The sequence below is a fragment of the Thunnus maccoyii genome, chromosome 6, assembly GCF_910596095.1.
Source record: "Thunnus maccoyii chromosome 6, fThuMac1.1, whole genome shotgun sequence".
NCBI lineage: Eukaryota > Metazoa > Chordata > Actinopteri > Scombriformes > Scombridae > Thunnus > Thunnus maccoyii.
The window spans coordinates 21,100,282-21,343,978 of NC_056538.1; the positions used below are offsets into that span (position 1 = coordinate 21,100,282).

At 40.1% G+C, this 243,697-nt stretch overlaps 9 protein-coding genes and 1 long non-coding RNA gene across 18 annotated transcripts; 3 read left to right on the forward strand and 7 right to left on the reverse strand.

Annotated features, from left to right (window-relative positions):
* Positions 1 to 26,507: 26,507 nt before the first annotated feature.
* Positions 26,508 to 150,785, reverse strand: LOC121898962. The gene is made up of 9 exons (XM_042414505.1): positions 150,704 to 150,785; positions 150,359 to 150,446; positions 144,568 to 144,635; positions 144,197 to 144,283; positions 142,245 to 142,386; positions 83,912 to 83,976; positions 83,601 to 83,672; positions 82,892 to 83,027; positions 26,508 to 26,579 (listed from the first exon to the last, which is right to left on the reverse strand). Exons 1-9 carry the CDS (start codon positions 150,724 to 150,726, stop codon positions 26,508 to 26,510), a joined length of 753 nt encoding a protein of 250 aa, XP_042270439.1. The 5' UTR covers positions 150,727 to 150,785.
* Positions 150,786 to 151,202: 417 nt separating this feature from the next.
* LOC121898963 (P2Y purinoceptor 3-like) lies at positions 151,203 to 152,303 on the forward strand. Its single transcript, XM_042414506.1, has one exon. It carries the CDS (start codon positions 151,311 to 151,313, stop codon positions 152,301 to 152,303), a length of 993 nt encoding a protein of 330 aa, XP_042270440.1. The 5' UTR covers positions 151,203 to 151,310.
* An 86-nt stretch (positions 152,304 to 152,389) lies between these two features.
* Positions 152,390 to 163,313, reverse strand: mfsd1 (major facilitator superfamily domain containing 1). Of its 2 annotated transcripts, XM_042414420.1 has the most exons (17): positions 163,051 to 163,313; positions 162,812 to 162,864; positions 162,396 to 162,508; positions 162,220 to 162,262; positions 161,985 to 162,052; positions 161,578 to 161,686; positions 161,316 to 161,418; positions 160,720 to 160,818; positions 160,236 to 160,347; positions 158,654 to 158,710; positions 158,004 to 158,160; positions 157,383 to 157,480; positions 157,144 to 157,256; positions 156,954 to 157,001; positions 156,631 to 156,697; positions 153,354 to 153,459; positions 152,390 to 153,119 (listed from the first exon to the last, which is right to left on the reverse strand). In XM_042414420.1, exons 1-17 carry the CDS (start codon positions 163,217 to 163,219, stop codon positions 153,060 to 153,062), a joined length of 1,575 nt encoding a protein of 524 aa, XP_042270354.1. In that variant the 5' UTR covers positions 163,220 to 163,313; the 3' UTR covers positions 152,390 to 153,059. The 2 variants fall into 2 exon arrangements, with proteins under 2 accessions (XP_042270354.1, XP_042270355.1); XM_042414421.1 differs by lacking the exons at positions 152,390 to 153,119; positions 153,354 to 153,459 and adding an exon at positions 153,628 to 155,294.
* A 63-nt stretch (positions 163,314 to 163,376) lies between these two features.
* LOC121898908 lies at positions 163,377 to 167,831 on the forward strand. Of its 2 annotated transcripts, XR_006096572.1 has the most exons (4): positions 163,377 to 163,646; positions 165,478 to 165,574; positions 167,122 to 167,261; positions 167,355 to 167,831. It is a non-coding gene; the product is annotated as an uncharacterized LOC121898908 (long non-coding RNA). The 2 variants fall into 2 exon arrangements; XR_006096571.1 differs by having other exon boundaries at positions 167,122 to 167,831.
* A 65-nt stretch (positions 167,832 to 167,896) lies between these two features.
* On the reverse strand, positions 167,897 to 171,658 carry LOC121898907 (P2Y purinoceptor 13-like). Of its 4 annotated transcripts, none has more exons than XM_042414425.1 (5): positions 171,182 to 171,658; positions 170,878 to 170,905; positions 169,982 to 170,183; positions 169,501 to 169,890; positions 167,897 to 168,908 (listed from the first exon to the last, which is right to left on the reverse strand). In XM_042414425.1, exons 3-5 carry the CDS (start codon positions 170,162 to 170,164, stop codon positions 168,447 to 168,449), a joined length of 1,035 nt encoding a protein of 344 aa, XP_042270359.1. In that variant the 5' UTR covers positions 170,165 to 170,183; positions 170,878 to 170,905; positions 171,182 to 171,658; the 3' UTR covers positions 167,897 to 168,446. The 4 variants fall into 4 exon arrangements, with proteins under 4 accessions (XP_042270359.1, XP_042270358.1, XP_042270357.1 ...); XM_042414424.1 differs by having other exon boundaries at positions 170,878 to 171,007; XM_042414423.1 differs by having other exon boundaries at positions 170,878 to 171,658.
* Positions 171,659 to 172,911: 1,253 nt separating this feature from the next.
* Positions 172,912 to 175,859, reverse strand: LOC121899400 (P2Y purinoceptor 13-like). The gene is made up of 3 exons (XM_042415182.1): positions 175,772 to 175,859; positions 174,271 to 174,354; positions 172,912 to 174,115 (listed from the first exon to the last, which is right to left on the reverse strand). The coding sequence occupies exons 2-3, from the start codon at positions 174,311 to 174,313 to the stop codon at positions 173,112 to 173,114; spliced, it is 1,047 nt and encodes a 348-aa protein (XP_042271116.1). The 5' UTR covers positions 174,314 to 174,354; positions 175,772 to 175,859; the 3' UTR covers positions 172,912 to 173,111.
* A 1,325-nt stretch (positions 175,860 to 177,184) lies between these two features.
* Positions 177,185 to 178,171, reverse strand: LOC121898964 (P2Y purinoceptor 13-like). The gene has a single exon (XM_042414508.1). It carries the CDS (start codon positions 178,169 to 178,171, stop codon positions 177,185 to 177,187), a length of 987 nt encoding a protein of 328 aa, XP_042270442.1.
* A 2,178-nt stretch (positions 178,172 to 180,349) lies between these two features.
* p2ry12 (purinergic receptor P2Y12) lies at positions 180,350 to 183,538 on the reverse strand. The gene is made up of 3 exons (XM_042413841.1): positions 182,952 to 183,538; positions 182,395 to 182,658; positions 180,350 to 181,690 (listed from the first exon to the last, which is right to left on the reverse strand). The coding sequence occupies exons 2-3, from the start codon at positions 182,644 to 182,646 to the stop codon at positions 180,845 to 180,847; spliced, it is 1,098 nt and encodes a 365-aa protein (XP_042269775.1). The 5' UTR covers positions 182,647 to 182,658; positions 182,952 to 183,538; the 3' UTR covers positions 180,350 to 180,844.
* Positions 183,539 to 194,661: 11,123 nt separating this feature from the next.
* igsf10 (immunoglobulin superfamily, member 10) lies at positions 194,662 to 208,501 on the reverse strand. The gene is made up of 10 exons (XM_042413823.1): positions 208,379 to 208,501; positions 207,809 to 208,065; positions 205,671 to 205,800; positions 205,135 to 205,525; positions 203,775 to 204,539; positions 201,748 to 203,565; positions 199,941 to 201,566; positions 198,563 to 199,466; positions 197,229 to 197,595; positions 194,662 to 197,151 (listed from the first exon to the last, which is right to left on the reverse strand). The coding sequence occupies exons 2-10, from the start codon at positions 208,009 to 208,011 to the stop codon at positions 195,601 to 195,603; spliced, it is 7,755 nt and encodes a 2,584-aa protein (XP_042269757.1). The 5' UTR covers positions 208,012 to 208,065; positions 208,379 to 208,501; the 3' UTR covers positions 194,662 to 195,600.
* aadac (arylacetamide deacetylase) lies at positions 207,898 to 239,454 on the forward strand. 4 transcript variants are annotated; one of them, XM_042413826.1, is made up of 5 exons: positions 207,898 to 207,981; positions 232,927 to 233,155; positions 233,738 to 233,807; positions 235,003 to 235,174; positions 238,221 to 239,454. In XM_042413826.1, the coding sequence occupies exons 2-5, from the start codon at positions 232,963 to 232,965 to the stop codon at positions 238,845 to 238,847; spliced, it is 1,062 nt and encodes a 353-aa protein (XP_042269760.1). In that variant the 5' UTR covers positions 207,898 to 207,981; positions 232,927 to 232,962; the 3' UTR covers positions 238,848 to 239,454. The 4 variants fall into 4 exon arrangements, with proteins under 4 accessions (XP_042269760.1, XP_042269761.1, XP_042269758.1 ...); XM_042413827.1 differs by lacking the exon at positions 207,898 to 207,981 and adding an exon at positions 223,213 to 223,300; XM_042413824.1 differs by lacking the exon at positions 207,898 to 207,981 and adding an exon at positions 226,615 to 231,291.
* The last annotated feature ends 4,243 nt before the right edge of the window (positions 239,455 to 243,697 follow it).

The following is a 243,697-nucleotide window of genomic DNA, read 5'->3' on the forward strand; positions in this document are numbered from 1 at the left end:
CATTTTTTAGTTTGCAAAGGAAAAGTACAATGTGGAAGCTGAATAGTTCTATACTGCGAGTGTAAACAAACAGTCATACATGAACAATACTATTCATTTTGTAAAGGGCTGTAACCAACAATTATTTTCATTAACAATTAATCATTTTTAAATGGACTGATTAAACCTTTAGTCAATGAAAGGATGTTTTGTCCTACTAACAGTTCAAAATCCAATTTTCAGAGATATAAACAGAGAAAAGCTGAAAATATTAACATTCAGGAAGCTGGAACTGGCAAATGTTTGGCGTTTTTAGTTGATAAATGACTTAAAACCGCTATATTTGATATTTATATATTAACAATAGTTCACATGATTATGTGTATACTTGTAGTGATGAACTCACAGAGCAGTTTCCCTTCAGGTCTACAGAGCAGTTTAGCATCAGCTCATTGTTTTGTGTTTCATATTCAGTTCAATTCAAAATACTTTATTGTCCTCAAAGGGCAATTTGAGACCAGCGAGTTTACAAACAAAGTACACATATACAGTTCATTCACACACACAAAGACAATCTAAATATATAAATATGACAATGTTAGAAAGAGTTCAAATACACAAAGATTAATGGCAGAGGCCGGTCTGTAGCTGGCCAAAATATCAAACACCACAAAGGCACATATTATGTAAAAAGTGTCAAAAGTGCATTTATCAGCCTATACATGAGGTAAACTGACCATTTCCTGTACTGTCTGTTCACAAGTCTAACGGTTTCTGGAATAAAAACCAAACTTTCTTCTGTTTGTTTTACATACAGGTAATGTAAAACACCTTCCTGATGGCATTAGTTTAAGTAGCCATAAAGAACATGAGTGGGATCGTTGATAATCTTATATGCTTTTGTGAGGACTTGTTCAGTATTAAGCTGTATTAGTGATCTTTGTGTTTTGCCAATAATTTTAGCGCTGAGGTTAACAACATCTTGCAATTGGTTCTTGAACTTTTGACAAAGGGATGTAAACTAATAGTCAAATTAAAGTTTGCAGGTGCAACTTCACTGATTTAGTTCAGTTCTGTTTGGTACCCAGCAAGCAGCTGTTTTCAGCAAAAAAGCTATAAAACCCATTGTACACTACTCACCCAACACCGAACTGTAGACAGAAAAAGTTAGGGACTAGCTGGTGAACATAGCAGACCATTTAGCAACTAAAGAGCTAAATATTATTCTCAGGAGTTAGTGGAGACCAAAAACAGAATGAAATCAAGGGAGAATATTGGATTTACATTCATCTGTGGCCAGAAACACAACTTTAAATTAATGCTAATGTTGCTCCCTATCTGCTGGAAAACCTGATGTGATAATATGCCAATGCTGTGTTTACAACTTGTTTCCGCTGCCTCCAAGTGATCAAAAAAAAAAAAAAAAAAATCAGTTAATGCAGGTTCAAATGGTTAATTGATAATCAAAACGACCAATTGCTTCAGCACCCAACAGCATTATATTCACACTACTCACCATATATGCTCAGCACAGAAAAGTAAGTCTTGTTCAGAAGCAGAGTTGTTGCTGATGTGAGACAGAGGAGGACGGCATGAGGACAAAACAGGAGAGAGTGAGAATGGGAGTTTGTGAGGGACAGAGGAGGGTGAGAATGAAAGGGGGACAATGATGAGTGTGGTTCAGCTGTGTTAATAGTTCTGCCCTGGATGGCCGTCTCTCCCCGCCATGCCAAGCCTCAATGATTTATGGGCTATTTGGAGATAGCTGGGCTACTGAATGTAAACAATCCCTCACACGCAGCTCTAAGAGAGAGAGAGAGAGAGAGAGAGAAAGGCTTGAGGTATATGAAGGAGATAGCTAGAGTTTGGACCATTCCTCACACAACACAACAAGTAAAGAAAGAAAATAGAAGGAATCAAAGGTGGGAATAGGGAGGGCGGGCAGTATAGGTAGAAGTGACCAGAGGAAGAGGGAAAAGTGAGCGAGGAAGAAAAGAGTGAGCGGTGATGAATGCAGGGAGGCGAAAAGTGTCAGAGCAGAAAAACAGATGAGATAGAGGGCTGGATGAGAGAAAAACCCGAGAAAGTATAGGAGGGGATTGAGTGAAGGAGTGATGAAGAGGAAAGGAAAAGTGAGGAAGGGGGTGATGAACAGAAGGATAAGAGGAGGCCAGCGCTTTGATCTGGACCAAAGAGCATTGGTATTCACCTTCAACACTGCAGAGGGAATCTCACTCTCCCATCCTGTTGATCACCTCATTCTACCTTTTCAGCTACCCATCACTACGTCCCACATCCTCTCCCATCCTGATGTTCCTGTATTGATAGGATACACAAGTGTTTTCTTATTTCTCATTTGTTATTTGCAGCCACAGTCCCACTTTGCTCTAACTATGGATTTGCTGTGAGAGATCTGTGCAAAAAGAGCTGCTGAATGGATTTTTGCTTCCGTTCTGTTGGTGTTTGTGTGTGTAAATGGTTTGTAGAGAAAAGCCAGAGCGGACATACGGATGGCCAAGAAACATGTGCATTAAATGGTGACTAATACATAGAAAGTAAATAAATAAAGATGTCAGATGTTTAGGTAAAGTTTTACAAGTTATGTTTTCATTAAAATGTTGGGCGAGTTTACTGTGAAATTTCATGCATCAGTGTGTGTTTCCATCAACTACGTTTGTGTGAATATATTCAAGGACATGACAAGATTACATAATTAATCAAGCAGCAGTAACTGTGGAATTTCACTGCTGCTTTCCATATAAGATGGAGCCTGTCTCCTAGAAATTACTCTCATATATGTCTAAATTGTTTTCCCAATTATGTTATGTTGCCAGATGTACTTGCAGTATATATTGTGGTTTCGCTTAAATGTTAATTAACATGTTGTGCTTCAAGTCATTGTGGACTTTTTTCTGTATTAAACAAGACCATAATTGTTCTCTTACCTTAACCGAGTGCTGCTAGTGTCTAAACATAACCATAAAAAGTTTAACATTGCTGTACTGGCAGATATTGTGCTGCAAGATCAGATATTTTAGTGGCAAAATAAAGAACTACATTGTCTCTGAATATTTCAGTATCAACATTTTATCAACTTGCAAAACATGTTAATAAACAACAGTTTCTCATTATGCGGAGAGAAAATAATTAGAGTATAGTATTATAGTAATTCAGTCAGCATCTTGTTTCTAGCAAAATGTATTTGCTATTGCAATTTAATCGTCTATGAATGTAATTTTTAGGAGGAGACAGACACTGAAGTGTTTTTATCAGCCACTGTTGGGATAGAGAGGGGAGGTGACATGCGACAAGTGCCCCTGTCTGGCCTCAAACCAGGGATGTTGGGCTCATGTACACCTACAATACCCCTAATGCTCTTTATATTTTATATCTTCCTATCTTTTAAGCTTTGGTGAAGCAGAGGCAGGGAAGCATAACGTGAATGTTTTGTCTAGAGTGGAAAAAGAAGAGGCAAGTACTGAAATGTCAAGATGTATTAGAAAGACAAGCATAGAAACTTGATACTTTTGCTTTTTCCTGAATTTCTGTTATTTCCACACAGGTGGAAATTAGCTATGTGCGTCAGACAGGTGCATGGAAATGTACCTAGTGTAAGCATTATACAGTATATTGCATATAAGGTATATTTTGTGATAATTTCTCTAATGTAAATATGAACTAATTCAGTGTCTGTATCATCTGGCAAACCACTGTTTGTCCGCTATACCTCTGTCTCTATTTCTCTCTTTCTGTGCGGCAAAGTACCTGGATGTTAGACTATGTTCACTCTAGCAATTACACAAACAATTTAAGTTGTCATGGTTTTTGTCACAGTTGTCTTTCATCCTCCATTTGCCTTTTAAACAACACTTTCATCCGCACTCTGGCTCACCTAAACACACCTTCAACTCTTGTCACTTCTTGAAACAATAGCATCACTCCAAAACAACCATTTTACCCCCATCGTCTCTGCCCCTTTCCATAGCATCCAATTTTCAGTCCTCTGCCTTGCTTTGCAAAACATCATGTTACTTCCCGTTTCATTTACTGTGCGTTCATTAATTTTTGTACTGTAATGCATACAAAAATGTCATGATTTTGGTTTTCAATATTTTTTATATTGCCCATTAATTTCTGTTGATTCCCACAAATTACAAAATTTATTGAGGATGCAGGTGTTTTAATACATATGTTTTTTTTTTTTTTTTTAAATGTAATTCAACCAAGGATTCAACTGTCTTTCATTTCAGCTAACAATCAGTTGCAGCCTTCTCCCTCTGCTGTATCGTCCTGCCCAGCTGCTCAGTCAGTCCATCAAATAGGCTGCATGAAGAGTATTACTGACTGTTCTCCAGCCAAGAGTTTGACAAAAACAGTAACATCAACAACAAAGCTCCAGAATAAACAAAGAATACTGACCACAGCAGCGGGCAGAAAGGGACTCGCCGCCACATACTCTCCACTAAACAAGGCAGGATTTCCTTTTCATGGTCTCTGGCTGACTTCTGACTGCTGCCACTTCCTGGCTTTCCTCAGTTGTGCTTTACTGCCAGATACCCCATCCAAACAGCCAAACAGTAAATGGCACATAATGAGAGAGCCACTAACCTTGTTCGAACCCCAAATGGGGAGCCGCCAAGGTGGGACACCTGTCATTTAGGTGTGTGTCTGTGTGTGCACATGCATGCTTGTCTATGGGTAGGTATGAGACTGGAAGTGGGTGGATCTATGAATGTCCTGCTCCTAAATTGGTAAAATACTGAAGTATGCACATATACATGCAAATACATGAGGAATCATGCACCAGACACCAGACAGGAAGGATGAAGGGGATTTTATTTCTCTGACTTCCTCATTTCATAATGCAGCACTGACTAATTTAATTGTCTAATTAACATTAGAAGAAAAAAAATCCAACGGACACATTTTCCATCGTGAGAAACAATATCTGCTTACAAGTGCAGTAAAAATGAAAATTTAATGTGGCTGGAGGGTGCCAGAAACATCAATTATGTTTATCCACAGCGCATTTACACTGTATCTGCATTAATACATCTATAATAATAACAATCTCCTGCACACTCCTTGTAAACAGTGCATACTCAATGCTAATGACCTACAAACAAAGAACTGTGGGTCCTCCTTTCCTGCAGATACCATGATGTTCTCTGAATTGCCATTTTGTTATCATTCTGACACTGGCTTCTTGTTAGCCATTTTCTGTTGGGTTTATTTTGCCCTAAATAGTTCCTGTGGCTTCTGCATCCATCTGGTCATTTTCAGGTGACACAGAAGCTTCTTTAGTGGTGGATAGGAGCAGTTAGCTTTATCAAGTTGCACAAAGTCCCATATTATTTGTAACATGCTAAAGCAAACTTTATCTATTTAGTATTCACTATTTTGTTTTTGCTGTGAATTCAAAGCCATGCTGTTGTCAAGACAAGGCTCTCATCTTTTTTCACTTAATCTCGCTTCAAGGTGATCAAGGGAACTATAAACATGAAATCCTTGCAAACCATTTCCTCGAATACCACAGGGGCCAAGTGATGAATTAAACCTTTTCTGGAAATCTGTGGGGGAGTACAGCAAAAACACCATACCTCTGAAGTGCTGAAATGCATTCAATGCACAGTGTTGCTCATATATAAAAGCTGTTATTTCAGTTGTTCTATTTACAACAGCCTTGATAAGTGAGTCAGTTTCATCCACACTTTGCAACATATTTGTTTGGATCCTGGCCCTTTATGATCTGGGATGATTAGAGGATGTTCCTAACCTACAAAGGTGCTAATTGGCTTTCTCTAAATGTAGAGGAATACTATTGCTTAACTAATTGATGAACAAAATTTGTGACTGAGGTGCTAAATCAGAGGTCTGGATGCATACTGGAGTGTTAGGCTACATAAAAATCTGTCAGACTGGTAATTGATTGAATTAACGCTGAAGATTAGAGGTACTGCAGTTTATGAAAGTTGTGAATCAGCAGCTGTAGAAGAGTGGCAGGCTTGGATAATTTGGTGTGACATTATGTAATAAATATGTTGTGATACACTGGACGATTTTATATTTAACACTAAAATAAAAAATTAACAATAAATTCTCCTCTCTCTTCACACATACTGTAAGCTCGCGGGCTTATGTGTCTGCTTATGTTTTATGTTACAGAGATTGATGGAGTTGAAGGCCAGTGGGTAGCACAGTTGTGTGGGTGTAAAGCCAGCAGCCCTCTGTCAGCCTGTCAGAAAACTGAGGCATGCCAGCAGCTGTGTGTGTGTGTGTGTCACCTTCTTTGTGTGTGTGTGTACATTAGCGGGTGTATATTTGTGTGCAAGCATAGTGTGTGAATACTGGTCTCTGTGTATGTGTTTGACATGGGGACAGCCTGGTCCACTGCCAACAGCTCAGCGTGAGCCAAGTTTCCTCTCGATATGACACCTGCTGGCCATGGGCAAGAACAGGACACGCTGAGGACGGGCCTGATGGATGGTGGCAACTAAGTGTGTGTGTAAGTGTGTGTGTGTATGTTTGTTTGTGTTTGCGTGTGCCATTTGTGTAAAGACAAATCTATCACACATGTACAGCTTCACACTGTGAATTTATGAATGTTTAAGCAGACATCTGTGTGTGCACGCATGCATAACAGCGTAACAGCGATGAGCATGTTGGATCCCAAAGAATTAACAGGCTCCTTTGGTAGTGGACTGAAAAAGAGAGAGAGACGGAAGCGAGAGGGAAGCCCCAGGCACTTTAACTGCTGCCTCACAGATAAGTGAACCTAAATCTGCAGCCTTTTATGCTTTCATCTGTCCATCTATCTCCCACACACACAAACACACAAACACATGCACGCACGCAGACACACATGTACCACACACACACACACACACACACAAACACAGACACAGGTCTCTAAACTTCTATCTAAAGCTCAGCCTGCATTCCTCATAAATATCTTTGCTCATTGAGTTTCCCCATTCCATTTTCAAATCTCATCAACCCTTTCCTAACCTCATTTACTCTGTGCTGAGAGGTACCTTCTTTTCATTCCTATTTAATACCACCCTTCTTCTATTCATCTAGTCATTTCCCAATATCAGTCAATATTTCCCCTCCCTTCTTCATCATTTCTCCATTTTCCTCCACTGCTTTTCTTCTCTCATGATTTTTTTTCCCCTCCTCTTGTCTCAGAGCTCGGCCATTGTTTTCATTCTCTGTGCTAATCTGCTAGCAGCAGACATTGCAGCACAGACACATTGGCGTGCTAGAGCAGACACACACGCACACACACACACACAAACATTCAGATATGCACAAAATCATACACACACACACACGCACACACAAAGAGCACAGAGTGCAGCAGCCCCAGACATAAGGGCTTAAACAGCGGTTAATCCTCTAGCAGAGTGTTTCTGTCTTCCGCAGGGCAATATTGGGCCTGATGGCATCCATCCAGATCAGACCATATTATGTTCGTGCATCGTCTCAGGTTAAGTCTGATCTCTCAGAATCCTCTTCCTCAGAAGTGTGTCCTGCTTTGGCTGCTTGTACAGTTGTGCAGTCAGCAATTATTGAGGGTGGGAGATGGTGGGGTCAGCAGTGCCTGATGATTCTTTACTGCGTAGTCGCTTGAAGAACTCTGAATTGCTTCAAATTTTAGATGTTTGGTTAGCTCACCTGACTGCTGAAAAGCATACTGAATTGGCTCAACTGATATAAAGTTATCCATCCTTATCTGAGGACATGCTGTCAAAAATGGATTTCATTGAACATGACATTGACGTGGGCGACGCAAAACCAATTCAAGATACTGACAGGTGCCATTAACCCCAAGACCTCAAGAAATATCTGCTTTCCTTAAACCATTTGGCCTGTTTTCTTATACAGTCATGGGTTTTGGCTTACGTAACGCACCAGCTACATTTCAGAAACTCATGAATATGGTCATTAATGGACTGGAAGGTTGCGCTGTATATTTGGAAGATGTAGTGAAATACAGTAACACCTGGGAGGATCGTCTAAGTCGTACTCATGCTTTGTTTGAACGAAATTTGACAGTAAACGTAACAAATTGTGAGTTTGCAAAAGCCACTGTTACATATCATTATGAGGTTGTGGGTCAGGGTCATGTGTAGCCTGTCCATGCCAACGTTTCAGCTATGGATGAGTTTCCTGTTCCCACCGCTAAAAAGGAATTAATGAAGTTTTTGGGTTTAGTCGGTTATTACTGCTGTTTTTGCTGGAATTTCTCGACTGTGGTGGCTCCTCTGACTGACTTGCTGAAGGCAAAATCAAAATTAATTTGGTCCACCATGTCAGCAAGCTTTTGTTAACATTAAAGCTTTGCCATGTTTTGTTCCAGTTCTGTTAGCTCCCTGCTTGGATCAGCCTTTCAAGCTTCATGTGTATGCAAGCCATATTGGAGCAGGTGCTGTACTCCTTCAAGCTGACAAAAAAGGTACGCCCAGCTTGTTCTGTTCAACACCTACCAGCTGAATTACTTACTGGTAGAAAAAGAAGCACTGGAATTAATCTAGGCTTTGCAGCACTTCAATTTCTACCTTGGAATGCCTATTGTAGTGTTTACTGACCATAACCCACTCACCTTTTCGAACTTTCTGCAGAACCAAAATGAGAGGCTTGGTTTTTGCAGCCTTTCAACTTAGACATCCGGCATGTTAAATGGAAAGATAATATTTTGGCGGATGCCCTGTCCTGTGCATCTTTGTAACTCTTCAAAACTTAATTAATAACATATTTTCTACACTGCAGCCTCTGTTTCCTTTCCTCTAAAATTGCTCCTAGGCGCTGAGGTGGGAGGTGCTGTGTCTAGAGAAGGGACGAGTCTCAAGTTGTGTAAATATGTGTTCGAACAGTATGTTAAGGTCCAGAGTAGGAATTCTTTCTTATGGGGGGGAGTGAAGGCCCCAGGGTTGGCCCTATCTTGCCTTTCTTTGTTCCAGGAAGGTGATGGGTGGAGCTGAGACCTTGTCAGAGATGCAACACACCTGAGCAGGCTGGGTTCAGGAGGTTATAAATCAAACCTGCAAAATCCCCTCACTCTCTTCCCCTGGCCTGCCAACTGACCTTCCCAAATACTACTCCCCACTCACACTCAGACATTGCATACATACTGACATACTAATGGACACACCCTGTTGCCTTTCCTTATTTAATTTACTAAATTTAAACATTTTTTGCATTATTTAGCGACTATGTGTGGTATCCCTCTTTTGTCACACACTTTTGAGCACTTTTTTCACCTCCCATTCACACACATGCAGAAATGGACACTGCAACACAAGAACACCACTCTAAATGTGAAACACTCACAGTTCTGACATGAAAGACATGAAAGAACAATGAATGAACGAAAGAACAAGTAACGTGAACACATGAATATGAATATAATGTGAGTAATACTATGAGTTAGGCAGCAGATTTGATGATAAAGTGTGGTTACAAATAGGAAAATAGGGTGCAACAATGTGACACTATGTGGTTGATAGGATTATAAGAAACCCGATGAAAACCTTGTGCCTACATCGGGGTTTAAAGAGGCTCTCGACAAGCCTCTGACTCACTGAGAAAGAGGAGAGGAGAACAGAAAACCAGAGAGAGAGAGAGAAGTAAAGGGAGTAAATGGGTCTTTTGAGTTTTGGCCAGGCAGACGGATTGGCACCGCATCAGAAACACAGCACATAAAAAGAGGAAATCTGGGAGATTTCTCCCTTTGCCACGGAAGAGGCCTGTACAAACGAAACTATCATCCACCATGTGCACCCCCACCAACCCTGCTCTCCGTCGCCTTCCAAGAATCCCCTATCCCTCCCTCTGTCTGGCTGTCTTTCATTCCAGCTCTTCATGTCTGTCTCTCCTCCCCACCTCTAACTCTGTCTCTCTTGCCAGTCATCCCTCTGTCACACCTTTTCTCCACTCCATATCTAATACTGTTTCTCCATTTCTCTCTATTTCATTACCACTATCTACGAGTTTTTCTCTCTCCCTCTAGCCCCCGTCCCTTCACTTGGCTCTATTGGTGGGAGAATGAGGTGCTTTAATGAGTCTGTTTTTTCACCCTCATTAGAGGGTGGACAATGATTGATGCAGGAAGCAGACTGAAAGAATGCACACATACAAACACACACACAAATGTGCACAATCAACACCTTGAGCGGATTTGTTGTGTGTGTGCGTTCGTGATACCTCAGAGGAGCCGCCTGCCTCACTACATCTGAGAGAGATGGCCACTTTGCCAAGGCCTGATGGGAAAAGCAGTTGGTAATGATCAGTTGGAATAAACATATGCCTCTGTGTGTATGTGTGTGCACATATAAGTGCACAGCAGTGCCTCTGGAGGAAGAATACGTGTGGCCTCTGGTTCCTATGGGCTACACAGAGGTTTTTGGTTCACCTCCCTCCCTCAGTGATGCAAAACACACAAACGGCAAACTCTACTGTCTACTGCAGGGGGAAGTGAAAGGGATGACAACAGGAAAGAAAGATGTGTGAAGAGATTCCAAATCAATTTCACATTCTCATCATACACACACATGCACATTCCTGATTAGCCAATCAGCATCAGGCCTCTCTGGGTGACGAGGTAATTACAAAGTGCTAATTGGAAGTCATTATTATTAGCCCTGATGAAGGGGAGAACGAGGAAGGAAGGAGGACAGATGACAAAAGCACCAAGCAGACCTCAGCACATGACAGTTCATAACAGGGAAGCCTGAGTACATTAACCACAATGAGGTGAAAGCTTAAGGACACTGTATATTGAATATCTTAATGTAAATTGAACAGTTCTGATTAGAGCTCAACTGCTACTGGATTTTTGGTGCTTGAGAATAATACAAATGTGGTAACAATATATCAGCTGGATATTTGATATATCAGCCGGAAGCGTGAGAGTTCATTCTTGGCTTTGGACACAAAGTAAGATCTTAACTCAAGGTCCACTTGCTTGCTTTTTCTAGAGCTTTTGGTATTTGTGATTAAGATCATAAAAGATATTTATGAAAATGTAAATGTAAAAGTTAAACAATAATATTTATATTCAAAGATGAGAGAAAAAGTAAATATAAGATAATAGTACATTTTGAATATCATTGAAATTTAAGCAACTTTAAATAAAGACAACTATATGAAACTATATAAAACTTATACTAACTATAAGACCCCCCCAAAGATTAAAGGCAAAAAAAAAACAAATTTTTGCTGCCAATAAATGTTTTATTGGCAGCAAAAATTTGTTTTTCTTTGGAGCATGAAGGTCAATCACTGGAGGTTGTTATTTATATATTGTAATCCCACATGGAACAGACTATTTTAATTCATCTTGGGACTAGCATTGCAAACTAGCTTAGGCTATAAATGCTGTGGTATGTGGCATTAGTTCATGTTGTAGACTTGTCCTTCTGCAAATAAACATTAAATAAATAATGCATTTTCTGACACACACACAAAAAAATAATTCACTTATTGCAGCATTTTACTGCTCTGCATTTTTCATTCCAGTGATTCTGAAAGAATAGAAAGAAGATACTAATGTACTTAGGACACCGTTTATCTATAGGAATGTAAACACTGATGGTATCTGAGTGAATGAATGATTCTGCATTTGACCCTGAAATTCACAAATAACGTTACATCAATTTTTTATGTGTTTGAGCATTTGATATCAGAGGAATCCCTAATAAACAAAACCTGAACTCGTTGGCAGCCAGACGGAGACAGGCAGATGAAACGCAAGAGGAAACATAAAAAGAATGTTTTGCTGTTATCATACTTATAAAAAGGCGGTTAGCACTGGAAAAAAAGAGGAGGGAGAGAGAAGGGGAAGGAGAGGTGAAAGACTGAGAGAGAGAGAGAGAGAGAGAGAGAGAGAGTCATAGGGAGAACTGGGGTTTGAGTCGAACATCAATCACACAGATGAGAGGATAGAGGAGGCATGAAACGAGAGAAAGACAGAGGGAGAGAAAGGCAAAGCGACAGGGAGTTGTTTGATGAGTTCATACGAGTCAGGTCCTGGGTGGCCTGGAGTCAGGGATTAACTGTTGGAGAAAAGGCTGAAAGGTCAATATTGATTGACACCTCAGCTTTATAGATGTTGGATCCTAGTTTTGCATGTCCATGAGGCAGCACTCTCAGGCGCAAATCTTTAACAAAAGCTTTAAATTGATTTGTTTTCTAACCTTAAACAAGACCTTTGTTCTTAGACAATTCAAAAAGTGACTATGTTATCCAAACCTAAACTCTAAACTGAATGCTAATGCCGAACCTTAATACAACCTCAAAACCAAACCCTTAAACAGAAAGAACCCAGAGGTAGTATGATCCTCATTTTTTCTCATCTAATTATATTTGTGGGGACATATGGCCCTTAACAAAGGTAAATGTAAAGTACAAAGACACACACACAGTTGCATTATAAGTGCACAAAGCAAAGCAGTTGTGTGTTATCAGGAATCTTAGACATGTTTGCATGTCTACTTCATCACCATTCGTCCTTCTACTATATCCACCTTCCCCTGCCCTCTGTTTTCCCATAAACAGGAATGAATTGCATTTTATCTTTTCTCGTAGCGATAAGTTTGTCACATGAACCAATAACGCCGGAGCCATGTCCTCTGGCCTATATGACTTAAAGCCTTCAACAGCACAGAATGACAACATATGGTGATAAAAAGCTGCAGTGAAATCTGGTATTTTAATGCAACAGCACTAAACTGTGTTTAAATTATATACTGTATGATCTACTTGTACCAGTTCCCAACACATATAGCCCACACAATGCATAATAAGTCTCTGCATAATCCTAAACATCATCAGATATGGAGTGTGTGTGTGTTTGTGTGTACATTAATGCACAAAAACATAGTGTGTATGGTCATGTGCAAATGAGTGCTCATGTGAAGGTGAAAAAAAGTGACAGAAACCCTTCAGCAGCTGCAATCAATCACTTGAACAGATCAATGGCATGTGGTTCAGCCCAGCCAGCACTGCAGAAATGAGAGGTGTGATAGGCTCATATGTGTGTGTGTGTGTGTGTGTGTGTGTGTGTGTGTGTGTGTGTACATGTTCTGCAGGTAGAGAGTAGGAAGGAAGAAGCCGAATGAGAAAGTGAGTGGAAAGAGAAGGTTAAATGAATTAGATTACAGTGTGATATGACTTCCATATCAGATGACGTGTTCTGCCTCTCCAACTCCGAGGAGCTGCAGCATGTGACACACAGATGATTGTCTAAAAAAAGATGGCCATGATGATGATGATGCAGATTCTCATCTAACTCTGAAAAGGTCTACTGATGATTAAGAACCACATTTGAAGCATGTGAGGGAAACCAAATTGATTCATTTTCCACTCTTCTTCATGCACTCTGCTCTTCCCTTGTTCTGTCTCTCTTCAAACTAAATCTCCAACACGCTTTCACACCCTTTCTCACGCTCTGTGAATAAAGCTCTATGTCTCTCAGACTCTCCCATCAAATATTATACTGTAATGCAGTTTGGAGGACTGTGGTGCGGCAGCGCTACTAGAGACAGGCTCTCTGGACACCAGTGGAATAGAGAAAGAGAGTCCAGTTTTCTTTTATACAATCATCAGATTTCTAATAGGGCTGCTTTTCTAATAGAAAATGTGGGAATCTGGTCCCTTGAAACTTGAAACTGACTGTGATATTGAAAATATCTGACCATTTGGAGTACCTTTTCTGCTGTTCACCCTGTTCAGGCTTTTCTGTTGAGCTTTTATCTACTCAGGCATGAATGTGAAAACTGACCTCCCATGGGTCACTGTAGGTGATGCATGGAAGACCGCCCCTGTAGCTAAATGGTAACTGTGCATGCCACATAACCGCAACGTCCCCGGTTTGATTCCAGCCAGGGATCCTTGTTGCATGTCATACCCATCACTCTCCCCTTATTCCCTGTCTGTTACTACAATGTCAACTGTACAATAAAGGCAAAAAATAATCTTAAAATAACTTCCTCTTGTGAAAAAGCTGCATATTTATCACAGGTTTTTTCTTCACTTTTATGTCAGGAAGAAATTCTGATCTGTGCTCATTGCAAGAAGACCTCATTTATGGTAAATTATGGTGAACAGCAGCTTGCTGAAGTAGTTTTTCAGTATGTGAAAGGCAGTCTCCTTTTAAAAAAATCTGGTTTGGTTTCTTACAACTAAGACGGATGAGCCTTATCCGAGACTTATTTTTCTGCTCAACTAAAATCACCCTGAAAGGCATTAAAATTCCACTCTGAAGCTGATCAGCAGTTACTTCCCCACCCTAGCTGGGATATTGAGTTGCAGCAAAAAGCCAACTAAGAATTCCAGAAAGGGTTTGTAATATCCATACCCCACAGATATGATTAAGAGAATAAACCATATTAAGTACAGGAGATACATGGGAGAGGAAACACAGGTTATAGGTCTTGTTAGAGCGAGAGCCCAGAGAAGAACATGGATTATAAGTGTTGTGTGGAAAAACTGCTCTAGGCCTCCTGAAACAATTTTAGAGCTGTTATTATGAAACCAATACGTTTTGTGCTATGGACCAATGTAGCTATTACACATTTTGATGTGAGACTGGGTTGACATGGCAGTCTGATCTGAACATGCTGTTAACTTAGAACTATTATGAAAAAAACAGAGGAGGACATCGTCGGATTGCAGGGATCATTGTGACGACCCACATCTTTCTTTGTCCTTCTATTTCTCTCTCTCACACACACACAAACACACAGTGACACGCATATTTTCCTCTCTCACCCCTTCAGTGAGTCATTGGTGATGTGTCAGAGCCAGATCAATACTGGGTGTCTCTTCCACAGATAGAATGGCAGGCCAAGAAACTCTTTGGAAAGGAGGAGAAAGTTGTGCTATGAAAACGTGTTCTATCTTGACTACTAATATCACCATTGACTCATTCCTCTGAGGGGGGGGCATCTTTAAATCACAAACAGGACTCAAGGTGAAAATTAGAATATTGGCACTTTTTGAGGAAAACCATGTATCTTGAAAATGTCTACGTCCAGGAGTTTTTTATTTGTATTTTAAAAAAAGTCTTTTTATGCCTGTAACAACACATTTCTTAAGTATTTTAAGAGCAAAAGAAGAAGGGGATTTTTTTCCCTGTGATCCTTCTATCAACATGTGGTCATATCCAAGTGACCAGGATGATGATTCGTTTGGTGCCTTAACAACCCATGGTGGTTGCAAACACTGTATATATGAGTGTTGTCCTACCACCGTCTTATCACCACTGTGGTAAATGTTTGGCTAGGTTTAGGCAACTAAAACTGCGTAATTAAGTGTTAGGGATACATGGTCGACATGGTTAAAACAAACCAGGTTTGAGTGCGTGGGAGATGGGATGCAAACCAGTCAGGTCTTATGCTGTCTAAGCCCAACCACTCACACAGACTGCCCTCCTAAGCAATTTTGCTAATACTGCACTACTTACAACTTTACTTCTCACAGGGAACCGTATTAGACAGTACTGAACACCTATGTGAAATGTTACATGTTAGACAGCGCTCTCCGTCACAATCATCAAAACACCAAATGAGGGAATATCTTTTTGAAGAATGGTGTTTATCCCTCCAGAAGAGGTCCACAGACTTGTAGAATCAACGCCAAGGCTGAGGAGCACCATTCTTCAGAGCGCTGTCTAACACGTCAGTCCAAAATTTCCCATAGGTGTTCCATTGGTTGAGATCTGGTGACTGAGAAGGTCATAGCGTATGATTCACATGAATTGGGCCATTGTCATCCTGGAAGAGACCACTCAGGATGATGACTCAGAACAACTTTGAATTGATTTGCAGTGATCCTTTTCTCTCAGAGGACAAATGGACCCAAACCATGCCAGCAAAACGCCCCTCACAGTATAACAGAGCCACCAGATCCCCTCACTGTAGGGGTCAAGCATTGAGACCTGTACTGGTTTTTCCTTTAATTTGTCACCTGCCTGTATATAGTCTTTCTTCAACTTATCTGAAAACTTAAACATTTAACAATATTGGAGATACATGGTTTACACCTAACAGTCATGATATGCTCCTGATAATAGATATATTTAGATTTTTTAGATTCAATCTATTGACTTGTTGTTGTCTTTATTTAAGGATTTTGATACAAAACAAAACTACAGTTAATTGTGGGTTTATTTTAACCTCAGATAACATTTTTCTAAACTGTCATGATTCTTAATATTAGAGTCCGACCAACCTGCTACATCTCACATTCAGTCTATTTAATCACACTCATTTTCTCCTCTGCTGTAGCCTGTTAACACCGTTGTCTCATATCTTCTCATACACTTCACACCTGGCTGACTGGACTGGAAAAACATCTAACGCAAGATCAATACAACATAAATTTAGCAAGTCCATCCCTCTGCCATCTAATGCACCTCAGTGGCTATCTTTCAAACACAGTGGTATATCTCTTTACTGGGAGAAATGCAGGTCATTGGTTCATGTGCAGTTCATGGTGGCCTCTGACTGACCAGATGCTTCACCAGCTGCACACACACCTTCACCACCCACTCTGTGTGTACATGGATTAAGTGTCCTCTTCATTGTATTTTCTTGTGCTGTAGGGTGGATTGTAATTCTCTACTGAGGATGAGTTCAGTCGGTTTCAGGCAACCCAGTCTCACATCAAAATGTGTAATCGCTACATTGGTCCACAGTGCAAAATGCACTAGTGTTACAATAACAGCTCTAAAATTGTGAGATGCCTACATTTTTTTGGCTTATTCTTTTCTACTGGCCTGCGTCCATGTCACGACTTTTAAGTGCTGCTCAAACAAATAAAATGGCTGCCATTCCTTTTATTCTCAGTGGAAAATGCAATATTTTAAGATAGTTTCAGCATTAAAATGTGTTTTGGTAACATTTCTAGCAAGAAATGTGCATTTTATTTTCATAATCTTCATTCAGTGAATGATATAATGTTTAGTTTGTTAGTTATTACAAAGATTTTTTTCAGGCTTTCTGTCATTGCTATGGTGGTTGCTACAGATGCTATCTGCTATCTGTCGTGAGAAATCGTCAGATGGGCCAATAAATTCTCAGGTCACCCACAACTTAGCATTAAGGTTTACTGTGCATAAAAAGCAATACAAAGCAAACCGAGGCCTTTATCTCGGGATAAAAAACCTAATGCAAAATCATAAAACATGATACTATATACTTTCCATAACCCCTCCTATTATGGAGCTTATTTTCTAGACTCCACCTCGTTTTTTTTACCATATTCAAAACTATTTTTTCAATATTGCTGAGTTCATTAATGACCTTGACGCTTTGGTAATGATCCAAGTATGATTCATCTTAGAAACAATGGTGTCTCTGACTTCTCTAAAATGTATCAGTTGCATCTGGCTTAGAAATAATATTCTCTCAGCATCTTCCACATTTCTCAAAATAAAGACATCTCACACAGAGAACCCAAATGTTACATTACTGATTAGCCTTCTTTTTAACTTCCCTGGGAACTGTCTCTTATTGACATAAATGTTATCTTTTCACATTCACTGACACATTTGTTTGTTAATGTGAGGGCAGTTTCCACCACATATCACTGAAACCACATAGCTGAATGTTATTTGAATCATTGTCTTTGCATAGTTATCTGAGCTGTTATGTTATTTGTGTTATTTTATGTAACTGTTTGATGATATTCTTTCAATAAAAACGTAGATTTTAGAGCGCCCCAGGGATTAATTGAATTAGAAGTACAGAATTTGAAGCTTTGTAATTGGCTGACTGAGGGACTCGCCCAAAGTATTTTCCTCACTGTCACTGTGTTAAGGTTTTCTTTTAATGATAAATTTAACATTTCTCAACACAAAAACATGACAGTGTCCTTGATAACTCAACTATACGATAGGTTAATGTTAAGGCCATCAGTTTTAATAATTTCTCCATTGATTCTGATAATGTTTTTTTTTTTTTTGTCAGGTTTGGATAGCGGAAAGCTACAGAAGAGCATTGTGTTGTGGGTAACTTGGCGTGTTGGAGCTGCAATCTGAACCCAAAAGCCAATATCTCTGTTAAGAAAAGGAGTTTTATAGCCTCTGATTGTAAAATGTGAAGTTTTAATTTAATTTTATATTTCCAAGAATATGTGGCTGAGAATATTTAATATGAAATCATCTTTCTTAAAACATAGAGTCTTCCTCAATTAATATTGGGCCAAGTCATCCAATCAAGCAATCCAACGTGTGTGTGTGTGTGTGTGTGTGTGTGCGCGCATTAAATCTTGTACCACGGCCATATGAACGAGATGAAGACGAGGTTGTCAAACTGCACTTTACATTTCACATGCCTCATTTAATCCTTGCACTTGTCACTTTCATATATTTCATCAAACTGGACTTTACAATGTGCTTTCAACCTTCACTGTTACATAATTTAATTATATATGCACATGTCACATTTCAGTTTTGCTCTTGTCACCTTCATATATTTCTTTGTCGATAGCGCAGTCCATATTTCCTTGGTAAAGTGAGTATTTCATTTCATATCCCGTTTCAAAACTATTACTTTTACATTCTGTAAATACATTTTAAAATTTCAATTGAACTTTAATACTACTTTATGTCATTGTTATTATTATTACCATACTTTGGTCTGTTTTTATTCTTCCATGTTGCGCTTTTTGGGAGCAAACGCCAAGATACATTCTTTGTATGCTTGCATTGGCTAGTAAAACAGACTCTGATTGAATGGGCAAATCTCCAGGGTTTTGTAAATAGTAGCCTAAGCATGAATGAGAACTGGTTGGTCTCTTCAGCCCAAACCCAAACCCTAACCCTAATCCTTAACCTGTAGTAATAGTAGTAATAGTCTGTAGTAGAAATGGGGTTTTGGGTTGGTGTTCAGTGTTGATGGGAGTTATGCAGCGCTTCAAACTGTGTTTAAGGAGCTTGTTTGTTATGGATTCAAAATGTTTGTTGAGGCACATCATGCATGTATTAACCTGTTTCCTGAATATTTACCAATATGTTAACAATTGCAGTAGATTAACTTTCTTGCAATTAGAACTGTTTTGAGAGCGGTTGCTATGGTAACATAATTTGTAAAGTCTACATTAACCGTGGGGGAAACTGATCTAGTGCCAGGAGCAGCACTATTTCTGGCCATAACATTTACCTATCGTATTGTTGAGTTATCAAGAACACTTTCATGTTTTTGTGTTGAGAAATATTAAAGATATCATTTAAAGAAAACCTTAACACAGTGACAGTGAGGAAAATACTTCCAGGCAGGTCCTTCGGTCAGCCAATCGCAAAGCTTCAAATTCTGGATTTCAAATTCAATTCATCCCTGGGGTGCTCTAAAATGTATATTTTTTATTGAAAGAACATCATCAAACAGTTAAATAAAGTAACACAAATAGCAACGATAGAAAGCCTGAAAAAATCTGTTAAAATTGTTATAAATGACAAACTAAACATCATATACATTGACTGAATGAAGATTATGAAAATAAAATGCACATTTCTTTTAAAAAATGTTATCAAATGCATTTTAATGCTGAAACTATCTTAACATATTGCATTTTCCACAGAGAATAAAAGGACTGGCAGCCATTTTGTTTGTTTGTTTGAACAGACAGAAACTTGAAAGTCATGTGACATGGACGCAGGCCAATAGAAAAGACATAGCTATAACACATTTTGATGTGAGACTGGGTTGGCCGTGTAGAATTATACAGTAAGTAGACTTGGCACTGGTAAACACACATGCATGTACACTTTCTGTGGTGTTTAAACATTTTTTTTCTAAGTTAGGTCTCTCAGTCTCTTCTTAGACAAATGAGCTCTCCCTCTGTCTCTTTCTCTTGTGTTTTGTTCTATTTTGTCTCTCATTGTGCTTGTGTGTGACTGATCGCAGCCTCTTCTTCACCTCTTGCTTTCACTCTCTCTGTCTGTGGCATCCCTCCTTCCTGGTTTGAGGGAGACGACTGGCTGTGGTGTACAGATTAGGTTCAAGCTTGCCTTGCTTTGTGTGCGATTTCGAGGCCAGTGGCATGGTTGGAAGCTGGACTTGAGCATGTTAGATGAGTCATTACCCCAGGGAGAGTGAGGGAGCAAGAGGAGGAAGAGGGCAGAAAGAAAAGAGGTAAAAAGGTTGACTCCAGAACAGAATATTCTACTCTTAACAGAGTGATTGCTGACATGAAAGAAAAACTTGTGACTGACTGTGCTTGATGTTCTTCTTAGGCTGTTTTTTTTAATCTAAGAAAGATGTTGAAAATCACATTTTTCTATTTTCTATAGTAGTGAACAATGAACATTTCTTTTTAGCCATGCTAGTGGCATGGCTCTAGGGATGGCAATGTCGGTCATTCTGTCTGTTGGTCCATCGGTTGGACAGTATCACAACTTTGGTCAGAAGACATAAAATTTGGTACAGCTATCCATGGTACAGAGAGGATGAATCCTAATAATCTTGTTGATCCCCTGATGTTTCCTCTAGCACCATCATCCAGTCTCATTTTTCCAACTTTATTGGACTGTTACTGGCAAAGAATGTAAATTATGTTTAGAGCTAATCAGCAGATGCTAACAAACACTAGCATATTAGCATTAGCATGTTAGCATTGCAATTATGAGCATGTTGGCAGGCTTACATTTGCATTTAGCTCAGAGCACTGCTGTGCCTCAGTACAGCCACACAGAGCTGCTATCTCATGTTAGTAGACTCTTAAGCTGCCAGTATACTCCATCAGAACTGCTTGTCATATGGTCAAATAGCTTTGGATACTCCCTCCTACCACATCTTTCCAACATCTGACAGAATTGGGGGATTGTGTCCAAAAAGTTCTGCAACTTTTAAAAACTGATAATCTGACATTCACACCCACTTCATGCACCGATTGGCCCGCTGTACGGAGGTGAGAAAGTAGACAGGGTTTTAACTTTTCTCTCAAACTCTCAATTATTTCCAGGAAAGACTGTAAACATGTGTAAGTGGGCTAAAAATGTGCAACATTTTGCCCATATTTAAATGATATTGCATCTCTTCCTGCCCTATGACGGCTGGCTTTTCACTCTGCCTTTTTTGATTTCTGACCAGTTGGATAACATGTCATATGAACCAGCTCATTTCTAGCATAACAAGCCTCAAACCCACAACAAGTTCTCCAAATTAAACAACAAAATACATTGTTGGTCCATGCAGTCCAGAGCAACACATAGAAGCATTTTCTGATCTGATCTGGGCAGTAATCAGCAGGATGCCATAATTTATCTGTGCCTTCCAAAACCATTACAAATCACTATTGAAAATAAAAGTTTGTTTTATGATGTAACAACTCTATGATAAAGGTCTAGTTAGGTTTTGGCACAAAAACCACTTGGTTAGGTTTAGTAAAGGATCATGGTTTCATGGTTTGGGTTGAATTAAGCAATTTGTTAAGGTTAGGGAAACATTGCAGTTTGGATATTAATAACTATTTCTTCAAGATTTGGGGACCTTCGTTGCCATGGTTACAATAATAGCTATTTCTTTAAGGTTAGTGACTTGTGGTCATGGTTTTTAAAAACAGTTTTAACTCGCAGTCAGAAATGTGAAACTTGCATTTGGAAACAGGAAAAAATTTGGTATTTTGTTATATATTTATGCCATCTGATTTCCTCCTTTGCTCCCGTTATAATTACTACAGCTGCTAGAGGGCTTTTGTCACTTGAATGTAAACATGACATTTTGGGGAACTTGCATTAATGACTGATTCTGTCCTTTTTCTTGGGAGGTAAGTCTCCCTGGCCCTTAGTCTTGTTAAAAAATGGCCACATACACAGTACCTGGGAATGAAAAGCTTTCAGTGTAGACAGAAGACAGGGGACACAGAGAGGGAGGGTGAATTAGTGAAAGAAAGAATGGAGCAGAGAAACTGAAAATGAGAAAAAAAGGAATGTGATGAAAAAAGAAAGGAGAAAAAGGACAGGAGATGTTATTTGGACAGAGAAGAGGAAGATAGTGAAACAAAGAAGGAGAGAAAATAATTGCAGCAGACTTTATTCTCTCACTGTTTAACAATGCAAGGTAGTGTTCCAGAGCAAATCACAGACAGCCTGTGCATACTAATAGATTAATACTCCAGTCATTACTGCTACCATCAGCACAATGGCAAATATTCGCCTAATTGCATATCACAGATAACACTACAGCTTTATGTTGTTTATGCGTGCCTTTGTACGGGCACGTTTGTGTATTTACTCATATTTGTGTGACTGCGTGGTGGGAATGTATGAAGTTAATTGGTTGCCACAGACAACAAAGCAGTGTCACGTTCCATTGCTTCGCTCACTACTGGGTTTGAGCTTGTTTAAAATGAAATTTAGGACAATAAAAATAAATCACTGCGATGATGGTAAATACAACATCATTTGGATGAATGAGTTATGCTGAAACAATTAGTTGATTCATCGATTAAGTCAATTCAATTCATAATTGTGCAACAGGAAATTAATGGCATTAGCCGGTTCTATTTCCTGAAATGGAAGAATTTCTCTATTTTATATAATCATAATTGCAAAACAAATGGACTGGGTAAAAGCATTTTACCATTTTCATCAATGGATGAAAATAATCATTAGTTGCAGCCCTATACTGTTACAGCATGTTGTGGTGAACATAAAGGTCAGATTCCTTAACGAGGCAGGTACTTTCCTCCATTTAATATGGGAATGTTCTTTTGCCTCTCATTTTTGGAAACAAATAATCAAAAGTATTGAAGAGTGCCAGAATCTCCCCAGTGAGGAGCGAGGAGAAAGGTTTCTCCTTCCACTGGGTATAACTAAACAAGAATTTGGATTTGAAACGGTAGGCTTTAGCGGAGCTTCAAGGATTATTCTCCACTATTGGAAAAGTCAGACAAAGCCTGATTTTGCTGAATGGTTAAAATTAAAAACATTTCCTTTCTTTGAATCTCTCATTCTAAGACTAATAATCATATATATATATATATATATATATATATATATATATATATATATATATATCTAAAAGGAAACATAATAGGAAGTCATAAAATGTGCTGCTTCATTTATGTTTGTTTTTCTTGCTTTATTTCTTTTGTATCAGCTACTTTTATGTGTGCAGATTTGCTCTGTTATCATCTATTTAATTATTTATTATTAGGTGTTGTGTTGCAGTCTGAAAAAGTCAATAAACAACTTGAATTACAAAGTAGTATCAGCAGTATCATTTTTATCTTGCATAATGTTGCTAACTCAGCTGATGATGCAGCCCAGTTTGACAAATGAATCCAGCTTTTGTTTACACTTCGCAACCCGATGAGCACTCCTACATCATGGGCTGAGATGATTTCGGGATGACATCAACACACCGAATACCATTAAATGTGGGAGCACTGCTCTCAATCTGAATAGATGAGAGAAACAAACATTATGTCTGTTCCTCCTCACCAAACACTTTACACTACCATCCAGCCTTGTTTTCATTCATGAATATTACATAGCCTGTGATTGGGTGCCAGATCATTACACTGATGAGTGAGAGCAGGCCATCTGGTGGTGGTGAGAGGGTTATCATGACTCGCAACCACCAAGCAGCCCACATTTAGGAAGACGTCAAGAGTACAGTGTGTTTCTGTGACTGTGTGTGTGTGTGTGCTGCTGTGCACACCAGCTGTGTTTGAGTGTGAATGTATGTGTAAGTGCAGTAGACAGATAAGAAAGTCCCCAGCTGCTTAAATACAGAGAGTGTGCAGAAAAAGCCCCCTCCAGAAATACACTCTCTGGGGTAGGTCTGACTCTCCAGAGGGGAGGCAAGCAGGCTGTGTGAGGTAGCTACCCAGCAGGAGAGAACTCGTGACAGGCTGCTTGCGACGGCATCCTGGCCCCCTTTCCTGGAACTCACTGCTCACACAGGTGTTGTGCTCAGGTGGGCGAGAGAAGAGGAAACTTGGCAAGCAGGTAGTGCAGAAGAAGTGAGGGCAGGATCGTGGGCGGCGGAGAGGAGAAGGAATGAGGGGAGAAATGGAAGGAAGGAAGAAAAGGAGGAATGGGGACTGAAAACACGAAAAAACCCCACTATTTTTCTGCTTACATAACTCACCTTACACTGTAGGTTAAAAAAACAAAATCTCTTGCTTCCCTCAGCTTCTTCTCGCTTTTTTTTCTGCACTCTAAAACAAGCCTCTATGCATCTCTGGGGAACACGTGAGAATAAGGAGAGCTGAGAGGTACTCAGCGTCTGTCCTGCTTTTACATCCTGCACGCACACACACACGCAAACATACAGACAAACACGACACACTCATTCACTATTTAAGGAAAACCAGTCGCTATAGAGGGGAAAAAAAAGAGAAACCAAACCCCTTAGCGATATCCATTCTGATTTTTTTACAACGCTCCCACCCCAGGCTGTCATCTTGTGTATGATCAGCTTGTGCCGTCCCTATAGGCCATGTTCGCCTGTGCTCACTTGACCATCACCCAGTCAATGTGTTCCTAATTGAGCCTGAAATGGAAATGGTGATAGTGCACATGTTTATTGCGGGGCAAGCAAAAACAAAAAACAACAAGATGGTGTTTGTTGACACAGCATCAATACTAGAAACCCCCTTTGGAGGAAGCCATATCACTAAGTGGGAAACACAATAATCATATTCTCTCCCATGATAATTTACCCCATGGGCAGCTTTAGCACCATTAAATGAAGAGTAATCAGCCCGACTTGTCAAATCATCAGTGTTTATGAGCATTTACACAAAAACCACTGGAGACATCAGTCAGTTAGCTAACTCACAACAGAGCTGAGCCTCAAAAAGGCAGCTAAACATCTCTTACCAGAGTATCAGTGACCGCTAATTCAATATAAGGCGTATTGGTTCCCCAGCATCATCTGGGAGCCACTGTTAATCATTCAGTCACTCTAACAACTTTCCAATGTTTTAAAACCTTTATTACTCAGGCTTGTGACAGTGAGATTAAATCCCCCAACAAGCGGAGGCCAGTTAAGTCGGTCTGATGTGAGAGTGTATCCTGCTGATTTCCACAGAGCCCCGAGGCAGGCCACCTAATCTGCAAAGCCTCAACACTCACCCGTATGGATCAATGGATAACCAGGCAAATATTAGCACACATCTCCCCTCAGTCCGCCCGCCTGACAGACTATCACTGGGTCTGTCTGTATTAGGAATTTAATCTACTTGGGAACTATGTCCATGTCCACTGAGCGCCATGCCAGTTAACCTTGATAGGCTCTTAAAGCTTGAATTCTACAAGAGCTGTAAATGTTTTACAATGGCAATAACTCTGATTGTGTATTATCTTTGTATGAATTTATTATCACTTTCTGTTGATGGACCAATTAGGTTTAACATAATACGTTAAATAAGAGTTACTCTGTTACTCTGAAATGTTGCTATCCAAATGTTTCCAAGCAACATAGTTCAACATAGCAGAACGAGTCCATTTCTTGGGTCAAAACAAAACCTTAAAGGGGATATATTATGCACATGTACAGGTCTATATTTTTAATATGGAATATCTTTGTATGATTTACAGTAAGCAGCCCCTCAGTTCAGCCTGTGTCTGAAACAGGTCATTTCAGCTCCTGTCTCTATAAGGCCCACTCTGTTCTGATAAGTTAGCTAAGTTGTGTCTCTGCCAATGGTGGATCAGGAGGTTACATCAACAAACCATGAAACAAACTATAATAGCATTATATTTTCTCTACTCTTTCTCCTTCTTTATTTGAAATGTCCACTTCTCACATACATCTGTGCATGTTTGAGCTGAAATCCGATCTGAAATATGAGAATGGACAATGCAAACATGGGAAACTCTTAGAAACACTCTTGGCAACAAAGGCTACAGCAGTTTATGGGCATGTGCAATGCCCATAAACTGATGACAGCTCATCGACAATGTAAAAAAAAAAAAAAAAGAGTGTTCAGAGCAGGTTGAAGCCTGGACTTTTGACTTGCAGGAAGCATTTCTACATACATTCACCTCAAGCTTTGGAAATTTGACCATGTTTAGCATAGATATCCGACATCATAACAGTATATAAATAACAGAAAATCACAAAAAGCATAATATGTCTCCTTTAAGGGACACTATTTTAATTCTGAATACATTCCCATTTTCTGATATATGTTATTATTGTAGCATTAAATGGTCTTGTTGGAGTCATGATTCTGACCACATTGCACTCACAGATATCACAAGATCACAAATACCTACAGTATGGCAACACAGATGGTCCAAACATTGTATATCTGTCTCCACTTTCCAGCCCTGTTGGTTTAGTAATTGAGGCATAGCCTGGGGAGAATGGTGTGTGTGTCTAGAAATCTGAGTGGTTCAGCTTCTGTGGGATGTATAATGTGGAATTTGGAAGATATATATTTCTTTGTTAGTGTGCGTGGGTCTGTTTGTGTGTGGTATGTTTTATAGGCTGTAGGTGGTGTTGCAAATATGGAAAGAAGAAGACAAATGGGTTTACTCTGCGCTGTTAGTCCAGTGCCATCTCTCCTCACATCCCTCCATCTCTCTCTCTCTCTCTCTCTCTCTGCATCGTTAGAGTTGTTGTCTGGGTTGTGAGGCCCTGTGGTGTGATATTGAACATGTTGTAAAAGACTCACGCCCCACACATTAGAGCTGCTAACGCACAAAGACACATAGAGAGGAGACTGTGGCATAAAGACAGTGCATGTGTCAAAGATCTGAATTACTTCAGGGCTGTCTGGGGCAGCAGTGCAGAGAGGACAAAGAAGAAAAACAGGGAGGGAGGGAGAAAAAAATAAGCTTTTCTATCCTGCTTTAATTTTCCTGTGGGATATGAGGGGAGGGGAGGCGTTCAGCAGATCAATAGAAAAGTTTGTCTCTGTCAATGCAGAGTTCGGCTTGGAATAGAAGAAGAGCAGGCAGAGCGAAAACATGCTACTATTCATAGCTCCTCTGCAGAATGATGAAAAAATCCAGAAAAACACAAAGGAAACTTGCTTTTCCACTTAAGAAATTGACACACAAACATGCAACAAATATAATACTGATTACAATCATAATTATAGCTATGACCTTTACCTTGTTACACATACAAGTGCAAACATGCACTTTCCAATTTCTTTGAGAGATACTGAATTTAAATGTTAGACAAGAAATCTTTCTTTTATAGGTGTAAGCTGTTGCTCTACATTTTAAACATGATATGCACAATGAGACTTTGGCCCACTAACTGTAAACTCCTCCATTAACTGTGAAGAGATAAATGAAAAGTAGATCATCCATCTCAAATTAAAAACAAAATGTTTTTGCAGCACATGCGTGAAGCCAGTCACATGTTCTAGCATCATGGGGCTATGCAAAGGGTGACTGAGTACATCTGTGTACTTGTTGTTGATTAGTTTTGGCAAGCCATGTGGATTCTGGCTCAGAATTAAGCAGGGTAACCAGCTGCCATTCATATGAGGGGTGGGCGAGTTAGATACAACTTTTGCTTAACTGTGAAAATGCATGAAACAGTAAATTTAGACTGCAGACTAAGTGAAAATAATCCACATATGGTCTCTGTGAATAGAATTTACACAAATTACATGCTATGATATGCCTGGAAATAACTTCTGAGTCTTAAGGAAGATACTGAAATTACGACGGCTTTGAATATAATCACTAATACTCCCATATGGTACCTTTGGTCAGGCAAGCAAATAATGGCATGGCAGAGAATGAAAAGTTACTTGTTAGACTGTATTTTATAATTTCTGGTTTGGGTTTCACACAACCTAGTGAGGATGCAGAGAATAGTAGAAGACACCATATAAGCTACAGTAGATTCAATATCGTATATTAGATGAGGAGGAGGTGGTTTCCCAGGAAACTGTGTTCGAGCTTGTAGCCACTGCAGCCTGTCAATGAACACTTTTCTAGTAATTTACCATGCACACCGGGTGCAGACAGAATTTGACCTGCTTAACTAGCACTGGCACATTATAGCAACGTCACACAATACAGCACTGATACAATCTTCATATATTTCTTTTATTGCGCAGTAGCGTAGTGATTAAAGAGCTTGTCAATCAGCTCAAGGACTTGGGTTCAATCTGCCGTGCCAGAAACAAGAGGATGTTGAATATAAATTGCAGGTCAAAAGATTCTGCTCCTTGGAAAGTTTTCAAGCAACAATTACTTTAAAAGGTCTCTTATTTTTAATAGTACCCTCCTGTCGTATCTCTATCTGAATGTGAAGTCAAGATGCTAATATTCAGACAAACAAAAAAGGAGCATGAACTAAATTGCTTTTCTTGGCTTTCGAATCGCTGCCACATTGTTTTGACTGAGCTCCTGTCCTCTCACTCTGTGCACTCCACCACCCACCAAATAGCCTGAAGACTTGATTTGAACTCTGGCATGAGTGCAGCTCATTACTGCAATGTCACAGAGTTGGGGAAAGAATTAGGTGACACCAAATTCAATTTACATAAAGAAACCTCAAGGTGAAATTTAGCATCTGATGGTATTAGTCAGTGAATTAAAATGACACCCTCTGTATTCCTTTATTTTCTCTGTCTTTCTTAAAGGATCAGTGTAGTGGCATCCAGCAGTGAGGTTGCACATGGCAACCAACTGAATACCCCTCACCTTCCGAGCGTATAGGAGAACCTACGGTGGCTGCAAAACTTGCCAAAAAATGCGAAAGGCATTCTCTAGAGCCAGCATTTGGTTTGTGCATTCTGGGCTACTGTAGAAACATGGCGGTGCAATATGGCGGTCCTTTAATCCTGTGAAATGCTCTCTGACATGGAGAATAGACTTGTATCCCCTCCCTCCTTCTGATTTCCTCCTCACCTTTCCCTCCTTTCTCCTTTCCTTTCTCCTTTCCTTTCCTTTCCTTTCTCTCTCTCCTGTCTGCAATTCACAGGAAATCAATGATCCCAGCGTCAACATTATAACATTATATCAATTCTGTCAGTGCAAAGGCGTTCCGATCGTTACTGCAGTAATGAGCGCTTGCTATATCAGTTTGGGCTCAAGCAGCAGTCTGATTGGCAGAGAGTGCGGCATTGATTTATCTATTACTAAGAGGAGATAGTATTAGTGTTTATCACACAGACTTTACGTCCTGCCAGACAGAAGTTAGGGAGACGATTGGTGAGTTTGTGAGCATGTGTACAGTATGTGTGTGTGTTTTATTTACCCTAAAGAACTATGTGTGAATGTAGGACTGTTTGTGTGTGAGCTCTCTGGAAATTAAGATTACTTTTAATTAAAAGACATTCAGCATTTTAAACCCAAAATGGGACTTCCTGCCTGTGGCAAGTATAAAGGTCAGGCTGAGTGGATGTGTTATGGGTTCCTGTGCCACATGGACGCGCCCGAGAAAAGCAGCAGACCTGATGTGTTACATGTGTCAAGAATAAAAGTGAAGATGAGGGGAAATTAAGACAAAGAAGTGATAAAACATGTCTATTTGTGAGAAAGAAAAAGAGAAAGCAAGAAAGAAACAGAAACAATAAAAGGCATAGCTTTACAGTAACGGTTGCTGGGAAACTGTTTTTCATCTGGTCTGGTTGCCCCTGTCAACAACCACTTGTCCTATGTTTTTAAAAAAAAAGCTGTATCACTTGCCCTTGACATGATATCTTCTGCCAAGGCGAATGAGAGTGCTGCTGTCACACTGATTCACTGTTTCTGACAATGATGAAACAAGTGAAACTGAATGTGGAAGAAATAAGTTAAACGATTACCTGTCAGCATCATAGAGTAACTTAGAAGACAGCACAAATACAGCCAACTCTGGACGAAACAGAACTAACAACATACAGACTGAAAGTAAATCTGGATAAAGAGGGCAGCACAGTGCACTAAAGTAGAGGCTTAATGGACACAGCACTTCAGAATATGAATGTAGCAAACAGGCTGTTTACTACATTTGTAGAAAACTTGTTTGCTGCAAAAACAGCACTAATCTGGGAAAAGTAACATATTACAGATTATGACACAATTACTTAAAGAATTATCCATCAAATGTTCATTGAATTTAATGTAATTTTTTTCAATTATTATTATTAGTAAATAAATATTTGTACCTGTGTGTGTGAAATTTGCTTATGCTTTAACCATTCTGGAAAACATTTTAATTGATTGAACACTGGGGTACAAAACACCATTGTCATTCCTAGTATGATATATTAAAATACGACCAACCATTCTATTATTTTGACTGCCAAAAGCTGATGCTTGCTCGGTAATTATTCAGAAACTTCCCTGAGGTGTCCAGCTCCATCTCTCTCTCTCTCCCTGTTCCTCTCATGCTTTACTCTGCTGCTCAATCCGCTCGCTCAAAACATTATGTGAAATACAGTAAGTGCCCATCCGTGAGCAGAAGAGAGGGCAAATCCAATCTGTTAAAAAGCCGCAACTCAGCTCCAGAGCCATGCGGCCACCATCCAGCAATTGACCCAAATCTGCAGCATTGCAGTGTGACTGCCACACAGTACTGGCGGGGGCTTTTGTTCTCTGGGAACACATTTTTTTTTGTTTTTGTCATGTATGGGTGTTTTTTTTGAGGAGAGGAGATTATATGTGTATTGAAGTCCATGCATTGTGTCTCTGTTTGCATCCACTTTAGCCGATGCTTAGCTTAGACCTTTGCAGCAGGAGAGCAGCATGTCAATGAGCCACTAGATTACTGAGCCATAATTATGGTTTCATGGCCTGCAACAGATTTAGAGCAATGGGCACCACTTCCCCAAATCCACAGAACACGGCCCAAATATTTAGACTTCAATACAACTCACACAACTAACAGCAGATGCAAACACCTGTAATCCATTAAAATGAAGAGTCAATATAAAATAGCAAAAATTTGAGAATGATACTAAAAGAGTGGTTGACACCAATGCTGACATAGTGAATACTCTATAAGAATAGAGGCATTTTTGTTGGCAAAATCATTAATAAACGTGCTTCAGTGAGTTTTTTATATCTTGGCTTCAAAGAAGAAACTTGGGATGTGCATTTAAAGCACAGAAGAAGAAGAACAAAGAAGAGGAGAAAAGCTTGCACTAACTTAACCTTTCAGAAATCACTCTGAGAAAACAACTGAGGAAGTTCAGTATGTCTTGCTTTCTTTAAAAAAGTCACACCCACAAACATTTTCAGGAGCAAGAGCAACTGGTTGATTCTGAAAAAACAGAGACAGACAAAAATGCAGATTGGGACATAGATGAAATGCAGAAAAAGAAGGGAGAACCTGTCTCAGTGGAGGTCAGACTTCAATCATTCAGTCTTCTAAGATGCAAAGATGTCTCTCAGAGGATGCTTTTGCAGGGTAAGTCCTTTAACACTATTAAAATAGAGGGGAAGTGAAGAGAGAGAGAGTGTGTGCAAGGGAGTAGGTGTGTAGTGACAGAGAGAAGTAATCCAGCATTCCTTGTTGTCAATATTTAACTGCATATTTTACTCACATATGGCTTTTTAAAAGTATCTGTTTTCTTTCTCCATACCTCCGCTCTTTGCATTCTCTCACTGCTGGTCTCCCTCTATTGGTTTCCATCTCTCTCTTTAGCTATCCTCTTGGTCCCTGCATAAACACATTTTTGTTTCCACATCATCTCCCTCTTGCACTCCCTCTTTTGCCTGACTTTATATGAACAGATAAAAGCGCTGTCGCTCTTTGACAAGACACAGTCGGCTGCTTCCTCCTCAGAGAGAGAAAGTTAGTGGTAAGTGAGTGACGGAAAGAGGAGAGGGCTGATGTATGCAGGTACAAAAGTTCACTGCGTTTTTGCAGCCCTTTGATCAGCTGAACACCTGTCTGCAGCCCCAAGGGCCACCACAGTTCATAAGGTCAGCCATGCAATGATCTGCAATTCGTTTGTACATTTGAAACATCAGAGCTGTACGGTTTGCAACAGAAATACTGTCACTATGCACTAACAATGTAAAAATAACACTTTGATCCTACATGGAGATATTCATCTTTTGCAAAAATGCTGCCATATTTGGATGCGGAGTAACAGCCTCAAGACTGCTGAATGTCATGAGTGAATGATCTTGATGCCTCTTTAAAGACTTCATCTTTACAATTTTGCCCTAAACAAAAAAAATATATAGCCTAAGTTATAAAGATATATTTTAGTCTAATTGATAGATGGGGGCATCAAAAGGTCCTGGCCTGTGAAAGGCTGACAGATTGGACAGACTTCTTCGATCAAAAGGTGAAACACAAGTACAGTAAAGCCTGAGAGACACAGCGGCACAGAGGAGATGCTTTCTTGTGCCTGAATGGAGACTGCAGGATAGTGGTGGGTGGAGGTGGACTGGGGGGGGGGGGGGCAGGAGCAGAGGGAGCGGCATCCCTGACACAGAACTGCAGTCTGTTTGGATTACATCACATAGATCTTTCAGACCCATTACCACTCTGACTGGGAAGTAGGGAGGAGGTAGTAGCAGAACAGAGACAAAGAATCAAGGGACGGAGACTGAGAGCCAGACGTCGAAAACAAATGAAACTGTGTGGGTGAGAACAGAGAGAGATATAGGTGGAGAAAGAGGAAGAGAGAGTGGGGCAGAGGGAAGTAGGGTGACGTGGCAGAGCACAATTTATTATGGTTCCCTTTCTCTCTGAGAGAGCCCAGGAGTGAACGGCAGTGTGAAATATCCAGAGAGAGACCAGGAACAGAAACACCGGCTCTCAGTGACGTAACGCAGCTGCAATGCTGGAACAACGCCCACAGAACTCTGCTCCGCTTAAAGCCTCGTTTCTGGGGCCAGCTTTGATATTCATTTCCAAAGTTATGAAACAAAGAGACAAATTTAGAATTAGTGAGCAAGTTTCCTGAGAAACCAAAAATAACTTATTTGCTACATCTCATTACATTGTTTGATGCATTTGTGATGCAAATTCTGCATCATGTTTTAATGACTGTTTCAAACAAAGAATCAAAATGAATATGCAAAGGCATGTGAACCTTAAAAATAAGTTTATTCCTCTACAGGAAAGTACTGACTGACTTTACCTCCATCACTCCTCCTTCACAACATTTCCCCCTCAATCGCTTCCTCATCTTGAAGGACTTTTACCATTACTCCTGTCCATCCCCTGCCACTCCTCTCCCCCTGCTAAACCCAAGCTTGTCTTTCACCTCCTGCAACCCTTAATCAAACTCAACCTGTCTGTCTCTCATCTCTGTTACCATTCCAAGGTCACTCATTCAATCATTTCCTCTCTTACCCAGTCAAATCTACTTTCCTACAACCCCATCCCAACAGACTCCACTTCCAATATGTCCCGGGGCAAACAGAGGAGAGTGTCTTTGCTGTGTGTGCATGTGTGAGTGTATCTGTGTGTGTACGGAAGGGGTCTAACATTATGGATGGCTTCATTTAGGGGGGCTATTAACAGAGCATGTCCCTGGGCTGTGGACCTTTCATACGAGTCCTCCCCGGAGAGACAGCAAACAGAGAAAATAGAATGGAAAGCATTTGAGGGCATGCAGAGGAAAGGAGATGTCACTGAATGTGTGATGTGTGTTTGTGTACAATTTAAAAGTCAGATTTGATAACCGTGACCTGAATAATGGCTGTTATTTCCCAACTCAAAGAAAAAATGTGCTGTAAAAAGTCCCAAGACTCAGGGTTGCAGTGATGTTGTAGAATATGTGATCAGATCCAGGGCTAATGTATGTAAGTATTACCCTCTGATATAACCTTGTAGCTGCACACACATGTGCACAAACACAAACAGTGCATGCATAGTGCAGACAGTTAAGTGTGGGTGTATAAAGAATATTGCTAATATTGCTACATTATTCTGAGTAAACACAAACCCCTACAGCCCCTTTTTACTGTCAGTTTGCCTGGATGAGTGATGATACTCATAATAACATACTGATGCTGTGTGACTATCAATCATATGATCAAGAAAATAGCTTGGAGTGAATCATAAACCTCACTCCTCCCTCTACATAAACAGAGTTTGTGGTAGGTGTTGCAGCTTTTATTTGTGTTTTTATTTGTGCCATCATTTATGGCAAACTACGCTGTAGTTGTTTGCATGATTATATGCTGGCAGACCGAGAAGTGACACCTTAGGGGTCAACAGATTATTGGATATTATATTATTGGATCTGATATTCAGCATTTTTACAAGTATTGGAATCTTTTTTTTTTTTTATCCGATTGCTAATATGCTCTACTTTGGCTCGGATGCAGCCGCCTCCCTCTTTCTGTGGTCAGTACTCTGTGGTCTCGAGCAATGTCCCGCCCACGGCCCTATCTGATTGATTACATGTCATGAGTAACAGCCTATCAACACTGAAGGCTCCGCATGCCACACACAGCATTGAGAAGCACGAGCCAAAAAGTTTGGAAACCACTGATTTAATCTTTATCAATGTATTGTAATTTATAAACTCAAATTTTAATCTGAAAAGTAACTAATAACTTAAACTTTAAAATAAATGTAGTGGAGTAGAATATATATTTCCCTCTGAATGTATTGGAGTGGAAATATAAAGTAGCATAAAATGAAAATACTCAAGTAAAGTACAAGCACCTTAAAATTGTACTTAAGTAAAGTACTTGAGTAAATGTACTTAGTTACTTTCTATTACTGCATTTAAATAATTGAAACCAACTACAGACTTCCCAGAGCTGTTTTGCTGTAATAAATGAAGCACAGTTGTGCGTTAAAATCGTGCGTTCTAAATTTTGACACCAAGGTTTTCATTTGAACTGTACATGTATATCAGTTGGTTCTTAATATTGGTTATTGGTCTCCTTGATTACTAATAATCGGTATCGGTAATGGCCCTGAAAAAATCATATTGGTCAACTCCTAGTTTGCATTTGCGATTTTGCTCCTGCGCACAGCTAAATCAATGTAAAGGAAACATTTCATACTTAACATTTACACATGGTAGAGTGCTTTAATTCAGAGGTTTATCAGAAGCTCATTTCTGAGAAAGACTGAGGTGTTGTTTAAAAAAGCAGACAGCTGTAAACATGTCACATATAATATACCAAGAGACCAGTTAAAGGCCCAGACTCCTGCCCACTTTCTTACTTGCTGCATCTCAATTGTATATTATACCAACACCTACAAAATGGCCAGAGAGAGGGGGAGACAGGTAATGAAAAATGTTTCATTTCTGAGACTGTGTGATATGTGTTTAATAAATGAAAAGAGAAACAAAAAAGTAGAAATGTGTCCTTTTATTCCTGCTTCTATTGCAAAGAGGAATGCAGCAATACTTTAGACACACAACACAGCTTGGAAGAGGAGCTGGGGGGAAAAGTGAACATGGAGTGCAGGATAGATCAAGAGAAGGGCTTGAGGCAAAACACGGTACATACAGTACTTTCACATACTGTTTTCTCACCTCCAGCTGTGGCGCAGCCAGAAAGTGGGTTCAGTGTGAGTGAACAGGCAGCAAACAAGAGCAGGTGATGTTTGTCTGAGGAAAATTAGCAGATGGAGACAGACCATGGAGGAGAAATCTGGGAATTATCAAAATAAATACAGCATTACTTAAACATCTGGACCAAACATCCATCCACCCACCCACACACAGACACACGCACTTGCAAAGTCCATGACTTCACCTCCAGTGGCTCTGTGCACACTTGTCCTGATCGAACTGGGCAGTGGAGGTATACGGTGGGTGGATGGGTGGGGGTAAATGAGAATCGATAGAGTTAAAGAAAAAAGAGGAATGCTCCTCTCCCTCTACATTGATTCTCAGCTCCTTGGGGTAATGGTCCTAATGTTGTAGGCTCTGACCTCACACACAGAACAGCTTTAATTAAGAGCCCACTAGCCACATATAACAATCTCTCTGGAATGAAATGAATGTTTGAAATAAAATGTGCAACTATGGCTCAAGATGTAATTAGCTATTACACTGAATAAATCATAGATAATGGATTTTACTGGCTGATCTGAGGCTTCTTTACTTAACCACTAAAGAATTAGAAATTTACGTAAGGGATAATATCTGACAACTTATATGTTTCATGACTGTAATGGATGATGCAGGGGTTAAGCCAAGCCTCACTGTTGTTGTCTTACAGTTTAATGAGACTGTCCTAAGAAAAACAACACAGTAGGTCATAATGTCAGTGGCCCAAATATGACAAATACAGTAGTTACTTTTGAGTGACAGATACCAGCCGGTATTTTTTAAAAAACGTCTGTACTGTATTCCTGTGTGCAAGACCTCTGCACACAATTACAGGGTACTTTACTTGTAAGTTGATGGAATCCCACAATCCTTCACTCCAACAGCTGACCTCAGACCCTGCCAACTACATCTAACACTACATAATTATAAACGAGGAAACGATATAGCACGGTGAAACACAAACATAGGAAGTGCAGGGAACCTCACCATGCTATCTGCTGGAAGTGAAAAAGGGGAGAGGAAATTAGAACAATCTGGCATGCCGACAGCTTCTGACCTCTCGAACTAGCAATCAAACACACCTACACACACACACACACACGCACAGAAAAACAGACAGGCCACATTCCGCCACTCTCATTGGTCAGCTCATCTAATGACAGTTTCTCTTTAGGTCAGAGGCAGGAAATGTCAAACCAATTAACAATACGACATGAGGAAAGGGAGGTTGCTGCTACACAGGGAAGGTAGACAAAGAGGAAGGAGACGTGCTACAAACGTCACCTCTTGCGCAGAAATATATACGTATATGCATAATGTCGGGTCTGTGAGTTCTTTGCAATTTACTCATCCTTTTTTGACAATAAAGGGGACGTATTTTCCATGAACTGTATTATTGTTTCATGGCAGTTTCCTAATGTTAAAAACAGAGCTCACAGTGCACAGCTGTAGTGAGAGGAATGAATAAAGCCGAAACAGACGCATAAAAGAAGACAAACTAATGTTGACACTGGGGTGTAATGATTCAAATTTTCTCCCTCTCTGTGCTTCCATATATACTCTCCCACACAGTAAATGGGTGGAAATGAGAGGCAATAAAAGGATGAGATGAAATCATTGTCAAAGGCACTATATTTATTTTCCTCCCATCTTCCTTGTTAAATGCTGTGCTGTGTCGATGTTAACCAACACGGGGACTCACAAGCATGCATGTGCCCATAGAGAGACGCTAAGACATCATAGAAAGACTTATACACACACCTACATAGATGGAAATACATGCAGAAATGGACAGAGAACAAACAAACAAACAATCCACCCCCACAAATCCTAATATATACATACATACATTACCTGTACATACAGAGACATACCATAAATTAGACAGAAAACCTCCCTTTTTAACTACACTCGTGCCAGACATTTAATGGTCTCTCTACAGGTGATTAGAGGGTGGTGGAGCATTGACATCTTGACTCATGCTCTGTGCTGCTGGTAATGTTAAACAGCACAGGGCCCCTCTGACCCTGCTCCTGCTGCAAATAGATCTATTTACATACAAACCTTCCCCTGCAGTCTTTAACTAGGCTCCCAAGGCCACTCAAGGCCCAGACCTGCTCTGCTTATTAGCTGAGGATTGTTATGTTGGATTTTGTGTGTGTATTTTTGCTCATGCGTGTCTGCAGCGTATGTACACACTAGCCTAACTTATCTGACACCAGTCAAGCATTGATATTTGGAATCTCAGGGAGGACAGAGGGGACACTTGATAATGAGACACTTTCTCCCTGTGTTTCTCAGTCTCTTACCATTCTTCTATGAATGCCCTTTTTTGTTAGTGGATGGTTCTACATACAGGTTTATAATTAATCATATGTGACGGTCGTGCAGTGATCCAGGTCACTCACAGTAAGACACACAGCAGATCTGCAATATAAGTGTGAATCCATATAAAATGACACAGACTTCATTGTACACAGCTTCACATTCAGCACAGAAAAAAAACAGAAACAACTTCATCTGTTTATATAATAATACATAATGTGAGAAACAGGAAAATGCCGAAAAGCTGTTGTGTAGCAGGTTGTAAAACAAATAAACGCACAAATCCAGATCTCCGGTTCCTCATCCTTCCTGGAGAAGAAAGGGATCCTAAAAGGAGAGTTTTATGGCCTCAAGCTATCCGGAGACAAGATAAGGAGGGGAAGCTATGGGACTCAATGTCTTCCCTTTTATATGTGTGTGGGAAACATTTCATAACTGGTGATCTCTTTTATAACTTACAAAGTAACATAACTAGTCTTTACTAGTTAGGAGTTAGTAATAAACTTTAAAAAAATATGTGTAGATGTCCAGATAAGCAATGTCCAGCCACTGTGTTGGGTCACTTGGATGGAGGGAGGCTGAAGGGGTGTGACGGCTGACCGATCAACCTTAATTTATTAAGGTATTGTGAACGCTCAGGTTCAGGCAAGGTAGCAAAATAATTACTAGACATGTCTATAAAACAAAGGTTTGTTTAACGCAAAATGAATGCATGCAAACTAGTCAAAATTCTCACCTAAACACATGTCAAATTGCATTAACATCTATAGGATCTGAGGTTTTCTATCCAAAAAGGAGCCCCCCATGACGTCTGCTCTATTGATGATGGCAAAAGTCTCTCTCAATAAGCACAAGTTTTGTGGTGCGCCACCCCCACCGTATCCAGTCCCTATCATGATGAATTGATTGTCAGACGTGTTTGTGTCAGGAGGACCGTGAGGCATCCTGCTGCTGAGTGATTTATAGAGGCAAACTCTAAAAGAGAGACACCCTCTCATGGATGACAGCTCTGCCACTGTCAACTGGTCAAGGGTGGACAGAGAGGTGTCTGTCTGTCTTTCAGCAAAGCCGTACTGTATGAGTGTGTGTGTAGCTGGGAGGCTGGATGTAAGCTTACTAGTGTGTGAAAGAGAAAGGATGGAAGTGTTAGTCATATCCATAAATGAAAGGGGCTGAAATTAAAGTGTGTTTATTTATTTATTATAGCAGAGTTGCAGCGTGTTAAAGAAACACATTTCCCAATAGCAGCTGGTCGGAGTGTAAAGTTATTATATTTGTTATTAACCCCTCTAATTATCATCTTGAGGTTTAACAGAAACAATGTCACTGTCACTGTCATTATAATTAGTTGATAATTAGTTTTTAATTGAAAGGAAGAAAATGCCCTATCATTTGTTGTGCGCAAGAATGAGCCTCTGTGATGTGAAAGTTTCTTTTCTCTAGGCGAAAATATTCCACCTTGATTTTATGAGGATAACAATGACTCTGTTTTTAATTGTAAAACCTTTCCAGTGCAACCACATAAAACACAATGTCACCCTATACTGAAGTGCCCACTTCAGCAAAAGGACAAGAGCAAACACTCAGAGAAATGCAGAGGCTAAGTGCTCAATCAGTTTAAGATACAGCGAGTTCAGACAACCTTAAGGTGCTCTTGAAGATGAAAAAACTGGTCATCCAAAAGAAATATTCTTCAGGCACTCTTAGCCAGAGTGAGGAGAAAGGGTATGTTATGAGCCTTTCAACAAGTCCTCCAAATTAAACGACCACATAAATTGTTTGTACCTGCGCTCCAGAACGACCTATTGGAGCGTTTTCAGAACGACCCATTGGAGCATAAAATGCCACTTTCCAAAACCGTTACGAATCACTGTTAAAAAATAATTATGTTTTATGATGTGACAATGCCGTGGTTTAGTCTGGTTAGGTTTAGGCACAAAAATCCCTTGTTTAGAGAAAGATCATGGTTTGTTTTAAAATGTTCACTTGAAACATGGTTACTACTTTCTTAAAGTTAGGCGACCTTCGTCGTCATGGCAACAGTAAACACCACATTACAGTTTTAAAAAAAAACACAGCGACTCACAGTTGGAAACAGGAAGCAAACGGCAGTCTCCTGCAGCTATGTCCACTTTTTGCCATCTAGGTAACCTGAAGTACCTAGCCATCCACCCAACCCACCTCCTACTAATAAGGAAGTCACCTTATACAGACGTCATCTTAACTGCGTCACCTCTCCAGGTCATAATTACTACGGCTGCTAGATGGTGTCTGTCACACAAATGCAACTACAGGTCGTTTTTGGTGACTGATTTTACGACCTATAGGGTTTTTCTTTTCTTTTTTTTCAAGTGTTCTTCGAGCATGAAATACCAGCCTGTTTTTATTTATTTTTATTCAAAGGGGACAGTGTACAGCTCGAACATAAATGTCACCATTTGATGCACCGTACCGTACCAGATTATAGCTTCAGGCTAATTCGCATCTGTAGTTCCTTGGCAGGTCAGAGCAAAAAAAAAAGCACACACAAACACACACACACACACCATAGGATAGAATATCAAAATCAGAGAGTGCAGAGCTGAGCAGCTTTTAACATACTTTTTAAGTTGGTTTTGAAAGTGCTGATAGAGCTGCAGCTCCTCACGTCGTCAGACAGGGTGTTCCATTGATTTGTGGCAGAGAAAGCTGATTGCCCAAAGGCAGCGTATGAAATGGTATGTTACAATGTCATATGGAGGATAATCTGGAGGATCTAATAGAATTTACTGAGTGAGCGCACACAAAGTTTATAAACCTGGCACAAATTTGAAAATAATCTATATATGGGAAAGGCTTATAGCATGCATAAATATCTTGGCTGCATCCAGAGAGACAATTTGAAATTCGCTAAATTGTACTTTATGGTTTTAATCATTTAACCTCACAGGATGGAGATCATCAAATTGGTTGATGTATCTGTCTAGAAAAAATATACTGGAGGTAAACATTATTCCACTACACATTGAAATGAGCACAGATAAAAAGAATATATACTAAAGTTCATGTATAAAGCAGCCAACAACAGTTTTAAGGCATAAAAAAAAAATCCTAAAAGGTGTAAATACATGGGGAGCAAGACTCATCATAAAATTAAAAAACTTAAATTACTGCTCCCAGGGAGTAACAAGTGTTATTGTGCGCAACGAGCCAAACACTGTGTCTGCTGGGCTCTGAAATGAGAGACCACAGTGAGGGAAGCTGGTGGAGGATCAGGTGTGGAGGGGTGACAAGTGTTTGCATAAATAATAAACAGCATGAATTCCATCAGCCACTTTCTCCCTTCCTCCAAATTCATTTCCTCCACTCCTCTATTCTCTCACACGCCACTGCCCTCTTGCTCCCGTCATGAACATCAGTGCATGAAATTCTCCTCCTTATAAGGACACACGTACTGTACATGCTGAGACTACTTCATTAGTTTCACACTGTAATTAGCACTGGAGGAGGAAATTATGTTGGAGTTTACACTCCGTCTAAGTCCAAATGTCAGAGGGCAGCAGCAACATCTCTGCAGAGTTCACAGATCACAGCTGTTATATATATACACACACACACACACACACACACACACACCATAAAGAGCAAAGGCATGCTGATTGATTATGCTCATATTTCCTTACCTCATTTACTTGTGTATGTGTATTTGATTTGTAGGCTTTTGCAAGTAAAAGCACTATATATGATGATCATTTTGTGCTTGACATGTTGTCCAATATTGTAAATTGGAGCTGTATTGCTGGTCAATACTTCTCATGTCTCATGTGCAGCACTGGCCTGCATCTGTTTAACAAGGAACATCTGCTAAAGGCTTTAACGGGACCATTGATCTCAATGGGTAATGTTTTGTTTGTTCAGGCTTTAACATATTTATTGTTTTTTCTTTCCTACCCACGATCTCTCCTGTTTCAGCTCTACGCAGCTCTAATCTTCTCACTGTCAGCCTCTCACTGTCTCTATTTTCTCTTGCTTTTTCTTAAGTCACTTTATTTTAGTATGTAAGATGTAGTCTCATTTTATGGCAAAGATTCTCTATTTTCTCCTCTCCTCTCCTCTCCATAATTAAGGTCATGTGAGTGTTAGCTGGCACATGTGCTCATCCATTACACACACCTGCCAGAAACCACCTCTTGTAAGTGATTCTTTCTTGTTCTTTTTTCTGCTGACAATGTCTTACATATTGCAGCTTTCTCAAAAGCCCAGAGGTCTCTGAGCAGCAATTAACTTTGTCTTTCAGGTGTGCAAATCAAACACACACACACACACACACACACACACACACACACACACACATTTAACTATATACTCTTACACGTCTTATACAAATGGTGGGTGACATATTTCTTTAGCCTGCAGATAATGTTATTACAAATCGACTGTATGTAAGCATGGACGGACTGCCATGAATCAATGTGACAACAACCGTACAAAAGGCAGGCGACACACTCTGTGGATCTCTCTGCCTGTGTGTTTATGATTGGCCCAGGCACTCAAATGTGCAAATAACCCTCCACGCACCCGTTAACCCGAACTTCCTCCCTATTTGACTTAGTTGCGGTGAGATGATAGGTCATTACTCATTCAGCACTGTTGCAAGCCGTAATGACTCTCCTCTCTTTTGCTTTCTTTTCCTTTTCTTTCCCCAGTCTTGGCTGTCCTCTGTTTCCACTGACATGGATGTTAATGTAACACACTCTGGAAGTTTTGTTCAGCCATTGTGGCTGCATGCGGCTGCAGTGTGCCGATGAGCTCAGGAGAGCCTTGAGGTTTTGCTCCAAGAGAAGTTAAGACAAGATGAAAGTTTAATGATCCCCCTGGAGAAACTGGGTCATTGCAGCACCAAAGACTGTGAAATATATACGATTATGGATAATAAAACAAATTGAATAATGATACAGTGTCTTTTTCATGCTAATGCACTGCCCTGCTTCAAATAAACCTTATTTTGCGTACTACTGATAGATTGTTCAGTTAATGCTCACAAATCTACAAATTTACACTTTAAGATTTATGTGAGCTTGTCAGTGAAATTCAGCTAATTTAGCTTTAGGTAATTTTACAGCCACTACAAAAAAGTGTGGCTGTGTAGATTTGATGAAACAATCTCACCACAAGGTTCATTTAGCAGCTGTCCTAAAGCTTTCAATTGAGCTCTGTAGTATGGATTTTTCCCTGTTTGATATGATCGAAAGCATCACAACAACTACTAAATGGACCTTGTGGTGACTTCCAAGATCAAAAATGAACTTTCAGTCTCAACTTTCAAACCAACATGGATGAGAAGTCCTTAAAGTGATCAGAAAACTTTGATACCAACACTCCCATGAAAATCGGGCAAAACTCCATCTACTAAGGAATATTGAGTGATATGATTGAAAGCCTCGAAACAGCTACTAGACTTTGTAATGAGATTGATTTCAATTACCACTGTTTCAGTGGTAAAGAATGAACTTTCAATCCAATCTGTGTGTAGAATCTGAGACTTTGGTGCTCTGAGGGTTGTATGAAAAACACACTGTAGCAAACAGATGTGTCAACGTCAAAAAGTGACACCTGATGACATCATGATGCTCTAACTTCCAGTGAGGAGAGTCAGTTTTATATGTTTGTAGATACTGACTGTAATGAGTAGAAATCATTAAATACAAAATTGTGTTCCCAAGTTTTAGCCTTCAAAGGTTAGAGAGCTAGACAGACAAATATAACTATATCTCGAAGACAGAGTAGATGATGAGGCAATAGGAGAATTGGATTGTGGGTATATGGAATGGGGGGAGGTGGGAGATGACAGGACGCTGATGAAGTGAGACAGCAGTCATGTGTTAAATCACTGCTTCAGTCTCCTCTGCTCACTGCAGCCAGTGTTGAGTAACCTCAAAACAAGATAGACAGGTATGGCCAGACAATTCCCTTCTTCTCTCAGCTAAAAGGAATCGACCCCCCTTCCTCCACCCTCCTTCGGGTAAACTATCTGACACATGGGATAGTTTGGTGAAAATCTTGTAAAAAGAAAAAAAAAAAGAAGTTTCTTACATCTCTCTCCTTCTCAACTGCTTCATCCCTCTGAATGACTGCCAAGCTCATTTCACCGTTACAAAGCCAAGTCTGATTTGAATAATCAGCCAGATTTTTTTTCCCATTGCCAAAAAAAAGGGCTTTCTTGCTCATTAATTTCCATTTGTCAACACATTCACACACCTGTCTCCCTATGACTGGTGTGTGTGTGTGTGTGTGTTTTCATGCACGTGCTTGTGTACCCGGATGGGCGCCGTATGAATGAGAACTGGTGGCCAACTGACAAACCAAGCAGAGCTGGTTATTGAAAGTAAGAAACTATAAAAGATTGAGAGGGAGAGAGGAGAGGAAACAAGTGGGATGGAGGGAGAAATAGGCCATGTGCTGTAGATGCAGACGATTACTCCTTAAAGTTGTAGACAGCTGTGCGAGGGGAGTAGACGTGATTGTCCTTGTGTGTATGTTTGTGTATATCTGCACTTTTTTTTGTACATGTGTGCGCTTTCTGTATTTGTGGATCTCTGTGAGAGTAATGAAAGGAATAGATAATCCAGGCATTTTTAAACACACACACACACACACACACACACACACACACACACACACACACACACACCCTCTTTATTTCCCTACCTTATTGTTGCCATTTCTTATCCATGAGTATATTCTTTTATGACCTTGCTTCCAGCCCTTCATCATTTTAATGACCTGTAAAAGCAAATGGGCTTCATGGGCCACTAATAACAAGGGGGGGTTGGGGGGCACATAATTAATTGATTACATGATCAATTTTGTGCGTATGTGGACAAGTGTAATTAAGGCCTGCCATATGCGCCTGGCTGATGTGACCAAATCCCTCACCAAGATGGCCTGTCACCACTGTACACACCACCATTTGTTTCTAGAGGGAAAATCATTGTGTGTGTGTGTGTGTGTGTGTGTGTGTGTGTGTGCGCATGCTCATTTTAGACTTCTGTTTGTGTGTGTTATTATTGTTTTCTGGCACCATTTGTATGAGTGTGTCTCTATCTCAATTGCATGCCAGGCAAATCTGAATTGCATTTGTGTATGATATGAGGACGTGGTGTGTGTGTGCTTGTGTTGTCCCCTCCAGGTCTGCGGGCTGATAAAGACTTAAAGGTCAGGTGTTCCCTCTCATTTCTCTGCCTCTCCAGGTAATTACTCCAAACCACAGTTCAAGGCACACAGAGAGACAGGAGGCAGGTACACACTCACCACGGGGATCAGACGGAGAGAGGGAGATAAACTCGCTTCTGCTCTTGTAGTCTAAACAGAGAATTAAAGACAGACACCCGGATGAAAGATTAAAGCCAAGCAAAAGGAAAAAAAACAACAACAAAAGCTTGAATAAAAGATGAATTGTGTGTTTCTTTGCACAGGTAGTGTATGTACTCATCTAATCAGCAGTATGTAACATGCATCTATATGGCTTTTTGGTTAGTACTCAAGGCCGTAACGAATTATACAATTCAGCACACACTTCTGGTTCATGCACAGAGCCGTATAGAGCATCTGGGCTCCAGGGAACTTCAATGCAGAGAGCTTGAGGCTGTCCTGATCAATACGTCAGACAGCGGGGCAAGGCAGGGCACTGCAGTAAGGGCACAGACACGTAGTTAACAGTGGATGTTAAAGTAGAAACACGTATAGAAAAGGATTGGGGTCAGCATAAAAAGGGTAACCAGGCTAGAACTGCAAGAAAAATCTCACTATTACTGTGTATATCAGAGAGCGGAAACAAGGCCAAAACACTAAGCATAATACTTTCTACTCTATTTTTTTTTTTTGCTGTTTTATCATTTCTCTCCCTCTGGCTGCAATATATACTCACACTGTGGGTGGTACATGATGTTTTTTTGAAACATCTCTTAAATAGTTGCCTGTAATCCGCACTAATAATCCTCTCCCCTGAATAGCAGCAGTGATAGTAACAGTGCCGATTACAGTCTCATACAAAATGCATGTGGAGAAATCCTCTTAAGGCCAAAACATGCTGATCTAATTCAATCAAGGATCTGATACGGTGGATGAGGACTCAAACATGATTTGCCATTAGACATGTGCGTGCTGCAGTGTGTGTGTGTGTGTGTGTGTCTAATGTTCGCTGATATCAGGGAGCTCTGACAGTGTGTGATACAGCTCTGAACACACACGCGCACACATAGTATCATGATGACAAGCTTAGTGTCGCTGTCAGCATGCACAAGTGAAGAAATCTCAGAACATCCCCATATTCCCAGAGAGAGGAAAATCTCATTCCCACCACTCCCCTCCCCTCCCATCCTTTATCCCATTTCTTACAGCATCCTTGATCCGATCACCAGGCTTCTCCCAAGCTTCAAAGCACACAGCGAAGAAAGAGGAATCCCTGATTCAAATAGGTCTCTCCCTCCTTCTTTCTCTTTACCCTTGTGTTTATCATTTGTTGCCTGCAGAGGGCTTTAGTTCATCTGACAGTCAAGACATCACAGTGATCCGATTACAAAGGCAAAGGACACAAGCACAGTGACACACAAGAGTATTCAAAGAAGGCCATGTTTATAATAGGCTTGCCTTCTGAAGTTGCTGTCCCTGTGCTTTTGTGTGCAACAAACTGAATAACCTCAGACTTTTGCATGAATTCCACATCCAAGACATAGGCTGGATCAGTTCTTTAAAACATGAGACTCTGTATGTATTGAATGAAAGGATTTCAAAGGAAGTTTTGTACTTTCGTTTCTCGGGAATGCCGCTTGAAATCCTTGTTATCCAGCTAGGCGACAGCACGCATGAGTAGAGGAGTGTTGGATCTGGAATATAGCATTGGTGTGTAATTTGTTCTTTATGTCCATGGCAAGTCCATCCCTTTGCTCATGGCTGCAGCTGCCTGCAAGGTGACTGGCATTTTAACAACATCTGGTTGTATGTCCTGAGCAGGCAAGCTTACCTCAAGACACTGCAAACACAAAAAGCTCCATCACTATAGATCTCCACAGATCAGGTGATACTGAAAATTGTTAAACCAAGTGAGCACACACAGTGAAGACAAAGACACACAGAAATAATCTTCGTTTGAAGCGCTGTGTTTCACCCTGACTTGATCTGGTGGGATTTGCAAGGACAGAAGTCAGGCATAATGTCTTGGTACATCGAGACGCTCCGACAGCACTCTGACAGCTTTCCAGCAGCTCCTTGTCATCCTGCAGCATAATCAGAGCCTCACTGTGCCCAATTAACCCCATTAATCGTTGTTATGGCTGACGAACGCGAAAACATTACACACACCTAGCACCAGCCTCAGGATATCAGTCTGTCAGTACCAGCTGTCAATGTTACAACCTGACTGGAGAGAAAGTGACCATGCATGAAAGGAGTCTATTGTCATGTGCAAGCACATGTGTGTCTGTGGATTAACTGTGCAGCATAGAAGACTACAGGTTGATAAGAAGTCTTATGATCTGACATGAAATAACAACTATTAACCGCTGTGGCAGACTGACAAGATGAATTTCAGAACACCAGTTTCATTGCTGGGCAGGAGCAAGAGCCTGAACCTACTGGGAAGCTCCAGCGTGACCCGGACTGATTCACACAGACTGCAATCCATCACGTTACAGTTCATGCATTAGTGTTGTGTCCACAGCAGAGCCAACCAATAGACCATTAGCTATGTAATTAACCAGCCACTAGCTCAGTGAAGTAGGTAGCATACAGAAACACGATCTCAGCCACAATTAGCCAGTAAACTTAAATTAGCATTGTGATTAAAGACAGAGAGGCAGAAAATCCTTCGGCAAATTCCTCAGCCTCCCACTCCCTACAAACTCTGACAAGACTGTCCAAGTTGAGCTGCGTCTGCGTTTTTCTAAACAAATATGTGTGCAGGCCTGTGGTCTATCTGGGCTTAAACTAACGCAACTCAGCATTTACGCACAGCGAGGCTGAGGACACAACAGCTAACGACACAGCAAATAGGGGGCAGAGAGGGCTGTGCTGCAAAACAAGAGCATGCATATGGTAAGAATCACAATGTTTTTACACACCCTCTTATGAACAGCCAGGAACACTCTGTGTATCTGTGTACACAGTGGCAGCAGTAAAAGTATTCAGGTCCTTTACTTCAGTAAAAATAGCAATATACCACAATGTAAAGATAACTTCATATTTGTAAGTAGTTAACTCTATATCAATACCCTGTATTTTATGAATTGAACAAACCTTTTGGAAAAAATGTGGAGTAAAAGTACAACAAAACTCTATTTAAGTACAGTACTTGAATACAGATACTTGTCCCAGCACACATTAGTACATACACTAACACTTAACATAAACAGAGGTCATCCCTCTTGAGACTGTATGTTCTTGTTACAGTACGTCCTGGAAGCTTGCTCACACACACACGGCACTGTGGTGGGCAGTGATTCATAATTCAAGGCATGGATGGACTGAGTAAAGCAAATAACATGTTTTCTTAGCGCTATCGACAGAAGTATAATGGAAGCTATGTAGTACTGTATAGCAGTGGTGGAAGAAGTACTTGGATCTTTTACTTGAGTAAAAGTAGCAATACAACAATGCAGAAATACTCCATTACAAGTTAAAGTCCTGCATGAAAATTCCTACTTAAGTAAAAGTAAATAAAAGTATTAGCAGCAAAATGTATTTAAAGTATCAAAAGTAAAAGTACTCATTATGCAAAATGGCTAAATTTAGAGTGTACATACATGTATTTATGTTATTTGAATATTAAAACTTATTAATTGACTTGCATGTCAGCAGCATTTTACTGCTGGCAAGGTAGAGCTCATTTTAACATATTATGCTGTTGAATGGTCTAATATATAACAATGCATTTATAACAAACTGATCATATGTTTTACATATAAAATCTTAAACTGAAAAGTAACTAGTAACTCCATCCATTCTTCCATTCCATCCATTTTCTGCTGCTTATTTGGGACCAGGTCACGGTGGCATCAGACTGAGTAAGGAAACCCAGACATCCTTCACCCCAGCAACTCCCTCCAGCTCCTCCTGGGGGATCCCAAGGCCTTCCCAGGCCAGAAGAGATATGTAGTCCCTCCAGCATGTTCTGGGTCTGCCCCGAGGTCTCCTACCAGTTGGACGTGCCTGGAATATCTCCAGAGGCAGGCATCCAGGAGGCATCCTAACCAGGTGCCCAAACCACCTCAGCTGGCCCCTTTCAAGCAGCAGCTCTACTCCAAGCTCCCCCCGGATGTCCAAGCTCCTCACACTATCTCTAAGGCTGAGACCAGACGGTCTCCGGAGGAAACTCATTTCAGCAGCTTAGGTGAGGGTTGGGATGTAGACCAACTGGTTACTGGTAACTAAGGCTGCCAAATAAATGTAGTGGAGTAGAAAGTACAATATTTCCCTCTGAAATACAGTGGAGTGGAAGAATAAAGTAACATAAAATGGAAATACTCAAGTGAAGTACGAGTACCTCAAAACTGTACTAAAGTGCAGTACTTGAGTAAATGTACTTAATTACTTTCCACCAATGCTGTATAATCAGTGATACTACAGAGCTGCCTAGTCATCCCCAGCTTTACTCCACATCTCTATTATTCACAAACCTGCTGGAAGTTGGTTGAACATGACTTGAACATGTCAGAAATTAAAACAAAGACAAGTTGTATAAAGTTTAGTTTGGAGAGAATATATAAATAAGAAAAAAAAAATCCTACAAAAGAAAGTCATATAGGGCCAAACAAAAGGAGCAGCCAGTGACACAGCCCTGTCTGCCATCACCACTGCAGGTGCAATGATTCATGGGAGAATTCATCTAGGGATGAGCTAGCAGGCTATAAATCACCTCTACTGCAAGACATGTCCACGCACCGAAACCCAGTCTGCTCTTTCTCTGTGCGTTTGCTGAAGTTTATGAATGCCGCTGTGCATGTGGAGGGGCGTGGCTTGCATATATTGGAGTGTGTGTGTGTGTGTGTGTGTGTGCAAATACTGTAGATCATTATTTAAATCTCTACCACAGGATCCCTTCTGCTGATTCTACTATGGCTTAGCCCATTGATTTGTGACTGAGAAGTGAGGCATATTTAAAACATGAACTGACAGAGTGCTATTTCTCCCTCCTTCTCTTTCTGCCACTCACCCACTCTCTACTTGTCTGTCCACTTGTCTGTCACAGCAAGTATGCGCCATTAGAGCGGAGCTGGGTTATAACTAAGTTTCTCCGTCTGTTCGTCTATCTCAAACTGTTTCATTCTGCTAAGCCTCCCTCTGTCTCCCTCCTCTACCTCTCCGCACTGCGGACTGTCCCTCAGCAGTGAGCTGGTCTTTAAAGCAACATATTTATCTCTGCATCAATGACATCACCAGTGAACAGAGAGGCACTGAGAGAAAGAGTGAGAGAGTAAGGGAATGGGAGAAGAAATAAAAAAAGATATAGCATTCAGTCTGCTGTCTGTCTGGCAGAGGTTAGTGTCCCCGAGGAGAGAGGAGTGGTGAGGAGAGGAGAGTAAGAGGAAGAAAAAGGCATGTCGGTGTCCGTGTATACATTATGGTTTAACTCCCTTACATTACAAGTCCTTCCACAGTGAAATTCTCCTTCTATTATCCTTTATTGCCCCCTCTGCCACAAAGGCCAGCCTGACGGTAGTGCAGGTGTGTCCATCCTAAACCAACTGCCCCCTTGCTGCTTGGGAGGGATGAAAAACAGGACGGAAAATGCAGGTAGATTAAAACAGGAGCACAAAACAAGGTGGGTAGAAGATCGAGCTGTGGAGCCAGGAGGAATGCTGCTCTTAAACAGACAAGCTGACCTTTTACTTTTTAGTTCCATAAGAGTGGTTTAGTATTACTCACACAGCTCTCTTTCACTCTTTGTGTGTCTCTTCCTGTCCTTTATTGTCAAATATGCCTCCTATCTATTCCAATTATTAGTCTCTTCTTTCTGAATTCGAGTCTCTCACTTTACCCTTTTCAAAGCCCCTTTTGGCCCCGTGGTGGTGGGTAAATAACATAATGGTAAGAGTCTCAATTTGATGCCACACATACACACACACAGAGCTAAAGAAGCTCATGCAAGTTTTATAAGATATTTTAGGTGGAGATTACAGCTGGATTACCAAATGGAAAACATGTACAGTTAAATACAGATATCAAGAGCGGCTAGAAAAACTTGTGTCCCAAATGACTGAAGGCCAGAGGTGAGGAAGTGTCAGACATTGATTAACAGTAATCAGATTCAGCACAAACAGCATTCACACATTTAATGATACAACAAGAAAACTGACGCATAGTTGATGTGCATGGGGTACACTGAAAGTGCTTGTCCTCTGTATTGCCGCAGACCAAGAGGTAAGGAGAAGTAATTTCTTTTGTGGTATGTTGTTTGTGTAATCTAAGCTCTAAAATCCACTTACTTATAATTCAGAGCATCCAACCGCATCTGCAACTTCATATAATAAATGGAGTTGGCTCAGGTGTGATCACGTGACCTAAATGTGAACTTTTGGTCACATGATACTGTATTATGCCTCTACGATACCTTGAGTTTTCCTGGTGGAGGCCATGGGTATATTATGCCTGGACATAACAGATGAAACAATGGCTCTTAAATGGAGCACTGCAGACAGTGTCCAAGTGTAGGGTCGAAAAGCAGAACAATGATCAATCCCCTGGTTGTTATGGTTACAGTACACGAGAAAGGGGACAGCAGAATATGTTCATGTTCCTTAATAAAATAGAACTTGTAAGATGAAGGAGCCAAAGAGAAGACAGTGGACATGGAAGCGAGGTGTGAAATTAACAAGATTCTGTCTGACTTCATACGAGCTGTAGTGGCAGTTATGTTCTCCGCCGTTGCTTTCCTCTTTTCTCAGACTCCAGTCCTGTCGTCTTCCAACCTGCAGTCAGGGACATCTTGGCTACTTTCCTATTTCTGGAAACGGCCTTGCCCCCCTCCTCCGTTGTCCTTTATTTCCACACCATATCAGCTATTCTTCCTTTCACTGCCTCTACTCCTTCCACTTGACACTGAGCCAGATCCAGTTATTCACAACTTGATCCAATGGTTCTTATCAGCCTCTCTGTTTATCTGTTTGCATTTTGCTGTCTTATCTACTGAGGTGCTGTCCATCTGTCCCAATCGACAAAACACTGGCTGTTTATTTTGGACCATTATTTACCCAGGGAAAGTTGGCAGAGCATGTCTCTTCCTCTGCAGCACTGCATTACGTCACATTCATGCAGTCACATTTATTCACTCCACTGCAACCACAACTTTTGACTTTGACTTTTGAATTTTAGATCAATAAGGATGATACAGGGCAATATTATAATGAGCTGGTCCCCGTTATGTTTGTATTTCACATGCATGAGAGCACATTTGTACATCCACAAGCACATGACACTATACACAATGTTGCTGACTACAGAGGAAGGTAAAACAGCGAATGCAAGCCATGAAACTCAAAGATGAAGGAGACAAATTGTCCAAATCATGATAAATTAAACTAGCATTTACGTAAAAGTTTGGCAATGCCTGACTATAAAGATTACCGCCATTTTTGTGATTGACAGTTGGTGTCAAAAACATGCCAAGAAACATAGCAATGTGCAAGAAAAAGGCAGTGAAAAAGACAAGGCTTAGAAAATGTAAAGGATAAGGCTGGCGATATTCTGTACTGTATTTGTTTTGTTACTGTCAACCAATCTGATGAAAAGACCAAAACCAATGACCAAAGACCAAAAACTTTCCCAGCCTGCTGGCACTTGGCCCCCAAAACATGTCTTTCTACTAAAGATCCACATCTTTAAAAATAGGTTATGAATATATATTAAAAAATGAGAAATAAAGTCTAAAACAACTGGGACTGTATTTTTTTCAGGAAACATTACACAAACAGGAGTAAATACTGCATTTGTTGGAGTCTATTTTCAGCTGCAAATTTGGTGCCCAGAGCTCGTGTTCAACTTAATGAAGGGACATGTCACCCAGTGCAATTGTGTGGCTCACTGAAGCACTTTTAATAGTTTTTGACAACAATGAAGATCTGTCACAGAGGAATAAGCTAATATCAAGCACACAAACAAAAAATGTTATTTGGATCAAATTCATTGTTGGTTTTGGTCTTTTCATGGGATTTGTTGGAAGTCACAAAAATATAGAATATCACTAAATTTATCCTTTAAACATTGATTTCAACAATGCAGGTTTCAAAATGTTAAAAATGCTCTGTGGAAGGAAAAGCATTCAACACCTTTGTTAGGTCTCAAGGATACACACAATGGGTTTTGGTAAGAAACACAGAATGTAAACCTAATGTAAACCTAAGCAACCTAACCTCATACTGGGTACCTTTATGTGCCTAGCTAAAGGGCACCTTGGAGGTAGTTTGCTGTGTAAGAGAAGAGTGTTTCTTTACCGAGTTTGCTCCACAAGGAATTAAATTGGCTACATTCCCTCATCTCTCATCTTTACTCTTCTACTGCCCTGTTTACTGAAGTTTTATGTTCATTTATCTGTCTGTACTGTCAAAAAATGTACTGACTCTCCAGTTTCATGCAGAGCGATGTGGCTGCCATGTTTAGGTTTAATCATAGAGCACAGACACCACCATGTAACCTCTAATAGGCACCTACAGTCTAGACGCAAGGGTTTGTGTTGGCCAAATAGAAAACATAAGACATCTGCAGGGCACCATCCATTCAGTCTCCATTACCCCACAGATAGGCTTTCTTAGTCCCACACTAGCCATCATCATCTGTCAGTAGCCAGCCTAAGCACCCATATAGACCCAGTGTTCTGTCTCCGAGCCAATTAAGTAGCAGTTATGAGTCCAGAAACACAGCTCTGATGGGACAAATGACAAATAATCAGACATGCTCAGTCCAAAATGAGCCTGAGCCTAATTGGTGGACATTACACACACTGAGAGTAACTTGGACCAGAAGGAACCGTTAAGAGCCTGTAACAGTGTGACTGTGTGGCAATAAGATTGGATGGGGGTGTGATGACAACCATTTGGAATTAACTAATCTGGCATATTGCTCTCCGTTTCCCTCTATCGTTACATTTCATTTGTTTCCATGGTCTTCTCCCCTCCTCTTTCCTCCTCTGCCACACCTCTGCTTTCTCTTCCATACACAAACTGCCAACCCAGTGCACATGTAGATGCAAATAGCCGCACATCACATGAGGTGAGATCTTGAACCGTGAAGAGGAAGTGAGCCAGACTTGAGAGAGAGAACTGGTAAAAGAGGGAACACCAAAGGGAGGAGCTGAGAAATTCAGAGCATGAGGGTTTGAACAGACTGCAACATTTCATCATCAAAACTCCAACAAGCAGCTATTCAGAAGAAAAAAAAAAAAGCCCTGAACCGTGTCAATTTGTTTCGGAGGGTGAAAAGCCGGCGGTGAGATCAAACACGCCTTTGATATTCCTGTCATGTATAAAGGGAACCATACTCTTGGGAGGATATACTGGTGAACAAGCACTTCTTATATTCACTGTTTATCTTATACTCTCTGCCACTGTATACATACACCTCAGTGGAATCAGTCCCAAAATACACTTTGCAGGCTTCTTTTCCCCACTGCATATGGATACAAAGCCCTTGTGCTTTGGTAGTATTGTATCTATCTGTGCTTGTCAGAAGAATTAAAGCATCCCATTTCTTTGACAAGACATCCCCACCTGTCGTAGACCCCCAAAAGCAGCAACCAGTGGTTCAACACAATGCCACTAAAGCTTCCTCTGTGTCCATCTACTTTGCTTTTCTTCCTCTGTGTAGTATCACTTGCCAGACTGATGTGTAATGTGTGCAAAAGACATCAAGAGTCGATCTACTGATGAAGAGAAATGGCTGCAGAGTTAATGTAATACAATTTGGGCAAGGTATTAAATGGGATCAAGCAGAGAGATGGAGGAGTACAGGAGACAAAGCACTGTGCCATAACATCATTTACTATGAAAATAATTAGTGCTGCTGTAATATTGATGGATTCTATCTTATGTTTATGCTACGCTGTCTCATCGTGTCTCTCACATTCTCTGCCTCATACACAGTGGTTAATAAAGAAAAAAAGAGATCAAGCAAACCCAGGAGTACTATCATTCCACTGTCTCTCAACCTCGGGAATCGATTCACCAATGAAGAAAAAGTAGACTCCAGCTAAAAGTATGCAATGATAAATCAAATTACCTTGCTGAGAAATCATTATTCATAAGCCACTGGAGCTGTCTGGCTTTAAGATTCACTCTACTTTGTGGTTCAATAAGGCCAATAACTTACTACATAAACTGTGTGCTAATTGTGTTACTCTGTGGGTGTTCTCCCCTGCAGTCCAATGTTTGTAATATGCAGTTTTTTTTAGCTTGATGACCTGATCCTATAAGTGAATTAACCAGCCTGTCCTCCTAAGAAAAATGACAGTATCGGTCATAAATTCAGTAGCCAAAAACGACCTCTAGTTATGTTTGAGTGACAGACGCAATCTAGCAGCAGTTCAGATGACGTTTATAATAGGTGACAAATTTCCATATTTGGAGGTGGCAGGTTGGATGGATAGCTAGATAGATAGATGGCAAAAAGTGGACTTGGCTGCAAGAGCTGTTTGCTTCCTGTTTCCAACTACAAGTGTCATGTTTCCGACCACAAGTCAGGACAGTTTTTTAAAAACCATAACTACAATTGTCTTGGTGCTGTTGCCATGATGACAAAGGTTGCTTAACTTTAAGGAAGTGGTATGATCTTTCCCTAACCCTTACCGAGTGGTTTTTGTGCCTAAACCTAACCAGGCCTTAACCACAGCATTGTCACACTATAAAACATAATTTTTAATGGTGATTTGTAGGGATGCACGATATTATCCGCACGTCATCGGTATCGGCCGATAAAAGCTCTAAAATGAAATATCGGCATCGGCCATTTCTGCTGATTATGTGAGGCCGATATGTTGCCATCTCCTCTGCCGCCTGACTGTGCTTCCCGCCACTGACTGTTTCACCCTGATGGTCCTAATGCTTCCTCCGCAGGCTCCACTTCACTCAAGCTGCCCGTCAGACCCGCTGCTTCTTCCCACTTTAACTTGAATAACAAACCGGGGCTCAGTGCTCTGGTTGGATCCACATGCAGAACCGGGGCTAACGTTAGCTGAGTGGCTAGCAGAGTGTTAGCCACAGCATGGCCGGAGGGAAGCACAGCCAGCTAGCCTCTGCTAGCCTCCCAGCTCACGTTAGCCCCGGTTCTGCTTGTGGATCCAACCAGAGCACTGAGCTCCGGCTTGTTATTCAAATTAAGGTGGGAAGAAGCAGTGGGTCTGACGTGCAGCTTGAGTGAAATGGAGCCTGCGGAGGAAGCACCGGGACCGTCAGGGTGAAACAGTCCGTTGAGGAGCTGCTAAGTTCAGCTGCACAGATAGGAAACACCTCGGCTGACAGGATGTACATCACTGTTTAGGAAAAATTTTTTTTTTTGGTTTATAATGGCAGTTGGCAACCAGCGTATTAGGTGCATTACTGACACCTTCTGCTCCGGAGTGTGGACCAGAGATTAAATCCTACATATTAATCCTGTCTGTCTAATGAAAACTCTACTGCTCCACCCACTTGGCAGGTTCATGTAAGTTTTAATGCTTCCTAAATTCTTCCTTCACATTTTGTCTTTCATGATCATACTTAGTACAATCTATGCTTATATGCATAATAGTCTCCTCAGCCATTTGGAAAAAAATATGTGCATATATCAGTATCGGCATCTGCAATCGCCACAGTGAGTTGGAGATATCGGCATATCGGATATCAGCAAAAAATCCAATATCGTGCATCCCTAGTGATTTGCAACAGTTTTGGAAAGCTGCTGATAGAGGCAGCATATTAGAAAACACTCCTATGGGTCATTCTGGAGTGGATGGTACAATTGACCTATTTGGTCATTTAATTATGAGGATGTGTTGGAATGAACACACACATGCACACACATATTGCACACACACACCTTAAGAAACCTTCAGTAGCAAAGGTCATAGGTATAAACTGTTAAAGGCTTGAATTCATTCACAGGTCCCTTGCTGCACACAGGACAGTCTGAAAAAGTATTATATCACCGCTATAAATCTCTGTGCGTGTGTGCCGGTGTGCTTGTGTGTTTGTGTGAGTAAGACTTTCCTGACTTCATGGAGGATTAATTGATTGCTGCTGTGCCGTCATCCAGATTTCATTTCCTTCTGAGAGAGATGTGCATCCTAGCAACAATCTTACTGTCTCCGTACACACACCGCAGCATTGCTTGATGTGAACACCTTCAACACCTTTTACCGCCCCCCACACACGCACACACACACACGCACACACACATGCAGTACATTCCCAACAGAGCTCAAATCAACTGCATCTCTGCTGATCAAATCCAAATGCATAAGGATTCATCTTGAGTTTTCAGGACAAAGAAAGAAAGTTTCAAATATCCTGCTGAGAGCCAATGATTAGGATGTTACATAAACGCGGACCCACTGATTTATGGGAACAGCCTGAAGATGAAAAAAATGGGTTGGGAAGTAGGGGTGATTGGGATGAGTCATCAACAAATAGCCAAGTCATGGTCAGGTTTTCCACTCACCTTTAAAAGGGCCATGGCATACTTTTTGTGATTTTCTGTAATTTTTATACTGTTATGGTGAAGTTACGATAGAAAGCCAGACTTCAACCTACTCTGAACACTTTGTTTGCAATGTTACCTCTACTTCCTCCTTGTGATGATATAAGATTGTTCGTGCAAGCCCACAAACGGCCCTCTGTTCTGTAGCCTTTGTTGCTAAGGTTGTTCCATGAGTTGTTTACATTGTCCACTAGCATATTTTGGATCGGATTTGGGCTCAAACATGTATGGATGCATTTGAGAAGTTTCCATTTTGAGTAAAGAATGAGAAAAAGAAGTGGAATCTTACTACTACTGTTTGTTTACGTAGCCTCTGAAATCGCAGGAAGTCAGCCAAGGTACAGTTTCCTGAAGCTGGCCAATCAGAACCGAGTGGGCTTGTTGGGAAGGGGGCCTTAAAAAGACAGGAGCTAAAATGGCCTGTTTCAGACAGATGCTGAACTAAGGGGCTGCATAAAGGGTCAGTATACAGATAAATAAGGAGGTATTAACTGTAAATCATGCAAAGACAATCTAGTACAGCCCCAGCGTATAAATATAGACCTGGACATGTGCATATGTCCTCTTTAAGGAAATTATTACGATGCAAGACAAGGGCATAGAGGAGCTGTGTGTCTTGTGATGGTGGGCCTGATTACATTAGAGAGCCACTTGGCTGGTGCTGAAAGTGTGCGTTATAAATCCACAAACTCTTGTTCACTCCAGGCGGGCTCATTTTATTCTGGTAAGCAAGCGTCCTCAGTTCCTTACAGCGACAGAACAGCTGGAGCTTCCTCAACTTGACAAAGCAGGTCCCACTTTCTCAGACACACCAGCGCTGCAGTTGTACTGATCCACTGCTTATCCAAGGAAACTGGACTAGTGGGAGACATTCAGGGTCTCAGCTGAGTACCTCCCTCCCGTTTGCTGGAGGGCTTAATTGGAAGAGGGAGAATGATGTCCAAGGAAGGTTCTCTGTGGTGAGACATAATGATCCTGTTCTCCCCCTTTTCTCCACAACCTTTTCTCCTTGTTGTCTCCCTGTTCCTTCACCTTTCTCAGTTTTGTACTGGTCTGCCGTTGTCTTTTCTTCACAGTTCTCAATATTGTTTTTGTTCGACCCTCATATCCTCTCTCTATGTGTACATACAGAAAATAAAACAACCCGGGTAAAAGAAAATACTCCCTATTAATCAATAATGGGTCAAGCTCAAAAAATCATGTCAGACACATCCAGCACAGTCATTTGGACAAATTAATTTAAAAACACAACAGGCAGAATGAGAAGATAAAGAAAAAGCACAGAAATACACAACAGAGCTTATTATTTGGAATCAAGACATGACTGTATGTAGTGTTGATACATAATTGCTTGGGGCACAGAGCCAACAATATTGCAGCTGGATATAGAATATATTGGAGCCTGAAATTCGGCAAAATTACCATATTATTTACATCAATGTAATGGCTCCTCTCCATGCAATGGGAAAACACTAAATTTGAAATGAAAACTCCCTAAATACATAATGCCTTCCACCACAGTCCCTCAGCAGCTGCGACAAAGTAAATGAATGGATATGGGGGCATTAAAAATGGAAATTAATAAAAAGGAGTAATTACCTGTGGATTATCTGTCTAGTAATTAAACAGCATTGGCATATGCCTGACAGTGATATGCCTGCAGAGCTTTATGAATTATGCTGATGTCAGATCAGTCTGCAGCTATTGTTTTGCTTTGTGATATCTCTGATATGGGAGAGATAAAACACTGAGGTGTCTGTGAATGGACTGAAGGTGATTTATGTTTTCAGATGAGGTAATCTAGGACAGGTAACAGCATATAGCACTGTTCTTACTGAGTATTCCCACCACTGAAATAATAGAAATGATCAGGACCCAGTTTTCTCAGTAGCATCTTAAAGGAATAGTTCAACATTTTGGGAAATATACATATTCACTTTCTTAGCAAGAGTTAGAACATAAGATGCACTCTTGGGTGGAAAAAAAAAGTATACGTTCACAGCACTAAATTAAAACTGGTAGACAAACCTTTTAGAGTAAAAAAGGCTGATTCATGAATGAGAAAAACAACAACAAAAGTTGATGCTTTTTCTTTTGCCACATTACAAAGATGCCAAACATGACAACTACCAGGGCAATGAAGGGTTGAAATGAAAATTAATCAAACTCCATTTAGTTTCTCTCAAGTAAACATGTTTACATGTAACCTGCTAGAATTAGGTAAATATTGACGCAAGATAATTGCTTTACAGTTACACATAATTTCTATTAATTTTTAAATTTTCTTTACAATTTCTGTACAGTCGTACGATGAGCGCATCATTTTCACTCAACACAATTTTGTCTCGAAATTCAATCCTGATGTATGTTATTTGTTAAACATTCATTACACTGTCTGGTAAAGGATACAATTTGTTTTCCTATTGGTTCACAGAGAGAAGGCAAATGTGGAGGATCACCCTTTTACACCACTCTCATGTCTGAACTCTCAATACAAAGATGTATCCATCAGGCTTTTAACTTATCTTAGCACAAAAGAAGGAAACAGCTAACCTTGCTCTGTCCACTGTTAAAAAAAAGTCTGCCTACCAGCAACTCTAAAGCTCAATAATTAACACATTATAAATTGTTTGCTTAATCCGAGCAAAAACTGAAGTGTAAAAATGACAAGTTGTGGTTTTATGGGACCTTATGTGCTAGGCTAATTTTTACAGAGGTTTCCAATCTTAATGCTAAGCTAAGCTAATCGTCTCCTGGCTGTAGCTTCATATGAAATGGACAGGCATGAGAGTGGTATCAGTCTTCTCATACATGCTAACTCAGCGAACACATGTGTTTCCCAAAAAGTTGAATTATTCCCTTAAAGCTGAACTTTTATGCATGCAGAAACTTTGGATGAGGGGACACTTCACTTCAACCTACGGGATGGAGACAGAATATGAAAAATAGATTTTTACTCAATTTTAAAAACTAACTTTAGGCTGCAAATTAAAATGACCCCTTTCTATTATACTGTTACAGTGGTGATATGTCAGGCTTAAAACTGGGTTCATTTTCAATGCACTTCAATGCTGGTAGGTGCCTGCTTTATTACTGTTGCCATTCTAGAAGATGTACAGCTGACCTATTCAGTCTCTAATCATCTTTGTGTAATTACGCCCACAGCTCGTTAAATATTGTGCCATACAGTCATGGAACATGAGCTGAGCGGTATAGGCAAACCAGGCAGTAATGAGTCTGGATGGTACCAATCAGGTTCAGCTGGAATGAGTTATCTTTGCAATTTTGATATCTGTGAGCAGATATTGAAATATTTTATTCATTTTAATGGAAAGAAAGTAGCAATCTACACTCAGTGCCCTTCAGCTGTTCAGGGACAGGCACGTATAGTCATGCATGCTCAAACAAACAGACAGAGTGAGAAGGACAGAGAGAAAGGGACGTGTCTCCCCTCTGTGGTTCCCCGAGTGGGTGTCTATCAGGCTAAATGAGAGATGAGAGGTTTAGCTTGGTGTGACTTGGATACAATCCTAATGACTGAAACCTGGCTGGCAGACGGACCAACCACGTTCAACCATATGGAAGAGCACAAGCGGACACACACACACACAGCCATGTAAAAATGCACACACACACACGCTCATATACAGACACACACACGCTTACGAGCAAAGGAGGAAAATCCATGACTATTGGCAGCTGTCACCTTCAATCAAGGTATTTTTCTTCAGGTCTGAGGGAGTTTTCATCAGAGAGGCAAGGATAGGTATAGGTGAAAGCTTCAATAACAACCTTCATTTCTCCTCTACAACATAGGAACAGAAAGGAACAAGAAGAGACACAGAGAAAAGAGCAAAGGGCTACTTCTTTTGCTTGATTACAGCCACGCACTCTCACACAGGAGAAATCCCTTTAGGATATATTCATAGGGTCTGCTCAATGATTAATGGCTGCATATCGGGTAGGTGTATACGAGCAACATAGCGTGACCATAGCTGTCCCAGTATTCACACACGCAGGCATCAAACAAGTGCGCACACACATACACAAACACACACACACACACACCTACACACACATGTACAAACATGGACAAACACATATTTGCCTCTGCAGAGGTGACGGTGGGAGTCATGCAGGCAGGATGGGCTGATCCACCTGTACTTTAGCTAATGGAATGGAAGGGTCCCTGCTGGGTGCTGTTCAGCTTGATTTCCCTCGGCACCACAGTCTGCCGGGGGCTGCCACTGCATGATTATTCAAGTCTGTACACACATATTATTTAGTAAGAACACAGCAGTGGTTACGTCTGCTCTAGAGAGCATGCTGGTGCCCTGGTACTCTCTGTTTTCATAAGATACACCAACATGTAAATGTATACGACAATGCGTCATTGATAGTATTTTAATCTTTAGTTTACATATATAGCGCTATAATAGTGCTGTGACAATTAGTTGATCAAGAGAAAATTAATCAACAGCAATTTTTATGATTGATTAATTATTTAATGGCTAATCATTTAATTTAACTGTTGCTGCTTCCAGTTTCTAAAATACAAGGATTAACTCAATGTCTCTGCTTTATATTGAGTATCTTTGGCTTTTGGACTGTTGATCAGACAAAACATGCAATATGAAGATGTAACCTTGCAATTCAATTAAAATGAAATCTTAGAGACTAAACAATTAATCAAAGAAAATTATCGACTGATGAATTGTTAGTAAAAATAATCATTAGTTACAGCCCTAATATATTAAGGAATATTTGTATGCGTGTATGTATATAGAAATGTGAACATGAGTATGTGTGTATTTATGTGTTTGAGAGCATGTCTGTGGACATGATCATGTGCTGCACATGTATGCATGTACATTATGTCTATCTGTGTATGTACATGTGTCACAGAGCTAGTGTGTGTGTGTGTGTGTGTGTGTGTGTGTGAGAGTGTGTTGACCTCTCCTTGACTCAATTATTTTTCTGCCTATAGCAAGAAGGATTAGAACTTTTCACCGCTACAGAAAAAAAAAATCCTCAATTCATTTGCTGGAAATATGACAATAAAAACGAAATTGGTTTTCTTTGGCTGAGGAGATAGAAAAATCTAAAAATAATTTTCCGCCCCTCGATGACATTTTTCGGTTTAGAAAAGCTTTTTAGTTTTCATTTTCCAGGGAATATCACTTCACATAACAGGCCAGGAGATTAAAGGAAGGCTGCGCCTATATGATTGTCAACATATTCGGGGCAGAAGACCCTACAACAAGGCTGGTAAATAATGAGGCACTCACAGTAAAGCTCAGTGAAGGCTGTGTCGTAATTTCAACAGCACAGTCCACATCATTGCACTTAACATGGCAGCTGTCAGGGTGCAACACAAGGACAGAACCCCACAGGGCTGAGGGCCAGAGGTGACAGTGGTAGTTTTACTGTTTGTTGCACTTTAACAGACCTCCTCTAAATTCCTTATTTCCTGCCTGAATTACACAAAAAACATACAAGTAAAAGATGATTGGAGTTACAAATGCCACTGGAATAGGGAATGAACACTTTCGCTCCCCTGCTGAGCGAGTAAATGGCTTGTGGCGGTCTGACTGAGTGTGTACTAGAGCTTAGAAATGAGTGGAGCTTTTGTATATGCAAAGAACATCACAGAAACGACAGCACAAGGTTTTGATTTTGAAAGCTTTGCTTAAAGATGCATTGTGTATGGGTGTGTGTGCGCTTGTACACATGTACAAGGCAATACAGTACATCACTGAACAAACATCACAGGCGAGAGATTAAGGCTTTGATTTCAAAATGCTTACTGAAAGATGTATAATTGTGTGTGTGTGTGTGTGTGCAAAATAAAACAGTTTATCTGTGAAATAGAATATTGGTCTTCATGGTTAACATTTAACATGAAAGACTGGACTAGATATTCTCTTATCAATCGATCAACTTGACTCCATTTCTTCTCTCTTCTGTACATACAGTCAGCCATAATTGGCTGTACCTCATCCATCTCTCTCTCTTTCTTCTTAACAAACAAACAAACTCATTCCATTTGCTGTCTGATTCATTTCCTAGCTCTATAGAGGAGTGGAGGTCCCAGGCTTGGCAAATTGACAGAGTTGTGATTTCCGGAGTCCCTCAACGAAACAACACTGATTCGCTGATATAAAAACCCTGAAACCTCTGCATCATGTCTGTAACACCTCATCACATCGACTGTCAATTTAGTAAAAGGCTGTTGAAACACGTTATAAATCTCAAACCATTTGGAAAAAGCAGGGCAGGGAAAATAAATGGTAAAAAGCTCTCACTGTGCAACTACTATACATGCACCCTTAAACAAGGCGATATCTGATGTGGTAGTTATCCAACATCCATGGCAAACAGAGGCAGTTTGTAACTAAAACACAAGCAGGACACAAGCAGGTTTTTTTGTTCATTTAGAAAGCTTCTTAAAGCAATAGTTCAAATATGAAGCTACTGCCAACAACCTGTTAGATTAGCTTAGCACAAAGACTGGAAAAAGGGGGGCCTGCATGGCTCTGTCCAAAAGTAACAAAATCAGTCACCCATCACCACAACGTGTCATTTTTACACTTCAGTTTATATAACATTATTATATTTTATATAATAACATGTTAATTAGTTAGCTTTAGATGTGCTGGTGGGCAGATTTTGTTATCTTTGCTTTCCAGTCTTTATGTTAAGCTAAGCTAACCAGCTACTGCCATATTTAAAGAAGACACATATGAGAGTGGTATCGATCCTCTCACCTAACTCTCAGCAAGCAAGCGGATAAGTGTATTTCACAAAAAGTCAAACTATTCCTTTAACATAAACAGCCACTCAAGAACTTTGCTGAAATAAAATGATATACATTTGGCAAAGTGATGACTTCAATTGGGAAATATCTTATCAAGACCTTACAAAGCATCGAAAGCTTGCTATTCATATGTAATAGTTTTAGACAGTTGACGCTACACACTTCAGTCAAAAAGTAATTTAGTTTTTATACCTCTGACTACAAGCTTTTCGTCTTATTGTTCCTTGAGAATGTAGGTATATAACTGTGTGTATCTGAAGCAGGGCATTGCTGACACAGCTTCCATGCTCAATCTTCTCTCAATAAGCAAAAGGACATTTAAGTAAATCTGTAATCCAATATTTCTAGTGGGTAAAACAAATGATAGCATTAAAATTTCTTGCTCTGCAGTGATCATTTTAAAATGCTTAAACAAAGAAAAAGACGAAACAAGAAGAAGCTCCCTGAAGGCAAAACATTCATGTGAGTTTGTCTGTGACATAAAGAACAACTGGTGGTAAAAGTCATTCTATTACTGAGAATAGAGAGCAGGACCATGAAGTTAACTGTGGATTATCAGACATTACACCTCATATGGCAAACACAGACCAACCTGAAGCAAAGGTTTTAACAGGCACAAACTCTTTCTTTGGATTTCACGGTTTTACAAGATAATCCATGGCTACATCCAGGCTGTATGACTGATACACCCAATGGAGAACGAGATGGCGACTGTGTCTCTCTGTCTTTCTATGAGTAATTATCTTCTTTTGTATGGGGGGGGTAGTTGGGGGATCGTCACTTTGCCTTCTCCTTTCAGATGTGGTGCAATTATGGTTTATGGCCATTACACACACATTAAGGCAGGAGAGCTGAACATATATTTTCTTGGCCTTAAATTGACTGAACTAAAAAGAGAAGGGGAAATAACCCCCTAAACACACACACATGCACGTACGCACGCACACACACACTTTAGACAAGTTTATAATGAATGCAAGCTGGGATATTACATTGATGAGTCACTGAAAACAATGGGAAGAAAAGAGGGAAGAAGCAGAATGAGAGAGGAGTAAGATAAAACTGAATTGAACACAAAAAGTGCAAAATTACAGACATAATAATACGTTCACGGTTCAAGGCCTTTATTTGTCAAATGCACAAGAATTAACAGGCATGGCAGGCATTAGTGGCAATGAAATGCTTGAGTTTCAAGCTCTCCTAACAGTGCAAAAGATGTTAAAAAGTAATATCTAAGGACATAACAAAATTATTAACATAATAATTCAAAATAATAAAAAGAGTAAACAAATGTGAGACAAAGCAAGGAAATAAAATCAACCAGACAGTCATGCAACACTGGGAAACAGGCGACGGAGTGAAAAAAGAGATAGAGGCAAAAGAAGAGGATGGCAGAAGCTGAGGACAGTAAATGAGAGACAGAGCCAGTCTTTAAGTCTGGGAACTGCCTAATAACCCCTAGCTGCTGATCGGGCTGTTTCTGGGCACCGACACTAAACGTCCTGTTCAGTCGTCCTCAGTCCCATAATCCTCTTATCCGAGTTGATTTCAGCACCGTGAAGTCACAATCCACTGTTTGCTGTGAAACTGTCTGTCGTGACGACTGTCTGTGTCTTTGGCTCAGGGAACAAAGCCAGAAAGAGCAGGGCAGAGGCAATAGGGTAGATAGAGGAGGACATGACGTGATGTACTGTGAGTTCAAATAAAAAGGAAACTAAAGCACCCTGAAATTTAAAGATTCGACCTGGAATGATACTGTACTGCATTCCTAAGGGGATTACCTCTGTGTATCGCACTGCACTAAAACCATATTACCTGGAAGGAAGAAAAACTCATAAATCTTCTCTGTTATTCCCCCCAAGGTCATCCACAGAGGGCTCTGTTAAATCAATGAAGGCTTATTGGGAGGTGATCTGAGGTCAAGGACTCAGTAGTTTGACTCTTGACCTCACCCTGGGCGGTCATGTGATGCCTAAGTCATGTGATGTGTTGTATGAACTGCGGACAAACTGCAGGTCAGATTTAATCACACTAGCTTTTATTGGGACCTCTATTCTGACCTTGGTTGGGGGGATAAAATACTGAAGGAAGAATGTGCATCAGTGATATTAATTAGACAAGAAGAAAACATGTCTTTGTATTCAACAAAACTGCATTTTCCACTTTCTTCCTTCTTTCTTTTAGCACATTTCTTCACCAAAATCCCCCCTTTCCAACTGTTTTCCCCTAAAGGATACCTGCAGTTCTTCAATTTGCTTTGGGAGAAAAAGCAAAGCAATGAGGATTTCTGACTGGTGTGTGTGTGTCCCACTGTGAGAGAGATGGCCGCCCAGCTGGTCAGCTCTACAGGACGTTCCATGCTCTGTTTAAGAGATAACACTTGCAAGGATTGGGACCTTCCATAGTTTCCGGCAGGGGCCACCTACACATGCACATACACACTCACACGAGCGCGGAATGGAGGAAAACTGATTGGTTCAGGGTATCGAGAGCTGGACAGGGGTTCTGGAGCATGCCAGGAATTATAGATGTTTACTGTTTCAGGGCCATGAGTGAGCTGTTCTCAGGAATGTGGAGCTGTGCTCATGCTCTCACACACAAAAAAGCTATTTCATATCTCTACAGGTGATCTAGTACATTTTATTCAGTTTCAGACATTGTTAGTCTGAAACTCATCTGATCAGCACAGTTCAACCAGTTATGAGTCACCTTGTAAGGTTGATAGTAAAGCAAACAGAATTACTCTTTCTCTCAATATGACTGTGCAGAAGTCTTACAGAACAGCGAGGTAAGGCCAAAATATGCAGAAAATTCTCTTCCACTAAAAATCTAATTTCTAACACAAAAAGCCTTAGCTTTGTTTATGCATGTGCAATTGTGCATAATTGTATACTCAGTGAGGTGAAAGATGAGTAATTTCTCTCAAGAAGAAGTTTTGAAGCATGGAATATTGCAATATTTCAGTTATTTTAACACTTGTTTGGTGCAGATGTCTCTGTTTTGGTAGGTTTCATATCTTACGCCAGTCATCTTACATAACGGTGTGCCTCCACATCTAAGCACCAAGTTCACAAACTCTGTGACAGCCAAATGTAGACATTATTCTACCCACCTCATATTGCACACATTGGTATTGTAATCTCTCTCTCTCTCTCTCTCTCTCTCTCTCTCTCTCTCTCTCTCTCTCTCTCTCTCTCTCTCTCTCTCTCTCTCTCTCTCTCTCTCTCTCTCTCTCTCTCTCTCTCTCTCTCTCTCTCTCTCTCTCTCTCTCTCTCTCTCTCTCTCTCTCTCTCTCTCTCTTATTTAATTAGACTGGGCTCTTCTCTCTCATCTCATACTGAATGATGACCAGCCTTGGATGGGGGGCAGATAGCACATGAGATACCATGTAATTAAGGCTGTGGTGAAATAGGAGCCAGTGAATTGATGGCTTCAGTATTAAAAACAGACAGTAGTAGCTGTGATTTTCATATTTCAGCTGCGGGGGAAGAGTTGAAAATGTTACTTTAGTGATGGATTGAGCTAAACTATGCAATCTGGCAGCTAGTGGTGTCATTGAGACTATTCATTACAGATTTCATAACTCACATTTTCTTCCCACCATTCTCACTTCTACTGTGGCTGTTATGCAGAATGGGTTGGGTCTTGGGTTGGATGCAGAGTATTTTGTGGCTTCTGTCAACAACAAGATTTGATACAATAAATCTTAAGACGGCTGTCTAACATTTCATAGCATATGAATCTATAGCAGATTCTATGTCTATGTCCTGTTTATCTTTCTTATCCCTCTGTCTGTTTGTCAGGTGAACATCAGTGTTCATAAAGCATCCAAAGTCTCAGATAATGGACTGCACTTAACCATAAGTACTGTTGCCAGGCACTGGATGTACATCAGCCTCTACAAAGGAGCACAAGATGAGCGCAAACAACTATGATAGCTAGCCTTTTGGGATAAGACACTTTATTCCACCCTATGATATGCCCAGCTGTTTTCTATTAGAGATAGATAGCAGGGTGGAAGACAAAGCTGAAACAGTTCAGATGGAGGACACAGTCTTATCTTGTTTAGTGTAATTAAACATCAGGCCTGATCAAAGGGACATGTGGTAGGGTTGGATCAAAGGATGAGAGGGCTGGGATGCACAAAATGATATCAGGATATCATCACACGTATATACACACACACACACACACACACACACACACACACACACACACACACACACACACAGACAAACTGATCTATAGTACACTATGACATTTTTCCAGACGGCTAAAATGTACTGCTTTCACGCAAAGGGATCTCAGCTTTTTATCATCATACCATCAAAAATGAGATGATCAGACTAAGCTGTGAAACTGCAGAAACAATTTAAAAACAAAAGTGCTAAGTCTGTTCACAGCAAGGTAAACCCATTACCACTAATCCTACTGTATGCTTTCTGTTGCAAAAAGATTTCTCTATGTCCTTTGGTGATTTCGACTGCCCACGGCGACTGGTTTAGCATGCGGTATGCTCGTTGAAATGGATCCAAACCAGCATGCTATGCATTCTCTCCCACAGGATAATTAGCTGTGCAGAAATGAACACTGGTACATTGATATGACAGTTGTTTACGGAAAATCCCTCGCAGGTACAGTTTCATAGTGTTAGGGACACCTGTTTGGGTTTTCTGTGTTAACGTGGGATTATTATTACAAAAAAACAAACAGTAAAACAAAAAACATGCGTTGTTCCTTCCTAATGTAATAAACAAAATATTATAATAGAAGTTCTTCATATGCAAGGTATGTAGGTTTATTATTCTCAACTAAATATATTTGACAAAGCATGAAAAATCCTATTTTTAATGTATTATTATTGATCAATTTTGCATTACAAACTCCTCATTGAACAGCATAACACTGGCCATGTTTTCACTTTCTCTCAGTCTGTATGCACATTTCTGTGGTCCACACCAAATTCTGAACCATAGTGCTGAAGACAGGCTTTTAATTTTTACAGAGTGAGAGATGGAGTGCTGTATGGAACAAAGTGTGCTTTGAGCAAAGCAATCTGCCTTATTGAAAAGTGAGTTAGGTAATCCTAGTGCATAACTCAAAGACAATGGCTGCATTGAGGCCAGACATACGGAATCACGGTCCAGTGGTCCAGTGAGTTGTACTTAACAGCACATACAGGCACACCAGCCTTCACACAAGCAAAAACCTACTGTCTGTGCACACACACAACACTTACGCAGATAAATAAGATGAAATATGTCAAAAAACAGAAGAGACTGGAGCATACTGATTAATTTGCAGCCTTTAATTGTGCAAACAGACTAACGTTCCGACACACCCACAGTAGTGTCGAAATGTTAGTCTGTTTGCACAATTAAAGGCTGCAAATTAATCAGTGTGCTCCAGTCTCCTCTGTTTTCTGAAGTCTGCTGTCCTCAAACTGAGAAGCACCTGATTCAGCTGCTTTTTGTTGGAAGATGCGTGGAGAACCCTGTTTCTACATGATGAAATATGTGTCTGCTTTCTCTCAAATAATACAGTTTGCTTCATGTCAAACTTCCTTAATCTCCCTCTCAGCCTGTTTTTTTTTCTCTTTCTCCAGTCTCTTAATTATTTTTCTCTGATTAACTGTCATAATAAATCTATAATGTGTGTGTCAATACAAAAAAAACCTACTGTATTGTATGTTGTAATTAATCTTCCACCTTTTGTCATACTAATAATGCTGACTCTGAAAGAGTTATATTGAATAAAACAAGAAAAGATAAGCATTATTGAATCTAAAGTTAAAATAAATTAACCTTGATTTGAGTGCACTAGAACAGCATATCCGCAATGATGTGACTTCATCAAATTTCAGTATTTATGGCCCCCAGCAGACACTCATGCTGCTCGTTTGTACCACCGAACTCTTCTTGTGTCCTTGACTGCAGCAATACATCAAATCAACTCCTGTTCAACAAATTAGTGTCCGCCTAGTCGTTTGTCATTTAATTACGACAGTTGACTGAAATATGGTCGCTGTGCCCGCTATCCTGCTTTCATTCACTGAAAAAGATGAATTTGTACAGGAAACCCAACATAACTGTGTTGAATGAGGATTTCTGTGCTGCATTATGCATGCAGAGAGCGTTCCTCCATTCAAAATGGTGCTTGTAAGAGCACAATATTGAATTTGTAAAAGACTTTGAAACATATGCAAATAAGGGATGGTGGTATAGAAGTATATTAGATATATATTGTGATTGATGTTGTGTGATTTGAATACATTTACTATGCCAGAGAGACTCAGGTCATTTTCATATTCCAGCCTTTATGGTAGGGAGAAAGCTGCCTACTGGAGAATGGAAATCATCCAATGAAATATTCATCCAAATTGAGGAGCAAAACAGCTGGTGTGCACCGAGAAAGAGACAATGAATTAATAACACAAATGTAGGACAGAAAGGAACCTATAGCAGGAAATTCATTTCTAGAACTATAATTAATAAAGCATAGCAACTAGAACTGGAAAACTTCCTTGTTTCTAAAATAATTAGCTTCTCCTTGCTTACCTGCTAAACTTTCTACCTCTCCTAGTCCCAAGTGAGATCTACTTACTACCAAGAAGTGAAAATGCCTTCGTCTGAATAGTGATGTGATCTCCCTTCTTAGTAAAGCCTCTGTTCTCCCCACAGGAGTGGGAAGCCACTGAAGAGTTGCACAAGAATGATAGAGTTCTTGGAAAGATTTCTTCTCTTCCTTCACATTTTCTGTCTTCTCTCTCAGTCACATATCGCATTTCTTCCGCATTGCTTTCTTCTCCCTCCCTCTTTCTAGTTTTCTCAGAGTTCGTGAACTCAGTGAATGAATGATTTTGAGACTGTGGTGCTCTACGCAAGGGGAAACGTGTTGTCATATCAAAACTGTCAGGCATTCTCTGTTTGCTCTATGAATCCTGCATGCATCGTTTCCTAGACAGTTGATGTGAATATTCAGACACTGTAGTCTGGGAAAGTACGACTGCTGTCATTCAGTATACAATGAGGGTAAACAGTTGTCTGTGTTTGAGGACACATGTACTATATTACTGAATACACAAACAAACACAAACTGAATACTTGATAAACTTAAAAAAAGCAGATAGTTGACACAATTCTGAAAAAAACCCATAAACTCTACTCCAAGTTGCCAGTGTATTGGGTACATCAAGCTAAAAGTAATGCTGTCTCATACAATCATTCATGAAGGTTACAGTATAAAGTTGAGATGCTGCTGAAACTGTTTTAGAGAGGTGTTGATCCACGTTTATGGTAATTTTGGGTGCTGTAGTTTGTGGTACTGCTGAATTACATTGCATTATAATGAGAGGCATTTCTTATGCTTTGTTTATCTCATCCCAATCATATTAATGTGAAGGTAGACTAAATATGAGAGGAGATAGCTTCTGCCCCAAGTGGAGGGATTCTGGTGTAGGAACGACGGTGAAACTGAGTGACTGCTGGTTAGATATGCAGTAATGTGGGCAGACATATCAGACTGTAGTAGAGAAGAGGGAGCTCAATCACAAAGGAAAGCTTGTTTGATGCCTGTTGGTGCCTTCTTCCATATCCATGAACTACAGTATGGGTAGTGACTTAAAGCTGGAGTGCAGGACTTTTGTCTCCCCCTTCTGGCAGTGAGAGTAATTACAAAAACACTGTCAGCACATGCTTTCGTCATAGGCTCCGCCCTAGCCTACTCCAATGCCACTGTTGCCGCTGCAAAAACGGTGGATAAATTGTTTTGAGCGTCACATATCTTCTGCAAAATGACTCTTTTCTCTATCAGAATTTGATCTATTTGGTCTGATAACATTTGGAAAGTCTAGAAGATCCGCATGATTAAATTATTTTATCCCCATTTGAGTTAACAGAGAGCTAACTGGAAGTTAGCTGGCTTGGCTGGTGGAAGTCTCTAGTGTGCATGCTCTGCCCATAGAGCATGTGCAGTATGCATTCATCTGGCCAGTGCACGAATGTCAAACCTGATTAAGAACTCCGGTATACTGTGACATAAAGAGAGATTTACCTGGTGGTGATAGGCTTAATCAGCATTGTGTGAACTTGTTTGGCAAGAGCTTGAATATAACAGACATTCATTTATATATAAAAGTTCCGCACTGCAGGTTTAAAGAAAAAAAAGAAGAAACAAAGTTGCTCTATTCAACTTTTAATGTGATAGAGTGAGGAGCTTCAAAATCAGATGGGGTTTTATGCTGAGTTGCTACACCTCCACACTGAGAAAAGCCAGCTGAGGTGATTTGAGCATCTGGTGAGGAGGTTTCTGAGGGCTCAAGACAAGGAGGTACTCTGTGCATGACTGACTGTGCGGAAACCCTTGGGCATACAGGGAAAAACTAGAGAGTCTTAGTTAGGACATAAGCACAATGGGACCCTAAAGGAGCAGCTGGTGTGAGGGAGTTGTCCTAGCAACCATAACCGGCAGTGTAGGTGGCTAAAAAATTAATGGATAAACCTCAATATTATCTAACTTTGGCCTGCCATTCTTTATTCTTGAGTGACCCTGTTTACATTTTTCAAAATCTACCCTCATGTGACCTTTCTTCCACTGCCTCACCCCTGCACGGCATTTCCTTTCACCTTAGCTCCCCATGATATTATACATAAAATCAGACCTTGTCTTGCATTTCAGGAAAAATGCAGTTTCTCTTCCTCATTAACATATTTCCCTTTACGCCTCCGTTTTCCCGTCCCCGTTCTTGACACATTGAGAAGTGCGTGCTTCCCCTGCGTAATGTTGTGTGAATGACTGGTTGTACCGCGGCTGCTGTGAAGTCTCCCCTGTGACAGGCAGGTGCAGGGTTGCACCGTGGCTTCTGATCTTCTCGTCATGATGATACTTTTGCTCACCCCTATTCTGTATCTACACATCTTACAACTACAGCTTTTCTCTTCCTTTTCCACCACCCTACAATAATCTTATAATGCTGCAGTTTAAAGACAAACAAGCACCTTCCTTGCTCCCTCTGTCCTCCCTGTATTGCACTGGCGGAATAAGGAGGCAAAATTGATGCCCTGCGATATCGGTAGGTGCAGGGATGTGTGCTGTGTGGTGGGAGAAAGTGGTGGAGGTGATGATAAGCACAGCACAACTGATATCAGCCTAATGAGGCATGAAGGAGCTAAACTCAGGATTTCCCTCCCCTCCCCATCTGTGCGTCTACTTTAAAACTCTATAATACTCACTCTTATTCTGCATCATCAGCCACACTGTGCGGCTTACTCATTTGTTACCACTTTGCTAAACTGTTGATGAAAATGATTATTTGTTGTGAAACTGGGGAGAAAGTTAAGCGGGAGAAGGTTATGACTTTGCGTTTTGCAAGAGGTCAGGTGTTTACTTCATGATAAAACGTTATCTCCATTCCCCCGCAGAGTGGTTGTGTGATGATAATACTGTAGAATGTTTTTGTGTTCCTTTCATTGGCTGATTTCTCTCTTTATCTGCTCCCTAATCATTCTCCACACACAGACATCATTACCAAGATGGATTTTCTGGGTGAGAGAGGTAGGTAAGGGAAAGGGGGGAGAAAGAGAGAATGAGAGACAGAGAGAGGAAGAGAGAAAGAGAGGAAGCCTCTCCTCCATCTTTTCATTAATCACAAATCAGTTTATTTCTCTCTGGAGGCCAGAACACTCAGTGGGAAGGAGAATAGGCTCTTTCTCCTTTCTTTTTATCTCCCTTCTGTTCAATACATTTTCCTCCCTTCTTCTTCCCGGGAATTCTCCAGTCTCTAAATGCCAAACCAATAAACCGAGAAACCCCTTCCCCTCTTTCTTTCTCTCTCTCTCCCTCTCAAACAGACTGCATGTTCAGTATTTTAATAAAAATCACAGCTTAGATGGTCACATCTGAGAAAGCACACACACACACTCAAACACATGCGGACACATACACAACAGTCAGCATTGAGAACACGTGCCGTCTTTTATATTTCCAGAGTTGGTTTAGTGTAACCTACCGTTCCACGCCTCAGCAGCCACTGTGACTATTAGTGGGATCTCGCAGGGCTGAATAAACAGTGGGATTGTTCAAGTTGAATAACAACATGGCAAACTTTTCAGAAATACAATTGGACCAGACAGTCAGAATCACAGAAATGGAGCGTGAGGAGGCTGTCTCTTTGACAAGAAACAGGAAAAATGGAGCAGTACACCAGTCGAAGAAAGAAATACTTCACAAAGGAAAAAGTAGAGAGCAGTCGCCAGATCATTTGGGTTACTGTACACTGATCTTTTAAAAGCAATTATTATGGTGAGAGAGCTTGCCAGGGCATGGTTAATGTTCCATTTCCTGTATATAGACAAACGTGTCCCCTCATGAAGACATATATATGACCTTGCTGTGCAACATAAACTGCATTCTATAATGCTCAACAGTGCGATATACATGTGCATGAAAGAAGACGGTGAGTGGTATTGCGCTGGTAACAGAGTTGAAACATTAATCTCGTCTTAGATGTCTATCTCTCCATCTTCATGCCCTTCCACTACACTGATACACACTGATGGAAGTGTCAACTGTGGCCTGCATACCACCAGTGTCAGGAGTGGAGACACACGTGCACACACTAACCTGATTTTGTCATTTTTAACTGTTGTAACAAAAAAATAGAATCTTGCACCTATATCTGCACATACACACTCAGCGGTGAACTATTTTTGGTTTTCACATGTAAAAGAGTGCAGGATAATAAGCGTTCTGGGTAAATGCGAGTGAGATGCATGTGTTGATATTTTGGTATGCCACCTTGAATCCCAGTAGAAGTGAGGCAGTGAGGGCAGAGTGGAGAGCGGATAATGATCCTGCTGATAATGGAGGAGTGGAATCCGGTACAGGCTGTTCCTTTACACCCAGTGTCACACATACATACACACACACACACACACACATACATGAAAATGCACGCCCCCACATCTCACAGCTCTAAGGTATACAGTATGTGCAAAAACCTGTCAAATACTAATTCACATGGCGATATACTTTCCCTTACCACTTTACTTCCCGTGCTTTGTGCATGTATGTGTGTACATGTGTGAGTACCTATGTGTGAGTCTGAGAGCATGAGCACTGATGATTCCCCCTATTAATAAGACATTGCCACCTAAGACGACAGAGCTTGTTTCGCAGGAACAAGAAGCAGTTTTTAGCCTCATCTCTACACAGGTGAGATTTTTCAACGTTGCTAAAATGACAGCACAATTGCAGTATTAAAGTTTATATCCTCAATTTCATATATTAAATTTAGCACCTGAATGTGGAGAGACTTAATGTTCACGCCTATCAGCTCTCGTCAGCAAATTCTGTCTTGTATCCATCAGCTGAACTAGCCACTTAACAGTTCAGAAATCTTGCATGGAGACTGTCTTCAGAATAAAGTATGACATTTTGCAGCATGTGGCTAATCTGTCCTTGATTACCTCTGCAAAGCCCCAGTCAATAGATTCCAGAGCTAAAATGATTCCTAATGGTATCAATCTGCTGCTCTTCATATCACCACTGTCCCCAATCAGACATTAATGATCAATTATGGCCTTGTTGCTGGGTGAATAGAGATCAATGAGATAATATGGTGGTTGTGGGATCCCAGAAGAGAGAATGGCACTCTTGGTATGAGAGAAAAGACGAGAGAGAGAGCGAAATACTTGGAAAATGCGAAGAAACAAACAGAAGAAAGAGGCATAGAAACAGTGGTCTGTATTTAGCTGCTTTGGTGAATTACTTTGATTTGTTTTACCAGGTTTGCTTTCATTTAGTTAGTGTTTTTCATTGTGGTCAACTGTAGTAAATTGTTAGTGGGAATGTGTGGAAATCCAACAGCTGTTAACAAAAATAATGTACAGCAATAATCTACAGTTCTTTTTTAATTGTTATTATTTCTTTTACATATACTTGCTGTAAATTGCTGTAAAGCACAACGTATGAGACATATTATATGTTGTAACATACATCAGTTCCTGAAAATGGCTTGAGGCAGCATTGATTACATTTAGCAAATTTCATTATTATCATCATTGCCTTTATCTACCATCTCCTGATCTGCATATTTTGTCTACACAAATGTATTTATGTGCCATGCCAGTAGAGCAAGTTGTAACTGAAACCGTACAAAAGATTTAAAAAAAAAATGGGAAGAAATTTACATATAGAGAGCAGGCTGGAAAAACCCAGCAGCTTGTTCACAAGTCTGACGTAATCCTGAAACACTTTAATATTTAATTGAAGTGTCATGAAATTAAAAGACTCAAGGAGAGGAGGTAGAGGACAAAACAGGAGAGAGACACAGTGAGAGAGAAGGAGAGAGAAAAACAGAGGGTGCTAAATAAGCCACTGAAATACAAAAAGGCAGCACACCTAATGACAAATATGATGATAATTGGTTATTATCTTCGGCAGAAGAGGCCCTTGACTAGCATTATCAGAGAGAAAGAGAAGGGGGTGTTTGCTAACTAAGAGAGTCCTCTACACAACAACATTAAGTGCCCCTGTGGTTCTGACGATTTGGAACACAACATGCTTTTAGATCCATATTCATTCTGTATGGATGTCAGATAAAGAAGGAGAGGAATATTCTCCAGAGAGGAGAATGGATCCATTTTGATCCAGGTTTTACTAGACCTGGAATACTCCCTGCTAGCTTGCCGGTGTCTCCTGGCAAAGCAGAACAGTGACCCCCTGTGGATTCTACTAGATAATACAAGTGCAACATGACGTCACTCTGAAGATACGCAGGAGCTGGTGTTATTTGTATACAACTCTCCTACAAATATCTAGATATTTATGGTACAAATTCCAATGAAAAATAATACTTTCTACAGGTTTAAACTGTTGCAGCGTTAGTTTCAACAGGCTTTTCTAGGTGTTTCATGCTTCACGGTTTGACTAATTAAGACCAACCCCCCTCCATCAAATGCTACACATCACGTCCAGCATGTCACATGGACATAATGTGTATTACACACCTCAGAGAGTGTATGACATGACATGTCCCAGGTGTAAAGGGCCCGTGTTCGACTCGACATGCCGCTGGCAGGTGATTAGTAGAGAGTCAGACCTCACTGCCCCCCATCAGACTTTATTGCATGGAAGGCTCCACCTCCCTAATACATAATTATAAGAGTCATATCAATGTCCTTCACATGTTTGCAGGGTGGTTGAAGCATTTACAAAGAAGCCTAGAGCTTGAGTGCATAAAAAGGTCATTAGCAAATTAATTTTTTTTTCAAAAAACTGGTTTGATTGGTTGCAATCACAAGAGGATGTAAATTCTGTAGCCTCTAGATCTAGAGACAGACTCTCTCCACATATGGTGGTGATGGAGTGGTGAGAGGTCACTAATGATTCTGTCAATCAATACCTTGGCTGGTGTGTCACAGCGGTCTTCTCACATCCTGCCAGGGCTGTCACTCTGCCCGGCCCACCTCAGACATGCTGGAGACCCAGCACACCCACACCTGCACAGCTACCATACAGTACATCTTATCTAGGTGAGAGATTATGACAGGAGGGATTATGTCAATTAAATCTGCAGCCCACAGACACAAAGCCAGCATCCCTGCTGAGGAATATGAAAGAGTATAAAACCATGCGTAGGCTTGCCTCTTCAATCAATTTGGAGCTAATGAATGAAGAAAAATGATTAAACACGTGAACTGCATTCATGAGGCTTCAATAAACCTAAACTAATTCAAGGGAATCCTTAATCTGACCTAGGCTTTTTACATTGTCCGTGGTATTACAGTAACAGGATTGTAAAAGCATTGGCTCCAGTTACACCCATCCTCCAGTGACGAAGAGACCGGTGGGGGTTAGCATTAATTTCCAAAGCCTTATGTTGCATTTGCATAATTACCATAAATCATCACAGGAATGTGCTGGTCCACAGTGGAACAGAGGTGGGAATGGATATTGGGAAAATGCTTGGAAGGGTGACAGCATGCAACACACTGCTGACTTGATAGCTGACATTGTAATGATTAAGAATGATCTTGTGGTTCTTGGAATAACATGTATATTGCAAGGTATGTCTTTGTGTCTAGGGAAAATACGTCTGAGGGTTTATACAGAATTTGTGTGCCACATTATCTGCAGCTTCAAAGGTCTGCTTATTGCTGTGTTTATTCATTTTAATAATACATGTTATGTCTCAAAGTGGTAATTTGATTACCTATACATATTTAAAATTGCTGTAACAATACTGTGTGTGCACTGCTACTGATTTACTGGCCTTGAAGACTATTAGAATTGTTTTGTGCCAGCTGTGACAGCGCTTCAGATACATTGTTTTAATAAAGATCATTATTTTGTCTTGAAAAGGGATCAACAAAATTAAATTAAGACTATAGACAAACAGAAAGTGGCATTAAAGAACTGTGCTGTGAGATTGGTGGGATGCCATTGTCTACCTATCAGTGAATGGTACATTATGAGATGGAGGTACAGTAAATACAACATAATAGGGACACAGTGAGCCTGAGGGAGAGTCATTCATACAGTAACAATGCTGAGGCTTTCGCATAATAACCATTTTCCTGGGGTGATACAATACGTGACCTTTCCTACTTTCTTCCATCTACAGTATTGAAAGGTTGGCTTGTGCAGTGAATAGAAAAGACTGTGAGGCTTAAAATGATGTGAGCTTAGTGACAGAGCAACAATTTGCACCCTGCATTGGATTAGATGGGTGAAAATGAATACGAGGGGTTAAATGCTTTGACACAGAGAACAGGCTGTGCAACCTGCTGGCTCAGTAATCTGCTGAAGTTCCAGTGCTTTGTGTAATGATGAATTTGAGTCAGCGAGAAAGAAAGTCAGTGGGTTATTCCAGGACAACTTCAAGCAGATGCAGAAGCTAACCTTTAGACAAGAATAGGTAGTGAAACAAGACTGAATGTCTCTTACTTCTGTAAAGAAAACTACTGTTTCATGTACCTGTACTGTATATAAAAAGTACAGTAGACATACTGTACAGTCCCTCCACTAAAATTCCCAAAACTTTGCCCAGACTCCTTTATCTCTCCTGCCAGGCTTCCATGGCTGTTGCTGCAGCTGCATGACCTGATAATGCCAAGTGAACAGTAGGTGGGTGAGTGAGTGAGAAAGAGACAGAGACTGAAACACAGAGCCAGAATGAGAGAGGCTCTGAGAGCAACAGAGAGAAAGAGAAGAGGAAAAGAGGAAGACATTAAATATGAAAGTGAAAGGTAAAAATAAACTATGACATGAGAGAAAAAGAGGAGGAGGAGGAGGAGAACATTAAGAGAACATTGATGGGGAGGGTAGAGACTGAAGAGCATGACAGCTGGCAGACGGGGAAGGCGGCGCTGCTCTGATCGGCCCAGTCTCACTGCACCTTAGCAGGCCAGATGGACTAACCCATCCCTGTGTGCCCTTCACCAGCCAACACACACACACGCGCGTACATATACACAGGAAAACACAAGTATGTTCTGTAAATGCAGTAACACTTTATTTTACAGGCTCCTGGAGATCGTCTGACAAAATTGCAGGTATTTAACAATTTATTTTTAGGACATTAACAGACAGGGTGATACAATTTGGTGAAAATTAATTTGAAAAATAAAGTGAAAAGTGTTAAGTTGATTTTGTTGGTAAATACCCAAAAAATCGTAATAAATTTTCTTAACAGTTCTTTAAACAAACTGAAAAAACATACTTTTCAATGTGTATTTTTGTGTGTCAAAAGATATAATAGCCAATTAAAACTAACTTAACACTTTTTTCCATTTCTTATCATTTGTACCAAATTGCACCATCCTTTGTGTAAAATATCCTAAAGATTAAATGATAAATACTTGCAAATTACTCAAAAAATATCCAGGAAATTTGCATAAAATTAAAGAGCCTGTACAATAAAGTGTAACCGTAAATGCATATTCTGTATACTGTCATTATTGACTATTATTGAGTCCAAAATATACAAATAGCTTAAAGGGAAAATGTGCTTGAAGAAAACTCCAAAAACAAGCAAAAACAATTTTTTGATGTCTTGTATATGTATTTCCACATATTCAAATAGACACAGCAGGTAACTCTGACTCTGGTTATATTACTTTTGAGTCTTAAAGGTGGTTGTTTTCTGAAAAAATGTCAACATGTTTGTGGTCCAATCATTTCCCAGAAGGAGCAAACTCCCACTGTGATACGGCATCTCCCTCTAGTGTCTAAACTCTGCTACTACATCCTGGATCATAGATCAGCACCAAGGTAAAGGACAGCTCCCATTCCCAAAAAGACAGGCCACCAATAAGCTAAAAAGCAGGACATGAAATTACGCTTTATTCTACAAACCAGGATTAAAACACTACAAAGTTTTAACAATTAAAAAATAAAGATCTTTTGTTGGTTTGTATGTGTGTTTTTGTCCTCATTTCTCAAGTAATTTAGTGGCAACCTTGCTAGAAAAACATTCAGCCAGTCCCCAAACAGTATTGATTGATGTCTGGTTATAAAAAGACATCTATCATCTAGACAGTCTGAAATTGGAGCTGTTGTGGTCTGTATGTCTATGTGCCTGTGTATGTGTGTGTGTGTGTGTGTGTGCTCACTCTCCCTTGTGTGTGTATGTGTGTGTGTGTGTGTGTGTATGTAGGTGGTTGGGGGGCTATGTGTTGATGTGGTACAGTATTATGAAACAATAAAATTTAGACAGATGATTCATATATGGACATAAAAGCAAGAGTTTTGTTAGGTTCCTCTTTAATGAAACCTATAATTTCTGCCTCCCTCTACAGTGTTGCTATGGAGGGATCGATCACAAAGAGAGATATCCAGTGTTACTCTATTTCGCGGTATTGCCATAGTAATGCATGAGCTACGTTACAGAGTGAAAGATCATTTACCCAATTAAGAGTTGCATGTCAAATACTGTATATCACACTGCTAAGAGCATTGTACTCATCTGTCTTTAAATCACATGAGGATGACAAAATATCTTACTTTTGAAAAGAAACATACAGAAATCTGGATTGGCATACACAAGCATGGTCTCGCACACACACACACACACACACACACACACACACACACACACACACACAAACACACACACACACACACACACATGCATGTCATGCAACAAGGTTTTGTCAAAGACTGATGCTATAGGCACAAAGGTTACAAATTCAATCACTTTAGAGATGGCTGCAACATCACTGTGTCTCACGAATATATAACTCCATCTTCTGTGTGTATGTGCGAGTGTGCATGCACCCATGAATATATAGACCCTGGTGCGGGTGGAGAATGTATTGCTGGGTCAACAGAAATAAGACAGTTAGAAATTCAAACAGGGCGGAGCTGTCACATCCACCAAAAGTATTACTTTTAAAAAAAGGACAATAAAATAAAGAGAAAAAAAGTGACAGAGAGATAAAGTGTGTGAAGCAAGACAGAGTTAAGGTAACAGAACAGATATTATATGGGCTGTTGTAATCAATCAGGTAAAAGAAAAAAAAAAGAGCCATGAAATCATATGAGAGAACCTGGGCCTCTCTTTCCCACAGAGGAGGGAGAATCTACAGTATCAGCACATTTCAACCGGTGAACCAACATCTGTTTTTCATCTCCCTTTCCTCTCCACCACTCTCCTCTATCTCCCTTGACCTTAGGGTCTTATTGTATACATACACACTCACACACACACACACACACACACACACACACACACAAACACAAACGCACTCTCGCTTTCTCTCAGTGATGATCATCTGCCCTTGTCAGCAGGTCTGAGTCACTGAGCTAAGCATTTCCTGGCCATCCCAATGGATCTCAAACACAAGCACATGTTTACTAGGTGTGTGTGTGCATGTGCTGTATGTGTATGTGTGTGTGTGTGTATAACCTTATAGGATGCACTGATGACTTCATCCACAACCTTCCTGGTCTGAATACTGACCATCATGTGAGACAGCGTACGTTTATTTCGAATTCTATGCACAAACCAATCTGACCCCCCTTTTATCCACAATAATCTAAATCAAACAGTCTTCTTCTGTGTAAAAGCTTTTCTCGGTAGCGATCGAGTGGACAAGTACCACCTAAGTCTGCTCATATACAGAACTCTCCCAGCCGTCTCTGAGATTTAACCTGCCTGTTGACTTGAGGCTCAGAGATTAGTGGAGAAGTGTACACACACTTGCTATTCAGCCTGAAGGCTGCAGACGACGTCAGTATAGAATTATAATGACCAGAACAGACGCAGTTGAGAAAATCCAGGGGATTTACTGTGGTCTGGTTAAATGTAGGGAAGATGTGCTGAATGGGAATGGCTGTTTCACTGATTTCTATTCTCAGTGTGTTCTTATGCACGCAGTTTCTGTGTGTGAGAGAGAGAGTGTGTGGCTGTCAGGCCAAATCCTTGTACATTTACTCTCTGCTCCTAGAGAAGAGGCTGTGAGTGTGAAAGATACTCCCACCTCCTGGACAGGAATGAGACCATACGCATTGTGCAATATTCTCCACATTAAGCACCCAAAAACTGCAAAATCACTGCAGCCAACATGTGTCCATCAAGACACACAAACCCTACCACTGAAATCACTGTCAGCATTGTCTCAGTGCCCTGAATTTATCACGCCGAACATGTTTCTGATAGGCATGACTTACTGGGGTGCTGCCATCTGATAGAGTCGTCATGCTGATTGACATGCTCATCTTGTCAGAGGAGGAGAGGGAGGGCGGGGAGGGGCTTCTTTTCTCTGCTTCCTGTCTATGGAGGAAGTCACGCCAGGCGCGCTGAATACTACATGTAACAGATGAAGAGACAACATGTCAACGCAGGCAAGGATGATCATTCAAACTTTTAAATATGATGCATATGTAAATAGCTAAAAAATGGTAAGACTTCAGATTCAGACAGTTCAGGAGATGGATTTTCTTTAAAATTCAGAATATTCTTGAAATCAGTCTTAAAATGCATGGATTAAACTTCCCATCTAATCCCAATCTCATCCTATTCATACTGTGTTACCACCTGGACCAGCAGTTCCCAAACGTTTTGGCTTGAGACCCTTGTGTTTAGTTACATACTTCTATGAGTTGTGAACACTTCCAACAAGGAGTAATTTCCATTATAACTGTACTATGTCTCATTTGAATTGTTTTAGAAAACTATCCTGTATTTCACAAGATGCCAGTCAGATTTTTTCTTGTGACCTCATGGAGGGGTCTCAAACCTCGGGTTGGAAACCGCTGACTCAGACATGTAGACCGACATGTATTGAGACAGGCCATTTTCTGTTTTATTGGATATATTTAATCAAAATTAAACTCCACAGCGCACGTTTTTTCAGCCAAAGACTAAATATATACTCACATCAACACCTTGGTCTCAAAGGGCGGCATGTTGATATTGATGTTGTTGTCTAGGTCCATGGTCAGATGATTACTGAGCCAGGAGAGGAGGGGATGGGCGGGTAGGGGACATTCAGAGGACACACACACACATACACAAACACACATTACATTACAAGTCCAATGTCAGTCTGGGTTATCAGTAATTAGCCAGAGATGGTTTGGTCCCATCTGCAGGGCACAAGAGCAGGCTGCTCATTCTCTCTTTGAGTTGTGTGTTTATTGTGTGTGTGTGTGTGTGTGTGTGTGTTTGTGTTGTGTGTGTAAACCCACCTCTGCAGCTGGAAATCTCCATCATTAACATGCTTGAGGCCACTCTGGAGGCTCTTCAGCTGCTCCTGTGTGATAGACAGAAGGAGGGACAGACATAGAGACAAAGAGAGAGAAATAGCTGGCTTTAGTGCACACACAGAGAGAAGCCTTTACAGTAAGAAGAGATAACTATGAGTGTGTGCAAATATGAGTGAATGTTTGGCAGATGTGCTACCACTGTGCTGAGATCAGGGACCCCTGCAGCAAGTGGTTTGGGAGCATTTTGGCTTGGTTAGATGTTTTCCTGTGAAGTAAGCTTTGAAAGAACTCGGCCAATTCTGCTGCCTCAGAGTTTTTTAGGCATTGAGCCCCCGAAGCAGAGAGAAAGTCAAACAGAGAAAGAGACAAGTAAGGCTGATGAGAGAGCAGTAGAGAAGATACAGCAGGACATAATTCATGAACTATGGCACAGGTGATGCGCAGATGTAGCAGACACATTGGAGATTAGAGCATTGAAACTATACACTCTCACTTTAATGACTTTTAGCTCCGTTCTCTGCTCCTCACCTGCTGCTCCCCTCCCCTCCCCTTGGCTCCATCCCCGTGTTTTACAGTAATAGTGCTGAGGACAGGCCTGCCTCTACATAATTGATTGCAGACTAATTCAATAACATGGGAGCAACAAAATTTAAGTGGAGCAGTTCTTCCTGATGCACTAGGAGGGTCATATCGGGGCACTGAGCAGCTACCATATATGTAACAATATATGTTACTAAGAACATTGACTGTTGTCTACTGTCTACTAAGGCATAGCTGCTTTTTTGTAATAAAAAGGTTTATCTCATTTGGCTGTTTGCTCAATTTCTCTGTGGCAGGCAGTGTTGTTTTTCTCATTACTCTGCCTCCCAGAAGGAACAAGCTCCTCATTAGACAGAATCAAGGACTTTGACTAGTGATCAATGATTGCTTCAAGTAGCTGTTTTTTCATCTCTCTCTGTCTGTTTGTCTTTTCCTCTCAATTTCTCTCTGATGAAAAAGAGGATCTGTGAAAGTAAAACTTTAGCTCAGCTATGGATTCTGCACAACCCTAAAACCTCCCTGAACTTTCCTCTGCATTAAGAGTCAATGTCACCTCAGCTTTTCCAAATCCACCTAATGCTGTCCCGAACAGACAGCTGTCTCTCTTTTATACAGTCCATCACTCCCACACATACACATTTAGACAGACACACATTTTAAAAAGACTTTTGAATGTGTCGTTTTGGGAATTTTGAGACAGGCAGGAGCAAAGCAGAGAAGACTGAGCATGCGCAGAAGTAGAAAGTGAAGTTTGAGAGTGTGTAGCTCCCTCATCAAACTTTAATGAAAATTCAGGTTACTATTTGATGATTCAATGTTTCAGTCAAAGACCATTGGAAAAATAAAGTACAAGGGAATGTAATGCCACCAAAAAAAATCAAAGAAGAGTTATTAAATCAGCACTGTAGTCTATCGGAAGTTGAAGAGACACAAAGAGGACAAGCAACGGAGGAGAGCGCCATGGAAAGCGAGTCCTTGCTGGTGAGCCACTCTGAGTTGTCGGCTCTAATACTCTCCATAATGAGGAAAGAGACTGGGGCTGCTTTTGACAGACTTCAGGTGCAGCTTGATGCTTTAAGGGTAGAACTCGACTCCTGTTGTCGGAAGCTTGGGGAGTTGGAGCAGGGCTGGTCAGCATGGATTATCGTGTTGCTACACTTGAAGCTACAAATGGAAATCTAATAAAGGAAAACAAAGAGCTTTACAGACAAAATGAAGAGGATGGAAAAACACAGCAGAAAGTTAAATCTATATGTGTTTGGACCGAAAAGTGATATTGAGAAGACTGATCCCACTGCCTTTATGACAGACTTTTTTAAGGAGGTGTTCTGAGGAGAGCTCACATGTGAACCAGCGGTAGAGATTGCACACAGGATTGGTCTGGTGCTCAGGTTGAGACCTGTGATTGTAAGAATGCAGAGCTATCAGGTGAAGAGGCAATCTTGAAGCTGGCAAGAAGCAAGGGAGAGGTTATTTTTCAAGACATGTGAGTGAAGACATTTCCTGATGTGACACCTGAAATCGCCAGGAAAAGAGCCTAATTCAGTAAGAAGCTGCTCAAGGCTGAGGTGAGGCAAGGATTGCTGTTCCCCACCATACTTATCGTTACCTACAATGGACAAATGAGACTATTTCAGGACTGCAGTGAAGCTGAGACTTATTATAAAAAAGAAATCAGACCTGCAGCTCAAGCTGGAATGGAGGTGTTAAATGGCTGACAATGAATGGACATATTACTGAGATCTGATAGATGGTGTGATAAGGAGAGGAAGAAATGGAATCTGCAGTAATTATTATGAATTGGAATTAATTGCAGTATTAGATAAATTTTTTTTTAGAGGGCAATTGCCACTGGTCTTTGAGATATGTTCTTCTTTATTTATTTACTCTTATTTGTTCATTAACTGCAGTATTAGTTAAATTATTTTTTCTCAGAGGCCAATTTTCACTTGTCTTTGAGTCACTTATCTACTGATATTTATCTGTCTACTGTTGTTCATTTCTCCTACAAGGATGAAATTTGAGATAGATCATAGACAGTGAAATGTAACCTGAATCTAATTCTAATAGAGACTATTATTTGATTGTGTGTGGGAGCTACCAGTATGCTCTTTTCATTAAGTGTAGTGAGTAGGATGCATGTATGACAAACTATGTGTGTTTGAGTGTTGGCTTGTATGTGATTGTGTGTGTGTGTGTTTGAGAATGGATTAAATGTATGTTCTAAAAAAATTGTGAAGAGTCATTTATAGATGATGTTAAAAATAAATGTTGGGAATATGTACTAGAGAAGGATAATCCAGATGATGCTTTTGAAGTCTTTAAAGGTATAATATGTAATTATTCCACAATAAAATGTCTAAAAACAACTAGACCTATGTTATATTTTGTTGAGTTGTGTACTTACATTATCCGAAATGTTTCCAACAGTTTTCAAACCCAGAGAAATCTGTAATTTAATCAAAGTAACGGACCGTTTCATTTGGCCGCATGTCAATGGCGTCATACCTCCTCTATCAAAGAGTAAACACGCACAAGATGCATACGGCGGCGCTGTGTTTGTCCACTATAATGGCGTCTACCAAAGAGTAACTTACACACATACAAGATAATACATTGGTGTTGTGGTTGTTCCACAGAAACTGTTACAAATGGACTTTTATTTAGTTTTAAGCTACATTTTCATGATAAATTTAGGCCCCTTTTAACTATATCTTTTAGCCGGAAGAAGGATTTCGTCATTGGACGTCTGGATCTTAAGTTATCAGAGAAATAAATTAGGCAAATGTTAGCAGCAGCTCGGCTAACAGCCTGTACCGGATGTTCGGTCGTCGCCGTACATCGTCGGAGAGACACAAATTTTTTTAGGTAAAACAGCTTTAATTAGTATTTTAATGATTTTAATCTGCATGTACATTTGTTTCTGGACAGGAGGAGACCTCTGCGGATAATTGGCTCCTGGGAGAAACCAGCCGAACGTCTGGATCTTAAGTTATAAGAGAAATAAACTGAACAAGTGTTAGCAGCAGCTCGGCTAACAGCCCGTACCGGACGTCCGGTGGTCGCCGTACATCATCGGAGAAACACTGATTTTTTAGGTGAAACAGCTTTATTCAGTGTTTTTACCTGTAATCTTCGGGTCTGTTTGTTCTGGAGAGGAGGAGACCTCTGCGGGTAATTCGGCTCCCGGTAAAAACATCCCGCATGATTAACACTGGAGTAATCCTATCCCGGTGAAGCTGGTTATTTAACAACGAAGACAACAACTCCCATGATCCCTCGCTACTTCATACCGTCATCACACTCCGTCTTTTGTTATTGTTTTGATTGAGAGACCCCTAGCAGCTGAAATTACATATTGTGCGTTTAATGTGTTATTTATACAACTGATTGAGAAACATGCACCAATTGGAAAGCAGATAGTCAGGAACTTGAGATCAGCCTGGATAGATGAGGAATTGAGGGAACTGATGTAACAAAGAGATGATGCAAAAAAAATGTAGCTATCACATCAAGTATAAATTTAAAATTGCAAAACTTACAGTTACAGATGTTGAGTGTCTGCTTAATAAATGCAAGGACTGACCACTGGTGTAGATAATTTAGATGTTACATCTCTTAGAACTGTTGCCAATTTAATTGCTGTTCCTGTCCTTAATATTATTAATTTGAGTATTGAAAAATGTATTTGTCCACAGGCATGGAAGATGGCAAAGGAATCCAATTGCACTATTTTTTGGTACAAATAGCCACCCTATAAGTTTGTTACCAGCTTTAGGAAAGGTAATGGAGAGAATTATTTTTGAACAAATACAAACTTATTTTGATGTTAATGACTTATCAACATGCTTGTAGGTCTGGTCGTTCTACAAGCATGGCTCTGACACAAATGACAGTTGATTGGCAAAGTGAGCAAGATAACAGGAAGTTAGTGGGTGCAGTTTTATTGATTTCAGTTCAGCGTGTGATGTTATAGATCATTCTGTGTTGTTAGATAAGCTGAAACAGTACGGCTTCACTTTGAAGTATTAAAGCAGACAGAGAGCTACCTGAAATAGGAGGCAGACAGTTTTCTTTAATGGCAATTTGTCAAAGATCAAACATTTTACTTGTGGGGTACCTCAAAGTAGCTGTTTGGGGCCACTATTGTTTTCTGTCTTTGCTAATGATCTTCCATTAGTTTTAGAAAAGGCTGAAATTGCTGTGTATGCAGATGACTTAACAAATGTATAATAGGATCAAGGTACCAGTTAAAAGCTGAACCAAAACTGAAATTAAATATAAACTATATACCTAGTACAAGACACAAAACTTCTGGGTATAATCTTGGATCATAAATTATCATGGTCTTGTGAGAAGAGTTTTAAAAGTTATGCCACCAGATGTCATTAGACAAGTTCTAAATGCTTTAGTTCTGTCACAGTTTGATTACTGTCTTGTGATTTGGTCCAGTGCTTTGATGAAAAAGATAACAAAAAATTACCAGTAACTCAAAATAAAACGTCATGTGCTTTACAGTGCTCTTACATAACTAATGTAATATACATGCATAACAGTCTGAGTTGGCTAACTTTCAATCAGAGATCCGTCTATGCTTTTTTAAATTTAGTCAGAAATGAACCGGTGACATGATCACCAAAGATATTATATGAAAGGGTATTCTCTCTGTTTGCCCAACACAATTATCAAACACAATAAGCAACAGAAAGAAGGTTCATCCTTCCTAAAACGAAAACGACAGTCGTGTACAGAGCTATGGTCAAATGGCATTCACTGCCAGTGCATATTGTTCAAGGGAATACACTTAACATCCATTCAAAATTTTGTTAAAACAGTTAAAACATCTCCAAACATTTCAGGAACCATAATTGAACTGTGTACGTGTAAACTAGGAAAAAAATGGTGTAAGAAATAAAATGTAAACCTGGGTGAAAGTAGAAATCCCCCTTGGCAGAGAATGAGAAATGTATTTTAATGCCCTATTTTCTTGGAATTGAATGTGTAAAAGTGCAGGATGGATAAATATATAATTTAAGAAGGTCATTTAGACAAGGATTTATGTTTATTAAGAATTATTATTTATTTATATGAAGAAGAAAAAAAAATCAAGTTTGCTATGAATTCTTGAGGTATTGTGATAGATTTATAATTTTCTGTTTGGGTTAATTTATGCTGAAAGGATGACAATTTTGTTTCTCTTCCATATGTACTTGATTGTTGATTTAGTGAGATGAGCTGTTTTGTTTGTTGTGTTTATGTGGCTAGAGTGTGTATGAGTATGTATGACTGTATGGGTGGTGGACCCCAGGAAGAATAGCCAAATGCTTATGCTGCTGCTAATGGGGATCCTAATAAAGAAAAGGATGAAAATAAAGTAAGAGAAATAGAGAAGAGAGAAAAATGAACCTAAAAGACACTAAAAAACAGCTTAAAGTCAGTGAGATACAGAAGAAAGACTTGAGACTACAGACAGAGAAATGAGCAAGTGGCAGTGATGGAGAGATGGAGGGGAGGAGATGTGTGTGTGTGTGTGTGTGTGTGTGTGTGATTGTGAGGTTCTGGGTAATGGAGTTGCTGGAAGACTGAATGAGCCGATCATTTCAATTTCCCCTTAGAGTTACTGATGGCCCTGTCACAAGCCTGGCCAGACAAACTATTAGCCCACCAAAGAAACAAGCACACACATGCACACACTTTCAAGCAAGGCACAGACATAGACACACAAAAAACGTATACAAATTTGCATATGGACAAACATTTATAAGCCTGTTCAGCAACAGCACTCATGAAAATTACCACACACACTCACACACAAACACAACATCAAACATCTCTCATATCTTAGCTTATCTATCAACAGCTCAGCTTCAAGCATCATCCTCTCCACACTCAGCTCCTTCTCCAGTGTTCTCTTAATAGCAAGTAAACCCCCATGATAATAAGTTATCAGAAGTACAAACAGAGAGGATGTTCAATTGGTGATTGATTAATTAAAATGAAGTGGCGACTACATGAGAAAAACAAATACCAATAAAATTATTCTGTAGGTACACCTTGTTAGTTTGACTTGTACTTTTTACAATATACAGTATATTTAAGAAAAACATTGCGGATTATGATATAACAGCACTGAATTTATAGAAATATCTTTAAAGATTGTGATCCAACCTTAAAAAAGGAAAATATCAGATTTCATTGGAATGTCAAATAATTTTGGATGAAGGTCAGATTTCACTAGGAAACATTAAAAATTTACAATACTTGAACATAGAAATAGATGATACATATCTTCATTAAATACTGGTATGGATACCACCTTTTAGTGTGTGAATGTACTAATAATCTGCAGGAGGTTGCATTTAAAACTCTGAACTTTGTAAATGATACTTGGTTATGTAAATGTTTCATGCTATCTCAATTTTTCAAAACTTTTTTTTATCACTGTTGTTATGATTGATTATGTTTATGTGTGTGTGTGTGTGTGTGTGTGTGTGTGTGTATGTGTGTATTTGCTTGCAAAACAGAAATTCCAACACTGATATCCGGATCACATTATTCACCACTTAAGCAAAACCCTGACTTCAGCAGGACATTTACAACCATCTTAACACATGGTATTGATTTCAAAATCTATAGCAGTATACATTTTGCAATTATTGTGTATCAAACCAAAGACTGTATGTCTCTGCTCCACAGTAACTAACAATCTGTTGTCAAAATCTGTACAGTTGGTCCTTGGTCCAAAAACCCTTTTCTCTTTCTCTGCTACCCACATCTGTATCCTTCCACCCCTGCCTCAGTGGAAAACCCCATCCTGTGTCCGGGGTAGGCATGCCAAAAAAGTACCGGAACATAAACCAGAGGTTTGCATAATTTAGTGGCAGAGCCGACAGAAAATCTATAGTCATTTTGGGCTTTGGCAGTGCCAAGCAGGCTTATATTGATTGGTGTGTGGATATGTGTGTGTGATTGTGTGTGTGCGTGCAAAATATGTGTAGTTACTGGATTTATGGCACAGCCAGGCGGAGCAGAGAGAGAAGGAGGCAGGGAGCAAGAGAGAGAGGGATGCTGATGGAGAAGAGACCTTGAACCCACAGGACACTATACAACAACAGAGGAAATAGAGCTACTGACAACCAAATACAGACCACAAGCACTCTTCCGTCATCCATCCCTTCTTCACCCCCTCTCTGTCTCCACCTCCTCCCTCCTTCATCAATCCTTTCTCCTTAACTCCACTCTCTGAAAAAAAGTAATGAAAATAAAATAAAACAGGTTTGAACAGTCGCTGAGAAGAGAGTGCACTGAATTAACAGAGATGGAAAAGAAGAAAATGATGATTGGATCACACTGTGAGAAATGTGCCTTCATATTTGACATATTGGAGAAAGTAGACCAGTAGTTGTTTGGGTGGATTTTCCTCGTTATTATGGAGAGAGAGAAACAGTAATAGGTGAGGTGCAAGGTCAAAGGGGCTGCAGGGTTTAGGAGAGATACCACCAGGCTCCTGGTGAGATACTGCTGCAATTTACGATGTATGGCACAGACGAGCCCAGCAGTCCAGGCACCAGGCTTGCTAGAGGATCTTCTATGCAGGTGGAGGTTTGCCCTACATCCACAGTAGCAATCATGCTGAGGCAATAGGCACAGGAGCAAATGGGCTAAATGATGGCCAATCACAGGTCTGACTGTCTTTTTGTTTTAGCATACACATTACATAAGCCTAAATTTAGTCCATATAGCTATGATCAAACCTGCAAAATTAGCAAAAAAAAGCTCAGGTCAATGTGAAATGTTTCCTATTTTTTGCTAGAAAAATCCATAAACAATTCCAGATATTTTACTTTCTAACAAACTGAACAGGCCTTTTTTGCACTCATCTTAGGTTACTGCTTTTTAATATAAGTCATCATTTAAACATCTTTTCCAAAATTAAAAAAAGTGAAAATAGAAACTCTTACATTGCAGATTTCAAGGGTGTAAGTCCTTTAGCTGAAAGTGATAAAACAAGTTTATCATTTTCTGGTTTTAATTGTCATCTTCAACCCTTGAATGAATGAATTCTTGACGAGAAACTCTGTACACAACATGATATGAATGCCATCTCAAAACTGCACCTTTTGCTCTTGAGGAAAATGAATTCTTAGGGTAGCTCTGTTTTTATGCATTTAATAGAAATTGTTTTATCCTTTTGTAGTGATAGCTAGTACACATGACCATAAGAATAGGCTTGACAGGATGGTTGATGTGGCAGGCAGCACAAGTTGATTTGAACCAAACTCAGGTTAGGGAATATTTACAATAAGTGGTTCCATAGGAAGCCTAAAGCTGTCCTACATTGTCCTGATGTCTCTCTGAACAAAGAGTTTGAGCTTCAGGCTGCAGCTATAGATCATCTGCTATGAAGATAAAACCACTAAAGCTAACCTTTGTGTGTACTGTGTGGCTATTGATATGCTGAACATGGAATAGCACATTACCAGCTGCCCTCTCTGCCTTTCATTTGAGCTTTATGTTGCCTCACTTCTGATATGATTTCTGGGTTTTTATACTGCTTATTGTTTTTATATTGTTTTTACAGCATTATTGTTTTTACTGCCTCATAGTTGTTTGTATCATTTTTTTTTTTATTGTCTTACAGTTGTGCGGTGTCCCTGCTGTCTTATTGTCGTGTTAATATAATCTTTTAAAACCTGGCTGCACATGTCATTTTCTATAATAGAGTAATAAATACTGACTTAACTTGAGTTTAAGGAAGAAAAACACTATACTGGAGTGATATGTTTTTATTAGATTGTTCTGGTCTTTTTGCAGCTGAGATAAGCAGCTTGATTCATCTATTGGTACTCAAGCACAAAACCCATAATTTACTTTTTGGCCTTTTTTCTTTGTAAGGAAATATTTTGGAAGCAAATTCAGAAATGTAGTCACCTAAGATATGGAAAAGCAAACGGCAAACATATAAACATCCCTAAACTACGCCTCACAACATCTACATCATATGTCTATTTTTCTGATGCAAGGTGGCAGCATTTCTCACTAGGTGATCAGCTCGACTGGCTTATGAAGCTTTAGGCTGACAGTTCATACAACAAGAAAGAATCTGTGCTATGGGGAAGAAACCGAAAAGGGAGACAGAGGAGAGAAGGGCTAAATGAATGACGCTTTAAAAGGTTAGATACCTAAGCTGTAGGGGACAAAAGGCAGGGGAAAGATAAAGCAACAGCACTTTGCAGAGAGACAGAAAATGATATAGTTTGAGAGTTGGCGAGGGAGTTAAAGAAGGAAGAAAGTATGAAAGTAGGTTCCCCTGTTGGCGGTGAGAATAAGGGATATAGAGGTGAAAGAACAAGCCTGTGGGCTCTGAAGAAATTAAACTGGACCAACTCCAGCCAGGCAGCCAGAGAAACACAGAAAAGAGAGAAATGGGCTGCCTGGGAAATGGCCTTCATATCTCCTGCACATGGGGTGTAAATCTGTTCCTTGCACCTCCAACTGATCCACACACACATACTAACACTCACACACATGATTTAAATAGCTCTCTTGCTCCTCTAAATGCCCCCTTAACTCAGTTCAGGGACAGGAACAGAGTGACGGACAAAGAGAGGAGAGAAATGCACACAGAGACACACATTTAAAAAGCCTAAAGTTCCTGTCTGCCTCTTCATTGCTCACTATCCAATAAAGGTGAAAAATTATATTTAAAAAGCCTTTAAAAACACAGACTAAGTCAAAATCATAACTTATTTCCCTCATTGCTATACTTATAAGGTCACTTTCTAAGCCTTCTTCTTTTCATAACAAACATGATATATTTTCATGTTGTTCCACTTCTCTGTGTCAGCTGCTTTACTCTCGCCTTGTTTTGTCTCATGTTCCTTCTACAGTCTCTCAGTCTAAGTTGGTTTTCCTCTTCAATACTTGATGAGCTTCCTGATGTGAAGTGCTGGCAACAGATTCCTGGTCGTCACTCTATCGTCTTCCAGCACTGCAGAACATTGGCCAGCTGTGTTTGTTTTCCTGATGAACTCAATTAACTCGAGTACACAGTCTCCAGAATACACACACATACACAAACACACAGAAATTTATATGAACCAAATAATTCTAGTTAATTTTACATGCAGTAACCCAACAACATGTAACAATGATGCAAAAAATCCTTGGGGGGGGGGGGGGGGAGTACATAAATCTTTTTCATTTTATCATAAAGGCAAGGAGCATCCTGGTGGCCTATAGGTTTAACACACTGATCATATAATGTCCCTGGTCCGAGTCAAGCCTGGGTCCTATTTCCTGTTTGCTCTCTCTCTAACTAATGAAGGGGAAAAGGCCTCAAAAATATAAAAAATATCCATAAATAAAGGCAAAGACTGCTCTGCATTAAACCTGTCCAATGCTCCCTCTTTATTAGCTTAAAATCACCATGAAAGACCTGAAGCAAACTGTTACATCCACACATAATTAAATCAAGTTTTACACATTTGCATATGGATACAGTGCACAAAAATGTCCTATGTAACTTTGAAAAATAATCAATCACACCTGCAAACTAACGAGAATACGTTCACTATTACCAAACAAGAAAATTCAGCTAACAAAAAAAGGCAATCAGCCAAATAAACAGTATTCCCCTCCCTACACTCTGTGCAGAGATTACTTCTTGCTAGTTAAGTTTGGACAATGACCAGGTACTTCTAACCCAATAATAGTGTAACCTTGAGGCGAGGAGTTTTTCCAGTCACCTTTCAGCCAAAAAGCTGTCATGACCTGGTCCTCTACTTATGGTAACCTAACTAGTTTAAACACCATCATACCATCTGCCACACTACATAGACCCTCTTTCTCTCTCACACACACATGCAGACACACACACACACAGGCTTTCCAAAGGGGTCGGAGGCAGCCTCTATCAGTCAAGCCTCCCTGGGGTCCTTTGGCCCAGCCAGCCAGCCAGCCGGCGCCATCTCTGCCATCACACACACATCCTCATTGCTCTCTTTTGCTATGGGGACACAGAACCTGTCAGTATACCGTGTGTTTGTGTGTGGGAGTGATAGCAAAAACAGAGGACAGGTGCTGTTATCTGTAGCCATTCCTGGCCAGACACTCTGTCCTCTGGCACCTATGTGTGTGTGTGTGTGTGTGTGTGTGTGTGCGTATGAGAAAATGCAACAGAGAGAGTGCCAGCCAGCTCTGATTGTAGGGTCACTCAGGGACGACATTGCCAGTGTCTGGACACTAAACCCCAATGGGCACTACGCAAATCTACACACACGCTTGCCCGCGCACACACGCACACACACACACACACACACACACACACACACACACACACACACACACACACACACACACACATACACAGAGTCCTTCTTTCTGCTCTGGGGGTTAGGCTAATGACTGACGGTGTCAGAGACGGAGAGGAGACCAGCTGCATACTGAGAAAGAGGAAATGGAGCAGGGAGAAAACCTAAAGACAGCCACACAAGCTAATACAGAACCATGAGGAAAAAGCACAACAACACGTCACTGCTGCATAATCCAAATAATGATAAATGACAAGGTAATGACAATGTTCGCGGGCAAGGGGGGTGAAAGGAGTAGCTCTTACAGAACTGATAAGGTGTTTTTACTGTGAGTTGCATGTGCTAAACAAAAATTAAGGGGAGCTCTGCCAGTTAGTAGGAGACAGGAGGAGTTGCCAGGTGTAAGCACATATACTGTACACACACACACAAACACACACACACACACACACACACACACACACACACACACACACACACACACACACACACACACACACACACACACACAAATTTCAGAGGTCTGTGGTTGTCCAGGCAACAAATTGAGCATCTGTGTGGTGTCAGGCCAGAGCAGAAACTGGTCCAACATGGAGAAATATGCACAGTATGCCTGTGTGCATGTGTTTGTGTCTTATTAATTTCACAAAGTGTTTCCTGGTTTATGTGGATAAAATGGAGTGGAGATGTAGTAATGTGAAAATAAAACTTTGTCAGCCATGCTTGTCAGTTGTCTTTGTATTGGTTGTATTAAATTAGAAACTCAGTCTCAAAATATACATCGCAGGGAATTTTGTAGCACCAGATTAACATTGTATTTCTTTATTGCACAATCATATAACAGGAATTCGTCTTAGTGACACAGGTGCACACATACACAACTAAGAACAGCAGTGTATCCCATGATAGGGTGATTTCTTTGACTTTCACGAAAGACATGCATACCCGTGGAAGCGCACATTATTTTCTGTCCTTTTTTGCCTCCAGCATTTTCCCTGCGTATTTAGCACTCCCTGCTCCCCTGGTGGGCCATAATCAGAGCAGTAAAGCCAACCGTTAACATGCCAGAACAAACACACAGTAAAGCAGCTCCTTTTACAACATCACTCAATACTACCTGTTCTCCACGGCAGCCGAGCAGAACACCACTGTACTAACGACTGCACTGCTGGGTGGAGAGCAATATATATGCAAAGAGCTGATGGTAAATGTATGCAACTATAAAATCTCTTTTATTGGGCATTATGGTCAAATGGAGGGATCGGCATTGTTGCTTAATAAGATTGTAAAAGGCAGTTGTAGAAAGAGTAGTAAAAGAGACGCCGACTAAGGAATACGAGGTCCCCAGAGGCTTTTCAGTTAAGGTGATGTGATGTGATTTGGAAGTTTATCGTGCATCTGAACAAATTTTTGTTAAAGACCTCTAAAGTGTATTCAACTTTATTTGTGCCTTCCCCAGTACTTTAGGAATCTGTCTGTTACTTTTCAGAGCTCTCAGTGGAAGGAATCAAACCAAGACCCTGTTAGAAGAAGAGTTTAAACTACACCCACAGACCAAAGAACACTTAAAGGTGATATTCAGCGATGAAATAGTCCTCCAGTGAGTTAGTATTGAACATGAAGTAGATTTTAAAAAGTGACAAACTGACACAGCCATGACGTTATGTCAGACAAACAATATGACAATATGAAATGGCAAAGTTAGGAGGTGCACTTCAGTCATCACAACAACTAGACAGCGCTATAACCATCAATATGGAATACAAAATATTATAGGAAGCTATCTGGAAACCTCAAAAATAATTATAAAGAACTGATAGACCAGGAGAGGTGGGGTGTACTGTGATAGAAAAAAATCTTTCAACAATACAAATATACCTCAGTCACTCTCAGCCCTATGGCAAAGCAATTTAATGCACTAGAGGTCTAGATATCTTGACTTTCAGTCCTTTATACAGGTCAAGCTCCAAAAAACACCATATCATATTCTCATTTCCTATAATTCAACATGAAAACACTTTTTTGTTAAATTGTTAGAGTGCCCCTTCAAAGGTGTGATAAGTAAAGGTCATCATGATTTGATGGTTGCTTCTGTACAGCTACAGTTTCCCTAAAACCTCACACAAATGGCAAATAAACAGGCACATAAAACCTGTTTCCTTCACAATGTTTGTGATGAACATTGTAAAAGAAACACAAGCACACACACACAGACACACACATAAACAATTAAAGCCAGGTTTGAGTTGTGAGTTAGAGCTGAGGCTGTCCATTAGCAGTGGTCCATCACTGTTTCAAGCTTAATGAAGTAGAAAGCCAGAAGAAAGAGAGAGCCTGCAGACCTGATTAATGAGAGAGAGAGAAAGAGAGAAAGAGAGGGGGAGGGAGGGGGGACGAGAGGAACAGGGATGAAAACCAAAGGAGAGAATGGGTGTTGAAAAGAGAGAGGCGAAACAGGAGACAAGTAACGCATAATTAGAGCTGATGAAGTAAGGAGGGAAGGGCAGGGGCCTGGAGAGGGCGAGACTGTGCTTGATTTTTAATTGATCCATGTAAAGCTGCTATGTGAAAAGCGCTTACCTTGTCTTAATTCCTTCAACCTCTCTACTAAATGGTCTCCCTCTCCTCGTCTCAAACCTATCACTCTATCTCCTTCTTTGAAAGTCTTTTGAAGAATCTTTGTGTCTACGCCGGTAGCTTAACACTCTGGAAAGCCTGGCTTACCGCTCCTCAGCTCAGCAGGAAATTATTAAAGTCACGGTCCAGTTAACTGCTGGTCACCCTCAGCCCTGTGGGCCTCGGTTGGACCCACTCACCTGTGCTGGGCGTTTTAAGAGGGCTAAGTGCACAGCTACACACACACACACACACACACACCAATGAAATCAGTCACCTGTGCAGGGCTATGCAGTGAGCGTTAAGCATTAGCCATGGAGGGCTCTAGCTAAAGCTTGGCTATGCTCTAAAAAGCAGCGGCAGGAATGGCACGGCAGGCTGGCGAGGCAGGCAGGCAGGCAGTGTGGGTGTTCATTAAAACACACAGTACCATTCACAGGGAGAAACAAGGCCATAAAAGCAATTAATCTGCCCATAAACAAGCCATTTCGCCTGTCCAACACACCCACAAACACACAGGCATGACAGTGGGAGCAGGGAGGAGAGGAGGGGGGCTGTGCCTCTTGTTCCTCCCGGCTCTCTTTCTCATTATCTCTCTCTGCCTGATTCTGTTTCTCAGAACTATTCAGATAAATCCAAAGATCTTAAGGATTTTTAATCTAAAAAGTGCTGCTATCTAAATCCTGCAGTGTTAAATTGGAGAGATAACTCCAGACAGAAGGTGGGTAAAAAGGCTCTCATCACACTCGCCGCAGATCAGCAGACTGAGCTCAGATGCAGAAACCCAAACCAGATGGTTTACTGAAACTGTCAGTGATGTCATCTCATAGGTTTGTGAATTATTTTGTACCATTCATCTCTGCTTCTTTGCTTTTGAGTTGCGTCACAGATGGGGGTGCACCAGAACCATAGAATAATATTAATAAGAATGTTTGAATGAATGATAGTGCAAATGTATGCACAATTACGTATAAAATAATCAAACTGATGTTAAATGCAATGAACTGTGTTTGGGTGCTATGTACAGATTCATCATACTGTACATTAACTCTTAACGCATGTAAACGATTGTAGTTTTGAATTACAGTTTGTTTGGTATTACTAATACAACAGAATTTAGAAAAATATATAAAAAAAACCAACAACAAATCAAACATGATTACACAGCACATGATTATATTATCATACAATCTGATCGCAATCAATATACGATTATACTGAATTCTTGCTCAACCATAAGTATGATGTATTTCGCCAAGTACTTGTACACAAAAAACAAATATGATGACAATAAATTAAATTTACATTTGTAATGTGTTCACTTGAGGCCCTTCAGCATCTTACTTTGTTTTTGGCTCATGTCTTCTGTGACCTCAACACCTCTCTGTATTTTTATTATGGATGTATTATAAGACCTGGATATCAGACTCTAAGATTGCGCCCATTCAATGAATGAAAATTGCTCGCTGAGCGTGTAAGTGACCCACTAAACATGAGCATTAGTGTTTCTCCCACTGGTCTGCCTGTGCCATCCCGCTTAGCCTATGGACTTTACATTGGGATACTGTCACACTCACTCACGAGTGGCCACTGGGGCAAATTGGCAACAAGACTGAATGGCGGGACTGTGCCCAGCTCTCTTAATGATTTTCACTCATCTTTACTGATTCCTTGACATTTTTTCCCCACAACAGATGTTTATTACCCCACACCAGAAGAAGATTATTGGTCAGAGTATCAGAAACAGATAAACTCATTTTTCAATGCGGAGTATGAGAACTAAAGAGCTATGTATATCAGCAATGATACCGGTGCTAGTTTTGAGGAATGTCTTCTTAACACTCTCCTCTCCTTTACAAAAACATCACATATAATATGTGTTAACAAGCAAGTGTGTTTGTGTGTGAGCACGTGTGTGCATGTGTGTATGTGGTGTGTGCAGAATCGTAGTGTGTGCTGTCATTGCCGGGGGCAGAACAGATGATGAGAGATGATGAGTTGCATGCCTCCACCCTATTGAGTAATAATGAGAGTGCTGTGATTGCCTGAGCTAAGAATAGTAGGCTGCTAGTAGCTTTAATAGTGGGATTGTCTCTCTGCTATCCGACCCCTCGGCTACACTTTAACTAGATTAATCACTACAGGAGAAGCTGTAACAATGCTGAAAAATGCAGACAGACACAAACGTAATCATACACATTCATGTCCAAAAACATGCTTTAGCTATCGGGGGTACAGATAATAGAGGACATATGGAAATCAGAAAGTGAAAAACACAAAGACGTTGAAGGACAGGTGGACTCAAAACATTGGGACTCTAAAAAAAATATTTTTTCTTCACCAAAGGTCAACTCTAGAGTTTAGAGAAGCCAAAGCTCCCATACCTCTGCATTTCCTAACATCCAATTATCTTTTCAACACATCCTCTCCTCAGCTTTCCTTCAAAAATTTCCCTCACTCTTTGCCTGCTTTCTTTAAGCCATTCTATCCTTCTCCCTATTATTTAAGAAAACCATGACATTCTTGTCTGTTTTGTAACTCTGACTTTCTATAATTCATTCCAGCATGTCTCTTACACAATTACTCTGCCCTTCAGGGTCTATGAAAACATGTGCATGTGCAGGAATGTACATTATTAAATACATTATCATATACTGTAATGTACAAACAGGCAAAAGAGCTGTTATGCAAAAAAAGGGTAACATCCTCCTTGACAGAGGATAATAGTATATACATATTATCATTCCTCTTGTGAAGCATCTGCTTATACTCCTCAATGAGGGTCTGACAAATGGTAATGTTAAACACAAACACATATGCCCTCCCCAGGGTCCTCTAATTTTATATTTCCCTCTTTCCTTGTCTATTCTTCTAGCGAGTGGTCATCACCCAGAGCCAATCTTGTGGAAAATGAAAACTATCTGAATATTCTTGGGGAGCTCAGAGAGAGTTGTGTGCTCTCCAAGCACCATTTCACCTGCCGTGTTTATGGCTCCACGCTGAGCTATTGCATGACTTGTCTTTGCTCTCTGGATCCCAGAAGGAGAATGAAGTTGAAATTACTTCTGGGGGAAATATGTGTGAATATGCATGCAGGCGTGCCCACTCAGAAGCAAGCGCACAAACATACACACAGGTTCAATTAGTGTCCAATCGTAGGGGATTCAGGTGAGGGATAAGTCATGTTTAGTGCACCTGTCTCTCCAGGAGGACTTGTGCTAGAATGAAAAAAGACATTTTGGGAGCTCTGCCACAAGAGCATCTACTGGAGGTCATAAACACATATAGGAGACAAGATGGAGTCTATCCTGCTTATGTGATGACTCTTAGGGACAGATGCAATGAATAAATCAGTACATCCCATTTTCTCAAGCAAACACACTACATTAATATAAACTTAAACAAGCTTGAGTGCATAGTGTGAAAAAAAAGCACAAATATCCCAATACTGGAAACACCAAAGCATCTTTTCAAGGATATGTGTGTATGTATATGTGTGTGTGTGTGTGTGTGTGTGTAGTATTCATACAAACTGTATCCACCTGAGGCTCTGAGTGACAGGTACATGGGTAACTGTCACTGCTACACAGCTAATGAATATTCACACTGTTATTCTCGCTGCATTATTCACACCGGCATGAATTCACACACACATACACACACCGCTGTTCATTCTGTGCAAATACGTGTATCCACAAGCGTGTGTTTTTGCTTACTTGAACAGACAAGGTGAATGTTCAAGTAAGGATGGATACACAAGCAAGTAAAAATTAAAGAAAGACAGACACACAGAGAAAGTCAGTCAGACAGACGAATTTCCATCCCTGCTGCTCGTAACTGTATGCGTAGCTGTCAGCGCGCAAGTTGACAGGGAGACAAATGTGGTGGTTTGACCTTGACTTTAAACACACTCATACAATAGTGCACAGTTACTACAGAAGTTGCCATTATTCTTCTTTCTATGTTTGACTCTTTGACAGTTGCAGGTGTCTGTCACTCCGTCAGTCTGTCTGTCTCTTCTCGTTTAATGTCGTATCTAAATGTAAGAGGAAATGCCAGTGTTGGTCTGTAAATTATCCTTTCAGATTGTGTATGTGCGTGCATGTGTTATGTGTTTTAATGCAAGGCTCTGGAGAGCGGTAGAGAAGGCAGCAAGACTTCCTCCTACTTCTGAATAAAACATCCCATTTAGAGCCAACAGCCATACACCATAAATCACCTTACCACTACCACTGGGCCACTACCCAGAGAGAGAGATCGAAAGAGAGAGAAGCGGGATGAGTGGGTGTGTATGAGCGGAGAGGAGAAAGAGATGCAGGTGATAATAAAGAGAAGTGGTGACAAGTTTTGAAAGATAGAGATGTTTGAACAGGATGTGAAAAGAGCGAAAATTAGATGAGATGGAGAGCTGAAGTTGTGATTTTTGTCTGCCATATCCACAGTATTATGTCCTGCGAAATCTACAGATTGGTTTACTCTGCTGCCAGGCCAAGGAATGAATGAATGTCAAATTAGAGAGCTTAGGAGTCAGATAAAGAAGAATTCTAGTCTATAGTCTATGGTCCATAGTCTGTGGTGTGTGGTCTGAACTGTCCTGTAGTGTGCCAGTACCAAAAGCACTACCAGCCAATGACAGCAGTAGTATTTGAATCATGAAAATATGTAGCTATGGCTGTAAAATTTATAAAACAAAAAATCATATTAACATTAATATTGTATCGACCCATCTTCCCATCTTCAAAATATGATCATTCTGCCCTCCTGTGAATGATAAGAGAGGCCAAATAACATTGGAGTCACAAGGTCTCATCAAACTTTCTGAGTCAAGGAGGAGGAAAATGTTAATCTAGAAAGATTCCATTCTACCATTTATTATTTAAAGAGGACGTATCATGCACATTTCCAGGTCTATATTTATATTCAGGGGCTCTACTGGAATATCTTTGCATGATTTACAGTTCAAAAAACTCCACATTTATCTTACACTGACCCTTTATGCTGCCCTTCAGTTCAGGCCCGTTTTAGCTCCTGTCTGTTAAGGCCCTCCTCCCGATGAGCTCACCTCTGTCCTGATTTGCCAGCTTCAGGAAGCTTCCGCCAGCCCTGGAGGCTACGTAAACAAACAATAGTAGTAGGATTTCACTTCTTTTTCAATTCCTTCTTTACTCCAAATATAAACTTCTCAAATACATCCGTACATGTTGGAGCCCAAATCCAATCTCAAATATGTGAGTGGACAACAACAACAAAAGCTACAGAACGGACGTTTGTGGGCATGCATGAACAATCTGATGTAATCTCAAGGAGGAAGTAGAAGTGACATTGCAAACAAAGCGTTCAGAGCTGGCTGAAGCCCTAACTTTTGACTTTCAGGGAGCATTTTTACATATGTTCACTTTGGAACTTTAATCATGTTTAACATCTGATATCATGACAGTATAAAAATGACAGAAAACCACAACAAGCCCCTTGTTGTCCCCTGTAAAAGAGTCAATTCTCTTGCATGAAGTGACAGAAAAATACAAAAAAATCTGAACAAAACAAACTGCAGGACTGAGCTTGCAATGGGATAGAGGGTGTAAAAACAAAACAACCGACTGTTTGGATTGGTGCATTGGTGGTTCATTACTCCACTAATTACTGAGAAGAATAAAATTTTTGCCAAACACGCTGAATAATTGTTACCCAAGAAAAATGCAATTACTTGAAATTACAATGTGTGGTTTGTAAATATGTATTTGTCACTTGATTGTTCTTGATGTGTGCATGCCTGCTATGATTTGTGCATATAATCACGTCTATCACGTCACGGAAGACAGGTGAAGGTCAACTTTAATTACCCTTCCTTCTATATGTGAAAGCAGAAAGAGCTGGGAGGAGGAGGCAGCAGTCAGACAGGGTAAGGGCTGCTTTTTCCCTCAACATTTTTTAGTGATTTTAATAGAATACTAGGGAGAGGTTATCGTATCAGAGTACCAATCATTTCTACATTAGGGGGCAAAAGTGAATTCCCGCAATAGGCTGGCTGTTAGGGGAGGGTAGCTGACTCCAAGTGGCTATCAAATCACATTCATACTCCTCCTAGCTGAGTGAGAGAGGAGGGGTGGGGGTGTTTAACAGCTTGTGTCTGTCCATCTGACCATCTGTCTATGTACCTGTGAGTGTGAATGCACGGGATCAAGGTGGTTCTTGTGTACGTCCACGTGCCTGAGTCTGCAGTGTGTTTCACCAGCTACAGTTGTTCACCCTTCTCTAATAGCTTGCAGGTTATTTACAGCCAACACACGCGGCTGCATTTAGCCAGTGTGTCGTATATCAGGCTGTGCGCGTCAGGCGCGGGCACATGAACACACACAAACACTCACAGAACAATGAAGTAATGTTCTGGACTTGGATGCAGGCACATAACAGAATAAATCTCACCTCACCTTAATTCCAAGCTCTTACAAACAAAAAAATGTAAAAAAAACAACCAACAAAAAAAAAACATCATAAAAATATATTTGAAGAAACCACTGTTTGCTAAGGTAATGTAAAAATTCACTAAAATTCACTATCCTCAAACCAGACTGCATGCTAAATATGGCTGATTTTTCAGTGTGTTGTGGGTGAACACAATCGTCCAACAATGCAGCATTATGTGTCTCATAGCGTACAGCCTGCTGGAATCTCATAGAAAGAGGAAGAAAAACAGATGAGGGATCAGCTTAAAAAAAAACTGAAGAAGATGAGATAGGTGCTCCTCACATTTTCAAATTTGACGGTATGAGGTCGCAGATGATATGATGTCCGTCGCAGGAGGTGTTGGGTCATTATCGTTTAGTATGAGATGTAAAGTACCAAATCCTGGTTCTGCAGAGGGCGTTTCACGTTTTTTGCGGCCACCGTAGGTTCTCCTACTTGCTACCGCTAGATTCTTAATAGTTCTGATATGTGCAGGTCTGCTGCTTTACACTCAACACATCTGGTCAGAATGCTCAGGGAGATTTCCCCTTTACATGAACTGTGAAACATAGCTCATATTATATTTACATTAAATCCTCAACTGAGGCCCTTACATTGTAAACCTTTGCCCATCTAGTTTAGCTGATTATAATAAACAAATCCACATTATTACGCCTAGAGGCTTATTATTCTGTGTGAACATTATACCTCACTACATCACAACAAAAAGTGAAGAAAGTCATCAAAAGTAAATATTTTACACAGCCTATTATTATCATTACGATGATGATGATGCTAATTATTGTTTTTTATTATTGATAATAATAATTAGTAGTATTCTTTTCTTTTAGGCTACATCATCACTTTAAAGCCTGTTGATGCAGGATTATGGGCAATTTTCTGGGCAATGTCTGGTGAGGTCTGCACCCCAAGCGGATCCTCTGGAAGTCTGCAGAAAGTCTGCTTGAGGGCCATTGTGGACTTGATGAATTGTGGGTTTGGACAGCCCTCTGCACTCGCAGACTTCCTGGGGACGCGCCTGCAAAGTCTGCGAGTCTGCAAGTGCAGTGAAGTCTGGACATTTGGACTCAGCCTAAATCCTACACACTGCACCTTTGAGACCAAAAAATCTATTAAATATGTTATCAGCTCTCTTGTATTCATTACCATTATGTATCTGACATACTGTATGCACACACATATAAATAAAAACATACACTGGTGCTAACAGGAGGCAGTGGCATATAGCAGGGAAACACTGACTTTGTTCTTGCTTGTGTTTTATTCACTATACCTGCTTTAATGAAAGCTCTCTCTCTCTCTCTCTCTCACACACACACACACACACATACACACACACACACACACACACACACACACACACTAGTAACCCAGCCAGCACAAACACAGGGAGAAAAAAATTCACATTATGGGCATGTTGCAGGGGTAATGGACTTGGTAATTGCTTAGCAACAGGCAATGGCACCACCACCTGTCTACCAAGGTACCCACTGAAGGTCAGTGTGTGTGTGTGTGTGAGTGCTAATATGTGTGGGAGGGCATCTTAATACAAGACACAAATAACCATTTAACACACACTATCAATGTCTCACTGTACATCACATTACAATACATTACATCACAACAATGTTAAAGTTGGAGAGCCTCATATAAAGCTTGGCTAAGGCGATGATTGTGATCTTTGTCTGCTTGTGTGTGTGTGTGTGGGCATCAGCGCGTGTGTCTTTTTGTTTCCATTTGTATGGGAGGAGTGTACTCGTGTGTGTGTGTGCGTGTACATGCGTGTGTGTGTGAGGGACTTGCCAGGTTGTCGTGCTGTGGGTCTTTCAAGTGCCTCAGAGGAAGATGGAGTGATCTTTCAGCCACGGGAGAGAAGGGCTGTGACGATGCTCTGCTTTTATGTGCTATGTTTTCAGGCCGTCCTCTCTTTATCTCACCCTTTCATCACCCGCCCCTATCCTTCCTTCGTTCTCCTCCTCTCTCTGTCACTAACCCGGCTCCTGAGTTACGTCACATGACACACACACCGAGACCCTCTCTATATCACACTCTGACTTACCTCTCCCTGTGTGGGGTGAGGTGTATGCTTGTGAGAAAAAGAGAGACCTTGAGTGCACACTTGATATTGAGTTGAAAGATGGAACTACTATGTGTGTGAACAATAGTATAATGTATATGTGTGGGTGCCTGCAAGCAAAGCAATAGAAAAAAAAGAGTTAGGACCTCCCCTCCAGTTGTGCACAGGCTATATTTCTCCAGCAAATGAAAAAGGAGTCAGCCTGCCTCTGGTGTTTTACTGTAGAGAGACAAGCATGAGGTTCAAATCAGATACAGGACTAGATCACAGTCACTGTGAATAATACATGCATTTCATATTCATGGTTGCTTGTGCATTTCATGAGTACCCTGCAAGATGACAAGACTGTTCAGGGTTATAACTGCCAGCTATTGTTTAGCAAACAGCTGTGAAGAAAAGCAACACAGTAGAAAACGTTCATCATTACTACACCTGCTCATATGTGCTGTCAGTGCTGTTTTAATGAGGAAAATAGGTTTGACAGTACATTGTGGAACATACAAAAGTATTTAGCAAGGATATGCAGGTTGGATGTAATGCATGCATGGTAAATGTACTACAAATTAGGGTAGCGGTAGGGTGGGGTAATTAAATTCATTATGGAATCACTTGTTGAATTTTTCTCAATCAATCCATCTTTTAGCCTAAAATGTCAGAAGAGTGAAAATTGCCCATCACAAGTTCTCAGAGCATAAGATGCCATCTTTAATTGCTTGTTTTGTTTGGCCAAAAGCACAAAACACAAAAAAATAAATTAAAAATGATATAAAAAAGAAAACAGAAGCACAAAACTCATATTTGAGGCTTCAACCATGGAGTGTTTGCCACTGTTGCTCGATGAATGACTTTGAAATTGAATAATTATTTCAGCCCAAGTACAACACCTGTCCACTCCCTCCTAACATTACCTCTCTGTCTCCTCATGTAAACCAATTTTCTTCTGACTTTTTTTTGTTATTCAGTGTTTATTGATTTTTTTGGGCCGTCAGTCAGTCATTCAATACCAAACAATCCACACAGCCCAAGAAACTCCTACTGACACAGGAGTAAATTTTCTTCTGATTTTAAAAGCACAATACATGATCTAAATTGCAAACAAATGGTTGCTCCAACACCAGAATTGAAAACATAAGAACACTGTCTCTCCGAAACAGATTGACAGATCTTTAAATACACGGACTAACACTACAAAAAAGTTATACTGATGCTTTCTGATGCTATTTGTTTAAAATAGTAACGTTTATAAAGACAAAATTGTCTTTATTTGAAAAGCGAAACACAGAAATCAAACTCCTCTTTACTACTACCACTACTCACAATATGAAGAAATCGATATTGTTACGAAAACACAAGAAGTAATGGGCATTCACACACACAGGGTGCAAAACAGCCCTCATCCTCAGATGTGCGGGAACGCGTTGACACGTACAATCACAGCACACCTCAGCAGGGTAGTTTTTTATGGGGAGCAGAGAAAATGAACAGTTATTCACTCTACACGTGCAGTCAGCACGTTCCAGGTCAGTCTGTCTGCCTGCTTCTCTGTACCGTCCATACATATGGATGACCAAACTTGTCTGTGCTCCTCAAACACAAAGCCCAGTCTCTTTGTCTGGTTCAATCATCGCTTTTTCCCCCCTCATCTTCTTACTCTCCATCTTTTTCCGCCACCCCTTTCCTCACATGCAGAGGCAAAGCCGGGCTTCTCATTTTTCATTGTTTGCCTTTTGGTGAGGTGACACACGACACATTGTGCAGTCCAGCCACCCTTGGGGAATACTAATAGCAGAGAACCATGAGTCAGTGAGTCAGGGAAACGGAGAGAGAGAGAGACTGTGGCAGTGCAGAGAAATGGAGACGGGGTGAGACAAAGATGGGGAAGTGAAAAAGTGAGATTATCATCAAAAGAAATAAAATGAAAGAGTCTGAGAGACCAAGAAAGTCTGACAATCTAAATTAAAGAAAGAAGGAGGGAAATAGAGACCAGTGGTCCATTGAAACAGGTAAAAATTGAGACTGAAACTGAGAGGAAAAGGAGCGTATGGAGGAGGTAGAAATGGATAGAGGGAGGTTAAAGAAGTAAATGTGAAGAGAAAGTGGGAATGAGGGAGGTCTGGACATAAAAAAGTGTTGTGTTTAGTCGAACTGAAAGGACAAGGTAGCCAGAAGGGAGGAGGAATGAGGCAGAGAAGGATGAAAGAGTTATGCTGCCCAAATGAGTAATTCCCTCACAAAAACAAGGGAATCAGTAGAATAAAGTTTTCCCTATCTATATCCACCCACACATGGTAACAAATGACATACAGTATATACACATATAACGCAAACCGACTGATGTGTGGTTTGTTTCAGGACCCTAAACAGCAAAAAACTTCTTTGGATTTCCAAATACTGTTTCTCCTTTTATTTTTAACACCATGGTGGTCAATGTCCTCTACACTTTGACCTTTTCTCAATCCTTCTGTGTGTGTGCACGTGTGAAAATGTTTGCATGCTTCAATGTGCGCATTAAGCTCAGGAACCACATGTGGCACTCTAGCAGGTCCTAACCTGACTTTCATTTAAATCTCAGTCTCACAGCCCCCTGCCGCTTCACACCAGAAGTCCTTTTCTTTTAGATCAGTAACTATAGCAACACTCAAAAGCAGACCAAGTGAATGAACGGCAAGGCAAGATGTACAGGAAGAAAAGGGGAACTGGGGGAGTGCAGCAGAAGAGATGAGGGGCCAAAAAATAAAGCGGGATAGAAGTACAAAGCAACGTGAAAGATGGAAAAGAGGGAAAAGGAGAGGGCATTCAGTCTGGTAAAGTGAGGTCAGGTTTATATATAACATGCTATCAATTGGTTTAACACCACATGCCCCTGGAAGAAAGGACAAAAACAAGAAAAAGTTGTAGTGCCTATGTGCATAAAGGCAGTATTTAAATATAGGACCTGAGGGTTGCACACAAAGATGTCATGTTAACTAGTACTACTCTCTCTTTGGCCATTGCTTCTGTTATACCATTCAGACAGGGACGACATCAGTGGTGTAGAGGAATGTTCATTTTTATTCCCTCACCAGCAAGGCTCAACAGAACCTGCAAGCCAGTACAGTAAAGCAGCAATCGCGCACACATTCGTCAAGACTCAGACCATCAACTGACACTGGTTTTCTTCTACATAGCCTGTACCACAAATAGCCTACTCTGCCACCTGCTGGCGAGTGCAGCATATGAAACTTAACCTTTAAACAAGAAATAAACCAAACGTCATTGGTTGAATTGTGGCTGGATTGCACCTCACGCATAAATATGTGCCGCACTTTGCTGCTTTGCCAAAAAAAAGCTAAAACAACACTGATGGCAATAAGTTGCGGAAGGAGTGGCAGTAAAATGGATTTCTCTGGTGACACGTTTCTTTGAGAACAAGTGTATTGAAAGCTGGCACGGAATGAAATCTACATTTGTTTATACTCAGCTGTATTGATGTCAGGCGGTCAGTGCAGAGTAAATATCGAGTTTGGGTAATGTTTGAAAGTGCATCGCTGCATGATTACTGACCCTCTCTTTCTACCGCTTCATCTCTACATCCATCTTACCCGCGTCCCGTCTCATCCCCATTCCTGCTGGCTTTTCGTTTATCCCTTAGAATAAATCCTGGGTTATAGTGCCTCATAAACAGGTCAACTTTCACCCAACCAGAGCTCTAACATACTAGTGTCTGTGCACATGCGCCATCATTAAAGTAGGAACAATCAGATAAATTAAGAACTATGTCAAAAAACACGCTCTGCATCATTTTATTAGTAGTATCATGATGTTTTTCTCAGGTGTATATGTATATTTAGAGAGGGCGGTGCCACTAATAACCTGACCTGTGGTTTTATGGAGCATGGTAGGTTTTTTTTTCCTCCAAGGGGTGACATTCAATTGATCAGTACTTTCTACATCCTTCACTGTGGACATTACAGCCGGCAAACAGCCTCGTCAATCAGACAGAGATAAAACAAACCCTGTAAGCATTCACTGTCTCTTCACACACTTGCATTTCTTCTTTTCTAGCCCTTACAGCTGTGACTTTCCCATCATCACTTCCTTTCTTGTGCTCGGTCTTATGCGTTTTATCTGAACGCTAATCTCCTTAAAACAGCAATCTCTTTCCTCCCTCCTCATCCCTCTCCCTTTGTCTCTCCCGTCGCTCTGGCTCTTCCCACAGATTGCCCTCTGCCCATCACCAGACCTCTCTGTCTTCTGACCTGTCTGGCTGCCCTCCTTTCCTCATTTCTCTCTCTTCACATCTCCACCCATCATTCTTCTCACCCAAAACAACTCTGCTCCTGTTTCCCTCCGTTAATCCCTGATGGATAGCTTTTTGCTGTCCGCACCCTTCTCACTCTCCATGTTACATTAGCTGCTTTTCAAGGTCAAGTTCAAATGAAATAGATAATTTTCCAATCCTGCAGTAAAGTCAGACTATTCAAACTATTAATGATGTACTCTGGATGAAGCAGTCAGAAAATACTCACCTCTTTTGTTAATGCTGATGCTTTAACAAATCAGATAGGTTGGAGGGCAGGGCTACGTAAAGGTCAAACAAATTATCAGGACACAAATAAGCTTTAAAGCCGGGAGATTCCCCTCCCACACACTCTTGCATGACTGACATTTTCATTAAAAAACAGACAAATATTTAAAAGGTATAAATAAGGAAATGTCTGCCTTCCTCGAACATGTAAGAAGGAATGTGGAAGATATAGAAAATTTGGAAATAGAGCAGACTTGAAGTGAAAGAGAAGAGAGACAGAACTGGAGGATGGTGTGAGAGATGGGAGGAGAGATGAAAGCGCAGCTGAAGGGAAGGTTTAACACAGTGAGATGGCAGGCTGGGTTGCTGGTGATTGACTGATGTTCAGGGCGGAAGGAGATTAAAGCAGAGCCATGAGGCCACCTTAGACAACACACGGAGGGAGAACCAGGAGAGACGAGGGGGTAAAACAGAGCAGGAGAAGCAAAGAGAGAATGTGGGAGTGGAAAAGAACATCGTTGGAGGCAACATTTTAAATCATAGTCACAAAAATAGTTTCTGTAATTTGTTAGAGGTGACAATCAGTTACAAGGAAAGTTGAATTGTTTGTTGCTTAAACAATTATAAAAATAAATAAATAATAATAAATCGACAACAGTTATTAATCTAGCGAAAATTTAAAAAATGTTAGTTCCAGTGTCTAAAATGTGGAGATTTGCTGATTTTCTTAGATTAATGTCAATGAATTGAATAGAAACCTGCTTTTGGGTTTTTAGCTAATGGTTGAAAAACAACAACAAGCAATTTAAAGACGTCACTGTAACTTATGATAGGCATTTGTCACATTTTACTATTTTAATAAAAATAATCATCAGCTGCAGTATTTACACAAAGTACATCATCTACATCTTTTATGGAGGGAAATTACACAGTTTTTCAAAAAAGATGAGAAAAAACGAGATAATCCACCCTTCTCAAAAACTAACACAAGACGTAACGATCATCTTAACAAAACCGATTTCTGTTTTTCGTACAGCATGAATTAGCCTTCCACCAATTTTTGCCTTGCTCATAGAGGTTCTGCATGGCCACGGATAATTTAGCTTGATACAGATGTCATCTCAAGACCAAGAGAACTTACTCATATTTAACTTTTTGACTTTTCATTTAAGGAGAACCACAGGTGTAACTAATAACATTAATGTTCCAATTAATTATCCCAGTAATCCATATTGCACATCACACACAGCAGGGCCTTGAAACATATCTGAATGGAATGCAGCAATTAATGTTTATTAATTTCACCTGTGCTTTTCCTGCAGTGAAAACAACGTTCTGGAAGAACGCACCGCTCCCTGGATGTCGTTGCTCGTGTTTTATCAAATGAAAAAAATAAGGCAGCTTCTCTAGAAACAAATTACTGAAAATAAATCCAAGGTGAGAAATATCCAGCTCAAGAATTACAGTATGCATCATTTTATATCTTAAATGTCTTGTTTTAGACTAATAGTTTAGAGTTCAGGAGTTTCGAGATGGGCCGAGAGTCGTCGCCATCTAAATGATTGCTGATTGTGGGGGGAATAGAGACACAGGTTTAGATGGAAAGATGAAAAACCACAAAGCCAAGTGTGAAAGTAAGGGGACAAAAAAGAGAGCAGGAGAAAAAGACAGAAGTGGAATATAGCGTAGGAAACTGGATAAAGATAGCGGCACGGAGAAAGAAATTATAGCATGGGAGAGGAGTGAAAGTACAAAGAGTGGACACAGAGTCGAAGTAAAGGTTGAGGGAGAAGAGCAGGGAAGGACGGTTAATGGGAGAAGAGGAAACAAAAAAGGATCGATGGATGGGTGAAGTGGGGATGTTCGATGTGCCACAGTGCAGCCGCTGAAAAGCCCATCTCACCCCCAGCGCGACATCTTTCCACTCAACAACTCACAGGTGGAGCGGATACACATATATATACACACACATACATGCACTAACAGAGCTCCAGTAGAGCCTGTAGCATGTTTCAGTGCCAGTCTTCCCATGTGTGTCTCTGTTGTTGTGCTCTAACAACCCGCACTGAGACCACACCAGCCAAAGTAGCTCAATGTGATGTTGAGAATGAGTAGGTGTTTAAAGTGTGTGTGTGTGTGTGTGTGTGTGTTATGTGACAAAACTGGAGCTGGCATGTGCACAACTACACATTCTTGCATCCAATTACTCTGTAGTTACTGTGAATGAATAATAAATGTCTCAGTGTAGATTTGTTTGATATGCATTACAGAGATTATGAGCTCAATGTGACTGCAGATGTTGAATTCAATCATTTGCTTCAAGGCTAATCTGATGCTGCAAAATAGAAGAAGGCTGTGTAATTCTCTTTAAATGTATTCATACTTCACTCTGACTATGCACAACACTACACACAATGTCTATTAGTGTGAGAATGTCAACTAAAATGTGATATGATTGAACTTGATTTGAGTTAGCTTTTAAATAAATATGAGAGAAGATTACTTCTTTGTTTTTTTTTAAATTATTTTTTATTTTTTTACCAGAACAAAATCCTAACAAACCAGGAGTACAGAGGAGTTTCTATATTACAGTTGCATCATCATCTGACATTTGTTTTACGTTTTAATTCAGCATGAGGTGATAATGTACGATCATCTGCACAACATAAATTCAGAAAATCAGTTATACTTGCCTGTTTTTGCAAATAGGATCAAGATACAGTGCAGATGATACAAGTCTCATGCAGAGTCCTAAAAATCACCACTTCTAATATTTAGAAGTTCTGCCTGTAGCCTTTAGATTCACGCAGCTTTCATGGGTAGAAATTCTGTTCCCATAGAATACCTGGAATGTATTTCTTGGGACAGAAGGGAGTTGTGTGAAATCCCGCAATGGCCCTTTAATTCTGAACTCAGCACAACCCATCTCACCTTCACAACCTCTCTTCATTGTGATTACCGGCACTTTGCCAACGCCACCTGCGATGTGTAAGTGGCTCACACTCAGCTGCCGCTCAGTAAAGAATATAATCTCTGGAAATGGGATAATTACTACATTGCTGGATGTCAATATTGTAATATTCTATCACAGAAGGACAAAAGCCAATAAAAGACAATTCTTGGAACATTTGTCCCACTAATTTGGACAAATCTTTAACAAGAGTATGAATTTGGATTGGAAATGTATCTTTGGCTGTGGAAGTGTATGGGTCGCTATTCTAAAGCTGTGCACATGTGTGAGCAAGCTGTATCTGCTTCATTGTCTTAACGGTGAAACACATACACATTGTGTGTTCATGTGTGCTGTAAACATCATTATTGTCTCCTCTCAGGGAGCAGGCAGGTTACTTGGCTGCCATGTCTCAGCCTGTGCTCCTCGCTGATAAACTCTAATAATCTCCATGAATGACTGAGCATGTATCAATGTGTCTGTGTGAGATAGTAAGACAGAGATCTGCAGCCACTCTGGGATATTTTAAAACGCACAAAGCACAATTTGATTTTAATATTTACCATTCAAATGTCCAAGTGTTCATCTGTCTCCAACCTTCAGGAGGCAATCTGTGCTATTGTGTGTGCTTATCTTTGCGCACCACAGCATATGCTTGATTTCTTGATAGAAGTGGGATGTCTTAAATATGAGGGCAGACTAACCTATTCTCTAAGACACACACACAAACTTGTTTCAACCCACAGTATACTAATTCCCAGGAAACGTACCCTATAGTGTTAGAGCTGCTCTTATCAGTATTTATAGCCACACTAGTTTCATGGCTCTAGGGATGGCTACATGCATACGCTTCCAAAATACATAAAATACTATAGCTGACACCATAGCTTATGTGCGTCTCGTGTATGCTATGGAGAAACTACATGTTGACCGTAAGAACTAACAAGTTTTTAAAGCCAGTAAAGATTGTCTGGAGTGAATAAACATGAATCATGTTGTAAAAAAGGATCCATTATCTTCTCTTTTTCAGTAACACACATTTAACACAGACATTTCCACTGCAAATGCAACCCCTGCTCTCTATCACAGTGGACGAAACAATTGAACCCCTGGAGTGAATGAAAGAATGTAAACCTAGTTATTCCTGAGAATATAATCAAAGCATGACACGGCCGACCGATCTATGGATAATTTAAAAATGCCAAAATGAAAACAAGTCAAAGAAAGAAAGAAAGTGAAATACAACACACATTGTTATATGTACTTCCTTTTTATGCATGAATTTACTATTTCATAATTAAAAGGGCAGTTATTACAGTTTATGTATTTAATAACAGAATTGTTTTTCATCGTGACATGAATTTTCCATGACACGTTAAACGAGATCTTCTTGGCCTTGCAATGTGAATGATACAAGAACACACACCCTTAATGCATTTGAACACATATCTAAACACATAAACAAACAATGCATAATCAATAACATTTTATTCCTAATTAGATAGTTTACTGATTTACTTTGATTTATTCATCATCTAAAAACTGACACATTTCATGTCTGACTCAGTGCCAGCAGCCAGACAGGTTACATCAGCACTGCACATATTTCTGACATCCACTGGGAGTGACAACCGTGAGTCCTGATATTTGTTGATCTAATGACTAATTCTAGCCAGTTAATGGGAAGGTTTCCCTATTCCTTATCAGTACAGGAGAGATGGGCTAATATGGATGGAAATTGCCTCATGCAATTACCACCACAAACAGGATTGTTATCAGTGTAATATTAGTCTATTAGTCATGCAGCTTGATGCTGGAGTTAATGAGGCAGTGGTTGAGACAGTGAAATGATGGGCAATAGGACAGCCAGCACAAAGTCATAGTCTGCAAATTGGAGGTGGGCTAAGGTGTTGCAAAGCACAACTATGGCTGTTATCACCTCAATTTAGAAAAAAAAAAAAAATATATATATATATATATACTGTGGCTGTACTAAAATGAATCCTAGATATGACTCTCTCCTTCTTTGTCCAATCACTCTGCCATTCTGACTGTGAAGCACACAGCCACACAAACACACAGAAAAGGTGAGGGTGGCATCTCTAATCCTGTAAAAGCAGCAGCAGGAGGGAGAAAGCCTTGTGACGGGAGTGTTGGATAGAGAAAGCTTGCCTACAGCGATGTCTCAGCATTTGGATACACTCCGCTGGTGGAAAATCATGCTGCTACACACTACATACGCACACGCATATGCCAGAAAACAGACACGCAATGCACACAGACACACAGACACACACACACACACCCCAGCTTTGGGGTTTCAATATTCTGTGCCTGTTGTCCCACCTGGATGCTCATGCAGCCTGAGGAGCATGGAAAAGAAAGGCAGCGAGCAGTGAAAAGCATTTCACCTCACTGTGGGAGCGGGTGACAGGGCTCAGCTAGCACACACCGGGGCCCTGTCAGGTACACACACACACACACACACATACAAAACACACGCATACACCAAGTGGCATGCCAGCACACAGATGGATCTGACTGAACCTGCATTGCAGTGCAACTATTTATTGAGAACAGTTCAATAATAATCTAAGACACAGAGCGACAAACCTGATTCAATGTTCTGTTCATTGTGTGCAGTAAATGAAAGTGAATTAGAAGCCAAGCATGTGATTATGTACGAATTAGAATCAAATAAACTGTGTAGTGTACACAAAGTGCATGAGCCTGTGCATGTTATGGGTTATGTTGCTTACAGGTGTTTGATAGCAGTAAAGTTTCTCACCAATATAAGACTTTGTATGGTAACTCCCTGTTTCACAAGGCTCTTAAAATGCAAACTGTGGTGGTTTCTCTGTGTCTTTTCTTCCTTCCTTATTGCTGTGATTCAACTCAGTAAGGAGCACTGCAAAGTGTGGACATCTCTTTTGAAGTCTGAGGTGTGCAGATAGCAAAGTGTGTTATTTGAAGTTTCCAGGTCTACTGATGACCAAGCACCGAGTTCGCTTGAAATTTAAAGTTGTGAAATTGCTGTTACACCATGTTCCTTCTGACAATACAGACATATGTACAAAGAAATATACCGGGTTTTTTTTTTTTTTTTTACCATCAGTTACTAACTATGCTCTCAGCTTAATGGCACATCTCAGCAATGTGGCGATAATAGAAAATCCAAAGTGTCCCTGTCATGCAGTACCCACTCCTTTGTTGATCATGATCACACACTCTCAGCTGCTATTTCCAACAGGCTTCTGTAAGCAACATAATGCTACCTGTTAGAACAACTCAATTTCACGTTATACAACTAGTCTGTACATGAAAGGTAGTTCATACTGCACCACAGTAAAGCTGTCAAGGACAGGATGATATTATGATCACACCACAATTATATCAGTATGGAGGTGGCAGGCCAGTCTAATACAGAACAACCAAACAGCAATTTTTTCTATACTTAGAAAAAGCTCTAAAGAAACATGGCATTAAGGGTTTGAATATTTTTGATCAGTGTAATCTATAGCTTTGATAGAGTTGATATACTGTCAGATAGTGTGGAACAAGATGACATTTCCAAACTCAAAGCTGCTTAAGGGAAATATGTTAAAGGGTTAATAAGTACCGCATAGTCACAGGTCAATAGATCCATTGGTAAAACTGACTATTCAAGACGATCAGCTCTTACCTACTGGTGAGGGAAATCCACCGTGAGCATTTCCAGCCATGCCAGACTTTTGTCACTTCAAGTCTGGCTTGGCTGGAAAGGCATACTGTATTAAGTTTAGATTATCAAGATAAGACACTTACAAGGCAGATAAGTGACTTGTAGGAACACTAAAACTATGAGAAAGATAAAAATTTGGCATACAGGTGTTAAAAGAAATAAAAAAAATACACAAACTGACAAATTTGCCGCAGTGACATGGTATGCTATTTGCACATGAGAAATGCTAACATTATTCAGTGCAGTTTTAATTTCACGTCAACCTCAAAGGAAGAGAGTTAACTAGATTTGGCTCATTTTTTCATTGCAGGAAAAGTAGTGAGAAATACTTTCCAGGTAACCGCAGGACAAGGATGAAGAAGAGGTAAAGACAGAGGAGGAGGGAAAATGTGGAGTCATGAGAATAAGCAGAAAAGAAGAAAAGAAGATAGATAAGAAGGAAAAGGCATTATTTAAAACGAGTAACTTGAAAAAAGACGTTAGAGGATACAAAGGAGAACCGATGTGGTTTAAGTTAATTCAACAAGGCAGCCTTAACAGAAAGTCATTCTAACCTCATGTCTCTTGTGCTAAGCTGGAAAAGTCTCATTTCTGCAGTGTATGATCATATTCAACAGAACAATTCACAGAAAAAGTCAATCTGCTCTTTGTATCAGCTGGGTGATGAAAACCACGTTCCCGTCTGAAGCCTTGAGGTGTTCAGCTTTTACCCTCTCATCCTTTCACACTCTTACTAATGTTCTTTTCCAATGTCTCAGTCCATCTCAGACTAAAGGGAAGGAAGGATGGAGGGGGGGTTTAACAGAGAGGGCAAAGTGTTTTTTCCTTTGTGCTATTCCATCCCGTTTCTTCTCTGCACGGCCCCAAATGGATCCTTCACAAGTCGGAGAAACCTCCTTCACAGCTATTCACCAAGAAAACTAGTTTTTTTGTGTGAGCCATGGATGTGAGACAAGAACAATGTGTGTGTGCATGCGCATGTCTTATGGATGTCTTAGTTCATATACAGAGACAGAGGAAGAGGAATATATGTTCAGGTTCCACATAATCCACATAATGTTACCTTACCTCCCCTTCTCTGGTCCATCTCATTTATTCTCTTGCACCATTACCACTAATAAAAATTGTCATGATGGCAGCTAAATTAAAAGAACGATGTTGTTCATGATGGTTCTATGGCTTGATATGATTTTAATGGGCTCGTAAATGTTGGAGTAAATACTTGTCAGGAACAAAGTGGCTTCTCACCAGGTTGTCTGAAGAATTCATTTAGAGAGGATTTGTTTTACAAGTGCTTACATAGACAACATTAAGATTGGTTCATTAATATAATTCAATGCTTATTTCCCTCATATTTCATGTTGTACACATTGCACATAGTATTTGTTATACTAAACGCACTTTATTTATAAAGGAGTTGAATATTTTTGAGTTTCAGTTGGCTATATTCACATACAAAACGGTGCTAACGGTCCGCTAATTGCAGAGTTGGTGGTTCGATCCCTGGCTCTTCCTGTCTATGTGTCAAAGTGTCCTTGAGCAAGACACTGAAGCCCAGGTTTCTTCTGATGGTAAGGCCAGCACCTTGCATGGCAGCTCTGCTGCCATTGGTGTGTGAGTGTGTGTGTGTCTGAGTGGGTGAATGAGAGGCAAAAATTGTAAAGCGCTTTGTCCGTTAAGGTAGAAAGACACTATATAAGTGCAGTCCATTTACCATTTAGAAACCATGAAGTTACTCACAGAAAGCCTATGAGATAAGGAAAATAAGTCCTTTTATCAGAATACAAATTGGTATGAACATTTCTCTCCTTCTTTCTACTGCTGTTTGGTACACAATTTATTTGAAATTTTGTACATAAACATGTGAACTGAAATTACTGTAGGTAGATAATTTCATGATTGATTGTCTTTGCTTTGGCTTTGTGTGTGTGTTATCAGTAAATGTCTTGCTGTATGTTTTTATGTTTGATTAAGAATAATCTGCCAGCTGATTTATGTCTTGTGTGCTCTGGCAATGCTGCCATTACTGTGGTGGGAAAGTCAAACTGAATGCAGTTTTGCTTACAGTGAAAGCAGAGATGTTTGTGTTGATCATGCCAAATAATCACTCCTGACAAAAGATAGGTAGTCTGTGTGAATGCAGAAGTTATTCAGTCACTTTTGTCCGACCACCACAGTCTGGTTGCTGAGTAACCCTTGCCAACATTCCTCACTAGCTTATGATTATAAATCAACAAACACCATACTTACTTGCATGGTTATCACATGTAATCCATCATTTAACAAAAATATGAAAAATATGAAATCTTAAAAGTGGATATCTGGTGATGAAACACATGCAGAATGTTCCCCAGATTTTGTGGGCTGTCCCCCCCTCCCCAAAGTTTAAGTTTGTTGGAGAAGCTGATAACAGCACTGTGATTTGCAGGTGGAACATGTCTGGCTTTCTATTCAACTACACTAAATGATGTTGAAAACTTGTGTTTTAAGTAATATTGTTTTCATTTCATTGGTATTCAGTGACCATATTTATAACATGTAAAATATTCTACAGGAGATGCTAGACATATTCCTTGTGCAAAAAGTGGTTAAAAAAATCAAAAACTTTGCAAACATTGTGTTTCAAACAATGTTTTGCTGCATCAGTTTTCCAGCGAGATGGGACTGCAGTAATGACACATTGTTCTCTTTTGCTTTTCACCCAGATTTGTCTTTACATCTGTGTATTGTAATCTCATATGAGATGGGACGAATGCTTGGCATGGCATGGAAACAGAAATGAACAAACTAACTACATAAATGAAAAGTTTTCTTTCAGAGTCGTGATAAAGAGAGTGATCATGTGATGTCGGTTGTACTTGAAGCAGTGATATCTCATCTCAGTTACAGTAAATGTGCCAAACTCCAAATTAAAGAGGGAATTAATTATCTTTACAGCAAATCTGCCTTTTTTTTTATAGCCCGTGGTTTTACTTTTTACGAAAGGAGGGAATCTGTACAGTGCATTCCTACACTGTACAATGTGTTATCTTCTGAATGTGTATCTTGTTGTATCACATCGTGCTGCAGCTGTCCAAAGTACCTTTAAGATGAGAGCAGAGGCCACAGTAACACCTGGAGTGTGTTTGGCTCCTTAACAGCCCAAGAACATCTACATAAAACTCCAATTACACACACTCATAAAAACTCACACAGGCTACAATATATCACTACCTCTAAACTAGATTGATGAGGAAGGTAAAGGTGGGCATATTTCAAAAGAGCAAGGAGCACCCTGAAACAGAATGCATCAAACTTTGGCCCCCAGCAATTCTTGGCTTCTTGTAATTAGAAGGCAACATTAATGCCATATTAATGAGCATCAGCAAGCGAGCACACACACACAAACAGAGAGAGAGAGAGATGGAGAGAAAGTGCAGAGAGAGCTAGAGAGGTGGAAAGTGGAATTAAATCATGACGTCAAATTTATGTCCTGGCCATATTTACTGCTTTAATAAGAGTTGGGTAAGCAAAGAGAACTGCTGGAGGGCACAGAGCCTATGTCAGCAGATATTCAACACACACACACACACACACATCCATGCACAGACACATACACGTCCTTGTCGACGTGACCTGTTTTACATATCAGTCTCCACCTTTATGCAGCTAACATATTTACACATTACAGGCATGTGTAATGTGTGAATGTGTGAGCACATACATACACTATGCTTTAACTGTACTCCTAACGAGCTATAGGGGTCATTCCTAAAAAACAACAGCTAAAAACTGTGTGTGTGTGTGCGTGTGTGCATCTTATTATGAATGAGCATGAGAGAGATAAGAGATCGAGAGATGCAGAAGGAAAAGAAAAATGTAGGGGTGGGGGGGTAGGGGGGTGGGGAGGCGGGCAAGTGAGAAAATTGTCCAGATCTAATTAAGTACCCCTCAGACATGAGCTGCCTGCAGAGGCACTCACTGATAAACCCATTCTGACTCTATCGCTATTATAAACAAAGCCTTAACAACATCGCTCTCAGTCTTCCCTTTTAAGTCACTTGTTTGTTCATACCTGCTTGCACACAAGGACAAGAGAGCACATCAAAATATACTGTAGCATGTGCTCCACACTGTTGTCCATGTAACTCATCCCTAACAGTGAAATGGTACATTTGATGACAGTGGTGCAGGTGGAAGTGGTGTGTGTGTGTGTGTGTGTGTGTGTGTGGGTGGGTGGGTGGGTGGGTGGGTGGGGGGGAGCAGCTGGCCACCCTGGCAGCTCGCAGGGCTCAGGGGCAGGCTGTGATATCTGACTGCTGGGTCGAGGTGGGAGGATGGAGGTTGTGGGGTTTGGGGGGGGAGAGATAAAAGTCCACTGATAAAAGCAATGAGTGCAGAGCCGGGCTTGGTACAGAATCTCAATCAGACCATAATACAACCCCACGGACAAAAAGGGGATGGTGGGGACTATGGAGTGTTTGCGTGTGTGTTGTAGCAGTTAAATGCAATATCTGCAGTAGTTGGATGGCTTTACCATCTGCTGGTCTCAAAGCAACACTGTGGGTAACCTTTGAGTAGATAGACAGACGTGTTATCACAGTGTGGGCAAGCTTTACATTATTGTACATGCTTTCACACACAAACACCATAAAGCTCCAGCTTGTCAACTTCCCCCAGAGGATGTTCGTTTGGGCATAAGCTGTCTTTTCTTTTGGTGGTTACTCTATCATCCTGAAGCTAAAAAACATGTGAAAATTACTATTTTCATCCTGTGAAAGATGAGTTTTAAGGCTCCACAATGCATTTGTTCCAAACAATTGAACAAAGTTATCAGAAAAAGACCAGAATTTGGTTGGTCTGGAGTGACAATAATGGGTCAGTTAACCAAAATTACAAAAATACATTTTAGAGTGCAAGTTCACCCTGACCTTGGGATCTGTATTGACAAAAACAACACAATTTAACTTCTACTTACTAGCTTTTTTCACTTTCACAGACTTCAAATGAAATTTTCTTTAGGTCATGTTTATCATGTGATAACAGGTGATCGTATATGGCATATTATGAAAACTGAAATGCAGTTGAAAGCTCTGAAAAATTGACTTTGAGTTGAGATGGCATTGGAGCTTCATCTACTGATACATTTCCGGTAACATTTTAGAAGCATTTCAGCTCTTAAAATCTTACAAATGGCAGCTTTCACCATCAGTGGACCAGCTGCAAAAATAATTCTATTCAGCACCAAAGGGCACATCTTCATCTACACACACACACACACAAACACACACACACACACACATACGCACGCACACAGACAAATACATTGACAAAAGCTATTTCCCTGTCTGAAGAGATCTGTGGAGATAAATGTCAGTCAGTGACCCTCTGTCCCACTGGACAGGGTGGACAGAAAGTTGGAGAGGAACAGGGAAAGAAAGGAGGGAGGTCTGACCTCTGGCTAGCTGCCCCATGGGGGCCAATCTGACAGACAGCATGAACAAGGGAATGAGAGTGAGGGAGGGAGAAAAAGAGATGGATGGGAGACTGATAAGTCATTTCTGCTTGACATTCAGGGTAGTCGAGGTACCTGGCATGGGAATAGGCTGTCCAGGGCAGGTGAGAGTCCTTCAAGACAGAGACATCACACACCATAATCATGTTCTGTGAATCCAACAGACCATATGTGTGTATGTGTGTAAAGTGAGCAGTCAATGTTAGAGATCAACCACAGCACAAGATAGAGACAAGCCCAGAGGCATTCACAGTATAATCACTGCCATCCAGGCAGAGAGGTAATGTTCTCATTTCTGTTTGTTTGTGTGATGCATGCATGTGGTGTAGTACATCAACAAGTACTTTTAGAAAAGAAAAAGAGACGTGTGTGTGTGACCATGATTTGCACCAACAAACTATGCATTAACTCTGTCGTCTTCACTCTACCTTTTTGTTTGTCTCTCTGTGAATTAATGGCCTCCGACCCAACTCTGTCTAAGCCTGACCAGTGAAAATAAAACCAGAGGAATGAAAGGGACAGCGGTGCCCTGCCTGGCTGCAGGTTATACAAAAGGTACAAGAACCTCTGATTCACCCACCCATACCTCAGTAAGAGCCAGACAAAGTAATACAGTCAGACAGTGACAAGAGTCAATAGACAGAAAGGCTGCTAGTTCAACTAACAGATACTAAACTCTTTTTCAGTACATCAAAAGACAGACTGTTTATATATGCCAAAGTCTGCATAAGAAATCAGATAATAATGGAATAACAAATTAGATATCCTAAGACTGGGCTCCTGCTGGCAGCTCCGGAATAGACGTAGGATGTCTCAGAGTTTATACAGTCTGAATATTATTTCAATGAAGGCTAATATACTATTTCTAATATGTGTCCACCCCATTTAAAATGACCACAAAGTTGAATCAACAAAATCTGAACATTACAGCCTTCATGAATTATTACAGGGCTGTTGCATTAGACTACATCAACTTTAGCAAGGTGTAACCTAATAAATGAGTGTATTTTGTTATTTAGGTAATTCACATAAGCCAGACTGAAACCACTTCTTGATCCAATGGACTCCAGTAACTGAGCTAAAATAAGATAATCTCACCACTCAGCATGTGTGTGTTTGGTGGAGTAGGAAAAAACGACAATTCTTAAAAAGCAAGCTATTACTTAGAGTCATGGAGATTGCACAGTACATACTGTAAGATTTGATTTATTGTGGATAAATGTCACTGACCTGGCTCTGCAGTTTGCTGTGATCTCATCAATCCAGGATATAGTACTCTGTTGCTCTTAAGTAAACCAAATCAGGAGCATACAACAAAGAAACGCACAATGTCACTGATCATTGTTTCTGATAAAAAGCAAACAATCAAACACTCTTCTTGACCCACTTCCCTGTTCTCGTATTTTTTTTCCCCCTTTGTCTGTCATCTTGTTTTCACTGGAGAGCATCAGAGATGGAACTAGAGACAAAGCAAGACAGAAAACATTAACCAGGTTTCTGGAGGCATTTTTGGAGCCTGGATTTCAGATTTCTCTCTTGCTGCCATCTTGTTGGAGCAAGAAAATGAGTGCAATGAGCGAGGGGTGGGTGGAGCTAAATTTTATTGATGAGGTAGCAACCAGCACAGCTGAGTGTGATAGCATAGGGCCCCTGTCAAGGCAAACATGTCTCAAAACATACCCTTTAAGCCTCTTAAAGCTGGAGTGCGGGACTTTTGTCTCCCCCTTCTGGCAGTGAGAGTAATTACAAAAACATTGTTTACACGTGCTTACATCATAGGCTCTACTGTAGCCTGCTCCTTTGCTACTGTTCCAGCTGTAAAACGGTGGCTAAATTATTTTAATTGTCACACAACCCCCGTGAAATGACTTGTTTCACTATCAGAATTTGATCCATTTGGAATATTTGGAAAGTCTAGAAGAGCTACACGTTTAAATTATTTTATCTCCATTCAAGTTAGCAAAGGGCTAACCGGAAGTTGGCTTGTCGGCCGGAGAAAGTCTCTGGTGCGCATGCTCTGCCTATAGAGCATTCGCAATATGCATCCATCCAACAGCGCGGGAATGTTGCAACCAACATTAGATCAAAAACTCTGTTTACTGTCTTATACTCTGAGAGATATACCTGGTGGTGACAGGCTTAATCAGCATTGTGTGAACTTGTTTGGCAAGGGCTTGAATGTAATGGACGTTCATTCATATGTAAAAGTTCTGCACTGCAGGTTTAAGTCTCTTTAACAGAAAATTTAAAAAATTGACTTCATATTTAGAGCAGGATTTTCCTATTGCAGCCTGAGAGGTTTTGGAGCCATCATCTAGCGACCATTAGAAGAACTGCATCTTATGGCACTCTGCATTGGTTTCAACATTCAGAAATAGTTACAGTTTATAGTAAGTTGATAGGAAGGAAACACTCAGTGTCAGAGAGTGATCACAGATGTTGCAGGCTTGCACTGTAGAGTCTTAGATAGGCGTTGTGTGTGAATGTACTGAGCATGTGCTTAGTGACTAGCTGCAATCCACTAGAGGCTAACCAGCAGGAAAGCCCTTAGCTTAGAGGGTGTTACTTCCACATACACAGGGTAGCATGCATTAAAGATGAGCGCCGCTCACACCAAATACCAGTAGAGAGCCCTCCTTACACTTGTGAACACACGTGTGCCAACATGCAGAAAAGCACAAACATACACTGACATGCACAAGCTTTGGCTCGTCTTGAGGTGTAAAAAGCCAACATGCAAAAAACTCACAGAGAGAGGCAGAGGCACAGAGAGGAGAGAAAAACTTAATTTAGAAAGCAAACAAGCTGTTCACAGCTTCCTCATCTATAATGCAGAAGAGAAAGCCCCAGTGTTTCAGCAGCAGCAGCAGCAGCAGCAGAATATACTAATGTCATCTTGAGTACTGTGCACATACCTGTAAGTGTACAAGTTTGCAATGTGCATGCATACATGCATGTGTTTTGTGCCTATGTGTCCGCATGCAATGCTGTGAGTATACGTATTTTAGAATTCCTGTGTATGTGCGTTTCTCATGTTTATACAGGATATATGTGAAAATCAATGCCTTCAGCCCCCTTCCTCCTCACACACAGATACACTATGACAGAGGGGCTTTACAGGCAGGATAGCGAGTCTGATGTAATGCAGCTTCAAACACTGGCAGGGATCATATGGAACATCACACACTTTCACAAAAACACAAACCCTCTTTCCAACTCTCATTCAACCAGACAAGGAGGAAAACAAGCTCTGGGAGAAAATGAAAGAAGGTAAAGAGTGACAATCAGGTGAAGAGAAAACACATAGGAATTGAAAAAGTGAAAAATTAGGGAAATCTCTATTCCTTATGCTGCAAGTGAAGCCGGGGTAAACTAAAAATGACAACCACTCCAAAAAAAGAACTATTATTATACATTTTGGGGCGAGAGCAAAAGTTTTGCCCAAACAGAAGATTATTATTGAGGCTATAGCTTTGTCAGGGCCAGAGTGGCATTAACTGTTCCCAGTTTCATAGTTCTCACCAGAATAGACTGCTGTGCCAGGCGACTGTGTGCTGAGAGAGCCGTCTGGGAGATAAGGAGCTAAATATAACCATTACAGAGCCTCTACACATGCTGCTACAGTCACTAGCCCTGGTGTCACTGATACAGCCAGACTCCTTCTAACAGGCTGCTGAATTATCTTGATTTATCTCAAGTGTGTTTGGCTTTACGCCACGCTGATTAAAATTACAGATGTGTGTGTACAGATGTGTGCCTTATTTTTGTTTTGAGATATTCTGAACTTCAATTATAACGTCTGTCCTTCACTGATGTTGGTAATAGCGGTTTGCTTTCTTGTTTATTGGCTCTTCATCATTACAATTGAGTTAAGTTGAAGCAAGGATATTTAAGTCCAGCTGATATTGTCATATTTATTCATATTTAATCATCCCTCTTTGCAGTCAAAATAACATGTTTTTTTTTCAAAATATATTGTTAAGAGTTTTGTTTTATTAAAACTGAGAAAAAAAGGTTGCGGCCGGCTGGAGGGGTGTGTCGGTGTCTTTGTTTGATTGACATTAGCTGGTAGGCTGCCAGAGAGACCATAAGGAAACAGAAACAAAGTAAACAAACTGTTGTAGCTACAAGTCATGGGCAGACAGGAATTTCGAAGAGCAACGACCAAACCAGCATCTAACAGGATGAAAGTGACATTTGCAGGTAAATTTACATGTTGTTTAAAGGGGACCTATTATGCTCATTCCCAGCTCTACACAGTGGAAACTGCTTATAGTGATCACTTCTGTCAAGGTCAAATTGATCATTATAAGCGGATGATTATTATATCCGATTTTTTAACTTTAGCAGGAAAGCTAATGTGGGTTGTTGTTCAGTCTGCGGCTCTTGTGTCGTGTAGCAGGATACTGTCAGGCTCAGTGTGACCGTCTGCTCTGTCTATGATCGAATGCCATGTTATTGCTTTATGCAAGATTTGATTGGCTGTATAGAATTAGGGATTACATCTACATAGACGGATAGTAGAACAGTATTTCATCAAATTAATGAAAAACTTTGGTTTCTGATTTTTTGTCAAAGGAGAACACAGGACAAGTGATTTACAGAGCAGATATGTGTGCTATTGCAGACAAAAAAGAGAATCTAACATCAGTTGGACTGACTTAGAGGTGGAGCTTGTGACTATTTTTGAAGCTCTCTGGTATTACCTGTCAAATAACTGATGATTAGTTAACATAAAGCTCCATGTCCCTTTATCCTTTATCTTTGTTTTACTTTTAGAGCTAATCCTGAAACAACAGTCTCTTTTTTAGGGTGGTGAGACATTGTAGGGCATTTAGGTGTGTATGAAGTTGTCCTCTACGTGTCAGCAGACACAGCAGACATGATAGAGGTGACACCATCCTTATTAGTGATAGAAGTAGAGAGCAATATGAAAGAACAGAGAGGGGAGTGAATATTTAAGGAGACCACACGCACACACACATACACCTACACCTGGTCACAGGTTAATGAGGAGATAATTAGTGCTTTTGTTGGTGCAGACAAGGCAGCATTGAAATTCAGATTCTATTTCAACACATGGAATCACAGATCTGCTCCTATCATACTCCTTGTGCTCTACCCTGCAAAAATATCTGTCAGTGTAAATGTGTGGGCTCTATATATCAGCATTCTGACCTTGCCCAGCAGTGCCACTATGAAAGGTGCACAAGGCACCAGAAATGATTTAATGAGGTGTCATACTTTTTTGGTAGAAGGAACAATGAGAGAATAAAGGGACATGTGAGAGAGACAGAGAAAGATACTGAAAAGATAAAAAAATTACCTCAAGTTTGTCAGAATGCATTTAAGAAATCTGTGTTCATTTTGAAGCAGTGAGAGGTTTTTTTTACATTACTGTGTCTTAAAAATACCTTACTTTTATCAGTCATTTTGTAAGAGCAGATGTCATTTTTGTCAAACAGTAATATCTCCTTTTGCACCAAACTGCTTTATACTTTCTGCGATTTTACGAGTCAAACAAGGACCTAAGAAAAAAAGAGTGAGGCTAAAAGAAAATGTATATTTATATTCCTCACACAGCACAGAGAGAGAGGTATTTTTGGGGTGACAGACATGCTAATTAACAGTCAAAACACAATGTGCTAGAGAACAAGAACAAGGGAGGCAGAGAAGTAAAAAGATACAGTTTGTAAGATGAGAGGTGATTAAAACTGAGCTCATAGGCCCAGTAGTTCTTCCTCTCTCTTCCTGTATTTTAAACGGCCTTTCTACACTCGTGCAGCCATTTTCATCATCGGCAGAGATGGTTAACCACTGCACAAATTGAAAGGAGAAAAATTATGAGGAAAAATGTTTGACTTTTAGAAGTCTACTGACTGTCTTTAAAGCTGAGTAAATAAGATTCCACCAGAGGAAAAATTGGATCCCCAGAATGCCATCTGGGGTTAGTAATTAGCTGCTGTGCTGTAATGGCACTACCCCCCTACAGTATAACATACTCTTATTGTTGCCTCACTTAAAAATGCTCTGTGTGTGGCCATAAATTGGAAAAAGCAAAATTATTCTATGAGTCATTTTTCTTCCTGAAAGCTGCATATTACGGTTCATACCTCCCATTCTTCACCTGGGCTTTTTATCTCCTCTTCCTGCTAACTTAGTCTCTTATGTCTCTGAGCCTATTCTTGTTGAATACATGTAATGATGTATCATGTTCATTTTTTTATGCTTAAACAATAACTACAGAAAAAAGTGGTCACCTGTATTATATTCTCTCTGTCTCACACACATAACCCTTCTTACTGTACAATCAGTCAAGTCATTTATTAGGCAAAAAGGCCAAACATTAGCTGGTTCCAGCTTCCAAATGTGACGATTCGCTGCTTTTCTCTGTTTTATATCATTGTAAATAAAATATGTTGGGGTTTTGGACCTTTGGTCAGACAAAACAAGCAGGCACCTTGAGCTCTCAGAAAATGTGATTGTTGCAGAAGACTCTGCAGAAAGATATGAATGAATGATCAAACTGAAATGATCAATTCTTTAAAATTACGAAATGCCCAACTCCAACAAGACTCTTATCACATATGCATGTCTACTGTGCACTCCAGCATGCTTTTCATAGTGGAAATAGGCATCTAGAGTACTGTTATCTACATGGAGTTTGAAATAACTAAAGCACACCCACAACAACATAAGGGCAAATACTAAAATTGAGATTAAAAATGCCTGGAGAGGAAACATTGTGCACATTGTTAGTTTATTTTAGTACTGCTATATACATGTGCTAGTATGTGTGCAATAACTACGGCAAACTCTGGATTAATGAGCACTTGAAGCCACTAAAAGTCATAAATCTTTAAATAACATTGAGATATTAAAGTGTTTATATATAGTCTATACGCATGTACAGTTTAATTGGCTTCTTATTGAAAAAAAAGTAAGTTGAGCAGTCACCCTCAAAAACATTCCCATTTTTGTGTCCTTGTGTTTCATTTCTCTCTCCTCTCTCTGCCACTCCCATTGCTGTCTTGGTATTTTGGGTGTAATACTAATTCTTCTCTCTCATTCCCTGTTCACTTTCCCTGTGGCAGGAAATAACATCTGCTAAATGACTGCAGGAGGAGAAACATTTGGAGGTGATGCATGATATCATTTTTCAAAGTAAATGTTTTACTGTAAACAGTATTGTAAACCTTCTTCCCCTCAAACACACAAACACAAAAACTCACACACACACACACACACACACACACACACACACACACACACACACACACACACACAATTATGTGCATGGAGATAGAACAGTAACTCATGAGTAGTCATTAGCTATACACAGTGCCTATAGACCCAGAGTGTTTCCTGTTTGCCATTACTGGCTTTTTGAAATTGCTTCATGAAGAGGATCACTGAGCTATTTACTATAGCGCTACTGGGATCTGGGATCATTTATTCAAGAAAACTAATGACTGCCACCTGTCCCAAAAAAACGAAATGTAAAGAATTTACAGTAAGATATCATTATTACCTTCTATATTTTCATGATACGGTAATACAGTTATTTTCCATGCATTCATCTATGCAAGGAAAAATATCCCAGACACCCTCCACTTTAGTGACTTCCTCCAGTGATCCCAAGGTGTTCACAGGCCAAATGGGATACAAAATCTCTCCAGTGTGTTCTGTGTTTGCCCCAGGGTCTACTCTCAGTTGGACACACCTGGAATACCTCCACAAGGAATCGTCCAGGAGGTATCCACCTCAACTGGCTCCTTTTCATGCAAAAGAGAAAGCTGTTCTACTCTGAGCTGATTCCAGATGCCTAAGTTTGTCACCCCATCTCTAAAGGTCAGCCAAGACATCCTGAGAAGGAACTCCTTTTAGCAGTGTGTGTATCCACAATCTCATGCTTTCGGTCACTAACCAAAGCTCATAACAATAAGTGACGTGGAAGTAGACGTAAATTAAGAGCTTTGCCATCATGCTTTGCTCCCTCTTCACCACAACACTGCCTGCATTACTGCAGATGTTGCATTGATCCACCTGTCAATCTCACATTCCAGTCAATCTCACCCTCACTTGTGAACAAGATCCCGAGATATTTGATCTCCTTCACTTGAGGCAGCAATTTATTCCCAACCCAAAGGGGCCATTTTCCAGACGAATATCACCACCTCAGACTTGGAGGTGTCTCATTCCAGATGGATCAGCCAATAATGGACAGCAGCCTTGTCTGGAATAAGATACTGCATTTTTGCTCTACAGTTCTATTGCATACTTTGTCATTTGAGCACATATTGTGATGACTTGCACAACAAATCCAGTGGTTTCAGAAGATGAAATGTATAAGAACTGATAAAAAATGATATCAGCTACAGAGAATGAGACTCAGGAGGAGAGTCTCAGGAAGGAACTGCTAAGAAGGAGGAGATCGGGAGAGAAAAGTTAAGTGGATACAAGAGTAGAGGAGAGAGATGGAGAAGCTGGAAGAATAATAAGTATTTCTGCTATTGCAAAAAGAAGAAAATGAACACAAGCAAGCTCAGGAGGTAATGCTCAGTCCAGACAGAAAAAGAAGAAAGAGAACAGGGGGACTTCTGTAGCTTTTGCAAGTTCAGACAGCATTAAATCACCCTTAATTTCCTAAAACATTGCAGCCATTTCTATCGTATATGCAGACAAAATGAATATATAAATGAAAGTGAAAAGCTGATGGGTCTGCTTGAAGCTTGCACAGAGGTTCTTTACAAAAACACTGCAAAAAACACAGTTACAAAAACAGCACAACAATGTAACAAAAAAACCCATGAATTATAAGACTGTAAATACATAAAAAAGAGAAAAGGTTCTACTACCCATACCATACCGACATTGCCATGAGGTATTGTGAGATTTAGCATTGCTTCAAAAACTTTTAGAGACATTGATTTCGACAGAGAACACTTGGCTTTGGACAAACCGGTGCTCAGTGAAGGTTACATAACGGACCTGACATTGACGGTTCCTTTTTGGCTGAACTTTTACAATATGCTTAGGATCATGATTGACAGGTTGGAGAGCTGCATGATGTCATTTGCATAGGTAAATAAGGACATCCTGAGCAAGTTCACTGTTACCATGGTGATGGTAGAAGATTATGTGGACACATTGGGCCAGTGTTTAAACTGCTAAGGGGGGGGGCAGGTCTGTGGGTGCACATGACACACATGAGCACACATACTGTACTGTCTACACACTACACATGCCCATACAGTATGTTTAAGTTGATGTAAATGCATATGCAAATACCCGTTCTTTCACAATGGCTTCAAAGATTCAACAATCTATTATAGACAAAGGCAAACTTCAAAGCAAAGGCCTTTGGCTGAGAAGATTCCCCAACACACTAAAGCACACATGCATCTGACAACACTAACACAGTTTTTACACGATGACATGTGCACATGCGCCACATTAAAATGCTTGGCATTCAGCCCACAGCAATCTGCTATCTATCTTTCTTTTCAACCCTTTAATGTGTTATGTTCTGTTCTTTGTGATGCAGTAAAGAGTAGAAACTCATTATGTGCATCAAACTAGAGGACAACACTTCTCCCCCTTCATCCCTGACTCACAGATCAAAAAGACATGAGAAAGGGCAGATAGAGATCAAATGTGTCTGTGAGAAATCCACCCACAAGACATCTCCAGGGCCTCCCCTAGCATACTCAACACGCTTATCCAATATTATGGATACACACTTTCATACACAGACACACACATTCAACATGACTGAGTAGTTAAAAGGTTAGCCTTGCAGAAGCCAGCCTAAATCTCACAAGGTCGGTTTTCAATGTGAGATTTTAGCCTGGAAGACATCGATTGAGAATCAACAGAGCCCTGCAGCTGCAAGCCTGACCAAAAAGCTAAATATTAGATGATGATGATGATGAGACATTTTGCCTCATAAATCTCTGTAACTTAACCTCGCACTGTCAAAATAAAATGATGCATGACTTCGCATTTGCATCTCAAATTTATTCAGAAACATATGTGGCGGGCAATTTGTGACAGCTTTGACAACGAGTGCTGAAAACCTATTTTGTGCAACAGTGTTCATTTGAAAGTAAAAAAGACCAGTGAGCAGGTTGTTAAAAAGAGGAACAATACAAGATCATTGGGTTGCTACAGCAAGGAATCCTAAACCACACTGGTCACTGAAATACTAATATTTACATGTACCTCAGAGATAGAAAGAGAGATGGATGAACAGATGGACGGGCAGACAGAGAGCTAGATAAATAGATAAAGGGAAGGAGGAAACGTGCATGTGTCTGTGTAAAGACAACCACCACCACTTTGCCAAAAACAATGTCTCCTTAAACGGCCAGAACATTTCATTAATGGTCTCTCGTATTGAATTCCTGCTTAAACTCTTAATACACCATTAGAGCTGTGATGAGCAGCTCTGTTAGTGCACGGGGTAATGAGATAAACAGCAGCTAGCTGCCACAGCCTAGACTTTATGATATCAGGGAGGTGCCTCCAGTTTAACAGTCGATGACTAGCTCATCAGTCCTTTCTACTTGGCCTCCTATATGGTTGATGGACTGAGGACTAATCGGTGAAAGGTCTTCACTGAGGCAAAATAAGAGGAGAGAGTTTATTATTGAACAGGGAGAATCAAATGAAAAAAAGAAAGGACATGAGCAAACCCGAAAACACAGGTGTATAAAAGCAAGTGTGTTTTGTAGAAGATTTTATATGCATCATCATCTCTCTTTCTCTCTCTCAGAATGGTGTTTATCTTACCAGTGAGGAGCCGATGATCAGATAAGAAGAGAGGATGTGAATACCTTATGGACCCACTGTGCACACTCGATGAGATAAAACATCTAACTCACAGCCTGGACTTCATTTTCTCTTTCTCCTCTGACCCTCCATTGCTCCATTGCTGTCTCTAGCCTCTGCTTTCATATGCACGCTTTTGATTTAACTCTACAACCGAGCTATCCTCTCCTCTCTAAGGACAGATACCAGTTACCTCACCCTACCCTCAGCCCCTCCTTGCAAAACCAAGTGTACATACAGCCGAAATGCTGTCAGAGGAGGATTATAATGCCTCTGATCTGGTTAATGGACATTAATGGTGGATGGCTGATGAACAGAGGAGGGGGAGGAGGAGAAGATGATGGAGTAAGAGTAAAGGGGTATGGTGATAGTAAGATGTGTGGGGGTGAACTATTCCAGAGGTTTCCTGTCACAGTAGGTCAGAGAGGAGATCAACCCTCAACTCTTTCTCTCCCTTCTGCTGCCCTCCTCTGCTCTTCATGCTACTCCTCTCTCCTCCAGGGATCTCATTATGGCAGACTCACTGGCCATGAGGACTGAGCCTATCTGCGTATGAGATGGGCTAAAGAGGGGGACAAGCCCTATGTGTAAGAGGAGAAGTAGCAGGAGACTGGAAGCGATAGTGGAAGAATGGATGAGGAAAGAAAAACTGGAGAACGGGAAAGAGGGTGGAGGAGATAACTGGAGGGAAAATGTGTGTGCAGAGAGAAATGTGCTGTAATAGAACAGTAGAGCATATAGCCTTAGGTACCAGATTGTTATTACTGCTGCAGATGGTTGGGAGACGCTTCTAGCAGATTTATGTGTTACTGTAGTCTGTGTGTATATATATGTGCCACTTCCATGTCTGTAAGTGACCATATGTGAGAATGCACACTGCTATATGCTTGTTTAGTTTAAGTAATGTCAGCTAAAAGGCATGTTTTCTAGATAAATAACCAATTACAAGCTCAGGGGGAGTTTGCAGTGAGCTACAGCATCCAATCAAATCCCCATACACCACCTGTAAACTATCGCTCTTATCGAAATTCTACGCACAGCCTGTTGTAAATATCCAAACAAGTGATTCAAGATCCTGTGCTCGAGAAAAACAACAGTAAATGTCATAAAGTGAGGAGTGCGCAGACTAAAGACAGCTGAAATGTTCACACCCTTTTCACTCCATATTCTTCCTATCTTTCCCCTGTGTCTTGATCAAGATCTATCTTGCCCTCTTCTCTTTTCCACTTGTCAGCTCTTCTCTATTTGTGTAACAGCTTTCATTGATTTTTTTTGGAGGGGTCATAAGATGCTCTTAATGTGCCACTGAAGGCTGTTGGTGTGTTTATATTTTGTGCACATGAGGTGGCGTGAGCGTGGAAGTGTGTGTATCTTTGCAGGTTCACGGCTTTAATAGTCAGCATTTATCTTTGGTGCAGGTTGGACAGAGACAGAGATGAAGAAGAAATGAGACACTCTGACACACATACCTGCGCCTGCGCGTACACTCACGCACCCACACAAATGTAGGCTCATGGAAGCTCTAATGCAGAGTTATTATCCTCATTACCACTCCAAAATCCACATCTTTTCTATGTTCTTTCTCCTCCTCATTTCAGCTTTCTAGCCATCCATCGTCCTCTCTCCACCTCCTGGAGTCATCAGCACTCTCCTCGTTTTCCTCTACCATACTGTATAGCCATGATAAATCTCTATGATATCTTCCCAATGGGCTTTTACAAAATCAATGGCTATTTTGGAGCATTGCTCTCTAGACATAAGCTTGTGTGCGTGCCGGCTAATGTACACTTTGTCTATGTAGACTCTCACATGGTGAAAATTCTCAAATAAAAGCCATTATTAAAAAATTGTCCAAGTCTTAAATTAATGCAAAGAATGTGCCCAGAATAAACCAATAATAATAAAGTCCAGTCCTTAATAAAGGCAGGGTAAAACACTGACGGGGGATGAAATCATCTGAAGGCTCACATACATAATGTACATCTGCACAAATTCAATCAGTACGACCAAGTCATATCATACCTGCCAATCTATTGCTGTGAGTTTCCCTTTTATCAGTGATCAATCACTAATTCTAATATCTTCTACTTTGCCATTGTTCGGAGTTAAACTACTGTCAATACAACTCAATACTTACTGCAGATTATTCACATAAAAAGCCTATAAAGAAAAGGAGGGATTGTGCCTGTTGAGCTTCTAGAAGGCATTTACTGTGAATCTGAGCAGGAAGTATTGAGTTTCAATGTCAGTAGCTCAACACAAAAAACTAACTGTACGCCTTGGTCATGATTCATCTACATGATATTGTGCTAAAAGATTGAGCCTATTTAGCTTACATACTTGACCAAGCAAGGCTGAGGTTAGTTAACCTGTGCTTTATTGTTTTTATATTCAAACAGTGATTTCACTTTTAACATTACAAGAGAAAAGGCTTTCAGGATAACCAAGTCTAACTTCCCCAAATCTAATAAAGGCAAAGGACAGAGATGCTATGGTTACCCTAATAGCTTCCATGCACGGCCAGCTTCAACACAGTAGAGACTATAGAGGAAGTAATGCTTGGTTAGGTTACTATTGTGGGTAGTAAGCTAGTTACATGGACATGCTTACATTTACAGCTTACATTAGAGAAGACAAATACAATGTTTAAACCATTCATTACACTTTTGCTCTAACCATTGTATTTTTGGGTTCAGAAAGGGATTAAAAAACAATATTCTCAAAACTGTTCATATGCAGGGTATTGAACTCAACACAGACCCTTGCACACCACTTCGGTATGTGGAGAAATCCAGAGCTTCTGCCATCCACTAGTTACAGTTGTTAAAATTGGACAATTGCTGTTCAGGGGAGGGGTTTAGTGAATCTCACTTGTACTGATGGAGTTTTGCATTATCAGCAAACAGCAGAAACAGCTAAATAAAACTGGAACAGATTAAAAAAAAAAAACAGGAATACTTACTAAAAAATTATAAAATATCTCTAATGTAAGCCTGTTTCAAGTAAAGGCCTGGACCTCTGCAGTTGAGGTCAACAACAACCCTACCACTTGGAAATTATGTTATGCATAATGGGTGTTAACTTTAGTGTGTGTGAGTCCATGTCTGTGTGTGTGTGTGTGTGTGTATACTTGGATTGAATATTCCTCTGGAGTTTATATTTTGCACAAGCAATCACATTTTCTTCCAGATAACAAATACAAATGTGAGAGCGACTGTCTCTCAGGAAGCCAGCTGAGTCTGGACCTGTTTTGACAGTAAATAAGCTAATAGGCAAATGTCATGGCTATTAAATGAGTTAAGCCTGATCAATGTCAACTCTGGGGCAGAGGTATATAAATTTATTTCAAATGAGACACCAACTGACACCAATAAAACAAGTAATCTGTTAGCATCTGTCTACAGAAACGGGGGACTGGTGTGTGTATGTGCCTGTGTGCATCAACAGGCAGTGGGAGGGAAAGCGAGGGATGACATAGAGTGAGGGTGGGAAAAAGGGATTAGGGGGGGTTGAGGTGGAGGCATGGATGAAGCCATCACTTCGCTTTGTGAGATTCTTGGCAGTGAGAGATGAGAGAATGATGTCCCACGCAGGCTGCAGGAATGCTTACACTATCACTTTCCTGCCGCCGGGGCCCCAGAAGAAGAAGGGGAAAGAAAGTGCGACACGTCACAGAGATGGGAACACATCAATGTCCGCAAACACTGCTAGCAAACAAACACAGCTATTGACACACACACTTGTATTAGCACAGTTACCCAAGCATTCATGCTCTTATGTGTATTTTTAATCTTTATTTATCTTTATTTATCTTGAGCCCAGCAGCAGTGTTAGTTTCTTTATAACGACAGGCGGAGCACTGAAGCACTTCATTTTCACTCTCAACTCAACACTTTAGCTTTGATCATTGCTTTGTGTCTTTGAATAAAACTCACCAAGCCATCCCAGAAGACCACGCTCAGCTGTGAATCATGGGGATTTCTCATGCAACAAACTCAGTATGTACAGACACACACTTCTGCACATGCACAAAGGCAAAAATTCATGTCACACTACAAAAGAGCACAGTTTCAAAGCTAATACAGAACTGTGCAAGCTGCCTAATAATAAACACTATTTATGCTAATAAAAAGCACCACTGCATTGGTGTCCATAATATCTTGCAGACTTCACAGGTCTAGGCTCTTCACTGTGTCCAAGAGCTAATCTGTATTCAAAACTGCAGCCAATCAGTTATAAGTTTCTTTCTCAAATTCTCCAGGATAAGTGGACATGCAGAATGTTAAGTTTAGCCTGGAGGCAAGTTGGAGACATGGCTTGTACTACTAGTACTGGGAGTGTTTTTCCTTTAACAAGTTAAGAATTTGGGTGAATGCCAGTATTTTAAGTTGCATTAAAGGAATAGTTTGACATTTTGGGAAATACACATACTTGCTTTCTTGCCGAGAGATAGATGAGAAGATTGATATCATTGTCATATCTGTACACTAAATATGAAGCTACAGCCAGGACACATAAGCCAATAAATAATTTCCTGTAAAACTGTAACTTGTCATCTTTACACTTTGGTTTTTGCACGGTTAATACAGATGAGAATAATATGTTAATTAGTGAGCTTTAGAGATGTTAGTAGGCACACATTTCTAGCTAGGCAAGCTGTTTGCTCATGTTTCCAGTCTTTATGCTAAGCTAAACTAATTATCTCCTGGTAGAAGCTTGATATTTAATGGACCAACATGAGAGTACATGGCATCCATCTTCTCACCTAACTCTCGACAAGAAAAAAATAATTTCTTTAAAAAGGGACATATTATGCACATTTCCAGGTCTATATTTTGAATCTGGGGTTCTCCTGGAATGTTTATGAATGATTTACAGTTTAAAAAACTCTGTATTTAACTCATACTGACCCTTTACGTTGCCCCTCAGTTCAGCCTCTGTCTGAAACAAGACGTTTTAGCTCCTGTCTCTTTAAACCTTCCCAATTAGCCCACTCTATTCTGATTGGTTAGCTTCCAGAAGCTGCGTCACAGCCGACTTCTGGCTGCTCAGGAGGCTATGTCAACAAACCATGAAACAAACTATAGTAGTAGGATTTTTTCTCATTCTTTACTCATAACGTCAACATCTCAAATACATCTGTACGTGTTCTAGCTGAAATCTGATCTGAAATATGAGAGTGAACAATGCAAACAACATATGGAAAAACCATTAGCAACAACCTTAGCAACCAAGGCTATGGAAAGGATGGCCATTTATGGGCATGCGCCACGAGCTGACGTCAGCTCGTAGGCATGGTAGAAAAAACATTGCAAACAATGCGTTCAGAGCAGGTTGAAGTCTGGGCTTTTGACATGCAGGAAGCATTTCTACATATGTTAACCTCAAGTCTTGGAACTTTGTCCATGTTAAGTTTAGATATCCGACATCATAACAGTATATACATGGGAACAAGAAACCAGAAAACAAAACATAATATGTCCTCTTTAAGTAAGAATTTTACTATCCCATAAATGACCACATCTGAGAGTATGCTATTGCATTGTTGATCATTACTTTGCCAGGTGCTGAGATGTTGTAGCTTTTAAAAGCTCATTTACTAACCTTTAGGTTACTTTATATGTTTGAACAACCCAACACTCTGCCTCTTACACAGTCTACACACCAACCCCCACAGGTCAGCCAACATTCAGCAGCAACGTGTTCAGAACAGTCAGACCTATTGATTTACTATCAACAGTCCAGGAATGACCAGAGCAGGACATGTAGGGCCTGGCCCCTCGGTGTAGAAATAATACATCAGGGTGTAGGGTTGCAGCGGGCCTGAGACCACCATTGCTGGACATACATCTGCAATATACGGAAGACGCAAGAGAAAACTTGACATTGATACAAACAGTTTCATTCTGGGAGGTGTTATTGAGAGCGAGTGTGTGGATCGAGGATATTTTTCTATGTTGGAGCAGATGAGGGAGAAAAACCTCAGTGCGTGCCGCAGTGTCTTATCTATGTCTGTGTGTGAGTAAGTGTTTATGTGTGTGTGTGCTTCGTGTTCAATATCAGAGATCCATGAAATATGCATGAAGTATGTTTGAACCTTCCCCCCTCCCCTACAGGGCAGTAGCAAGGTCCTTCAAGCCCACATGAGCTCACATGAACACCCACACACACATATACACACACAGATATAATGTGGCACCCTGGCCTTACGCTGATGAATGTCTGTCCTTCAGCGATCACAACAGCCACAGGAGAGTGATCCAGTGTGTGAATGAGGACAGGCGAAGAGAGTAAAACAGAGAAAGAGAATGTGAGAGGGGAAAAACTAAAAAAAAAAAAAAACAACAAAGAAAAACTGAAAGGTGGGGGATTGTGTTCTGAGCAGAGGTGGAGGAAGAAAGAGTGATGCAAGCTAGTGAAGAGGGTAAACGAGTTGGAGTGACGAACATGAGTGCCAAAACAGTTTCTAACCTGAAAATGGTGAGGTGTTTTGTAAGATAGAAAGTTGGCATTTAATCTTAAAAGAAAGTTGCCCCTTTTGTAATTGTACACTTTTGCTTATATGTACGCATATATGCATAATGTATTTTGTTTGTATCTATGTATTGTTTGTTGAAAATAGAGGGGTTAAGGAGGGATGAGAGGTGAATATTGGAGGGACTGGATGGTGTGGGAGACACATTTTTCACAGTCTCAATAATGTTAATTTAAATTCCCATAAAGATATTGTTGAAAAAAAGGAAGTCATGGGGGGAGGGGGGGGGGGGGGGGGTGTTCTTTGTCATCTTGGTTTTTAAGTTACAGTAACTTTCTAATTAGGAAGACATTTGCTGCTGTGCTAATGATCAACAAACTCTTTCAAGCAGAACAAACAACCTAAAAACAACACAAGCACACATACACACACACACACACACACACAGAGTCTCACCAGGACACTGGCCCATCTGTTTGCTGAGAGAATCTTGCTTTCCTCTAGCACTGCTTAAAAAAGAGAGTGGGAAAAAATGCATCCCACACACACTAGTGAGTATGCAGACATGACATCATATTTTTCAGTCTCTGCAAAGAGCGTAGGCAGGCAGCTTGTGCGTCTCAGTGCGATTACTACACTGTTACAGCCAACACAGAAACCAGCACAGCAGACTGTGTATGTGTACCCGTGTGTCCTTGTCTGTCACTTAGAACTTCAGGCAGTCTTAAAGGCATCTTTTTGCATCTCCGCATTCATCTCATCGCTGCCTTTCCCTGACTTTGCTTCTTTCTCCCTTCTTCTCCCTCTTACTGTTTATCTGCTGCTCATGCTGTGTTTTTTTTCTCTGGCTTTTGTTTGGCTGCCATGCCATGTGAGCACTGTTTAATTCTCCCCCTGCGCTCTCTCAGGAGTAGAGAGAGGTGAGGAAGGGGAGGGGCAGGGGGGGTGGAGGAGGACAAGGGCAGAGGCACTTCATTAATCAATCAACCAGCTTTGAAAATTTACCTAATTAACGGCTAATTACAGATCTGGGCACAGTGCCAGTTGGCATCCCATCCACCTCTACCAATACGACCCCTACGGTCCCCCAGATGACACTAGAGGTAAACACCCCTCCCATCATCCCCTCCTTTGCTCTGTTCTTTATTAGTCTATCCATCCATGCATCCACTAACCAATTGCTTTTTCATTCTCTGCAGAAAGAACAAATCAAAGCTGATAACTAGATAGGAGATAAGTTAAAGACGTCCAGATCTCTGGCCACCTGCTTTGTTCTCATGTCGCACCATATGGTTGTCTTTTTGATTTTCTTTATGCATTCTTACCGGAGAAATATTGGTGGTCATCACAGGGTCCTGGAGGCTCTTTGAAGGCACCGTCTCATCCTGATGATGACTGGTACGGTTCTTGTCTTGCCCATGCCAGCTCCCTCTGCGGGTGACGGTGGCACGCCAGGCACGCTGGATCCTGGGAATGTAAGTGAATGAAATATAACTGTGACATTTACATCTCAATATCAATTGCACTCATTAGCCTTTGTATCAGGTTGTGTAACAGTGAAAATGACCAAACTGTGCTGAATTAGGGTATGAAGCTGATGACTGGGAGGAGTAATTCAGGGACATCCTGGGTTCCTAAAGTAAAAGTTTTGTTCATTTTCTGCACTGTTAGGTGACTGGAAAGTGGAGCACTTCCAAGGCTGGGATGGACATGAGAGTCCACGGGTTGACTTATCAGTACAAAAGAGGAGCAACTGTGTTAGAAAGTGTCTGTTCTTTGATTAAAAAAAAGTCAAAGACCCATAAATACTTAAGGAGCAAAGTCAACTATGACTCCCAGTGAGTATTTCTGTGACAAATATCCAGTCCTCATGCTTAAAATTCGGTCTTATGCACCACTAATATTGGGTTGAAACTCAACAGTTATGCTTTATAGAAACATTATATCACATTGAGCAGTTTAAATCGCTTAACTTTCAGATTTAGGGTAAATCAGGGATCAATTCATCAACTATGGTGCGTCGTTTTGTTCACAACTGCACTGATTTGGAGCTCTGCCTGGCTTCTTCTCCAATGCAATGGTGCTGAGACTCATGAGTATTGTATTGTTTAGAGCCATCCGCTAAACCAAACTGACTGAAAACACATAATTCCATCATTTCTCAGAAAGTTGACATAACACAAGCCCATAATATCTTTTTATTTATCAAGGAGACTGAAGAAATCACTAAAGAAAGCACTCAAATTGGAAATTATATTGGTAAAAAGACACTTTAAGAACTAGAAGCTCCTTGCACTTTAACAGATAACAGTGGGTGGAAAATACTACTTTTCACACGCAGAGAGAAGCAGCAGATATACCAGAAAATCGATCTGCTGTTGTGTATAGATCAAATCATTGGCTTCATAAGAATTCTAGAAACACAGAGCAGATGAATGATGCATTATACCATATTGCTCTGTCTTTCTTTGTCATTTTCTTCTTCTGTGACTCTCCTTTCATTTGTTTCTTGGCCTTTGCTTATTTATTTGCCTTTGAATCTTGCTCACACACTTTCCTGACCTCTCCCCACCTATCTCACCCGTGTTCTCAACCTCCATAGACCGCCCTCTCCATCTCTCTCACTTTCCACTTCCTTTCATCCCCATAGTCACCCCAACTCCAGGGTCCAGGATGGAGTGTAGGATCAATTACCCGATGAAGAAACACATTCACCTCCAGTGGAGCAGAGAGACAGCTGAGCCAAATGGAACAAATTGAATTAAGCCATAACTCCTGGCTCCAAAACCAATACCTTTCCCCCCTTTCTTTCCTTCACTTTTATTCTCCCTTTGCTTCTTCTATCTCTCCATTCCTCCTCTCCATGCCGCCTGTTCCACTGCCTTCTCTGTACTTTTATCCTGACATTTTTTTTCCTATCCATCTCACCTCTCTACACCCCAATCATGTTAAGTCTACACAGAAACATTGGCTTTCTCTTCTCCATCCTCCACTTTCAAGGAAGTGAGAGCCTGAGGCAAGAGCTCTGCTACCTGTTACACCTATAAAAGCGCTGGGCCATGTTAAAGTAAAATGGTGTTAGATGGCACTCTGTGCGGGTTCATGAACTCTGACCCTGACTCTGAAACCTAATAAGATGGAAAGATTGAATTAAAGCCACACATAAATTGATCTCTACCGAAAAACATATATAATGCACTTTCGAGGTAATAGGTAACACAAATATATAGCAAAAATAATCATAAAAATGCACAAATAAGCCACAGGTGATACTCACACAATAGCCTTGATCTCTAGATGCTGCCATTGCTCGCGGCGATGAGGGCTATTGTCATCCTCATCCTCGCTCCTATGGGGACGGCTTCTATGACAATAACAAGAAAAGACAGAAATTACAAAAAAAAGTGGATTTTTATCAAAACAACCCATGCTGTTTGCAACTCATCTTGTATTCTACTAATGAATGAGTTAATATTTCAAATAATATTGGAAGTCATAGCACAATAAACACTTCTCTTGGTAGAGTAAGTGTTGTGCAAGAGTAAAGGCTTCCCATTGTAAAATAAGGCATACTTGTGGTAGGAAGAAAGGGTCTTGTAAATATGCATACATATATTTACTACTACACACTACTATGTGGTGTCTTACCTCTCCACCTTGGAAACTGCTTGCCCTCCACTGTGGTTGCAGTAGCGATGATACCTCTTCACTTCTTCCTGCACCAAGTGAAAAGCACCAATATGTCAACAAGGCTTTTAATTCTCTACGCCAAGGATGTGACACAGGAGGGAGCTGTGCTTCGATAAGATACAATAATAAATCTGCAGTATTTTGTGTATGTGTAATTGCTCCTCCACCCACGCATACCGTCTGTCTGGCGTAGCTGCACTACTGAGCCAAAACAGAGGAAAATTGCTCTTTTTATCATTTCTCTCTGTTATCTGTTTATTAACCTTAAGAGTGGCGGCTTTTCTGGGTCTGTTAACATTAAGTGTAAATAATAATAAACACATATTAGTAGGGAAAAAAACAACTGGCTTGTGTTGCGTATGTTGCTGCTGATGGATAACAGCATCTGTGCTCTGCAGGTGCTAACCAGCCAGACATGGGCTGCGGGCCAGGGGGGTGAGACCGATCCCAGGCAACTCTGGGGACACTGCCATAGAGCTCAATGGGACTGGGCAGATGGATGTGCTCCAGAAGCAGCAAAGCAGCTCCACTCCCATCTCTAGTATTCACTCATTTGTTAGCCAGCAAGCTGTGAGTATTTGCTCATGCTTGTGTTCATGTACTAAAGTATACATCAGAGGTATAATGACAGTCAGCTCACAGTTCAGTACAGGCTTCACGATTCGATATACTCACAATATTTTTTAGATTAATTTTAAGATGATACAACTAACAAACTGTGACTACACATAATACATTATTTATTCCTCCTTGAGCATAAAATGTTCAAAAACTGAGCTTTCGAATTTCATTTTTTTCTGTCTAGACAAGAATTTCCTCAGAAACATGAAGGGCAAATGTCTTAACTCACTCCCTAATTTCAACATCTTGCACACAATCTGATGTTAAAGTTACTGTGGAAGCATAAAGACCATTTTGTTAAGACTTAAAGTTGGTTTACACTTTCAGGCAGCAGTAGAAAACCCCCTCAACAGTTTACATTGTTAACGAATGACAGTGTTTTCATGTTGTATGTTTGGGTACATGTGATCCAGACACTGTGTGCTGTTGCTGTATTAGCTGAACAGTTCTGAATGTTCCTGCTTCTCCACACAGCCAAGCCAGTAGGGATTAAGTGTTCAGGATACCAGGCAGAAGGCCAACAAGGGTTTAAAACATAACTGTAGCAACAAGTGTTATGCTGTATTAACTGTGAACTCCATCCAGATGCACAAACTAAAATTAAACTCCATGAGAAATGATAATGGTGGTGTCTCGTTTAGGAGTGAAAATAAATGAATGTGTTACGAAGGTATATTTTTAAAGAGAAAAGTTGTTGAAATATACAGTATATTTAGGAGGCATGCCAGAAATGACTAATTTAAAGCCCAAATAATACATTTTAATGACACGACGATAATGAATTGTCTGGTTATATTGCATGATTTAGCATAAAGGGCGCTATGATTGAAACACTATCACAATGGCAGTTTTTAAATATAGCGACACTTGCTATATAGTCCTTGTGTTGGTCTTTTTTTTTTTTACTCATTCTTTACAGCTACTATCTTTTGTGTCTTTACAACCAATCTTAATGTGTTGGGTCTCTGGACCGGATAAAATGCACTAAAGTTATACGAGAGCAATAGAAACACCAAGGGAGTGATACCACTGTAGCTGATGACAGGAGAAATGTATTCTTCATAGCCTATAGGGTACATGACAATCCATTAAACCAATCGCACAATACATAATTGCATAAAAACGTGGATATTATCAGAACCTTCTTGGCATGGCAATATAAACAGCTTAATCGCATTATTTTCAATATCAAAATAAGGGCAATCAATACACTGTGAGGCTGAAAAATGAGAAAAGGCAGAAAAAGATGAAGGAAGAGAAGAGAAAACAACAGCACATAACAGAGAGCCTGATGCCATTTAATTGATGAGTTATTAAAATCATTATTTCTCAGAGTCCCAGTTCTATCACAGAGATCGATGGCTGGAATACTAACACACACACACACAAACACACAAAGCCAAATCTGTCCTGTGTGTGTGAGATGGTCAGCTCTTTGTGCCCTTCAGACTAGTGTGGTCTCTCAGTGAGATAAACTCCCACACACACACACATACACACAAGCACATACGCACACCTGAGTGCACTAAGAGAGCAAAAACACGCCTGCATGCACACATACCAACACACAGTCACATGTAAACACACAAATCAATCTGATCTCAGAGGATGTGACTGCAGTGTGGTGATGCGCTGAAACATCTGCATCAGGCTGTTTGCTGTTAGAGCAGCAGCTCGACTTGCCGATCAGCCCGGGGAAATGTCCAATCAGGAGAGGAGGTGTGCCAGTGGAGATGCTTGTTAATCGCAACATCGGAAATCAATTTACATGCACAGTGCGTGAGAGGAGTAATATGGAAGTCAACATTTACTCTTTCACCTGAGTCCCTGAGTACAAAAAGAGCCTGCTGAGAGATGTAGGTGTAACTGATGTGCTCATGTGATTACATGATTTGAGATGCTATTTCCTCTTACTGTTATAGCTATGGGTACTTTCAAGTACTTTCCACTGAGGCAAATGGATGCATTTATGTAATTTTGCTCAAAACTTTAAATTCTATTTGAGCAGAGAGGATGGCACATAAAAGCAGGATACAGAAAGAAAAAGACACTCAAATTTGGAGGCGTAAATTAACAAAGAATCAAAATGATAAACTTTTGTTGACTGCAGCGAGAGAGCCGTTTCATACGGATCAGATAACCGTGTGTAGAGACCTATATATTCACAGAATAGCCAGGCTGCTACTGCAGTTTCACAGCCATCAATACTAGGCTGGTGCAGGCGATATAAACTGACCTACAGTATGAGGCACAGATAAGAAACAGCAGCACCGAGGAGGCTTACATCATGCACACATACAGATGTGAGGTTAATTTCATATCTATAGTATTCTCATTATCAATTAATCTCTAAAGTGTTTGTTATGTCTGACAACAATCATTAAAAAAAGCAGCAGATCTTCACATTTGAGAAGCTGGAACAAGCTAATGCTTGACATTTCTGCTTGATAAATAACCATTGATTGATTATCTAAATTGTTGTTAGGGATTAATTGTCTGTCAATCAACTAACTGATTAATTACTGACACACACATGAGACTTCAAACCTTCATGTACTAAGGCAGTGGTCATGCTGGGAAGGAAATAGTTAAAGGGTTATCAATATGGAAAAAGAGGAAGGCCCACTTTTATTCTAATCTGGGAGAGGGGAAGAAGAAAAAGACATCCCGAGCGAGAAGTGAGGAGGTGGGTGGGGTGTGACGGGTGAGAAAATGATCATACAGTCTATCAAAATGCAAAATGGAGCGCTTGGGACTATTCCCCCTGCCGCTATTAACCAGTAAGAGAACTGCTCTGGTTAACATATGGTGAGGGAGCGAGGGAGGGAGGGAGGGAGAGCATGTTCACACACACACACTCATACACACAAAATCGGTGAGGGGGCTTCTTTCAGTGATCAAAGACTAAGCTCACTCACTTAGACCAAACCAGCCTTCCAAGACATGGTAATGGGGTGGGATGGAAATGACTTCAAAAAAAAAAAAAGGGCAGGAGTGAGAGAGAGAGAGAGAGAGAGAGAGAGAGAGAGAGAGAGAGAGAGTGTGTGTGTGTGTGTGTGTCTGTCCATGGGTGCTTCTCTGCGTATGATTTGGAGGAGTTAGGGTGCATTTAAATAAAATAAAATAAAATAAAAGAAGAGGAGGCTTTTTGTGGTATTGAACTAAAGCTCTGCAAACACATACACACACACACACACAGGATACATCTCTTCGTCATGACCGTAGCAACCAGAGAGACACCTATCTGTCAGTGTGCAGGCTTGTCTCACTCCTCCGCAGGTCATTACGACTCAATCGCGGGGCATTTGAGTGAGCTGGTGCAAACAGCACTCAGTACAGCTCTGTCCCACTGGGGGAGAGACGATAATGCACTTCTGAAATATGACACCTTCCCTGGCACCGCACTACCACTATATACAACCCTCTATATATTACAGCACAGTGAGCCTGCCCTCTCCTATGATACAGGCTCTGAATGACTCCTGTGTATGTTGGATTTCTGTTTCCTTGTTGAACACAAGCAGATCACTTCATTAAGAGGGTGGCATGCTGGGACATTTTTTCATTAGTGAATGAGGAGCAACAATTAGAGGTTTTACGCACGATATTGAGGAATTATTTCAAGATTCCAGCTAGCAAATGCTGTGTCAACAATGTCACCTGTGTTGTATATTTCATGCTTAACCTCATTAAACATGACCACCACCCCCCCACCCCCTTGGCACGCTGTTTAAATAAGCTCTGTGTAAAATGGTTAACAACACGGGCCCATGGCTGTAAAATTCAGCTGTCCCATTGATTATGGGGTAATAGCTGGATAGATTAATGTGTTTCTCAGGGGGGTTCACGCCTCGGCAATGAATCTGAATCACTCGCATGGACACAAGCAAGTGGAGCAGCCTCCATATCCAATAACCTGCATTTCTATTCTCACTCATATTTCACACGCCAATTACTACTGGTTAGTCCTTCACCAAGCTTCCACTGTGCGTGTCCCCCTTTGAATTAATTTGGAATGTCATTTTTTTGGAAAGTGATAATGAAATTCAGCTGTCGAGTAGTGCAGTAGTGGAAACGGATTGGGACCGTTGCAGACCCAAAACAAGGAAGTTTAGGGGTACAAGCAATGAATGAAAGAAAGTATGTGTGTGCTTGTCTGTGTGTGTGTGCGTGTTGCACCATCATAATATATTGCAGAGTAAGTCGAAAGCTGTGATGGAACAGTGCTTTCAGAGCTCACGTGCTCAATATCCCCAGCCGCCGATAATGCGCAACACTACATCACTGGCATTAAATATTCAGAAGCTCAATACAACCAGGTGAACTTGTGCACCTACACTCATCCAATCACACAAAGGAAATGTTCAATTTTTCTCTGCACACAAGAAAAACTGATCAACATTATGATGTAAATTACAACAGCAACTCTCCTCAGATCAGCTGAGTTTTTAAAACATGTTGCATGAGCTCTGCTCTCAACCTGAGGGAGGCATGACACCTTTAGTCATCTGAGCAGCTCAGCTGTGCCTTTAGCACTCCTTGCTGAAAATGAAGACATTAACACTGGGAGGTAGAATATTTAGTATTAATGAGACCTTCTCAGCTGCTGTCATGACAAAAATCTTTAAAGTGGCCTCAAGCCAACATGAAAAGGCAATTTGCCTGACTAAATTGAATTCAGCCAATTGTGCCATTTGAACTGGCGAGGGAAGCAAAATTCAATGAAGTTAAGGTTACTATGATTTAGTTTTGCACATGATAAAAGGTTTTCGCTGTCCAGGGTGCTGATAGTCTCTCCAGCTGTAAGCCACTGAGGAATAATTGCCTTAACATTGTCATATTGCAGAGAATGATTATTTTAAAGAATGTTCATCTGGTCTATAAAGGCTTATTTTCCCTTAGGAGTGTCTCTGCTGTTATGAGCACTATAAACATCAACTTACTGCTCTTTAAAAAAGATCAGAAAGTCAATGACATCATTGCTAAAATGTTCCCCCACCAGAGGAGAAGATATCACCAATATGCAATATTTTCCCAGAGAGGTAAAGCAATATGCACAACCCTCTTCTCACTAACTACACATATTCTGACAGACTGCCTATTGCCTTTTCATCTGAGTGTCTCTTACCTGGCTATTAATGCACAGAGCAAGGTGTTTCCTCTCCTGAGCCAGACTCCCGCTGCGCAGCCTCGCCTCCTCTCCCTGGTACATGCTTCTGGAAGGACACCGCTCAAGTTAAGACACACACACAAAAAACTCCAAATATGAAATCAGCTGTGAGCCTTTCGCATGTGAACAGCCTGTACTCGTCTGTGTGTCCAAGCTGCAGAGAGTACCGTTATGCAGGATTTTTTTTTTTTTTTTATCACACATCAGTGCATGTCGAAGCAGCCTACACTGTCTCATGTATCCTACATAAGCACTGTTGCCATACACTCCTTTCTAAGACCAGTCGGTGAATGTGACACTAACCTGTACGTGCCGTTCCTCAGCATGACGAGCTCCCTCTCCGCGGTCAGACAGAGATGAAGTGAGCACTTTGAGACAGGAGCAGCCGGAGAGAGCCCAGACTTGGAAAAATCTCGCAGCCAATGGGATGCTGAGCGTGCGCGCGTTCCCCCCCCCCCCCCCCCCCCCATACAGCGCCCCCCGCGTGCACGCGTGTCTGTGTGTGTGTGTGTTGACTGTGTCATTTAACTTGGCAGTGGGGCTTTAATCACTGCATTCATTATTCTGCACGCCTTCTCTCTGGGGAAGGGCAATCGCATGCTACAGTATCTCAGCCCATTATACGCGGCTTTTGAAATGCTTCACGGTACGTGTGCAAATCTATTTGCTCATAGCCTAGATATGGCGTTATAATGGTTTACATCACACAGGTGTGGGCTGGGAACGGGAGGGACGCACAAGTTGAACAAACACCTTCATTTGGTATGCTTTTTTTTTTTTTTAAAGAAGCACACGTCAGCAGTTAGATGAGCAGCAGATAGGTGAGGTAAAAGGAGAACTGGTGCATCTGTTAATTAAGGTTTATTGCAAGGATCCCAAATTATCAAACCTATCCGAGTTGATCTTTTGAATGGCGGACTTTCAGATCTGTCCAGTGACTAATTACTACCAAAGGATCCTTCTACCGGTGACCTACAGCCTTGTGTTTCTGCTTGGCCTGGGTTTAAACGGTGCCCTGCTGTGGTGTGTGTGTTATCAGACGCGCCGCTGGAGCAGCACCGTCATCTACCTGACCAACCTCGCCGTGGCGGATCTCCTCTACGTGCTGGCCTTGCCCCCTCTCATCATCAGCAATGCCATGGGAGGCCTGTGGCCCTTCGGCAACATAATCTGCAAAGGCGTCAGGTTTTTCTTTTTTGTCAACCTCCACTGCAGCATGATGTTCCTCACCTGCGTCAGCGTGCACCGCTTCATCGGAGTGTGCTTTCCCATCGCCGCCGTGCGCCTCAGGACCAGAAAACTCACCTTGTTTGCGTCAGGGTCCGTTTGGGTCCTGGCCACGGCGGAGATTTTGCCGACACTGGTCTTTGCGCACACAGGTGTGATCAACAACAAGACTGTATGCTTTGAAATGACAAACCCGCGACAGTTTAAGGTTTACTTCCCTTATGGGTTGTTTTTAGCCATAGTGGGTTTTCTGATCCCATTTCTTGTCGTTATCACCTGTTACTGCTCTATGATCAAGGTGCTTTACTGTAGGGCGGCGGACAGCATCTCCAATGCCACGACAGCTCGTATGCGCAACAAGTCCCTGTGCACTCTTTTGGTCGTGTGCCTCATGTTTGTGGTGTGTTTTGTGCCTTATCATATTGCTCGGACTGTCTACTTGTTTGTGAGGGTCTACATGCCCGGAGACTGTCAACTGCTGAACATCGTCATGATCTCCTTCAAGGTCTTGAAGCCAGCGGTCAGTTTCAACTGCTGCGCAAATCCTCTCCTCTACTTTTGGGGTTCTGCTCGTTACCGTCAAAAGCTCCGGACCTGGCTGTGGAGCAGGAAGACGAGAGTGCAGCCCAGCTTATGTCTGGTGGATGCAGGCAGCACACACAGATCCGGAGGATAGAGAGCAACCATCATCTTAACAGTGACTTTTATCATGAGTTAGTGCGCAGAAATAACAGTAAGGACTGTGCCAAGACTGCCTACAAGCTGTGTTTAATATCTCTTTTTATTATTTTAAAAATAACATTTGACAGCATTCAACAGGCCACTGAAATCCCTGACTTGTGAGATTAACTTTTTTGTATACAATAACTTATTCAAATAACTTAATGTAATCTATAAAACCTGGAGGGTAGGCAAAAGCAAAGAACTGATAGTGCAAATACTATGGCGCCTATTAAAAAGCAATGATACTGTGGCCAGAGGTGACATTTAACATTTGAGGGAACTGGTGCCCTCTGTTGTTTGCAGAGGGGCGAGTCTCTAAAACAGCAGATACCATAATGCAGCAGTCCAATTTTATGATACAACCCCCTGAAAATATTTTTGTGTTGTTACTCTAGTTCTATAAAAAGGCACAATAAACAAAAGGCAAAGAGAAACTAACTACAAAAAGTACAAAAATAACATCTGTGGTGACAATACTTAGTCACAAAATGCCTCAGCAAATGCAAACTTAACAAAGGAAGAGATACCTGCCTAAATACCCAGAAGTCAGTCTCACATGACTATGAGGCTATAAATACCTTGAAGGTAAAAAGTGCCTCAGTATAAAGTGCAAAAACCAGACACCTTTTAAGCACAAATTTTTAAGTGCATGCTTGTCTGGAGCCACAGAGTAACAGTGTTGGAGAAGCAGACAGCTGAACGAAGGGCATCATTTCAGAACACTCCTGTGGGCAAGTGATGACAGATGGGTAGAGCAGTGGTCTGGGAGCTGAGAGCAGAGAGGGAAGGGAACAAGAAAGATTAAAGACCACAGTTGTAGCAGGAGTTACACACATATAATTACACAGTGGTGTTGCAGTAAAACTAATCTTTCTGGTCCCCTATTATAAAAAAACAAACAAATGTATTACCGGTGTCAAGATTAGAGGCTGACTGAAATAATAAATGGATTGCTGTTTGAATCATGTCTAATCGTCCAGTCAATTTATGTGTGTGCACATACCTGTGTGCCCAACCTGGAGAGGTACCGGTTGCGTAAGCCGAAAGCAGACATGGGTGTTAGTCTAGCAAGCTCACCCTCTGTCAGCTTACTGGGTCGCCTTTTAATCCTGTAGGAATAGTAATGTCACCATCTTTATCATCTCTACAGCCAACACCAACATGAGCACAGTTATATAAATATTACCGGTAGAATTAATCGCTCACACTCTGCTGGAAAAGGCTGAGAAAATAACTATTCACCAAAGGTGCTGGAATAAAACTTACTGCAGAACATATTTCAAATGTCTTCAAATAAATTGCTTTTAATGGAATGTCATTGTTCCAGAAACAGTCAAGTATCAAATGTGATTTGGTTTTACAGAAGACTGCAGGTGATTATTTAAGTGACTTTACATCCAATTTTACTTTGTTTGATGACACAATTTATCTTCTGTAATTTCTTAAATACATTAGTTCTTGTACACAGCTCGATGACAGTTAGTTTAACACAAATATTCTCAGTTAAGCAAAGACTGAACTTCGGTCTCAACACCACGGAGCAAATGAGTGACACGTGAAGAGAGCAGCATGTTTCTAGCTGTGTGACACAGTGGTTATTTTAATGTGCAATCACAACATTTTAATGTTACCCTACTGACCATTTCCTTACAGGTGTTGGGCTTTTTCTTTAACATTTTCAAGAAGACTAATTTGCCCAACTGAGGTAGTGAATGTTTATCATCCACAGTGTATGACCCTGATAACACAGGAAGACAAATCTCTCCCCGTATTACTGGAATGATGAGAATTAAGCAGAGTGCATGAATATTTTGTTGCACCATTCAGATGAGGCAGGCAACAATTAGGGGCAGCGCTTAAAATAAGTTAATTACCTGAACGTGATAAAAGAGCAAAACAGCCCACAAAACATAATTTATATGTGGAACTGATTCTTCAAAAGGTCACATTAATAAAAGAGTTTTTAAAAATTTGAAACTGTGAATAACATTACATGGATAAATGCAGCCAAAAGTGTGCCTTTCTCTTTTTCTTATCCATCTTATCATTATAGTAATGTAGCATTTGATGATGCGAAAAAAAATAAATTTTTATGAACCTCCGAAACCAGCGAAGAGCAGATAAAGGAATTAAGAAATGAAAGAATTGAGCAATAAAGATTTAAACATTAAAGAGCTATGCTCTTTTTGAGATTATCCACCATAAAAGGTCAATAGCGCATGTGATTAAAACTGAATATAAACGCACTCTGCCTAAGGAGAGACCAGGAAGGGAGATTTTGGTTGGCAATTATTGTGAATTCTAACAAATGATATGTACATAGATGTACTGCTGAGTTGTCTGCAATAAGGGAAATAACAGACTCTAGCTGAAAACCATTTGTATAAAGAAAAACATATAAAAAACATTTAAAAATACCCACAAAAGTTACCTCTATATACATATAAAACAATTGAATTAATATAGGAATCCTATATTGAGAGTTGCATTCCTGTGTAATCAAATCTACTACACTATTAATCAGGGATATAGGCACCTTTTCACATGACAGAAGTCATCTCTGTCAGACAGTTCAGACATTTAAAATGTTTTAAAACAATTTTCAAGCAACTAAACTTTCTTCTGTAACTGAAGAAACTTCATGCTGAAGTTTGATGCACGCAGGTGTCAGTGGAGAGTAAATATTGGAGGAGATGTCAGTAACTGTGGAGTCATTTGTCAGTGTGTTGATTGGGATGTAATCAGCTATTAATACACGGTTGGTTATGTAATAGCCGGGGCCAGACAGTCAGTTGTGCTGGGAAGAGCCACAGATGACAGCACTGGGCGGAGTCAGTAGTGCAGTCCCGCCCCATGGCAGATGATTGACAGCTCTGGGGTGGACAGTGCAGCCTGCTGGCTCTGAAGCCCAGGACCATGTGTGTTCCCTCATCATCATCATCATCTGGAAAATATCAATTACAGCACGGACCGGCATATTAGTCTGAACTTTCACATAGCATGAGCTAGAGAAAACATAGAACATATTATGTATATAGATTAGACTGATTAGATACATTAATAAAGAAATAGAGAGATAGACATAAATATCGTGAACCCTGTGATGCAAAGAAGGAGAACAGAAAGTAGTCATAACCACCAAGAAAACTGGTGTGGTTTGTTTTTCTGTTGTAAACACAAAATAATCCAACCACAGGTTTGTGTGGTATTGGCACGTGACATTTAGTACGTATGGATTTGATTTCAAATTACAGATACAGCAACCATTTCCTCCATCATGTTGTGGTAGAGAAAACCTCACTTCCTCATTTCTTTGTTGTTTTGCTTTCATCTCATGATTAATGCCAGACAAAGTCTAGTTAATCGAAAGTAATAAAACTCGAAAAACATTTTCTGTCTTTCACCACCCGAGAAGATGAGTAAAAGCCTTAAATCACAGTGAAATGGCACAACTAAGTTTTAAACACCAGAGTAGACTTTGCTTTGTTTTTTCCGGTGCCAGTACATGTAGCACTGGTAAAGGGAGCTCATTCTTTAGATAGTTTTGGTGGCCTGTCTTGCTTTTAGTCCACATGACCGACAAGTTGACAACTTGTTTGCAATAAGCTAGGGAGAAATGGAAAACAAAAATGGACACCATTTCGGGCATTTATATATATTTTGCCTTCAAATATATCAATATTGATAACTGTCACACTCTACCTTGTTACCAGTTAGACAATCAGCAGTTTCTGGGAATAAGCCCTCAAGAAACAATCTTAGCCCAATCAGATCAACCAATCAGACAAACATTTCATTGATAACGTGACTCCTCACCTCTCCAAACTGTTAACTATTTAAACTATGAGTTGTAGACATAAAATAAAGCATGATTCTACAACTCTGCATGTGAGTCATGTGGTCAATGGGTAGAATATGGGATCAAAGAACAAATCCATAAAAACCTCTTGTGAGTTAATGAGGAGAGCAGCAGCATTTACAATAACTCTCACATTGAAAATCATGCTCAAACTGTTAAATCATTTTTTTTTTTATCTCACTGGACACTCAGACTAGAACAGAATAGAAATGTATAGCAATTTCAGTAGATTTGTATTAAATTGGCTACAGCAGGCTTAGCTAAGGAAATGTCTAGAATAAATTAGAGCAGGAGCTCTTTTAAGTCTTCCAAAATATGCCTGTGCCACTTGATTATATGAGTGGGTTGTTAATTATGTTTCTGAGATGCTTGTTTAATTGTTGGCTGAGTGGGTGGAAAAGCAGTGACGGAGGGTACTTACTCTGCGTCTGAAGTGGCTTCTTTAAGGAGCTTGGCTCTGTCTGAGGCTGACCGGTTCAAATCTCCTCCTGAAGCAAGAGAGGGAGATGGAGAGATTAAGAAGGGAGCAATTGTGGAAGAGTAGTGAGTGTGGTGGTAAGGAGTGGGTTGTGCTGAAGAGTGGCAGAGTAAAGTGAAGAGTAGTCACACGTGAAAATGAAGGACAGGGGGAGGCTGGGAAACAAAATCTAAGAGAATGTGTGTAGAGAAAGAAGAGAGGAGTCAGAGAGGCGGGTGGGGAGGGGGAGAGCAGTGGGAGAGTTCAAGGCGCCAGTCTTCTCTTACCTCTGAGATAATCCACAAAGTACAGCATCACCACTGCCATCAGTGCAACTGCAAGAGAGGTGAGCATAAAAACAATGTGGAAAATCACTAAGACTGTCACTCAAAAAAGTCCAACTGGAGTTTGAATGATTTTACTCTCATAAACACACACACACACACACACACACAAAAACAGACACAAAATACTGACTGCAGATGCAGGCGCAGAAAAACACTTCCAAAAACAGGTATCCTCTGGTGTCTAGTATGGCTCCTGCTGCCATGGCGATGAGAGCAAGTCCCAGGTTCTGGATGGACTGCATGCTGGGGGCGGACGATGAACATCATTGTGAATAAAAAATAACAACATCAACTGATTGTTGATGGATTGACTAAGCAAAACTGAATATGTATGAGGTAAGTCATAATGATGCCATTAGGGGTACATACAAGCCATAAGCTGTCCCCAGTTGATGCTCAGGCACCACAAAGGCCACCATGGGCCACAGTGCACAGGCCAGTAAGGAGTAGGAGACACCCAGCAGCGACTGGAAAACAAGCAATCATACACATGCTCTCAAATTACTTAAAGTATTCCTTGGTATGATGTGCTATGGTCAGTTTGGCTGTCGGTAATTATAACAGTCATTTGGTACTCTTTTCTAGTGTTTTATAAACAAAACGATTAATTGAGAAAATAATTGCCAGATGAATCGATAATGAAAATAATTATTAGTTGCAGCTTTAATGCATTTAAAATCCTATTCTAGAACTTGAGGAATGGTGCTATTATTATATTCTTTAAGCAAAACCCTGTGTTAACTCCTACTGCTACGTCAACAACATGACCTTTTGATACAGTATCTAAGTCATTTTAGTGTAACTACAGTTACAGAAGTTCAACAATAACTTCAAACATGTTTTGAGAAGCTACACAGTTTACCTCACCTAACAGACTTAGATTTCTAATGAATACACTGACATTTGTAAACGATGCAAATTAATTACAGCAGTTTATGAATGTACAAAATATAATTTTGCTTGGAGTATAGAGCCTGAGGTGGGCATTACCATGCCGATCCATGGGTTCCAGAAGGTGAAGGCCAGTATCATGTGAGCGGCGAGTGTGGTGACCACGGCACATATTACCCAAATCACATTCCTCCCTGTCTTGTCAACCAGGAAGCCTAAAACTGGAGATGCGGGGGCTGAGATGATGTACACGATACTGTGAAAGACAGAGAAGAGCATGAAGGAATGCTAAAGAGACACTGTTCAATATGATGAAGTAGATATACTGGAGTATATCTACTTTACTGGAGTATAAGGTAGATATACTGGTACTAAAGAGATTGAGACTTAGCCTCAGACTGATGACTAAGTGAAACATGATTGATTTTTATAACTGGATACTATAAAAGGTGTGGTTCTGTAGCTTGATTAATGACAGAAATCTGAAATGAGACAAACTATCTGCAAAAGTCAGTCCTTCTGTGTGATATCAAGTTTTTTTTTTTTACATTATGTAGGATTTTAGTTTGTTCCTGGCTTCAGATGGCTGATAAAAGTGCTGCACTCAAAATGTAATTTTGGCTAGTGATCCATTGGAATAAGAAAATGCACCCAAAAAAGAACTGTAAGTTATATAAGCATCAGCAGACAATAAAAGTGCTGGTGTCTTAAGGTGGATTGGTCTCAATGGCCTATTACACTTGAGTTACCTGTTGACAGCTCTGGCTTCAGCTGGGGAAAAGTTGAATTTTTCAATGAAGAATACCCTGTGAATAAAAAGACAAGATGATGGGCTCACAGTACACAAAGCTGCTTAGCCTTTATATTGATGTGACCACAAGGGGAGAAGGTATTGAGATGACTCCTGCAGCAGGTACTGCAGCTCTCAGTCTTACATACATTGTTTTCTGCCCCATTTGCATAACAACTATTTGCTCTGTAAGCACTGACCCTCTGTGGAAAAACCATGTCAGTTGCTAAGTGATTTGAGAGCGCCTTTCAGTGAAGGAAATGCAGGTTGTGATAGCTTCAATTGGTTTCTTTCACTGACAACCCATTTGTCAAAGCACCTTCCATTTCTGACCCCCCCTCTCCCTCCCTTTGTGGTTTGATGACAACGCAGCATTGGGAGGTTGCACCGTTGAATCTTTCCTCAGACACACGCATTGTACTAATTTAATGATGTTCTCTATTTTATTCACGCTAGGAGTATGCACACACATCCAAGCCGAAGAGGGCAGGGCTGAAAGTCTCTATTTTATTCATACCACACATATAAAACATAATACCATTGTGTTTAGAAGTTGAATTCTATTCTTTCCTCACACAAGGACGATCAAAATATTTTCATCATACACGAAAATAATATCCCATTTCTGTATTCAGTGTATGAAGTATTGAAGCCCCCGAGTTTAGAAATTATATGTAATTATAGCACCTTTAAAATGATTCTGATGGAATACGTGTTTGTTTATTTTCTACAGTAATAACTAGTGCCACTAGAAGCTCTAGAAGTCAAGTTCTACACATATGAATCTTAATAAGGAAAAAAATACCAACAAATAACCTTTCCATTGCACTAATCCAAGTAACTCGGTTTATTTTCTATAAATAAAATGTCTTAAAGGGGAAGTATCATGCACATTTCCAAGTCTATATTTATATTCTGGGGCACTATTGGAATATCTTTGCATGACTTACAGTTAAAAAAACTCCTTATTTATCTCATATTGGCCCTTTATGCAGCCCCTCAGTTCAGCCTCTGTCTGAAACAGGCTGTTTTAGCTCCTGTCTCTTTAAGGCCCTCCCGATGAGCCCACTTGGTTCTGATTGGTTAGCCATCCGGAAGCTGCATCATGGTCGACTTTTGTCTGTTGGGGGCTACATAAACAAACAATAGTTGTTGGATTTCACTTCTTTTCTTTGTTCTTTATCCGAAATGGAAACTTCTCAAATACCTCCGTACATGTTCGAGCCCAACTCTGATCTGAAATATGCGCGTAGATAACGTGAACAACCTGTGGAACAACCTTAGCAACGAAGACAACAATGGACGGCTATTTGTGGGAATGCACAAACAATCTGATGTCATCATGAGGAGGAAGTGGAGGTAACTTTGCAAACAGAGCATTGCAGGATAAAGTATATAAAAACAGAAAATCATAAAAAGCATGATGTGTCCCCTTTAAGTCATACAGACGAGACAACGCCCTGACTTACTCGAGTAACACAAAGACATGTCAGCACTACTGGAGGTTTTTTATTGTAGGATGGCACCAATGTAATACTCACTGTCCCAGTCCAATAAAAGGGAAGATGGCCACGTAGTAACCCACACATATGATGAAGATGATCCACAGGGGGAGGGGGAAGTCTTTTACGTCTGTCAGCTTGATCACCTCACCTAACATGTGAAATTAACCCACAAACACACACACAGATCAGCTTGAGAGCATATTTATTTTCCACCACTGTAAAGAGGGACAGCTTCTCTGACAATGAAGTCATTCGTTCTAAAGGGAAAATTCACCAATATAGCACACATTGAACTGAACTGCCCCTGCTGTTTATAAAGGAAACTACAGCACAACAGAGGGGGCTAAAGCCTATTAGCAGTCTAGCCGGTGTGTCAATTTTAAGTAGATAACAACAACAAAATGTGACCTTACAGTCTGTTTTCGGATCAATACTGACTGTGATAAGCTAGTAGTTTTTGACATGTGTAGGTCAAAGAGGAAAAACAACAGATAGGAAAGACATTGTTAGAATACATCACCTGTTTTTCCCTGCTCCTTGTGAAGGATTTTCTCTGCTCTTTTGTCAAGGAATGCCAACACCAAGGCACAGATCAATGAGAATAAGCAGGTTACCGCAGCTAAGGAAAGAAAACAGGAATTAAAAACATAAATAAACATGGAGGAGACAAAAAAGAAAGTAAAGAAACAGAAGTTCCAGTTATACTTTGATGATAAGATTATCAAGGAATTCCTGATGACTGCTGATTAATTCTATTTTTCACATGAGCTGATCTCAAATGGTCAGATTAAAGTTGAATTAACAGTGGCAGTGGAGCCGGAATACAAAATAAAGCGCACAACTGCAAGGTTTGCAAAAGTGGAAGCACTTCTAGCATTGCTAAGTAACTGCAGAAAATTACAAGAACTGACGCCTCTTTTAACTCGTGATTCATCATATAGCAGCCAGCAGCACTTTTAGTTCTCTATATCACTTCTCTCTATCTCTGCTGGCTGTGTTATCTGAGATCACTAATTACAGAGAGAGGATGTAGTATCTCTAGCAGAGACACAGATAAAGTATTTGTAACCTGAGTCTTAACATTTAACTCTTAGCAATATCAGTTGCACACTTTACCTATCATGAGTGATGCGCCGAGTGTGATGTATCCAGAAGAGCCAACAACATCAGCGACTCTGTTGTACACCCAGCCCATGATGTTCATGTTCACTGTGCTGCCCTTGAGACGGAGGATGAATGGACTTAAAGCATATATTCACTGTATCGATGACATGTGATTTATGTAGCAGGCTCATTCGCCATGGTTATGATCAAGACAAGCATTAACACGTTATCTGAAAGCCTAGATAAATTGATGTTTTGTTGGCAGCGTCTTTACCAGGCGGGCCATGCTCAGCTGAAGGCCAAACACCAGATTGAGCTCCTTTCCTTTAAACCAGTTGACTGCATAGGTGTTCTGGGCCACAGCCAATGACTCTCCTCCAATACTACCCAAAAGAAAACAAAGAGTAGGAGCATGTCAGCTATGTGACAGTACAAGACCAACCTGAGAATCATCAGATTTTCATATCCGTTTACAGTAGAAAGTCTGTGACCAATTTAGAACAGACAGGTCAGTTTTGGAGCGTCAACACAAGGCCTTTGTATTGTGAAATTCCAGCTAAAGTGTGCTGAATAGAAGTATGTGCAATATGGACGCAGAAAACTGGCCACTGACATGTAAATTTGTTAATTATGTTAATAAAATTAATAGTTTTCAACACAATGGCACAATTATTATCTCACCCAAACACAAAACGTCCAACTTCCATCAGCCAGAAACGATTTAATAAAGCTCCAGCAGCAAATATTACCTGTGCAGACAGAGAAATTATAATAAAATAATAAATAAAATAGGATTTTTTTTGTTCATGTTAGTGTACCTACTACCTGTTGTTTTCATGTGTGTGTGTTTTTTCAAGTTAGTCAAGATGAAAAATGTGCATCTGTATGTATTTCTGACTGTGTAGAAACAACATACCTGTCCAACACAGACAAACAGGGAAAAGATGATGGTTCCCAGCCTAAAAAGAAAACAACAGAAGATGAAACCAACCAAGGGCACAACAGCTTAACCATTCTTTCACTTTCACTTATGGCCAGTGCATATAAACAAACACTGAAATCAAAACAGATGGTGACTGTCGGTGATCATACCTGATACCAAAGACCCTGTCCAGCAGGAATCCCCCAAAGAAGCAGAGAACCACATTGGGCCAGGAGTACCAGGCATATAGCTGCATGAACTTTGCAGTGTTCAGGTTCATATCCTGGTACAGAGATTGAGAAAACACATCAGATTCTTGTCAGCTTTGGTTTTCAGCTGTTACATCCCCATAATAATCTAGGAGTGGAATACAGAGTATAGTGTGTGGATTTAAATATAACGAAATCCTCTAATTGCAGCATTTTTTAGGTTCATTTGCGTGTTCTGGTTGGATTAAAATGCAGGTTTCACCCCAATACAGAATTCTTTTTTAGCTGTTTTTAATTAAATGTCTAACTAAAGGTGGGACTGTGCTATTAACGCATGATGACAAGTTTAAACTTTGTTTTTACAAAGGATGACTTACCTGAAGGACTTGAGTCTGAAGTGCAGCTGGGTTGTCATAACAGAAGTAGCTTCCTGAAACAAATAAACAACATCAGCAGACATAACTGTGATTCTTTAAAGTTAAATACTTGAGACAACTTGACTTGAGGGTAAGAACACTACAAACTTCATTTACATATATAATGACTTTAAATTAGCCCAAAATCTCCACAATAACATGTCAGGATGCTTAGTGAAGTTTAACTTGTTCCAGCTCACCGAATCCCAGGAAGCACATAAATATCAGGACAACCACTCGGTGCAGGAGGTGGCTGGGGTCGCAGATGGCCGGCAGTGGTCTGCCGGGTCCCCTGGCTGCCTGTCTGCCGGTGAACGACCCCCTGTCCTCATCTTCCAACAGGCTCCGCCGCTCTTCAAAATCCGCCATGTTCGTTTGTTTAGGATTTACGGGGGTAGGGGGGGTGAGGTGACGCCAGCCGGGAGAAAACCAGCGGACGTAGGCGATCGATCATATGACCCAATAGGCATGTCACGTGGGATTAGCCTTGTAGCTTGTAGCTATCCGATTGGTGCGCCAATTTTTCTTCCTAGGATGGCGAAGTCATGGTTCGCCTTACTCTGCCTCTGATTGGCTAGTTTTTGTTCCCTTTGTTGGCTGGGTTTGGGAATGCGAGGTTGAGATTGGTTAGAGTTAGAGAAGGAATACCACAGTAAGCCAATCAGAGGTAGAGTAGGGCGGGTCATGACTTCGCCATCCTAGAAAAAGAAATCATCGCGTCAGGTGCTATGTCTGCGCGCGCCTGCCGAGAAGTTCAAGCGGCTGGCGAGAGCGCGCGCAGATAAAAGCTTCAACTGTAAGATATTGTATCGATTTCTGAGAAGACTTTTAACACAAATACCTTCACTAACTCAGTTTGTAGCCAGTACCACGAACATAACAGGGTTAAAGTGCAGTCATAAGATTCGCTAGAAATACGTTTGTGCACTTCGTTTACCAGAAAAAAACAGACATTTTAAAAACAACATATCATTATGATATTATCAGTATGAGATTAACGTTATGGGATCTTTATGTAGTAATTATGGGAAAGTATGAGATAAAATACCCTCCTCTCCTTATTCTGAGAAAAGTAAAACAACAACAACAACAGCAGGAAAAATGTATCTCAAAAGTGAAGAGTAAAAGAAGAATATGGAGTAAATCACCACGGGCCTGTTTCAGAAAGCGGGTTTAGTGAAAACACTGAGTTTGTTCGCCCTGAGATGAAGGAAACTCTGGGTTTTCAGTTCCAGAAAGAGAGCTAAGGTGACTGAACCTGTGAAGCTAGCCTGCCTGCTGGCAGGTTTTCTTCATCAAACTCTGAGTTTCTCTCTGTCTCCTCCCTCTTACAGACTCAGACACCATGTTTCATTTCCTCATTCATTTAGTCCGTATCAAAGCGCATTCAGTAGCGGAGGTTCACCATCTGTAAGAATCTATATCTCGGCTGGTTGGATATTAGTTTAGTTACTCAGGACTTTCTAAAGTTAGTTAAAGTTTAATGCGCATCAGTTGTTTCTTTGAACAGCAGTTTTTTCTCTCACATTCAAATATTCCACAGCGTGAATTCATCCTCAGCTCAGAGTCAAACCTCCGCATGTCCTTCTGTTATAACACTGAGACTGTCAGTTTGTTAGAGCAGCTCCTGACCTGAAATATTTATTGCACATAGTGTGTAATCTCAGTTTAAATTGAAGAAATCTCTATGAAGCTTTAGACTTGTTGGATCAATTGAATAAGTATCTCCATCACTCATCATGTGGTTGGTCGCACTGACGGAACATCATTCCCATAATATTGTAGATCATATGTTAATATGCTGAGTGAGCAGGATTGCGGTGCGGCTGCAGAATGTAGATTGAAAGTGAGATTTTTAAATAGGAGCATAATCTTAACGCGTTTTGACAGCATTTCAGTGACAATGTTTAAACTTACTACATTTGTTGAAGCAGCTGAAATAAAGTCACTGAATGTTGTTGAGCTGAGATACAAATAGATGTCTAAAAATTTAAAATCTACTGTATTTTAACCTCAACGCCTTTTCAAGGGCAAATCAGCAAACACATTATTACTGATCAGACTGTGAGTTTACAGTCATGTCTCTGTGTCTTTGATCTATATGTTTTAAATCTTTAACTATATTTTTCATCTTCAGTTGCTGGTTCCTGAGGCTCTGCCTTTTATTTACCTGTTGCCATGGTGACTCATAGTATCAGGGCTCCATTGATGATGGCTTTTTTCATTCATCAAGCACACGCTTAACTCAGAGTGAACATAATCAGCTGTTCTGAGACCAAGAGCTCTGAGTTTCCTATCTCTGTGTTCAGGGTTAGACTCACAGTTTGCTGAACCTGTTTTCTGAAACAGGCCCCACATTCTGTTAGGTTTTTATGTTTGTATTGGGGATTTTGGTTTATTTGTTTGTTTTTTTGTTACTTTTGTATGACAAGTCTGGACTGTCATCTATGGTTCAGCCTCACTGCTCTCTGTAACCCTGTTTCCAGCAGCAGCAGCAGCAACAGGCAGCTGTTCTTGCAAAGTGCAAACGGTCTCTGATAAACCTGCTAAGTGCCCAGCAACTAGTGGCAGGCAAGTAGCAGAAGAAAGCTATATATAATTGTTTTTTTTGTTCGTTTTTTTTCCAGGAGGTGGTGATGCAGCTAAGGACAGTGAAAATTGAACTGGATTTGTCAGTTGGCCGGATAGACAATTCTTGTGGATTTTGCTCTGTCATCTTGACATGTAAGAAGGCACATATTGCAAACCTTATAACAACTCTATAAGAAATACAATTTCTGCTTTGTTTGTCTGTCAGCTTTTTGTAGTTATTTTGCCCCTAGTGGACAAAATTGATTGTTGCAGGTTTAAATATGTGGCCTAAGACTTACTTTTCTCTATACTTTGTCCATGTGAATGTCAAAGTTAAGGATATATTTGGTTTTGCATGTTGTTGAGTCCCAGCTCTGTTTGTGGGCTGAGTTTAAAGTCATGTATCTTTTGGTTATATAAAATGTACATCCTTCATCTCAACTCAAGTTTGAGAAAAGTGAGTGTCAAAAGTGTCAAAATAACTTTTTTGACCTAAAGCTTTAATAAGCAGCCTTAAAGCCAACGCTCTGGGGTGTCTTGACATAAAACAGTGAAACAACTGCTGATTGGCATCACTGACACATAGACCTGACAGATTTCTCTGATATGCAAGCTGTACCATCTTGTTCCATCAGGACCTCCACAAGGATCCAGCTATATGACACTTTCAGCCCCCACCTCCACCTGCCTCCTATTTATCTGGCCATTCTCTGTCCCCAACTTGTGTCTGTGCATACTGCTAGGCAACACTATCTGTGGGGTTTATTTAATTTCCATGAATGTCATTTAGAATTTCTCATAATTCACTACTGTGGGGTCATCTGTCAGAGGATTTAATCTGAGGGTGACGAACGGTCCTTCCTTTGGCTGCAGTCGCCGCTCCGACCGCTCTGTAGCTCATTAATTTCCTGCCCAAATATCAGCCTCTGTCGTAGCCAACAGAGGGTGGGATGGAGGAAGATCATATTTCATTATTACATTAATCAGACCCACATGCAGACACGATTGTAAATCAGGTGGAGTATGACATTAATCCTGCAGAACCGGTTTGTGAATGTCCTGAAACCCGTCTTCGGGAGGGGGGGTTGCAGTGTTGGAAAAAGTCAATTTATTACAATTCTATATATTTTTTCTCCTCTTGTTCGATTCAAAAATTAATCAGGTGCTTGCTGCAATATGCAATATTGTGAAAGACTACATGCCCTACTTGCAGGCCTAGCTGGGCCTTTATAGATGTGGTTTACATTCAGTCTTATCAACAACATGATCTCTGCAGTTTGCAGTTCCTGTTGGCCAATTGCCCCACAATGATAAAATGTATCTCAGACACAGTTACTACTGATAATGAAATAGTAAATATAAAGATAAAGGAAACTTAAGCATCTCTAATCAGTGCTTTTCAGAAGGGGAGCTACAAATAAAGCCTATGTTTTAAAAAAAATTTGTATCTAATAATCTAAAAAAATACTTTCATTTCCTGTTATATAACAGCCTCGTGCTAGAGGAGCCATGGGTGGTTGAGGTGGTTTTACCCTCTTTTCTTTTTGGCCATCTTTGTTGCACTGCTACCTCAGCTCAGCTCTGTGCACATACATTAATGTCTCTCAGGTTTTATCAGAAATTGCAACGATTCCTGCCTCAGTCCTGTGTCTCCCTATCTATTGCCACTTCCCCAGTAGCTCTCTCCCTCTCTCTCCCAGTGTGTGTGATTGTGTGAGTGGAGACAGGTGTGCTGGAGTCACAGCAGAGCCCCACCAGCTGCAACCCGTTCCATAATCAAGACTTCTGCTTCTACTCAGCCCTGCCAGATCTACATTGCCAGATTGTAGCCTCTGCTCCAGTCAGTTTACGCTTCAAGGTTTCTCCTGCATTTATCAGTTTTCTTGTTGTTGCCTGTTTTCTCTAGCCTGACCCTGTCTCCTGTTCCCTGCAGTCCTGTCTGCTCTGGCTTCTGTCCCTGTCTCCTGTTCCCTATAGTACCTCTGCCCTGTCTCCTTTCCCATGTCTCCTCAGCCTTTCTTCCCTGCCCTTGACCCCCACTCTACCCAGCTTCTACGAGTTCCATTCTGGACCTGCTCCCCTTGCCCCAGCCTGCCTCATCTCCGGGTTCCCAGCTACCAGCCCAAGCCCCAGTTTCCCAGCTACTAGTACTAGTTTCCCCTGGCCTGCTTTAATAAATACCCCGTCCTACTGTGTCCCTGTCTCCTTGCCTCTGTGCGTCTGCACTTGGGTTCACCTGCTCGACCCCACGTAACAGAAATGCCATTTGACCACACGTTTTAGACTCATGTCCAACCCGCTCACGCTAACCTTGAATGTGATCTGTATGTAATATGGATTGTGGCATGTTTATTAACAAGCTGTTCTGGTCACATAAATGCTATGTACTAATGACACAATGATAAGCTCTATCATTGCTCTGGTATTATTATAAAGATTAATAGGTTTCCAGCATAAAACTTCAACACCATGCAGTTACAGTATGAAAAATATGTTTTTATTATTATTTATATCACACAGATGTTTTAGCTGTATTATTACAATTGTTATAAACTTGCTATAGTTCAGTCCTCAAATGATTACACCACACACTGTGTGTGTGTGTGTGGTGTAATCATTTGAGAATATGTGCTGTCAAGATGTTTGCCCTTTTGGTCAAACTTTTGCAAAGGGAAAGTGCAGTTTAAACAAGATTAGAAGGAAGGAAGCAGAAGATGACAGTAAGCACAGTTAAGGAGATGTGTTGGATGACTTAGCAAACATGCGAAAGTTCTTGGTTAGCACTGTATCAGAAGCGGAAGTAATGTTGACATGAAATTCATGAGCACTTTCATACTTTTTTACAGACTTTTTTCTGTGATGCAGCATTGTCTTTTCAGCAGATTTTGACCATTTTGCATCAATTTTAGAATTTTTACATCCTCTGTCATCAAAATAAAATGCTACTGACAGATAAAATTACACAATTATCCCTGTGCCTCGACAGTTATTAAACATGTCTCAGTGTACTTTGTCCAGTGTGTCACTATGACATGCCATTGTATGACAGTCTGTTACTGTGGGCTATCTGTGACATCTCCAGCTGAGTTGATGTTGCTGTTGGGGATTCCATGGCGCCTTTGTGGAGGAGCTTAGGGCTGAATGCAGCTGTCAGTCTTTTCCTAAACACCTTGCACAGGAACACGTAGATGAGCGGGTCCAGACATACATTAGTGGCTGACAGCCACAGGGTGGTTTCCTTGGCAATGTAGAGTGCCTGGCAATGACTCGCCATGTTACGGGTTTGGGTCAGAGTGTATGGAACACGGGCAAAGTGAAAGGGGGCGAAGCAGATGAAAAACACCCCCACCACCACGAAGACCTTCGCCTTGGTTTTGCGACTGGCAGACTGAGATCTGCTCTTTGAGGCTTTGTATGACTCATACACCTTCTTGCTGATGAATGTGTAGCAAACCACCATCAAGGCCAGGGTGCCCCAGAAAACCACCTGCAAGTAATACACATCAACAAAGTATTAAACAAAGCAGCACCTTCCCACAACTTTTTTCATGACTACTCTTGAATTATGGCTGAAATTCAAAAGTCAGATGTGTCAATATTGTAATAATTATTTAGTAGATAGTGAACACTGCAAATATATTAATATATATATATTTATCTATATAATATATATCTCTCCATCAGCTGGTTAACTTAGCTTAGCATAAAGACAAGACAGAAGGGAAACAGCTAGCCTGGTTTGGTCCAAAGATAACAAATCCACCTACTAGCACCCCTAAAGCTCACTAACTATCACGTTCTATCTCATTTGCTTAATTTAAACAAAAACATACATGTAAAAAAAAAAAAAACTGTGGCTTTACAAAGGTTACATGCCGGACTACTTCTTAACTGGGAGCAGTGATTCCAAAAAAGATGTTCCCAGTCTTTATGCTAAGCCAAGCTAACCATCTCCTGGTTGCAGCTTCATATTTAAAGGACAGGTAAGAGTGGCATCAATCTTCTCATCTAACTCTCAACAAAAAAGCAAATGAGCACATTTCCAAAAAAATTTAACTATTAATTTATTTAATAGCTACCTGACAGAAGTAGTTGAATCCCTCATGCCAGAGCAGGCCGGCTTTGCTCTTCATGGAGCTGCACTTCAATTTTCCTCCAGAGACCTTTGGTGGCTGGTCACTTAAAATAACGTTGGGTAGTGCTAAAGATAACATCACCGCCCAGACAGCTGCACTCAAGACCTGACCGACACGGACCCGCTGCAGGGCCGACTTCCCAAAAGGCCTGACTATCTTCAGGTAGCGGTCCAGGCTGATGAGGCCCAGCAAAAGGATGCTGATGTACATGGTGATGTAGAAGAGAACTGCAGAGTACCGGCAGTGAAAGGCACGCAGTTGCCAGGAACCCACACCTGCATCACTCAAGATTCTCAGAGGGATGGTCAGAGTCATCAGCAAGTCGGCCACCACCTGTTGTTAAAGGATCACACATAGCTTTTCTTTCTATTTTGTTGCTCTGCACTGACAACAACATTCATGAGCAAAACCTTCTGTGTCTTACCACATTCTTTAGAAATACCACAAATGTTGAGGTGCTGGGGATGCTAAAGAAGATCCATGCAGCCAGGGAATTCAATACAAGGGCGAATACAAAGAGGACGCTGTACAGACAGGGGAAAACCACAGCTGTCACACTGGTATCACGCACACACTTGATGGAGGCGTTGGACAGGGTGTTGTTCATCTTGCAATCTTCGGTGGACCTTAGAAGGGTCGAGAGAAAGAAGAGATGATATGATAACATTAATAATGATGGCATTGATACATACAATAGGTATAATAGACAGAGATGATATTCATATGAAGAAATAAAGAAATTATATGAAGAGGGAACACCAAAAGCTAAATATGTACAGAAAGATTACAGCATTTTGGCTGCTGAGCTACGACTTATTGTGTATTATTGACGATGAGTTATTTAATTATCTAGTTTATCTTCTAGACTATAGTCTGAATGATCAAGTATTTCTTTGTCTTTAAATCCAACAAGTAAACTTAAATTTAAACATTTCATGCACACACTGCATACAGTGTAACCCCTATGCTATACTACATTTAGAAAGCAACCCAACAAGTCAAATGTAGAGATACACTGAATACGCAGTGATGAAACCTCCAACGACTACTGTGTTTGTTCTTTGTGAAATATCCTCCCGTCTCTGTCACTAACATGCCATTGCAGTAAATCTCCAGGATGTGCCGCCTTTACATTGAAAGCCTTAACAGCTTAGAATAACTTTGAGGGCAGGAGCAGGTACTATGGCAACGAATATATACAATAAAACTTTTGTCTGTGCACACTAACGTTAATTAGACCTGTTACAACGGTTGTTGAGCAAATTATGTGATCTGTGTTCTCAGTTCCCTATTTTATCTGAAGATGTACTTGAGTCTTACCTTCTTATGATGTCCTTATCGTCTGTGACTGTAGAAGCATGTGAAGAACAATGAGGAAAGCAGTGAAAAAACACAGTATTTCAAAAAGTATAAATAAGGGAAGTAACCAATTCCACTTCCCCTTTCTTACCTACAGTAAGAAAAACAAGAGGAAAAATGCAGCTGAGAATCTCTCAAATTATACTATCGTTCTTATTAATGAAGAAGTATGAAATACTACTTCTGACCTAAAGAGGTTTCAGCCTTGGTCTTTCTCAGTATTTCTCTCTCCCTTCCTTTAAATGTGTGTGTTTGATGCTCTTACAATGGGTGGTCTCTGGAGCTACTGTGTGGCTGTCTTGTCACAATCCCAATGAGGTTGCCAGTCTTCCTCCGGGTGAAAGACCCTTTCCTTCCTTGCTTCCTGTTCCAATTGTCTGCTGAGAGGCTTGTTCTGCTCCGTGCCAGTCCTCCTGCCTCCGTTGGCTTGCGTCAGTCTCGGTAGCTGCTGACAGGCGAACACCAAAGCCATGGACTCATTTCTCGACACTCAAGGTCTAGAGATCTCCTGCACCCCACTGCTCCTCCCTCCCTCCATTCTGCAGCTTATTTACCCCACCTCTATCTCTCTGTCCTTTCTCTTCATGAGACTCGGTCTTAGCAGCAGCAGCCAGCGAGGCACAAACAAAAGCTGTGGTTTTAGTGGGAAAGAATGTATACTGTGGGCAACATGTATATGGGCCACTGACGTCTCAGATGATGTGTTTTTGTTTTTCTCTTCAACTTTACCATAAATGCCAACTATGACGCGACAGAAGAGGCAGATTAGTTAACAGATTAGTTAACAAGTTTGTAAAAAAATGTTATTTTAAATTATTTTTATATTTTACTATGACTAAATTTGTACTTTAAATTAAACTTTATTCTAAATTCTATAATCTGTAACATGTCAAATACAACATTTCACATAAATACAATATAAGTGACTGAACCTTTCCTTCCCCTCCTATCTGATTAAACTTTGCTTTCTTAGAGTTTTATTCCCTTTTGTGCTTTCTTGATAAAAATAGTGCATTCTGAGAACTACACAACACGATTTCCTGTGTGACTTTTCTTGGATCTGGACCAGGAAATTTTGACAGATGGGGATAGCGTAGCTGACAAATTGCATGCATGTGTTTACTACAATGAACTTTCAACTTACGTGACTAACTTGTTGACGTGGTTTTAAGTAGAATCTGTTTTACTGTAAATGATACAGAGACGTTTGGTTTCCAGGACCCCCACAGACTTAAACTTCTGACAAATAAGCACAGTGTCTCTCATTAGGTAATCACAACCTCATGTTTAATTTCGTCGCAGTGTACTGAAAGATATAAATGTCTGTTCATCACATTTACCAACAAGTTTTCAGTCTCAGAAAATCCCTCAGGAACTGTTCAGTGGTAGTATACTAATACCACATACAAATATACCATAATATACAAGCAATGACGTTTTAATAGAAAACAAGTTGATGCTAAAAGTAGTTTTTTTATAAAAGTCTTAAAACTGAAATGCCTCAAGTTTGTGGTTGTTTTGGGATTGAACAATTAGTAATCAGCAGATTTACAGTACACATTCCTTGTGTTACAATAGTTATGATAGAAGAAAGATGAATAAACATACTTGTTCTTTTTTGCATGCACTATTTTCTTTGCAGAGTAAAATGTTAAAAGCTGATGGGCATGCCGCAAATTGATTACAGTGGTCATCACATTGGACATCTGCAGAGCTCCATTAAGGATATGACTCATTTTTACTGTCACCACAAACAAAAAAAAAATGCAAATGTTAACTAGCTTTAACTTAACTTGGTTTGCATGGCAATTTCATTTACCGTCTCTTCCTCTAGAACTCCATTGGCCTTCTGATTTTGAACTTCAAGTGCTACTATAAAACTGTGTTTTGTTGAAATAAAAACAGCCCCATACCATCACCCTCTTGTCTCATGTTTATCTCATTCATCCTTATTGTATTTCCTGTTAATGGTTTTCAAGCCATTTAGAACCACAGTTTGACAAGACACAAAACAACATATGAATGACATTAACATGAGCAGAAAAAAATGCATAAATAACAAAACGTGAGAGCATGTGAAACAGTAACTTGGCTTTTAGTCTACAGAATCTTCAGGGACATCTGAGCATAGTCCATGGCAAGGCGTGTAGCATACATTAAAGCTTTATTGTACATGACCTATGTCAGAATCTACTCTATGGTGGAGTGCCTTCTGCTTTGCCTGCTGAGGCTACTTGGAATGATTGGGATACATTTTTCATCAAAGAAATCAGCTTCTCCTTAAACTCTCTACACAGGAAGACATAGAGGAGCGGATCCAGGCAGAGGTTTGTGGTGGCAAGCCACAGGCTGAGCTCTTTAGCAAACTTGCCCTTTATGTAAGGGCAGACAGGCTGGGAGGATGTTTTGACTTGTTGGAAAGTGTACGGGATCCTGACAATGTGGTACGGTCCAAATGACACAAAAAACACAATTACAACCAGGAAAACACGTAGTTTGATCTTCTGCTTTCCCTGGTTGTTATTGCTGCCGGATTTTCGGAAAGACTGGATAACCTTGTTTGCGATGCAAATGTAGCAAACCACAATGACCACACTGACAAGCCAGAAGAAAACATTCATGGTAATCACTGTCACATGATGGAATTCAAGTCCAACCGGTCCTTTAAACTTCATGCAAGTCCTGGACGCTGTTATATTAGATGTTGATCTGTTACTTAGAATTATATTTGGTAAAGCAGAACCTCCAAAGAAGATCAGCCAGACTAAGGCTGATATCAGTTTGCTAAAGTTTAGATTCTGACCAAACAACTTGCTGCGGGGTGTCATGATCTTGAAGAAACGGTCCAAACTGATAAGGCCCAACAAAGTGATACATGTGTACAGTGCACTGTAGAAAATGGCACTGGAATAACGACATGAAATTATAAATAACCTGTATGATGCACCTGGCAAATCACCCGCAGCTTTGATTGGGATGATCAAGGTCATGACAAGGTCAGCTGCCACTAAATTTTTCAGGTACACCACAAAGGTGGTGGTGGACTTGAGGTGCAGAGACACCCAGGCTGCCACGCCGTTCAGCAGTAAGGCTATGGGGAACATTAAGAAATAGAAAGCTGGAACAATGTCGGGGTTGTAAGTAAAACCGTCACACTCCAAATCACTGCGAGACGTCTGATTCGATGGCATCACTGCACCTGAAAGAAATTGAAAGAGTTTAAAATACCTTTTAGAACCCGCAGTTCAGCTGTTGTCAAGAAATGTGATCTTGATGGAGACTATAAATGTTCAATATTATTTGGATGACTTGACTTTTAATAGTGACACAGATTCCTCTTTGAGTTCCACTCACTCTCTTGGCTCCTGTCAAAGAGGCGATCCATCCATTCATCCATTTTCCACCACCTATGCGAGTGTGGGTTGCATTGCCAGCAGGCTAGACGAAACAAAGGGAGCAGCTTCTATAGTTTATTGTGTTCTTAATTTTTCCATTGTGTAATTCTTTCTCTTTTTTTTTACATTACACACATATGCTTTCTTCCATTACATATCTTCATTCAGGAAATAATCAGCAAAACTGGAAAACCGTTCACAATATTTCTCCTTTGCTTTTATCTTACATACAGTACAGAGAACACAATATTTCCACAATTACATTGACAGGAAAAAATACAAAAGAACAAAAAAGTAAATTGAGAAGTGCAGGTATATTTAAATAGAAATGTTATTTCACTGAGGATAGTTTATAGGTTTCCTTGTCCTGGAAGGTTTGTTCCTCTGTCTGCTAAACTTTGTAAGAGATGCATCTGATTTGCCTGAAAGTAGATGAAGAAGTAACTAATTCAACTAATTAAACCCATGGAAATCTTACTGGGCATTAGTTCAAAGAGTATTTCTTTTCAAGGATCAACAACAGAGCCTTAAAGGATATTGTATTTTTCCTATTTAACTCTGCAGAAGACAAAAAAGCAGTTGGTATAGTTTTGATCAAAACAATCCACTCTATTTTTATGCAATAAATTTCAATTTATTCAGATGTATCAGACTGATACAGTAAACATTCCAACCTAAAAAGCATTGACACACCTTGTAGCATCCATTTTTGTTTTGTTTTTGGCGTGGCACCATTCAGCTTTTTTAACTCCAGTTCATTCATTAAAGGATAGGTTCACATTTTTTTAAAGCTAATATGAGACTAAATATCACCAGACAGTTTTTCCTTGCTGAGACGGGCTTGAAAACATGTGAACTTATCCTTTAAATTACTTCTTTAAAGAGAATCCATGTTAAAAGAATTAGCTGAATGTATATTTTTCTAGTCACAGATTAACCTGTCTTATTTCAAATGCTAGATTTTGATAATGACTTACAGTTGATGACTTGACTCACTCTTCTTGAACACAAGGTAGCCAGACGGACCGGAGTTACAACATACGGACGCAATGGGTGTTAAAGAAACACTGTTGATTTACGTAACAAACAAATCTTCATTTCAGCTGTGATAAGTCTGGCAATTTATCAGGACATATGCAAAAATAGGGAAAACTTAATGGTCTTTAGCCAAAAGCAGCAAAGACGTCATACACCCAGGCCACAGTGACCACCATGGTGTACAGGCTTCCTTAACCTCTATATGACCTATACAATCAGCTCTGTTTTCAATTAATTCTTCTTCTGTGCCAAATTGAAGAAAGAACTGATCCAAGTAAGCATTTATGTTTGTTTACAGACACAAATTGATGCTGAAAGACTCTTTTTATCATTGGCCTAAAAGCATATTTCTACCTTTCCTTAGCTTTAAGTATTTTTTGGAAGGGAGAGTAGCCCACTCATTATCAGTTTTACCCACTCACCATCATTGTGATGTTCAGTGCTGGCAGAGGAGCAAGAAATAATCTTCTCTCTTTTTTCACTTCTTTGTTATATGATTGATTGCACCAGTTATTTCAGGAATTAAACAGCTACTTCTCTTGCAGCACCATGCATGGTGCAGTGGCATTATCTGACCAAAGGGTGGCATCAGCTGTTAATGCCAGCCAAAAGTCCTACAGGTGACACTGAAGGTTATTATCTACTTAGAAAGAAAGTGCAGTAGCTGCCAAGAAGATTTAAATTATAGGAGGATAGATTTCAGTTCCTTTTCAATCAAACCAATTAAAAAAAATTAGTATATGGTAATAGTGAGATAAAATATTGTATCAGTGTAGCCTTGAGTATTTTAGTGACTAACAAACAAGGTGCATTGGTTTTGAATTTTTAATTTCACTGCTTGGCACTGAGGAGTCCCTTGTTGCATATAAACATAATTTATTACATAGAGAATAATTAAAGATAATGAAATCATTTAATGAGGTGATGAAAAATGAAATATAAGAAATTCATTCAGCTGAAAGAAACTAATTCTTGGCAATTGAACAATGCTCTTTAGCAGGGATGTTAAATTTGGATAAAGGATTTGTGAGAGAGCTATTCTTTATTTCAGCTCAAGAAATAATAAGCCAAAACGTTATGGGTTGTACTTCAATTTTTCTTTTGTACAGTTAAAAAGGTGTCCCTGCTCCCACTGTTTTGTATGGGTTGGTCAATAAAAGTAATAATTATGACGGGGATAGCCTATAAATTCTCTATTCTCTATTATTCTCTATTATACTGTTTATTTAAATCCCCTCCCCTATAAACCCATGGGAGACAAGACTGAGTTATATCATTACTGATGGCTAATGAAGTCTGTCCCTGAAGGGGCTCCTCACAACCGAAAAAACAAAACATAAGATGATTTCACACTCAAATTTATTGGTATAGATCTCACAATAACACTTAGATATGAAATTAAGACAATGAGTTGAGTACAAATGGATTTTCATAAATCTAAAAACACATACAGTACACAGTGCCTGCATAAAGGATACACTGCTCTGAGACATGGCCACTGAGGTTTAACATTGAATTTGAATTTGTTTCTTTAAAGAGCAAACACACATAGTAAAATATATTTGCATAAATCCTTTTTATAACAATCAGACTGACATTTTATTTATCATATGATGTTGATTTATTCTTAGTGGACCTTTTGTCTCAATAGATGCTAATCCTCATTACTTCACTAGAGGGCGGTACAAGATAAAATTTAAACATCAAACATTACTATAAGACTACTGAATTGTCTGTCCATAAAATGAAACTGCTAATTTGTGGCTGAGGGCATGTTATATGCCTCTAACTGCTGCAAAATATTTTCAATTTGATGAATAATAATTGACTTCTTTCTACTGTGAAGTCTCCTCTCTTTCACCTGAATATAACCCAACACAGATACCTCCAGCTTTCATCATATCCGACAGTTTGTCTTTAAACTCCCTACACAGGTACATGTAGAGAAGAGGGTCCAGGCAGGCATTAGTAGTAGAGACCCACAGGACAAATTTATGGGATAACATCATCCACGCTTCAACACAGACATTAATGCCAAAGATTTCATACAGTGTGAATGGAATGCGCATCATGTGAAGAGGCAAAAAACACACAAAAAACACAAAGAGGATCAAGAAGACTCGCAGCTTGGTCTTCTTCTTCCCATGGCTGTTGTTGCTCCCGGAGTTTCTGAAGGACTGCAGGACTTTCAGGGTGATGCAGATGTAGCAAAACACAATCAGCAAGCTGACAAACCAGAATAACATCTCCATAAATAGAACCACAAACTTTTGAAGAGTCAGACCAGCTGGACTTTTCAGGGACATACAGAAATCTCCTGTTATATTAACAGGATCCTGGTCAGTTAGAATCATAGTTGGGATAGCTGTGCTGCCAAATAACACAACCCAAACCAAGGAGGACATTACAACACTGAAGGCCAGGCTTTGTCCCAGCAGATTTCCACATGGTCTAACAATTTTGAAGAAGCGGTCCAGACTGATGAGACCCATTAGAGCAATGCTTGTGTACAAACAGCTGTAGAAAATGACATTGGAGTAACGGCACGCAAACGCCTTTAACTGCACTGTGGCTTTTGGGAGCATGCTAGCTCCCATCAGCGGGAGTGTCAGGGTCATGAGCAGGTCAGCAGCCACCAGGTTTTTGAGATACACTATGAAGGTGGATGTGGACCGGAGGTGGAGAGATACCCAGGCTGCTACGCCATTGAGCAGCAATGCAATGGGGAACAAGATGAAGAAGAGGTAGGACACAGCCACGTTTTCGCTCGCAAGTCTGAAATGGGCACAACCCAAGGAGAGTTGTGATGAGTTGTTGGACATCATCATAGAGTCTGGAATATTAAAAAAAAACATATAGAGATCAAAGAAAGATTGCAAACTAAGAGTTCTGTGAGTTTACAGCAGAATCAAATCAATGACTAACTACATCATGGTCTTTTTAGGTAGATTTCTTTACTATATTTCGACAAATTTTGTTAAAAAATGAAGCAGACAGGAGACATTGGGGTTGTACTGCAATACGGATGACATGTGGGTTTCATGTGGACAAATTTGAGCAATTGCTACCAGGTTGCAACATTTTGTAATGCAAAAGAAACACCCTCCAGTTCCAGTGTAGATTGCTCAAAGGCCAAGGTCCAGGGTTATGAATTTAGCTGGAAATGACTCATGACTAGAACTTGTTTGAAACAGGGAACTACTGCTGTTAATGTTTCCAGCTTGCTGAGTTGAACCCGATTTGCATTTACCATTAGTTACAAGACATTTGCTACTATGATTTGGTTTTGAATGCTCAGCCAGAGCATTTGAATGTGTCCTGAATGTCGAACCTAACACTTCCACTTTTGACACTGAGTGACGGAAGTTACGCAGTTGCAATTTGTTTTCATCATACTGAATACAAAAACACAAAACTGGTTTGTATTATTTTATCACATAGAGACATGCTGAATATACTACATAGACACACATTTTAGAGACGTCTGTTTTTGAGCTGTTGACCCTTCTGCACATCACATCTCAGTTGCTTCAAAGCTTCTTTTTGTCCTCTTATTAATTGTCTTGGATTTAATAAATATAATCAGTATCTGGATTCACCTCACCAGTGTATTCACTCTGAAATTATACACATTTATTGTCTATTTGTGCATTTAAGCACCTTGTACTAACAGTAGCCAAAGAAAAAGAAAGTACTTGCTTGATTTGAGTGAATCCAGGCAAGAAAGCTAAATTAAAGCTTCTGCATCATAATCTTTTGTTGTAGCATTTATCAATTAAAATAAAATTTTTATATTTATCCTTTAATCATGTCCACTGTTTTATGTGACTGGTTAACTTCAAAATATCTCTCCCACTGCACAGAAAGATCTTTGTTTAAATGTGCTCAAGACCATTTTATTTTGAGAAAGTTTAATCAGGCCTGATTGTATTTTAACAGCAATGGACATGCATAGATAGGCTTACTGTCAACAAAACAATAAGCCACGCTAAAATGTTCTCAAGCTATTTTGCGTTCAGTCTAAATCACCCCATCTGTTTGTTTTCCAATTAGTAAATTTGATTCCTTCAGTGACATTTCATTTTATTCAGAAGAACATTATCTTTTCCCAAAAAGTTGCGAAACAAAGTGTAACATTCAGCCACTCACCAAGAACGGTGCCTCCTTATCGCCACGCTGTGCAGCTTTGGAGATTAACACCTTTAGAAGATAAATTATAAAAGAGTGTCAGCCTCTTTAACCAGAGAGATGCAAATCCATGAACAGCTGCAGTGGGGGAAAAAGGGATTCAAATAACATACATTGTGGTTAGCTGTGTGTTTTCAGGCTACAGTGAAGCAATTTCTATCTTTGAAAATCAAACTTAGGTTGCTTTATTTCTACAGGTCTCAATGTAGTTAGCAGTTTTTGAAATGTGCTTTTTTCATCTTAACCAGTCAGAGAGATTATGTTTTTTTTAGAGTGTAATGCCATGTAGTGACAATGTAGGATGTAGTAGGCATAGTCTCTCATTTTGGCTCACATGTTTTTGTGTGTTTATTATAATTGTTATTGTGCCATTTGATTTCAGGAGATAATTAATTTCCTGTTTACTAAATGAGAGAGTTCAAGAGACATCAGTGGTTGTTCAATTTGAAATCACAGTTGAAGCTCAAGTACATTCACTGAACACTGAAGCTTTTGTTACTTCCCTAAAAATGTTGTTTCATTATAAATTTCTGAAAAGCTGATAGGCGAAAGTGGCCGGCTATGCACATGAAGCCATTTCAAAAAATTCCCCTTGTACTTTTCTATCCCATTATCATCTTCTGTAGACTGGGGAAGTGAAGATTATTGTTAACAGCAGATTTCAACATGATCACACATGACAATCACATTTATACACATTACCTGCATATAACAGGCAATGTGTATCGTTCTTGTTTTTGTATTCAGATTTTATTATCCTGACGAATCAGTCATTGTATAACACAACTAAACAACATAACCTTTATCCACAAACAATAATAAGACAGATTTTAAGACTGTTTTTAAGACTATAGGAATTTTAGACAGATCAACCACCCGTGAGGGATACCGAGGATTGCCTTGAAATTGGATTTATTTTCACATTGTAAATGGATGCATCACATTTCTTCTTTTCAAAATACAAAAATACAAAATATTCTATTTGTTTTCAAAAAACAAATAGAATAGAAACTTTATCTTGTTATTAACTGGAATAGAGAACAGAAAGAAAACCAAAGAAAACATGCAGGCATCTGCTCTTTATGTTTGACACAAGAGAAAGCAAACATCAGCAAAACTGTGTTCATCATTTTTAACCGTTTTTCAATGAAAAATCACAAGTCACAACGGATTAAATGGAAGAAAATACATCAGCGGCAGTATGTCCTTTGATGTTCAATCACAAAGCTGCATTTGGATGTCATCTGCCATCAGAAGCTGCACATTCAGATACCACATTACTAGAGTTTTTATCATGTCCAGTGGCTCTATGTACAGACTGAGGAGTCTCTCATGGCGGTGCTACCTGAGTCTGTGTCTGACCCTCTCCTTGTTAGGCAGCTACAGGTGCCAGGGGGCAGCCGCAGGGTCTTGAACAAAGTTGTCCTGAAGGACTTACAGAGGAAGAAGTAGATGAGAGGGTCCAGAAGAGAGTTTAGGGATGAGAGGAAGAGCGTACTTTCCTTCAACTGAAAGAAGAAGAGTTTGAGTTTACACTCAAAGAGAGGGCCTCGGGTCTGGCTCAAGGTGTACGGTACACGGGCAAAGTGAAACGGCACAAAGCACACAAAGAACACTGCCAGAACTAGAAATACATTTGCATTCATTTTTCTTTTTTCCTGTTGGGGCTTCCGGGTTGTAGCCCTGCTCGGTTCTCTACATATAGTCTCTCCAGTGCCGTGAGACTTTGTGCGGGAGTAGGATTTATACAGCTCTTTGGTGATTAAGGTGTAACATATTATTACAGTCACCAGGTTGCCCCAAAAGATAACTTGACAGACATAATTTACTACCTCATGCCAGTTCAAGCCAGCTTTTGTCTTCAGGTCACCGCACTTGAAGTCTGGTGAAGATGGGGTTTTATGAGTCAGGATCACATTGGGCAGACAGAGAAGCAGCTGGAAGGTCCAGATGGCTCCGGAGAGGAGCTTCCGACGGGTCAACCTGGCTGCGTTCGTCCCCCTAAAGGGCTTGAGGGTCTTTCTGCAGCGATCGATGCTGATGAGGCCAAAGAAGAGGATGCTGATGTACATGGTGAGGTAGAAGAGCACTGAGGAAACTCGACACACAAATATACGCAAGCCAGTGGATGCCATGTTGGAGTCTGCTAACACCTGCAGAAACACAGAATTGAGTCTTAATTGTTACATTTTTACAATGACACTTTTAACACATATTTCAAATTCATGCAATTTATTTTAATCACATTTAACTGTACCGCTCTTGAAAAAGCGACACTTGATTATTAGTTAGTAAATCAGTATAACTCAGTTAAATCATTAATCAGAAAAACTTCTGTGTTGCCAGGTTGTTCATCCTCCTCCACGTGGTGTTTTTAGCTGCAGGGAATCTGGACCACAATCCATTTATTAACATTCATTTACAACTGCAGACTTGATGGATTATTGTAAAAGATGCTATATCAATGACTTATTAATATTTAGCATTTATCATTTAAGATTACTTGCCCAATTCTGCTGATTGCTTATTAGAAAGTGAGAAACTCATGACTCTTTATTAATGCCTTTATTAACATGTGTAACTGGAGAATGGATGTTTATTGTCCATTTTAATGAGTTACTAACATGTAGAGACTTGATAGTTTACTACAAAATTAGAACACATGAGTATTTAATGACATGAGTATTAAACAAGAAAGAGTTTTCACAACCTGGCAACCAAAGAGTTGTTCTTATTAATGGCTTATGGCTGATCCATAAAGTATTAATAAATGGTTTATTAATTATTAATAAAGCTATTAATTACAACTTTCATAAAGGGTGGCTTGAAAGAAAGTGGCACCCGTGTTTAGACAAACCTTAAAAGGGAATGTGAAAGTCATGATGACATCCGCAACCACAATATTCTTCAGGTATATAATGAAGTGTGACCGCGAGGGGATGCGTAAAAACACCCACACTGCCAGGCCATTAAGAGTCAACCCCACCAAGAAGAGGAAGGAGTAGAGAACAGGAAAAACCACAGTCTTCAAAATGTTGTCGCGGGAACAAGTGATGTTGGTGTGGCTGTGATTGCCAAGGAACAGGGGGAAAGTTGCGTTTCTGTCCATGGAGAGAATTATCTAAGAAAATACGAGAGAAATTTGGTCTCCATGAGTTCCCAAAATTTCTTGGGGAAAAGTAAGTCATATTTATAATCACTCATAGAGAAGCTGAAGCATTACATGAAAACCGGTGCAATATACAATATAACACAGTATAACACATGTGCACCCATGCAATTTTGCATGGGTGTGCACCCATGTTCAATTTCACACTCTTAAAACATCAACATTAACATTTCTTGTTATAAAATAATACATTTTAACATAACACTACATTTTAACACTGGTAAGTACAGAAAACTGTAACTGACCTCTTAGTCCCAGTGGAGTTCTTATGGAGTTTTCTGGTCCCTCTGTTCTGTGTATACTGCACAAATGTGCTGTGCCACCTACCATCTGAGAAGTCTAGACAGTTTCAGTGTTTCAAACCAGTGTGTGTGTATGTTTAGATCGATGATTCGTAAGGCACACGCAGACTTTCTTTTTGTCTTCTCCTTTTTATTTCCTGTCATGAGGAAAGGCTGCAGACCACAGACTCTAGATGTACTTTAACTTACTTACTTGAAGACTGTAGCTCTAAAACAAGCAAAAGACATCTAAAAACAACATAAGTGCACACTATAGTGATAAAGAATTCATTATCACACAACTAGATCATCATCATATCAGGAAGTCTTTTTGCAATTTTTCTGATGCACTCTCAGATATAGAGAAGTTGTTCTTATTTTAGGATCCGATAAATATCTTTCCTCATTGTGTAATCTCCGCTACTTCTGCATTTTCTGTGTTGTGGCAAAGTTATACTTTTACTTATGTTTTTCTGTATGATCCATGTATTCCTGTCATTTAAAGTATGCTGTAAATGTTAATAGAAATTCATAAAATTATTTGGTTATCTGTAAATGTTTTCTTATCATTGGATAAATCAAAACTATAACAACAATAACAAATCCTACTAAACTGTATTTTGTTTCTTTAAAACCTTCGTTATTGTTCAGTCAAGTATTGATTTCCATTGATATATGGCTTCTGAATTTCTCACAAAATGGAAAAACTTCCAAAGGTGTGGGGTGTGCAGGGCATGAATGACACATCATGAGTCATAAAAACATCGTCTATTTTCTATAACTTCTTGTTCCCCTGCAGGGTTCGTGAATTGCATCATATCCCAGCATGCATGTGGCAAAAAGCAGGAAAACTTTCTCACGCTATTTATAAAATATCCCCAAATAGTGTAAAAAACTTTTGATACAATATAATTCATTTTCTTTTAGAACAAAGAGCTTGGAAGCATGAGACAGCAATACCGTCTGTTCCATGGTGGAAATAAATACGAGACAGTTTTTGGCAGATGCTTCAGTGATATAAAACTTTCCCATTGCTCACAGACCTATTCAGATTTTGAACTCACTGCCTTCCCAGGTAATTTTTGTAACATTTTATACTATGGGGTGTCTAAACCATGTGTGATGTTATGTAATAGACATTTGCTTTCATATGAGTCATTTCACTCTCCAACCTCCCTCTCTTGGTGAAAAAGCATGAGGAAGCTTATAGCAGACAGAGTCCAGTCCAACGGTCTTCAAGAAAAACATAATTATGACAAAAAAAACAAAAAACAGAGCGAAACTGATTTCAAAACAAAGTGAGTTACTCAGTAGTTATTTTCAGTGTCTGACATGACTCACAGTGGCTAATAACTACTATTTATAACAATTAAAATTTCTCAGCTCTTGTATATCAAGTCAACAATCACAGTGGGTGTCCGCAGAATGGAGGATTCATCAATGGTGTGATATTCTAGTAGCCCAGTAAGTCTGGAGTGTGTCACAGGAATCATAAAACATGTCTTAAAAGAGCTGTGACTTGATAAACGTTAAAACAGAAGACAAATGAACAGTCAACAAAATGAAGACGGATGAGTAAATGGAAAAACACAGTAAAGTAACATTAAAAGCTTTTTAGCATTTTGCAAATCCATTTAAAATTAAATGCATTTAAATCAGAATTTAAATGTAGAATAATGTGATAGAAATATTAATCTGCACATTTAATGATCAGTCTATAACCTTTTAAACAAAAGATTTGAATTATTTCTCATGTTGTTTTAAAAAGCAAATGAATTAGTAAGAAACTGAAAAAGTAGTCCAGACTCTGTAGACCAACATCACTGGTGTCAAAGAAGCAAAAGATAAATATCTTCAGAACCATCTGCCTGTAATGGTGACACCAATTCACATACAGTGCATCTTGTAACTGACTCTTATCCATTCTGCATACCACTGTGATTATCAAAGCTCATAAGCTCTTAACCCCACTGTACAAAATCCTCCTTCCTGCCAAGTCCTAGTTGGGCAGGACTTAGCCTCAACCTAACGGGCCACACCTGAACTGATAAGAGGCCTGGATCAGGCCTTGTATGCTGACCTGTGTGTTATATTAGCTATGTTCTCCACTTGACTGTGCACCATATGCATTATTTGAGTAAGTTAAGGAAATTTGTTATAGTTATTGCTGTTTCTTTGTTTAATTACCAAATGAATGCTTTGATTTGATTAAGATTTATTAGAAGGCCTTTGTTTACTGATTATTGTTTCCTTTTGCCTTTTAAAGGTTAAATCATCTGTGACAGTCAACTATTTGAGTGGAAATCCTGTGAACAAGACAATAAACTGTTGAACGGCTCTCATCTCCAGTCCTCATACTTTAACTTCTTCTACTTTAACTGTTCCAATGTAGAGGCTCTTTAAAACCCAGCTAACACAAAGTCAAGTTTCTACAGCCACTGTTGAACAGTAATTAGTACTGTGTTGTGTTGTTAAACTACATGGTGTCTTTCCATTAAGAGGATATGACCCCGGTTGGCTTTTTGTTCATATTTGACAGTGAAAGTTTCACAATGGCTTCTTCTTTTTAAATGTTTTTAAATTATTATTTTAGGAACTGAATTGACCAATATCTTCTCTCCATCACATGCCCCCGATGGCCCTCTGCCCTTCATTCTCTTGGGTGTTAACAGCTAGCATGACAATACTGACTTCCTGTGTCTGGGACAAGATTGACATAGTCAGCAGCATTCACTTCTAAGTTTTCACTTCCTGAATGCTTATCAAAGTGTGTGTTTGTGTGTATGTACATCTGCATGCTGTCATGGTTGTTGTCACATATATAGCTCAGCCTAAATTTAGTCATATCAATTTCCTAACTCTCCATATTTACATGCAGTCACGTTTCCCACAGCTGTGACCTCTGTGCATCTGTGTCTGATCAGGACCACATTAAGCATGCATTCTCCTGAAGAGCTACAGTAGCTGCTTCTCAGTTTAACGCTGGTCTTTCTGTGTGTCTTTCGGTTATCTTTTTCTATTTTACTACCTTTGTTCTGGTTCCCTTCCTTGTTTTTCACCTCGCCTCTGACATAGCTGATCATACGATGAATCAGTTTTTTAGATTGCATGTTCTGTATTTCTTTTGGTAATCAAGCTTTAAAATAACATAGCTCTCGGGGCCAAGGGTCACTGTGTAATCCTACCTCTTGTATTAATGTTTTAAATTTACATGAATCATTCAGACAAAGGCATAATCAAATAGCGTGTGAATGCACAGTTGCAGATATGCACGCAGACATGGGCAAAGCTGCACAGTACACAGTAATCCCTCTCAGACAGACAGGAAGAGGGGAATGAGGAGAGGAAATAAAAAGAAAGTAACACAAGACTTCACTGAGTTTCCATTTAAACCCTTCTGAGCCTCCTCCAACACCCCCCCCACCCCATACACACATGCCTTTTACTCTCTATAGGTGCACTGCTCTCCTTACCTCCCACATCACCCCTTGACCTTTAAGTCACCACTCATTCTCACTTTATTCCAGTTCCAGACCACAAGCCTACTGTTGCACAGCTACCGCCTTGCTGGTCAAGATAAACACTTTTCTTCACCCTGTGGCGATAAAGTAGCTGGAGAGCAACAGGAGAAAGAACGTCATCTCTTCTCTGCACATGGGGAATTGCTTCTAGCAGCCAGGCTAGGAGGGAAAAAATAGCCTCTCTCTGCGTAGCCTTTGGACAAGCTTTCATCATAACACTGAGTATGAGGTTAGGGAAAAGGTAATGGAAAGAAAGCCTGGTGTTTGAGGGCAAACATCAAGCTAATAACAGTCACAGAGCTGTAACAGCTGCTGACTGAAGCGCCCAGTTGATCCAAGGGCAGGATGAGGCCGAACTGTGACCCCTGACCCTAGAAACAACAGTCGACGGTTGATCATCTTGTCATCATGACAGGTAGACAGACATAAGCAGGGAGCATCTTACCACAGAGAGAGAGTGAGAGAAAAACATTCATGGTGGTCTTTGCATTCAGTTTGTTTGTGACTGTCTTTGTCTTTATGTATGCCTTTTTGTGTGTATACATTTCCTTTGGCAGGCTTTCAAATTAGCTTCAACTCACATAGTCGCAATGTGTGGGCCACACTTTGTTTTGACAGTGTAAGGTTTCTTTAGCTACTGCTGGCGTGCTGTTCAGCGTAGGTTCCAGTGGGTCTGCCTCCCATATGTTTATCCACACTGACAAATCTAAAGCAGCTCATATGAAGGTGAAGGGGCAGATGGATATAACCAAAAATAGTGTAAGCTACAGTATTTCTTGATTTTTATTGAGGATGAAACCAGATTTACTGTCATATCATTAGGCTGTAAAGCATCATTCCACATTTATACATATAAAAAATTGAAATGATTTGTTTGTCCTACCATAGCTGCTAGTTTTATCTTTCAGAACTTTATGAGAGTTTCACACAACTGCTGATTTAAGTGCATTCCTTCATTTCTCATGAGCCCCATGTGTCCACTATGGGTGTGTTGACTGTCTGCATCAAACCTACACACACACACACACACACACACACACACACATACATACACACACACGCACACTTGTACATCGATAGGTCCAACTGGCTCCCGGGCTTTCCTCTCTACCGGTGAATGATGTCGTTGATTCCATCCTGAGCTCCAGTTTGTTGCTAACATAGACATTTTCCTAGCAACTGCTTTTGTTTGGGTATTGCTACAAATCAGTGCTCATCTCTTAGGTCTGGTATATGCATTAGTGAGTGACCTACTAATAAACACTTCCTGGCTTACGCAACTGATCTTTTCACAAAAGCAGAGGAAATGTTCATTTTGACTTACATGATGCAAAAAAACCCATTTCTCAATGTAGTGGCCATTTTCTTTACCTTCAGACCAATAAAAAATGACTGGTGTTGAAAAACCAACATAAGTACTCATCTGTCTAAAGTGATTTTATTTATTTTCAACTTTTTATAATTTTGCCAAAGTGAAAATATGTGTAATGCAAATTTTAAGCTCAACCTTAATTTAACTTCAATTAACACACCAATTGTCTGTTATGTTAATGCATGGTAGCTTTGGTTTTTCCAATGTACATGCCATGGTACATAAATAGTATAAATGATGTATTATAGTATTGGTCAAGGCACAAACACAACAGTGAATCACTATTGCAATATATGTCCATACATAACTTTACAATGGTATTGTTTTTTTGTATGAACAGCACATGGTACATACAGTACATTGTACTTAAATAACAACGTGGCATTAAAGACATGGCGAAGATACAGTATGCCTTGTTATCCTGTGCACAACTGTTGATGATAATCTGTGTTGTGGTTGTATGAGTTATGTATACCATAAGCCTACTAGTTTATAATATCACCTAGGGTCATAATTTTGTAAATCCTGTGTACACCTCGCTGGTAAGCTATTATTTTGAGATTTTGTGCAAATGGATTAGGGCCCTGTAGGACAATGAAACATAATATTTTGTTGGTAACACATTGGTTTATTTATTTTTGTTTGTTTCAAATGATGATTTTATCTCAAGCTAATTAAATATAGGTATAGTTACATATCTTGGCTGTAACCTGTGCATTACTGTAACAAGCATCCTACAACAGCAAGTTAGAGATGCCAAGGCCATCACCACTACTAATGTTAATAAACATGATGTAATTTTGCCCTACACTGCAGGAGTGATGAGGACACCCAGGTCAGGATTAGCTCAGCTGTTGTTAAAGCATTCATTAACCTGATTGGACAAACCCTACTGAACACATTTGCTGCTGCACTAAGTTAAAACCACCGCCATGCAATAAGACATAACATAATGATAATAGGAAAAAACTGTAACCATGGTATGTTTTTTCTAAAAGGTTGACATCATCATTGTGTAAAAGTATTTTTACACAAGAGTAATGACATCGCATTGGGGACACATACACACCTACACTTTTCTTTGATGGCCCCAGCAGCTGTCAGCAGTGGAATTTCCCCTTTAAATTCTCATCCTGAGTGTTGATGTTTGTCTGATAATCCCTCAACCCACTGCCTGAGAAAGTTTGATGCGGAAATGTGGCTTATGGATTGGAAAAAGAAGGACAACAGCTCCCTTTGAGAGGCTGGCTAGTCCGGGATACCTCACATATTTGACAGGATGTCTCTGTGTGCTCAGCAGAGACCTATATGCACACAGAGGGCAGCAGATAGGCCAAGGGACAGGGCAGAAGGCATCAGCTGTTAACTGTACTGATGGTGAATACTTGTGCAAAAAGGTCAATGTCATGTACAAACTAAGACAGGAGGCATTAGATGCAAATAGTATTAACCTAAACATACATTATTCATGGTCAAGCTAAGGTCTAAACTCGAATTAAATTCTGCAAATGCAAAACAAAGAAATCTGAAGGCAGAGAACTAAATACGAGACAAAACAGATGTATGTGTTCCATCGTGTTCATGAAGCAAAGCAACCCCCACGATTTCCTTGTCTGTTTTGGACACTGGGCACAAAGTAATATGTAGTAAAATTATATGATAGAAAACTGTTTTAGAGTATGTCTTGAGCAACGTTTATGATCCAAGTAGCATGCATGACTTCAGTAGCAACCAGTAAACTCAGAGCTATTAAGAGGGTTTGTTTTCCTGTGATGTCATCGAGGTATCTGGGGCTGCTAGGTGCTGCAAAGACAGACAAGCTGCAGCAGGTGGTCTGAATGATGTCATGTAAAATGACTTAACTGCAGCACTTGGTGTAAAACTAGACCTGTGAAAATGTTTAGGAGTTTAACAGTGACACTTTTTATGCCTGGCTGGTTTGGTGTCTTGGATTCAGGGAGATTTTTTCATATTGAATAAATATATCGTAAATATATTTGCAGAGTCTATCAGCCCCTTATTTATTATTATAGTACAGATACAGATTGATAATTAGAGATGTTGATGCCATCTATTGGTTGCCTGACAGGATAACACAATCAGGGGTATTTTGATCATCATCATCATCGTAATATCCCGAAATTATAGGTAACAGAATTGACCTACTCACTCTGACTCTCTGATCTTTATTGTGTTCTAGATAGTTAAGTTTAATTGTCAAGATCAGGCCCAAATTTAGTTTACAAATTATTGATGTATTGTAGGTTTTGTGTCTGTTTTCTTTTTAAAAGCATAAATCCTTTTAAGTATGCACAGGCAATCTTTGACATTGATATTTCTTATTTTTGAAACAGCTATTATGACATGTCCATTCATTAATATTACTGCAAGAATTTATGTTTTGACAACATGCATAAATATCCTTCTTAAACTGAAGAAAGGTACCGCGTTGTCCAAAGCCAAGCTTCTGGTCTGTCTTGTTTTTTATTTATAAGTGTGAAGTGTTTTCTTCAGCTGAGTTACTGCTCCTTCAGATTGCATCATGCATGCATCTAAATTCCACATCAGTGGAATGGTAAATTCAACTTTATTTCCAGAAGCACAGAGGAAATGCTTACCATGGATGTGTCTGAGTAAAGGAATGTATTTTGTGAACACATGGGCTTTGTTTTTTTACTGGAAACAATGAGGTTTCGTAAGAAAATGGGAAACCAGCCAACCAGGAGAAATAAACTCCATTTTGAAGGTCTGACCCCTAGAAGTATCTTTACCCTCATGGTCCTACTGACACACCCCACCCCACTTACCTTTACTACTTTATCACTGAACTTAAAAAGCTCTCTGGAAAAGCTAAACCTGTCAGAAAGAAACATCAACCTCTGCTGTAAAGTAGTAGTGCCACATTGTTGATGCAGCCTAATTGGGTGAGCTGGGTTGTTTAAAAGCTTTACCCCCCTTTGGGACTCAATAATTTAGAAGTGCTTTGATGTTTTTAGATTGGTGTTTATGCGAATGAAGTGAGGAAAGTTAGGTATACCAATCCACCTGGTTACTCTCTGAGGACCAAAGGACGACATCTGTACCCAATCAGATTGGAGAACCCCCACTGAGGTACTTCCGCTGCCCTCAGGACAGAGACTAAAGAATATGGTCTCATTAAAATGTATATAGCATTCCTTATAATATACAGAAAGTATGTCTGATCCTTCTTTTTATTTTATGTACTAGGCCCCTATTACATTTTATGTTTGTAGTATTTAGTTACTCAAAGCTTTGACCAATTTAAGGTTGAATCAGTTGATTTACGTTTGGACGTTTTAATGGGTGTATACATGGCCTATGGTGCAATATTGTTCAGTCTTAACACTTAAAGCTGATACTTGAGAAAAAGAAAGATCATGAGATTTAAGGTGTTATTTCACAGTGTGTGGAATCAATTTTTGCTGTAATTGCAACTGCAGGAGCAAGAGGACAACTGATACCTGCATACTTCTCCTTTGAGCTCCCAGTCAAACTGACAGATTCTCAAAAGCCTGAGAAGCGATGGTCCGATGAATCTGGGACCACTACCACCGCATGACACATCTTACCTGGAGGGGAAGTGCAAAGATGAGTCTGTCTTACTTGTGGCTGGAAGACTGAGGTGTGGATTCTACAATGCAGGTGTGAAATACCAGCATCACCGCAGATACTGACAGAGACGTCGATCTACTGTACAGTAGGCTTGTGTGTGCATTTGTGAGGCTGTATGTGTTAAACACCCACTTCAATATTTTGAGAAGGTTTTTCCACCTATATGCTTGGATTGCAGCAAAAATGAAGGAACTGATCCATTAATTCTTTTGGAGACTTTCCTGGTTGCCAAGTTTGTGGCATCAAAGAAATGAGACAGACTCTCTGAGCTAACAGAGAAGTACTGTCTGCTGCTTCTGGTCAGCTCCCAGCAGTCCTCTCCTGAGATTTCCATGTTCAAGCTTCTAACAATCTAGTTTAAGTATGGAATTCATACCACAGACCAAAAATATGTCCTACGCTTCCCTGGTTTCCCTTGTCAACCACCTCTGCCAGACTTTCTCCTTCCTTTCCACTTTTTCTCACTTGGCTTGAAGTTTTCTCCTTTTTAACAGTTTGTCACACCTCATTAGGTATTCACTACACATGCAAATAATTAAATAAGATATGCCATAGATTCAGTTTCAAAAAAAGTATAACTTTATGCATACAATATACATTTTTCTCTTCAACAACTAATCTAAAGGGGACATATCATGCTTTTTGTGATTTGCTGTTACTTTTATACTGTTGTGATTTCATATATCTTTGGGGGGTTGGGGGTGGTGGGGGGGTTGCTTAGTTTGCAATCTTCCTCCTCATGACGACATCAAATTGTTTGCACATGCCCACAAATGGCCATCCATTGGTAGCCTTTCTTACTAGGTTTTTGCATGGGTTGTTCACATTGTCCACTCACAATTGTTGAAATATTTGACTAAAAGCCAAAAATGCCTACCTCCAGGTGGTGCCAGAGAACTTCAAAATCAGTGGGATTTATCCTCTGGGGTCCGTGAATGTCTATACTAAATTTTAAAGCAATCTATCCTGTAGTTGTTCTGATATTTCATTTTGGATGGACTGTGTTCACTAGCTTGTCACTAACTTTGTCAGTCTTGCTGAAAAACAAGGGGCTTTGTTTCAGCTTTGCTGGTGGATGGAAACACGGAGAATACTGAAATAGGAATTAATGGTTGAACAAAGCATCTATTGTTAAATGTTCCCTGAATGCTTGATTTTACAGTCACGTTGAGGTAAAGACTGGGATGGTGGTCTCATATTAAATGAAAATCCAATGAAAATCAAGTTTTTAACCTTGTTAACACTTCTGTTTTTTCACAATCTTCAAGGGAGCCTAGGAGTGGCCAACTTTTACCCATCTCCTCTAGAGTGAAAACACGTCATGTTTATTCATCTAATGAAATGGTTGTGGCAGTGTAACTCTATGATGACATGTCTCACTTCAACAGCTGTCACCAGAAAATAGGTTCAGAGGTAGTATATTTGACCTGGCAGAGGTGAAATTTTCTCCTGCACTCCCACAGACACACAAGAAACACACACTGCTCCTTTCAGTAGCTACATATGAAATCGTATTTTAAATGGTACATTTGACTTCAGTTCTTTTCCTTTAAACACCCAAGAGGAAAGGAGCAAATGGGAAAATCACATGTTTAAAATCCTCATAAATATCCCAGTCAGTAGAAGGTAAACTCCATCATCCCCCAAACATTAGCTGCAAAACCAGAACTGAACAAATAAACGCTCCGCAATCCACAGAGGGCACATGGTGTGAATGATGAACTGTCTTTAACATTGAAGGGCCACATATAAAGAATCTGTGGAGTTTTTTAACCCATGTAATATGTGTTTGATTGTCCTCTAGCTTACATATGCAAGCAGTTTTCTCTCGTAGAGCAAGTAGCCCACATTCCAAAGTTTATGGAAGACAATTCCCTTTCCCCGAATCTGCCTGGGTCATATCACACTGCTGCACACTGGCTCCTGTCTTTGGAAAAAATTCTTTTTTTAAGATCTAAAAAATTTATTTATTGGAATATACACACTTGAGAACTAACCACTGACCTCTTTTTGAGTTTCCATTAAAATGCAGCTGTTTGGCTTTGGAAGCCACTGTAAATTAATTATGTCCTGTTAAACGGTTGTGTTTGCAGTGGTCCGTTGTGCTCCAGCACCAGAAAAAAACTCTAGGGAAGACTATGATGACTATTTCTTTACGGGAAACATTTAATGATACCCCCAATGCCTGTGTATAGACAGAGTATTGGGCGTATCCATTCACAAGTCTATACCCCAGTCACAGGCAATGTAGTGGATTTAAACATGTAACTCTGTCATTGACTTACCAATTCCATCTTTTGGAAGAATTGATTCCTTTATTTTATGTAGTTTTTTTGTGTTCTCTCTGGTTTTCCTGATTAATACACAAAAAACATAACCCTATTGTAAGTCACAGCATTATTTATGAGGTCTTGCAAAAGGAAGTTTATTTGCCTATTCTAAATGTATATCATTATAGGCAATCCACAATTGGTGCAATTTACTATGAAATTGTTTCCAGTTGTTGCCCTTAAGGCAAAGGGCATTTGTTGTAATGAATACCCTAAAAATGACTGCTGTAACAATTTCTTCATAACACACATATACAAAAAAGGAATGTAAATCTGCAGACAGTTGCCAAAAAAGTGTGGTTAGAGAGCAAACATCACTATATAGGAAGAGCATATCAATCTTACCATCTCTCAAAAAAAATTAATTCATCATTATAAATTTAAGATTTTGTGTTACATGTGAACCATTTCTTTCTTTTTCTTGAAAATTAACTTTGCAAACAGGATTATATCAAATCAGATTAATTTTCTAAAAATATATGTCTCTGTTCCTCTTCCCTGTCTCAACCTCTTCCCTCATCTCTCAGTTTAACTTGCAGAAAGGCAGTCAAATCAGCACACAATCACAAACAAAAACCAAAGGTTCCCCTGTGGGTCTTGTGCACTGAAGTGAAGAACTATTTTCACAGCTGGAGAGTTAAAATCATGTGTCTGGAAGATTTCTACTATTACTCATAGTAATAACAACCTATTACTATATGTACCTTCAACAATAATGGACGATTTCACATATATAATACATAAAAATATCTAATAGCAAATCTCAAATTTGAAATGTATTTGTGCAAATTGTGTGATAAAAACACATTAAAAAGACATGAAACATTTACTTTTTTAATTTTTCTCCCATACTTTGATAAAGTAGATACTACAAAAAAGATATACTGTACGTATACTGTATTATTACAGATTAACATAATGTATAACATTACTGTAAATTCTTGTGTACAACACAATAGATTTAGTGTGTTTTTACCAATTAACTGCACTGTGATAGACATCAAGGAATCTGCTTTAAACTGTTATAAAAATATGAAAAGTATCATAAAGAAATTCTGATATGAAAGCATTGTACTGTCCAAGCAGATAAGTATCCAGTGTAAAACAAGCCTCATATATTTTTTGAATAAACCTATTTTCTTCCACTGTGAAATTCAAAAAATTGCTCTTGAAAGATATTTTATTATATATTCTGCCAGTTGTTGTTTTCTTTTGCTGTTAAACGAAAAAGCAGCGTGTAATGACAGCAGCAACTTCTGGCAAATGTCTAAAGGGAATTAAAACCCCACTGGGAGCCTTTTTTTCTTTATTTCAATCTGTTACACATTTTTTTCTCCCTGTCTGTGTGTGCTGTAATAATAACCCTATGTGTGGCCAGCAGTGCCTAGTCAGAGAAATCACTTTAAATTTGACTGTGCCCTGGCCCTTTTGCTCCCATGAGAGTCACCCCAAATGAGAACCACCTATGAATTTCCAGACCCCCAGTTACAAAGTTACAATAACAACTTTCTTGCCCCAGGCTGGATTTTCCAGTTTAAAAAAAAATCCCCTTTTTAAAACGTCTGTTTCCTTTCTCTTCTTGTGCTGTTAATTTTTTTAATCCACATTTGTCACTTTTTAAATAATATTCCACAAGCTGTGATCACAATTTTACATGTGAGAAAGCATGTACTATACCTCGCAGACACAAGTGACTGTGTGTCTGTTAATGTTTACATTCGGATATGCCACTGGCCTCCTCCAGTCATGACTTTTTCTCACAGTACATGTATATATATGACTTTTGAGTCTGTACCCAGGTGATTCTTGGCCAGGCACTTGTATGAGCCAGTGTCTGAGGCCGTGAGCGTCTGGATAGTAAGTGTGCCCTGAGGGTGGAGCTGTTCACTACCCATAGGCCTGCCCTGTTCTGCTGTTGACAGAAATGAATGATCAGGCAGCTCCCAGGTGATGTCTGGCTTGGGGATCCCAATGGCGGCACAGTTGAGCTGTACAGATGTCCCAGCCACTGCCTTCACACTGGGAGGTGGCCCTGTCGTGATCCGTGGAGGGTAGGCGAGGACAACAACAGGCACAGTGAGCATAGCTTCACCAGCATCATTCCGAGCCCTGCAGACGTAATTCCCCTGGTCGTGGACAGTGGTGTCCCCAACAACCAGTGTACCATTGTCTAGCAAACGGTAGCGTCCGAGGACTTGCGGCCGAGTAAGGGTGTGGCCCCCAGGTATGGTCCAGTAGATCCTGGGTCTGGGACTCCCATCAGATAGACAGTGAAGGAAAAGAGGTTCCCCAGACACACTGCGTATGATGCCCCTCGGCCTTGTCAGGATGTAAGGCTTCTGCCCAACGTCCAGAACTATTAGCTTCTCTATGTAACCCATAACGTTCTTGGCACCACAGCGGTACTTCCCAGCATCTTCTTGGCGAGGGTTGTAGATGATTAAAGTCCCATCGTTGCCTAGGTGGTGGCGGGAGACACCTTCAGGACCACCAGTAAATCGTGTTCCATTAGGCAGCGTCCAGGTGATTTCTGGCATTGGCTGTCCATCAGCAGAACAGTTCAGAACTGTGGTTTTCCCAATCCGAGACACAATACGTTCATTGAAGGGGTTCTTAAAGATCGGCCTTCGGAGCATACTGGTCACCTCTAGCTGCACCACCATTACTGCCTCTCCTCCATCATTCCTAGCCATGCAAATGAATTCAGCCGTATCGGTTGGGCGCACGTTCCGTATTTCTAATGTCCCATTATGGTGGACGTTAATCCTACTGCCAAAGTATGGTGCTGTCAGAAAGATGTTATCAGGCATTATCCAAGTAATAATAGGAGCTGGGTTGCCCTCTGCTTTACAGTCTATAAATTTCCTGGAGAATTTAGGGGCGACATCTTTGATTACAGTCCGGTTCTGCTGGTAGCCATTGATTACTGGTGGATTCCCATCTATATAAAGCTTGTAGACTTTTCTGTTTTCTCCAGCAGGGTTGCGAGCCAAACAAACATACTCCCCAGCATCGATTAGCTTCACATCCCTGATATCCAAAGAGCCATTGACATGCATTAGGTAGCGTTCATTAGATGCTGCAATTACGTCGTTGGTGGGCAACATCCACAGGATCTTGGGTTTGGGTTCTCCAACTGCTTCGCAGTCAAAGCGAATGTTCCCTCCAGGCTTCACCATGGCATAGGTCTGGCTGTGTGGACGTATCCTTGGGGCAGCAGTCACCACAGTGATATGCACATGCATTTCATCTTTTCCCACTTGGTTCTCAGCATAGCAGGTGTAGTCCCCTTCCTCTGACATACCAACCTGGAGAAAGATGACGTAAATATAAAACCTTATAAAATATGTTTATATGTTATATGATTTTTGATACTATAGCATACCTGGTTTAGGTAGAGCGTTCCATTGTCAAACAGAGTGTAGCGCCGTGCTCGTCCTTGTCCACTGCTGGCATCAGCCTGCAGAGCACTGTTGACCACTGTACCGTCTGGAAGACCCCAGGAGATCTCTGGCTTTGGAGCCCCAGAGGCTTTACAGTCAACCTTCAAGTCATTACCATAGGGCACCTGCTTTTTGCCATAGAGCTTAGGCTCTATCTTGGCTGGCTTCATTGATACCCTGACCCTCATGAGTTGGAGGTCATCACCAATCTTATTTCGTGCCACACAGAGATAGTCTCCAGCATCTTTATCAATCACAGTGTTAATAATTAATGTACCATTATCCAAGACCTGGATTCTGCTGCCCATCCTGGAGAAATATATGACATGAAAATGAGAGTAACTTAGCATTAGTATGAGGACAGAATAAAGCCTGATAAGTGCAAACACAAGGCCATATAAATTCTGTAAACTCTATACTGTAAAACAATATTCCTATGTCTCTATACTTGTGTTTGACTAAAACATGATCTGTACAGCCTGCTATTTTTCTCTACTCAAGAGAAAGCAGTGAAGAACAAACAAAATATACAGTATTTATTGAAATGGAACTTATGCTGTTTGTAGCAAGTTGTCAAAGTTTCAGTATAAATACGGCTTGTCTTTTGACTACAGTATATCTTAGGTCAACAGCACTATTTCCCCCCAAAGGCATCATATCATAACGTAATGAGATATGATGATAATAATGAGATATTAAAAAACTGCTTATAACTCTGAACAGGCTGATGTTAATAAATATAATGTTATTAATTAGAATAACCACAATTATATCCTCACAGTGTTTAATTTTCATAAGACCAAAATCCAAGACTCCATTATTTTGTAGTTTAAGGGGATAGCTCAAAGGGTCAATGCAGGAAACCAAACTTGAGACCAAGATGTTAAAATGAAAACATAAGTATTTCACCAATACATATAATACAGTAACCCCTTGAGGTGTTTCTTGTTTTATCATTACTATATATCCTCAAGCTGTGCTGAAGAGCTCAACTGTTACTCAAAAATTTGGTTTTTGTTCAAGTGTGGCCGTTTCCAATCAAAGCTAGACTTGCAAATCCCTAGACTTGGTCCATGAAAGGAGACTTGTTACTAAATCCTGAAGTGAAGAATTCCTCTCCTCTGCGAGTCTTTTTGTAAGACCTGCACAGCCTTAAAACTATCAAGAAATGTTTTATGTTTTGTCCAACATGTTCACTGTTTGTTCCAGCTTTTACTAGTATGTTTGCTGTAAATATTATTCTGTGCATTACTGCCAGTGATGAAGGCATTTTTACCTGTGCCACTGGTCCACCACAGCTTTAGAGGGCAGCCTCCAGATAATTATGGGTTTAGGGTCTCCTGTAGCTGAACAATTCAGTGTCAGCTGGTCCCCAAAGAATAACTCGGTCACGCGCTGGGATGTCTCCACTATTTGAGGTGCAGATTCTTGTCTCTCTACTGTCAGAGTCACCACCCTTCGCTCTGAACCAGTAGAGCTGGTAGCAATGCATTCATATTTCCCGCTGTCTGCTATAGTCACATCCTTTATGTGGAGGGTTCCATTCTCATACACTGATATCCTTGTGCCCCTGGCAGGTCTGTTGGAACGGACCACTGACCCATCATAGAGCACCCAGTGAATAGTAGGCTGAGGGCTGCCTTGGCCGGTGCAGGGCAGCCATAAGTTTTGCCTTACGCCAGCTTTCGCCTGCTGCCGTTTTTCCTCCATGATGCCTGGTGGAGCTGCCACCACCTGTAGTCGGACTGTAGCAGTATCAGCTCCAGCTGGATTACTGGCAATGCATTTGTAATGACCTCTGTCATAAACAGACACCTGCTCAATGACCAGAGTCCCCTCAGCAGTCACTGATACCCTTTCCTTCTCTGAGTTTGGGCCCCTGACTTGAGTCCGGTTTGCCAGAATCCAGGATATCAAAGGTGTGGGCCGACCCTCTGCTTTACATTTCATCTCCACAGTGTTTCCTGCATGAGACTTTATCTCACGTATTTTTGGCTCAAGAATGCGTGACGGATAGGCCACCACAGAGAGGGTGACAACAAGTTTATCTGATCCATGATCATTCTCAGCTAGACAGAGGTACTGGCCACGGTCCTTAATGTTGGCATTCTGGATGGACAGCGTGCCATTACTCAACACCTCAAACTTGCCCATCCTCCCTTTAATGGTATCAGTGCTTCCTGAGGGAGAGAGAGAGACAACTTCTAAAAACAACTTTAAAACATCCAAAAACAATATACATCACTCACACAAATACAGATTCAAAGCAACTGCAACTTTTTAATAAGTAGGCTAACCAAAAGTAACTTTAGATTATTTATCAAAACTCGCCTCCTTCAATGTTATGATTTTATATGCTTTATTACTTATCATTTGTATTGTTTTTTGTTAATTTGTTTTAATTTGTTTTTATGTGTATGCTGTTACTGCTATTAAAAACCCTTTGTCAAAATAAAGAATTAGTTGCCTCACTGACTTTCTGACTTAATTTACTTAGTATTGCCATTCCTAGATATTGCTTGCAAATGCACCTGAAAATAGAGAATACCGTTTTCACATGGCTTTTAAAAGACTTTTGCACTACATCTGAAATTTTATAGATGTTTTGTTTTGTTTTTCTCCATGGTTTACAATTAATGAAATAGTTATTGTACCTGTGCTTGAGGAGAAGCGTTTCCAGGTTATAGTTGGCTGAGGGTTTCCAACAGCCTCACATGGCAGGAAAGCATCTGAGTCAGCCAAAACGGTAAAGCTTGCTGCATTGCCACCAACTATCTTAGGTTTGCTTGTCATGACCATTGTCGTGGGTTGAAAGCCAGCAATATTGGCCCCGGTAGTTTCATAGCCTGTGGCATGATTATAAACACTGGTGATGGCATTGTGTATATCCTTGTTATTGTATGGGGCTGGGGTATTGGTGTATCCTTGCTCTGCTGTAAATATGGTCATTGTGTCAAAGTTTAGGCCTTTATCTGCACTTCCTCTGGCAGCACTGCTTTGCACAGTAGGTTTGATTCCACTCATTGGTGTCATATGAGTGGTGGGACCATTGTTCTTCTGTGTTGGTGGTCTGATATAGCTGTGGACTCTGTTCTGAGCTGTTGTGTATGGCCGTTTTGAGGTAGTTGGCATGAATGTGGTGGAAGGGATAAAAGGTGTGTTGGTTGTAGTATAGACTGGTGTACTGCTAGATGTGAACCTGTTCCAGTCAACTTCCTCGTATGAGTATGTCTCCCGCTCTGATGTTTCCTCAGCTGAAACAGTTACCGTGGTTCTGTCTGCTGTCCTGGATGGCGTGTACAGGGGCTTGGAGACTGAAACAGTCTGTCGAGGTCCTATAGTTGTCTCCACTGAAGTTTCCATGGTAATGTCAGTATTTGTTACCTCTGTGGTTAAAGCCTCAGTTGTGGTAGTAGGATATAATTTAGAGATTGTAGGTTTCTTTAAGGGTCTCCTTCCCCTAAAGGGCCTCCTTCTCCGTCCTTGTCGTCCTCTTGTCCACCAAACCCGATCTTGTCCACCAGACCCTGATGATAACGCTTCATCAGGATTTTCCATTAAAGGTGGTTTGACAGTAGGTGGGGAGGGTAGAGTCTGTGACTCAGGTGGTGTTTCAGCAGTGGTGGAGGACCTAGAGTAATATGATGGGTTAGTAGTAGTTAGATGTTGAATGCTGGGTCCCACTGTTGTTAGCTCAAACTCTGCAGAGAATAAATTTCCATAGTCATCATCTAATGAGCTCTCTTTGCTCTCTGTGTGTCTGGATGGGGACAAAGTCTCAGGTTCAGCCAGGGAGTTTGTAATGGTGGTGGGCATAGCACCAGGGGCTGTAGTTGAGGTCATTGTTGTAGTTTCAGCTGTAGTTGAGGTTTTGGGGTTGATAAATGGCTTCCTTAACCTGCCCAGTATCTCTTCCCTTTGTCTGCCTCCAAACAGCCTGTTCCATGGAATTCTCCCACGAATAACTTTAGAGGTGGTTGTAGTAGTGGTTGTGGTGGAGATTGACAGTTCTTTGTTTGTGGTCAAAAATGGATCAATTGTAGGGTCAAACTCAGGGGCATCAGCAGAAGTTATGTAGCCATTGGAAACATCTGGCCTGGACTCTGTATGTGTGAAGGGGGCATTTGAAGCAATAAAATAGTTTGTGGGTGAAGCTGGAGTATTTTGTGTAGAGGCAGGTCTCTCTGTTCTGTGTAAAGATGAACTAGAAGAAGCTGTTGGTGTGACCACCTGCAGATCAGTGGTTTCTGTCTTCTTTTTGTCTTCATTACAGTCACAGTCTGAAAAAAAGCCCAAAACATTACAATGCCTCTAAGTTTCATGTACAATGGATAGATAAGTAAATAGATTTTTTTTAATAGTGCTATTAGTTATAATAGATGCATGAAATGTCAGAAGCATGTCCAGAAAAATTAAGCACAAACTGAACTATGGCTTTACTTACTGAACAAGGATACTTACCTGTGGTCAGTTCAATTCTATATGGCACCGTGGCATTCCCTTGCGTCACTTGACCCTTGTGCACTGATGGCTGTTTAAATTTATTGATGAAGGACTGTATGTCAGTAATCCTGTTGGGTTTGATGATCCTCCTGCGGCCTTGGAAGGTCCTCCTGCGGCCCCCTCTTCTGCCATTCTTGTTTGGGATGATATGGATCTGCTGCCGGGAGATGATGGTGGATCCAGCAGAAAGGCGTGGGGATTTGATTGTTTGGGTAGTGTGGAATGTGATCTCATCTTGCTGTCTCTTTGTAGTGGTGACGGCTGTGAATGTAGTCTGGCTTTCTGGATCTGTGTGGATGACTATCTCCCCTGGGCCTGGTCCATCCCTCATTGGAGTGACATAAGGGTCTGTGGTAAATGAGAGTGCCGCCCCAGTGGATGTCTCTGGTTCTGCAGGTTGTTCTCCTGAAAAGAGGAGCTGAGTTTCTTGTGAAGTGTCTGTCACAGTGACTTGGAGAGTGACTGGCTTAGTAGTTCTTTCCAGGGCATAAAACTCTGTAGTCTCATCAAAACTAGAAATGCCTGTGTTGTGTGAAATTGTGTCATATGGTGTGAATGCATCTCTTTGACTTTCACTCCTTTCTGTTGGATTGTGCATGAATGTGGACCTGATTGGTGTAGCATCAGACTGCATATATGACTCTGTTGTTAATGTGTTTGTATTTTCTGTTACTGTCTGATGTGTCCCTGTTGTTGCTACGATACTACCCTGACTGGTCTGTTCGGTTGTTTCAGACTGCCTGTTCTCCTGCCCAAATATTCTACCTTCTTCTGGGTTATCTGTAGTTGGCTTGACTATACTTGGTAGAATGTTGAGATGGTTTTTACTATGACCCTCACCAGAGCCAATTTCACCATCACCAGAAAAAACAGTATGTGACTCTACATCTTTTACCTTCTCTCTCTCTGTCTTTATTCTTGATCCATCTTGAGCCTTTTTCATAAATTCAGCAAATTTCTCTGGGTCCACTTTCCTGTGTGCTTTATCAAAGACCCTACTGCTCCACATGCGTCTGTTGCTGACTGGACCCCTCCTTCTCTGTCCCAATCTACCCCCTAGGCCTCCTTTGCCCCGTAACCTCAGTCTGGGGTACGGTCGATCTGAGGTGACGGTCCTGGATTCCTGACTAGTTCCGTCAAAGGAACTGGAAGACGGGGTCTCACTGAGGGTGACTGTGTTGTCAGTCACAGTGGGGTCCATCTTGACCTCCATTTCTATCCCGGAGCCCTCATTGTCAAAGACTGTCCTTTCTCCAGTTACTGTCACCTGAGACACCAGCAGGTCAACTCCCAGGTGATTAGCAACCAAACACCTATAAAATCCTCGGTCCCTCGCAGTGAGACCCTCAATCAGTAGGGATCCATTCTCATACAACTTTCTGTTTCCATGAGACTTGTCGAGTATTGAGTGGTCAGGGAGGATCCACTGTACCGAGGCCTTAGGACTTCCTGAAGAACCACACTCAAATAACAGATTTTTACCCAGTGGCTGTGAGAGTTGGACACCATTGACATCAAATTCTTCCACATCAGGGGACAGAACTGTCACTCGAAAGGTGAGAATATCTGCATCCAGGTAGTTTGTGGCAATGCATCGGTAGAGGCCTGTGTCGGAGGCATCTGCACCCCGCAGAGTGAGCTTCCCTTCAGCAGTGATTATGATCCTCCTGTCCTCACTGGTGTAGGGCGCTCTGACCTTACTTCCATCTGGTAAAATCCACTCCAACAAAGGCTTTGGCTCACCCTGGATTTGACAGCTTAACTGTGCCACACCACCTATGTTTAAATAAAAAACAATATTTATTGCAGTAAGTATTGCTGTCAGATCTACTGGAACTACAGTATATAAAACATGTTCAATGGTTAAAGTATTGATTTTTTTTTACAGTGCTGGCTGTTTCATCATGTTAATTGCTCAGTAGGTTTTTATGCATCAGCTCAGAGTTTAATTATGGGCAGCTAGTTTATTAATCTCTAACTCCCACCTGTAAGTACTGTGTGCTCAGTCTTGGTTTTGTTGTCTCGCTTTATCATGGTCCAGGAATAGCGGTCCTTCTTAGGGGATGTGTTTTCCATACGTAGGTTGACCACAGACTGGTACTTAATGTGCAGAGTAGAGGAAGTGGTAGAAGTGCGGTCAAGCTGGAAGTTAATCTCCCCCTGCATCAACCATGCAGGAGAGGCTTTAATTTCACCCTCAATGTTTGTGTGAACCAACTCCTCTCCCTCCTTTGGTTCCTGACTGTACCTGTACACCATTTCTGGGCTTCTGGCCAGCATTAAGCCTCTCTCCAGTCTCATTGGAAAGTCACTGTAGGTGGCCAGGATCTGCCACAACCGCTGGATGTGTTCATAGTCAATGTTACAGACCAAATATGTAGTTATGCCAGCTGTAAGCACAGTGATGTTATTTCCTCCCTCCTCCTCCAATGTTAGTGTGAGGTTCTCAACAGCATATGGCCTCTGGACAGTGCAGGATAGGCTGGCATCATTGTGAAACTGGTCAGCCAGGTTCATTTGCATAGAGCCTAATGGGGCGATAAAGTCCTTGGGGGAAACTGGAGTGAAGTCCCCCTCGTCCAGGCTGATGTTTTTCTTCTTTAGATGGGGATGGATCCAGGGTTTGGAACAAGTGAAGGAGTCACTAGGGAGAAGGGACAGGGGTCTGTCATGGTAAAAGGTAGGATTTTCACAAACAGGACACAGCTGGCCTCTTGGATATCTCCTGTCTCGCTTGCATTTCAGCACACCTGGAAACATTTAAATCAAGTGTTGTAGCATTAAGACGGTTGCATGTAAAAGAACATTTACAGTTCCCACAATATGGGCCAACCAAGCTGAAACTGATGAGTAAAAACTTATGAACCATAAAAGATCATCATCATCATCACCTTACAGATTTGTAATTTATGAGTTGACTTTTACATCAGCCAAGTCACGAATAAAAGGTATAACTTTTGTCTTCTGTGTCTTTAGAATTTTCTGTAGCTCTCATGATGAAGAGAGGATATGATCTCTATCTCCAGTGATGTCTCTGCAAAGATTTATGTTTCCTTTAGATAGCTTTTCTTGCTTGGGATACTGTTCCACACACTATCAGTTTGTAGCAGAAAATACATACCACTTTAAAAGTGCAGAATAAACTATTAAAGTGCAAATGCAGTTAAAAACTTTACCAGATGTGACTTATTAAAGCTGCTAGCAAACACAGTTCCACAAAGATTAAGATAAAAAGGAAAATGTTTCGCATATGTAAGATACAGGTTGCTCAACATTAGTAAATACCTTCCCTTGTGAACATGCACTCAGACTGCACCAAAGTTAACACACAGTTCTACTCCTCACCTGCGTTTCTCTGTGCCCACACTGGGAACCAGTTCATACGGCAATCACAAGTCCAGGGGTTACCATGCAGGAAGAGGTTTTCCAACTGGCTGCAGCCTGAGAAAATATCTGCAGGCAAGCTGGTGAGGAGGTTGTCTGACAGGTGGATGTTTCTCACTGAGGAAACCTTGAACACCTGGCTGTGTCTCAGTGTAATGAATGTGTCTGGGTGGAGCTGCTGGAGATGATTACCCTCCAGATGGACCAACTGTAGATTGGTCAGGCCATAGAAAGCCTCCGGGCTGATGAACTCAATGTTGTTGTGGTCCATGTGGAGTCTCAGCAGACTGTCCAGGCCTTTGAATGTCTCTTTGTTGATTTCCTTTACTTTATTATAGGACATCTTCAGAACCTGTGAGAACATGATTGAGAAATGTTTGGCAAAAAGTAATGTTGACTTAAGACCATGAAAGTAACACAATAACTCAGGCGTTCTATTTCATGATCTCTTCCATTCCAGTGAACTTCAAACAAGACTGACAAACACATGATTTTACCTGTAACGACTTGAGGTCTTGGAATGCTCTGTCTTCAATACTGTGGATAGTATTGCTATGCAGCATCAATAGCTCCAAGTTCTCAAGTCCTGAAAGATCGTTTTCTCCCAAGACAGTTATGCTGTTGTACCTAAAGACAGAGAAATCAAAAAGAGACTTCAGCTTGGAATTATTCATCATCACTCTCACTTAATGTCGCCAGTTTACCATGTTATCTATGGCAATTAATGAACAATGAAAACAGTCTCATTAATATCGACATAACGAGCACTGCGGTGTACTTCACTTCAACATACAATTTAAGCAATAAATTTGAAAATCTTAATTGCTTTGTTGTGTCAAAGGATGAAACAATAACAATATTATTATTGTCCAAATATGTAGTATCTACAGCAGTATCTTAATGAAAAATGTTTTGTTTTTTATAACTGTAAATCTGATAATCTTCTATTTCACCACACACTTGTGGAATATACATAACATGTGGTGGAAGGTGTGAAATATGTATTTTTAATTGGCACAGACTGAAAAAAAACAATAGATGCTTTTACAACATTAGTAAATGGTAAATGGGCTGCATTTATATTGTGTCTTTCTAGTCTTCCGACCACTCAAAGTGCTTTTACACTACATGCCCACATTCACCCATTCGCACACATATTCATACACTGGAGGAGCCGGGGATCGAACCGCTGATCTTCCGATTAGTGGACGACCTGCTCTACCTCCTGAGCCGCCACGTTCAAGAGTATTTGGTATTAAGTACACAGATACTTCATTATCATAAAGCTCATCATAACATCATCACAATGCTGCACCCCCAACCTGGGGATAGATATGTTGAGATCATGTAAGGTCACCACAGTTAATGTACTAGTAAAATGACAAAGTGCATAAAAACTAACAAGAGATGGTAAACAAGCACTATTTGTAGACTACACAAAGTATTGTATAGTATAGTCAACTTGATATTTGCAACCCTGCCCATGCAATTTTCTGTCCTACATCCTTCAGCCAGTGTATGAAATTTGCGTTATCAATACACATTTTACATAGCCTAACATACATTTTAACTTATCATACAATGAAAAGCACAGGTGAAACTAATAACATTAATAATGGCTCAGTTCCATCAAGAGTAGTCATGCCAGTGTGCCAGCATACATAATAACAGGAGCCTGGAACTGACACAGCTAATACTGTATGTAATTAATGTTAGTAATTACACCTGTGCTTATCCTGCCATGATATATTAATATCTGCCATAGGAAAGTTTCTATTCTGGACTGACTACACCTTGAGAAGTAAATTTAATAAGGTGGGTGTGTTTAACAAAATAGACTGACAAAAAGCTTTTAGAATCAACCAAAACAGTTTTTAAATAGTGGCACAAATGTAAGGCTGCAATGCCGCAAACTTATCTTCACCATCACCCCACACATTAGTGTTGTCTCTGCTAAATGTAACAAATTGTTTATCTTGACAGCCCAACGTGTCAGACCACATCTTTTTTATGTATCACATTATTTCTGTATGTAGGCTAACTACATTCACACTCTCAAGAAGAGGAGACCAAAAACCTTTTTTTAAAAAAGAGAACCTAGCTGGCGAACAGGGCGGGACTTTTGCTCTTCATGGACAAGAGGTGAAACTTTGCTCTACCAGTTTTCAGAAGTGAGTCAATCCAGAAGTGAAGAGCTAGCTAGTAGTTGCTGTAAAAGTTGCTTTTTCGCAGGTTGGCTTGTTAGCTATTAAAGCTGACCTTGGCTAACGTGACTAGCTAACCCTAACGTTAGCCATTTCGGCCAGAGCTAAGCTAGCCTGCCTTGCCAATCTTAAAAAATCAAAAGCTAATTTAACAGTTACGAAATTAGTTAGCGTTTACGTTGTTAATTGTCAGTGAATGAAAAATTACTTCCATTTATTTATTTTTTAACATTTTAATATTAAGCAGTTACTTATTTTAGCATTACTGGATGTGTATATTTTGCTATTTTAAACAGAAAAGGCAGTAACTTAGCTAGTTTCTTGCACTCTTACCGCCTGTGCATTCAATCACTTAATAAAATTATTCATCCCCAGAGTAGCTACAGTTCTCCAATCTGCTAAAAAAAAATGGAAAGAAAGCGAGAGCTCACCCGAGGTTAATTCTTTCCACAGCTGGCTGGATGTGGTCAGGTATTGCGGTCAGGTATCTGAAGGTGCAGTGCACTTCGGTGGGAACATAACAGGCGCATGATTTGGGGCAGTCGCCGCTCGTTGGCAGCACAGCAGCCAAGAACAACAGAGTCCTCAGCAGCAACCTCCGCAGGTATGAAGCGCTGCAGGCACACACACTCATAGTGCACAGGAAGAGGGGGGCTACACTTTGTTCTGAACCATTAATGAAACCCACCTGGAGAGAGAAGCACAGCGTGTTGTAGCGTTTTTCCCAAATATGAATGATAACAGATAGATAAATAGTTCAATTTGCATCATCACTTGTTAACTACTTATCGCTTGCTTGTTCTTATTGACAATTATCTATAGCCATTATGGAGAAAGAAGAAATTTGTGTGATAAGAGTGCACATGCAGTTAGAATAGGATAAAAAAAGTCAACTAGAGAAAAATGCAAAGTCTTATGCAAAGATGATATAAATACCACATGTTAAACTATACATCAATGAATTTTGCCCCTGGAAAGAAACTATCTACAATTTCCCTCACCGCACTTAGGCAGCTGTAGCAAACGGGATTGCTGCACTTGTAGGAATTAAAAAATCCAGTGGAAGAAAGTGGGAAAGGTCCACATTCAGTTTCAGTAGTCCTCCAGATTGAGTCTTCAGATGAGTGCGGTGCGTCTGAGGCGCAGGGGGACTGGAGTCATGTCTGTGTGAGCGCCTGTGTAGTTGAGCGCTCACTTTGGTCTCCTCCGCCCCACTTTGTAATCTGTTGAAATGTAATCCTGGACCACGAAATACTCAGGGAAGCAATCTGCTGGGAAACCACGCATTTGATAGACTGTTAAATGCCACCAAAAAAACACAAAAGCCTTCTTCAGTTGACAAGAGTGGAATATTAATTGCAGCCAAGATAGTAATATCTGACATATGTGATTAAGTTTTAGAAGTAGGTCATCAAACTGTTTTACACTGAAGCCCATAATTTAGATAATGAATTTAAATGCTTCCCTGATGTGATTTATTATATATGGCTCCTGAATAATTTAGACATTTTTGCTCATCTTGGCTCTCTTTCATAATAATAAATAGTACAAGATTGCATTTGGACATGGTATGGCAAGTGCTCTCAGCTCCCCAAACACTGTTGAAACTCCTTGTTTCACATCAAAGTACCATCCAGTCATGATGGTCAAGGACAAATGTGTTGTAGATGAGTTCAATAAGTATTTTACTGTCTTCTCTCCCGTCACATGGGACACTTGAATCTTTTTATTAGTTTGTTTTGCTTTGTTTTTCTCACGGTGAAGTCACGAACCCAGCATCATTCCAGGCATGTTTGGGTCAGTTTTTTGTCTTTTTCTAAATCCAATAATTTTGACTGGATTGTTTAATTCCCTTTATATGCTCAGCATATTTAGCAATACACATATTTAGAAGCTTTAAGAATAGGACATTTAAATGTACGCTCCCTCATCTTATTATAGGGTCATTCAGCATCCTCATGCTGTTGTTTTGAAACTCATCACAGTTCACAAGTGAGTGTGTGTACCTTTAAACCTTGACTATACCTTCAACATAGATCTCTGTTTCCCAGAACTAAAAATTATACCTGTCCCAGCATCTGATTAATCCCCACCTTACTGTTTGCATAACTCATCGTGACTGTCGTTGTCAACATTTCTGATTCATTCACTTGTAAACAGTATTCATGAGAGAGTATCCATGTGCCCCGCAGCTTAAGCTGTCTTTAAATCATACCATGTGTGTTTTGGCCTCCCAAATACTATGCTCTGTGTCACCATGGCTCACCACAGCCCACATCCACACCGTCAAACATCAACAAACATGCACACACTTTGGACACCCATCCACACACACACACACACACGCAGAGACTCACAATCACATACACACACCTCAACACACTCACATGCAGATATAGTTGCACATATAAGGAAGAGGGGTCACAGAAGACTATAAATGGCTACAGTATAACCTTTCAGTCATATTTGAACCACAGAGGAATAAGAGAGATAATGAGATAACTTCATCATGAATGTGTTTATGGACTGGTAATTTGTGTGGAAGGACAGTTTATGGGGATCCCTTTCATCAATTATTTCAGGTCACAGGCAATATGGCCTCGTTCAACTGCTTGTGTCATCACTGTTGTTTACTTGAACATCTGGACAACACACCAACACATGTCGACAGCAACACTTCTTCTCTTCTCTTCTCTTCTCTTCTCTTCTCTTCATCACTGTTGCTTAAATAGTGTGTTTGAGTGAGTCTTATTTCTCACCCAGAGAAATTGGTGCGCTCTCGCATTTGTTACTGTAAATGAAGGGAGAAATTCCTGTAAATCTACCAACAGTGATCAGGGAGGACAGGCACTATTAATCCTGTATCGTTAGAGGCTACACACGTGATTCATTGAATCAAAGTATCACAGTGATTGGTGTTACCAATGCTCTATTCTCATCTCTCCAAGGTAATCTTGATACAAACATGAATTAATTCAATTATGAAGAATTCATGCCTGTTAGAGTGGATTTAATCTGCTAACAGAGCAGAATTTTTAGAGTTAATTATGTCTTGATCCCAGTCAAATCATCATTGTAACTGAAGAAATAAGCCTCTTCTTAGAGATGGCAAATTGCAGTGATAAGAGGCTTAGAGGGTTGAGGAGATGAGATGAGATGAAAATAGCATAGCTTGCAACAGGTTTTTTTGTATGTGTGTGTGTGTGCATGTATATAGCTATGTGGTCTGGACAATATGATTTGTTTGTTTGAGTCTGGTTCATCCCTGTTTTTTGGCCAAGAAAACTGTTTCCCATTGACTTTAATGTACTCCAGATGATAGAGTACTATAAGGGCAGCTGTGTTATTCTTCAAGCTACAATACTTAAATGTTCTAAGTTGGGATTCCTGGTGGTTTTAAATTTACTTTAAGTTTGAATGACTTCAAATAATTCTGCAGTAGGTTGTTTGATTTAGGGAATTCCTCATATACAGTCGTCCTCCTTACTGACCAGGGGCAAAGGGAGTGTAGAGGGACGGGTTGGCTGTTAAAAGTCACAGCTAGCTGGTAGGCTCTGAGGAATCTATAGACACATACAGCATTGGTCTCAGCTCCTCACACTCACTGCTCGGATATGACTGGGGGCCCACCGCTGTGGGAGGTGAATGACAGGCATAGTGTGGTTTGGAAAAAATATCGCCTTACATCCTTGACATGTTTTTCCTCATGTGGAACTTTCTCCTAATAATTCAACACATTTTATGTTCTTCTAGTTCTTGTGTTACAGTAACAACCTTCATATATTAATACATATATTAATTTTTCTGATTATACATAGCCTATATACAGTACATGCATTCATAATTTAGAAAGTTATTTCCCTGTGTGTCAGTTGGCACATAGTTTAAGTTAAGTTATACTCTAAGTGGTGTCGTGGCTCTTTTGATAAAAGTTCTCTATCTAAACTTAAATGCCATGAAAGTTCACAGAGCAGTAAACAAACTTAGAACACCTCTTTAACAGTTTAGTTAGAGAAACATAAACATAAAAAAGTGATTTCGTATATACAGTGCGTGAAGGGGCACTGAAAAGATTAATTGTTGTTTTATTGTTGTTATACATACCGATAGTTTGAGAAAATGAGATTACAAAATGCAAGCAGATATATGATATTGCAACTTGTGGACAGATAGCCAGGTAAACAGTATTTGATGGATGTCCATTTCTGTTTTGGTGGAGTCAAACGTGAGAATTTGTGCTTGTGTGATATCGGACTTGCATAACATCTGTTATCCAATGTGTTTTTTATTGAGTGAATTTATTGAGTCATTCAATTTGTGCTCTTCCCAAGACTGTAGAATCTGTATTTTGATGAAGACAGTCATCACACGTCGGGCATGTTGTCTTTTCAAAAATCTTAAGATCTGTTTTCACCTTTAAAGGTGCTCTATGTAAGACAGCCTGTCCTGTCTCGTAATGCCACTTTGTACATCAAGAGGTTATATTGAGTCACTGTAGTGTCCAGTCTGCCCTCAGTCCTCAGTCTGTGCTATGGCGTCGTCAAGATATCAAAATGCTATGGAGACATTAGAGTCAGTGGTAAATTGCCAAAGAGCTGCACAGATCAGTTCAGGTCTCACCTGGTCAGCAGCTCCAGCGTTTCCCACACATAGGCTCTACTCAGGCGGCTGGCCCAGGTAGAAAAAATCTGTCTGAGTTACATGCTGCAGCAACTGAGTGGAGACTAGAGGCTTCTCTGTGCACAGCCACCTAGCTAGCGTCTACTGATAGCCTGCATGTGAGGCATTAAGGGAACATCGGTAAATTGTAGTGTCTGCAGATAGTCCGCATGTAAGGCGCTTAGAGGAGATCTGTGAATTGTAGCTACAGAAAATTAAACTACATGAGTCTCTGCATGTAAATCGGTCACTCGCTGCACCACTCACTGCCACAAGTAAATTCTCAGCCTCTGGGAAACACTGCATCTCCGAAAACGTTGCAGCAAATTTCCAAACAGGCATTATTTGAATAAACTGACCACATATTGGTAATTTAAATGGTTACTATCTCATCTGAAATATTAAAACTCAATTAAGTGACATAATAATGGTCCTAGATCAAAAATTACATCAGCGTGCATGGCTCAAAATCTCCCCCATTGCTGCCGGTTGCTTGAAATCTGTCTCTGTTAGTCTGCATCATATTCCTCCATGTTTGGCAACTTGGACATCCCAAATAAGCAGGACTGTAGTTACCGTGGACTTTATGGAACACCTGAGTTTTTTTATGGTTGTAGCCAGAGGGATGACATTAAATTCTAGATGGAGTGACTCTTGATTAAAAAAAGCACTGTACATGTTTATATTTGTAATGAAATTTAATACGGTCTGTCTTTGTTTAGAAACATAGTATAGTGTGTGTTAATTTGTGTGTTGTGTGAGGTTTCGGGGCAATTCACTTCCAGCTCGGTGACTTCACTGCTGCATATGCTGTGACTCAGGTTTCATAAACTTCCAGCTATACTAAAGACAAAGAACTGAGTTCTCTTGACATGTCTTATCAATGTGACATTAGTCACACATGTTAACAGCTGTCTGTCATGAGTTTGATGTAACCTTTGGCCTTTAGGCTCATGACAAGGCAGGTGACAATTCTGTGAAAGAGAGGCCACTACAGCTCTAAATATATATCTGGTACAGAGTTAAAGATGAGGAGCACTTGTTTCTCCGTCTTGCCCCATCACTGTGGTTTTGTGTTTTTACAACACCATTAATGCAGTTTATACTGACACCCCAGGTGTCAAGATTGATGAAATGATGATAAACAAGGTCACTGGAATTTGGTTTCTGGAGCGGTTTAAGTTCAGTAGCTTGATAAAATGTAACTCAACAGCAGCATTGGGTTTGTTACAAAGAAGGGAACATTCTTTACTTATTATTCATTTCAAAAACATGTTGTACATTTGTGGTAGTGTGTATTAGGCAGAAGGGGAAGGACCCGAATACCGACTATAGAGGCAGGGACAATTTATTGTCAAAAGAGAAGATACGAAAGCTCACAGGCATGGGTGGCAAATCAAAACAGTCCAAACAGCAGTTATATTAAATCCACAGAGTTTCAGCGATGAGACAGACTGTGCCGGTAGATGAAGCAAGTGGCTGATGAGGGAATGAGGTGCAGGTGAGGAGATGGGCAGGGAAGTTCAGGTGAGGGGAATAAGGTGATCACAGGGCAGATGGGAATGGCAGGATCTGTAAAGCAAGGAGAAAGATCTGAGGAAATCTGGTGGACTGGTGAAGAATGGCAACTAAGGGACCTGGGGAAGTGGGAATGCAGCTGGAGGAAGGGACATAGAGCAAGACTGTGACAATATTATTTATTGACAAACAAAATTAATCATATTGCTTTTCTATCACAGATCCTGGATTGCGTTCTTCTATTGATAATGATTGAGATCTTAAATTTAAATGATTTTTAAATGCCTACACACAGTTTTAAATGTTTATTTTTACCTTTCCAGGTTTAAAAAGATAACTCACACAGTAGTTGACATTTTTCCAAACAGAGAAAGCAAACTTCAGTTTGCTTAAAAAATGCTTTGATTGATAGGTGCAATATCATTACTGTTCAAATAGTAATTCTTTATCTACTTATCTTACACTAGTTACAGTCCCCTTGTTGCCAGTGAGCTGGTCAGCATCTCTGTCCGAAAATAGGACACTGACCTTTTGTTAGAGAGCTTAAGCCTCTGCTCTGTCGGCTTCAGATGCTATGATCAGAACCATATGTGTTGATTTTTTGTGGACAGGGGCTTCTGTTGTTGTGTGAGTGGATCTATTTAATGCCCCGCTTGTTTTGTTTGAACAAGTTCCACCACTGCAACAAACTGAGATAGTATGCAGCAGGTCGTCCCAACAGACCTACAGCACACAGGGAATCTAGTTAAGTGTCTTAATGCTTCATTAAAAAATGACCTCTACTGACATTCATAGTCTGTCACAGCTATTGTGTGTTTATCTGACAGTGACAGCTAGTGATGTATGCGTTCTCTTGATGTATGCAGGCACATGTATTTGTGTGTGTGCCTTTGAGCCCGTGAATGCAGTCTGTGGAGGTTCAAGTGACATCGGCTTTGAGGAACACATTCCAGTCCTGGAGGAAGCTGCTTATTGTGTTTGTATTTTGCGTATGTGAGAACAAGATCTTTCAAAAGAACTTGCTCACAAGAATTTCACTCATACATCATAATGATTGATTGACTGATTGATTGATTGATTGATTGATTGATTGATTGATTGAATGATCTATTGATTGATTTTTTTTTTCAGTCAGCCAACATCAGTCAGTCTGTTTGCATCCCTTCAGTAATGAATACATCAGTGCATGATTGCCAAGTACCTCATGGTTGTCATGTTTTCATTCACTTTATGAGTCTTGATTTTTTTTATCATGATCTCATCCTACAAATCACGTATTTATGGGACTACGTCAGGGAACTGCTGTATGTCATGCTTTGTACTGATAAACCTTTACAGCTAATGATCAACTGAGGGATTTCTGCTGCACCATAGTTAGAAGTTGGAATTTGGTGATATTTTTACTCAAATGTTTTTGGAGCTCTCAAAATCCACATGGCTGTTTGGCATTGACCTAGTCATTGCTGATTTACGAACATGTCACTGACTGTCATCTGTGTCAGTAAGCATGTAAATCACGGTGATGGTAGAAAGAGTTTTGGCTACTGGGAGGACGCTCATGACCGCGAGTAAATGCCGGAGATTCTGAGTGGATCAGCAGGACCTTCTTATTGTAATGAATTCAGCAAGTGATTGAGGGCCAGTGAGTATTAGATATTATAGTCTTTAAGACTATATCAAAACAAAACCAGATGGTTGGATTTTGGCTTTATGAATAAATCAGCAAACAGAGGTTAGAAAAGAACTATTGTGAGAACAACATAAGTAATTTATTTCCAGTGAGTTCCCTCTTCTCTCATATTCTATATGGCTTTGGCAAAACGCTGTTTGGCTGTGCTTGACAAACTTAAACGGACTCTTGCTACACATTGTGGGGGTGAATTAAGTTAATTCCTCTCTCAGGAGAGTGCTCCACTGAAGACTGGAAGCAGCGGTCAGTGGTCTAATTATAATTTGCATGTGTGTGTGCAGGCATGTGTCAGACCTGCTGAAGCAACAGGGAACAGAGCTGTGGAAAATAACTTCCCACTGGAAAATATAGTTTGGATTATGGAGAAATACAGTTAGCCTAGTTGACATAGCATCCCTTTATGCCAACAATGAAATTAAATTTTGATTAAGGAAAACCAGAGCAATCTGCCAGTAATTTTGCTGCACTGTTTACCTATTGGATTGAAGGCTGATGGTGAATTGGACCATTAATTTAAAATTTACTGATCAGACATAGTGTTAGTTTGGGATGGGGTTTGATAGCATGCTATTGAATCTGGATCCAGAATCAAATCCAAATCCCTTCCAATCCCTCATTGAATCTTATTATGTTTACCTTTGAACAATTCCACTAGCTTTACTGTGTGGTCATTGAAACTGGTTGAATAAAATTGAAATTGCAAGTAAGAAAAGAACTGAAATAACTTCAACTCAGTAATGTCTAATCACCTTTTGTTGTTAAGTGGCAGCCTGCTTAGTTGATGTTCACAACCTGAAAATGAGAAGAGTTTAAGAAATGTATTTCAAAGCTGTCTGTATCTGTATTCTTGTATATCTTGTCCAAATATTGAAGATTCAGAACTATTTAGTTGATCAGACTAAAATGCTGATGTTCAACTGGGACTTAAAGTGACATGAGAATTTTCAACAGGATCTGTTGGTCCCTGCTGAGCTACAGCACACACACACAGTTCACTCAGTGTTACAGAGTGTTGTCTCCACTCAGAAACAATTAATCTTTGGCTGCATACATACTGTATGTACACCAGCTGCAGAGAGCACATTAACAGCCAAAAAAGAACAGCCAACATTCAGCCTTCATGGGATTAATTAGCAAAAGCAGATCTAATCTGCTGCCTCTGTTTGTTATTTTAGGGACAGCAGCTTGCAGCTAAAAATGAGAAGCCTGCTACCTACTGAATATATTTTCTATTGCTCTTTGCCAATGGAAAAGAGGGAGGAGACATAAAAGTTTGATTAGCATCAGAGCTTAATGAATCTGGGTATTTTTCTGGGAACTCAATCCGAAATTGAACCCAACACTACTCACCTTCATCAATCAATCAATCAGTCAACCTGCTACTGCAGGTTGACTTTGTACTGTTGTCTGTCAACAACCTTTCAATTTTTGCAGCTCACGATGATGTTTATCCTCACCTGTGTCAAACTCTGAGCCAGTCTGTAGTTTCTCATGAGTTCATCTCACTGCTTTAAACAACACAGAAGGATGTAAACAATACTTTTCTCCTGGTATGCGTTGCTTAACTATCAGTTTGCCCTCTACTGTACGTACAAGCTGTAAGACCCGTGTTGGTTATTTCTACCTGTAAACCTGAGAAAGACAGTCACCGTATTATATTGTAACTGCTGTTAGTGCCCAAGATTTGTTCATCTTTGTGAGTTTGTGGATGTACTCTTTCCACATTGAGACTATGAACTTGTAAAAACTGTATTTGTTTTTTTTTTTAATGGGCAATATTTTTTGGTTTAATGTGGCTAAACATTGGAAATGGTTATTAATTCTTATCACCTTCAGCCTTTTAACATTTAGGCAACGTTGCACAATACAATACATAAGATACACCAGAACTAATCCAATCCAACAGCACTCTGAAGAGGCACTGAATCATATATTTGAACTCTGACCTCACTATGAGAAACCCTTCATGGTTATTGAGCATGATGGAAAAAGTTCTTTTACTCTGATATATTGGTTACTGGTATTAAATGCTGCTCTGTGGTTTCACATTGACCAACCTCAGATAGCACATGTGGTACATCGGTATGCCAGTTCTTCATTCGTGAATGATAATAAGCATGATGTTACATGATGGATGAAGTTAGATGCGTCACACATGGTTAGTGATGTTGTGAGACATTTGCTTCCTTTGCCATGCATAGTGTGATAATGAGAAACACAGGACATTTCTTTTTTGTGTGTTGTGTGTTTTCTATAAGCCATTATGTATCATAAATACAAGGGAGGCTACAAGTTGTGTCTACAATGTGTGTGTGCACATGTAGCCACTTAAGCCTTCAGCTGCAATTCACACACTGCCCTGTATGTATTTTCAGTGCATTCATGCTGATCTCTGCACTTCTCCTTTAGATTCAGGTTGTAAATAAAGTTCCAGCTTAACTGGCTCGACCTACTCGTTTTTACAGGCCGCGCTCAGCAAAACACAGTGGGACACAATGAGGGATTGCAAGGATCAGACTCCTGGAGCTGCTCATGTAGTAAAGCAATTGTTCTTTTTCTCCTCTTTTGATCCATCCAACCATTTTTTCTCATGCATCCTTCCTTTACTGCTGCCTGGAACTTGTGAGTCAGTTTCTAATCAACTTCAAGGTATTTTTACTGCAGGAAGAAGAAAACAGATCAGCTATCCTTTCATATTTTCTGATCATTGTTTTTACTCTTGGGCAAAATGTCCTAGACTGTCGCACCATCAATCAAATTTTGGTGTTGTTTTGGACCTTGTGAGAAAGGCCTGTTATATTTGTGTGTGTGGCCATTGGGTGATGTGCAGTTGCATGCACTAGCGTGTTAGTGCATGTGAATGTGTCTGACCTCATTCTGGTATGTATAAACATGTCAGGAACACACAGTGTCATTTGAGAGAGCTGCAAACTTATGTGTTTACTGCTTTGTTTATCCCTCTGATTGCAGTGATCAGGTTACCAGCTTGAGTGAATTGTGCAAAGGCATCCAAACATCACACAGTGAAGCAATTTCCAAATCTAATGACATAAATAACCATGTTAATATGTCTTGAAATCTCCAGTGGGCAGTAAAAAAAACTTGGATGATTTATGTTCACACATGAATGTATCTCAACCCACTGCCACATGTGTTGTGTTGCTTTAAAAAAACACAACTTTAATACAAAACACTAATACAAATCACTAGAGGAAGATATTTTGCAATGCAACATTTCTCGTCTTACAAAGAAAGAGGTCATTTCTACAGAAACCTATTGTATATTTTTACTTCGTTTCAGTTAGTGTGAGGTCACAAATTGGGCTAAGTATTGGAGAAATAGCACAAGCAAAATACTGGACAGGACATGGCTGGTGTGGCAGGAATCATTGGTGTACATTACCTGCCTCTTTGTTGGGGCTGAGTGATTCTGACATACAGAAGCACTGTGCTCTGAGCTTCCTGTCATGTTTAGCCGCTGTAAGTTCCAGTGATTCCAGAGGTTACAGCAATATAGGCTTCACCTACTGAACATGAAGAAAATATGACAATGCGTTTCTGATCTAATGCTCCAGAACATGTGCTTGGTGACCCAGGACCATGAAAACGAAAGCGTGCCCCCTACTACCTTTTTTATTCCACTTTGAAGTGGTCTAGCAGTGCTTAGAGCCCTAATGGCCTCAATAAAAAGAGTGCATTCCATTAGAGCCATTAGAGGGTATCAAGGTCCTGCTGGTAGTTCTGTATGTCCCCCCTTTATTTATCATTGTTCTCTGTAATTTGCACATAAAAAACAAAAGCACCACATTGAACGCACGTGTGAATTAATTCACTGAAGGGGAATGCTATTAATAAACAACAGCTCTCGCTTTCTCAGTTGCGTGAAATTAAGACCATGGCTAAAATGTGTAAGGATTTTACAAAAAATTATTCATGTATTTATTTATTCAAGGAACTTCTTAAAGTAAAAGCATGTATCTAAAAGAGTGCAACAGAGTCCAGATTAAGTGGAAAGTATGTTGGTATTATCATTTTATTGCTAATGGAAGAACAAGAAAGATGTGCACTTCCTGACCATGATAATTTGTAGGCTTTAATGACAGAAGTTATGCGACTGATCTCTATAGCTGTACTCAAAGTACTAAATATAGAACGGGTTCCAGGAAGAAAATTAAATCCATTTTGCAGAGCATATACTTATGATGTCTGTAAAATGATGCAGCAGGTGAAAGTGGCACCTTTCCAACCACAGAATATATTTTGATGGGATGATTGATTGTATATACTAATGTTGGTGGTTCAGTATTTTTGGCAGTAAATATACAAAAAATGAATGTAATCTTGTTTATTTAAAGCATGCATAGTGTTAACAGACATCAACATGTTGTAATTTGAGAATGTTAATGATAGCTTAGAAAAAGATCATATCATGGTTTTTTTTTCTTTTTTGTTTTCTCAGTTGTTTGTTATCAGGAGAATATTGCTTGCACACAATGTCATTGGCTCCAAAACGATCCATTCCGCATCCAGTACAGGCGCCATTAAACCTCCACAGTTTGTCAGATCAGTTTAGTCACTGTAGTGTTGTTGACATTATTGTTACTTTACATGTTTGTCTACGTGTTGCCAATGTTCTGTTTGGCTGCTGATTCCAGTGGTTACTCCTTGTCTTACTTTAGAGACATTTAGATTTGAGACCCTGCTTCCAGACAATCAGATAGAACTAAAAGTGGAAATGGACAACTTTTTTTTGCTTTAACTCATCATTATGAAGTAAATTTTGATTGCACAGTGTAATGGTTATAGAATAATGACACCATAGGCATTTAGATTGGTTCCCTATAAGCCTCGCTTTTACTATCCAATTCTGTCCCCCACCAGGTATGATCTCCTGGGAAAATGAAGGCTCAATTTACAGCACAAAGGAAGTGCGTCAACCACTGCACAACCAAAAGAGGAAGAGGATAGCGTTTTCCCTGGTAGCTATTGGTAGCTATATCTTATAATAATTTGTTGGGAGGCCAACCTCTTTCTTGGTCATATGAAAATCAATGGACAGAAAATATGTTATCACCGTCTCCGTTGCACAGTTTCTTTCATTTTGTAAAAACATTAACATGCTACCAACCTAGTTCGCTTATCTCAACACATATTAAAGAATTTCTATCTGCTTTCATGTCTCCATTATAGACTAAATGAATGAACAAACTCACACTTTGTCTCCTAATGTTTTGTTTTGTAATGCCAACCTCTGCTGTAGTTATTTGTTTGTGTGGAGCAATAATGTTACTCAAACTATGTTATTACTATTCAATGCACATCATTACAATATCTTTTGCCTGTTCCCAAATTCAATATAAAATTGAGACAATTTCAATTCACCTCTTCAGTGAACATGTTTTTATCTTCTCTTTTATTTCCAAAGTGGTGTTAATCATTTCTTCACAGAACTACACTCTGAGGAAAATAATTGGTTGTCAAACATTAATACCACTTGGAAACACTGGCGGAAGCTGAAAAGTTGTCTGTTTCCACTTTAAATAAAATAACAGAATAGAATAAAAATAATGCAGTATGATGGATGCAGACAAGAGTAATCCAAAGACTAATGATACACTGGCAAAGTAAGGTCTGTTTGCTTAAAATATCCTTTTCTTAGGTCACTGATAAAGTAATAAATGAACAGAACAGAGTGTGCATGTTTTCAATACTGCTTCCCAAGAGTGACCTAGCGGATTTGGATTTTGCCCGAATTACCAGCACACCCAATCCTTGTGGGTGTTGTGCGCATTACCCATCAAGAAGCATCTGGTCCTGTCTTCCAAGAGCCAGGGCTAAATGACTCATGTCTGTCAGGCAGCTGAAATATTGTTGTTATTTTACATGCAGGATATTTGTATGATTGATGGCTTTTCAGAGGCTGATGTTTTGAATGACATATTTGCTGAAATGCAACTACAAGTTGCAACTAGCCTAAAAACAAGATACATTATTTACATTTCGAGTGAACTGGCAATGTGATAAAATTAAGTTTGCGTCTCACAATATTGTGATTAATACAGGTAACAAAAACAGGTAAATAATGACAGCCTAAAATTCCCATCAGCAGTGTTAGAGCTTTTATACAGTTCATGTTAATTTAGTGCTGGATTCCTTGCAAAATTCCCAATGTACACTGCTAAAAATATTTTCTGTATCCGAGGGACCTGTAAACTAAATCATCCTCATAACAGGCAATGTAATGATCTTGCAGTATCTCAGATGAGGCCAAAAACCCATCAGAATCAAACATGTGGCTTAGTGATCTCATTCAGACCCATTAGGTTCTTCCAGTTTCTCTGTGTCCTCAGTGCTGGCCAAGGTGTCTGTCACAGGAACAAATCTGAGTGCTTTACAAGTCTTACTATCACCCATCCAGAAAGCCCTAAATTTAAATGACAATGAAGTTTAAAGCAGGAAGAGAGGAGGCCGCCTCTTTTCCTGTATGACCTTATTTCTTACTGAATATTGAGACAGTATCTGTCCACCCAATACCGCCGATATGTCTATTATCAGTCTGGGAGTCAATTAAGATGACGGAAACTGACAATATTAAACTGCACTTAACCTATTGCAAGCCTTATTTAGTAGGTTAAAAAAAAAATAAGAAAAACATCTCAGCCGAATTTGAGAGCAGCAACCAGTAGTCTCATCAGAGCAGTCACAGCAGTCTCAGTAAAACCTGCATGGAGGTTGCATCATATTTTGGATTGAAATATTGGAGCTCCTTAACCTCCTGGGCCTTACACTGCAAGCAGCCAACTGCTTTGGAGATCAAGGATTGCACAAGCAGCCACAATGTCTAAATAGGAATATATGAATACCCTTAACTTAAATTTACAGAGTAACTTCTGTTTACTCACTCAATACTTTAAACCTTATCTACTGGGGACCGGAATTTATCTGGATGTGATTCATTGTTTAAAAGCTGGTGAGTAAAGGATAGGATCAGGAAAGGATGGAAAGCATGCTATGGATTGAAATGTTTTCAGGTTTTCTTTCCACACACTGTGAGCAGAGAAGGATAGTGACTTGTCCCAGGGGAGTGATTCTGTAAATCACTGTGATTCATGTCCTCTTTTATGGCTTGGATGAGCTCAAACCAGCCGTTGTTGGCCCTATACAGAGCATTGATATAGCATATTTTAAGTGTGCGTATTCAGCCTGGAAATCTTGGATATATCAGATTACATTAGTTGTATTTATTGGATAATGTATACAGTCATTTGCCTGTAATGTAAGCTAACTCTGTTCATTGTGTAACAAAAAGTTCAAGTTTTGTTAAATTAAATTAAAAATAGCTCTTTGGGTTACACATGTGGGTGTGTCTGATCTGATTTGTCTCAGCTCTTCAGTATCATGACTCTGGTTTTTCCATTTGTCCAGTTCAGGCAGAGAACCAGATGGTGAAAGTCTAGTCACTGAATAATAAGCAAGAATCGAACATTGAAAGGTGATTCAGGGGTGACATCGAGGTCAACTATGTTGTAGCTCCTTATGTACATGGTGTGTGCATGGTATGGTGTAGTGATTAATGGTGACCAATATGTGTGTCACTGCATCTTTCCTGTATACTTTCTCTGTCTCCTTTTTATTATTTATGCAGCCATATTTGAAAATACAATACAATCAATTTATTGTAACAAACCTCAGTTAAAACAGACAACATACAGTATATATGATGGTAACACTGGCTGATCTGGTAAGAAATATAGTTGATTCAGTAAAGCTGAGCACATTGGCCATGCTCAAACAGAATTTCTGCCCTTAATGCATGTGTGAGACCTCATGTGTGAACCCTTTATGTTCGTGTGATGTATTTAATGTGATTGATGGTAGCACATCAACCAGATGTAAGCCACAGTTCTGGGGCTGATTTACACATCTTCAACCTTTCACCTGTAGGGGTCAGCAGAGCAACACGCCATGCAACCTTAGGGGCCGTAAAGGGTCAATGTAACAAAGGGAAGCTCCTGACCAGGAAGTCTGGATACGCTGGGGTGATACCAGAGGATATGTATGTACAAGTGTAGAAAATTACTGATAAAGTCCACGAAGCAAAAAGACAGATATTGTAGTGCCATGGGCGACAGTGGTGAATGTGCCCCATGCAGTGTACATGGCTTTTGTGCCAAATAGTTTTCTCTCTCTTGACATCAGCCAGAATAGAAGAGTAGAGCATTAATAATCAGTCTACATTTACTGTATGTTGTCACTGTTGATGATGGTTTGCATTCCTCATGTTTCTCTGTGAGCTTAATACACTTTTTCATCATTTTAGGGTCACAATTTCTCTCTGAGCTCCCTGTAGAATAAAAAAGTATTGTCATCCAGCTAAAAATCCAGCTAAAACACAGTTATTGTTGACATTTTGGAGATACAGGGCAAAATGTTGTGAAATAGATGCATGAAGTCTTGTAGTAGTTGACTTGGGTCATAGCACCACCTGCTGGAGAGTAGACTTCATCAACTACAGATCGACTTGTTTAACTGAAGTGCATTTAATATCATGCTTTTTACTTCAACATGCATTATACTTGAAGTTAGTAGCAATACACAATTGTTAGTAATTTTCCTTTTACATTCTAAATGGTGCTACTAAAAAAATGAAATAATAGCCTGATGCAAGTAGTATTGAAGAATAGCTTTATATTTAGAACAAAAATATGATTTTGGAATCGTAATTTCATGATTTTGTTTATGCTCTATAGCAAGCACAGAGTTCTTGAGAGAAGGGAGAAAAATGACAGGGGTGGGTGGGGGGTTGGGGGGGGGGGGGGGGGGGGGGGTTATTTCGAAATATTTAAGAAATAAAACAACAAAACCATGACACAGAATACAGGGAATACTGCCTAAAGGTTAATACAGTACGCATTAAGGTAAAATCATCAAAACAGCAATGTCACAACAATAATCTCACACAAAGCTGAAGATACAAGGAAATGATTAAGTAGTATGATTAAATTACATGGTAAAGTAAGTAGTAGAAGAAGTAGTAGCATTGATTGTCTTCTAGGAGGAATTGCAGGAATTCTTGTAAAGGTTGGTTGTGAGGCTAGATTGAAAACCTTCATGGAAAATCTGTTTCAGAGCCAAGAAACCTGTAAAACTTAACCAAATCTCCGCTGTAGCAAAAAAAAAAAAAACTAAATTGGTGAGCCTGAGAACTGAATGTGCTGTGGTGAAAACAGAATTTTGCAAAATATGTCTAAGATGTTGCAAACATCACCAAACCATTTAATGTTTCTCAAAGTTTAAGCCATAGTCAAACAATGCACCATAAATACTTAGAAACAGACAATGTTTGAGATAAGGGTGTTTTACCAACACTTTAGTGAATGAGTTATCTTGTCAATGTGTAACAAAATGCAAATACCTTCTGGTATCATTGTTGCTGGTGATAACCCAGAAGAAATTCATGTGGAATGCGGTGAGAGGCCAACATTCCTTATGACAGAAGTGTTGCATAGGCAACTACTGATAAAGAGCTTATCCACTGCAGTTTCCTACACGCAGTCCCATGATCATGAGGCACAGTGTGGAAATAATAAACCTCGAGATCCTTACTGCTTTACTTTGGTCACGACTAATCACATAAAAGAAGAGCATTCTGGGGAAGAAGGGTGATGAAAACTAAACTAAAGTTAAACATTTACAGTGAATAGCACTCTGATGTTCACAGAAAAATTCCTGCATTACATAAAAGTACAAGGCAAGTCTGAAAACTGTCAGACAATATATTTAAGCACTGGCACGAAACAAAATATTTAGGCCTCACTGGGCATTGTAAAGATTTCAAGTAAGTGATTTAATGTAATGAAGTAGTTGCTACATGGTGTTGAAGAACAGCTTGTTACATACTAATTGCCTTCCAAATCAAATACATTACTTTAGATATTTTGTGATATATCATTGATTTACATAAATCTATGCTGTCAAATTGAGATGGTGGTGGTTTTGGGATCTGTTGACACTAAGAAGCATTCTGTCAAATCATCTAGTCTGTTGCCCACTTACCATTGTTCTCTGCTAGTTTGTCGTTGTTGCAGTGTGTCTTTGTGCTCCAGGAATCCTGTTACCTGTTCCTGAGATAGTGTACCTCTTTCTGGTTTCCCTATTCCTGATTTTTCTGCCTTTTGTGTATTGTCTGTGTTTTCAACCTGCTGCCTGTTTTTGACCTGCCTGCAGTGCTGCAGTGCGCTTGCACTGTACACTGCCCACTGTGCAGTGAGCACAGTGAGCACTGCATACTACACACTGCATAATGTACATCGTATACTGCACACTGCGCACTGTACACAGAGCACTGCATACTGCCCACTGAACACTGTCCTGCCGCAGGTCAAAAATATTCCCCAACCCCTCTCTCAAAATGAGGATACTGCAACATTAGATTCTATTTAAAATAGGCTTCATTTTGAAACAAATGTGTTTGGTTTGGCATAGAAACTGCAACATTTTACTCTCTCTCTAATCTGAAACAGCAGCAATAGCTTGGCTCCTCATTTGGTAGAATGTGCTGTCCATATGACTTACACTGCCTTATTCACTTAGATCCAGCACCTAAAAGGCTGGTCGCTGATTAAATATCTTGTCCCACCCCTTTGCCAAATGCTGTCCTCAATCCCATCAGACAACTTATACAAACACATCTTTTGCCGCCCTATCTTTATTAGAATATCTGGTCAGACAAAATTTCACTCATCTTTCAGCTATGTACAAAATGAAAACACTGGCCGACAAGGGAAAACTATGTAACAGGGTGCTGCCGGGATAAACAAGTCTCTGTCATTCACTTCCCTTATGTTCTGAGTACAGTGGTTGACACCACCCTAATACAATACATCTTCAATGTTCACTGTGGTGGAGCTTTGTCTCAAAGGGAGAAAAACGTGGTACATACTGTTCCTGAGAAATGTCTGTTCCATGGCATGCAAAAACCTGTTTAGTGTTAATTTATCAAAGTGAGTAATTGCTTTGATCTTTCTCTTACACTCCCTCTCTGTAAGACACATTTTTATAACCTCAAGACTTGGTAAACGCAGTGTTTTTCATGAGTGACATGTCTTTACCATTATTTCACAATCATTAATTATTCATCTCTGTATGATATATTTATATCTCTGTTAATTTAGTACTTGATCAGTTGTTTACACAATGGCACAAATGGGTCATGCAATAAATTGAGATGCACCATAGCACAGTATTTAGGTTGGAAAAGTGACAGGAGGATGGACCAACAGCTTGAGGCAACTTGCCAGGCTCATAATTAAAAATGGTAATTAAGTTGTGGCTCTGTTTTTGGCCTACAGTTTGAAATCAAGGCCACTCTGTTCAGCCACACAGGATTTCTGTAAACAAATACAATACACAAGTTAGTAGGTATATATTTACTTAGCTGAATAGCCAACATGGGAAAGACACATTTTCTATTCTTCTTGTTGTAACCTGCATAACCTGGCAAAGACACTGTAACCACACATACTTGAGGAAATTGCCCAGTCTTGATATAGGCCTAGCTGATTCCACTGTATTTTCATTTTCAACAGATTCTATTTTTTGTATTATTGCCTGATGGACCCGGGTACAATGTCTTAGTAGTATAAACAAGAAAATATTTATATCCCACATTAGTATACTTTGTAATATACCACTGGGATTGTTAACCTTGTCTGCTGTTGTAAAGTATTGATAGAAAAGAAAAATGCAAAGACGGATGCAAGGACAATTTCAAAAGCTTTGACAATAATATTCTGAACTATAATACTATAATATTCTGAAAATCCGACTCCTAATCGATAAAACATGGAATATGAAATGCGAGACTCCCAAAGAATGTTCTGCAGTTTCTTTGATGCACAAATGGAAATTTCACTGGAAACTATGGCTAATGTTCAATTGCTGAATATCAACTTCTATATAGGGACATTGGAGTATGTTATCATGAGGGACAAATGTGCAGTATGGCTCATGTCAAGTAATTTATGCTTACTGGTCAAAATGTTGAGTAGAACCTCTTCACTCCATGCTGTGGTTGGTTGTTGGCCTTACAGAGTTGATAATAAACTATTCAATAATTACTTTTGAAATGGTGGTGGACTTCAGGTACATGTGCTTTCTTGTGAGCTGAAGGGATGTTACTTTTTCTTCTTTCTTAGTGTGTGTACATAAATGTGTCAATGATATTCACAGTCTTTCTGTTCATTAAATTTGTAAAAATACTTGAATTCAAATTTATGCCTTCAGTTGGCAGCAAGATTATTCTTAAAAGAGGCATTACTGTTGATCTTTTTCTTAAATAACTAGAATGGCATGTTTTGTGTTCTGTCTGTTAATGTGTTCAAATATGCTAGAACAATATACAAGCACCATAAACACGTTCCTTAAATGTTTTTGCTTCATTCATACATTGAGCGAAGCCTGTGAGGTAGTTTAGGCAGATAACTTGAATGTGCTGCTACACTCACACATTATATAGTCTACTTGCTTCTACACTTATCCAACATTCTTTTGCTCTGCCACACTTGCTCCTGCATTGTTCACCTGAAAACTCTCCAGAATCCACCTGTAGGCTCTGAGTATAAAGGTTCCCACACATGATTACTGGTAAAACTGCTCTTTGTCGGCTGAGCCATTGTTTTCCTATGGGGAAAGTGGTGTGCCAAACTAAGCGGAAGCAATATCCTTGTTGTGGCACGCCGCTCTAAATTGCCACTGAAGTTCAAATTATTTCAACTTTAACCTTGGTCACCGCTGACCTTTCAAAGAGCAACCAATGAGATAACAGCTGTATGTGACACATGCAAGCAAGGAATGTAGAGAGCAATGGAAGAAAACCCGCACCATGTTCTGCACCCTACCTTGCAGTGAGCGAAGAGCAAATTTCTTTTCATCTGAAGGCCACTTAAGTTCTTGGGTAAGCTATCTTCATCACTACTCAATCGCTGCTGTGCTGAGATTGGTGTAAACATGTTTGCTTGTGGGGAGTGACGAGTTTAAAGCCTAGATGTCAAATATTGACTCTATAAATGTAATTTTCATTCAAATAAGAATCCATCAGTTGGCTGGCAGACATCGAGCGTTAAACTGATGTTTTGATTCTTTGTGAAATTGGGAGAATCAACTAAAAGGTTCAAATAACTCATGAAGAAGGCTAGTGTTTTATGTACTTAACAGCATGTTGCAGAGGTGATGTTTTCATCAGTCACACTCTGATTTCACTCACAAACTGTGCACACATGCACATGTACACACAGGCATTCACACACAGATTTCCTCTAATCTCACCAGACAGGAATGAAGCCAGTGTTAACAGCTTGCATAAGGGTTACAATGAAAACAGTGGGGTTCAAACTGTGTATAGGGGAAAAAATGTAATTTGTTTAAGAAGAGTTTTGCATACAAAGGGAGCCATTTAGAACCACATATACAGTATTTACATTTTACATAAAGAATGTTTTTTTCTGTTTAGTTACAGTCAAGTTAATGCAATTCCCAGACTTGTGTCATTGGTTGGCTGAAGTTGGCTGTTTCTTCATTATTAAATCAGAAAATGTTCTTTCAGAGTTGAGTGCCTTCAGATACCTCTTGTCATGCAGCCCATCTATTGCCTCAGCAGGGGCTCTGCAAATTAAAAAGTTCCAAAGTTTGCTGCTCGCACTCGTTGGCGGTAGAGGTCTGGAGTGAGTTCCTTAATTATAAGAATTTGGTGTGCCTCTGCAGATGTCTTAAACTGAAGAATGTGCACGCAAAAAGGAATAAAACGTGGCCTGTCTGCATGCACATTCACATGCATGTATCCACACGGGCTTACAAAGGCAAGCACACACACTTTAACGCATGAACAGACTTTCACACTCCAGTACTCCAACTCCTCGTTGGAGTCTTCAGACATTTTCACATCTGCTTGAGCTACCCCTAACACACAGCAGGGTATGGGGTGTCCACGTGGCAAAGCATTGCACAGCATGGCTCTACGTAGATGAAGACAACATCCCCACCCACGCACACTCTGACACCTGTCCTCCCCACTGACAAGATGCGAAGAGTGAAGAGAGCTCCATGAAAGATTTACTAACCCTCTGAGGTGGTCTCCCTTAGAAGCTGAGTGGAGGCCGGTGGTTAGAGGGGAAAGGGAGGGAGGGAATTCCATAGGGAATCCCTGAGTGTCTGAAGTGTGATTTTGTATTCAGAAAAGTGATTTAGTATTCCACTGCTCAGCAGCGATCAGTCTCACAGAGGCTTTCACCAAGCCTCTGTCACACCCTGGATCCTGTAGTTCCCTATTGCATCTCAATTGAGTTTGATAGCTAATGGAAGGAGACACTTGGCTGCTCCTAAACACTGGGCAATTACAAATTCCAACTCGACTAAGAGAAAGTTTGTAAAGATCATAATGCAGAGGTTAACATAAAGTCACGTGGAGGCATGTGGATCAGGTCTCTGAAACATTAAACTGCTGCACAACACGCACACACTTGAAAAGCTAACTTGCTTCCAAACCAGAGTGTGTGAACTGGCACTCAGGACCTTCATCTCGACCAAGGCTTTCGATTATAATCTCTGCACTGTTTCTCCTACTTTATTAATAAAAGTGGTTTAAGTGTGCCTCCACCTTTGAGGATTTTAGCGCTTCTCTCTCAAGAGCACTGATGTTTTTCTTGGGTGCAGCTTTATACTTTTCCTTTGCTCTTTTGGACAATAGTGAAAATAGCTCTGAGAGAAAGTTAAGAATAAAGTAGTGTACACCAGAGTAAATCTCTGAGTACATTGATGCCATGGGAGAATACTGCATATGTATACATATGTTCTAATAAGCTCTCCCTTTTGTAAACTCTAATAACAATGTGGTTTGTCAGTACTGACCTAAGCTACCACCGAGACTTAAATACTTGAAATAATACTAGACTCACAGTCACCTGTTTGACCGTTTTGTTTATTTTGGCTGCCCCACACAAAGGACCTGTCCTGCAGTATTTTATCTCTTGTATGGGCTAAAACTACAGCAATCAAATTTAAAATAATAGCCTGTACTAAGAGGAAAAACAGCTCTCATGAACTCCTTTGTCAAACCCCTGCAGCACTAAATCAGTTCCTCATGCAGTGTCCTTCCTAAACGTGAGTGCAGGAGGAGTCACATTGCCTTGGCAGTTAGTCCTGCCAGGAAGCAAGACATCTCATCTGGCTCTGTCACCAATAATATAATTAGCTTGGGCTGCCTTGCAACCATAGCTGCACTACAGAGCCACTTCCCTATGTCGCAAGGTTATACGTTGCACCAGAGGGCTTCTGACGTTATATAGAAACTTAGATACACAGAAGTTTCAGCTGAGAAACGCAGCGAATCACTTACATTGCTGTGTATCAGCTTTACATAGGATCTTGCGTTGAAAAATTGGGGAAACTGGCTGCAAAGTTGAATTACTGAGTCACTCTTGTGTCATAAACTATGATATTTATGCATGAGTTGCATCTCGGCATAAAGTTTTGTCGCGCCTCCCGTGTATGCGCCTAGAAGGCACCTGAGGAATTTGCGGTGCGGGCCAAGGTGGGACGGTTCTGCCTCGTGAGTACACTGGGTGCGCGCTCATGTCTCCGTATCACTGACACTTCAATTAATTCTACGGCTCCACGAGACGGACATGCATTACTGCACGCGCACGAGCAGCGAAGGAAAGCTCCGAACATGCACGCCGATAACCATCAAATGACACCAAACACGTGCTGTCATATTTAGCTGGTCTGGATCCAAAATTAATTCCGAGCGTAAGCTTTGTCGCGCACCGCAGTGACTTGTTAACAAGCGCAGTTTACAGCCTGCTTGTGCTTGCACCCTGCAGTCAATCGCTGGGGGACGCACGTTGTAAAATGAGGTTTGGAAACATCATTTTAATCGTCGCTCTCTGCTCTTTTACCGCTTATTATATATATGAGCCTATTCCCGAGGAGATAGAAGAGAGATGGAAACTCATGCTGACCAACTCTTTCTTCAGAAGTCTCAGCCACCTGGTAAGGACAAAAACAGGAGTTATAGTTATGTTCTGACATTAAGTCTGCTGGTATTTATAATTACTCTGGATATGAAATGTCTGTAGAATAGGCTCCCGTAGTCTATTCTGTAGGCATATGCTGCAGGTATTTCTTATTTCAATGTAATACATGATTAGATAATCTAGCCATTGATCAAAGAACACATTTTGCAACATTATCTTGTTTTTATTTGTTCTCGCACAGCAGGTACTGGTGCTGGTTAAAGGTTTATTGTATTTCGCTGATGTGGATATACATGCTGGTTACACCAGATTATGTCAGATGCTAATCCATGTGTTGTATAGTCCTGCTCACCTGTTCTAATAATAGACCCTATTAAGGAAACCGACTGTTAGATGCCTGTGGTTTACTGTAGCCCATCCTGGCAGGGATAATATGACTTTATTACAGCTCTAAAACATAATAAGGTGATTATATGCATGGTTATAACAGCAGGAACAGAGGAGTAGTGACTACATTTTGCCACACTTTTACTATTAAAGGCTCAACATACTTCGTCTATTGAACAGGTGTTGCTGTAGTTGGAGTATTACAGTACATGCATGCCTCAAGAAATATTACATCAGACTGAATGGGAAAAAAAATTGTACAGGCCATTGCATCTAACACAGCAGGGCACTGTTTGTGCTGCAGGGAGAATAGTGTTCAGTTTGACTGTTAACCTTTATTAACAGATCCATATTATTTTCAGCACAAAAAAATGAAATTAATTATAGAGCAAGAAGTTTCTTAATATTATTATTGTGTAACATCTAATGCAGCACAGAATCAAACTTTTTTATTTAAACTTGTATTGTCCAATATATAGCTAAATGTATCCCCCTAGACCAGCATCCTTTTTTTTAAATAATATTTTTAACTCGTATGATTACAGTTAATCATGCTCATCATCATTGAAATACATCCAGATACACTGAACTATAGATATAAAAGACAACCTGATCATGTTACAAATACAATACCTGTTTTCATTTTTAATCAGATGTTTCTCTTGCAGGATTATAGACATTAATAGTAAGTGACAGAGATGCCATATTCTTGGCTGCTCTATTATGGGTTTTTGTCTATCTTTACTTAAGCAAATAATCAGTATTATTCTATGAAACACAGAGAGAGAACACTCCACTTTTGTTTTTTTCATACTAACATTAGTGCCTGATGGTAGAGCTTAGAGTGGATGACTCTGATGAATTTGTTTTGGTCACAGTCGAGGAGCATCAGCTGATTAGCCTCATGCTTGCCACTGACTGCCTATATCATCAGACATGTATGGTGTACAAGTCATCCTTTTATAATGTATCATTTAGTTATGACTTCTCAAAACAAATAACTGTGGGCGGCTGTTGAATTTTTACAAGGCAACATTTACATGACTGTAATCTCCCTCAGTAATATGGTCACATGTTTTTCTTTTGAACAACATAAATGTTGGTCGAGGTGGTTGTTTACATAGTATAAACTGGTTTACAGCAGCTTCATTGTATATACAGTCAGTAATGCTAATAATGGCTGAATTTGATGAACAATGAGAAATTCTGTAATGTGTCTCTCTCTACAGTATATCTAACACTGCCTTTATGCCTCTCTTTACAGGCAGACTTTAGTGAATTAATAGGGCTGAAGGACTACATGGGAGTAATGTACTTCATTACTCTGGCTGAGAAGGTAGTGCCTGTGTCTGATGAGCATGTCAAGGTGACAGAGGAGAAGTTCGATGGAGTGGAGGTGGTGGTGTACCAGCCAAAGCAGCGAAGTGGTGACACAGAGCTCAGGAGAGCTGTCATCTACCTGCACGGTGGAGGATGGTGTCTGGGGAGTTCCAGTGAGTAGATGCGTTTGCCCGTATTCTCCTTTGTCACACACAATTATGACTCAGTGAATTTTAAAGGATGGATGAAAAGATGGATGGAAGTATGGATGAATGGGTAATACATATCCTTGTGATATGTGCATCACACAGTAATCTCTCTATTATTTAGAGAAAGTATTCTGATTTATGTGACAAGTAATGTAATAGCTTTATTCTCCCTACGACAGCTATCATGACAGGAACATAAATAATGAAGAAGCTATCAAACATTACGCTTCCCTTCCACAGTATCTGAGGAAATAACACACCGTCTGTCGGAGCGGTTGGGACCTCAGAGGGTGGCCACCCTTGTTAATCCAGAACCTGAAGACATGACATGCAGTTTGACACATCTCATGCTGTTCTTGCAATCTGTTGAACTCTATCAATTACAGTTATACTAATCTTGCCAGGAAGTATCATTAGACTAGATGGCATCTCTGATACTGCAATGTTATCTCCATGTAAAGTGAAGTGTATTGTCAGTTACTGTGATGGTTTGGAAGTCTTTTAAATCTCTGTTCTGATCTGTGTCTGTCTTTTCTGTCTATGCAGGAATGAGCCCATATGATCTCCTGGCCAGAAAAATGGTCACCGATCTAAACGCAGTGGTTCTTTCTGTAGAGTAAGTATTTCATATTTTATAGCCAGTTTTATGCAGCTGGTATACAGCACCAACTACACAGACTTCTGTCTGTGAAAAAAGGATGATTTGCAAACCAATTAGATGTTAAAAGTGTTGTGGATGCAGGGCTGGTACATGTAATATATAAAGGTAATTATTTAGCTACACATTTCCTGGTTTATCTCTACTATAGATAGTTAAATCCCACTTTTTCCCTCTGCTTCTCTCTGTCTCGCACATAATTTTCTGTTGTCATATGTGCCTGTCCTCCCTCATTAGTCACAGGCTAGATAGAAGTGGGGATGCAGCAGAGTGAAGCTAACAGGTTTTCATTTGGGTCTTGCCAGGCTTTCCCTGTCACAGCTACTCTCTGTTGTTTTTCTGGCACATCCGGCTCTAACTCTGCCTCTCAGTACTGTAACTTTCTTTTGCCATTCTTTATTCAGTAATTCCCTCTTCACAGTTGCTCAGTTTTATCAAACAGCAGCTAGGTGAAAGACCAGCACTCAGTCATAAAGTAATACTCTCTTCTTTTTGTGTGTATAAAGTGGTTGTGCCAGTTTACATATTTGACAGCATGAGGTAGAGTGTGGGGGAGGGTGTATGGGGGTTGGGTCTGCCTCATCTGAATTCCTGTCTGGAATTGGTTTAGAGGTTAATTAGTAATTCCAACATTTCACAATCTGAAAGGCCAAACCAAAAACATGTAGCAACATGATTTTTTTGGTGATAGAATATTACAGAAACATTGCTTATATAGAAATGAATCTAATCATGGTTGATTTTGTACCTATGTTAGAAAATATATTTAGATTTAGATTATTCTCATTAAGACTGCAAATATAATTTAGTAATAACAGGCAAATGTAATGTGACTGACCACTGATTTTATAATTTACAGCCTGGTTAAGCAGCTTTCTGACGCTTTTATTTATTTTTTTACACCCTTATGTTTTCTCCCAAACGTGGCCAAATAAAATTAGAGAACTTTTTTTACCCTAAATCTGATTAACATTTTTGTGATTATAGCCTCTCTACTGTGATGTATACTTTTGTTTGCCACCTGTTACCCCTTGAAAATGTCATCTTGTTTATTTTTCACTGGCTCAAAATGTTCTCTGTGCTCATAGGCTTCAAAGATCTTTTTATGCTGTGACTTTAATCTGAATCTTTCTGTTCTGTCCTTTCTTTTCAGGTACCGCCTTGCCCCTGCTCACCATTTCCCTGTCCCATATGAGGACGTGTATTGTGTGGTCAAACACTTCCTCCAGAAGGGGGTGCTGGCCCGGTACTCTGTGGACCCAGGACGCATTGCTGTGTCTGGGGACAGTGCTGGGGGAAACCTAGCAGCTGCAGTCTCTCAGCAGGTACTGAATCTATTTTTTTTCTTTCTAGTGTCAGTGTCATTTTCTGGTTCACATATGGAAATGAACTGTCAGAAAAGATGACATGAGACAAGGTTATTGTGCCATTTTATTTAGTTACAGTATGTCAAAATCACAGTAAACTGACTGCTCTCCCAAGAATTTCCATTTTCTTAGAGTTTATGATTTAGGGACGTGACTTGACTTGATACGGATTAAAGAATCAGTGGTGTCTTCATTAAAGGTGATTGTGATGAGCTGCTTGATGATGCTACACCCTCAATAACTACAATGTTTAACTCCAGGGCCTTTAGTGAGGATCTGAATATACATATTGTTGGAATCTGAAGTCAAATCTGTTCTTGTGATGGAGTGGATGCTGTTATATATGGTTATAACCATTTACATGAAAGTAGCATTAAAGTAGCAGAGGAGCAACAGAGCTGTTCCACATTTACAGATGACATTGTGGAAATAAAAAACACATATGAGAAACGACTGCAAGGGGATTTTCCATTGTGCATAAACATGAAAAGGGATGCAGAAGAACCCACATTAAAAAAAAGACACCATCAAAAAGACCACATCATGCCAGTTTATAAGGTTTAAGTAAGCTTTTGTTTGTACTGAGTTCCATAACAAAATATTTCAGCTGCTCCTCATAACATCAGTACAAGTGGCCGTTTCAAATTACAAAAATACATAAAAAAAATCAGTATGGGGATGGAGGTGCAATTGCTTTTACAGGAGGGAGTTATCAGGTTACAAGAGAAGAAAGCTGTAAATATTTGTATTCCCAGTGGCCATAAGGATTCTTACTGAAATACTGGTATTGAGGGATTTGACCGAACATGAGATCCACTGAAGCTTTTGAAAAAGAGCAAAATAAAAAGAGTAAACTCTAAATACTCAGCAATACAGGTACTTGAACAGATAAAATAAGGGAGCAGAGAATAAGCCTTAGCAAAGCAGGGAGTATGGCTCTCTCAAGATAATCTCTTTGGAATTTAATTTTCTTATGGTGATTATAGGTTTAGGTTGTTTGCCAGGGTCCAGACCTTTGAATCCGCCCACTCCACCAAGTCTGATATCAGGCAATTAGGTTGTGGGTGAATGCACTTATGTTGTACTATACCCTTGCTTCAGTGCAGTTTCACACATAATACAAACGCTACTAGCAAGATAAAGACTATATTTTGTTTTACACAAGTATAATAATGTAGTTGAATTCAAAACATTATTTAGTGTATACACATGTTACATGTATCACAGTGATTCAAAAGGTCATACTGTGTTAGTCGTTATTATATTTACTAAAGTAAATGTATTTTACAGTTTATTAGCAATAATATACTTGAAAGCGCTGATAGTTGGGCAAATATAACATTTCCTACTATCTTATTATACTAAAATCACCTGAACTAAGATGCTGAAACCCAGGAAATACCATTAATCTGGTAAATTACTGTTTAAAACTGTAATGATCAAAATGAAAATTTCTCTGTAAGTTACAAAAAGGTAGTATCAAATAATTTTTTCCCATTTCACACTTCATCTTTGATCAAGGCTCCTTAAGCTTGACCACTTATTTTTGCATTAATGTACACTGAAGTTTGCATGCTTGGATGCACCCAGGATCATTCAATTCAGCACCAGGGGAGCTGGCACTAGAAAGACAGCATTCTCCCAAATCCCAGTTTTCTTCAGTAACCATGACATCAACCCAAAGAGCCAAGAATGGTTTTACACAGCTCTGTATGGCTCTTCTCCTTGTGCCCATGACAATCACATCGGACCTGCCTGCTTCCTGTGCCTCAGCTTCTATGGAGGCTAAACACGGGGATCTATGACAGCTCAGAAGACAAGGAACAGGGAGGAACTGCTGGTTCTCAGTAAAACCACAAATGTAAAATCCATCCAGTATCAATGCTGTTTGAAGGCCTGCACTGCACATGCATGTGTCTGCATGAATTCTGAGTAGACTGATTAAAGTAGTCAAGCTGGATAATTGGTTCATCACCATATACTTACAAAATGTGTACCCCTATCTCTCATGTTCTCAAATACAAGACGTTCCTTTGCTTAGCTCTACAAGGAGTGGCTTTAGAGTTGCACAGGTTTTCATCATTTCAAAATGAGTGAACATAACCCTGGAACTACTGCAGCACTGGGGAATGAGGGACTTTTCCCACCGAGATGACCTTAGTCTTACTGCTCACTTTGGGTTGCGTGAGGGCACAAATGGACTATCACATATTTCTTTAACCTTAATCCTACCGACTGGGGTACCCGCAGACCCCAGAGGTATACTTTTTGTCATATGTCACTGGTGCTTTATTCTATCATTCCATTTTTTCACGACTTTGTCATTGAATTTGTTCTATAATGACTTCATATCACTGTTTCCAGTTAAAAGCACCCAATTGCCATGGGTCCCAATTTAAAGAATCACACACTATCAGGGGGGTAGATGTACTCTGTCAGTCATTTTGAAGGCTTTGTGGAAAATTGTACTTGGTCCACAGGGACCCCAGTCAGTAGTCCTTGTATGTTAAATATGTTGGTAGGATGAGTGTTAATATCTGCATCACTGTTCAAAGACATGGAGAACTTATGGTGTGCCATGGAGAGAAGCTGATCCGAGTCTACGAGATTCTGGAACCGACCTCAGGCTAATATTCCTAAAAGACCCCCTAGATTTACTTGTTCTTTTATTTCTGACCAGACAATCATAATAGATGCTTAATATGGATTTGCTTTGACACAGGATCTACAGCAAGCCATCCACTAATCACAATGTTGGCCATTCAAGGTCATGATTAGACTTATGACCTGGCTTTAATTTTACCAAAGAGTTTTCAACAGCTCAGTGAAGCGACAGGTAAATACACTGGGGGTGATGCAGTTCTTCCTGTAAACAACCATGACTGGTACAAGTGATGATGCTGGTTTATTTGTAGAGAATTTCAGCTAATATTTCAACTGATTGAGAAATCCTGTTTTTTTTTTTTTTTTAAAAACAAACCAACCTCTCTTTCTCTCTCAACAGTTACAGAAAGACCCTGGACAACAGGTTCAATTGAAGGCCCAAGCACTCCTCTATCCAGTGCTGCAGGCTCTAGACCTCAACACACCCTCCTATCAGCAGAATCAGGACATGCCCATTTTGCCCCGCACCCTCATGGTACGCTTCTGGAGTGAGTACTTCACCAGCGACAAGGCCCTTTTCAGAGCCATGATGGCCAACACCCACAACAACCCTGAGTCTTCCAGCCTTCTGAAGTTTGTGAACTGGAGCGCCTTCCTGCCAGAAACATACCATAGAAAATACAACTATAGTGCTCCTGCTGTGGTGCAGGGAGTTGGAGGGCAGGCGGTTGGGATTGATGGACCATCTCAATCTTTTGCTGACCCCAGGGCATCACCCCTGCTGGTTCCAGACACGGCCTTACGCTCCCTGCCCAAGGCCTACATTCTGACAAGTGAGTATGACGTTCTCAGAGATGATGGGATCATGTATGTCACACGGCTCCGCGCGGCTGGTGTTGAGGTCACACATGAACACTATGACACAGGATTTCATGGAGCACTGATGTTCACCGTGTGGCCAACTGACTTCCTGATCGCACGCCGTATGACAGACAACTATGTCAAATGGCTGAAGGAAAACTTGTAAAAAAAAAAAAAAAAAAAAAACTCTTGACTATCAATATTCATTCCTTTTTTTTTTTCCCACACAATGCACCAGTGTTTGGTTAGGAGCAAATCTTTCCCATTTGGTGTTCAACTTTTTGTTGTTTATTTCATTTTTGTTGGTCATGCTACTTTTCTGTAAATATATTAAGAAATATATTAACTTATACTATTTTTCCACTCATGCATCTTACTACATTAGGTACCAATAGGGAATAAGAATTTGAAAGATTAGTTCAGATCTTTTCACATAAGGTTGTGTGAGTCCAACATAACACATGTGACACCATTGCTCAATTACAACATAGTGTTTATTCTCCAACAAACACAAAACTACTAAGAGGTCTGAGGGGAAAATCAAACTGTGGAATATCTCAAAGTTTGTTGTGTTTTGGATGGCTGAACATTTTTTGTGCATTGTTTTGTGGTTGTGTGTTTTTTTTCTTTTCTTTTAGCTGGCTAGCTGGCCCTGTGTGGTGCTGCTCACTCTTGTTTTCCACTGCAGGAGCTGCTACTTGATCTTATGTCCATTGCATCAGTATCACTAGTTAGTAATGCATACCAATAAAAGAGTCTGAGCTATCCCATTAGGGGTTTTAAGAAGTAGTGTATATCTTAGCGAAGCAGAAAAAATGTTCTCACAACAGCAAAAATGATGTTCGGTTTGGCCAAAGATAACATTTACACTGAGTGCAGCTGATACTGAAACCTAAGATTTATATATTTACGAAACTAAAACACACATGTAGAGATTGCATCAAAGATTGGCAAATGATATTACATTAAATACAGCAATGATGTTTTTCATAAGAACTAGTCCTTAATTGTGCAATCACACAAACACACAGGCACACAGGAAGCTGATTGGATTTGCTGATAGATAAGATAAATGATTTAAATTACAGAATGAAATGTATCTTCATCACCACAACATGTTCTTGTATCTAGTCTCATTTCCACACACTTTCAGAGATATAGCAACAAATGTATTACAAGTCTTGTTTGCTTTGTAATGGCTGCACATCAGGGCTTCCTGGGGCAGCTTGTATAAATGATGAATGCACATAATAAAATTTGATGAGCCACATTCCGCACAGAATATTAGTATTTATAAGTAAAGGCCATACTGTAACAATGTGCATACCTCCAAACATTCTTCACACGGGGAGCTCACATACTTTTATGATTGAGCTTTGCTGAGTGTGAGGGAATTTGGGCAACATTTTATTTGGAGCCTTTATCTTTACAGCACATCACAAGTCTCAGAGTCTTAAGAGCTCCCTATAATAAGATGTATAGAAGTGTGTGTGTGCTGCACCCCTTCTTTGTTCAAAGCATGATTTTATTGTAGTGTGAGTAAATAGTGTCTATCTTCTATATGTTAACAATAAATAACATATTATGGTGCATAACATAGGCCAGTCCTTGTGTAATGGATGCAGGCAACGATGCAAAGGCTGCTTTGCTGATATTAAGAGGAAGTTGCCAGTGCCAGGCCAAGCGGCAGTTATGAATTTATTTTATTGAAGAGTGGGGAGGAGATTATATGGCTGGCACTCATATCTTTGCAGTCATGTCTGTGTAGTTTGTTAGACCTCAGTCAACTATTAGTCCCTGATCCTCTTCTCTAACAACATTTTAGAGGAGATGAGATTGCATTTATTCTCCCCTGAGGCCCAACAATCATATGAGGTGGCTTGAAACCATTCACTTGTCTCGCCCTTTCTTCTCCCTTATTTTTCCCTTTTTGTCTGTGGGTGACGTCATCTTGTGATTTCTCTGCACATGGGATGATTATCAAAAAGATAACGGGGTAAAAGATTACCAAAAAAAATAATCCTTTAAAGGTGCAGTGCGTAGAAGTTAGTGGCATCTAACGGAACAGACTTGGCACAAATGGAATCTAATATTCATAAGCATGTTTTGATGTGTAATCCCATGAAAATAAGAATTGTGTTTTCATTACCTTAGAATGAGCCCTTTATATCTACAAAGGGAGTGGGTCCTCTTCCACAGATGCCACCATGTTGCACCTTCATGTTTCTACAGTAGCCCAGTGCGGACAAACCAAACACTGGCTCTAGAGAGGGCCTTTTGAGTTTTTATGAGTTTCGCGGCCACCGTAGATTCTCCTACACGCTATGAAGTGGAGGATGAGGGGAGGGGTATTCATTTGGTTGCAATCTGCAACCTCACCGTTAGATGCCTCTAAATTCTACACACGGGTCCTTTAATTGTACCTGTCTGGTTAATGCTGTTTTTTGAGCTTCACTGTTCAAAAAGCGTCACAGTTGATAAGAGCAGAGTCCCAGCCTTTGGGCATGCTGTTCTTTGAATGTCTTTTTGAGTGTGTGTGTGTGTGTGTGTGTGTGTGCGTGTCTTTTTTTTTATCAGCTTCTCCTACAGAAAGATAATACACAATCACATAAAGTATGTAACTTTTCAAAAGAGTGACTGCTTTACAGCTGTTATTTGTCAGAGAAACCTGGCTCATTTGCTCAAGCACTGCTACATTCTCAATTGTAAATATAACTATTTCTATTTTAGTTTTGGGATCCCTCTGGAGGCGCATAATATTTTCATCATTTTTCATTTTAATGTTATCTGACAATAAATGGACTTGACCTTTCACTACTGATTAGTTGTTCTTGTGTGTGTAGTCACATACTGTGTGAAGAGAGAAAGACATACTAGAATAGAGGAGAAAGAAGAGCAGAAGTGTCCCATCGTGGTACATGATGTTGACAAATGCATTGCATGTAGTGAAAGTGAACAGGATGATAAGCTGAGAAGGATGTACTGTACAGACCGACTTAGACACACCAAATCCATTTGGCACCACTTGAAGCATTCCCTGTTTGATCTGTTAAGGGAGCATATAGCTGAGGGAGAGTACAGTTGATATGCAAACATCCTGCAGACTGTGTCCATAAATCTACCACTAAACACACCTACACACGTTCTACCCAAGAGGTTAGAAAAAAATACATGCAATATTTTTTTTTCTCTGGATAGCAAAGAGGATGATGCATGAGTGTGAAGAAACCATTTATACAAAAGGATGATTCAAATAGGTCAACCTCGTTCATCAGGACACATTAAACAAAACACTCCACGCCCCCTGGGTGTAGAGTGGACTATTTATGTGGTAAACAATGTTTGTCATATTCTTCTGTATCCTGGCCTTGGTTGCAGGTGTGCTTGCAGGTACTGTATGTGTATATGCACTGTTTTATTCTTTTGTAGATGGAAAATACATCCTACACATGGTGAGACTGTTCCCAAATTCCTTCACTGGTATGGAGGGCTAATAACAGTAACGTGAAATGGATTAAGACATATGATTCCTGAAAACTGTTAATAATGTATAGCGGTTTTACACGGATTACACCTACATACAGTAGAAACTGTACAGACATACTCTGTTCACACATAGGAATGTGAGTAAGCATGCACACACCGCTCATACAAATATGTACTTTGTGCAAAACCGATTTTCTTTCAGGTTTGGTGCAACACTGGCTTAAGACTTGGAAAAAAAATCATATCATTTTCACTCCAATACTAAAAGATTTAAAGCCAAAACTAGTCAAGGTAGATTGTTTTTCTTTGTTAATGCTTAGTCTCAGAATAATGTTGATAACCAAACTATACTTTTCTCATTACACCATTATTACTGTTTAGAATAAGTAATTTATTTAAGAAACCATATGTTTAACATACAGCAACCTCCCTGAAAATGTATATACAGACCACATGCACTCAATGACCTCAGCTGTCTGAATTTTAATATTGAATTATGTTCCCAAAGTATTGTTACATTAGAATATCACATTATATGTAACACAGAGCTTTAGGTTTTGTAGTTGTCCTCACATGTACTTTTCTGCTGCTTTTTCTTCATTGGCTATGTCGCACAATATTCAACAATATTCCTCAGGCTTTTGTTATGAAACTAGAAACGTGCACACAGAACAATATTTGACCCTTTCTACTTTTTCTTTGCTTATTCCAGGAGCGATGCCAGTGTAAATGAAATGACAGATCAAGCATGGTGTGATTATTCTTGACTGAAAGAAAACACCTGATCCTGTCTGTTGCTCTAAAGCCTTAGAAATTAACTGTGTTTAATGGGGATTCAGGGCCTTAGCAAGCATTAAAGGTCACTGACAGTCCAATATGAAGGAGGCTTTCATGAGAGCTGGGACCACTGGATGATTCCAACTTTAGAAATATATATGTATATATATATTGTTTCAATAAACCAGACCAAACCACACCAATTTCCCTATTTCAGTAACTTTTTCATGGCAGATGAAGCCTTTTAAATTAAGCTTTTTAAGCTTTTAATTACTAGGATTTTTATTCAGGGTTAGTTTATCGATCCTATGCATGTAGATATGCAAAGCATATGTACTGTTTACAAGTCAGCCAAGTCCAAACCCTTCAGTTATCTATTCTTAGTGTCTATCCCCCATGTGATTTTTGTGTAAAGCCCCGATACAACTCAGGACATTGCACAATAAACCTTCTAATGAAAACAATGAGGAGCTTTTCGAAATGAAAATGAAAACCCAGCTGATTCAGTTGAAAAAGTCATGATGTTAGGTACATATCTCAGCAAGTGGGAATCAGCTAAATCCATGAAAAACAAAGACAACTGAGATCGAATCATGAAATTGTTTCTCTTGACTGATTTTCAGCACACTCATAGAATCCTCTTTCAGTATGTGTAAAAGATAACAAATATGCTCATCATGCAGTTTTTTCAATATTTGAGTTGTAGAAAATCCAATTCCAAACCATGCTGTTAGGTGAGATATGGAGTGTCGA

Excerpts from the sequence above, each read along its gene's own strand:
- LOC121898962 (XM_042414505.1), bottom strand. The coding sequence starts at position 150,726 with ATGCTGAGGAACGGCACGTACAG. Across the intron at positions 150,447-150,703 it reads CTGAGGAACGGCACGTACAG|AAGCATGTACCAGGGAGAGG; the intron begins GTTAGTGTCACA and ends GTGTCCTTCCAG. Across the intron at positions 144,636-150,358 it reads CTCTGTGCATTAATAGCCAG|GAAGAAGTGAAGAGGTATCA; the intron begins GTAAGAGACACT and ends CACTTGGTGCAG.
- LOC121898963 (XM_042414506.1), top strand. The coding sequence starts at position 151,311 with ATGGCGGACTTTCAGATCTGTCCAGTGACTAATTACTACCAAAGGATC.
- mfsd1 (XM_042414420.1), bottom strand. The coding sequence starts at position 163,219 with ATGGCGGATTTTGAAGAGCGGCGGAGCCTGTTGGAAGATGAGGACAGG. Across the intron at positions 157,481-158,003 it reads GGAACCCATGGATCGGCATG|TCGCTGCTGGGTGTCTCCTA; the intron begins GTAATGCCCACC and ends CTTGTTTTCCAG. Across the intron at positions 153,460-156,630 it reads GAAGCCACTTCAGACGCAGA|GATTAAAAGGCGACCCAGTA; the intron begins GTAAGTACCCTC and ends CTATTCCTACAG.
- LOC121898907 (XM_042414422.1), bottom strand. The coding sequence starts at position 170,239 with ATGCCATCATTATTAATGTTATCATATCATCTCTTCTTTCTCTCGACC. Across the intron at positions 169,891-169,981 it reads TGGTATTTCTAAAGAATGTG|GTGGTGGCCGACTTGCTGAT; the intron begins GTAAGACACAGA and ends CTTTAACAACAG. Across the intron at positions 168,909-169,500 it reads GATTCAACTACTTCTGTCAG|GTGGTTTTCTGGGGCACCCT; the intron begins GTAGCTATTAAA and ends TATTACTTGCAG.
- LOC121899400 (XM_042415182.1), bottom strand. The coding sequence starts at position 174,313 with ATGGATGAATGGATGGATCGCCTCTTTGACAGGAGCCAAGAGA. Across the intron at positions 174,116-174,270 it reads CTTTGACAGGAGCCAAGAGA|GTGCAGTGATGCCATCGAAT; the intron begins GTGAGTGGAACT and ends AATTTCTTTCAG.
- LOC121898964 (XM_042414508.1), bottom strand. The coding sequence starts at position 178,171 with ATGTCCAACAACTCATCACAACTCTCCTTGGGTTGTGCCCATTTCAGA.
- p2ry12 (XM_042413841.1), bottom strand. The coding sequence starts at position 182,646 with ATGGACAGAAACGCAACTTTCCCCCTGTTCCTTGGCAATCACAGCCAC. Across the intron at positions 181,691-182,394 it reads CTTTCACATTCCCTTTTAAG|GTGTTAGCAGACTCCAACAT; the intron begins GTTTGTCTAAAC and ends GTGTTTCTGCAG.
- igsf10 (XM_042413823.1), bottom strand. The coding sequence starts at position 208,011 with ATGAGTGTGTGTGCCTGCAGCGCTTCATACCTGCGGAGGTTGCTGCTG. Across the intron at positions 201,567-201,747 it reads TAGAATTGAACTGACCACAG|ACTGTGACTGTAATGAAGAC; the intron begins GTAAGTATCCTT and ends GCTTTTTTTCAG. Across the intron at positions 197,152-197,228 it reads GAACGCTCTACCTAAACCAG|GTTGGTATGTCAGAGGAAGG; the intron begins GTATGCTATAGT and ends ATCTTTCTCCAG.
- aadac (XM_042413824.1), top strand. The coding sequence starts at position 231,151 with ATGAGGTTTGGAAACATCATTTTAATCGTCGCTCTCTGCTCTTTTACC. Across the intron at positions 231,292-232,926 it reads TCAGAAGTCTCAGCCACCTG|GCAGACTTTAGTGAATTAAT; the intron begins GTAAGGACAAAA and ends CTCTCTTTACAG. Across the intron at positions 235,175-238,220 it reads CAGCTGCAGTCTCTCAGCAG|TTACAGAAAGACCCTGGACA; the intron begins GTACTGAATCTA and ends CTCTCTCAACAG.